Source organism: Camarhynchus parvulus, chromosome 3, assembly GCF_901933205.1.
Source record: "Camarhynchus parvulus chromosome 3, STF_HiC, whole genome shotgun sequence".
NCBI lineage: Eukaryota > Metazoa > Chordata > Aves > Passeriformes > Thraupidae > Camarhynchus > Camarhynchus parvulus.
The window spans coordinates 78,180,676-78,469,033 of NC_044573.1; the positions used below are offsets into that span (position 1 = coordinate 78,180,676).

The window sequence follows — 288,358 nt, forward strand, 5'->3', positions numbered from 1 at the left end:
GTTCTAAATATCACTCTGCAGTCCCATCAGACGTGTGAGAATGCAGCAGTGAAACCCAGTAGAAATGTAACTCAAGCTCACAAGGGACTAAATGGCACAAGAGTGTGCTAACCCAGGTCACAGAAAGAATAGGTGCTTCTTGAAAATGAATTTCTATGGCAACAGTGAAAAATTATTATATTCTTGTTTGTCTTCACATCTTTTGATCTGCAGCAGCCTATGGCTTGCACAATCTTTACTCTCTTTCAGAACATGGGCAGAGACAACCTGTTGACCATCCAACCATCTGCTCCCAGCAGTGTAGATTTGGTCCTAATGCTTTCTGACTGTTGGGGATCTTAGCAAAACAGTTGGGAGTATATAATGTTTGTAGTGTGCCTAACGAAGTGGAGGATTAAGCTAACAAAATAATACAAGAAAGAACAGTATAGATTATTAATTGTAAAGATAACAACAAGACAAGATTTGTTTCTTATACATTGGGGGAAAATAGGTAATTTTTGTATTTGAACTTGTAAAGAACTTTGCAGCTTTCTCCTCTGTATTCCTTCTCACTTTTGGCCAAACTGCCCCAAGCCAGCCTCTGTGCACTTAGGGATAACCAGTAAAATCTTTACTGAGGGCTGCTGTGCAAGACCTTTTTCTAGGCTTCCAATATGTCATGATACCCAGATTGGTGCAAAAGGGAGCTACAAGACACAGCTACTAGGTTGACTCTCAGCCAACCCTTCCACTTGCCAGGGTTCCTCTGCAGGGTGCACAACACAAATCTCTACACAGGAAAGGCAGTGAACCTCTGGACCTCTCAGAGTCTGGGAAAAAACACAGGCAGCCTTTACTTTCTGCAGGTTCAAACATTTCATCCTCACTGTGGGTGTGCTGAGCATCTGCTAGAAGATTCAGGTAGTTGTTGTCAGTACAGACACTTCACACAGAAATGAGAGACATTTCTTATCCCACACTACTGCAGCCTCATCTGAGAATGGGTGAGCAGGTGTTAGACATGATTTCAGAGCATCTGCAGTGTGTGAATGCAAGATATGTATTAAGTAAGGTTATTAATTTTAAATTGATCAGTTTAGTGCAGCTCTGAACAAAAACATGTCAAATTTGGCTGCTAATTTGGGAGGAAGCTGAGCTCAGAGGAGTGCTGGCTAGGTGAAGGAGGCAAAATAAGGGGTACTTTCAACAAGTTTGAGAAATATTGATTAGAATTGGCTGTGCTGACAGTAAAAGCAGTGTGAGCAGGGTCTGGTCTGCTGTGGGTGAGGCGCTGTGCAGTGTCCCCAAGGATACTCCCCTGTCCCGTGGGTGCTCGTGCCAGCACTGTGCCTCTACATGGGCACAGCTGAAATGCCCTTTAAATGTCAGTGAACAAAGTAAGGAAGACATCAGTTAGGTCCTGCCCTATTTCATGCCTTTTGTGGCATCAAAATCCAATACTATAAAATGCAGGAAATTTGTAGAGAAAATTAAGTATCTAGCAGAAAAGGCCATAGGTAGGAGGACAGGAGACTAGGAAAGAGAGGATGTTCACTTTGCTGGTGCTATGTGTTGGATAAACCTTGTCTTCCTGAGCAGGTTGTGAAGCCTAGGAGAGGGCTGCTGTAGCAACAAATTCACAAATAGAAGGCTAGCACCTCTCAGCAACTGAAGCACAGGGAATTGGAGTACTAGACAAAAAAGTAAAAAACTGCTGAGGGACATGAGTAGAAATGTAATTATGGAAGATAAGACCTGCCAAAGAGAATATTTCATTCTTTGAGGGGAATGTGTTTGATTTATAACGGCAAAGACATATGTTTTGCAAACATAGAGTTTTGCAAGGTTTCTTTCTGAGCACCATATTGGCATTCTGATTAGGAGTTGTCAATACACAATGTTAATAAAGCATTATGTGGATAGAGAAGTGACGAATAAACAGCTAAAAAACTGTTTTCTTCATCAAAGAGATTTGTTATCTATTGGATATTATGAAGACCAGCAGGATCTTGGTAACTCTCTGAAACTTTTGTCCATTAATGCAACTCTAGAGAACACCAGTCTGCAAAAAAATGTTCTCCTGGCAGCTGGGGAATGGAACCAGCAATGGTCATGGCACTGCTAAGGAATTGGTAGTGGCCAAAGGTCCTGCTGCTGAGGCATGCACTGCTTTGTCAGAGTGCTTCATTTCTCAGTGTTTTTGAACTGCCAATGCTGCACATATGTCACTTTCTAATTTATTTTTAGCTAATGAAGTTTCTGAGAAGCAAATCAGATTGCTATTGACACTGTGTCTAATGCAGCCCCTTCTTTGTCACAGTCAGTTTCTGAAATGAAGTTATAACAGAGCTGTAAAAAAACCCTGATGTGACAGGCCTGGAAGATGAAATGGTTTTGTTGATGTCAGCCTGTGCTAATGGAAGCTGAGCTGAATAGCTCAAGAGCAACAAATTATATAGATTTAGAGCACAGAACAATTTCAGCTACATCACCTTAATGTCCTTTGTAATGAAAACAAATTGCTTTGTGCTATATAAAGTGGTGCCAATGGGAGCTGGAAAGTTCAAAATAACACAAGGACATTGTTAGATTCCCCAACCAGCTCAGTAGAAATGTGGCAGAGTGAAAAACAAGGAAGGAACTTCTCTGGTTCCTTCCATAAGAATTTAGTCCCCAAGATGTAATCCTGAACCTTTGTTTAGCTACTACACTAAGACAAATATGAAAAAAATATTCTTGTTTTATTCATAGCAGTAACTTCTGATCATTTGACTTATCACAAAGTATCTGTCAAATGTTGCTTAAATTTGCAATGCCTCTGAAGCCTGGCCTGGGTCTCAAAGAGTTCAGCCATTTCCACTACAGTGATATAATTGCAACAGAAGAAAAAACAACCCTAAAATAAGTGGCTCTACCAACAAGCTGTTAATTCAATACAGTTTATTTAAACAGTGCAAAGCAACATTAGCAGTCTGATGAGCAACCATTATTTCTGTGGTGTGGCACCTCAGGCTCCAACAACACACCTGCATCACTCTGTACCGGGTGCTAGGTGAATATACAAATCTGAAGCCAATATTTTTATACTAGGCTTTTAATATCCAAAATATATTTGGAAAAGATCAAGTTTTTAATTGACATGGAGTAACCACATCCTTGTTTTAAAGAAGAGGAAAACTCAAGTCAGTTCAATACCTCTTTCTATTACAAAAGTGGAAAAGGAAACATTTACATATTTCCACAGAAGAGACACCTTTGTCCACAAAGACACTGGATTACTGATTCATATAATCATATAATAAGGTTATATAATGAAATCCTTTTCTCCTTCCCAACCCTGACAATGGAGAAACACTATCTATTTTCTTTTGGAGATGACTACATTACAGTGCCACTCTTTTATATTGCAACTGTGATTTTTTCAGGAATAAACCTTCTTGTTTTTACATGTATGTTCACAAATGCCTCAAGGCTAATCTTTAAATCTTAATAGCCTTACTGGATACAGGCATATCTACCTTTTGTACTGGAAAAAAATTGGAATAAATCTGGACATCACTATATCTGTATTGTTAAATTGGCCACTGACAAGACTGACTTTTGGCCAGGCTGGTGAGCCAGGTGCAAGAGCTGTGGTGCTGTTCAAAGACAACACAGATGTGAGAGAGCTCTGGGACCGCTCTGGTAGATCTCAATTGAGAATCACAACATCACTGATGCTTTGTTTTGCAATAAAAGGGGGCTCTTACAGCTGTGACAGGTATATATTGCTTGGATCATATCCCATTTCCATTTTTTGATGCTTAGATGACACACTAAGGACTTTGTTCACTTTCAACCAATGTTTCTACTAACTAACTTTTTGCTAATGCATCCATCAGAACAGCATCATAAATACTTCTGGAGACAGACATTAATTGTGTGGCATTCAGGGAATGTGTGCTTGGCCAAACTGAAATGCATGAAAGAACTGTCAGTCAGATGCACAGAAAGCAAAAATCACATTGTATGAGCTGAGTGACTTTTCCTGCAGCACGAAAAACATCTTGGGAACATAAGCAAATGCTAAGAGGAAATGTGTTTACTCAACCGCTGGCAAAATGGACTAGTCTGCTGAAGCACATGACCAGAGAAAAAATATTCTTCATTCTATGCTCCTTCAAAATTCTACATGTTTCCAAATGGCCTATTACACAGACACCTTCCAACTCACTCCCATGCCAAAGTTAAATTTAAGCCTAAAACAGCCATGGCAATGAACTAATTCCTTTTGAAAATTACTCTGCAGAGAAATGGCTTTTTTATTCCTTGACAGCACATAGAGGAATTGCAGGCAAAACCCATGCTGCTGTGGCAGAACCTGGAAGCTGAGAATCTCCCCAGTACAAGGAGGATGTTGACACTGCAGCAAATCCAGTGAGGGCCACCACAATGGTGATGAAGGGGCTGGGACATTCATCACATAAGCAAAAGCTGAGAGGTGGGACTGGTCAGCCTGGGGAAGAGAGGGCTCAGCAGGATCCTATGAATGTGTTTAACTACCTGCTGGAGAGGGAGCAAAGAGCACCCAGCCAGGCTCTCCTCCATGGCACCCAGGGACAGGACCAGAGGCATTAGGCACAGACTGAAACACAGGAAAATAGGTTTAAACATAATAGAAATACTCCTCTTACTGTAAGGGTGGTTGAACACAGGGACAGATTGTGAAATCTCCATCCTTGGGCATACTCAGAACCCAACTGGACATAGTCCTATGTGACCTGCTGTGGGTGACCCTGACTGAGCAGAGCTTGGACACATTCCTCTCCAGAGGTCCCTCCTGCTGGTACCTCAGCATCCTTACCCCACCTGAAGGCCAGGTGGAAAGCAGAATACTGTGGCAGCAGCTCTTTGGCCACAGAGAGCAACACACAACCTTCCCAGGCATTGTCCTGGGGAAGGCTGTGGGAAGATCAGAGAAAAGAATGAGAAACAATTCTTATCCTCACTTGCTGCACCTGTTGTTGTGAACATGTGGAATGTGTTGTGGAGATTTGTTTACCAGAGGGTGGCTTCTTGATTGGCCAATGGTGATGGTGTCTGGATGGAAGGACAAATTGGGTTAAACTGTATTGGACTGTCTGTAAGGGTGTAGGTTTCTTAACAAGTATAGCATAATAAAGTGATTGGTCAGCCTTCTGAGAAGCATGGAGTCAATGCTAATTATTACCCAGCTGGGGGCCTGCGATGACAGAAAAGTTCTTGAACTTTGCAAAATTTTATTACTTAGTTTCATTCTCCTCTTCTACCTTGCTCTTCTTGTATCCTAAATTTATTTCTTGTGAGTATTTCTGACCTCTGAACTGCAATTTTATGAGGCAGCTGGCTGAGTTTTGCTGTGGCTGGACTGGACTACGACTAGACAAGATTATGGCTGGACTGTGTCTCTTGTGGTAAAGGCTATCCTGGTGCCAAGGACATCTCCTTTATTAAAGCAATTCTTGGTTTTCTATCTTAGAAAAAAAGGAAGATGAATAATAATAACGCAAACCTGGCATGCTAAAACCAGCTAACACAATACTACAAATTTTGAACCTTACCTCTTAAATTCCTGAGGAAGAAACCCTTTCATTAAGGACTGGAGAAGAGAAAAAACAGAAAAAAAATTAGAGGGTTATGGTGGTTCTAATTGCACACACACACATATATATTTATATATATGTATATGTATATATATGTGCCATTTACAGTTCAGTTGTGGTACTTATAGCTTGTCTCATTTGTGTGACAAGGATAGTATACTGAGGCAGAAACAGAAATTCACAGCAGATGTAGAGCAGCACATTCATAAAGATGACAGCAAGCACAGTAAATCCTCAGGATCCAGGCGGGGCAGGGCACTCACAAACACACCACTGTCCCTGACAGCCCTTTGCCAGGGGTCTGTCACTCTGATGAGACAGCTCTTGGCCTGAAACACCATCATGCCTTTCCTGCACACACAGAGGATGGTAACTGGTTTGCTTGGATGGGAAAAAACAGAATTTTCATTAAATCTGGTACCTGGGCAGGCAGCCTGCTGCCTGCTGGAACCTGACATATGCGACTGCTTCAGCCTCACAGGAGGCAGAGAGAGAGGAAATCCAGGGTAAGGAATAACTCATACTACAAGCAGAACAAGAGAAAAAAAAAAAAAATTTAAAAAAATAGAAAAAAGCTATCACTTAGGTGCAAACCCCTGCTAGGTGTAAGACAGATGGTTTTCCATAGCAAAGAGCCAAGATTTTTTTTTTTACTATTGGCTAGAAATTGCATGAAATCATGTTATTTATTTATTTACTTAGTCTTCAATTAAAAATACTATTGAACCAAATCTGACAGTGTTCAAATTCAGTTTACTCCAGCCCTATCATTTCATCCACTGATGGGTTTAATTCCTTTTTGATCTTTGCTGTACAGAATTTTTATAAGGGCTGCTGACAGTTTCACTCTGCATCAACTCTCAGGACTTTCCAGCAGCAAATCCGCCTGAGCAGGTGTGGCAGGAGCAAGACTTGCTCCTCTTTCCCCTCCTGGAAGGGTGATTTAATGACATCATCTGTATGCTGGGAGGGAAAAGCTGTCCCACACATCTCCAGCCAGGAGGAGGGGAAGGGGAAATAAAAGTCTCAGTGAGAGATGTGCTGCAGAGGCTGTGCCCCTCCTCAGCACAGCCACACCATTCACCTGATGGAAGGCCAAGCCCTCTGGGAGCACATGGTACCTGTGATTGCATCCCTGCTACCAATGGCACCAGATTCCCACCACAGCTTCACAGAGGGGTGGAGGCTGGAAGGGACCTCTGGGAGTCATCTGGTGCAAGAGTGGATATCTGCACCAGTGAAATATTGTTTTGTGTTATTTCATTCTCTCCAACTGTGCGAGGTACCCTGAGACCATCACGTCTAGCTTTATTAGATTCCTGGGAAAAATGGGCTGTGAAATCTATTCATCTCTTTCTCTTACATTTTTTGCAAAGTGCTGCCACACACATTTTGAAGTGACGGCCTGGCATGATACTCAGCCAAGTTTCACTGAAGGTGAGGATCATCTGGGGCCAAGGTGGTGATGCAAGCAAGCTGACAGCAGAGCTGTGCTTGGGGTGCAAACACAGAGTGTGAGAGGGACTGGCCTGCTCTGTGTGATGGAATCTTCCACCCACCAACCACAGTGCTGAGGGCTCCCAGCCAGTCCAGCCTCACCTGAGATACTGAGGTAAAAACATGTAACATCAACCCAACACAAGGCAGAAGGGAATAACCAAACTCCAGGATGAGAAAACCAAGGCAGAAGATGTCATGGCCATGGGGCAAGGGACCAGCAGTGAGCAAGGCACAGCACTGCCAGCCTTGGAGAGCTCCCACCTCCTCTCCTCTCAGCCACCAAGCACAGCTGAAGCAGGCAGGGAAGGGGCCAGGAAGCATCTCAGGGATCAGATGGGCTGGGACAGACGTGGTCTGGGAAAAAACCCAACACATTAGGTAAGCCTCTATCTCAGGGCAGACTTTGAGATATTGGCAAATGTGAAGAGTTTGTATCACATAATTACGTCTAAAAACAAAAGTGGTGGAGTATTTTTTTCATGTAAGAAATGTCTGGTTATGTGATCCAGCTGAATTTTTATTTAAAATCCTCTCCCCCAGATTTTGTCATAACATTTTCTCAAAGAAAACTGCCCAAGGACTGAATAAGCCAGAGCATTAAATCTGTTAATTCACAAGGTTTTAATTTTCTCTTTGTTAAATTTAGTGAAACTTCTTTTACAACACCCTAAAAGTGTTATTTAAGAGAAAAAGTGATTTTAGCAGCCAGAAACAGGAGACAAGGTGTCAGAGCTTATGAATCAGGTTGTAAAGGGTAAAACAATGAAAATCCACTGACTTCCACTAAACAAAAGCCATTTTACACCACCTGAGCATCTGCTCCTTCAGCTTCAGCTCACCTCCACTGCCAAATCTCTGTTGTGATAACGTCCTTCAACGCAGGACATCCACTAATGGAAAGAACAATATTATTTTTCTTCCCTTTCTGCTGTTCCAAAGATAATTACTAGAGAGTTTCAATAAAGGTTGTCTTTGCTTTTGGTTTTGTACAAGGACATTATTTTGCAGTGTTGAACACAAGGTTTAATCACAGCTTGCATTACCTTAGTTGTCCTGAAACACAAGCACCAAGGGAATGCAGCCCTTTGAGCATCACTGTGCAGGCTCACACATGTCCTGCCTTCCTTGGCCATGGTGGGGCAGGGCCACCTCCTCCAGGGTGGGTTTTGGAGGGCTCCCTGCTGACAGACCAGCTGTCCAGCCCCTCAGGCCAGCTCTCCATCCTCACACACATTTCATGGGCTTGGATGAGAAAGGAGAGGCAGATATCTCATGCTCACTGAGCAGATAAAATGACTGAAATGCTAAAAGAGAGCCATGAGCCCACTGCCCTAGCTGGAGTATGGGAACCAATAGGGCAAGATGCAGAGGGAAGGGCTTTGTGCTGCTGTAGAGGAATCATGGTCCTTCAGAAAGGCAGCACAGAGAATTTATTAATGTTTATGAGTTCTGTCTAGAGATCAGACAAGGCTCCCTCGGGGAATTTACTCCTTCATTCACCCTCAAGAGACTCCCAGAGCTGCAGCCTGCAGGTTGTCTATCTCTGCTCATGGATGCATTTCTCCAGAAGTCTCAGTGTCTGAGTAGAGGCAGGACACAGTCATACCCACACCTGGCGCTCCTGTGCTGGTTCACAACTATTCAAAAGCCTTTTTTAGGTTATGCTCTTCAGAGTTGGGTGAAAGATGTGCATCTAATGCTTGCTTTTAAGTGTGCAGCCTGTGGGAGACAACCCATCATGGACTGAGAGTGCCATAGGAGAAATCCTCACATCTGGGGAGTGGAAGCCTTGATCAGCTTTAGGTTTAATAAATTTCCTTTTCTAGGTAACAAGCTTCATCTTAGAAAGGGCAGCAGAGTGCATAGCAAGGACCCCAACATCCCAGCATGGTGCAGACATGCCTCAGAGCCTGCAGAGCAATCCCAGCACTTTCAGGCAATGATAACAATCTTTCCAGACCACCACCTGTGCAATAAAGCTGGGGAGAGATGAGACTCTGAGGAGCTCCACACTCTTTCCAAGTAAGTCAGTCTCACACTTGAGAGACTTGAGTGATCCTGCTGCCCAGAGAGGAGGCAGGCTGCCAGCACTGCACAGGGAAGGGTTTGCTGATCATCCCCTGAAGCAGAAGCAATAACTTCAGTCACCAGGGCTGTCTTTCAGCAGCACAGAACTCACATTTGTGGCTGTTAGCAAGTCAGTTACACGTAAGCAAATTACATTATTAAAAAATCTGTGTGAGAGAACATGCCTTGAAACCAAGTGAAATGGCATGACTGTCCCTTTTTTCATTCTCAGACCTGCTGTGTAATGATTCCTGCCAAGGATGCCCATGTGTCATCCCTGGAGGACCAGCAGGCTCCCCTGCCTGCCTCAGCCTCTGCACCATCACACTGCAGGCTCCTGTCCCACCAGGGGAAGATGCCCACTCCTACCAGAGGTCTCCTAGCCCAACCCAGCAGCTCCCAGCTGCAGCTGGGAAAGGCAAACAGGACCATGGTCCCCACCCAGAGAGAGGCTGTTGGCAACACAGTTTGAGCTGCTGATCCAGCCCTGAATCAGGCAGTGGGGCTGAGACTGCCATCACAAAATGCTGCATTTTGCAAGCCTGGCATTTGGTCCAAAGCTCACCAAATGCAGAGGAAAAAGCTCTGCATTTCATGACATTTGGATTAGACTCCCCACCTTTAATATAAAATAATGTTCCCTTGGCTTACTTTTCTTTCCATTATTAAAAAAAAAAAAAAAAAAACAGCACAAACACACAGCAAAAGAGCTGTTACTTGAACACAGATAAGTCCCTCCAAATCATTATTCTCTTGTATTGCAGGACACCTGTGCATATTAAGCAAAAGAATCTATTATCTACTACAAGGCAGGTGTTCTAGCTGTATTGGAGTTAGAAATGAGAGTCTAGCTAAAAACAAATTCAATTCAATGAGAAGTTCTTCAATTTAACATACAAATTGATTTGTTTTGGCTGATCAGTTGTCATAAAAATAGAAAAATATGCTTTGAAATAATTAAAGAAACATTTAACTGGAATAAAATGTTGACTGCAAATGCCTTCTGAATGAGAATAATTTTCACTTCAGTTTTCTGAGAAGAGATTTTGAGCTGACAATGATGCGGACCAGTTTTCTAATACATGGGTCCTTGGCTCCTTACAGACTACTGAAGTCATGTGCTCCTTTGAGAGTAACTATCTGACTTTAGAATGTAGCATTTAAAGTGATGCCATCATTTTTTAATGCCCTTACTGGCCCATTGTGTTACAATCCTTTTTCAGTAGGCAATTAAATGCTCTAAAAACCTGAAAAATAAATAGGAGAAAAAAAATTACAGGTCTTAGTTTCTGAAGTTCCTCTTCATTTATTCCCTTCCTCAACTGCTCAGAAACTGTAAGGATCCTGATAAATCTAGAAGTATCCTCCTCTACAGAGAGTTACATAGTATTTTGCACTACAATAAAGAACCTGTGACATTGCTGAGTGGTTCTTCATCTCTGTAAGAAGTAAAGCATGACTTTGATCAGTACTTCTTGCTCTAAACTGAGGGGTAACTCAGGGTGATTAGTACGAGATGGAAATTAGTGGATTTTCTAAGGAAAATGCATTTAAGCAAAATCCAGAATTCTTCAATCTGGCCTATCAGGGTGAAAAGTCTGCATTGGGAATCAAAGCAAAACAGCTTTTGTTTTTTAAGTTCATGAGCCAGGACATCTGAAGCACTCCTTGACAGGCATTTGCATCATTTCCATTGGAGAAGTTATCAGAAAATATTAATAAAAACAATTCAATAATATTTTCCAAGAATAAGCATCAGTAATTTTCTTTGGTTTTTAGTAATTGTTTTTACACCCACAATGACAACTATGTAGCAGATTCTTATGTTCAAGCAGGGTGTCCCGGGCTCTGCTGAGTTATATGAACATCATTCATATAGGGTCCATGGCATCATTTTATTATAGTGGTTGGTGTGGTTTTGTGCACATTGAAATTACATCAAGAATGTGTGTTTTTCAAATAGCTTGAAAATGCTGCATAAACCACTCAGACCACCCTCCAATATGTTTATTGTGTTGCAATTTCCAAGGGATGCTGTTATATGGAGTAAATGTTTAAGCTGTCTATAGTGCAGCAGGAGAGTGAGCAACAGAGCTGGCACATGGGCTGATTGTGGAACTGGGAAGAACTCCAGGGCTGTCCTCCTGCTTGTGCCACCAACCTGAAGGGTCATATTCTGACCAGCTTCCAGCAGGGATTTCCTTCCATTAGCTGTCTCAGGGTGGGTACAATCCTGCCTTATCAGAGTAACATTTTATGCACAGGTGCAAAATGGACAGGTTGAGTTCACTATACCAAGTAAGAACATTTTCTAGTTTTATTACCCAGTAGAGACAGTCTGAAGGTCAGGAGTATTTAACATTAACAAGTGCCTTGGGAAATCCTGGGATTCCTATGCAGTGCAAGAGGAAAACATCAGAGCCACTGAGAGCAAAGGGTACCATTCTTTATCACCCTGCCTGTATTTTTCTAATCTTGCTCTCTATAAATCTTTATAAATAGAACCATCGTGCGGTTAACATAGTCTCTGAATGAAATGTAAGCTCATTCTATACTACACCTATACTAACAAGGAATAGGGATAATTGGTGAATCTTCTAATGAAAGAAGAAAAGCTACAGAAAAATCCTAGAGTGCGCCGAGAAAGTCTCTGCCTGTATGAATTCAAGTGCTTTAATCTGCATGACAAAGGCCCCCCTCCCCTTCCGAAGAGCCACAGCATGGCATTGGCTATTCATTCCATGCAGCCTCCCTGCCAGAGTGTGGAAAAAGAGGCCGGGCCCGTGCGGCAGTGCCCCGAGCACGCCTTGCAAAAGGCAGAGCATTCAATTCCCCCAGCCCAGGAGCGTTCACCGCCTTCCCCAGGCAGGGCAGGGCTCCCAGGGCTCCGTTTGCGCGGCAGTCAGAGCCTCCGCTGCAGCAGAGATTCTGCCAGCCTGGCTCTAAAACACATTGCAGAGCTTCGATTACTCATTCACTATAAAATTCTGCATGGTAATGAGATGTCCCTGCTTGCAGCTGCTGTGCTGCCTTTGACACAACAGAAATAAGAGATAAGGCAGAAAGGAAGGAGTGTGAATCACCCAAACCCTCAGTAAAGCAGACTGCAGTCTGAAACACGGGTTGCCTGTGGGTACTGCTTTGTGTGGGGGTACCAGTGGGACCCACTGAGACCCGCAGGGTGGGTGATCCCACTGAGGGACCCACGGGCTGGGGCCACCTCCAGCCACGAGTCCCTGCCCGGGAATGGCCAGGCCAGGGCAGCTCCCCAGAGGGACAAGCACACGAGCCCTTCAGCCCCACTGCCTCCCCAGACAGTGCCAGAGCTGCGGCAGGGCTCCCTGAAGCCAGTGCATTTCTTTAATGCAGTATGTGTCACTTTTGACTCACACTCGCACTTGGGCTCCCCAGACACACTGATTCACTCCCTGTCTACTCGAACCAGACTGCAAACGCTCAGCACTCCAGCCAAGCTCTGCTCTGAGCTGCACAGGGAAAGTAATTCCAGTGAAGACAAAGTCTGACACAGAGTAAATAAGCAGACGTTGGACTTTTTCCTTTCTATCACTGACTTCTTACATTTAGCTCTAGCCAAATCTCTCCCATGTTTTTGGCAGGATCCCCTCTCTGATCAGACAGAGCTTCTGATAAAGACAAGATGTATCTTGCTTAAAGCAGGATCCTACTAAAGACAGAACAGTTTGTTGTTGTGGGTTTTTTTTGTTTTGGTGGTTTTGTTTGTTTGGTTTTTTTAAAATTTTGATCAAGTAGCAACTGTTAGGGAAAGAAAACAACAAAATTTTAAACTTTGATTTTTTAAAAACTTGCCCTGCAAAACTGTGCCCAAAATTGATGTGAGATATTGAACTACAACAATGACCCATCTACATGCTTGCTGTTACTGATAGTTCAGTAGGTCAGGATGGCGGAAGCTTCTTATCATGGGGCACAGAGACTCTGTGCCAGATTCTGATCTCAACTGCACGTGCTGTAATTTACCTTATGTTCATATTGCACTAGAATAACTGAGATGGAAATGTGTTTCACTCTTCCCATCCTTTTGCCTTTGGAATTGAAGCAAAGGGAAGCTTTATTTTGAAACGTAGGAGCAGTGAAATGATTAACAAAAGCTAAATAGGGCAGTTTTAGGCTGAAAAATGTATGATTCATAGCAACTTGTTCAGACATATTTCTAAGTCATATACATTATGGCAATTTAATTATGTAATAGAAGGGATCATGTACTGTTGCGTGCCCACAGTTCCCACTCGTTCAGCTAAATGCAGATGGGCTCACACTACACAGAAAGTAACACATGAAAGAGAGGGAGAGAGAAAAGTGATGCTGGAGTATTAGAAAAAACACATGGCAAAAATAATACCCAAATGGCAAGTTCTGTACACCACAAAGTATTCATTTGCTCAACTGCAGCAAAAGGCTGGGCAGGAGAGCATCAGCAACAAGCCAAGGCAATCTCAGCATAGGATTAAGGCCATTAAATGGAGGGGAAATGTCACAGCATGCATAAGAAATCTGAAGGCTTCAGACACGCAAGTACCGCTGGATATGGGTGTTTTTATTATACAGCTAGATGTAGAATATCAAAGCTTTTCTAGCACATTTCTCCTCCTAAATCAGAGGTTTAAAGGCTACTGAGTGTTGCCTCATCTTCTTTAGCCATTTGATAAAATCTAGCAGTGGTTTCTGAATAGTGTGAGAAGGGTGCAGGTATTTTGTAGACCACTCATGCCCTCAATCACTGCATCTTCCATGAGCCCAGGACACCTCCTACTTCACTGAAAGATGTAGTGACTTCAGAAAACTCCTGGGTTGTTTATGTGCTGGAAGATTCAGGTCTATGGCAACATGCCTCCTCACAGATTGGCGTCATATTGATCTCTTTTGAAAGCAGTGATGGCAAACAGCAGCTGAACATGAGGGATGTAATGTTGGCACTGATCACAAAGATAATTACTGTTCACAGTGATAGGAAACTTTCAAAGGGGAAATGGCCTCACATTGTGCCAGAGGAGCTTTAGATTGGACATTAGTAAAAATTTCTTCATTGAAAGGGTGATCAAGCATTGGAACAGACTGTTCAGGGAAGTGGCTGAGTCACCATCCTGGAAGGGATTTAAAAGATATATAGGTGTGACACTTGGGGACATGGTTTAGTGGTGGACTTGGCAGTGCTGTTTTAACACCTGATTTAAAGGTCTTTTCCAACCTAAACCATTCTATCATAGTGAAAATCTCCTTCAGTCCCCTGAGGTGCCAAAAGTGACATCCCTCTTTTGGCTTACCTTCATAGCACAGAACAGCATGGGCACCATCTCCTGTAGCCATCAGTGCTGAGGGAGCTGTATGAGAGATAAAGCCCTGGTATGTACGAAATCTAGATGTGACACCAACATGTAATTACTTTTATATAGAATTAATAGGATCTGGTAATGTCAAGTTTGTGCTCCTGTTATAGCTTTATGCCTGCTTTTGTCAGCTTTGGGAGAGCAGATAAGAACTGATTAGCCACAGGATCCCCAGTGTGCACTGTGGTCCCTGGATAACAACACCCCTGTCCCACATTCCTGTTGCTGGGGCTCCATCCTGACAGGGAGGATTGCTCCCAGCAAGAGGGGAGGAGGACTGGGAGTAATATAAAATATAAAGATATCTTTTAAAATATATGATATCAAAAAACAAATGAAAATCAATGCTTTGGTGGACTGTCAGACCACCTGAGTGTGTCCCCAGATGCATCCTCTCTGTGCCAGCACTAGCAGAGCTGTAAATACACTGCTGCACTGGAGGAAAACCTGCCTGTTCCCAGTAAATGGCACTTGAGCCAGGAGAAACATAATTAAAAAATACATATTAGGGCACATGGTGTGAATGGCCTCTGAGCAAACAAAGTGGACACAGCCTCCAGCAAGCCTTGCTCCCTCAGATTTGACTGCTTCCCAAGGGGAGGAGCAGGCAGAATGGGAGCCTGCTCACTGGCTTGACACCTTGCCAGATATGCAGGGGGACACAGAGGGATGCAGAGCAATCCAGAGTGATGCAGAGGGATGCAGCCATAAGTAGAAGGAGGCAAGTGCTCACAGGCAACAGACACAGCATGGGCTGGCCCCCAGGAGAAAAGGGATGTTCCATTCAATGTGATACCTGCAGCTGCCACGGGCCAAGGCTTGCACTTAGCGTGTGGTGGAAGCTTAAACCCTGAGGGAGGGCAGGGAGAACTGTTGTATGGGGCAGATGTTCACATGCAGTGCAAGAAGAAAACCTTTACTTAGTAATCCAGCCCACATTAACCAGCAGAGCTGGGCTGTAGCATTTGTCTGCAGGATGTACAGAGAAGAAAGCATAAGGAAAGCCTGAAGAAAGGGGGTTAATCAATTTAAAGGAGAACAGGAGAATGTAGTAGCCTCCTGCAGGAGTGAGGTCTGGGAGCAGGCACAGCCCCCATGCCTATCTGCACTGTCTCTGGATCTCCACTCCCATGGGGGAGAGCAGCCACCGCCCAGCGTGGGGAAGCCAGGGGAGCATTACCTCATCCCGCGGGAGTGACTCAGAGCAGCAGTATCACCTCTGCATGCCAAGTGCATCAGGTCAGGAAAATTAATACAAAGTATTGAGGAAACAGGTCTAGCAGGCCAGAGAAAAGGAACAGACACAAACTGTAGAGAAAGGCACATTATTGTACCTGCCTGGTACATCATCTGTCCATGTAGCAACACGCACAGGTGATCAACTTCCATCAGCTGTGACGCTCTTCCTTCTCTCCAGGAAGAATGCAGCATATCCACGCTTCAGGTGTGCATCTCCCCCCTCCCTGCTGTGTCCTGTTAGCAGTGAACACAGGGGCAAAGAAGCTCACCTGAGTTTGGAGCACTAAGGGACACACTCCTAGGGACTGGTAGAGCTGGTCGCACAATGTTGAGCTAGTCCCTGAAAAATGGCAGCTAAAGAAAGAGCCCATATTGCACCAAAAATATTCATTGTCGAGTTTACAGATCAGCTCATGCAGCAAGACCTTTGGGGTCTCTTTGCAGAGTCATGGACTATAAAGCTTGCTGGAGGCTTAGAAAGAGGGGTAAGTCTGATCACTGTAACCATTCTGGTCTGGAAGCTTGAATAGTGTCTTCTTGTATGGGAAATGACTCTGTAGGCATCACATAGAAATGTGGAGCTGTTCTTTGGGAGTGATGCAAGGAATACACTTCAGCTTGCCTCACCTTCGACAGCTTCAGGTGAAAGAAGCTGTTTCAGGAGAGAGACAAAACCCAAGCCTGATCCTACCCTGACTTTGTATGTCAGACCCCCAGTGAGCTGAGATCCACTGTTTCTGAGTTGGGATCATCCCTGCACAGGTACCATGTATGTAGCCTTCACCAAAGCAAGCAGAAAGGGATTTTGGTGCACTTTCTCATGGAGAAAGCAGGATTCAGGTTTTCACACTTTGTTAACACATAGTAAGGCACTGGTCAAAATGGTTTTCGTGACAGGATAATTTAATACACTTTCCTTAAAAAATAATTACAGGTAAAAAATACAGCTCTTAGCAGTGATGGGCATAGACTTATCAATGGTTTTAATACCAGAAGCCTAGGATGCAGGAGGCAAGGCAGATTTCTGATCTCACATTTTAGCTGTGGAATCTTCATATAATCAAGTTGTGAGGCAGAAGCTATTTGTTGGTCCATCTTTATTCACAATGTTTTCAGTAGCTCTAAGAGACATTTTGCACTTCTTTGTAATCTAGGTTTTCAAAGGTTTGCATACACTAAAGCAAAACCACAAGGTTTAATTTTCTTGATGGAATAAAACCAGTAATGTGTATATTTAATAATGACATAAGGAATACCCATTTTATTTCAGTTTGCCTTTAAACAGAATAAAAAGGCATCAACTTACTTGATATCCAAGCACTGCCACCAGCCAGCAGTGGACTCTGTCCCCAGGGCAGGTCACCACCAATGGCATAGTGCACAGCATACTGCCAAGCCAAGGAGAATTTGCTTAAGAACAGCCCTTCTGGCACCGAAACTGCTGACTATCATGTTTGACAATATTGCATCTTTTTCCCAGTCTGATTGAGAAACGGAAGGGGGATCATTCTGGTTTCTGAGGTGTAGTAGGTCACGACAAACAACCAGGAGAAATGTCCCTGGGGCTAAAAGTCATTCTTTATTACCAGCTCAAGCTCAACCTTCATGCAGAGACTTGAGCAAGTTTCTGTGCATATGGAGATGACAAAACTAACCAATCTCATGGGGGAAGAGTTACAGGATTCACTCATTCTTTTCTACAAAAGACCATTGCATGATGCAGTGAACACAGGGCTGGGAACCAGACAAAGACAACTGGAGAAATGCTCTGTGCTCTCTGGGCGAAACCTGTCTCACTCCAACCCTCTCCAATTTCTGCCATCACCATCAGTAGGGCTGATTTAAAAAAAAATCTGATTTTTTTTTAACCAAGCACAAATAAATAAGGATGTAAAAGTGGGAACAATAATGTTTATGGGACATTCTCCACTGGTTTGAGGTCTCATGGACAGGTTACATTACTGACTTCTGGCTTTGCCCAGCCCTGGCTGTAGCAGCAGAAAGCCTCTTCCTGTTAAAATGTCAGAAATCAGCTTTTCTGCTTGGGCAGCTCATTAGCAGCAGGCTCTAATGTTTAAAAAAAGCAGGCTCACAGAAGTTTAAAAAGGCTGGAAGAAGTATTAACACTGCCTTGAACCTGACATTAACCACAGAAAAGGGGAATTACACCACCATAAAGAAGGTGTGAATTTAATTAACCGTGCTGGCAACTTAATTCCCCATTTGAGTATTTCCCTTCCAATATGAACCATGGCGATTTTCAACACAGTTGATGTTTCTTAACATCAGAAGAGGTAGTTTAAACTAAGCTGAAAAGAAGTTACTCTTTAATAGAGGATACACAAGAGATTATATGGCATAACTGCAGCAATACAGTTATAATTAGAGCAGTCTGACTTCCCATGCAGATGAGTCCTGACCCGGGTAGAATTATTGATTTGTGCTGCTTCCTTTAGGAGGGAAACAAACCCATTGTGTCTGAATTATCCTCTCTGCACAACCAAGAAGAAGGACAACAATTTTTGGTAAAGAAAACAGAAAATTCCTTTCTGCACTTCTCACTTTACAACTTGCAACAAAATTATTTTATGTCAAACCACATAATCTGTAGGATTGCAATCCTCCCAAAATACCATTTGATTTATGGAGGAAAAGGAATGCCAGAAACAGACTGCTTTTTATTTCTCATTTTTGCAGGGGCTAATGGAGTCATTTTAGATACTAAACCAAGGGAGAATGTGTTCCTCCCTTTTCCCCCTGCAGCCAAAGGTTAGATGAGTTGGCACTGTAGGCTGAGCCTGCTTTCATGACATCTTCCCTGACAGCTCATTTTCAATCCCTGATTCAGCCATCCCTGATCACAGGTACATTGCATCACACCTACAAGCTCCCTGGCACTTTATCAGACTCCAAAGAGCAGACTGTATTCCTATGTACCGTGTTCTGTATGGAAATAGCATAACATTAAGTCATATGCAAATGTCTAAACACAGCCCACCATTAACTGCCATAGAAATCTATCAAATAGGCATAATGAGGTGAAGGTATGAAACAGATTACTCCAATGAGGATCTAACCCCAAATGCTTGTGAAGTTCAGCACTGCCTTTGTTTGGACCAAGTGTCATTCCACATAACCATAACAGACCATATAACAACTTTTAATTAGTTGCATATGAAAATGACCATGATATTAATAGCACAACTTCTGAAATTTAGTGTCATGCTCAATATTTAAAGCCTGTGGGCTCTAGTCTTTCATCAGGCTGCTGATATAAACATCAATTTATGAACTAGCATCACTACCTGTCTGATCAGGGTCAAGGACAAGTAAATGTAATGACTTGGGCTAAGAGACATTTTGTCTTGGCAAAAGAAGAACACAATTTCCCTCAAGAAATAGTTTTCATCTAAGCTATCAAAAGTAAACAGCACATGAAACCCTAAGTGCCTATTAAAACACTTCCCTTGATGACATATTTAATACATTTTTTACTTAACAACACACATACTCCTTCTCTGCTTAAAAATTAAATGTTCCTTTCTGCACAATGAACAAAAACATGAAAAGGCAAATGATGAAGAATCTCAGAAAGTTTTATGAATTGAAAACACCTCATTCAAGGCATTTAAGAACCCACTTTCTGTGTAAGGTGGAAATGCCTGGCCAAGAAGTGCAGTCTGGCATTTCAAAATGGTGTCTTTGGAGATCTCTTCCCCCTGCCCAGCCTCATACATCATTTGGGGCACACAGAACATCCTTGGCAGGTAAGGGGCAGAAGGACAAACTCTAGGCCAGCTGGGATGCCAAGGAATCCTACTTCCACAGACATTGTACAGGTTGCCCACAGCAGGGATGGAGACTTGAGCACCAAATGACCATTATGAAGCCCTGCCCTGAAGTAGAAGCCACTGTTAAGGAGAGGTAAGATAGAAGGTCAAAAGCACAAGAGAATCTTGAGAGGTTCCTTTCTCTTGATTTGATCCTCTTAGGTATCTCCCGGACAGGTTATTCCTCCCTTTCTTGTTTGAGGGGGTTACATTCCTGAAAGGAAAGGGCTAGCTGCACCTGGGACGGTGGTGGCAAGGAGCATCAGCCCTGCAAGCAGCTCTCAGTTGCACAGGAGAACACAGAGTGTGCACAGAGGAGCTTTGGGGTCAGGCTGGGGCACAGAGCTCGGGGTGTACTTGTTTTACACACACAGTTGTGTCAGTGACCCAAAGCAGGTCTGCAGCTTGAGCTGCCCTCCAGGCATGTCCCTCTGAGGTCTCCTTCAAGTGGAGGATCCAGAGCAGAGACAGGAATGACTCTGATATGTTTGTGTCATTTTTGAACTGAAGATTAACAACTGTAAACAACAAATGAGAGTTTTGTCCTGTCATAACTACTGTGCCATAGACACTGTCCTCCTTCCTGGGGTCTCAGCCAAGATGCTCAGAGAGCAAAGGGACTTGTGTCCCTCTCCTGAGGGGGCTGCCAAGGCTCACACTAAGCTGTGACCAACTACACCTACTTCAGCTCTCTAAGGAAAAGGTTTGCTTTCCACCAGCCAAATGCTATGAATCTGCAACTTCCCCCCTAGAAATCTTTTATTCATCCCCAACAAAACTGAAGTGACAGTGGCCAAGGTATAAGGCCTCAGGCCTCCCAGCACATTCCCTTACCCGCATGCATCCTGTCTGTTCACAGGCCAAGCAAGTTGCATTTACTCATCCGCTGGGGCTGGGAGCTGGCAGCCAGCTCCCTCAGTCTCCAGCTGACACACCCCTGCAGCCCCTCCCTTCCTACAGGGCTCCTTGGCTCGCAGTTTGGCTTGCCCCCCTCTCCCCAGCCTTCCCAAAGCAGCCTCACAAAGACAGGAGCTGGAGTTCGGGGATCCCCCTTCATCCCTCTCAGCCTGGTTATCCAGTTCTGTCCAGGGGAATGATTTTTATCCAAGCCATTGTTTTCTCTTTCCTGCCTGGTTTCTTTAGTTCCAGTACTGCCTCCTTTAAGCCTGCATTTCCAGTTAGCAACACAGAACCAGGCTGGGAAAGCAAATTGTAAGGGATAATCATTTAAAAAAAAACCAAAAACAAACCAAAAAACCACTCCAAACCAAACATTTTGGGTGCTTTCCCCCCATGTTAAGAACTACGCAGAAATTGATGTACATAAAAGCACAAGATCTCCTGTTGGGGTGCTGGAGCACAGCAGGGAGCAGCAGAGCAGCAGAGGCTCCAGTGCTGCAGCAGGCAGGCAGGCAGGGTGCTGGGGAAGTGCCTCCCCCGAGGTCTGGGCTTCCCTGTGTTTTCCAAATAACTGGACATGTTGAAGGTTGAATCCCACAAATGAGTTAAGTCCAAACCTTCAGTCAGTTGGTTGCAGAGAGAATGAGTAGAATGGTGTTTCACCATCCCTCTGCTCCTCCCTCCCAGCAAACTGGCAGACTGCTCAGGTTTTTCTCTGCAAACTGCCAAACCACTATTAAACCTTAGACTCATGCCGCTGGAGAGAGGAAACTATTTATAGAATAAAAAATTGAATGAGTTTGCTGGCCTAGGTTCATATTTGGTGACTTCAACAAGTTATATAAGGGCAGATTTTAAACCACCACCTTTGGAGACTCCTTCTCAGGATTTTCCCAGTTTTTCTTGTTGTTTTGCTCTCCTCTGCTGATTAGAGCTGGACATCATTCTGCAGGAGTGTTTTAATTGGTACATTTTTAATGTTTTCTTTAGGCGAGAGTTCTGTGGCTGGCCTGGCCCAGCCTGAGGATCTTGCTCAGAGCCTTGCTGCAAGCAGTGGGATCCTGCAGCCTCCTGAAGTCAAGGTAGAATTCCCTGTAGTATACTCACAAGCCTGATAGTGTGGTGATGATCATGGAAGGGATGGAAGATATTCCCTTCCTTCCCATTGTTTAGCATTTATCAAAAGTTCTTAATAAAATATATTTGTAAAAAGCACTGCAAATTAACTTCACCTATTGTTAACAAAAGACCTCTCTTAAAAATATTTCATGGCTTGCATAAAAAATGCAGGATATCATAGTTAAATATATAAATTGAAACAGAAGTGAGCTGCCAGAAGCCTAGGAATCATGAGTGCTCAGTACTTCTGAGGATGCTAATTGTCCTCAAAATTGAGATGCAGACAGCTACCTGATAAAATATTGACTTTTTCAGTAACACAACTCTGAATATTAAGATCAACTTAAAGACTCAATTTATAATCCAGAGGAACAGAGACCTGCTGTCCCATTAAAAACAGCTCCTGCAGACTTCTGAGAACCCCTCACAAGATGATATCAGCCCCAGCTGCCAGCAAGAGCCAAAGCATTTTAAGTGCTCATTTTGAGTGCAGCATTTCCACGAAGCAGAGCTTCAGTTTGCAAGTGATGAGAAACAATCCACAATATAAACAGGGAAGTGTATCCCTATCAGCATGCAGTGGTGCTCTCAACTCATTAAGAAGAAGGATTACTTTTCTTATTTCAAGACACATCACAGCAATACATGACCTTTCGATTAGACAAGGGTTCTGGTGCAATCTTCAAAAGCATTGCAATGCATTTTACATCTGCCAGAGCTGACATGCATTAACTGCTGCAGAGTTTTACAAGACAGCAGCCTAGGGATAGTTTTGGCATCCCTGCCTACCTCAGGTCCATATGGCACGATAGAAAGCAGTTTCTCAGGTCACATGGAAGGTGTGTCTTGTTTCCTCCCGCTAGCGGAGACAGGGAAGTGCCCCCTGGGGACTGTGTTTTAGTTGTAGTATTTCCTTTGTTGTAAACAACAAGTTATGCCCTAGGAAAGGACCTGCTAAAATGATCTGGAGGGTGAAATGTGCTTTTCTTGTACCTTGGCTAGGCTTGGCTTGGCTTGGCTTTGCCACCAGGCATCAGCCAGTGCACCTAAGTGTCCAGACCCGCAGCCTTTAATGATGCTTTTGCGTTAATTGAGAGAATTAATAATCTAAGCTGCAAGAAATCTGTTAATATGATCTCCTTTTATTCATAACTGAGATGATTGTAACATTTAGGAACCTTAGATCTGAACTTCTAAACTGAGCTGAGAAGTATTTCAGTCCTAGGGTTCAATGAGTGCTTCAGCTTTCCTAATGATTTCAGCTAAAATGATGTGTTATAAATTTAAATATTGTGTAGGCATACACCAAAAAAACCCAAAACAGGCAAGGAAGTGGCATTAAACAAAAGCAAGAAGTTGCATTAAGTGCAAAAGGAATGAAATTATATGGAGTGTTGGAATATTACTTAGATGTTAATGTTCAGTTTTAACAAGCTCTTGAGCAGTGCTTGATTAGATTAGGTTAGATTAGGGATTAGGAGGGATTAGATCTAATTCATGAATCAGACAAAGCCTGAAAAACTATGAGAGAAATGTGGACAGGAGGTTTTGGTAGCACATAAGTGACATCCAGGCAGTGGAAGATGATGGGAGCAGGGGCTGTGGCCAACAGCCTCCCTCCTGTATCTGCAGCTACTAAGGGTGAGCAAAGCTTTCCTGGCTGCACAAGTGGAATGCTGCATTACACTCCAAATGCTTCTTCCTTAGAAAGATCCCAGTGTCTTCTCCAGCTTCTGTACCTCTGGAAAGGGCTGATATTGGAGGCATGGGCAGGACTCAATACAGCAGTAACCTCATACCTACAGGGGTGCTGCCCCTGATACACCAAGTACAGGCATGATGACAAAGTGATAGGAGCTTCACAAAGGTACAGTAGGCAGGGCATCACTGCCTGTTGCCCAGGCATTGCTTGAAAACACACAGGACTCCAGGTTATTGCCTTTAAATTGTTTACATCCTCTTAACAACTCACTGACACAGCTGGGTGAGGCAGGCACTCTTCCACTACCAAACTTCAAGCTTTAATGGGGGCTCAGCATCTCTCAGGATGCAGAATGACAACAGAAGGAGAATTGTCAGGGTACTTTGTGACAAGGGCAACACAGATTAGAGTGGAGGTTCTGTTGCCATAATTATAATGCCTTTTATAGGCACGATGCATGTCCTTGAAATGCTTTGACAGAGATCAGATTTCAGTATAAAGTCCAGATTACTTTATGGCCCTAATTTCTATTCAATTAGGTTGATACCAAAAACTGAGGTGCCTGTTTCACTTCACTTTCTTTGAGCAGGAAAAAAGCAACAATTCCATCTTTATTTTCTCTGACAATGGGATGCACTGTTGTGGCCATCTTCCTCCTTTCAGTTCAGAAGCTGGCTTAAAGCAGGCTGGGATGGTTTCTCAAGTCATTTTTTGCCAGGCATTACAAAGGAAGTGTCTGCTTTGGACAATGCTTCAAAGGACAAATGCTTCAAGAAAGTAAATATCATTCAGAGCAGATCCATCCTGGCAGATGTATACCTGCAATATCATAGGAACTAAGCTTCTCCCAAATATTTGGCAGTGAAAGCTTGCAATCAAAATGGGGATGAGCTAATTACTGTACAAACAAGGCACACTGTCTTTAGTGTACCTTAACATGTGTCACATCCTTCTGGAAGTGCGCTAGGAAGTGTCTGTCCAGATTTAGGGAAACATGAATGGTAAAATTCACCATTTTAGGTGACAGGGAGGTAGACAATGTGATGTCCTGAGTAAAGGGACCAAATCTTCTGCTGGTCCTGACTTTTCCACCAGGGGAAGGAAATCTTTCCTCTCCTCATCCCTGAAAGGGAATAGAGTTGAACAGAGGGTATTTGTTCCTTTTCCCTGTAGAAACAGATTCCTAATCCTTCAATGGAAAGAACAAGATGCTCCATGAGGCACACTCCCTGTTCTCCTGCAGGTTAACATTCACTAACATTTATCCCTGTGCCTCAAGCTGGTGGCTTTGCAGGAGGCTCGTGATCTGGTTAGCTCTCCTCCAGACCCAATCCTGACTGTGAAAGAATATAAAGAATGTGGCAAAATGGAAGAAGAGTGATCTCCTACTGTAAGGGATGACCCAACAGAGTGATTTTTGTCTTTTTCTTTCCATGCTTGACTCCAGTTAGATGGATGTCAGAGACAGGATTTATGTACAGTGCATTTCACAAACTTGCTTTGAGTCTAACAGCACCAACATGAACACTCAGTACACAATAAACAATGATAGCCATGTCCAGCTGGGAATGGCAACTCCTACTCTAGTGCACTCAGAGATCTGCTTCAGCCTGAGGACTGGTACAACAGTGAACTACAGCTAAAACAAGAGTACAGGAATGGACAGGGCAGCACTGCACAGCCAGGTGTATCTCAAGTCAAGGAGCCACGAGTTTTTCCACTTCCTTTTTGGCCTTCTGAGACAAGAGGGAGACCAATGGCACTGAAGGAAGAATGTCATCCTTGCCTTCTTTATGGATCATTGTAGGACAACTTGTAGAATAGCGTTAACTTGCTCCTGCAGTTCATGTTTTGTACTGCAAACTGGCAAAGATTTAAAGCCATTTTGCAGGCAGATTCAGTAACCTGTTGGAGGAGCTTAACCCTTTCAGGATCACAGGAAGTGGATCCTTTTTCTGAAAATATCCCATATTCTTTTACTGATATCCTAACATATTTTGCTAGATACCTGGTTTTTGCTGCAGCCATTACCTGCCTTCTTGCATTTTGGCAAAGAGCAAAGTGCTGGTCTTCAGTATTCTAGCAAGCTGATTTACCACCACAATCCCATATTGAAGTCTGCAACTGATGACCTTTTGAGAAGACTGCCTCTTGGCCAAATTCCTAGCAACTGCTTAGTGCAGGGAAAAAAGCAGATGAGTGATAGAGAGGGATAGTTAGGACCCTTACTGTGACAAAAATAAATAAATAGAGCAAGACTTCAAGGATGGTACCAGGGCCTACTACAGTACACTGTTATCAAGACCTGACTGTGCTCTGGCTCTGAGCCCCAGCTGGAACATCTCTCTGTGTTGTAGACAGGGAAGGTACCATTCCAAAGGATGGGGCACTGGAACAGGTTGTTCAGAGAAACTGTGGACACCTCAACCCTGAAGGTGTTCAAGGCCAGGCTGGAAAGGGCTTTGATTAATCTGGTCTAGTGGAAGGCGTCCCATGGCACTATTCCTGATATAGGTCAGGGTGTCATTGGTCTTCTTGGCCACCTTGGCACACTCTGGCCCCATGTTCAGCTGCTCCCAACCAACATCCCCAGGTCCTTTTCACTAGAGAAGCTTTCCAGCCACTCTGCCTCCAGCCTGTAGCAATGCATAGAGTTGTTGGGACCCAACTGCAGGCAGGAGCCAGCACGTCATCTTGTTGACCCTCATTCCACTGGCCCCAGCCCATTGATCCAGCCTGTCTAGATCCCTCTAGATCCTCTCTTCCTGCCCTCCAGCAGATTCACACTCCCACCCAACTGGGTGTCATCTTTGAATTGTCTGAGGGTGCACTCAATCCCCTTGTCCAGATTGTTGATGAAATATGTTGCCTCCTCCTCCTGACTGCCCAGGTGATAGGGCATTATTACATCAGTCAAAAAAATTTCACAGCTAAAGGAAAACTACAACAGTTGGAAGGTAAAGTTCTTCTATTCTAAAAGTGCTTACTGTAAACAGAGGAAGAAAACTTCTACAGATGTGTTGCTGGCTTACAGTTTAATTGGTGCCCTCAGTTTTGAGCCAGTATAAATTATTATTATGAGGGAAACTGCTGAGGTCAGGCTATTCAGACACTTGCTAAAGGAAAGCAATTCTGAGTGTTGCTACAGGGAATTCTCTGCAGCTTTCCTGTAGTTTTGCAGTGTACTTTACACTGACCTGCTGGAACTAAATTAACTTATACCAAAAGTAGTGCTGTCCTTAGCATGAAGATTGTTCATTGACACAGGTCTCTGGTGGTGCTCAGACTGGGAGGGAGTGCGCTTGTGCCTAGGGCCTGGTGGTCTGGAGGAATAGGATGTATTATTCCTTCTCTGTCCTTATCCTCATTTTTAAAAATCCAGTTTTGCCTGCTTGCAACAAGTTTGAAAATGAGATCCTTCAAACTGAGGGCAGCCCTACACATGCCCACTTACTAATCTGCCTCTCATGCACTTGGCTACCCCATACCAAAAGCAGCCATCAACCCTCCTAATGGAGACACACATAACCTCTGAAGCCTCTCCCAGTTAACAACCTTCTACCCTCTGCTCTTTCCCTGGCTATCTAGGAATCCATGCCATGTTTAACAAATTTCTCCTTGAGTTACCAGAAAAGCACTGCCTTTAGACAACTGCCTTTAGGCTCAGGGGAAAAGGAAGAATTTGGAAAGATGAAATCCTTGTAGCTTCAGATTTGTTTAGGTCTAGACAGAGTCTGTGAGAAAGACCTCAACCTGAGGAAGAGGCTAAAGGACAACTGCACTGGGTTAATGTCTATAAATTGGAAAGTAATTTCTTGGTTTTCTCCTTTGCACATCTCTAGATCATCAGTGTGATAAAGAGGAGACAGAAGAGTGTGGGAAAAGGGCTGATACCCAATAGCACAACTTTGGGGAACCCTGGAGGGGCAGATAATTTTCCTGAAGCTCATGGTTTTAATACTCCTAACTGCTTTTCAGATGCTTAGTAATGTGATTTTGCTTAGTGTTTACTCTATGTGCTCCCTGCTATTTAATTTTAAAAAACCCCACTGAAAATGTATTGGCTTTCCACAGAAGGTGCAATTAATTCTGCACATTATAAGGTAAAAGGTACACATGAATCATGACAATAGTATTCCATATACAAGAAGATATGCAATATACTTGACTGGTGGTTTATATAAAGACTTATCTGTAGTTCACAAGTGGCTGTTTGAGCCATGCCAGGAGCACAATGCATTTCTGACTTGATGGCCCCAAGAATGTACAGCATTTCTGTGAGGCTCCTCTTCTGTCTACTCAGGGCTTTTGGCTTGTGTATCCTCTGCCTCTTCCCACATCTACACAATACCCTCTTGCTTGTTCTTCCCTTACAAAGTTGCTACAAGAGTATGTCTGTCCTACTTCCACCTCAACATCAGTGCTGTCCATTCAATCATGATTCATCCAAATCATATTTCAGAGTCCTTATAAAGATATCCAGTCCATAGGATAGGAGGCTGTTTTGCTATCTATGTGCAGGACAAAAGACTGAAAGGAAGCAGCATCCTCTGAATAAGCAGAATAACTCTACAGAAGACATCAGGATTAGGCTGATTTGCTCCCATGAGGATCTCTGCTGTGTCCTTTGTTTATGTACAAAATGTACCCTGCACACCCAATTAAAGCTTCTTCAAGCTTGGGACCTTGGAACTGATCTTATTTAATACTTACATTAACAACCTTGGCACAAGAAAATGAAAACATGCTAAAGAAACAAGAGCATATCACAAGATTCAAAGGCTGGGTCAATGCAGAGGAAGATCAGAGTATTGCACAGGTAGGCTAAGAGTAAAACAGACAGACTAAACTGAGGACCATGGAGTATAAAGTCATATATTTAGGGATTAACACAAGAATTTCTGCTAAAAACTTAGAAGCCTGTAATTTAGCAGCCAACTAGGAACACCTTATATTTCTACATAAGCACAATCATCCCTTGCTAATGTGATGCAGGGCTGAAAAAGTTTGATGCCAAGAGGTATGAGTTATTTTCACCAGTAAAAAAGTTATTGTGCTAGTACTAAAAGTCTTATGGGGATCTTGCTGGGATATTCTAAGGAACTAGGGATTTTTTTTTTTTTTTTGGTTGAACAAAGACAAATTCAGGCTCAAGAGGTTCTGAGGCTGTTTTGGTGGAGGGAAAGAGGCAGATACAAAGGGACTAGCATTTAGGTTTAGGCTGAACTTGCACAGGCAGCATGAGTGAATTGTAAGGTAGGACTGCAGAATCTGAGGCAGATATAGGCAACCAGACATGCTCCTGCCTTGAAATGTGCACAGAATTTGTTCTCATGCTTCAGTGAACAAGCACAGAGCCTTCCAACATCCCCTGTACTGCCTTCCCCCAGCATACTTCTGCTGCTCATAATTAAAGGCAAACCTGAGAGGGGAGACAGGCCTGCAGGAACAACTCCCTCAGAAGCTGCCATAGCAAAATGTGGAACACTAATGTGGATCTTCTTTGCCAAATTGGACTAGACATAGCCATCTCCTCCCAACTAATGAAACACATCTTTTTGTTCCCATTTCTCAGCTGGGGCTCTTATCCTGGTGTTTTGATATTTGATTCCATTTTTCCCCATCTGCTCATATATTCTCTCCTCCCTCACCCCAACCTATTTCCTCTGCAAGTTGCCCATGTGTGTCTGAGGGCTGAGATGAACTACAGAAGGGAATGTCTCACATCAGGTTCCCATGCTGCAACATGGGCATTAAGGAGCTCTTTTGCAATGAAGCAGCATCAATAATTCAGCAACATGAGAAAAGTGCAAAGCCCATGGCTGAGTTGGAGCCAGGCAATCATTTGGGAATGTAAAAGATGCCAGGAACTAAGTATTCCTATGTTGAAGCTTTGGGAATATAACACAGCTAAGAAAGCAGAGATTCCAAGGATTGTGGACTTCCACACTACCTCCTGCATGTTGACTGACAAGCTATGCACAGAAATACATCTCTGCAGTAATGACTAAAAGACTGATGGAAGGAAGAGGAAAAATGTAGAGTGCCTCCACTGATCCCAGTGCAATGGAGTCTGTGGTGCACAGCCTTAGCCACACACCCCCATTTCCTCTGCCCACCTTCACTGCCACCCACAGGCTCAGCTGCCAGCCAGGGGCAGCCTAGGGTGCTTTGACCCCAATTAACAAGTGCTTGGCTCTGAGGCTGTAGGAAACACTCATCTGTGGGCTCCGCTCCTTCTACTCCTATAGGTTTCTTGGAACCACTCTGAGACTCTGATCTTCACAGCCGCTTCACAGAATATTTTTTTTTTTGATCCAAACTGGTTCAAACTTCAAACTTCAAACAATGCTAAAGTCTACGGGGACAAGTTTTGTTTGGCCACCTTCTCAGATGCATCAAGTTGTGCTATTGTCACTGATACAAGCAAAAAGGCGGGAATACAGGTTTTACTTTTCACTCAGGCTAAAGATAAACTGCATGGTGCCTAAACATGTAGGCTACTGCTCAATGTCTTCACTAATGGTCTGGCAAAGAGTGTGAATAGGGCAAGTTTACAAATGACACAATTTTATCTGACAGTCAAAACAGAACTCTGAGACAAGGTTGTGGAAAACCTTCATACAGACCTAACAAATGCTGGTTGAATGAACAACATGAAACAGAAGAAATGCCATCTTATCAAGTATAGTCTAGGAAAAAATTATTTAAGTATTGATGTGGTCAGCAAAATAAGAACATTTGCACCATGTTCAGTGTCATTTTATAAAGCTGACAGAATATCAGGAAGAATTGTACTGAGAAAAGTCCTGAAAGCAGTAAACCACTGTTTAAATCAATAGTCTCACCTTGCAAGCAGTGTCCAAGTCTCCCATCACAGAGATATATGAGAAAATACAGAGTCCACAGAGGTATAACTGAAGAATTTCAAAAGTAAGGACAGACTGAATGAGGTGGTACAAATCCTACAATGGGCTTACAATAAAAAAATCTTCAAGGAATTAATTAAACACAAGAGACACACATTCAAAACAGGCAGCATTTTTCTCTGATTTACACCAGACAAAAATCAGGCCTTATCCTTTTAAAGTGAATCAAAAGGAGCTTGTGCTCTGTGAAAGCAAACACTAAATGACTCTTGATGGCAATCACTCTACTTATCACGCCCTGCAACTACTGTTCCTTCAAACAAATTGAATGGCTGTGTGCCAAGAGTAACAATAAAACAATTGCATCAGAAATAAGGAATATTCCTCTCCACCTGAAAAAAAATATGACTTTGAATGAAAGTATATAAGTATGACACAAAAGGGGAAAATGTAGAAAATTCAGTCTTCTAACAAATGCCATTTTATACCGTATGAAAATGAGCCCTTCATACATGCCTGATGATCATTTATGTGCTTTCTGAGTGAACAATAACCTGCTCATAATTAATATGTAATATTTGTATTGATCCATTGGGGTAATTTTCAGCCATTATTCATCAAATTGTTGTCATATTTGTAGGCTTTGGCTTATGTTCAGCCTACTTAATTTTATTTAGTTGCTTAAGGATCTGGAAACAGATACTTTCAGAATCTCAGTGAGATGAGAAGAATCATTCCCTGGAAATATTTTCCACAGGCTACACAGAGATGCTGGGGCTACTATGCTCAAAAATGCAGTAACTTGGAAGTACATCTACTGGAGAAAAATCCAAGTCTATCCTTCTGTGGAGCATCCTAACAATGTCTTGGAAAACAGATCTGACATTTTCAGGATACACACTTCTCTATCTGTAAGAGAGACCTTATTGCAGCCTTTCAGTATATACAGGGGACTTAAAAGGAAGATGGAGAAGGACTTTTTACCAGGGCCTGAGCAACAGGACAACAGTTTTAAACTGAGAGTTTAGATCAGACATAAGGAAGACATTTTTTATGATGAGGGTATTCAAGCATTGGTATGCGTTGTCCAGAGAAGCTATGGATGGCCCATCCATGGAAGTGTGGAAGGACAAGCTGGATGGGGCTTTAAACAACCAGGTCTAGTGAAAGATGTCCCTGCCCATGGCATGGAGGTATTTTCATTCATACTATAGAAGAAGCATGGTTTTTGTTTGGTTTTTTTTTTTTCCCATGAGAAAAGTTTTGTAACCTTCTTCTTCAGGGTAGGAATTCCTAAGAGTTTGACAGAGCAGGACATTTGCTTCCTACCTAGCTGTGATGACAGTAGCATGGGTACAATAAAGCAAGGTGGTCACCCAGTACCAATATCAAATCAGGAAAGTGAGATACTATCCCTCCTGGAAAACATTTGAATGAAATAGCTAACAAAGGTGGTAATCTGTGACAACAGAAAAAACCCCTATGAAATATTTGATATATTTAATATAACATTGTATGTTATATTTCCCCTTATATTTCCAAAACTTTCACCTTAATTATCTTATTATTTTAATGATCCATGCATAGCTTTTAAGCTCAGGTAAAGATGTATAGAAACATTGTATTTAAAAAGGAAATAAGGCCAATTCATAGAAATGCCTGTACTTAAGAAGGGGAGCAATGCTAACTACATAACATCTGAACATTCAAATACACTTTACTGAAGGTTACACAAACAACAATAATTTGAGGAACACCATAAAGAAGCAGAATGAAATAAATACTGGCATTTACTTACAGCTGTTCTGTGTGTTCTACCTGAAAGTCTCTGGTGTTCAAACACATGGAAATTAGATGTGAAAACTCCTCCCAGCATCAATGTTTAACACTGTGAACATCTAGCACCTTCAGACCAAACTGCTCATGTACTCATCCATGGATCAGGACCACATCTGAATCTCCCTGTTCAGAAGTGTATCTCCTGCTGCAGAAATGGCTTTATCTGCCAACATCAGCATGCTACCATGCTCTCCATGTTGCAAGTACAGCTTTTCACCTCAACAGAAATCTCTGCTCTCTCATACGCAGTAGAACATGAAAATAGGGAAAAGGAGGTTGCATCTCTCATTTGGTTTTTCTGGAAGGCAAAACCTCCCACTGGTAAGGTCAACCCACCAATGCGGGAGGCAACCCCACACTTAGCCACTTCTTTCCCTCGTCTGAAGCTTTCTTCCTTGCTTGTAGCTCCATGGACACTCACCCTGTGTACCTGAAACTTCCTACAACATTATTGAAGTAATTAAGGGATATAATTTGCATTACGACAGGCCTATAATTGCATTATAGGCAATTAAGCAGCTTGCCTATAATGATGGCAGACAAGTACAACAGGGATAAAATATTTCAGTAAAGCAAAGATGCAGTATGTTAACTGCCAAAATTAATTCACTTACTAAAGAGGTATTAATAGTGCCCTGTTCTTGGCTTGTCAAAGGGCATTTCAGCCTAAAATATGTATATATATATGCATATGCTATGCCCTTCTTCCACTGAAGAATTATTTTATTCTACATATAAATCTCTATTAATAGTGTACTAGATATATAATCATAAATAGTGAGACATTTAATATGGGTTATTCATAGTCCTCAGACTTCTGATTTTTGTACATGAAAGACAGTGCTGAGTCCTAATTAAACTCATAACCAAGAACCTTGTCATTAGAAATAGTATGGAAAAATTCAATACATACACATCCTATTGCCACATTGAGCTGATGGAAAAGCATCAACTCTTCAAAACCAAAGTATCTCACCTTTGAACAAATTTCTGAGGGCTACTACACAATTAATTCCAGTCTGTAAAATTCAGATGAGAAAGCATAGTTATATTATATCTTCCTACAGGTATCTCTACTGAACCACTTCACTGCCTTCTTTCCATCTCTATCTTTTTTGTTTTCTCCCTTTCCTTACTTTATTCTTTTGGCTGCTCTACACTGGGAATAGTCTGATGATCATAGTTTGTTGTTATTGCTCCCCTAGCATGCACTGTATCTCAGAATAAAAGTAGCTTTCTTTATAGAATGGAGTTTCCATGTAAGGAATTACCCCAGTGTACTTCTAGTTTACAGGTAAAACAATTCACAATTCCTTTACCAGTCAGTTTACCTGTATAGATGAACACTTGACCTTCAGACATCCATCAGTCTTCATATTATATTACACAGAACAAAAAAGTACATTATATTTTACAGAGAAACTACACTAGTACTTTCAGATCAAATGCTTGTCTATTTTTCAAACTGTCAATTGATACAGTAAGAGTTGTTACCTCTCTGCACCAGCTTTGCCTGCTGGCATCCCTAGCCCTAGCCACAAAACTAACAGGAGTGGCCAGCAGTGACCTGCCTGCAGTGACCTGCCTGCAGGACCCAAGGATTTCTCAAGTCATGCTCCCAACTACAATTCCAATGCTCCCTCTCCTGTCCCCTCCGTGTCCCCATGTCCCTTGGCTGACTGCTGCCCCTTCTCCCATTTGAATAATATGCTCTTACAGCAATTGAAGAGGAAAGAGAAGAAAAGAGAATAAAACAGAAGTGCACAGGTCAAACACAGACAGAACTCTCCCTGAATTCACTAAATCTTCACAAAACCTGAAGCCTTTCCAAGTACCAGTGCATTTTTATGCATTTTGGTCTTATTCCCTAGTGCCCCTTTCCCTTCCAATACCTCTCACTCCCCAAAAGGCAACTAAACGTGTGCAGTGTTTGTGCTCTCTGACCTCTCCATATCATTTTTGCCTTGCACATCCACCCTCACTACCTCATTGACAAATACTTTCTCATTTGTCAATGATGACCATCGGCAAAATGGCAGAAGAACCAAAAATCTATACAAATCTATTGGAATACAGATGTTTTCTGAAACCAGCAATCTCATAGCACTACAATAAACTCTTAATGGATGAGCAATTTTAATGGTCCACTCCTATAAACTGAGTAATTTTTCTTAGATAAAAGCAAGACATATAATGAGAAAAGGGAACTAGTTACTTGTAATGAAAGAATAATCAAATAACCATTAAAAGGACATGAGCTACATTTGTCTTAATTCTAGGGGCCCTCCTGTTGCCTTCAGATAGGAGGATAAAATTTACTTGACAATTGGAATGACTTTTTCCAGTTGTGTTTGTTCATGCAAAAGGGGACCTTTTATCAACCTTTAGCTGAGTAAGTTGCACATAACTGAACAAAAGCCATTAAAAGACTATTTGCTTCATTTCCACAAAAAAGGACATCCCTCAGCATTGAGGGATACCATGAACTCCAGCTGGCTCCTGTCCTCCCACTTGTAAGACAGAGCCAGTGAAAGAAGAAGAGAACAAGAGAAGCCCACAGAAATCTGCAAAAACTTTCTGTCCAGCTGGACCAGTGCAGGGAATTCCTGGAGAGGAATCCCATATGGGACTCCAGCACATGTGTCTCCTGACAGCTGCAGCACAGTGAGGTCCCAAGGCTTTGGATCTACTTCACAAGAGATTCACTGGACCTGCTTAGGACCAAAACAGACAAACCTGCATTTTAATGCCAACAGCACAAAAAAGGGAATGGTTCTGTTTAGCCAGCATCCTCCTTCCCTCCCTCACAGGCCCGTCAGGAGGAAAGGAAAGCTCTCTGAGGTAGGGAGATGGTTCACCCAGGTAACACAGGCTTGACTCTGCCCCCCAGAGCCTATTGCACTCTCCAGTACCACATGCCACAGATGGAAAGGATACAGCGAAACCCTGTCATGTTCAATAAGGTTATGTATACTGCACCTTCCAAAACCAGGCATGGAATCTAATATCAGTTACTGAAATGGTAGGAGGGAAGAGTGTCAGACAAAGGCTGAGACACTCCTATCAACCATGATCAGTAGCTGCCTCAGCACATCAGACTACACCAGCATTTACCTTGCAGCAGATATCAATATTAATCAATACCATCCTTTACAAGCAATGACCAAATTAGTCCCAGCATGGAGATACACTTATCGTGAAGCCACTTAAACCAGACAAATGGCACTCAGCAGCAGAACTGAGGTTCAGTACCACCCTCCCATGCTGACACTCACCTTCCTAACCCAAGTATTCCTTGATCCCTCTTCTCCCAGCAGAAGAAAACTATTTGCATAAAACAGCACCCAGCAGTAGCTACACATTCATCAGCATCTTCAGAGGCTTGTCCTCTGGAGCAATTAGCAATTAGCTGTGAGCAAGCCATGAAAGTATTTTCAAAAATTTAAGAAGTCCTATGGCCTCCTCACAGCAGAGTACAGACAGAATATGGAATCAGGATACTGTTTAAAGAGCTTGATCCCACTGACTCACATTTATTTGTCACTTAACTGGACTTGATGGTGCTTTAGCCTCTTGCATGGGTGACTTTCTATTTTTAATATAAGAGCACTTGTGCCACCCTCTAGCACCTTTAAGATATGAGAAAAAAATACAAGGGTAACAAGAGATCCTATCCTTTCATTCCTAAGTCCCCCAACCAAGTGCAACATAAACGAATTTAAGTAAATTTAAGTTTTATCTAGAAGAGTCATGACCACTGGTTTAGTTCCTCTCCAAAGGCTTAAATACACATTAGTCTGTATGAACAGACTTTGAATGTTTTTCATGTTTTAGCTAGAATGGTTTAGCTGTTTTTCAAAGAGAAAATCAGAGAGAACTCCAGTTTTGTCCAGGATGACACACTTTATTACAATTTGATTATCAAAGAATTCCAACACCTGCAACCATCAGAGTGGCACCTTAAAACTCTTCAAGAAGTTGGCCAGATGGAAGCTAAGTCTTACACTGGTTTCATGAAAAATTAACCAAACATGGAAATCATAAAGAGAAAACTCAATTTTAATACCCTCAGCTACATCTTAAAATTTGCCTGCAGAATTTCCTTAAGACTCCAGCTCTCATATAAGACTGCTAAATGTCTAGGCCTCCTAAACAAGTCTTCTTCTCTGCCCAGAAGTTTTAGTAAAAGTTGGAACAACAAAGGAAGGGCAGAGGGTGCAGATACAGAAAGAATGACAGTAGGAGAACAAGTGTACAGGCAGGAGCTGAGCAGAAGGTAGGAATCAGAAGAGAACAAGATGGGATAGCAGTGTAAATTAGGGGGCAGATAATAAGGAGAAGATTACAGGAAGAGTATGGGAGCAAAAGAGAAAAGTCCTTAACACCAGAACACAGGGCCTTAATAAACATAAAATATATTCTCTGGCCATTAAGTGAGCAGACACAAGACTAGAAGTAAAGAATCTCCGTCCCACTCAAGGCAGGACACAAAATGAGCAAGTTTTTCTACTGCTACCCATGACAGGACTGTTGTGGATAGTTCAGGAGCATGCTGCATATCCAAAGAGCTCGCTCACACTGTTGTTCAGTGGTAGTCTGGGTAAATCCCATGACAGAAGTCTGCTTTCGGGGGTTCTTTGTTTGTGTGTTCAGCTTCATTCACAGTGCTGTATATTTGCTTGGTGAGATGCCACTTTGACCTGCCATGTACCTGTTGTACAGACAGTAGGAAGGAAGCTCCTGCCTGTACCATCTCAACCTCTTTTGCTGTAGAGATGGAAAGCATTTGATGGAGGGGGCTGGTTCTACTGAGAAAAAGCAAGAAAATTCTCATAGCAAATAACAGACGCTCTAGAAAACTGTTTTTTAACTCTGTTGTAAAGTTCACATGTAAGTCTGAGGAATTTGCATTATATATATTCCTTATTTTTCTCCCACACCCCAATTGAGTAATTTGTGGTGTGAGCTGCTAAGATGCTGAATGTGAGTAGGTGCATCTGAAGTCAGTGGGAGGTGAACTTTCTCTACATGCAAAGCAGCATAAAGCATTTACCACCCTGGAAATGAAGGTCTTTGATAGGGTATTTAACACTTGGGAAATTAAGGCTTACATTTCTTCATATAGGTAACCAGAAGTGTTGATATTTTTAATTTCCTGCACACAAGAAAAAATGATGCCAACCATTTCATAGTGGTGACAAGGGTAAAGTCCTTAATGGTCAGTAAGATTATAGCACTCCTGAATGCTCTACAGGAAATTAGTTTTTTTAATCCAATAAAGGATAATGTTATGCAGTAAACTGCACATTAAATTACACATGGACTAAGCATGTATAAGAATATGTAATAAGCAATAAAAGAAACACAGATTTGGAAAGCTTCTGGAGCTTACTCTCCTGCTATCCCAGGCAACTGCATCACATAAGCACTTTTATAAACTCATCAGGCTCTTCTTTCTGAGTGGATGGGCTTCCTGCCCTCAGCACAGGAAAACTGTCTCGTGGCCTCATTGCACTGAAAATTCCAATCCTTCTAAGTTACAGTCTAAATTCATTACTGACCATTTTACACACATTTGTCTCCCATTTAAACAACAATTCTATATCCATGCCATTTACTCTTCCTTTGAGACAACATCAAATCTCCTCTTAACATTTATTTTTCTCATTTAAAAACAAGAAATTCTTCAAGTCCCTTCTCTGAAAAGCTCCCCAAAAGACAACATTCCTACTCAGCAACAGGATTCTTCTGGGGAAATAAGCTTTTGGCTATGTGATTAAATTGATATTGCTGGGCAATCTTATGGCATGTTAGCCCACAAGACCCAAGCCTGAAAAGCAAGGAGCACAGGGGGGGGTTTGACATCAGACACAAAGGCCACACAGCTACTCTGCACACATACATCAGACTGCATCATGCATGCAGTTCAGTCTACATCCATTACACTGCTCTGTGCACACAAACCGCTCTGCTCAGCTCCTCCCAACTCTTAACTTGGTTCTGTTAATTCTGTTAATTTCTTAATGTAGCCTCTCAATAGGAGGGAGAGAAATGGGAACTAAATGTTAGGAGGGTAATTCTTAATATCTTCTCCTTTTCTGAGGTGAATCAGCAAAAGAAGTAGCCTCAATTAAGTCAGCTGTCCTTCCTCAAATAAAACACACTCACCCACACCTTATAGGTGGAATGGTTAGTCGATAGAGACATGGTGTTATTAAAAAAGGTTTTGTTACACAATTGGTCAATTTTGGTCTTTTCTTCATGTAAATGAAGATAATTAATAGGGACTAATGAAAATGAGAACATATCCTACCAACAAGGAAGAATAAATGGGCATCCTAAAACTGTAGCAAGTTATCAAGAGGTAACTTCTGGGGGAGATCCAGAGCAGTTTCTGAGTTTCATTAAATTTGAAAAGGTTGTTATCTATGGTTCTATTTTTTTTTTCTAATGAAGCAATGTTTCCCAAACTCAAATGACAAAGAAAAGTGTCTTGTTCACAGTACAGCTCAAATTTCCACATACACAATCCCAGTTCTAGTCCAAACACAGACCAAGAGCTTTATGAGCTGAGACAGTAACATCCTGAGATTGATTCAGAGAATTCATCATCCCATCTGGATGCTGAAGTTCCTCGGTATGACTATATTTGGTGATGCTGAAAACAAAGGTGAGAAATCTCATCACTTGACGGACAGACCTGGTACTGCACAGGCACTGGAGAGCCTGACCTCGCCTGAGCCCTGATTCACCAGATGCACTTGACCTGATTTTGTGCGGCAAGACCAACAACACAAACCCACCGTGTCCTTACCACATCCTCCGAGGCTCGGGCAGCGTGAGTGCACACAAGTCATGCATCTACTCAGCCAACGGTTTGGACCTATATATGGCCATAGGCGCCTCACCTTTATCCTTTATCCAGCCACGGGTGGGTAACTCGCTACTATTGTACGTCATAGCAAGGTCTGACCTCTAGAGAATTAAGGTGAAATCAAGAGGATGAAAACAAGCAAATATACTGATTGTTCCTTATGGGAAATGCTGCCTGGAGCTCCGGGAACACGTACTCGCGAATGCGAAGCCCCGCAGTGCCTGTACCAGACCCGGCCGGCCCTGGCACCAGGCGGCGGCAGCGCCCGGACTTCGCCCGGCCCGCTCCGGAAGGGCCGCCCGGCCGCTCCCGAAGGGCCGCCCGGCCGCTCCCAGCCGTGCCGCGCCCAAGCCGCCGCGGGGCCGCCCGGGCAGGGCCGGGCTCGCCGCCCGCTCCTGCGGGAGCTCCCGCCCGCCGGCGCTGCGGGGAGCAGCGGCTCGAGGGCACGGCCGCCCGCGGGCGGAACAACAGCCGCCGTGCTGCGGGCCCGGGCACCGCCTCGCCCCCCGCTCCCGCCCCGCCGCCGGCACGGGCACCGCCTCGGCCGGGCCCTCCCACAGGGAGCCCCGGGACCCCTCCCGCCATCCCCGCTCCCCGGTCCCCTTCCCCTTCCCGGTGCCGGGCGCCGGGCGGGAGGGGAGCGGCAAGGGCGGAGGGGGGTTGTAGCGGTGTCACCATGGCGACAGTGACGTCACCCCACCCTGGATCTCATTGGAGGAAACCCCGTGGCCCCAGCCGCAGCCCACGGACCCAGCCGAGCTCGCGCCCTGCCCGCGCTCGCCCCCGCGGCGGCGCGCTCCTCTCCGATTGGCCGGCGGCGCGCGGGGGGCGGGGCCGGGAGCGCAGGCCGGGCCGCTATTGGCCGCGTGGGCGCGGGCCGCGCAGCGGGTCGGTGCGCGCGCCAACGCCCTTCAGCGCTGGCTCGGCCGAGACGGGAGCGGCTCTTTCTCTCCGCCACAGCCCCGAGCGCGGCACCGACCGGGTGCGGCCCGGCCCCACAGCCCGGCGGACCCAGGTGAGCGCGGGGCCGCAGCCGGCGGCGGGATGGGCTCCGCTCCGCCGCCTCCTCCCGCCGCGTCCTCCATTTTGTGATCGCGGCGTGGAGAGCTTGGCGGCCCCGGGGAGCGGGAGGTGCATCCAGCGCCGCCATTTCGCACCCGTCGCCGCTTCCTCTTCCCGCCCCGTCGCCACGGGGACTCCGCCGGCCGCCCTCGCTCCCCCCGCCGTCCCAGGAGATGCGGCCGCTGAGCCCGAGACCGCACCCGCTGCCATGTGCCGGGAGCCGCCGCGCTCCCCGCCGGCAGCGCGGGGCCCCCGCCGCGCCGAGGTCCGGATCGGCGGCCGCCGGGGCAGACGGGAGGCCCGGGTCTGCCGCGCCCCGCCGCGGGGAGGAGAAGCGCCCGGGGCCCCCTCCCCGGCCTCGCGGCCCCGGCCTCGCTCGCCCCCAGGGAGGCGGGTCCTGGAGGGGTTTAACCCCTGCTGCGTTCGCCGGCGCCGAGCTCGTCTTGCTGCTTTTATTATGTATTTTTTCCCGCCAGTCCCGGCATTCATGCTCGCCTGCCTCCGGCGCTCGCCCGCGGGGCTGCTAGCACACGGGGGCAGGGATTTGGGCGAGGGCCCTAGGCAGGGTGGTAACCAGGAATCATTTCACGGTCCCTGTTAGAAGGCATATTAATATGCTCACGTAGGCCACGAAGGAAAAGCGGGGTGATGACTTTTTTCTGATGGAAAAGCAGCTCTTTCCACTGCTTGGGCGTCTGGCTGCCGTCCCTTGGATAGCACCGACCGAGTGTGACTTCTCCGCCTGGGTTTCTAGGTCGTGGTTTCCCGAGGGGTGGACCCTTGGGACGAGTCCTCGTAGCCTTGCATGGAAGCGCAGGATGTTGCAGTCCGCCTCTCCAGGAGGAGCACCTGGAGATGGGGAAGGGAAGGCAAGGCTCACAGTAATTCTCGTTTTTTGCTGGGTTGCAGTGGGTGCTGTAGGGTCGTGTTCGGTGGTGTTTATCCTGGCATCATGGTTGCTGTCTTCTTTTTGTCAGGTTTTGAGGTGCATTCTTGTGTTGATACTGTGACATCTCCAGCTTCTTCTGCTACTGCGCTGCTCTTATCCCACTGCCAGCCACCATGGATAAGACCGAGTTGATCCAGAAAGCCAAGCTGGCTGAGCAGGCCGAGCGCTACGATGACATGGCCACCTGCATGAAGGCGGTAACGGAGCAAGGGGCCGAGCTGTCCAACGAGGAGCGCAACCTGCTCTCCGTGGCCTACAAGAACGTGGTGGGGGGGCGGCGCTCGGCCTGGAGGGTCATCTCCAGCATCGAGCAGAAGACAGACACCAGTGACAAGAAGATGCAGCTTATCAAGGACTATCGGGAGAAGGTGGAGTCTGAGCTCAGGTCCATCTGCACCACGGTGCTGGTAAGTGGGGACTTAGTTTTTTCTTATATTTTGTTTAAGGTAAAGAAATGCGGTATTTAAGTGTGCTGCTGTACTGGGAGAAGCATTGGGAACTTGGTTGGAGCATATAACGAGTGTTGTGCTGGGGTAGGTGAGGTCAGTACCATAACTTCTAGAACCCTTACATGGGTCACCGTGATCAGGAGAATCAATTGCACTATGCTATTAGCCCTATATGTGTAGAGACATTTGAGATACTCGGTTTTGGGTGTCTGTGAGGTACATTTTTGGGTGGAGTGATCCATATGCAGTATTTCATCAGGTAGTTGCAGAGATACAGAGAATTTAGCCTCTCCTGTGGTTAGTAAACCTATTCATAAAATAAGCTGAAAATGTGAAAACCCCTTTATTCTGATCAGCTAATAACTTTCTGCAAACATTGAAATGCTGTCTACATTTTGTTTACTTCCTCATGAAGAAAAATACTCTAAAGGGGTCTCCAGGAGACATTTTGAGGAATGTTATAAATTTGATTTTACAAACTTAGACATCTGTATTGAAGGGGGGAAAGAGACATGTACAAATTGTCTTTGTTAGATGCAAGCTGAGTTTTCAGGGTATCTTTGAGATGAGTTTGCAGTAATTATGGAGCAGTGTAAAGCTAAGATGTAAAGACTAGAATGACACCCTAAGCATGCATTAAACCCAGAAGTATATTTCTGTGGAAGCAGCAGAATTCCAGATGCTATTGATAGGAAAACTGTAGTGGGGAGCTCAAGAGATGTGTGTCAGCAGTGTGGAGGCTGCTGGACCCAGTTCTACATGACCAGGGAATTGTATCTGCAAGAAATTGCATGTGCATAATGCAGTAGTAATTCTGTGGCAGATCATCTTCAGTGGTTGATTTGCTCCTCTTAGTTACCTTTTTTTTTTGGTGTATAGTATTGCTAATGTGAGACCAGGAGGAAGCAAGTCTATAAGGAAATAGACAATTTTGAGGTAAATTTATTCTAGATTTGTTTAGGAGATGTGAATTTAAAGGTAACTAGTCTGGAAGTAACTGATTTTTCTTCATGATTAAGTGTTCTGTCTCACGTACAAGGGAGTGCTTCTTTGGATTGTGCTGAAAATACCTATATGCTTCCTTGTATGCTGCCACCTAGGTTTGTTTTTTCTTTCTAAATCAAAGTGATTTGTCTTGAAAATAATTTTCGTATTTATTAGCTTTATGAATCAGTTCATTCCTTAGCACATTTAAGAGCCCATGCCTTTCACAAGAGCAAAATTGTTTCTCCAGTTACAGGTGTATTGAAATTGTGAAAGTTTCACCTTTGTGAAAATGATGGGACTTCTGTAGGATTCCTGCTTCCTGTTACAAAAGTTTCACTAGAACCCTGTGTGATAAGTGCCAGCATTTGTGTCACTCTTCTTTCTCTACTCAGTGCCCCACTTCAGAACTAATTTCTTGGGGCCTCCATGTAAAGCTCGCTCTTCAGACTTCTTAATCTCCCTTTGTCCTTTTACCAAATGTAGTGCCTTGGAGAAGGTGATGCATAAAATCTCATACTGGTTGTACCATTTTGACGAGGAACTTGTGTTTCCATAGGGAGAGGCAGCGAACCCCTTCACACAGTGTCTCTACTGAAGTTATTCCACCCCGTCTGATGGTGGCCGGCAGATATTCTGGTAGCCATGCTAGCACAGACCTCTAGTGTAGGGAAAGCGAGCTCTTCCTGTGCTAGATGATTTTTTCAATGCATTCTAGTCATTCTCTGTTCTCAGCAATGGCCTGTTGGCAGCTCTCCCCTTCCGGCCTGCAAGGCTGCAGGAAGTAGTGAAGACCAAAACCTGCAGCTGAGCATGCTTTTCCTGTCCTGTCCTGACTTGCTGCAAAGATGTGCCTTCCTTTGGTAGAAGGAGGTGTTGGCTATCTACTGCAAGCCTTCCTTTTTTTATTCTTCCTTTGAGGGCCATGTGCAGTTCTGTTCTCTTCTGATTCCCTCTCCCTTTCCTCCTCCATATCCATGAGTCAGCATGTGAGAGGTTGGAATTCTGGAGGAGCAGGCATTACAAAGGATGGGTTTCCTAAAGCTGAGCCACACCATGGGTTTGGCTCCTCCTTTGAATGGTAATTTCTTCTGTACTAGTACTATGGTAACAGCTTGTGCCTTTTTCAGATCTCTTCAGCTGATCTCAGAGATGCTTTTTTAATTCTAGGAAGGCAGCTAAACTGTAACAACTGCTGGCAAGTAGTATGGAAAGGTTGCTTGTCATCTGGAGTATTTGGATTTAGCAAGGGTGGGTGTGTTGGGTGGAGTGTGACTGCTGTTAGTCATACTACTAACAGTTTTTTCAAGAGGTTTTTTTTAACTACTGGTGTGGCATATTTCTAAATCTTCGTGTAGAAGTACTTGTACGAGCATTAAAAATACTGCTCCTTTTTTTATTAAAATGGCAGGAACATGGAATCTGTAGTTACTTTTTTTCCTGCAAAAAAAATGCCCCAAGCCAGTTAAGTAGGCATTATTTCAGATCATGGTTTGATAAAGAACTTAAATTTAATCACCACTAGAAATACAAACATTCAAAATTACATTGAGATCATCTGTATATAGATGTATACATAAAAATAAAGCTTTTACTGATTATTTAACTGTCATTCTTGAACTGCCTGTCTTGCAAGCAGGCATGATCTGAATGGTTTTTAGCTGTTAATTTTATGACTGGTCTTTGAGATGAGAGTAGCTCTTTAATGGAGAAATGGTATGGCTGTCAAACAACTTGCATAAATGTTTTATTTGAAAGGTACACTAGGAGGTTTTGCTGAACTCCCTGTATTGATTGACTAATTCTTTGGTAATGTAGAGAGTTAATGTTGAATCATCCCTTATGACTCATAGTTAGAACTGTTCTTGAAACTCTTGTCTCCTTGACTAAAGAAACAGGTTAGCAACTTAATTTTTTTAAAGATAAAGTTGCACTATGTTGATTCATATACTCTGAGCACAAAGTTCATGTTGCTTTCTCTTGACTTGAACGATTTCAAGACAGGTACTAGATAATGTAGAAGGGGTGGATGCAGCAGCAACTTTCCCATAATTAGTGAAATGATGTGGGGAACTTTGAAGATGGAACACACAGTATAAGATCTGCTTCATTATATGCACGCTTCACTGTTCAGTGACAGTAGTTTTTTTTAAGAAGTTAACTTCTGAATTGGAACCTTTCTGGGAAAGTAGATTAAACTGGTGGGTTTTCTGAGAGCCTTGGTCGTTTTGCATGGCTATAACTTGTGTTGCATTCAGGCTCCTTTGTTCTTTAGAGAGCAGTAATGTGAAGGCAGGGAAGACAGCAACCCTTGCCTGGAAGTACTCTCCACTTACAGCATGAGGGGTTTTGTGCCTGTTTGCATGTGTTCAGTTTCTAGGTCCTGATGTGTTGGAGCTCTTCGTGGAGTAATAGAGATAAGATTTGGTAACTGTTCGCCTGCAGTTTAAATTTTGATAAATATGCGAAGTCATTAGGGCTTGAAAACAACTGTGTCTTGATTGTTACTTCACCTGTCTCTAGCTAAAGTGTAAAGTGTTTTTTAAATATTCTTAGAAAATTGTGTGTAGAAAAGTTACATACCTGAGGCTTTTAAGTTGTTTCTCAACATCAGTTTTCAGAGTGTCCTCTGTAAACGTTTTTACATTGTATTGTGTCAGGCCCATGTTGGCTTGTTTCTCTAGAAATGAGCGATGGCATTGTGAACTCTGAGAAATGAAGGAGCAGTCACATTACTTGTGCTGTTGGTTCTTTTTGCCACCCTGTGGCAGTGCCTGCAATGAAATAGTTTTGAGCTATAGGTGTGTATTGTCTGTATTTTTACTGTCTTAAGGCTGGTGGGATGCTTTGATCTTCTGAGATTTTACTGTTAATTGTTGAAAGCACGTATTTGGTGTGTTGCTCTTGCCAGCTCCCCTTTCCTTCCTTCCTCCCTCCCTCCTCCCCATGGTTGCAATGTTGTTGCTGCTGCTTCACATACTTAAGAAACAATAAAAGCGAATGAAAATGAGTAAAAAAATCTGTCCACTTCTGATTATTGCCCATTTTGTAAATCTAGTTCTAAAGTTAGTCACTTAAAATGAGTAGAACAAAAATCCCCATGCTAGAAAGTAATGTTTAGAGCAGTTTGTATCAACAGCACAAGTTCAGAGGTCCATTGAAAGTGAAGTTGGCATTTTCTTGCAGTAGCAAATAGATTCCTCATATCAGCTAAAATATCTGGTGTCTGATGATGAATAACTTTGACCATAGCATTCTTTCTTCCCTGCTGTTACTTTTGGCCTACAGAAAAGTGAAATCTTTGTGGGGTTTTTTTTGCACATGTAGAAATTTGTCATATTCAGTAGGTATCAGCTTCATGGTGCTGTCTAAACAATTTACCAAAATTTCATATCTTGTGAATTCTTTGTTTCTGTGTTGCTGTTGTCAGGGAAGAGAGTTTGTACAGAAATGTATGTGGTATAGAGGTGAAACCCATAAATAAAAGGGTATTACATATAGTCTTTTGATACAGGAAACCGTGTAGGATGCAGTTTTATTTTGAAGATCAGGCATGCTAATCACTTAATATTACATTTGGACTTGAGTTAGTTGTCCTAGTTGTGGTTGGGACAGTGTTGCAAGTACACTTTTAACCCTTTTTAAGTTAAAAGAACTGCTATTCTTAAGTGACTGACTAAAGGGAAAGGCTACTTCATAAAAGTTAGGTTGGGAATGTTACTTCTTGCTAAGTCCAGAATTGTGGAATGAATGTGAATTGAATTAATAGTTTGGAATAAATAATCTTTTTTTGTGAAAAGTAATTTGTGGAGAGAGAGATTATTTTTCCTTTGTGTTCTTAGCACAACTTCTAGCAACCATCCACACATTTGTGGTAAGAATTGTGGAACTTCATAGTTTAATTTTTTTAGTGCAATATGCTTGAAACTTAGATCAGAACTTGACTTATTCATAGTTTTACCTTCTCTTATCTTCTCTGTCATCTTTCAATAGAATCTGCTGCTGGAATCCTCACTCTTGTGCCAAGGAAACTTAATCATTTCTGAAAAGGGACTGATTCTTGCAGAAACAAAGCCTAGAGTGCACTGAGGTTCTTGAACAGACTGTAACTGTTCAAGAGTCCAGCTGAGAATAGTTCAAGGAATTCTTGGAGCTGCAGCCTCCATCCCATGCAGTCATTGCTTGCTGCCCCCTCCCCTTACATCTAGAATTACTAAATTTCTTGGAGGACATTTATGGCTTTGGTGGCCTTGAGAAAGTAGGATGTGCTCACTAGGTCGAACTGGACAAGAAAACCAAAAATTCTGTTTTTCTGCTAATGCAGTGAAGCTTTTAACAGATTTTGTAAATCGCTGTCATGCTTACCTGCTAGACAGTTGTCTCACAGGCACTTCTACTACCTTGGATACTAATGTGATGAGGTGCCTTTCTGAAGAAAAACACAGAAGCCTGGATGTGAGAGAGAGAGAACTTGATGGGGAAAGAACACACTTGAGTTTGAAAGTTATTACACTTGATTTCTTTGACATTATGCCATTTGGGGTGGTTTAGTACAGTATTAAAGGAGTAGATTGTACAGTTTCTGTACAGGCACTGCAGCTTGGTATTCTGATTTCAGTTGTGGGGGGATGCCTGGTTTTCAGAGGAAGGCAGCAAGGAAAACAGCAGAGGAAGGGCTGGTAAAAGTGCATGGGTGTACTTTGTAAGTTTGGTAGGTGAAGGTGCGCACTCGATTAATCAGTGTTTTCGTATTTAGCTTTATGCTCTTGGCCTTGGAGACTGAGGGGCCAGGTGCTTTCTTACTGCCAATAAACTTGAAGCCAATTTTGTCACAAAGGTAAGGTAAGTAATAACTATTCTTGAGCACTGCATTTGTGATGCTCAGTAGAGCTCCACCAAGTTTATTGGAGGGGTGTTTACAAGTTCCTCCTCATCCTTTCTGCATCCCTGGAAGCTGGAACCAACATGAGAACACTTCAGCTGTGCGTACTGAGGATTTGTAAGCTTGTCATTTACTAACCCATCCTCTATATCTGATTATATAACACTGCCCAGTTTTTGTGAGCTGGGCACTTAGGAGAGGCACCAAAACAATTTGAATGCTGAGTTTCACATCCTGTAGTCTGTGCACCCACCAAAACATCAGGTGTCAAGATCTAAGAACTGGAAGTCCTGAATTAGCTATGATTTTGCTTCTAGCTGTCTCTAAATTTGTTAGGTAATCAAGGGTTTGATTTACCCATTTCTAATATTGATAAAGATTTATTATTTGCTCTATTGCTCTTTATTCTCTCCTTTAATTTATATGGTCCATTCACTGAAGTAGCCTGATACATGAGTAGTGTTCAGCTCTGAACACAGAAGAATTTGCATTTGCTTTAATAATAGCTTTTCTAAATACACTATATATACTCTTACCTGACTGACAGCCACATCATTCCTAGACAAAACTTTATCAGGAAGTTGTTGTAGGTTGTCTCATTCGGGGAATAATAAATTACTGGCACGCTCCCAATCACAGTCCCAATAGATGAGTAAAATAATACATTGCTGGGTTTCCTTCAAGATAAAGTTGGATGATGCAAAAGGCTCTTCCAAGCTACACTATGCAATGGGATGAAAGTGCATCTGTTGTGTTACCATTTTGAGTTTCAGTGATCCCAAGCCTCTGATCAAGAGCTCCCAGATATGAGAACTAAAGCAAGTCAAAATTAATCCTTTGCATAAGGGCAATGTACCTTAAGACCACATAACTCCTGTGTGCTGTTGTTCCTCTTGAGTGCTGTTAGTCTAGCTATACCTTGGCCAGTCAGTTAATCTCACCTTTGGGCTTCTGTAGCTTCAGAGCATAGAAGTGTTTTTAAATGAAAATTTGATTTTTAAATGAAAATTTTTTGTTTGATTCCATCATATTATACAATGTCAAGAATGGATGATGAAAGAAGGTTTTAGATTCTTTCAGGATTCTGCCAGGATTCTGAAGGGAAGGATTTGGTGTCTAAAATGTGTGTTTGCTAAGAAGGGAAGAGCACTTGGAAGTATTTTGAGGAATTAGAAATATGTAAAACGCAGTTGTGGAAGAATGTTAGAATCAATTTGAGATAAATTTGTCAGATACCAAGGAATTTTTCCTGGAAGCTTTTGGCTGTGTTGTATGGCCATTAATTCGTCAAAAATTTATAATTTTTGAAAAGAGGAATGTCTTCTTTTTTAATACTCATTTCTACATTTGATGGGGGAAACTGGAAAACTTTAGGGTCTTCCATAAAAACTTAAATAGTTCTCTGACTTTCACTGTATTGTTCATCTTGTCTGAAAAATCTGTAGAAAGGAGAACTTGTATTTCCATACATTTCTAGTTCCTGGCTTACATAGTTCTCTGGGGACCACAGAACTTTCTAACTTGAGGAGAAGTATAAGCAGTGAGTGTAAATTCTAAATTAAATTAATCTCAGCCCCAGGTGGGAATAGTGTGGGCAGACGTGCTGCAGCTCAGGCTTTCAGTGCATTTGTTAAGTGAGATTCCAGATACTTCATTCAGGGCCAATCCTAGGTATTGGCTGCCAGTTCTTAAAACTGTATAGACAAAGACATGGAACCAAATGGAAAAGATGAATTAGGTCACCCTCTCTGTTTTCATGTCAGGTACATTTGTCTCTGCTTTCAGTGGTGCTTTGTCAGGTCATCTTAAGGCCATGCCATTACTGGAAAGGCACACACATATTTTCCTCAATACATAAACTGAAACACTGTTAGTCTGGAGAGGTCTGTATGAAAATCACTTACTGTTCTCCCAAAAGGAGTTGATGCATAGAGCTTGAATCCTGAAGGATGAAGAACTCAGTTCCGCTGAATTACAGTGTTGAAAGTAAAGCGATCTTACTGTTGCAGCAGGAGACTCTCCCTTTCCTGTCAAGAAAACAACTGCTGAACGTTAAAAAACACCTAGGTTTCAGTGAGTCATACTGTGGACTTTGGAATGACTGATTTTACTTAAAATAGTCAAGAAGTCTTAAATACTACTCTGCTAGATGATTAAAACAGGCAGTCATTTGTGAGTAGAAGCCTTATTGAAAGGTCTGAGCCCACACCAATCATCGGTGCTGTCAGAGACTTTGGAATATTTGATGTGTTTAAATTCACATTTAAGTTATATTAGGTGATTATGTTGGTCTGAGATGCCTCACCAACTTTAGCTTTGCTTTTTGACTGCAGTTGGGGTGGAAACCATTTCTGTCTATGCTGCTTCTAGGTCTTTTTTTTTTTTATATTGGGTCTGGATGGACTGTCAGAAATACTTGAGACTGAATAATTTTTCAGATATTTTGCATACTGCAGCCCTGAATTCATGTAGTCTCATACACTCATGGTGTTCCTGTGAGATGCAGGCTGCTCATCTAGATGGGACTGATGTTGAATCTGTGTTTCAGGGTGGTGAGTTAACTGGCTAGAAGCGTTGACATGCACTCTGTGCCTTGTGTATTATTTTTAGGAACCTTGTCTCAAAATAGGTTTATTTTGAAACAGTTTCTCCACTTGCGTGTGACTTTTTGGTTCTGTGGGGTTTGGCCAATTAGTGTATGGTACAACATTGAGTAATCAGTTACTTGCTGTTACCCAGGTAACATCTGTGCTCCTGGAGGCTGTGCTCCTTGATAAACAAAACAACCCAAAAGCACTTACAGCTCAAAATAGAGAACATTCAGTGTCAGTTCAGAAAACAAAGAAACATCTAGGAAAGAGCAATGAAACTCAGTCTAGTTCCTGTAAAACCTGTGAAAAATTGGTATTCTGGAATGACAGCACCTCCTCTGCTGGCAGGTCTGAGAACACTTGGACAGCTAAGAGCTGCTAAGCAGAAGTTCAACTTGGTTTCTTTTTTCTTTTTCTTCTTTATTTTTTTTCATATAATTGAACTTTTTCATTATACAGTGAGGAGGAATATAATTTCTTTGATTTTATAAGTGTTGATATTTATTAGTTTTTTCTTCTTTCAAAAAATTACTACTATAAGATTTTGGATTTTTTCTAGATGCTTTTTGTGTCATGTGAGTTCAAGCCAGGTGGAGGACATTGTTTTAAATCACTAAAACCTGCAAATGCCAATTACTTCACACAAACTGTTAGGATGTTCACTTTTAAAAATAGCCTTTAAAATTACATTCCCAGAAGATGGAGATGGTGCTGAAACAAGGTATTTTAAACATTTGAAGTAAGATACATGGGCTTAAGGCTCAAGAGTATTGCTGAAACAAAACAACTTGAAAAATCAAACTATCCAACATAGACTTCATTCAGAAAGTTGTGTGCCAGCCATTTAGAGCATCAGTACAGTCCTCCTTGCTAAATACCATGCAGCAGCTTAACTTATGGGACAAACTTTTGGAGAGCATTGCTGTTTCTGATGGTTGCTTTTTGACTTTTTTCCTTTTAGTGGAACAAAATTAATGATAAACTACTCGGTGAGGAATGCAAATGGCAATGTAGATCTGTCTTTTAATAGCATAACATTAAATAACTTGGTGCTAGTGTTGTGACCCAAAATTGTCATAGGTGTTGACGTCTGAGTGATGGTGACATTGTAAAAGTTTTGGGTTACTTGAGTATACCACATTGAGAACTTCTGTCTGTACCTAAGCACATGCTGTCTTTAATGTCCTTTGAAAATTGGCCTCAAACTAGTTGTGATGAGTAGATAATCTCTGGAGCTGACCTGGTTCACCTTTATCCCCTGGTATTGAATGGTTAAGTGTGAAGAATGTATCCACTAGCTAGTGGTATTGGAATATATAATTGGAGGAGACTTGCACTCATGTACTTGCTACTGTTACTGAAGTCCAAGTCTAAATGGCACAACCACTGAAGGAAACTAAAAGATCAGTTGGGTATTCAAGATGGTTTTTTTCAAATTCATCTTTGCTGTTGAGATTTTTTTTCCAAAAAAATGGGAAGAGAGAACAGCACAGACAAGATAGCAGTAGTATTTTTCTGCCACTTGAACCTGCCCTGTAGTTAAACTGTATAGAAAGTATTTAGTGTACACTTGGTTGAACTTAATGTCTCAATCAGTCTTGCCTTTTAAAATAGGCTTAGGTGGGGACAAAGTGGGACTTTCTGTTATGATGTTAGCTTTTACAAGGGGGCGTTGTCCTAAAAAGAGGTAACAGGGAGCATGTGTGGAGTGGGACTGGAACATGAATTGCAGGGGAGGTGTGCCAGTGTATTGTAAGGAGAGGTTGGCTGGATGCACACACCACAAATAATTATTAAGGAGCTCTGTCTTCAGGGACCTGCTTTGTCTGTGTCAGACATACCTTCAGGTAAAGGTATGCCTGACATTCCTTCAGGGCTTGCTTTTCATAAAGCTGAAAAAATGGGGAAGTGATGAGAGCAGATAGACTGACGTAGTATTTCTGGCTCAGGTTAATTGCTGTGGTCAGTGAGCACCATGTGCTCAACCCTTGAGCCTACTTAAACAGAAGGGAAAAGGGACTGAGAGGATACTTCCCTAGTTGGGAAAGAGCAAGAGTAGAGTGGAGAAGGATCCAAAAAGGCAATTGAAATGTAAGTGTCATTTGCATGTGGAGGAATGTGTTTGCCAGTGGAGAGAGAAAGAAAAAAAATTCAGCTTTCAGGGGAAGAAGTCCTGGGAAGCCAGGCTCCCAGCCTGCTCCCCATGGCTTCTTCAGGCAGCTGCAGACCTGTTCCAGGGAGCATCAGCCCTTTGTTGCTGGCATCTCTATAATAGATAAATAAACCTTCCTTTCATGGGAGGGGAAAAGAATATCATATATGAGAATACGATGCTGTTAGGATGACAAGAGTGTTAGCACACTGTGAAGGTGGAAATAAACTGGGATGGATGAGCAGCACTTAGGAGAAGAGGAGTGGGAAATCTTGTCACGCTCTAGGAGGACCAGCACACCGCTTGAGCGTAATATGGCAGCGTGGAGGAGGCAGCAGCTACCAACCACAGAGTGTCACACTGCAAACCTATTGTAGTTTGCAGAGGGACACAAAGGGTCTGGTCTGAGGATAGAGCTTTGATTCCTGCATCTTCATACTGCTGCTTCTGAGAGACACCCCCATCAGGGCAGATCAGCAGCTTGGGCATCGTGTGGCTTTCATGCAGCTTCTGAGGCATGTTTTGTGGTGCAGAGCACATCATTGCTGGTTTTTCAAGGCTTGGTTTAGAAGGTGATGGGAAGAGCTGCAATTCTTAAGTGGTGGTGGCAGCTGTATTTTAGTACATAAAAGGGATGGGCACATTCACTGGATGTGAGCATGGATGGCAGCCTACTACTGTATTGCCTTACTTCATCCCAGAATCATGCCTCTTGCAGAGCTTGTCTCTGCCTAGGTAAAATCACAAGAATTTTGATGCTCTCTGTGGTCTGCTTCATTGCTTTGCCTGCCTGTAGCCATTTTACTTAATATCAGCTGATGTTGAAAATTAGGATTCCTGGCTAATTCCTCCTGCTGGAAAGGTAAAAATGTCCAGGTGAGGAAAGATGAGAGAAGAGATGCAGGAAATTGTGAGTTTTCCTGGCTATTACTGACTCATAGCAGTGTAAAGCAAATAATTTGGCTTACTGTGCTGTCTGCTCTCACTACCCCACCGGCATTTTGTCTCTGAGAGGGAGGGTAAGATGCCTTCCAAGAAGTTATGATAATCCTGAGATGAATGGCTCATGAAGTACACCAAATAAATTATTGATTTGAAGGAGTAACATCTGGCCTGAAAAATAATCAACTTCACTCAAAGTCTGTTTGGATTCTGTTCTATCCTATGTGATTCATAAATGAGATTTTGTTCCATTTAAGGCTATTAAAAAAACAGAATTGAATATGTAAAGTCCAGAATGAGAATGTTCCACCCTAGCTGAAGGAAAAGGCACAGGTCTCTTCCTTACTTGTGTTATGTAAGGATTAGGAGGCCCTTAAGATGAACTGGGAGTGAGAGCTGCTGGGCTACTGAGCTTCTCCACCTGAGAAGTGCCTAGGAAATAACCTACTCCTTGCTGTCTGAAAAACTGTAGCTCATTCTCAGCATCACATTTTTCTCTAAGCTTCTCTGAAGTTTGGACAGAGCCACTGGTTATCAGATGTGCGTAACGAAGGCAGCATTTTAGGGATGCACTGACACAGTCCATAGTGCTGCTTGCTCGTGAGGGCTAGCACAGCAAAATCTTTTCATATTCCCAGAAAAAGTGTGTGGCCTACCCCATCTGGGGGGAGGGAAAAGTGGACACTAATGCCCTAGGGAGTGTAGCTTTCAGATTTGGCTTAAATTTGCCACGCTAAAGCTTTCCTGTAAACATTCTTTAGTGTGCACTAGATTCCAGGGGTTAAGTATTTTTCAGCTGTAACCAAGCCAGATCAGCTCTAGAGCTAGAGCTGCCTCTTCCACAAAAAGACAAAATTTTGTAATAAAATGGGTAATACTTTTTGTGTGCTAAGTATACAGTAAATTTCTGTGTTTTGGAAAGCATAAAAGAAAAATGCCTGAGATTGTTCCTTGTTGATGTAGTTGTAACATCTTGAAAGTTGTATTTCAGTATTTGATGTAGTTGTAACATCTTGAAAGTTGTATTTCAGTATTTGAAAGGTGAATCAAAGATACAGTTTTGCAAAATATCTGGTTTAAAATGGTATATAGTATCTTCACTGCTTGTCTGGTCAGTGCTCCTTAGACTGTGGCACAGTTCATCTGAGCACATGGATAGATCACATCTCTGCTACTTAATGCAGTCCCAAACATAGGATGGGTTTTGGAAGCTGGTGGTTACTTTTCAAACATCATGGATTTAAGGAACCTTTCTAAACCACAGGTGTATTATGTGTCAGGTTTCATCATTCTGGGCAGTTTCTTGGAAAATCAAACTCAAATGTTAGACTTGACGTTATCACGTTGTTGTCTCAGAGACCGAAACTGGTTTGTGCAGTGTTGCACTTTTATGGCTGACGTGGACATTGCCATAGGAGAAAAGCAGCAGGAAAACATTGAGCCAAAATGTGAAGTTTTTTTTCTTTGAAGAAGCCTGTAGAGTGGGAATAACTCATTCTAATATGGAATGATTCATGCACAATAACAGTATTAATACAGTGTTGTAGTACCCAGCTGCCTACTACCTTTTAACTCTTGTTTTGAAACAGACCTAAGGTTTTGCTGCTTTTTCCATAACACCAGTGAGCTGCACTGTTCTCTATGTTTGCTCAAGCCCCCGAACACTTGGCTGTGTTAAACTGCTACACAGATTCCTCACTTATGCCTTTGCCAAATAACCAGTGTCTAGGCTTTGGCAGTGGTTTTATAGCTTTACACAAACTCCTAAAAACGTCTGTCTTTGATTTGGTAGGTGCAAGGGTGTGTCAGGCTTGGTATCATCTTACCTTCTGCTGCTTTCCCTAGGGTGGTATCAAGGCCAGGTATGACTCTGTTCTTGCCTTACTGCCTTGGTGGGGATCTCTGAGACAGCTTGTCTGGGCACTGCAGTGTTGCATCCATGGGATGCATACAGTTTGGATGCAAAAATGCTTTTTTAACCCAATTGGAAGTACCCTACTACAAGTGTCAGTTTAAAATAGTTGCCAAAACCTCAAATGGACTTGGATTGAGTAAACGCTTTGAACAGGACTGCTCTGCTTCTATTGATCATTAAAGGAAGTAATAATGGTATGGTGGTGTGCTTAGGGAGTAAGTTTGTGTCTAAAATTAGCTTGTTTTGATAATAGTGCTCTAGTAGTCAGTTAAAGTGCTAAGGATTTTTGTGCAGAAACCTAAGAGTTCCTTGAATATTTCCTTTGTAGTTGCTTCATGTATTTGGATACATGTTCCTGTAACAAAAATCTTAACTAGCCAGCTGCAAGCCTTGTGGAAACTTTCTGCTCCTTTTTTGACCTGTTTACTTTCCAAATAAGTAAATGCAGATCTTTATCACTTACATTCCTACTGTGAAGTTTCTCTGAGTACTGCAGGGTTTCCTTGAGTGTATCTGAACTCACTTGCATCTTTTGTCAACTCTGGAGAAGATGGGTGGCTGTAGTAATGAGTTGGGTAAAATCTCTGGAGTTCAGGGGCAAGGTCAGCCAGAAGCTGTTCTGCTGCTTGTCAGTTCTCTGAACTACCCTGTTCTTTAGGGGAAAGTCCTGTACCTCTTCTCTCCTTTCTTCACCCCTGTCTTAGGATGACTTGCAGCCTTGGAGAGAGACTTGCCTTCTCTTGCTGGAGGCTTGCAAACCTTTCCTTGTCCTTCTGGTGTCAGGTAGGGGAGCGATGAACAAGGGGAGTGATGTTTGCAGCAGCTCAGGGTGTGCTGGAGAGCACTGTATAGCTTTTTTCATTCTGGGCATAACAAGGTGGATATGAGGATGCCTCCCTGCTGTGCTGCAGCCAGGTGTTCCTTTAGAGCCTTGTGAAGAGCTGGTGCAGTTTGGTGAGGTTGGCTGCTGACTGAATGGGTTTGAATCCTTGACTCCATGTGGTAGGTGGGCTGGAGATTCCTTATCACAAGTCTAATAAACAGAATTGATGAAAAAAAAGTAGTTTTGAAACTTTGTGTTGTGTTTTGCTTTTCCAGTAAAAGCTTAGTCATTTGCAACGTTTTTGAAATGAGAAGTGTATATCCTGAAACTAAACTTGGTCCTGAAACTGTACATCAGTAAACTTTTCCTTGTTACTTGTAGTCTGATTGGCCAGTTGGCTGTTCATCTTAATGGTTGTGTGCCAACTCAGTTTGTTGGAATAAGTGTGTATCTGTTCTAGTTCTAAATGTGCCTTAGAACTCTGTTTAGCCTTGTAGCAAACGTTTGAGTCCATCCAAACTGGATGAACTCAAATCTGGCAGAGAAGTAGATTGAACTTAGTTGCAGTGGTGTTTGCAATATGTCAATGTGTGTTTTGTTGTTGTTTCAGGAGCTCTTGGACAAATATTTAATAGCTAATGCAACTAATCCAGAGAGCAAGGTATTCTACCTGAAGATGAAGGGAGACTACTTCCGATACCTTGCTGAGGTTGCCTGTGGTGATGACAGAAAACGTAAGTACCTTGGGTCTTTCCCAGCTCTGGTCCGTGGGTGAGGGGCCAGGAAATGAAATACACAGACTCCAAATTCACACAAGTCAGCAGTGTTTCAGTCAGAAATCTCCAGTTTTCATACAGACTGAGAGCAAAATCTGACTAGACCTTAAGTATGCCAGGGAATTTTAGCTGGTGTTCCTGTCATCTACCCTAAATTCCTGAACAGTTGTTCCATAATGCTTATTCAAATCTTCTGGAAAACAATTTAGGTGAAGGTAGGATAATATATTTAATATTGCTTGTTTGTAATTATTTACTAAAATAAAGTTGGTTGGGGCAGGTAAACAAATCTCTGTAACATTTTGTGCTCCATGGTAGAGTCCTGTTGGTCTTTAAATTTTAACCATTTCACTGTCAAGCAGACTTCATTGTAGTCACCTATGTTTATAAAGAACCCACTAGGTTGATACTCTAGCAAAAAAGCATGAGCTGTACTCTAAAATTACTGATTTTAATGGGAATTTTAGTTTGCCTGTTTGGATTCAGCAGGAAAAGCCTGGAAACTGCCACTTGATACTGGGCATCTTGAGACTGTAGACCTTTCCTAGGAGTTAGACCAGGTGCATGGGTAGTTGTAAGTACCTCGGGAACCTCTTCTGGGGAAGATTTTAACTCTGTATTGAGAAGATGTATTGAATTAATTATTAAAACTGTCTTGCAAGGTGCCCAGATGGTGTTGTGATGTTAAAAACTGCTATGGCATAAGCTAGTGATCTGTTTGTACATAACAGACTAAGATTAGTTGTGCAGTAATGCTGTGACACCAAGGAGAGGGACTGCTGGAACCCGTGGATGCTGTGGTGTCCCCTGGGGTTGGGTGTGGCAGGGTCTGACCCTGTTGGCTGCCTGAAACCGATGGCAGAGCACAATGGGAGGATGGGGCTGGTTGTCCCTTCAGTAAAGGCTTTGTTAGTCTGTCTCTATTGTAGGAGCATTCATGGTGAAAGATGAAGACATACAGAATGGAGTAAAAGGCTTTACATTAATGTGTTGCATTCAGAAATTCCTAACCCTTAATTTGATTCAAGTAGCAGCAGCAAGTCCATGGGTAGCAGAGAAAACTTGCCTTTGGCTTTCAGAAAGATCGTGATTTATACTTTGTCTCAAGCAACAGCTACAAATCTAGGCTTGTTCAAGCATAGAAATACCAGCTCCTGTTTGCTAAAATGATTGCAGTTAAATGCCGCACATGCTGATAGGGGATACAGTGCAGAGGTTGATTGATACAGCCTTGTTAGCAGATCCTGCTGGGGTTTAGCTCTGAAGTTACAGTCAATGTGTATCACCATGCGGACTTTTCTGATTAACTTCTTATAAACTTCAAGACTTTAGGCTTTTCTGATGTTCCACCTCAAAACATCTGTTTATTTTCTCAGTTTCAAATATATTTTATGTATTTATAAGCTAATTTATCTCCTGGATTTGCTAGCCTTTTGCCTTCTTTTACTTGTTCTCAACAAATGGATAGTCCTTCAGCACTCATTACTGTGTAAATATTGTCTGTCTTGACTCTTTTCAATACTTACTATATTTTACTTACCAAGTTCTTTTACCAGCATTTGCTGGAGCAGTGCCAGTACTAGCTAGCTCCCTCACAGAGTATTTTGAGCTCTGACAATAGCCTTTCTTTTCCTGCAGTCTCTTTCCATTCTGCAGCATGTTTAGGGCAGCTGTTGGCCCTTTGGTTGTCTGTCAGAAGTGAATCTGGAATAGATTATAGGTAGCACTCCTGAAGTACTCTCTGACCTCGTGACCTCTTTTCTGTGTGGTTTGTCCCAGTTATTTTGGGCACAACATTCAGGCTTTTAATCTTGACCTGTCTACACGCAGATTTTGGAGGCAAACTTTTAGTTTTTCAGCAACATGCTGTATGTGCCTTCCAAACTTCCTCAAAGAATTGGGCCTTCTTTACTCTGCACACATAACTCACATGAGCATGTTCATCCTGAGAAAGGAATGAAGTGTGAGTTGTGTAGCAAAAGAAATGCACAAATGCTTCCCGCCGTCTCCACCCCCAAAGTGTCAAAGGCCACTGAAGACTGAAGTAGTCTTGGATGCTTGTGTTTACCAAGTTCTTTGTGTTTATTCTCTTGAATACCTTTGCTCTGTAATAGCTCAGTTTGCTCCTTGTGCTTTGTCAGTGTGGCAGCTGTACTTAACATGGGTGTACAGTGATTACTTTGATTAAAGTAAGTGCACTATTTTCCTAAGAACGGGCTTATGTACAATCTCCTACAGATGGAGAGATCTAGGTAGGAATATCTTTAAAAAAATTTAAATTAACTCAAAACCAGTTTGTTTATCATTCTTTTACAGAAACAATAGAAAACTCACAGGGAGCTTATCAGGAGGCATTTGATATCAGCAAGAAGGAGATGCAGCCAACACATCCAATTCGCTTGGGTCTAGCTCTTAACTTCTCTGTATTTTATTATGAGATTCTCAACAATCCTGAGCTTGCCTGCACACTGGCAAAGACAGTAAGTAACTTTTTTTTCCAGTATGCCTGCAGGGAAAGTAGAAGAGAGTTTATGCTTAAAACGGTATGAATTATTGTTTCCTAGAGTTTGTGAATGAAATGATCATATTTAAAGTTTCTGGTTTCCTAGCTCATATTGTTAGTGGGATTGAAGGGGTACAAGCAGGCTGTATTTACAATGTGACTTAAATTTTCAGCAGCATGGGAAGCTTTTATTATGTCTTTAGTATGGTTTTGTTTCAAGTAGAGCAGGTCATTTAATGTCTGATGTTGCCTTTTTTTTTTTTAAGCTACCTTTTCTGATAGGTTTAGATTGTGCTTAATGATCAGTTAAAAGAAAGGCTAAAGATGATTTAATTGTTCCAGGCGTTTGATGAGGCAATTGCAGAACTTGATACACTGAACGAAGACTCATACAAAGACAGTACTCTCATCATGCAGTTGCTTAGAGACAACCTAACAGTAAGTTGCATTTTTATGTATTATCTGGTTCTTCAGATGTTTGCTTAGACTGAATTTGTGATGGAAAAAAATCTTTACTTTCCTCTCACACAAAGCACAGCACTGACTTGGGCTGTTTGCCTATGATACCTTTTCATAACTTAGTTTGAATGTTGTGTAAGTTGATGTCTGACTTCATGCTGTGTAATCTGGAATAGCAGCCTGGATAGCTCACATTCTTCCTGGTGTGATGGCCTTTATGGTAGAGGAGAGAAGAGGCATTCAGCCCAACCTAATATATTAAGATAGGACAAGGAATTAAAAAAGGTCATCTGTGACGTATCAGGGAATTTTACTCAAACTTTTTTGATGACTACCTCAAAACAAAGTTTCTACTGGTGTACATCCAGTGTAGCTTGCTTTACTTGTTGCCCTGATTTTCATTCAAAAGCTCTGAAATTTCAGTGTACAAAGAATAAAATCAGTTTGAGTATGTTATTATAATGATAAACCATTTAAGAAAAGTGCTTTATGGAACAACTAAGTTGTATTAAAATATGCAACTATGGCAGTTTTTTGGGGAATATCCTCTCTGAATAATTACTGTGTTTAAAATGACAACAGCAATTATTATTTTGCAGTAGAAGTGCCTGTTGGTAGCAGAGTGAAGTGCTTAGCTTCGATAACCAGAGTGGCAGTCTACACTTGCAGGATTCAGCCTGCTGTGTTTGAAATGGAAGTTGCCCTTGGAGCTGCTGTTGGGGCTGTTGAATGGCCTGGGATCGATGGCAGAGCTCACTGTTAGGCACAAGAGCTGGAGCCATTGAGAACATATGTGCTCTGCCTGAGGGGAAAAGCTCCTTGTGCCCTGTGCGTGGGGAGCTCTGTCCAGTTACCTCTGCCCCAGCAAGTGCTGGCAGACAGGGCTGTGCAGTGCAGTGCACTGGTACTCTGTGGGCATCCTTAAGTCTAATTCATTATCTTTTCCTTACACTCAGTAGGTGTCTCTTTTTGGAATTCAAGCTGCACTTCTGAAAGCTGACACTGTTCTTCTTTTCTTTTTAGTTATGGACATCAGACAGTGCAGGAGAAGAATGTGATGCTGCAGAAGGTGCAGAAAACTAAACTGCACATGGGGCGTCATTCTCCCTTTCCTTCTCAAAAAACCTTTTTACACGTCTCCATTCCTTATAGCTCCACTTGGATTTCCTATAGCAAAGAAAACCCATCCATGTGTATGGAAATCAATTTATAGTCTTTTCACACTGCAGCTTTGGGAAAACTCCATTCCTTGATTTGTGTTTGTCCTGGCCTTCCTGGTGTGCGGTTACTGCTGTAGAAAAGTATTAATAGCTTCATTTCATATAAACATGAGTAACTTCCAAACACTTATGTAGCGGACTAAAGTGTACCTGGTATTTAAAAACAAATCTGAACCAGTTCCTGCCAGTTGACTGTGTTTTGTATTACAGTAAGATATGAAAATGTAGTTAATTGCAACTAAAGAGTGTTCCACATAGCATTTAATTCTCCACATTCCCTTCTTATTCTGCAGGGTTTCCTTTCCATAATTGACTTTCACATGCTACTGTGTATTCGTTTCAGTAGGAATATGAAAGTTTTGGGCCAGATCAAGTTGAGCATTTAAAGTTTGGAAAACCACAAATTGAGTTGCTTCCCGTATCATGTAATACAGAAGCTTATGTGTTCAAAAACAGGGGCTTCTCTTAATCTTCAGTTGCTGCTGTTTAAGTTGATATCCCTTCCCAATAAAAGTTCACTTACACTCCTGCCTTTGTAGTTCTGGTATTCACTTTACTATGTATTAGAAGCAGCATGTTACTGCTGGAGTACAGGCAGTGCTTTTTGGCAGACTAAAGTGCATGTCATTTCTTAATACACTGGAATGGGAAAACCAATTGAAGTTCACATGTCCAAGTATAAAATTTAGTACTTTTCCATGCAGGTTTGTGCACATGTGAGAAGGTGTCAAGTTTGTCCAGTGATTGTTAGAGAGTTTGGACCACTATTGTGTGTTGCTAATCATTGATTGTAGTCCCAAAAAAGCCTTGTGAAAATGTTATGCCCTCTGTAACAGCAAAGTAACATTAAATAAAATTACATTTTATAAACCACCTACTGTTGACTTGTAACAATTCCATATAATAATTTAAGGGCTGAACTTAAAAAGTAAATATCTTGCGCTGGAAATGTCTTTCTCAAATTTATTGCATACTTCTAAAAGTCTGCTTTTAAAGGAACTTGTTTTAAAAAAATACCTTGGATAACTTTTCATAGTTAATCTGACATGTGGACTTCTTAACTAAATTTACTAGAGGAAATGGATTCACCTTAGTAGTGAACTAAGAAAAGATAGCCAATTTCTTGATACTCTTTCATGGCTTGCAAATATTCTCATCTAAATGATGCATTTTTTTTTGTAATCTATTGGAGTTCTCTGCTGTGTTCCCCTGTGTTTTTCCTGATGGATCTCATTACAGTGTTCCAGCTACATTTTTAGTAATGCAGAGGACTTTGTTGTGCTCTAGGATGTTAGTTTGTGTGCTGCTACATCATGATCTGCTTTCTCTTGTTCTTAGACTACGCTTAGTGTTACTGTTTTCTCTCATTTTTTTGGGCTTTTTGTAACAATATGTCGCTCTCCTTTTTTCTTTTCCCCCTGGATCCCTTAAGTATTTTTTTCCTAAATCTCTACCTCTTACTTTCCCATGTTGGTGGGTTTTTGAAAATATTTAACTCTTGTTAGTGTTGTGGCTGGACAACAAATCACTTTGCAAAAAAGGATATATATTACTACTCCTTGAAGGCTTCTAGTGGTATATCTTCCACCTTCCATGTTTTTATTCATTGAGTGTGCACAATGAGCGTTTCTACAATAAAACTGTTCAGATTCTGTGCTTCAATTGACATGCATTACTATAAAAAATTGTATAAATTCCATTTTCTTCATGCGGTCACTTTGAATTGCTGTCAGAGTATTGTGTGGCAGGACTCTACATAGTAAACTCATATGCTTCTTAATCGGTGTTTTGGTTTCATAATTTCCCCTCCCCCACACATTTCTTACTGATCCTTTATTTGTTTCACAAAGGTTTTAGCTCCTAAGTGCTGCCATTCTCTAGTAAGGCTGTTTGGGTTCTACATGTAGCAGTCTGCTTTATCTGCTCATTTTTTGCTTTCTTTGCTCAAGGTTTGCTTTCTTTGCTGTCTTCTGGCTGCTGTCTTGGCTTGCACTGCATTGTCAGCTAACACTGTTCTCTTGTTTCCTTTCTTTTGCACCTTGTTGAAAGAGTTGTCACTTTTCCTTACAGGAACAGCAGCTGGGCCTTGTGTCTAGATTCTATCTTAATTTATTAAATGTGCTTTCTGATTTTTATCAAGCTGGCAACAAGACTCTCTCTTGTTGATTGCATCTGTGTTTTACATGAAAAAGTCTTGACACTACAGCATCAGCTTTAAATTTTAAATAATAATGAATACAGCAGCATCTCTCATTGTTACTTCCAAAATTCAGCCAAGTATTTGCATTGTTTTGGAGGAGAGAGGGAATGAAATGTGTAGGGGAATGGGATGATACCACAAATACAAGGGATGGATTGTAATTCCCTAAATGACTTTGAGTCTTTCCCTCCCAGGTAAACCTGGGCAATAAATCATCATATGTAGGCAAAGGGCAGACTTTGTGATCTATTCCAGACATTACTGGAAGCATACAGACTTGAGATTCCCATGGTACAGCTGAAATGCCAGACCAAGAACTAAGTGCCCTGTTTTGTGTGAGTGTGGCTAGATGACACGGCTGCTGAAAGTTGCAGCAATTACAGCTTGGCCAGCTTTCAGCTGTATAAAATGCCAGAGTGGGAAGGGTGAAATGTTAGTACCAGCTTTGGGTTACTGCCCCGATATTTTCCGCTACGCTGCAAAGACTCCAGCTTCCTAGAGGAATGCTTTGTTGTCTTCTGCCACATGGTCATGGGGACACCTGATAATAAAGTGTAGCCTGAAACTATGTCATCAAGTATTTTAAAACTTGTATTTCTCTATATGCCAACCAATTTAAGGGCAGTTTGCCTGTAGTGTAGGATCTGTGCATTGGTAACATGTAAGAATTTCTGAGCAGAGATTCTGTAAATGCCATTAGAAGTGGCTCATAAGCTTTTTTATTGCAAATTATATTATTTGTTGTCCAAGATCTTTGCTTAGTCAAGTCCTTGTTCTTGTTGTGGTCATTGTCATTGTAAAAACCCTCTGCTTTGGAAGCAAAAGGACAATTTGTAAAATCTGTTTGGAGGGAGAAGACTGGGGCTTTTTTTAAGCCTTGGCTTCAAATCACATATGGCTGCTCATGTTGTTGCTGCTGAGCAGATGCTGGGTATTTCCAATCTGTTGTAAATCTGTTGGAAACAATAAAAGATGGTCATTACAGTCCTGTAAACAGGAGGAAAATGAGAGGGAGAAGAGATGTTTGTTTCTGTGCTGTGAATTACTTAAATTGCATTCCCAGGGAAATCTGGTGTGTGACAGCCAGGGAGTGATAGAGTTGGGTTTCAGCAGTAACAGCAATAACAACACTGTACATTATAGCATTCTTCACATAACTCAAGGCTTCCAAAGAGATCTTGTGCATGTGTTAAGTGATACTGAAATCTCTGTAGTACAGAATGCGTGAATCAGCCCAGTGAAGTTTAAAAAATACTTGTGTTTCTATTTGTAGAACAAATTATACCAATGTGAACCAGGAGGCAGCAGAGTATTTGGGCTATTATAAAATGGCAGGGCCAAGGTTTTGCCATTCCCATCCCTTCTGAAAAATCCAGGCTGACACAAAACCTGCCTTTGTTCTTTGTTAGCAAAATTTTATTGGTTTCAATGTATAGGTAACTTAAACTTCATTTATAGAAGACTGAATGGTCTGAAGAAAATCTTGCTATATGATTTAAAAGGTTTCAGTAATTGGTGAACTTATTAATAACTTAATTCACCTTTAAGGTTAGAATTAATCAGTTTAAATACAGGACCTTGAGAACGTAATTTTCGATTTTCATACACTGGGTCTTCAGTAGGGTTTTATGCAAACATAGGATAAGCATCTGTTAGCATTTGGAAACATATAACCACAAAATGATCATATGTCGGTGCTTTTATTAAGAGCTCTGGCTGTCAGGGGTGATCAACCCAAATCTGACTCCGCCATACATTCGAGATTAACATGCTTTTATATTCTATCGTTATATAATTCTCATGTTAATTATTAAATTTACATTGTTCTATTGTATACATAGATTTCAATCAAGCATGGCCTCTCGTGGTTCCCCTTAAATTTCTAACATAGTTTCTCATGATTCTTCTTATGGTTATACGATAATTATATTTAATTACTAAACAATCATCACATCTAACAATTATATCATTTATCATACTGCTTATGCAGGTGCAATGATCTGGCAAAACACAAAGCCTAACATTTTCAGAGTCTATTTTTAACATTTTCCAGGGCCCCCATTATCACATCCACATAAAATATATTTTTATTTGGACACTTTGAAGTATAGATATTTGTTAATATGTAGCTACTCCAAAATACTTCAAATAAATATTAGTGCTCAGTAAGGATTGTGTCAAGTGGAAACTCATGCCAGCTTATTGCTGTTAAGGTTTGTGGTTTAAGAGATGGTTGACAGTTTCATCAGTGGGAGGAACGAGAGGAACTTCTCAAGGAGTACCAGAGTATCACCAAAGAAGTTTGTGTACAGTGGAATTGCAGCTAGAGCCAATTTAACTGACCCAATTTTTGATATTCCATTTTGTCCCTCCCCTCAAGTTTTATACCATCTGGGACAGTTTCAATAATGCTCAGTGGGAAATAAAATTGGGGCTTTTGCCAGACCCGCTTGAATTATTTAGCAGCCAAGTTCAAAGCTACTTTGCTGTGAAACTTCCATCCCTACAAATGTGTTTCTGATGTTCTGGTTAGTCTCCTGCTCTGCTTTATTCCAGCTGTTTTGCATTGCTCTTCCTTTTTCTACCCTGTCCTTCTAAGGCTCTGGGGTGAGGGCTGGGCACACTGGATGGTGGGGGAGAGATGCTCGAAGGCACAAATTGATCTCATCTCTTGCACATTGCAAATCCTCGAGGGGATGGTCTGCACCCAGGTGCCAGGTGTGTAGGATCCCAGAGGGGAGAAGATACAGCAAGATGATAACTACTGAAAATGTTGTAAGGCAGGAGAATTGGAAAACCAGAGCCCATATGCCAGTATTTAATGCAAACACTGCTGTCTCTTTGTTACTGCCTCCTGAAAGGACTGGAAAGGACTTAAGATACTTTGTCATTTAAAACTGAGGGATGTCATGCATTAAAGTCTGGTGTGTGGTCAAGGCTGAGAAGATTAATATCTCTGCATATGCTGTTCCATTCTGCAAGCAGCAAGATGGTCACGTGTGTACCAAGAGTGCATGGTCACCTCTAGTGACTCTGTGGAATATGGTTCAAAACCAGTAGCTTTGATAAATAAAAAAAATATAAATTTTAGAAATAATAATATAAGTGGTTCCTGTAGAGGATACAGCCTTAAGTGTGCCAGTCTAACCAATTGAAGACTTCTGCTTCAAAGTGGGACAACTTATGCTGTGGTTTATGTACTTAAAGTAAGTTCGGAGGAGACCCCCTAGATATCACATCCCACTCTAGACAGTATTTATCAGACTGGTATCAGTATGTTCATCCTGCTGATAGCTAGAAATCCAAATAAAAGCTTTCTCTTAGCTAGTTTCTACCCACTTATTTTTGTGTCAGGGCTGCCTGTTAGCTAAATCTTGTAAGCATTTTGCTGTCAGCAGCTCTGCATGGAGAGGAATCTTAGATTAACAGAGTGCTCCAGGAACCCTTTGTGGTAAGCAGGGATAGTACCTTGTGCCGAACTTCAATACATCTGTAACAGTAATTGGTTTTCAGAGGTGGGTTCTAATGCTGCACATCCTTCTGCTCCGGGTTTTGCTGATTTAATGAGGATTCAGTTCTATTGGTCTGCAATAGTTACATTTGTATTTTTTCAGTGATAATTTGGCTGGTAAGGGAGGCAGTTTGCTTTGGAGTGCATCTGCAAAGAATCTATTGCAAAAGGAAAAAACAACCGAGGAAAAAGGAATTGTTTTGGTTGCTGAATAGAATGATTTTAACAGCATGGGCATTGACATTTGAAAGAAATAAATACTCTTTTTCCAAATGGCTGCTCTTTATAAAAATGTCTCCCTTGTTAGTTCACTGTTTTAAAAGATAAAAAGGAAATGTTGCTTATCTGTCTGGCTTGGCTGATGGGTCAATTGCAAATATTCCAATTGGAACTGGAGGAGGAAGGGCAAATCATTCTTGTCAAGGGCACTTTAATTTTTAAAAGGTGCTCAAGCTTTCCAGATGTAACTTTTTTTTTTCCATCCAGGTACAAATATGAGATCAATATCAGCATCCTGGAACTTCATATTGTATTCCTTGACTTTCTAAATTTCACTTGCTGAGAAAACCAGGCAGGCCTTCCTACTAATTAATAAATCACTAGGATTAAATGGTGCAGTAAGAAAAGTAACAGAAAGAAAACAAGTTGACTGTTCTGTGGATTTGTAATACTGGAATGTTTTGTTTTTCTCTAACAGTAGGAAATTGCTACACCCACAAAAGGTCTATAATTTAGTGTGTTCTTCTGTTAGTAACCACATCTTTCCTCATCGAGTGGAATCTAGAAACCTGTTACTGCAAAAAAAGCCAAGGAAAATTGTCATGTCACCATGGATCTAATCATTATTGTTATTACAGTAAAGCTTCACAACCCTGCTGTGGAGAGCATCCAAACCCTGGGAACTGCCATCTGCCATGCTGCCCCTTTCACGAGTATGAATGTTGGACAACCTTTGGTAACTGCAATCACTACCTAAAATAGTGGGGTAAAGCCCATTTAAGTTAAGACAAGATCAAGCATTATTTATGTAAAGGAATGAAATACAGTGTTCTCAGGTACTTTAAAGACAAGTAGAATAATAAGAATTTGACAATGAATTCAGGGTTTATAGCAGAGATGCAATAACCCTGCAGTGTCTTTGTAGTTCTGCTGGGGACAAAAGGAAAAGCTATGTGGATTAATTTGAAGATTTAATAAGGCAAGTGGAGAGAGTAGCTTGTTTTACTCCTGAGCTCTGGAGCACCTGAGAACACTTTTCCTCTGTTGGAGAAGGAAAAAAAGGCATCTTTTATCAAGAAAATCTTACTTCTCTGGTGAGAAAAAAAGCAACCACATGCACTTGTACTTGAGGTTGCAGTGGTTGTGATCTTTTCAAAGATCTAGAGAAGACATTACTAATTTTGTCATGATGAGCTTGTTTCTGAACTGCAGTTTGTACTGAAGTTTCTTAAATGCTTTTGAATCCTCTCTGGTGAGAATGTTGCTGCAGGGTAAAGTTCAAACAAAATTCTCTAGTGAAGGATGATGGTCTAAAAACATCAAGAAATAATGTAGATAAGTGTGAGAAAGCAAAGAAGGATGGGAATTTGGTAGCCAAAGTGATCCAGTGAGGCTGAGTAGAGTTTAGAGAATCCCTGCCTAACTTCAGAAAGTGAATCAAGCCTTAACCAAACTACATGGTCACATCTCTGGGTAAAAATGAAGCGAATGGGTCCTTTGGGAAAGGACATCATCCTTAGGGAAATACTTGGACTGCCACTTACTAATTGAAATAATGGATTTACTCAATAAGCATGGTGATGTAGTGGTAAAAGATGGGGAATGTTTGTATTTGCAGGCTGCGTGGAAGTCATGCTAAAGCTGCCATAAAGGAAGTAGTGTGCCATTTCTCTATGTGTAAGTTCTAGCAATGTTTTTCCATTTGTGTTTATTTTTTTTCCCTTAATAACCAGTCCTGCCCTGTATAGTCTGAGTGTTGTTTGCCCATTGAGATGTTCTGCCGAAGGATGGGGATTCAAAAACTTGGAGTAATTTATCAAGGCAACCTGGAATGCCTACAGTCAACTAGCACTAATGCTGGGTCTCCTGATGATGGTCTGCTCAGAGTATTACAAGTACTGGATGCTTCCTAAACTACTTACTGAATTAGGTGCTTGATCTTTTTAGCAGGAATCCTATTGTTTAATTGGTAGAATTGAGTCACAGAAATTATTTCCTGACTAATAAAAACAGTGTCCCAAATTATCCTAAATATTGCATAATTTTTCTATTAAAAATTTTTATTGAGAATAAAATTCTGAGATTTTGATTTTTTTTCTTTGAAATGAATTTTAAATTGTTAGATCTGATTCTCTCATTAAGCATTCTTGGCAAAATAAAAAGTCCTTAAAAGCTCTGGAAGCCATAGCCCGATGGGACTCTGAATTGCATTTCTATCCTCAAAAAGACTGTTGGAAAGATAACTGTGTGGGAAGTGATCCCCTGCAGGGAACAGTCATGTCCTGGCAGCAAGGATGGACCAGATGACCTAATTTATCTTTTCTATTGGAGTTGTCTGATTCTTCAACTAGTCATGCAATCACATGACTGACAACAAGGATAAAAAAATATGGAAAGTACATCTCCCAGTGAAACAAATCCTGTTATTCTTGATTCCATCACCTTGCAAGCACTGATTAATTGAATGCCATACAGTCCTATATCATTATGTTGGTGTTTTAGATGAAACCCTTAAAACTGACTTGCAATCTGCTCTGTCTGGAATCCAGCACTGCTTCCTCAGCTGCATGAGACATCTGCTTGGTGCAGTTGATGTGTGAATAGAAGCAAGGCTTCAGAAGAAGAGCTCAAAAAAGGAGTTGCAGGAATAATATACTCTATTGCCCAGTTTTAATGTTATCCCATACAACTCATCTACAAGACATTGGAAGTGCAGCACAGTGCTGACTACTTCTCCATTATCATACCTTGTATCCATATGACATGAGCTTGCTGAGCCAAAGTCTGCAGTTGGTTAGATTGGCCTTAAGATGGCTTTTTTGCAGCTGTTTATAAATCAGCCATGACCTGGTTATCATGATCCAAAAGGAGACTTTTTCTTCTTTGTTTTTTCTTCTTTTCCCATCACTTGGTGCTTCTTGCTGGCTGAACAGGCTACCTGTTCTCCCTCAGTGAGGTAGCCCAAGGTCTTGTAGTGCCAGATCTTATCTGCAATATGAAGAATTTTAGAATCAGCGTTTAGATTATTATCAAGGGATAAATCTTTGAAATACACTTTATCAACATAACCTCCTGCTGCAGAGTTTATACATGGAATCTTATTCGCACTTGGTGCATCCCATCTGTAATCATTCTCCATTATTCACAGTGTACCTACAAACAGAACCAAACACAAAGGGCAAGCACCTTCCTGACCATAGCATTAAGATGATAATGGATTACAAGAATGCACTTGGAAACACCTGCATCTGGGCAGAGAAGTGAGGGTGTACAAGATAAAGAACTTTAAAAAGCAGAATACACAGACCAATAAAACACTTTGCTGTTTTGATGCAAACTACCCAAAACCCCTGTATTGTCTGAAAGAGGATGTTTATCCTTGAGATTCTTCACAACTCTGATTTGCAATTACTAGATGGATGCTCATCTAGCCAGCTGAGATGCAGGAGGAGTTTTCCTCTCAGAACCACTTTGGAAGAACTGTGGAAACGTTGATTTTCTCCTCAGTAAGAGAAAGTGGAGTAGAGTGTTTCTTGCTAGAACTGTTATGTAATATACTTGCTATTACTGCAGAAATCAAGAGCCTCTGCAATGCCCAATCTCCTGACCTCTTCTTGTACCTTATTTTTTTTTTATAGTTGTGGCTTTCAGTCTGTTTCTTTAGGTATTTTGGGTTAGAGGATGTTAAAAACCTGTCTTTTAGCTTAGATTTATTGACTACATATTTTATGGGGCCTTCTGAAGTAGATGTCTATTACAGACTGGTATGTACAAGATTGGACAAGTCCTGTATTCCTTTGGCCCTGGGAATCTGTTCTTTCCTACTCATGTAGCCAAAAGCAGCGCTCTCTCCACCCTGCCACCTGCGGGGCCAGAGGCATGGACTAGATACAGGGATGTCAATAGTTTTCCATGCCCTGCATTCTTCTTCTTAAGTTTTTTCCTGTGCAAAGCAATCCCAATTTCTAAAATAATGAGAAAAAATCTTCAACCTCTCAAGAAATATAAATAAATACATGTGTATTATAAAAATATCATTGGCTAATAAGAAAAATACTGTGATAATGAAGAAATTTTAACATTTAGAAATGAGGAGTGTCTGACTACTGAGGAACCTTGTGGAAGGAATGACCAAAAATTAAAAATCTTACATTTAACATCATATTTCCTGACTGGTTCTGCTTGTTTTTTCCCTTGACTTGTGAAGCTTTCTGATGTTTTCCTTTTCCAGTTGGAATAGAGAGATTGCTGCTGTTCAGGGAAACTGCCTCAGAGACCTCTCCACTGAAACAAAAGCAACTGATAGATGCAGTTTGATGTATTTGTGCTTGGTTTTCTTCCTTGTCACTCAGCTTTCATATCTATTTGCACCCACCCACTCACAAACTCCTGTTTGCTATTAGTAATTTGTTTACTTGCCTAATTTCAAAGATCTTTAAAACTCTACATATTGCTTCTAAACAGTGTTGTGGGATAAAATTTATCAGTCTGAGCCTTACAAATTACAGCAATCCAAAGGCTGTGCTGATTCATACTCCCTGCCAGTGATGTCTGAAGAAGATTTTCATTAAAGAGGAGTTGCTGGGGTACAAAGCTTCAGTGGCAGCCTGTCCTCCTGGGCTGTGTCTCCTGTGCTGACAACCAGTTGCTGCACTGGATATATGCTCTGGAGGATCCCTCTGAGGTCACAGTTATGCAGTCAATTTAGTCCAGCACAAATCCATACTGCCTTCGAAATCTTCTGCTGTCTCATCTCTGCTTGTCCCTAGTGCCTCTCTTAGGCTGGCATCAGGCAGCCTGAATGCCAAACCACATGCAGGAATGGACACCTTTCCCTTCTCCTCCCCTGCCCACATGCTGACCCTCAGGAAGGGAAATGCATGGGAGGAGAGACCAGGAGCACTCCTCCAACCCATGGCAATGCAAATTAGGATGGATGATGTGGCAACATTACAAAAACCCAGGTACAAGAAGTTTAACATCCCTTCTTGTCAGACACAAGGCAGGTTTATTTGTCTATTTTGCGCTGTATTCTGGGTCTGGTCTTGTAATGTTTATGGTTGGCTCAAAGTGAGTGACACCAGATTTTCACTCATTAGGCTGCATGATCAAAGTCTCTTTAGGAGTAATATCTTCCAGCAATGAAAGCTCCTGAGTCTCAAACTGCACAAAAACAAGAGTTGTAAATAAAAGACAAAAATTAAGATCTCCACCTAGGAAAGAAGCTTGGTATCCTTAGCAGAAGTGTCAATCCATATGACACCCCAGCAGAACACAGGCATGGTCAGCAAACCTGTTTTACTGCAATTTCAGGTGTTCTGCATCATCCAATTTCTTTCTACCTTCACAAGTTGGGCTTAAGGGTAAAAACAAATTCAAGCATCAAAAGGCAAACCTTGTTTACAGTCCTCCTGTGCTTTATTGTGTGGGAGGCTGTTTCTGTACTGTTCCAGAATGAAATGTCCTGGTAGTGACGCCTGTTATCAAGGAAACAGGAGAATATGGGATTAATGGAAGAAACAAGATGAGCTGATAATTAACAACAGAAAATTAGTTCACTAAAGAAGTTTAACTCATTAAAATGAAACAACCTAGAGCAGGACTCCTATTTCTTTCAACTGAGAAGTGGATTTGGAATCCTCTCTCTAAAATTATAACCTAAAATAACCACCATATTCAAGAGAGTTAAAAGGTGGAAAAATAATGAGTAATGCACCAAATAGTTTCAGTTGTGCTAGTGTGTGTATACTGAAATGTATATTTTATTTATAAGTATTTATATATACATATTTACATGTGTTTGTATATATATATATATATATTTATGAGAATTGACAATTTGACCGTGTCTGCTTGCAGATGACTGATTCATTTGACGTTGGAAATTAGTTATAATCAGATGCTAACAACTTTTGGTTACTAAGGACCTAGGCTGACCCCATGCCAGTAACCACACATCATTAGCTGTGAGTTTGCAGTCCTGTGAGCCACTCCTGCCTTTGCATAACTTGGATTTCTGGACTCAAATGGGGACATAAAAATGTTGTTAAAATTTTGTACTAAATACATTACTTATGGTGTCTTAGTTGAAGACTGTTTAGAAACCACATTTAACAGTAATTACTGGTCATGTTGTCTGGAAAAAAACATAAATAAAAGTCTAAATCCTTAGAGATAAACTCCTCTTTTCTGGGTGTTTTTGTATGCAGGTAAGAACAGCCAGTTTACTTATTAATTAAACTTTTCAAATAGCTCATTTGAATATGGTTTAAGTTATGATAGGAAATACTAGAAGCTTGCACAGTAAAACAGCAATATAAAAGCAATCAACTCATACAAAATAAAAACTTTTCAGGTTTACTTACTGCCACATTTGCAGTATCTTTGCATTAATAGGAGCAAGACAAGTAATATACATTTAAGGATCTTACAAAACATCTCACACTTAAACTGTTTTTCTACATTGCATAAATTACACACACACATTTATGAAGTGCAGCTGTTTGTTTATGGCTCCATACTTTACTGATTATGACTTTTTATAGCTTAACATCATGCCTCCATTGCTCTTATCATTACATAATGCTGTCAGCTACTAACAAGACAAATATTTTAATAAAAGCAGCTTAGTTTCAATAATGCTTTAGAGTCATAAAACCATTAAGGCTGGAAGGGACCTATGGAAATTACATGGTTCATATCTGCTCTCAGAGCAAGTCCAACTTCAAAGTTACAGGTTCCTCAGGGCGTGTCTTTCAAGCACACATAATGCTAAATCATCCCAATACTCTGCATAGCATTAAATGCATTGATGCAGTCAGTTGTTCTCACTAATCCACTAACAAATACATTAAAGTTACCCTGTGTTAAAACTAGCCACTATACTTATTTAATCTTACATAAACAACAGTGTTGCAGGGTTTTTTTTTCTCTCAAGTTCTTAATTTCTTTTATTTTTATACTATCTTTTTTTATTTTAGACCCCTTTTGCAGAGTCATTAAGTACAAATATATTTGTATAGTCAGTGGTGGTGGTTTTATTCTTGGGGAACTACCATTGAATTCTGGAGATTGGGGATTGGTGAATTATGCTTTAGACTATTTCTTAGATACTCAGAAAGCCAATAATCTGTATTCTCAGAGGAAAAAGACATGGATTTGTATCAGCTGTGGTAAATGAGAAAACCTGTCCAAACAGCAGCACACTAAAATTCAACTGGTTTAATTTTTTTCTAATCACTTTAGTGTTGTAAAAGGCCCTGAAAATGATGTTTTCCTTAATTTCAGTATAATTGCCTCAAAACCAGCAGCAATGCATCCTTGTTTACACTGGCTCCAGCAATGTTTTCATCCAAACACACAGAAAAACTGACTTTTGACAAAAAGGATGCTTTAATTTGCAGTGGATAGTCTGCTCGTCTTACTGATTCTTACTGGGAAACGACTCCTTCAGCAAGGCTCTGGCACAGACATCTGATCAGTCTGTAATCCTGGCAAAGGCACCTAATCCAGCCTGTAATCTTGGCAAAGGCACCTAATCCAGCCTGTAATCCTGGCAAAGGCACCTAATCCAGTCTGTAATCTTGGCAAAGGCACCTAATCCAGTCTGTAATCCTGGCAAAGGCACCTAAACAGGATGACCACTGTTACAAGAGTCCAGAGGTTGTGCAGACACTTCTGCTGCCCTTACATGCAAAATGTAAGTGGAGGCCCATGATATCCCACCACAGGTGTTCACCTGTGTCTCAATCTTCCCAGTCAGCTGTCTTGGAGGAGTCTTCCAGACAATCCAGAAATCCAGCAACTGTAGACCTTGACTCTGCATAACTATTTATGCCTTCCACTCCTTTTTTTTTACCTGTATTTGTAAACACAAATAAATTTTAAAAACCCAACCAGCCAACAAAATAAACTATAAGTGTACTTAAGAATTCGGTGTGATTTAATTACAAACACAAACAACAACAAACCATATTCAGCATCATTTAACTGGCCAAACTGGAACAGTTTTTGTGAAGCAAAGGGAAAAGGAAATGAGAAGAAGGTATCAAGAAGACAAGACCAAGAGCAAAAGCTCTGATGGCACTACAGAGTTTGGGTTTTTTTTTTCCTCTTAAACTTTTTTTTGGTCACTTTTTTGACCTCCTCATCTTTCATGGCCCTTTTTATCACCTGTTTCAGGCTCTTTCTTTGCCCTAACCCCACAGGTCATCTTTTCTCAGCATCCCAGATAAAACAAGAAAAGTTGCCCAGTGTGGACACATCTGACAGCAGAGTAAGTTTGATATAGCTGAAGCCTGGTACCCAACTAGCATGAGATCAGAATTAGGCTTTCCCTGTGTGTCTTAGAGATATGAACTTTATCCTTTGAACCACATTCTTGATGATATTTGTCACACATTTCCTTAGCAACTTCAAAAGTGTTTGAGTCCTTTAATTATAGTGCTGTTTACCTACTATCTTAACTAACAGGCATTTGCTCAGGACAGACATTTTCTCAAACACTCCCTTTATTATCTTTTCCCCCAAGTGCAAAAAAAAAATTACAAAGAGCCGTATTAACATCCCTGGTTATATATAAATCAGTATTCTTTTGAGAACAAAAATATCTAAAGAGTAATAAGCAAGTATGAGTTTGTGTCCTAGATTTGCCATAAACTCTGTGCTTGTGCTTTTTGCTTTAGAGACCTTGGAAACTTCTGCCTACCAGTTCTTCACCAATAACACTTTTCTCAGGTGTGAGAAACACAAGCTTAGTGTCACTTTTCATAAAGAAAAATACCTAAGATAATCACTTTAAAATGGATCTAGCTCTGTGCTTGTTTTCAGGTTATTTCCCAGTCCTTTTATATTGGTGCTTTAAGTCGGCAGGTGTATAAGTCAGCTCTTGCATTGCATATCTAATATATGTCACTGTCTGTGCTCTACCACTGGAAACTGATTCTCATACAGAAAGGTGAGGAGACTTAGACAGAGTCTCTTTAATGGTACCTTAAGTCAGTTACAGTTGAAGTATTCTGGCCAGTGGTTTCCTTATTGTGCCCCGTGAGCCGCTGGTATGGACTCTACAGAATTATATGAAAACATTGTTTTAGGGAGAATTTTAATATTAGGGTGCAATAAGTTTTCAGAGTTGACTGCACTCCAGGGGTCCAAACTGTTTGGAGACTCCTGAGCTAGTCTGGCATTTGTGATTACAGAATTACCAAAGTGCTCCCAGCTGCCTTATGATGGCAGAGCTGTGTTACCAGGGCGATGTAAGCTGCAGCTCGATGAATAACACAGCCGGCATATTTGCTGAGGGCAGGTCTCTCTCGGCTCTCTACCACCACTGCACAGAATATACTTCCAACCAAACCACTGCAGGTAGGCCAGGAGAAGGATAAAGAGTCAGCAAAGGTGTAGAAGGGAACATGCCTTCTAGCAGCACTGTCCCGAAGCAGAAGTGTCTCTTGGCAGTGCCCTTCTCTCTTGTCTTCCTGCTGTGTGCCCTGTATCAGATCTGGCTGGTGAGCACATCCCAGAGCAGTGTAATTGGGCAGGGCTGGGGAGTGGCAATTCCATGAGTCACATTTCAAGCACACGGAACTGAAAGCCCTGGAGAGGAGAGAAATGAGGCACCATGAAAATGAGACATCAAAGACATATAAATAGGAAGACATATTAAAAAAATGTTGAAATCTCAGCTGATGGGCAGGTGACTTGAATCACACACAGGTCTGAAGCAGTTCAAATGCAGCTCCTTCACCAAAGTTCCATGATGAAGATGGCCAGCCTGGGTCACCTGGACCCTGACTTTTGGATGAAGTACACCAGTGGTGCTCCTAAGCCTGATATCCGTAGGCTGTCTACAAGTCCAACACACGTGCAGGCCCATTTTGCAGCGGTGAACTGCTGTCCCAGATGAAGGCTGCTCATAGAGACTTCCTTTTCTTGTTGGAAACAGGTGGTATGTGTGAATTCTGATCACATGAAGATTTTGACAGTGTTCATAGACCCAAGACATTTGGCGAACTTTTCTTTGTAAAGAAATTATTTTAAAATAAATTCTCTTGGTCTCACTCACTTACTCAGGAGAACTATTTTGTCTGAGAAAGAACTGTGAGGATTTGGATCCAGATTGCCTGCTCAGTGCAGGCACTTACACCTATTCAAAGTGTGAAGGACTTGCTAGCCTGGAGCAGCAATGCTTCACACTTACATTACTCAAATATCAGTGAGTTGACAGGGTCAAAAATAAGTAAGGAGAATGAAACCTCTGAACTTGTTGATAGCTTGTAGACGCTAAGGATTGCAGCAGCTCAGCAAAAACCAGCCTGCATTCCTCTAGTTCTGAGGTGAATGGGTTCATTCAGTCAGTGGTGCAATTTAGGGTAACTCTGCCCTGTCCTCCTGCTGCAAAGTCACCAGGTCACTACACAAGATCCTCTTGTCCTGATCTTTTCCCTCTGTTGAGGCTTTAAGATAGTTTCTGGAGGAGCATTAAGACAAGGCACACAGCTTCTCGTTTTACAGAAGAAGAATTGCTGCAACATCCCATCACAGCAATTTTTTCAAGAGCATCTGCTGCAGGAGGCTCAGGACTCCAGTTCTCACGGTGGAACCCAGGGAAAATGCAAGGTCTTATTTGGTTGGCTGAGGCATTTATCTCTTTTCAAGCAACTCTTGATGGTGCCTCATTCACGAGTGTGGTCTACCACAGCTCTAATTAGGAATAGCAAGCAAAATCTAACACTACATTCCATGTATTCCATGAACTGCTCCATATTTGGGGTATTGCCAAAAAAACCCTAGAAAGCACAAATTCATTCCAGCACAGCCCACTCTTTTTCTGTTTCTTTGTAATACAGATGGTACAGAATTCAATACATGAATTTTCCATAGCATGTTGAAGTCTCCACTTAAATCCCATATACTCAACCTAGCTTGCCAGGGAAAAAACCCCAGGAGTACCTTTCAACTCCCATGCATGAGAATAAATCTCACTTGTGAAGCCACCAAATACTGATTTCAGTTTGCCCAAAAGAGTTTCATTTGTCTCTTTCATACTATCCTAAGCCCAAATAGGAACTCTTCATATGTATATAAAGACATAGTAAATATACACACACACAAATGTAGAAGCAGAGCAGTCTGCATAAGGTAGAATGCCAGCAGATCCTTCCAAACCCAAACATATGCAAATTTAATCAGTTAAATGTTTTGGGGTGTTTTGTTTTGGTTTTTTTACTATGGTAGGTGTCCAGCTGCCAGGTTTTGCTTAGGCGGCTGGACTATACTGGCAGTCAGTTCCCTCTGCATCTCATACACCAAAATAGTACAGCTGGAGACTGGCCCACATTTCATTACTTTCCACAAGGTCCACATTTGCTGCCTTTATATTAACAATACTCCTGGAATAATGTCTGGTCCTAATGTCTGATCAAAAATGCTGCCCAGAAGAAACACATTTTACATTGTGCTTAGATTCTCTTTTCTTCTATTAAATTTCACATCAAAGAGACTTTTTCCTAGGAGAGAAAAGAGAATCAATAAAAATATCCAATGTCTTCTGAAGAGCAGGAATTGATACCAAAGATGTTAACTCCCACCAGTGTCTGTGACAGATGTTGGGTGGGTAACAGAAATCACCAGGATATATGTTAAATCATCCGGATGTATTTTAGAACCAGAACACAACAAAACCTGGGAATTTGATATTAGGTTAAGTTCTTTTTTTTTTTAGTTTTTTTGGGTTTTTCTTTCTTTTCTTTTCTTTTCTTTTCTTTTCTTTTCTTTTCTTTTCTTTTCTTTTCTTTTCTTTTCTTTTCTTTTCTTTTCTTTTCTTTTCTTTTCTTTTCTTTTTCTTTTCTTTTCTTTTTCTTTTCTTTTCTTTTCTTTTCTTTTCTTTTCTTTTCTTTTCTTTTCTTTTCTTTTCTTTTCTTTTCTTTTTCTTTTCTTTTCTTTTCTTTTCTTTTCTTTTCTTTTCTTTTCTTTTCTTTTCTTTTCTTTTCTTTTCTTTTCTTTTCTTTTCTTTTCTTTTCTTTTCTTTTCTTTTCTTTTCTTTTCTTTTCTTTTCTTTTCTTTTCTTTTCTTTTGCCACGAGTATTACCAAACAATTGCACTGATGAAAAGAAAATCTGATACCAAATAAACAAAGCCAAAAAAATGATCTTTTAAGCTTAAAAGGAAGTATGCTACTCTGTGGCACTCACACATATTTGTAAATGTGATCAAGCAGAAGAGAATGTGTCTCTCCATTATACATCGCAAGGTCTTTTCAGGCCAAATTTTGTGAAGTGTGCTCAGTGGAACCTGAAGCCACATGGCCTGTTAACATTGATGCTAACAGAACTGTCTAAATTACAAAAAGTGATTTAGGATGAGTTTTAAAACTGCATCCTGCTTCCATTTGAAGCAGTGTCACAGCTCTTGTTCTCTGAACAGGGCTGGGATGCCTGTGAAAGTATGAACCTTGCTAGAGTGTATCCACAGATGTCTGTAAAGGTGAGAAAGGCATGTGTGAAACTACCCAGGAAATCATAAAGTTAAATGGTTTATATTCATCATCTTGCTGTGAAACACTAAAAAACTCTGGATAATTCCTGAATGGCTTTGCCAAGGACACCTGGTGAATCTTAAATATCTATGTCCAGTTGTAAGATAGTAGTAAGCTTTAAATATGGAATGGCGTTTTCTGTTTCTCTTAAGATCACTATTACAACAAAAGTGTACCAGTCAGATGGCAGAAATATCTTCATTATTTATACATAAACATGTGCCAACTTTCCTAAAAACTGGAAAGGAAGAGATGGAAGACTGGCAGCACCATCTCCTGGCAGATAAAAGAAGTAGGGACCACTTTGTGTCAGAAGGTAGGGCCCAAGTAATTTCTTCGTGGATTTTTAAAAGGCTGAAGCAGGAAGTAACTTCACAAGAGTATATTCCCTCCCTAAGAAGATTAATTTTTATATGCTTCAGGGAAGAAAAGCATTATGTGTTATTATAATTATAGAGAACATATGCTCACAATAATGAAGAACAAATTCAGATTGCTTCTGCCTTTAAAAAGCTCTCTCATGTTAGTCTCTGCTTTCCTTTGTGATGCAGGAATAGCAGATTTCCAAACTAGCACAGCAGGTAAGTCAGTCCGGTTGCAGCATATTTGTGTAGTCTTGGAAGACCACAGGAGACCACAGAAGTTCCTCAAAATCAGGAAATATTGGAATATGTATATTTCAAGAGTTGTAGCCAAATTTCTGTCTCTCTGACTAAGTAGGGGAAATGTTGGGAAATCATTGGATCACTAATGTTGAAATATTGGAAACTCCTGAATCACTTATGTGGAGTGCTATTTTACATATTTTGAAAGTGACAATAGGCCAAACAGAGCTAAGTAGGGGTGAGGCCTTCAAAGTAATGAAACGCTGTATGGGAAAGAAAAACATCTATGGAGATAAAAGAGAAGACTAAGTCAGATGACTCGGTGAAAGACAGACATGGAAGAGAAGAGTGGAGGAAAAAGAAGTAAGGAAGAGAGGAATTACAGAAATTTCAGAACTGGTATGCCACAGGAGTCCAGATCTCATTTATCAGCAAGAGGAAGACAATCTCAGCAATCAGGCCGAAGTGTACCAGTCTTCTGCCTGTTAACTTTTGCAGATCTGTTCTTGCTTAGGTCCCCCGTTCCATGGTATGAAACAAACACAAAACCCTCCTTGTGCAACATAAACACAGATGACGTTTTGGTGTTGGGGTTTTTTCCCATGTTTTGGAGGTTATTTCACTTTGAGAAACTCCCAGGTGCTTTTAAAGTTTTGTTTGTTTGTTTGTTTTCTTTCTGCACATGAACATGAAAGTGGAAGAGATTTATGAATATATTCATTCCATCCTTCTCCCAAAGTATGAACACTTCTTATAAGTCACTGCACTTCCCAGGACTTTGCCCAACATAGATTCAAAAGCCACACGTGATCCGGGTTTCCATAATTCCCATGGGAAAATATGCAGCTTTATGAAGCCTACATCTCCCACATGGGTGGGGAGGAGCTCTGCTTATCTCTTTACCTCAGAACCAAGATCAGGACTTTTTCCTCGGGGGATCATTTACGCTTCAAACACTCACAAAACAAAGGTAATCCACCATCTTCCTCCAGGGCATGCCACAGAATCACCTTCCTTTCCAAACAAACTACTAAACTGTATATTTTATGAATCACTCTGGGTAGTGGGCTTACCTCTTTTACCAAACAGTTGTTTTTAAAAGTACCCTTCTTGTCAACAGGGTCAGTTACCCAGCTAGCTGTCACTCCCCATCTCCAGCTTTTATTCTTAACACAGGGAAACACATTCTCTGCCTACATATACAAAATTCTTTTGTTTCTGTTCTTTTTATTCAATGTGCTGTACTTGTGCTATTCCTCACCAACACACTACGCGCTGTTTCCCAATAATTTCTAATTATGTCCTATCTATTTAGCATATCCTTGTTTAGTTCATACTCATATTAACAAAATGGCTCAAATTCCTTAGTGTGGGAAGGAAAGAATGCATTTCCATTAATACTGAGTATCAACAAACTCCAAAAGTGGTCTTGTACTGGACACAAGATGATAGATTTATATAAACAAATTAAGATTTTAAAAAGCTCCACACTCAGACATGCCATTAAACTAACCTACAGATGCCAAATCAATTATTGTTATTAATCTGGAATAAACCATATTGCTAAATCAGTGACAATTTTCATAATTACTATATACTGTTATACTATTATTAAATAGCAATAGTCTAAACACTTTAACAACTCCATTGTGATGGGCTCTGTGAAAACCCAATGCACAGTTCTATAACCCTAAAAATATTTACAGGCAATCAACTTTTATTATTAAAGTGTCCCTGTAACATAAGAAGTAAATGGAAGAAAAAAACCTACTCTGTGGGAACATTCAAGTAATAATAGAAAAAGAAACTTTTAATCTAGCTTTCTGTATCTTCCTTCACAAGTTACAAAATAGTGAGAAACAGAATAGTCTATCCATCGATAAAAAATGGATTTGTTCTGACACCTCAGAAGTCCAATATGGGATCTGGAAATTGGGATAAATAGTTCACAGATAGAACAATACATTCCAAAAAGTTCAATCTAAAGTTTATTCTAAAACTTGCAGAAAGATCCTGCCATATTAAATCACATCTGATAAGATGGCAAATGAAAATTGATGCTTATAAATGTTATATGTAACCTTCACCAAATACTTACAGTGATGAGCACTTGTTTAAATGTTATTAATGTGAAAAGACATTTTAGAAAGCTGGTGAAGTATCATCTACCTGAAACTTTAATTCTGTACTCAGTGGAGGTCAAAAATTACAGAAAGTCACTAGAATCCAGACATGGGTAGAGGAAAATTATTTATTATATACTTCAGAATGGCTGTACTATATCAAAAAACTCCAAAAACCACAAACCCAAAAACCAAAAACCAAAACCCAAAAGCCAGAAAGATGTTTAGATTAAGCACAAACATGGATTAATCAGACACAAAGGAAATCTGACCAAAATAAGACACTTCATTTGGAGAAAAACCTCCAAGTGTCTGTAACTCAGAAGGTTATGGTAGATTTCATGAATGACATAGAAGGAAGGAGTCATAAAATGCATAAAACCCAATAATAAATAATTTTCAAGAGGATCTGAAATAATCTAAGATTATCTCAATAATCTTAGTGTACCAGGTGCCAGAAGCTGAAACTCACCAACTAAACTGGCTGCAAAACCAGTACTGAGAGATGATAAAGCCATGGTGGAAAACCCAAAAGAAACTCCTGAGTGTGTGTTCCTCTGCTGGAGCACTTCATCATTAGCCGTACCTCTGATCTGTGTCAAATGGAGACATTGACCTAAAAAGAAGTTCATGACATAAAACAAACAACTTTGAGACAAATTCTCAAGAGACACTGTTCACCCAGGAAACTCAAGGATGCAATATTTTGTACAGTGCAGTAAAATTCTAACTTTGGTATCAATTCTTGCTTAAAACTTTCTTGGCATCTAAGAAGTAGATTGTATAAAATGTTACATTATTTTTTTAAAATTGTGACCATTAAAAGTGACACCTATTCCACACAGACTAGTACAACTATAATTAGTGCATATGCGGGGAGATGTGATTTACCAGGGAAAGATCAACAAGGGTTTTGTCAACATTGTTCTTGCCAAGAGAAGTCTTGCTTTGTAAACTCAGAATGTGTCAGCAAGCACCTGGATAAAAGGGATTGCAGAGATACAGTTTGCTGAGATTTCTGAAAGACTTTCAAGACTTTCTTGCTAAATGTTCTTAAGGAGACTAAACAACCAGAGGACAAGAGAGAAGATCCCAGCATGGATGGAAATGCAGTTAAAAGACTAAGTATATGGTCAGTTTTCACAATGAAAGAAGTCACTAATGCACCTTCACATTCCTGCACTTACTCATAAATAATCCAAGTAAGATAAGGAGTGACAAGACAAAGATTGCTGAAGATATCATGTTATTCATGAAAGGAGAGAAAAGGTGTGGCTGAGAATTGCAGAAAGACCTTCCTCTGTTCAGGGCTCGTAGACACCCACTGATGATCCACTATATGGGGGACAGATATGCTCCAGCACAGGACTCAGCAGGGACCCCCAGACTCTTCTAAAGCCTCACTCAGACCCTGTGTGTCATCTGGAATAGCACTGGACACCTCCCTGTGGGCAACTGAACAGAGACCTCAGTGCCTGGCAGGAAAACAACAGATGATCATGAAAACAACAGATGATATAAATCCATGCACATGAGGACAAAACAGTCCTACATCACAAGTGGAAAAATGCTCTCTGAACTGACCACTACATGTCAGGAGTGAGAGCTGGGAAGTTTAAGGTTATTTGTAGGACAATGCCAGCTCCGTGGAGATCAACAGCACATTGAACCTTAGAAATATTTAGAAGCAATACTGAAAACAAGGCAGGAAATATTATTATGCCACTTTATAAATCTACTAGATGCCTCTGTCATGAGCACCATATGGAGTTCAAGTCCCACCACCACAAACAGGACTAACAGAAATGGTGAAGTTCATAGAATAGCAGCATACACCTCCTTGGAAAGGAGATTTCACTTGGAATTGTCAGTCTGCAAGAGGAGCCTTACCAGACTGCAAGGGGATTTCATGGAGGCTCTGAAGTGGCGACTGGCATAGAGAAGGCAAACTTGATGTACTGTCCTTCCCCAAGCAAGAAGCAGAGTCAGGTCACCACATGGTGTCACAAAATGTCAAGTTGAAAGCAAGAAAAGTGGCTGTTCATACATACAGTGACATTGTGGAACTCCTGCCACAGGATGATATGGATGCTGCAAGTTTACAAGCAGTAGGTCACAGAAATCACAGAAAGGATAAAGTTGGAGCATCTGGTCCAGCTTCCCTGCTTAAGCAGGGCCATTCCAGAGCACACGGCACAGGATTGTATCCTGGTGGTTCTGGAACATCTCCAGTGAGGGAGACTTGACAGCTTCCCTGGACAATCTCTTTCAGTGCTGAGTCACTCACACAGTAAAGAAATTCCTCCTCATGTTCACCTGGCACTCTCTGAGCATCAAATCAACTGAACAAATGTATGGAGGAGATACAGTGAGGGCTGCTAAGCAAGACACCACCTCTGATTTCAGAAGTCACTAGATGCAAACTGTAGGAAGTTCAAAGCAGACCCAGCAGAAGTTTCACCTCTTACAATCCTCTCATCTTTGGGGACAAGAACTGAGAGACACACTCTTGTTTTAAGTGATCTATTTGCCTTTACAGTACTATAAAAAATTGAAAAATGAGTAATTTTATTGATGCTTTTTAAATATTTCAGGTTAACTAATGAGCAGCACAGCTTAAGCAGGTTGGGCAATGGGGACACTTTTTCTCCATTTTTGCTGAGTACATCACTTGCAATCATCTTTGCTGGAGGCATCTGCAAAAAGGTAAGAGATCACCTAATTCAGGAGAACATTAACCAGAGCACTACAGCACAGACGCAACACAAGTACATTTTCTGTGCTTTCATCTCAATAAGGTGTGCTCTTTGGGAACAGTTGAGTCATGGACCCATCACTTATTATTCGTACCAAGTGCCACAATCCTCAGCTGTGCTAAGGAAACTGCACAAAACCTTCTAAAGTCACTGAGTACAGTCACTCACGTGGGCTGGGGAGGAGCAGCAAGCACAGCTGTGAGCGGCATCACTGAGCCTGCAAGGTCTGAGGGCACCAGGGTCCTGCCCAGGCAGGTCCACACCACATGCTGTCCCCAGAGAGGGGCTGCAGCACCCAGAGCCTTCTCCCTTCCCAGGGCTCTGTTCCTGCCCTGGGGAGGCCATGAGGGGGCTGTGGTGAGGCTGTCCCAAGAAGGAAAGTGTTCTCAGCACGAAGAACAGCATTGCCAGCAGGTACAAGGGGGTGATCCTGTTAGGAGTAAACCCTTTTTATTTCAGTCTTGCCCCTCTACCCAGCCCTGGTGAGGCACACCTGGAGTGCTGTGTCCAGTTCTGGCTCCCCAGTGCAAGAGAGGCATGGAGCTCCTCGACAGGGTCCATCAGAGGCTACAGATGATGAAGGGATTGGAGCATCTTTCTTCGAGGAAAAGCTGAGAGTGTTCGGCCTGTTCAGCCACAAGAGATGACTGAGAGGGGACCTCATCAATGTACTTCAGTATCTCAAGGGAGGGTGTCAAGGGAATGGAGCCAGCCTCCTCTTGGTGGTGCCAAGCAATAGGACAAGATACAACAGGCAGAAATGGATGCTCAGGAAGTTCCACCTGAACATGAGGAAGAACTTTATCGTGCGTGTGACCAAGCACTGGAACAGATTGTCCAGAGGCTGTGTTGTCTCCCTCCTTGAGTATACTCAAGAACGGTCTGGATGCAATCCTGTTCCATGTGGTCTAGGATGACCCTGCAGGAGCAGGGAGGCTGGGCCAGACGCCCCGCTGCGGTCCCTCACACGCCGCCCCACGCCGGGCCTCCGTGAGGGCAGCGCCACCGCCTCCCGCCCTCACGGCCGAGCGGGCACCTCCCCCCGCACCACCCCCCAAAGATGGCGTCCCCGCCCGCCCCACAATGCCCCGCGCGCAGCTCCCGCGCTTCCGGGTGCGGGCCCAGGAGGGCGGCGGGCACGGCACGGCGGGCGGACTGCGAGGCTGCTCCGAGCGGATGCGAACGAGCGGGCGCGCAGTGCTGGAGGAGGCCGCGCCCGGACCATGAGGCTTCGACTGTGGCTGGTCCCGGCCCTGGTGCTGCTGTGGGGGCCGGGCGGGCTGGAGGCGCTGGGGCACCCGCAGCGCCCGCAGCGCTACGGTGAGGACAGGGCGCGACCACGGCAACCCCGGAGGGGAGGAGGAGGAGGGAGAGACCACTGCGGCAGTGGGGGGGAGGCAGGCACGATACCCCCACCTCTGCCGCGGGTTGGCGATGGGCGCTGTGTGGGGCGGGGCAGGGCAGCCCTTGTGCTGAGGGCATCGCTGATGGGCAGTGTTCGGGGGTACTGCTCCCTGCAGGGTTACACCATTGTTCACACGCGAGGTCTGCTGAAGAGTGTTCCTCCCAGGAGTTTGCCTTCTGTTAAGGCGGGCTAATCCCAGAGTAGGTCGGGTAGGACGGGACCGCAGTGGGTGATCTGGTCCGGTGTCCATGCTCCTGCAGGGTCATCCTGGATCACATTCCGCAGGATTGCACCCAGGCGGTTCTGGAATATCTCCAGTGAGGGAGGCTGCACAGCCTCACTGGGCAAAATCATGTAAATGGCATCCCTTCATAGTTCTGTCTGGAGAGTCACCAGAAGAGCCCGAAGCTATGGGAGCTGAAAGTGACCTCTAGAAAAGCTTGACACGGAGGAGAACCGCTGCCTTATTTAACTTCTGTAAACAGTTTTGCATCTTAGCTTCTGCTTTGCACTGAACATGTTGTCGACTTTCGTTTGATAAGCAAAAACTGTTCACTGCAATGGCAGATGGACTCTTGCATGAGGCAGTGGCTGTCTTGCCCTCAAGACCCGTGTCCTATGTACTTCTTGGATCCTTGATTTTGCTCCATTCTCCTCTCCTCTGTATGACAGTTGCTGAGCAGCAAAATTTTTGTTTCCTTTAAAAGCTTTGTCTGGCCCCCACATGAAAAACCCCTGTTTTGAAAATCAAAGGTACAAAAATGATTTTGTGACAAGTTCTGTTGCTTTCCTTGAGCCCATTGCTATGTAGGGCGGGATTCACATGGGGTGATGCTGACATTCAAATGAACAACTGAACTGTCTAAAGACAGTCTCAGAACACTGTTGCAGTGATTAATCAGCTGTACATTCCCACAGACAATGTCCTGTCCCTGAGGCCAGCAGGGACTGCTCCAAGTCTCCTTTCTTGGCTTGGATCTCTCAGCGCATTTCCGGACAGGTGTCTGCACCTCTGCCCTCCTCTCCTGCACCTGAGGTGCATTTGTGGTTCTGTGCACACCTCAGCAGTTTGTGGCTGTAGGAGCCTGGGAAGGATGGGGCTCAGTGGGGGATGCTCCAGGAAGTGTAATAGAAATAAAACAAACACAGCGTGTCCTTTCAACATCAGGGAGGTCCTGAACAGCTGTTGCATCTCAGGCTGTCAGATCTTCATGCTTGCTAAAGGACCTGTCTGCCCTGAGTTTGTGCAGTCTTTATCTGATGGCTTTTATCTTCTTGGCCCACGTACCACTGTGCCAGGACTATGAGCTCTTCAATTTTATGAAATACTGCATGGAGGAAAACCTAATTTCTTCTGGAAAAATTATTCATTTTCTTCACACCTGTAGTGACTTACATACCTATGCAATTTGTCTCATTTGTACTACTGTTTGTTGTTTAAGTGATACCATATTAGTCTATATAACAATTCTTAGTATGAGTAAAGAATCGTGGCTTTATTGGTTACTTTTGTCTATATATTTTGTGTTGGATATTTATTTATTTAGATAATATGATCAGGGCTGCAGAACACCATTTGTAATACAAAGGCAGCATAAATTTATAATTATGAATGGTTTTGGTCTTGTTTCCTTTCTGAGTAGTTTTTGGTCTTTAATAGTCACGCCAAGCTCTCTTTTCTTTGTGTTTTTTTTCTGTTTGTTTGTTAGGGGGGTTTTGTGTGGGGGCTTGTTTGTTTGTTTTTGTTTTCTTTTGGTTTTTTTTTTTTTTTTTTTTTTTTTTTGCTTTGAGTGGTAATAATTGTACTGATCCACTTTGTTGTCTAAATACAGTGAGGAATTCTTTTCCTCACGTGTTATTTCACACATTCACACCTTGAACTTCATCGCATTTCGTTCTGTTGTCTAGTAAACTAAATTTACAAAAGTATTTTGTGAGAGAACGTGAAAAATCCATGTGTGCTACATTAGCTGTTACTTTTATCCACACACTACTGCCAGATACATATATATGTATAGGAGGCACTACTGTCCCAGTACCTTATTTAGCCCCGGGTCTAGTAACTTGCACGTCCTTGTTATTGTTACCTGTTTGCCAGGTCGGGACACTGAATGTGTTTGTTGATTAGACCATTAGATGGTACCTGGAGTGGAAATTGGTCTGTTCAGACCCCCTGCACTACACCAGTGGCTCTTTAGTCCCATGCCACAGTTAGGAGTTGACCAGTTCTATTTTTGCAGTGCTTTGTAACTCTTGGGGTAATACATTCATATCCTGTTGATTTATTGGTCATTTTCTTGACTTGTAAAGCCTTTTCCTGAGTCTCAAACATAGGTATTTACATATATTCTATCATGACAGAAAGGTCCTTTTGGGGAACCTTTTACTCTCCTCTGCAGTGAATACTAAGGTCAGTTATTGGTACTGGCCTTTAGCATCCATTCTTTGGGCAGTATTTGCAGCTTACTTGCTTTACAAGCCCTTTTGGTTATTTAGCTGTGTGGTTTCTTCTCATAAAATAAAACATATTTCAAGTATTAGCTTTCTGCCTTTTACAAGCTGCTTTTAAAAACACCTTTGCCTATTTTATTGTGGTTTTATGTTCATCTTTTGTTGGAGTTCTGTTGTCCTCATATTAGAGCTTGGTTTTCTAAATATCATCTTTTCCTTCTAATAATTTCAATATTATTATTTTGAAAGCTTTGTTTTTACACAGATTAATTTTTGGGAACTGAAATCAGATTTCTGATGAGCAGTATCTGTAAGGAAGTTTCATGAATTAACATTTTGTGATTTCTATTGAGAACTTCTTGCTTATTACTCTGAGTTCAGTTTTTCAAGGAGGAAAAAAATTATACAGCGAAAAAAAGAATTTGACAAAGAATAGAATAAGTGATAAAATGATGTGGGTCATTTTCCATTTTTTTTGGCTGAAGTAATCTTAGGGTGTGGTGCTCCAGGATTCTAAACTGATCTAAAATGGGACTGCCACAACCTGACCTCAGCTTTCCAATCCCTTCCCCATTCCTGTGAGCACATTCATGGAATGTGAGCTGTCTGGAAACTAATCTCTTTTTTTGTTTGGTTTTTTCCTTGCTCTTTTTTTTTTTTTTAGTGGTTTGGGGTTTATTGTTTGCTTGGTTTTGGTTTATTTTCAGTAAAGGGTATAGTTTCTCTCTGTGAACTCCATTATTGTGGAGCAGCTCACAGTGTGACTGTCCAAGCACCTGCCCCATTGTTTTTGAGGGGTGGAAGTGGTTGTGTTCCAGGTGAGGGATGAAGGCAGAATGGTATCCACCTCAGTTTGCCTTCAAGGTGTTCTGTTTTAGTAATGTTGACATCAGGGATCAGTTTCTAGAGAAGTGGGAATCCAGTACTCAATACAGCGACTGATACTATAGTTTGGCCCCAGAAAAATTAATGGCAACTCTTTCAAGATTTTTCTCTTTGTTGTAATTTATCTCTGAAGATAACCTTTTATACCTATAAAATATTTATGCTGTTTGTCTTGGAGTTCAGACACATCTGAATGGTAAGAGAGTCCCATTAATGTACTTGAAAAGAGTAACAGTGCAAATGTCCAGCTTGGGTGCTGAATAGGTGAATAGGTACTGAATGTATCTAAAGAACTGTCTGAATCTGTATTACAGTACAGTGGTACAAGTGGTGTGCTGCCACTAAACAGCATGTGTGCAGGTTACCCCCAACAGACTCTGGATGTAAAATGTGTTTTACTCAACTGTTGCCCTTTTTGAGTGAGAACTTTTTGTCACAAGCTGGGCAGGGAACTAAAATAAGATATTTCTTCCTTTGCTGGGCTGATGATATATTTTAAATCACTCACTGGGGATCTTTTTCTATCTGCCAAATTGCACTAATAAAATCTGAGGCAGGTACCCTGATTTTCACCATTTTTTTCTCCACACTGCAGACATACCATGCAGAACTTGGAAGAGCTGCATGAGCTGGAGAAATGACCTGGTATAAATGGTTCAGTGCAAACCTACCTGAAGCACAGCAGAAGACTCGGATTTAGATTTGTTGAGTGAAAAAAACAAATGGTAGTGGTGTTGATGAATAAATCAGGGGAACTAAGTGATACAGAGGGCAGAAATAAATTGATTTACACTCAGTTTTGAATTCTTCACACTTGGTGTGACAAAATGCAGGAAGTCCAAAGGCCAGGAATGTAACTTGCTGCCAGAGAATTTAGGGATTGGAAGTTTAGCTCATTGTCAAGAATGTGCAGTGAGATAATTAGTGACAAAAATCTTAATGCAAGGTTAAATTTTATCCTGCTGGACTGAAGCTTTTGTTGGAGACTAAGGCAAGACCTAGGTGAGGGTCAAATGATTAATTTCTCTAAGATGGTCTGCCTTTTTTGTTACAGTTTCTTACCCCATTTGGACATCCTTTGAAGCAAGATTACTGTTTTAGATGGAGCTGGTTTTGCAGTTTGTCTCCAAAAACTGAAGGTTTTGTGTGTTTCTCACCATGCATCACATGGTGGAGAATTCAAGGACACACAATCTCACAGCGTGTGGTCCCTGTCCAGGATGTGGCGGGATTATTTCAAAATCATTGGAGGAATTGATGCAGTGTGTGTCTCTGTATAAACAGCAAATGCTTGGTGTAGACATGGCCCTATTGAATGCAAATTACCACTATTATTTTTGTGTTGTGGATTAGCAATCTTTTCCATGAAGTTACTTAATGTCAAGATTTTCAAGTACTTTTCTTGGGTTTGTTTTCATTTGTTCATATGAATAGGTCAGTGTTTCCATTTCCAACTGAAAAAAGTGATTGAAGTGTAATTTCTGCAAGAAGTACTCAAGGTCAACGAAAAGAATAATGTCAATGCTACATTAAATTCTAATTAATATGAATTACCTTTAACTGTTGCAAGAATTTTGATAATGGAAGCCTAATCCAGTGCTCAACATGGGTTTGATTTTCAGTAGTGCCAATTTGTTCTGACCTTTAAGCAGACAAAAAGTAGAATTCCTGTTTGCTTTCAAGATTTGGGGTGGTTTAATTTTCTCCCCAGTAAAAATTGACAGCTTTCCTGCTGCTGTAGATTGCTGATAGCAGCAGTGACTCATCTCAGTTTCATGCTTCTGCCACTCTGGAATTTTTGTGTGCATGTGCAGAAGCCCCAGCATGGATTTCTGCTCTGTGGCTGGAAGGGCTGAGTGAGGAAGTGCAGCCAGCCACACTCTAACACTGGCACTATGACTTTACATTCAGATGTAATTGTGTGTTTAGTAGTCAGCAGAGATTTGTCTTTGGGATAGAAGTTTATATTTAGTTTCTGTTATGAACAGGTTGATCCCCTACCCCAGCGTTTTTATAAACTGTAGGAGTCTGAGTTTGCCTGTTTGCCAGACTGATGATGGCACATGCTTTGCTGTGAACCCAAGAGCTAGGTTTCTTTAACAAAGAGCAGTTTATCCTGTTGTCCTTTTCTGTGATCTTCGTGTGCAGCACGTGAGGTTGCCTGTTTTGGGGATGTCCAGCGACCCTCTCGATGGTTCTAATGGTTTTCCCAATGGCTTTCATTCTTACAGATACATGTGATAGTACTGCCCATCTTTGTCATTTGTGGCCTGCATCTCTTCACAATATCCATCCCTGTCTTCCTGTGCTGCCCTAATGTGCATTATTTGTACTTTTTCCCCCTCCTTGACATTTGCATTTTTAACCTTTGTAGGCAAACGGACTGGGAAGTGGGAAGGCAAGAGGACTCTTATGAAGGGAGGCACCTGCAGCTGCCACCCAGTAGATGCTGATCCATAGTTGCTGAGGTGTTGAACAAGAACATGATATCCCTTGGTTTCCTTTCTCACATTTTCAGGTTTTCACTGAAATAGTAAAATTCTGCCCCTCAGTACCTGTGAGGTGCCTCAAATTTAGCAAGTTCATGTGTGACTGAGTCCATAGTTGTATACACAAGGAAAAGAAATGCAGTCAGAAGTGAAGGGGTTGGTCTCACAAGTGTAGTCTAGACAGTAATTAGTGTCTACCTAGAATCAGCTCCACTTGAACTTATTTTGTGACCCAGCAGGATTTTGTGATGTGGTATCTTTGTACAGTAGTGAGGCTTGTAGTTTTTTGGTAGCCAGACAAATGGTCTGTTTCCAGAGAACACTGCATCCTGTGACTGGGCAGTTCTTCTCTGCAGGATGTATGAAAGCATGTGATTTGGGGGTGGGTTGTGCTGGGGGTTTTTGGGCATCAAGTCATATGATGCTGTTCTGTTGTACAATGGGATGGCTGTATTGCCCTCGCTTCACTTTAATTATGAGGATGTTAATTCAGTAGGCTTCCTTATTTTTTATAATGTCAATGTTTGGCAGTATATTTCTTTTTTTTTCCTTTGGAAAACAGTCTATTGTCATTAATAGGACAAACTGTTATTAAATCAAGTAGATCCAACAGTATAAGTTTTGTTCCTCACTGGTCCTTATTTAAGATGTGATTAGTGAAGGAGATAATTTGCAAGGTTGGAAGTGTGTGAGGTAATGTGTAGGAGCCATTGTGGGTATTCAGCTGTATTCAAAACCACCAGAAACAGCAGCTTAATTATCTATACAGCTTCTACTAAACAGAATTTGCACCCTTAAGGAAATATTCCCACTGCCTAGAAACAGATGTTTATTTTACTGTGGGGAAAAACGTTGGACTAGTATAAAGGTGCTGCTACATGAACAAGTTTTTCCTGAGATGAACTAAAGGGTATTTAGTAAGCTGTTAGCTTTTCCATGATATCCATCACTGGCATGTCTGAATGTGTGATAAGGAGGGAGTAGTTGCCTAGTGTAACTGCAGGAGAAGTGCACTGTGGAGAGGTGGACAGTAAAGCAGCAGTGTCCCTCCTCTCCCAGCATGAGGGCTGATTAACCCTACCCAGAGGCTTCCTCTGCTGCTGAGTGAGTGCGGGCACCTTGTTTCTCACGTGGTTTGACTAGTTTGGTGCAGCTGGGATTGACTTAAAAACATGCCTTCTAAAACATTCAGCAGTGCTGATGTGGCTGACCATTCTTACTAACAGGTTTGTCCAGAAATGTGCTCAGAGTGTAAACTTTTATCTTGTTATGGTTTATTAGAACACTGCCATGTATTTGGTTCTTGCTTTGAACTGGTTTCTGATACAAGTTCTTCTGTTTACATGTTCTTGACGAGCAAAACAGCAACCACTCTTCAGTGGAAACACGTAAACATGATTTATCTAAACTGTTGAAAGCATGGGCTGTTTTGTGTGGGATAAGTGTTTCAGTTCACTTTGTATTGTGTCTCTGGCAATGTCTCTGTACCAGATGTGCTGGAGAAAGATGTAACAGCACATGCAAGGAGTTGTTACAGAACAGCTTTCCCACGATGAACCTTCTCAATGTGTCCTCTTTGTCAACAGTCTCCTAAAAACAGCATAAGCTGTTCAGAGAGGGTACCCACAAACATTTGTGCAGGACTGCATCACCTCCTGCCTGGCACAGACTGTTTGTGTGCCCAGTTGAAATGTGAGTATATTTGCCTTCTCCATTAGCACTCCCTGGAATGGTGCTGCAGCCAAAGGATCCGGCTGTGTTGCAGCCAGTGAGTGGCTGTTACTGCAAACACAGGGGCAGCTGTTTTATTAGGGTGATGGACACCTGCTTTAGCTCTTGTGCTTCAAGCTGGAAAGACTCCAGTCTGTGTTTCCTAGTCTTAATTCTGAGACTCTGAATTATATTTCCAATTACTGTGTTTGGTTTCTTCAATTAATATATTTTAAAGTACAAGAAGAGCATACAAAACTAAATAGTAACAATTAAAAATATGGAGCCCTTCTATTCAGTCACTCCTCAGCTGTATCAGAAAAATTGTTACTAGTCAACTGCTCATAAACTTTTGATAGGTTGATTGGAAATCAGCTTGAGATCAGAACATGGATGTAGTCGATGAGTACCGCATGAAATACAGCCTGGAGCCCCTTCTTCAGTCTTGGAGATGACACTGATCTAACAGTCCCACTGCAAAATCCTTCCTGAATGTGTTTACAGTGCCTGTTGTAGGACTGCTCTCTGTAGGCTTGTCATCCCATTCCAGTGCCTTTGACTGAAAAATTATTTCTGCTTTTATTCCCTTGGGATGATTGGAGAAATAACTGCAATTATTCCTGCAAGGCCCACTGATTATCTAGTGGTCTTTTTTAAATCCCAAAAGTAATTTTTTTTTAAATTTTGGATCTTGAGTTTTAGGTAGGAACACTTTCTGTCCTGGGATGATTTTGAAGAGAGTTCTAAAAAATATTAATTATATCTTCTGAGTTAAAACTTCACGCTTCCAGATCAGCTTAACCTTTCCAGAAATGATGCAGTGCAAAAGAATGCTTATGAAATGGCTGACTTGCCACATTTACTTGTTGGATTCTGGACAATAGATGGGGTATGAGATCATGGGAATTTACTGTTGCACTTATGAAAGCCAAGCTGGTTGGAGAAGGCTGACATTGGTATTTGAATTGCTAGCTGAGCACTGAAAGAGAAACTTCTTTTGAAGTACATGCAGTGGCCTCCAACTCAGGGAGTTAAGCTGTTCTCCCGTGCATTCTTGAGCTCTTTGGTGCTAGAGCAGAGTTTATGAAAAGATACTTTCTGTGTTAAGTCTGGAAGTCTAGTGCCAGGAGGCTTTTAGCCCAGAAACAAGGTGAAAAAAAAAAGAGGCAAGAGTTGGTGAGGTCAAAGCTGGGGGTAGAGGTGATCACTGCTGTGGATTTCTTCTTGAGAACTTTGGGATATTGTCTTTGTCACTGATGTTCCTTCCCTGTCTGCCTTACAATCCTGATTTCTGTATGTTCTTCGGAGGTTTCTCTCTGGGAAAGAAGGTACCATGAGGTGAAGGCTGTGACAATAAATAAATACTTGCCATATCAGGATGCAATTAAGAGGTTCCTGAAAATGACAGGAGTGCAGAAATCTAGGAGGGTGTGGAAGGGAATGAACTGCAAAAAAATGGTTTGGGAAACCTAAGCTCAGATCTGTTGAAGCCCATGGAAAATGACTCTTGGACCATAATGAAGATAATGGGGAAGGAATACCGGAAAGATTTTAAAACTTGAATAAAAAGTCAGGTATATGTTTTCTGTGGCTCCCATCCACAGTCTGCTGTACAGTTGGATTCTGTACAGCTCTGTGTTGTCTTTACAATAATGACACTTCGTCTTTTATTTTCAATAAGCCATGAACATGGATTCATTTTGCAATATGAACATCTTACAGGAAAATTTTGTTTTGAGTGTATTACCAATATATTTGTTCCACATCTGTCTGATACCATAATTAGTTAACAGATTATGTCTGGGAGCAGTGTGTCTTAAGCCTCTACTTATGTTGTAAGTAAAATTAAAAGCAAACAAATTTAGGAAGGGTAAGAGGAAATATGAACAAGTGCACTCTTGTTTCAGGGTTACAGGAACTGGGAGTGCCGTGTGTTTCATTTGTTACTTCAATAGAATCATCTTACTCATCTTCATGAACTTCTTAGGTCTTGTTCTTGCTACCCTTCCTGTGTCTCTGTGAGATATTTCCAGAAGGGTGTTTGTGTATATTAAGGTGGAGTAGGACTTGCCTACCAAATAAAAAAGCCTGATTTATTTTTTTTTAGCAGACTTCTCAGTTCTCTTGCCATGAAACTGAGACATTTTGTCTGGCCATAGTGGCAACTGCGTCCTGCTTTTTGGCATGGCTTTCTCTTGGTTCTGGTCTGTACTTCAAAGGCAGAGGTGGAAAAGGACAGTAATGTTTTGTAGCTGGGGTTGTGCCTCTCGGGCAGACCTTGTGCTTGGCAAGTCCCTGAACAGCACGGCAGTGGTACCACGCCTCTTGTTTCATGCCCCGTGTCCCGCACGCTTGGTCTGTATCATAAACCAGTGTTGGATATCCTGTGTATCAACATTCACTTTAATTGAGGGGTCAGCTCTAGCCTGAGTGTAGTGACAGAATCTCAAGTTTGATTAAAAGAATTCAGAACTAAGCAGTTTAATGAGTTTTTTTTCCCCCAGAATTGATTTCCTTGCCTGTTCCTACCCCTTCCTAGGTGGTTCTGGATGAGGGCAGACGCCAGATAAAAAACAATAATTAGAACAGGCTTTTTAACAAAAAAAAGAGCTGTTTGTAGGGGGAAGTTAGGCATTTACTCACTGCATGGCTCTAGTGAATCAGCTCTGCAGCATTTGGCAACTTAAAATGAAGGCCCTGCCTGACATGCAGCAGTGGAGCACGTGTGGGGAAAATCCCCACACTAGAAAACACGGTGATAGAAACTTGTCTTTGCATATAACCCGAAACACATGGTAATCATGTGCAGGTGCTCTCGACCTGAGGGTTGTAAACAGGAATCAGGGAATTGCAACTGCACTGCCCTTCCTGTGTTGCTCAAGGCCTGGGGAGGGAGAAGCCTGGGAACCACTGCTCAGTGCCGTCTGCTGCCCAAGAAAGGAGCTGTGTCACCCATGCCTTGCTCTGTGAGTGGGTCTGGTGCAGGGCCAGGAGGGCTGTGAGGGTCATCTTTGCTTCTGTGCCTTCCTCACTTCAGTGTACACAAGCACACCTGTGGCTGTACACTGCTGATTAATTCTCCCCACCCACCCACCCCCTTGCAAAAGGAAAGTCAAGGTGCTTCCCTTGCCCTCATCAGTGCATGCGTTCTTAAAGCTTTCCTGGGCTTTGGAGGCATGGATTTGGGGATAAATTGTGGTACTGAGTGTCAGGTTTAAAAAACCCATATTATTTCAAGAGCTATAAGAGTCTAGATTTCAAGTTGGCAATCTTGGTTTGTTGCACAATAGTTGGTAAAACAGCTTATTAGTGGTGCTGCTTACTTTAAAGGCCAATAAAACACATGAGATGCCTTTGGTGAGTGGGGTAAGCTAGTGACCCCACTAGCTAGGGACTCTGAAGGAATGCCTTCTTCCTTAGCAGAAAACGTCTTTGGTAGCTATCAGGTCTGGTTTAGAAGCATAGTTGGAAATGGAGGGGAAGGAAACAGGAATTTTTTTAAAAAAAGAATGTCTGGGTGAGCACTTCTGTCTCTTGGAAAGCACATCTGAATCCTCATTTAGTGCAATGAAGAGTGAACACCTCTGGCTGAGAAGGAAAATGGCAATGTGGGAATAAGAACCTGTGGTTAAGGCTGTAAATAGCAACTGAATCTATCAGTGCTAGTGGCAGCCAGGGTGGTTGTTGGGTGTCTCTCTGGGTGGTGGGTGCTCCAGAGAAGCAAGAGTGTGGATGGGTGTTTGGATGAAGAAATGCCTTACAAAGTAGCAGGAGGCTTTATCAGCAAGAGCAAAGCACTGTTTACAGCTATCCTGCACTTGTTAATGGTGAAAACATCTGCAGAATATTGACCTGAATTTGTAATTTGTGTACTGCTCCCATAGGAATTCAGGCACTTGGTCTCCTTTCTCTGAACAAGTTTTTGTGTTCTGAGTAGGAAAAGGAGTTTTGCATGATGGTAAGGTATTGGGAAACCAGGGTATCTCACCTGAGTAGTCTTGTTAGTTATTTCTGGTTGATTGTGCTATCCAGATACCTGTTTTCTGGCTACTCATGGGCAGAAAGGCCCAATACGGTCCAGTCTGCAATTAACTTCATTTAAGTCTGCTAGGTTGAACTATTTTCATCCTCAGACTCACGTGGGGACCAGCAGGTGAGGAGAGTAATTCACCCCAGAGAAATGGGGACGTTTTCCCCATGTAGAACGTGGGGCAGCCAGGGAGGGCTTAGATCTGCATTGTTGTGGCAATAAAAATGATGAGTTGGTTGCTCAGAAGTTGTAGAAAAGGTGAAGCAAACTCTGTCTCTCTCAGATTGTCTTGTCTCACTATGATTTCTACTTGTGTACACAAAATAGGCCATTACAGAAATATACAGTAGTTATCCTAAAATTAGAGCAAACTGTGGTCTTGCTGTTAAAATGGGAGTCTCTGGTTTGCTCTTTTTTATGTGTGCATTTGGAAAGAAAGTCTTTTGAAACTAAAGCTTTCCTTGTTGGTCTTTCAGACACAGTTGAGTCCATGCTTTCAGACTACGACATCCTCTCCCTGTCTAGCATCCAGCAGCACTCACTGAAGAAGAGGGACCTCCAGCCTGAGACACACGTAGAGAGGCTCTTAAGTTTTTCAGCCCTGCAAAGGTAATTAAATCATCAGCGATGAAATAGCATAATATTTTCCTTCAGTTTCTGATGAGTAATGTGCAGTTTCAAACCCAGAAATTGTTGTCTTGTTTTCTGTCATCACTGGCCAGTTCTTCTAGGTTAGTGATCTGCATGGTTATATGACTTCAGAGAGGCTCAGAGGAAAGGGGAAAGTAAGTTCTGTTGTATTTCTCTGATGGCTGAAGTGACAGTAATTTAGGATTTCTTTTGCTTTATTTTTATGTTTAGTTTCGTGTAGATTACTCCCACTGATAGGGTTGAATCTCACTTATACCTCATCTGGCAATGTTGTCAGTACTTCTTGTCTGTCCTCTGGTGCTTGAAAATTTCAGCCTTTGGTTTGGGAATTGTGGGTGGTTTGCTGCCCAATAGATTTACTGTATTTCATCCTTTGGTTGTTTGGTTTGGTTTTGGTTTTTGTTATAAGATGGGAAATAAAAGCTCAGGTGAAAGGGGGAGGAGAAGTAGAAGGGAGCAGGCATGAAGATTGCAGAGATTTTATTCTGTGAGTCAGAAAAATGCCTTGCAGGTATTTTAGTGCTGAAACTGAATCTGAAATGGGGAGCAGGGTCAGAATAACACTTTGTATTAACAAATGTAGATTCATTTTTGTTTGTCTGACATCTTGTCCTCTGTGTATTCATGTGCCTTCCCCTGTGTCATCTTCAACTGTCATGCAAGTAATGCATAATTGTTGAATCTCAGAATGTTTGAAAGGGCATTTTTTTTGAGTTTGGAGGGGCAGCTATGAAAGGTTAATGGGATCAGATGTCTGACTGTCCCTGTTTTGCACTGCCTCATGCACACTGGCTTTAGGGTGAGGTTGCCAATGACGATTACAGAATAATTGCAGAGGAGCATGCCAAAAATCTTTGACCCAAAGCCCACATAAACCAAGAGCCCACGAGGCTTCTTCTAGAAAAGGGATACTTCTTGGGATAGTTTTCAGTTTTTGTGACAATATATTGTAAAAAATGTAGAAAAATGTAGGGAGTTTAGATTTGTGTTTATGGTCTTCTGCCTGTATTATGTCAGAAAGTAAGAACTTCAAAATAATTTATTTTCAAATAGATGGAGAAATTTCTTGGTCTGATTCTTTTTTTCTTTTAATAGTGACCAGTAACTGGTTTTGCTTAACTGCAAATGGAGAAGGCACATCATGGGCAAACTGACTATTTTAGATTTGGGGGGTTATATTTTTAACTTTTTTTAAATTAAACATCTGTGTCTCTAAAATATTTACAGTTATCAATTACACAGTATATGTTTTTGTAGCCTGCTTATCAGAATTAATGCTTTTTAACTTCTTTTGGACCCTCAGTAAAATGGAGATTGAATGTATCTGTTATGCGTATACTCTGCTTAAAAATAAATGTAAGTAAATTCTTTTACAGGCACTTTAAATTATACTTAACTGCAACTGCTGAACACTTTTCAGAAAAATTTCAAGCATTAATTGTGGATGGTGAAGGCAAGGAAAAGGAGTATCATGTTCAATGGCGAGACTTTTTCACCGGACATGTCGTTGGTCAGTATGAAGAGGCTATGGGGCAGTGCTGAGAAACCACAGCTTTGCTCGGGTCTCTTGGGCAGAGTAAATGGTGTATTTCCCTCATTTTCATCAGATGTGGTTAGGATGAAGAAAGAAACGTAATTCTTATCCTCTTGGGTTTTCTGGTTTTGTTTTTGTGGTGTGTTTGGGGATTTCTTAGGTTTGGTGGGTGGTGGGGTGTATTGCGTCAAGCTCCTAAGACAGGACTCTTGTGTTGAGTTTGGCAGGACAGAAAGGTATAATTTACTTAAGCAGCAGCTTGCAAATTATTATTTTTTTTAAATGCTGATGGTAGTTTTAATTCCAGCTGGAATGTAGGACTTGAATGTTCCTTGCCCCAGAACACAAAGCCAAGGTAGAGGTGATGCAGTAATGCCTAGACTGTTCAATTAAAAGACTTAAAGATAGTTCTTTGTAGATTACTTCTCTGTAAAGAAAGATGCCATGCTCCACTTTCATGCAGTACTAATGCTTCTGCTAAGTTGTTTTGATTTCTTTGTTGCCTTTGTGATGTGGTGAGACTTTCCCACTGGAATGCAGGCTGACGCCGTGAAATTGCTGTCTGATAGTAGTTAGATGCACACTGCTTTTGTTGGCAGTAATATTGTGTCCCCCATTACTAATCCCCAGAGCTATCTCAACACTTTCTGCAAAATTTTCTGTTAAGTCTGAGTCTCGTTGACTGTGCCTATTGGGAAGTTAAGACTTGGGAGAAGGGCTGATTAATTTCATTTTTTTCTTTAAATGGAACAGTACAGAGACTGAGAAAGGTAATTCGTCATGAAGTTTAGAAACAATTAGAAACTCCCAACAAACAGTGTCTGTGCAGGAGCACATGCAAACAGCTGAATTAATTTAATGCTTCCATGCTTATGTTAAAGGAGAGCATAATTCCAAGGTTGTGGCACATATTGGGGATGAAGATTTTACGGTGCGAATCAATACTGATGGAGAAGAATACAATATCGAGGTATGCTTTGCTGTGATGGAAAACTGTATCCAGACAATCACCTTCTTTTCCTCTGGGTGTTCCTCTGCCTTGTTAGTTATGTTGACACTTCTGTAGCTCAAACTAGATTTGGTGGTAGTGTTTGTTTTGGGGTGAGGCGGGAGAGAAATAAGAAACCAATTTGGCTTGCAAGTGTTGACTTTTATTAGTGAGTAACATTCTCTGACAGTTGCATGCTTTAGGTACATCAGGGAGAAGGTATATTTTAAACAGGAAGGGGTTTCAGAAACAGAAATGGATCATGTCAGAAGTTAGTGGTGATCATGGCCTCTAACAAACTGTGGCAGTCTAAACAGAGTCTACATCTGTGAAGCTTTTTAAAACTGGCTTTGTTACATCTTGGAAGTTTTCCCATTCTTAGAGCTTCATTAAAAATCTGATGTTTTGTCTGAAAATTGGTTATTTTTCCCTACTCCCTTGTTTTTCACCATTTTACTTGCTTTTGTTATTTTGAACTCTTGGTTAAAAAAAAATTCAACAAGTATATAATTAAAGACTGTCATAATGAGATATTCAGTGCAGTATATTCCCAGACACAAGCAGTATTTGAATGGCTGAATAACAGTAATTATGGCTGAGTGTTATATGGATATTGTAATTGTCTCCAAACCCAAAGATACACAGAATTATGGGTAAACCTGAGAAATCTAGTCATGTTAAAGTATAAAAATGTGATCAAAATGCCCAAATCACTGTACTTGTGTTTTACATTGAGAACATACAGTATCTGTTTGCTTGTGATGTAAAGCATTTTTGTGTTTATGCTCCAGAGCAGTTGTGGGTGTGCTTGTTCCTCTGTGCAGCCACCCCCCTGTTCCTGGCTGGCTGTGTCTCTGCAGGGGGGCAGGCAGTGTGTGAGGGGGGAAAGGCAATATACAGCCGGGGGCAGGCAGTGTGTGCAGCCTCTGCCCTGCTGCCTTGCTGATGCTGTCCCCAGGTCAGCTTTGGCCACTACCAGCCCTGGGTGAGATGATTGCAGTCACAGAGGGAGCTGGTCTGAGTCTGTTCCCCAAAGGCAGCATGGACAAAGCTGCTCTGCCATTTCCTGCTTTTGTTTTCAGGGTAGTTGTGGATGGTTTGGAAAGGCTGTGGGCCGTTGTGTAAACCACTGCTGCCCTCACACCATGCCTTAGTGTGTGAAACCTTCAGTTCTGTGCTGCAGACACGTGGCTGCTGACGTGGCACAGCCTTCACATTCTGTGACCTTTTTGCTGTGAAGTGAAAGCACAGTGTGCTACATGATGGCTGGCTGAAGCTGGAAGAGCCCTGCCTCAGGGCCAGAGGAGACCCAGAGCCAGGTGCACTATGCTGTAGGTGCAGGCAGTCTGTACTGCTTGGCTCTGGCCAAAGAACTCACCCTGTCTCATATTTGGTGGTGTTGCTTTAGCATAAACATTCAGATAAAAATAGGACTTGTCAGTAAATTAAAAAGATTATTTGTATGCATCTGCTATGGGAATTGGTGTCTTTCCTTGAGATTTCATGGTCTTTGGTTTTTTGATCATCGAAGAGCCCACATTCTGCTGTGTGCTTAAAGGCTCTCTGTTACCTGCCTCCTCCTGTGCTTCTGGTCAGTGCATTGGTTAGCAGTTAAAGATATCCTTCTGGCTCCATGCTCTTACAGAGGGGAGCAGAGAGGAACCTGAGAAGCCTCTTCAGCTTGCTCAGATTCTGAGGAGAAGAAAAATTCTCTCCTATGGCTTTATCAGGTAGCTGCCACTACTTTGTTAAGATGCTCTCAGACTTTTGGATTCCCGGGTAGCATAAGAGAGTTGACTTCTGTTGGCTTTCTTGGGGATGTCATTTTATCGGTAGATTTGTTCCTGTGGGTAAAGTGCATTTGTTAATTTGTGTGTGTAGCCAGAAAACTGTGGAGATACAATGATGCATACATAAAGTTTTTTACTTATCTAGACTTTGGGTTCATTGTGTTCCTAACTTCTCCTTGTGCTGTCAGCCACTGTGGAGATTTGTAGATGATGTGGAAGATGAAAGACTGCTGGTCTACAGATCTGAAGATATCAAAGATTTCTCAAGGTTGCAGTCCCCCAAAGTATGTGGTTATTTAAAGCTGAGTGAGGATGAACTGCTGCCAAAAGGACTGGAAGACAGGAAACAAAATGAAGGTGAGTGTCCGTTATGTAGGAGAGCAGCATCTTTGAAACAAATTAGCTCTTTGAATTCACTGTGGGCATGGAGAGGGGAAGCAGCACTCCTCATGCCTCTTTAAACAACTTTGTACTTCTGTGCACTGTGCAGCAGGACCTGTTTGGCCTCTATGGTCGCTCAAGGAATCCATCTTGAGCTATGATGGGGTTTTGAGAGTTTTTGGTCCCGCTTTCCTCTGTTCTTTGCTGTGTCAGCAAAAGCTGGGATAATGGCTAGGAACAGGAGGAGGAGAGGTGTTGAGGCTGTGGTGATGACCTTAAAAGCTCTATAGGTAAATCTGATGAATAACTCAGTTTCACTGCTGTGCATTCTTTTCCTTGCAGTAAGTTTGAGGACTGTTAGGAAGACAAAGAATAGCTATTAAAAAAAAAAAGCCCCAAACTAAAACTAAACATCACCATTCTCCTCCCAGGAGCCCACCCACGCTCAAATTCAGGTCTTGAATAAGGACAGTAGACTCAGCAGTCGTAGTAGTATTGAGTGGTTTTTTTAAAATATTTACTTTAGAAAGCACCCATCGGAAGAAAAGAGCCATTCCAGAGAACTCCAAAAACACGTGCAAGATGTTGGTAGTGGCAGACCATCGTTTCTTCAAGTACATGGGCCGTGGGGAAGAGAGCACCACTATCAACTACTTGGTAAGTAACACCATACAGCTTATATTGCTTTTGTACACATGGCTTTTACCTGGGAAAATGCTAGATCGTGCTTTAAAAATATTCTACAATGAAACTAATGTAGTTCAGTAGTCTTCAAATTTCACTTAAAAACAAATTCCTTCCTGTCATACACTTCTGTTAGATATGCCATTTTCTGCCCAGGAACTTCTCTTTTCTCAGTCAGAGCTCTAGAGTCTCCTGGGTTTTGAAATCCACTGCAAATGATCTGAGCATTTTTAAAGTTCTAGCATGTTTAATGAGAAGTTAAAGCAACTCATATAGATCTTCTTTTCCAGATTCTTTCAGGATTCTCTGTCCAGAACAATAAATTAGAAGCAGGCCCAATAAACCACTTGTTTGGTTGTACACTGGTGGTGTGGATTAACCTCAGCAGGCTGCTCAGCCTCAGGCAGCCACTTGCTCTCCCCTCCCAGATGGAATGGGGAGAGAATCAGAAGGGTAAAGGTGACATAACTTGTAGGTTGAGATAGAAACAGTTTAATAGCAAAAGCTGTTCACAGCAGCAAAGCCAAACAAGGGAGTTAATTTACTGCTTCTCATCAGCAGACAGGTGTTCAGCCATCCTCAGGGAAGCAGGGCTCCATCGTGTGTACCAGTTACTGAATGACCCAGCTGAAACACTGGGCTTGTCTACCTGACAGGTTTTTGTGGACTAGAACAAGGCCCTTCTCCCTTTAAGCAGAAGGGGAGAGTATGGGGGTTTGGGGAGTGGAGACAAAACAAATGAAAACAGGTTTGGAGGTCTGTTGTTCATCTAAAGTCTCTTTCTGAGCTTTACTCCTTGAAATGCTAATCACTCTGTTCCACTTTTGCTGGCGTTTTGACCTTTCTGTCCCCAGAAATGCTTTTACATTCTCCAGGTGAGGGGGCCTCATTTGGTGTGTTTGCAGAAGTGCTCTTATCTCAGCATCTGACATGTGCTGAGGCTGACCCCTGTTGTGTTTCCTGGGTAGACGGGTACTATTAACAGCACAGTGATTGGAAAACTAAAGCATAAACTATTACTGAGTGGTTCTGAATGTCACTTCTCCTTCTCAGCAAGTTTGGTGGTTTATATTTAGTAGAAGGTGTTTTTTAAGAGAACAGCTTGAAAAGGGAGGTATTGATTGTGAGCACTGACAAGAGACTTTCTGGAACTTTGTGCTTGAACCATAATGAGGAAAATAATAGGTTTTTGGCTGGGTGAGGGAAGCAAGCCTGGGGGGTCAGTTAAACTAGTTAAGCTCTATGCTGAAACAAAGCAGTAAAAGCAGCTCCCTCCTCTGCCCTTCCCCTCAAAGAAATCTGGAAAATTAGTGTTTGAACAAAGTGTTTCTTAAAATGTCTTGTTCTTAATACTATTGCTATTCCACTACACAAACAAAAGTAATAAATGGAAAAGTTTGTGCTACTTTTTTATTATGGAAAATTTTCAAGTATATTGGATAATACTGATCCAAAACCAACAGTACTTGGACCCAGGGCGTTTGTCTTGTTGCCTTTCACGAGGTTCAATTTTAAGTCAAGTGGCTGTTTCTAGGTAAGTATGTAGCAGTTTTTTGCTCCATGGAAGCTCACTTGGGTAACTTGTTTTCTCTTCCACACAGATTGAGCTGATAGACAGAGTAGATGACATCTACCGAAACACTTCCTGGGACGATGGAACCTTCAATGGGTACGGCATACAGATAGAGCAGGTATTCACTGCACTCTGCAGAGGGCTTCCAACTTAAAGGAACATGCTTTAAACAGCAGTGCTTCTGATTATTTTGTCTGGGTTAGAGCTAAAGTAATAAAATCCTACATTATTAACCCCAGCCAGGAGCACTCTCAAATTGCATCTTGCCAATGTTAATGATCTGACATGATGCCCATTTTCAGTTCCTTGCAGTGTTTGAGATGTGAATTTTCAGGGAGAATTTTTCCATATTTATTACTGATTCAAAAGTGCATTTTTCACCTGAATATGAGCAAATTTTGTTTCATTCAGACATACTCATGCATTTATCTCATATACCTATTGCTACTGCTTGGCTTTCAAAGTCTGAGTGGGCCTCAAACCCAGATGAAAACAATCTTGCCTGAAGAGCTTTAATGACTCCCTTAGACAACATGCTAGGCTTGTATATGGACACGGGGAATGTTGTGACTTCAGTTTCTGTGATGGTGTCTTGAAGTGCACAGAAATCTGGAAAACAGCATTAAAAACAGGAGTCCATCAGCTCAGCATACTGCAAGAGCTGTGATATGGGACATGGAGACTCATGGTACAAGCCAGCTGCCCCTTTGCTGGGAAAAGATCTGCAGGCATAAAGAAGAAGCATTACTTGGGTAGGGAGGGGGTGGAGAACATGATGAGCTGATTCTGGATTACTGGGAAAGTGGCAGTCCTTTAACATAGATTTTGATTACCTAGAGCTCTGAAATTATTTGGGGTTATTTATACTGGTTTTATTTGTCTGGGGTTTTTCTAAAAGTAAAAGGCATCTCAAAGCAGAATTTTACAGTGGAAACTTCTGATGTTATCCTGTAAAAGGGTTACTTACAATGTAGTTATGATTTAGTTAGTGTATTTAACTAGCAGAGGCTGGAAAGTTAATAATAGAATCATGCTGAGTCTGAATTTTTCTCCTTACAGATCTATTAAGATATTTAAAATTACATTGAAACCTTTTCTGTAGCTATAAAATTGACAAAAATTCCTGTTCATTGTTGTTGCCCTTTTTGACATGTAGATTATTATCCACAATGAGCCAAATAATGTAAAACCTGGAGAAAAACATTATAATATGGCAAGAAGTTACCCAGATGATAAGAAAGATGCCTGGGATGTGAAAATGCTGCTAGAGGTAGGTTGTAACCCTTGAAAAATTGTGGCCCTTAACAGAAAATTGCTCATTCATATGGCTGCTCTGTAGTAATGGGTGAAAGTCCTCTGCTCCCTCTGCATGATGTGTAGATGTCACACAAAGTCAAACCAGCTGCTGTGCCCTGTAGCCCTTGGTAAAGAGCTCCCTTGCATAATTACAGAGCAGACATCAATTAGTCTTATTAATGTGGTCTGAGTCAGGCAGTCCTGATATGTCTGGCCCTGAGACTGACTGCCTTGTGACCTTCATCAAGTTATTGTACTTGGCTTTGTCCTCCCTGTGGAAAGGGAAAATGAATAGACAAGTTATGTAAATGAATGTGTACAGTGTACTTGGGCATTAGTTTAATTTCCTGCAGCTCTGCAGGACTGCTAAACAGCTGCTGTTTTCTGACTTAACCAGATCTAGGAGGTACTTGTCTGGCACATTAAATAAATATTATTATCTGTGGACTTCTAACAAGCACTGTAAGCTAACAGGAATTTGACTTTTTTTTTTAAGCAATTTAGCTTTGATATTGCAGAGAAAGCAGCTCACGTGTGCCTTGCTCATCTCTTCACATACCAAGATTTTGACATGGGAACGCTTGGACTGGCTTATGTTGGCTCTCCCAGACCTAACAGCCATGGTGGCATTTGTCCTAAAGGCAAGGCTTCTTCTTCTTCTTCTTCTCTCCCAGTTCTGGGTTGGAAGCTAGTTTTTGTTTTTCATGTTTAATTCTTCTCTAAAACTTTCATGGAGTATGTTGTGTTATTTGCACACACTCTAGGAGCTGGTTTTTTACATAGAAGGGATGACTGGGTTTTTTGGCTGGAGCTGGAAAAAGGGGGAAGGATAAAAGTCACTAAACAAAGTCGCTAAGCTATCTGGTGTGAGCAGGCTGTATAGAAAAAACCCTGTTCTAAGGGCTGCTTTGTGTGGGCACATCCTGTAGGGATTCTGGAATGGCAGATGATGTTGTCTTGGAAATTTCTGCTGTTTTTGCCTTTACTGCAATACATGAGCTGTTGGAGCTGTGCTTGAAAGATTCCCAGCTCCAAAAATTGGCAGGGTCTCACTAGTGAGCCTGTGAGAACAATAAAGCTGTAAAGCTGTTCATTTCCCCAGACAAGTATCCCTCTCTTCCCAAAAGTACCCTGAAACTCAAGAAAAATGATTCTCAATTTTAATTTGTTTATTTCTCACTCTTTCAGCTTATTACAGTCAAATTGTAAAGAAGGATATCTATCTGAACAGTGGCTTGACCAGCACCAAGAACTATGGGAAGACCATCCTCACAAAGGTAGAAGAGTATCCTGCTCATATGCGTGTGCTGGTGAATGTGTGCCATGGGATTGTGACAAACTCCTGTGCTCTCTCAGAAAAGAGCTGCTGGCTTTCCATTTCAGTGAGATCTCTGAGGACAAGGATATAGATCATAAAACAGAAATCATCTTTTTTGTTGTAGCTCACAAGGGGAGACAGGACTGAATGGAACTGTCTGTTGAACTCACTGTGAAACAGAAACAGCTAGTGTCTCATAGGAGCTGTAGCTTCCTAGATATAAACAGGCTTTTGATGTCTGAAGATGAATTTAAATGTGTTTTGTTTTAACAAAAAATCCCCAGACAAACAACAAAACTCTTAACAAAACAAACCCTCAAACAGAGCAAGCAGACAAAGTAGGAGGTTTAGTTTGAGCCTTTTAATGAAATTCCTCCACCCGATTTTTGTGTGTCCTGAGTAACTAGAGCAGAGAACAGTATAGTAGACAGAGCTTATTAGTGTTAATACTAAGCTTAATGTAATTTTATGCTTCCTGGATTTTTTCCATACTTTATGAGATAGTAAATGCACAAAAATATGAACATTGTCTCACTTGTAAAGACACCAGAGCGGTGCCTATGTCTGCCTCTATTAAATCTTTGAAGTTGGGCATATTTTACTTTTGCTGACTTCTGCTGGCTTCTCAGCTGTGCTTTTCTGTAGCATGATTATAATAATAGGAATTTATAATTGATGTGTGGGCTAAAACTTGGCACAGAAACTGTCAAGATGATAGGGAAAAAAGACAAAAAAAAGCTTTGTGTTAGAGGGATGTTGACAGAGAGCTCTAGCAATAGCTGTTGCCATGCTATTTGCATTTGTTCAATCTCCAGACCGGAGTTCTGCCTTAGATTACAAAGGAGGTTTAGTTTTCTGTCTTCCCAGTGGCAGGCTTAGGGCTTGGGATGATGGTTCACATTGATTTCACAGGGAAAGTGCTGCATGGTTTCCACTTTGGTCTAAAAAAACCAAAACCAAAACAACTTCCTTAAAACTCTTCTCCAAATGAAGCACAGTGAAGCCCAGGAGGGACGCCCAGGCAGCTCTCCTGTCTCTGGCTCCCACACTGGCCATGCTTAGTCATGCACTGGGGCAGCTCATGGCAGCTCTTGGTCCTTCCTGTGCCCACACAGCAGCTGCAGTGACAGCTCCTCTCCAGAACTGCCCAGTCTCCTTGTGGTTATCTTTATTTCTGTGTGAGTTTAATTTGTGGTTGTCACCTTGTGAGCGTGACACCATCTGCTGGGGAAGGTGCCGTGGGAGGTGCGCAGCGAGCAGAGCCGGTTTGGGATCCTCAGCACAGGCAGGCGTGTCTCACATAAATGATGTTGGAAATCCATCCCTGTTGGGCCACAATTGTAGGTGTCTTTCCTAGAAATCATGCAGTAGTGGAGTTTATTCAGCACTCCTAATGTCGTCATCCATTTAGAAGAAACAATTCTAATGGCAAGATCTGTTAAACAAGAGATTGACTAATTGTAGCAGCTGTTGTTTGTTTGGATTGGGTTTTGTTTGAACTTTTTATGCCTTCCAGCTACATAGAAGCAAATTTTCATATTTAAGCATCTGCATTGCCTTGAAAACAAGCTTGAATTGGTATTCTAGGATAGTATTTTGCTTTTAACAGTGATTTAATGTTCAAATCTAGTCCTTGAACTTAACTTTGAAAAGGACCACAATTTTATTTACCTTAGTTTCTCCAGAAAAATGTTCACAGGCAATTCCCTATCATCTTGGTGTATTTTAGTATTGCTGTCGGCCTAGAAGTAGCTGGGATCTTCTGTCCTTTACTGGTCAGACTAATTTTTTCCAACATTGTTTTTTTTATGTTCAAAAAAGGAGGCTGACCTGGTTACAACACATGAACTTGGACATAACTTTGGAGCAGAGCATGATCCTGACAGTCTGCCAGAGTGTGCCCCCACTGAAGACCAGGGTGGGAAATATGTCATGTATCCTATTGCTGTCAGCGGGGATCATGAAAACAACAAGGTATGGTTGTTTAGTTTTGCATCAACACAAAAGTTTCTGCTATGGTCAGTGACCCTTTGCATGGCAAATCTATTTAGTTAATGATTCCTGTAGTTTGAAACCACCAGAATGTAATGGATTAGTCATAAGAAAACATTTGCCTGCAGTTGGGTTCCTGTACACAGCTCATCTGTGTAATCTGGGTTTCACTGGAGTTCATAGCATGTCAAGGTGCATTTTAATTAGTTGTTTGTAATTAGCTGTGGCCATATGTTGCTACAGGTAAGTCCCAGCAAGAGTCAAATCCAGCACCTTCAGTACCACACAGTGTTGGAGTGCTCCATAGCTGCTGTTGGAGAGGGGCTGCCAGGTGCCGCAGCCGTGGTGGAAGCTTGCCCTGGCACTGTGGGGTTGGCGTTGTGCCTGTTCTACAGATGAAACCCAGATGAACAGGGGATGCTTGGCCTGCAGTCTGCCTTGCCCTGTGCCTGTGCCCAGCCCCTCTGCCCAGAGGCAGCGCAGTCTGTGCCTCCTGTGCAGCTTCACATCCTGTCCTGGGGCCGCCGAAGCCGTGGGAGAGCTGGAGCTGTCTCTGAGCCAGACTGCGTGGGGGAGCCCCTGCAGTGTGCAGCAGTGTCTGTTACTGGCCCAGCTGTTACTGGCCCATCTTAAAGTTCTTCCAAGGTATCCAACTGGCAGTACAAAGGGAATAACTGCATTCTGGAATGCCAGGGCTCAGAGATATGGGGAGGCTGTGGCTGTCTTAGATGCCAGTTGTTGACAGAAAGGTACACTCAGTGCTGCGTTTTTCCTCTGTGACTCTCTAGATGTTCTCAAGCTGCAGCAAAAAATCCATCCATAGGACCATAGAGGTCAAGGCCCAGGAATGCTTCAAAGAGCGCAACAACAAAGTGTGTGGGAACTCCAGAGTGGATGAAGGCGAGGAATGTGACCCTGGCCTCTTGTACCAGCTGGCTGATCCCTGCTGCTCTGCAGACTGCAAACTGAAAGAGGGTGCCAAGTGCAGGTAAGGGGAAATGAGCTGCAGCTTCTCTTTACACAGGAGAGAAGGTTGGGTTGGGCTAAAAGCTCCTAAAGCCACCTGCAGTGTCACAGGCCCCTTTCCTGGCTTTAAGGCTGAATGAGTGAGCTCACAACAGTGAAAGATTTCATGAAAGGCTTCTGTATGCATACATTAATTTTTATAGCATTCTGTTTGTTTTCCTGAGAAGTGTCAAGAACCACAGCCTTGCAAATTACTATTGTGTTGTCATTGTTATTACTACCATTATTATTAAGCAAACTTAGGCAATCAAAAAGCATTTAAAAATTTCCTGTCCACGCTTTCTGTGCAAATGCAAGTTTTGTTTGTGTTGGAAGGTAGCTTTTTACACTGGTGCATACTGGTAATTCCAGAATGCTGCAAAATGTGTTTGAGCAGACAACACAGTGACTACACTATATGACTCCTCTTTCTGTTGCTGCTTTATGGGATGTTCATGGCCTTGTTGGACACTGCATTGCAATCTTTTTTTTTTTTCATAGTTCAGCTCTACACTATGGAACATTAGAGAGCTTGTGCAATTCCTGTTGTTTAGCAAGAAAATCCACACATTTTAATGAGTGTTTTTGTACTAAGGGCCTTCATGTATTAGGTGAGAAAATGAATGTAAAGACAATGCAGAATCCAAAGTAGGAAACCTTCAGGACAGACAGAAGGGGGAGAAATGTTTGGGAAAGAAAAGGGTGAAAGATCTTGTCCTAAGTTGCACAGCAGGTTACAAGAGGTTGATCCAAGTGCCTTGAATAAATACAAGGGTCCCTCTCTTGTCTCTCAATATATTGTACTTTCTATGTGATTTGGCCTTCAATACATGAAGAGTGAGTATGTATGTAGAAAGGTGGTTGTGAGAGGGGGCAGAGAGGACAAGGGTTGAATCAATGAGTCAGTCTCCAAGAAGTAGCTTTTTATTTCCTAAACATCCTTTTTCTCTGGCTTTGTCACACTTGTACTTATTTTTAAAAAATTGGTTAATATTTATTTCTTTCATTTTGATCTTTCCCCAGTGACCGAAACAGTCCTTGCTGTAAAGGCTGCCAGTTTGAAAGTGCACAAAAGAAATGCCAGGAAGCCATAAATGCCACTTGCAAAGGAGAGTCTTTTTGCACTGGTAGGATGTGGTTCTGTCCCCTGTATGTCAGCTAGCCAAGTGCTTCAGGCTCAGTGTCCTGTTCAACCCACTTTCAGTCTAGTGCCCTTTAGTCATCCGGTTCATATAATTTTAGAGACCAGTTAAGCATCACAGTATGCTCCTATAATGAGTTTCATTGTAGTTCAAGAGTCACTTTGTGATTTATTGCCCAGAAGAACATAAAAAAGGTTGATTTAAAAAAAAAATTGTTTCTTTCCCTTAAAAGAAAGAAAAAAAAAAAGCAAAACAGAATGTGTCCCTGGGGGGGAACAAGAATGAATTTTGCATAGAAAAGGTGGAATTACTGCAGCTCTGCTTCACTTCCCCACTTGTTTACTTCCTCCTCATAGTTTTTCTTGGAGACAGGGAGTCAAGTCAGCATGTGCTTTGCCAAGGGGGGCTCCAGGGTCTGCACCTACTGCTTGGTTGCCAGTGCCACAATGCCTGAGCTGTTGAAAGCCTCCAGAGCTTCTGCTACCTCTCAGAGCAGCTGGCAGGCAGCCTGCAGCTGAAAGCCAAGAACAAGCTATTATTGGGGTTTTCCTGGGATAAGTCTGTATTTCCATTATTTTCCTTCTTTCTTCTACACACTTAGGTTCTCTGCCCTTTGCTCTAACACAGCCCTCCCACTGTGCTGACTTCCATCTGCAGGGAACAGCAGCGAGTGTCCCCCCCCGGGGAACGCTCCGGATGACACCGTGTGCGTGGACATGGGCAAGTGCAAGGACGGGGAGTGCGTCCCCTTCTGCGAGAGGGAGAGGAACCTGCGCTCGTGTGCCTGCAACGGTGGGTGACACTGAAATGGGACTGGGACTGAAATTTGTGTTTCACGTCTGCTCCCTAGAGAGTGCTGGCTTCACTGCGGGCTGAGTTTGTGGTTTCTGGAAAAGTTTAAACTGTTGGGCTTTGTCAGCTGTTCTGTGTTTAAAAAGGGGATGTGAATGTCCTCCTGTCTTCTGCTGGTTTGGGTTGAAGACATTAAGATGAGACTTAGCCTCTGACACTCCACCTAAAGGAGAGGACACTCTCCTGCCTTCCAGGTCTACCACAGATGGACAAGAAGGGATTGTAAGGAGATTCCAACCAACCTCTGGATCTGGCGTCTGGCAGAGGCGTAGTGGCCTCCAGCAAGGGGTTAAAGAAAGATTTCAGAGAGATTGAAGTGCCTTGAGAATATAGAATGCCCATCTTAATTCCCCTGCTAACCTGCCTGCCATACACTTCTGCCAGTGATTTTTCCTGCTCCTTTGCTCTCCATTATCCCCTAAATGTGGGAAAGCAGCTGGGAGTAGTATGAAAACCTCACAGGGGCAACACAAGGAGCTGCTGTGAGCTCCACCATTTGAGGTGGAGGGCACAGCTGAAGAGATAGGTGCCTAGAGGTCTCAGAGCCCAAGATATATTTAAATTTGTCTTTTTGGATGTGCTTGGAACCTCTTCATTGGCCTCTTCATTCGTGCAGTTTTAGGGTATCAGCTTGGAGAACTTGGTCCCACTGTACTCCTTAATATGTTGCACAGGGCATGTGATTGAGTTTTAGGCTTGATTGTCAGAGTGCCCAAAATTGGGCAGCTTAGCCCTGCTTTCCCTGTGGGGCAGCTGGTCAGGACTATGCTCAGCCAGGAGACACACAGGGTTGTGGGTTGCAGGTGTGCTTCCAAGGAATGAGTTTGCTGCTCCATTTCAGAGACAGATAATTCCTGCAAGGTGTGCTGCCGGGACGAGCAGGACAGGTGCACGCCGTACGTGGATGCCAACGACCAGTTCCTGTTCCTGCGCAAGGGCAAGCCTTGCACTGTGGGCTTCTGTGACACAAATGTAAGTGTGCCCAGCTCTGCCTTGCTGCTGGAGTCTGAGTCATTGGTGAGGAGGACTGTGCTGGGGAAGAGAAGCCAAAGCTTGAGCGGGGCTTTAGGGCCTAGTGGGTTTTAGGTACCTCTTCATGGGGTCACTACTAAAGGGTGTTGGAGGCTGTGGGTGTTGGAGTTCTGCAGAGACCCATGCAAGGGGAAGCTGTTACCTTCTGGAGCTGCTCATTGCCCCCTCTGCTGCTCCCCACAGCTCAGCCAGGGACCCTGCTCAGCTCAGCAGCCTGGCACCCTGCACAAAGGAGGGGCCTGAGTGCTGCCCAAGCTTGGTTGGGTTTGCAGCGCTTGCCTTTTCAGTTGTTTCCGTTAGCCCAATCAGTTTTTATTCCAATAATTCAGGTCAGGGAGCAATCACATGGAAATCCAGCCAACAGTATCTGAAAGGGGCAGCGAGCCTGTGGCAGGGACACTGGTGGGTTGCTGGCATTCAGAGCCTTTTCCATGGTACAGCTGCATGGACACCTGCAGACCCCAGTGGCTGGAGCTAAACTGGGTGTCAGCAGAAGTGAATTTGGGAGGGCATGCCCCAGTCCTTTTGCTGGCAGAACTGGAAGATCAAGGTTCTGCTGTGTTAAACCAGCACAGCCAAATCTGGGAGTGAGTTTGTCTGTAACCTTGGGCTCCTGAGAGCTGCAACCTTCTTTTTGGATAATGGGAACTGAGGCTTCCAGTGTTTAAATCTCTCCAGAAACATCAGTTTTATGTCCCCTAACATGGGCCAAAGGTGGAGGGAATTTTGCACATTTCAAACAAAAATTCAGACCACAGTTGAAGTGAAACTGGCTTGATAAAAATAAAGGCAGTAAAAATGGATTGCTGCTATTGGGCATGAGTGTAATTCTGTATTCAGAATGTAGATTAAGTCATGCTGTGTCTGTAGTTCTCATTTCATTACTATCATTGTACCTCCCTCTCCAAGAAGGCAGTACTTAATACTTGGGTGGTATAAGATTATTTTGTTACTTTTGTAGGGCAAGTGTGAGAAGCAAGTCCAGGATGTGATTGAACGATTTTGGGATTTCATAGACCAACTCAGCATCAATACTTTTGGTAAGATAAATAACTATATCCTTTGGGGATTTTTGAGTTCATGACATGAACCTCTAAAGCCTCAGGGGGAGTTAGCTGGCTGGATTTATTCACCATGTGCAAGGATAGCTGTGCTTATGATATATCAAAGTATATTTTTGCCTGAAGTTTGACACTACTGATCTCACCATTTAAAGCTGAAAGGATGGGAGATTGTTTTGCATTGTTGTACTCCATTTTTTTCTAGGCATCTTCCAGGCTTGTGAAAGGATGATAGCTTCTTGTCTGAATAGCAGGAACTAGGTCAATTAGAGAAAAGCAAAAACAGTCAGTCTCTTTAGAGGTCAGCTAGATTCAGCAGGGTATAAAGTGGGCCTCTCAGTGGGATTTAAATGTCAACAGAAAGGGAGGGGAACACTTCCTTTCTCTGTCATTTAAGAAAACCAGAGATCACACACCTCAAGCTGTGCCTGTGCTGAGTCAGTCCCTGTGACTGAGTGGGCTTCCTTGGTCTTGATCCCAGCTGTGCAACCCAAGCAGGTGTCACCTCAGCCCAGGTGTCACCCCCAGTGTGTCACTCTGTTACTGGCACCAGACAAAACCCGTGGTTAAGCTGGTGCTGTGTCCTGAGCCCTAACTGTGTGTGCTCATGGCAACACAGTCCCTGCACAGTGCAATTACCTGAGCTGCAGCTTTCAATCCCAAGTTTCAGAGACAACAAATTGTTTCTTAGGTAACTGATAAAGCTATTTAGCCTGCTTGGATAGAGGCAGTTTTTTAATCTTTGACATCCAAATATTTTGTTTGTGGAGGCAAGTAGACATCACGTGACTGTTACATCAGAATGTGGTGATGGACTCGCAGTGTGTGAGAGGGGCAGCTTGGCTGGTGCAGTATAGGCTGTTCCAAAACAGCCCATATTCAATATTACAGCCTCACAGCATTTCTCTTCAGAGAACAGAGTAAGACCTGTTACTGTTAACATACCGGATACCTTTTTTTAAAATTGTGTAATTTTATTTTTGCCTACCTCAAAATAGGTAGCCTGTGCTTCTCTAAGCAATTCTGAGGCTTCAGTTGCCTGAGCAGTGGCTGCAGAAGGGGGGATAGATGTGTGAGTTCATGAAACAGTATTTGGTGGGTAACTGACAGATGTGAACTTGGTTCCACAGGGAAGTTCCTAGCAGATAATATAGTGGGCTCTGTGCTTGTCTTCTCCTTACTGTTCTGGATTCCTCTCAGCATCCTTGTGCACTGTGTGGTGAGTAAGCTGTCTTTGAGATGACTGCTCTGTTGGATTTTGCTGTGAGAACACCCTTTGTATGTGAAGTGGCAGATGGCTGTGGGAGAAATTATGGGAAGTTTTTAGCAGACCCTGGGGGGAAATCCAGCACATGTAAGGCTTTTACTGCTCCTTCAGTAGGCAAAACTCTTGCTAAACTCTGCCAGGCCCTGGCAGACCCAGTGCTCCCATGACTATTCCCTGGAGCCTTTCCCATTCTTTCCCAGGCAGATTTTCTTTCTCTGCCTTCTGAGTTCTACCCAAGTATAATTTTAGTATTTTTATCATTAAAAACAAAGTCTTCTAAAGCCCTGTGAAGAAAAGACGCCCACATTTTGAGAGAAGACCCAGAGTGGGCAGTGATCATGTGGTGTGCTGCTGACAGCAGTGTGGGGTAGAGCAAAGGGGTGCTGTGCCCACAAGCACTCCTGGAATGAATGGGAAGTAGGGGGAGGGAAGTAGGACACCCCCTCAAAGTGCTGAGTCCTTGCAGGAAAAAGGAGTTTTTGCCATAGGGAAATAACTTTCTTATTTTGTTGTGTGTTTTTCAATAGGACAAGAAATTGGACAAGCAGTATGAGGAGAACACAAAGTCCCTATTTTGCCCCAGTGTAAGTTGCTGTCTATGTCTGAATTGGCAGAATGCTGTCCCATGGGTATTGGAATACCTGAACCTCAGGTGTCTGCAGAATTTTTACCAAAAGAGTAGTAAGAGAGAGCCCCAGAGCCCCATGCTGCAGAGGGGTGAATCCATGGGAGGAGAAGCTGGTTTCTGAACAAGCCTCTGTCCACTCTTAAGCACTGCAGCATGGCAGGGTCTGATTCTTCCTGTAAGAGCTGAGCCTTGTTGGCAGTGCCCCTGTGGTGCAGAAGAGAGGGGCAGGAAGCCACTCTGCTCTGCAGAGCATGGCTTCACCTGTGTCCAGCATCCCCTTGGGCAGCACCAGCCACAGGCTGCTAGTTCCCAGCCAAGTGGAGTCACTGAAGCATGAGGCTCAAAAATCTCTTCAAAATGCAGTGTCTTTGCTGCAGAATGGCTGTTTGCAGGAGGTGGCTTCTAGCAGTCAGATGTGCTACAGCCTTCCAGTTGCTCAAGGGTCACATCAGCAGCACTTCTTAGCTTGCAGATAATGAACTGGGAGAGCGGAAGAGCAAAAACGTGCCAAGATAAATTTTAATTACAGTTCAGCACGGGGCACCTTGTGATAGAGAGGTTTGAGTATCCTTTCCTGTGCTTTGACAGTCCAGTTCCTATTAAGAACTAAAATATTCAGTTAAGGAAAAGTTGTTCTGTTAGGGGAGGAGAAAAAAAGCCTTGTGGAGCTCTTCCTTGTACAACCATTGGAAGAAGGATACTGAAGTCAGAGACTACTGATGCAGAGTGCCTCTGTCACCTACTGTGACAGAACTGAGGCTGATCTTGGTTTGAGTAACCCATAGCTGTGACACGAGAAAAATTATCTTAGTGCTTCTTACCTGTATTCAATTGAGAAAATCCCAGAGGCAGGAGAGAGAGCACAGGTATAGCCAGTGGTCTCCTTTCACCAGCAACAGTTTAACAAACAGATTTTGTATCTTTTGAATCTACTGAGGATGGAGAGTTGGGAAATGATAGCAGGTAAACATCTCATTCTTCCCAGTATTAGCATTTGCTGAGGTCTTTGGGGAATTTTTATGCTTAGAGATATCTGGATATTTTCCAAACCATGCTGAAATAGTAGCAGACATCAATGGACTTGAACTTAATGTGGGTTGAGTTACAATGACAGTGATCCCTGCAGTGTTTGACCCTATGTTCAGTGCAGTTCTTGTACATGAAACCATGAACTCTCCAAGCTGGAATAAGCTGTACCTTGGCCTGTTTCCCTACACTGAGCTCTATGCCATGTGGCTTGACCCTGCATTTCCAGTCCTAGGCTTTGCCAAAGCAGTCTGGGCCCCAGGAAGGAAGGGCCGACTCATCAGCTCTTCCCAGTGAGGCTGTCACCTGTGGTGCTTTATACAGAGGAGGAAGCAGAGCCAGAACAGCCTTTCTGCCTTTAGGGAGTGGCACGGAGGACATGGCAGCCTTTAGGCTGTTCTCACAGGAGTGCAGCTGCTCCTCAGAACGTGTCTCCTCCCTTTGAAAAACTCTGCAAAAACCAAACCCTGGACTAGCTGCTGGTTGCTTTGCCAGTGACGTGGCCTCTTGTGTCTTGCAGAACGTGGAGATGCTCAGCAGCCTGGACTCGGCCTCCGTGCGCATCATCAAGCCGTTCCCCGCGGCGCCGGCCGCCAGCCGGCACCAGCCGCTGCAGCCACTGGCGCCCGCGCCCGCCGCGCCTGCACCGCCCAAGCAGGAGCACCAGCGCATGGACACCATCCAGGAGGACCCCAGCACTGACTCGCACATCGACGAGGACGCCTTTGAGAAGGACCCCTTCCCGAACAGCAGCTCTGCTGCCAAATCCTTTGAGGACTTGACAGAGCACCCTGTCATTAGGAGTGAGAAAGCCTCGTCCTTCAAACTGCAGCGCCAGAACCGCGTGGACAGCAAAGAAACAGAGTGCTAGTGTCCTGCTGCCTTCTCAATGTATGACTTGTGTCTGCAAAACAAGGATCTGAAACCATTTCATTTCTATAAATATATGTATATATATTTTTGTGAGGGAGTGGGAGAATAAGGAAGTGACCTACTGCAGATGCTGGTCATGTGTATGACCTTCCTTAAACTACATTTATTAGAGCATTATATCTTTTAAAAAGGCAAATCCAAACTAGAACTGGCTTGTTTTTGAAGCTTTTTGGATTTGTTTTTCTACTTCCTTGACCTTTAACATTTCCTTCGACCTGTGGTGCAAAACCAAATATCCTGATGGATATTGGATTGTGTATATCGGCCTTTTTTTATAATTTAATATTTTGTAGTCTGACAGCACTGATAAGACAAAATTAAGGGGCTTTTAAAACCAAAATGAACTCTGCAGTATGTTCTGGAATAGAGTAGATAATTTAGCAGTTTAAGGTACATGTAACCAAAAGCCTAAGCAAATGCCTTGAGAACAGGAAGAGTAATGAAACAGGTAAAAATACAGTCTCGCAGCATTCAGTAAAATGCATAATCAGAATAAAGAAACTTAAAATGCCCAGCTTCTGTATAAATAAAAGGATCACAGAGGCTCTTACACTGTACACAGTGCATGAGAAATGCACCTCTAGCATGAAACTCTTCTGCCTCAGTGGTGAGGCTGTCTTGTCTTGGTGGCTTTTGTTGGGAGCTTCCCTCTCTGCACTAAGGTTTGTGTGTTGCAGGTGTTTGGTTGGAGAAAGAAGCATAAAGGAAGAAATCAATTATGCAGATGACATTTTAAACTGCTGTTTACAGCAGTTTTGGTACAGAAATGTTTCCCCAAATGTTATTTTAAAATAGGCAACGCTATTGTTGAAATTTTCCAATTACTGAGCTCAGTTTTCTGTGGTCTCTGGCCTTTGGAAGCTCCTACTGCATGAATGATGGGAAAAATCATTCCATTGCAGGGGAGGCATTTGTTTAAAAACAATTGTGAATTTAATAAAGAAATAAACCTTTGTTAAAACTTGCAGGGTCAGTATAAGGAGGAGATTTTGTGAATACAGATACTCACACAGGTAGTAAAACATGATGTAAAAAGCTGATAATTGATTGGTGTCTTCTGTACACCTGGAGATCTGTCAGGTGAGCTGGGACTGGCAGATGAGCATTGTTTTAGCCTAGCAGGAGATGGACTGACACAGCAGAGTCACAGAGCAACTGTCCTGGTAGTGCAGCAGCACCTTCATTCTGCAGCTGTTTTCTCCCACAGTAATCTGTTGATAAAACTGACAGAACATGGCCAAGGGCAGAACCATTTAACTCTTACAAGCCTGGACTCAGACACAGGGACGTGGGGCTGCAGTGGGCCCATGTTTTTAAATGTGAGGGAAAGGAACTGAACCTGTGCTGCAGAGTTGTGTGAGTGCTCCCTCTCCTCCACACCCAAGGATACTTGTTACACTAGTTACTTGAATGTGTGCCTTATGGTATTCCTATCTGACTAGCTATTATGTTTTATATGCTGGTTTTGAACTTTGTTTGGGGTTGTTTGTTTTTTGTTCAGGTTTTCTTTTTTTTGATTCAGTGCAAAGTACACGTGAGGAGTTAATTTAATTCCCAATAAAATAAAAGCTTTTTATAGTAAAAAAAATCAGTTAAACAAGAGCTGTTTCTATGCGGTCTTTTTATAAAATATCTCCATTCTCTGGTTGTCAAAGCCTGAGTTAAAAGTCTGGCATGCAGCCAGGCAGGAAGCCAGGATTTCTGACTGCTCCTTTCTAAGCTCAGATGCTGCAGAGGCCAGACCTGGACTATGAGAGTGCAGACCTGCACTGTGAGGGCTGCCTGCTTCCTGGAGCTGGAATGCCATGTGTCCTGCAGATTATCATCAGTTCAGATGGTGACAGTAAAATGCCTGAGGGATGGGGGTGTGCTCAAATGCCTGTCCAGCTACCCAATCTGTGAGCACATGTTCTCAGCACAAAGGTCTTTACATCCCAGGTGAAACCATGCAGTGGCAGGTGATTGGGAGCATGGAAACAGAGATTTGGAGCAGGCCTTGGAAATCACTGAATCCATCCCCCAGCCTGAGCTGTAGTCCAGAAACTGAAAGCAGTCCTTGCATGCAACTTACTTTGTTCGTAACATCTAAGGCAGGAACTCCTTCTGCTGTTCAGCCAGTATTTGCTGTAAGCATTTATTACAGAAAGGATAGTCCAGTTTAATACTCATAAATATTTATATATCAGACTTGCTTCCGCTTATGGTTCAGTTTATAACACTGTTACATAGTAGCTGACAGGTCTTGGCCAGTTTGTCTTGATTATTTAATGAAGCAAAGGCAGTCTAATGGCACTGACAGTGCAGGACAGCATGAGAGCCTCTCATTACTCTCCCACCCCCTACAGAATAAGCACACCTGTTCCATGTCAACATAATTGTTAATACAGCGCAGAAATATGGCGGGGTTACATTTGCAGTGATACACCATTTGATTTTTATGCACATTAGCTGTATCCTCATTTTTGCTCCTATCTGGCTTGCTGCTAGACAATCATTTCCCAAACCATTTTTTTCCACACTTGCTGAATTTCATTTAGGTTGCAATGGGGGCTTTTTGTTTGTAAAGCCAGTTTTGGAGTTTGTGTTCTCTTGGCCAAAACCTGCATAGTCTGCAGTACTTATGTATTAGATGAGTTGTAAAATTATCTTAACAACTCACTTAAAAGGTCTTCTTAACTTGATAGCAAATGACATAGGATGCAGCTTTGTCAGGAGAGATGCAGACCTTTTCTAGTAGTTTCTCCAAGGTCATATTTCACCAGTTTTATACTGTCCAAAAACATGCACTGTTTTGAACCCTGGGCCTACACAGAAGAGCTGGGTATAAAGAAGCTGCTGCTGGTGTCAGAGTAAGTGAAATTTTAAAAGCCCTTCTCTAAATGACTCTCTGTCAATACCAAAGCCACAGTAAAACTTAGGGAACTGCTGTTCCTGCTGTATTACATCCAAATAAATGAATTTGGAGTGACACTAACAGCTCTTGACAAACTCCACCCTACTGTCTCTTATGGGCTCCTTTTTGTTCAAAGCAAGTAGATGGTATTAGTCATAGTGCAGTCCCCAAAGCTCAGCAAGGCCAGGAACTGCTCAGGGCAGCCTCTATCCCTTGGCCACAGAACAGCTGAGACTCATTTTCCTCTGAAAGAGGAAAGAGCTACTCATCCCCACAACTATCCTGGCAATAGCAGCATGAAGAAAAACCATCTCAGGACACACGCAAGTGGTCTCACCTTTATTCTCCCACAGACCAAAGGGACAGAGAAGAGCGTTGCCAGGTCCTCCCCATGCCGTGTTCCCTGAGGGCACACAGTTTGCAGGACGTTGCTGCACAATGAGCTGGCTCTGGCTGGCGTGGCTGCCCCGGCTCCTCCCTGCAGGGCTGTCACAGCAGACTGGCCTCAGGGTTCGTGTGGTCCACATCACGCCAGTAAGGAAGCAGAGAAGGAAGGGCAGACAGTTTGTTGTCCAGGCGTGACCAAAGCTGAGCTGCTAGAAAGCTGTTGCCTTTCGCTGACAAATGAAGACCATCAGACAAATAGGAAGAGAAATCCTACAAGTGAGGTTAAAACCATGTATTAGTGGATTTGCTAGCTGCAAAGAGACAGCCTTAGTAATTCTTCAAAGCCAGCTGGTAAATTGGTTTTATTTTTCACTGTTTTTGGTAAAATGTTAAGAGCATGTTTTGATGGCCAAAATCACTGCTATTCATCAGTAAAAGATCATAGGATTAAGTGATGCAATCAAAAGTCAACAGTCTATTGCACTGGGGACGGCAGGGGAGAGAAAATGTTCAGGGTCCAAACTAGAGTTATCTGCTCACAGGGAAAGTCTGCAGTCTCCCATGGATGAATTTGGGTATTTGGTCAGAAGCATCAGCAACACCCTTGTGCAGCCAGATCTGACCTTGAAATTAGCCCAACACTGCTCAGTGGGTTGGACAAGAAACCTCCAGAGGCCACTTCCAACCTAAACTATTCCACGGCTCAAGTTCAAGGAAAAGGCTATTTAGATATGATGTACTCGGGATATTTGCTAACCAAGCACCACGGCCGGGTTGCATGCAGCTTTATTACTCATTGCCACCTGTGAAGCACTCTGGATTATTTTCTTCCTTCCCTAAAGTGTAAGTTGGATGTACTTTGTGGCATTTCAGTGAAAATGCAGCACCACTGGTTCCTCTGTGCTAAATGATGCATTTCACAACTCATTTCAGTTATTTCTGATTTCATCGTACCTGGTTCTTCTGCATCAGGCTCCAGAGGTCGAGCACGTCCGTGCCGCACTCCTTGGCCACCTGGACACAGGCCTGGGCATACTGCCCCGTGGTGGCATTGCAGCGGTTCAGTTTGTCACCTGCCAGGCACAAACAATGACAACATCCAGCACCCACCACTGATGCAGCATGATCTCAGTCTCCTGTGGCACACACCATCTGCATCAGGTGTGAAACCAGCAGACATAACCATAACTAAATCCAAAGCACAGCAATGTAAGTGACTGGAAGCTACAGCCTGTGCGGTCTTTTTCAGGGCACCCTTTGGTTCTGAGTCACTTGAAAATGTCTCTTTTGAAGAAATGAATCGGGTTGAGAGAGAAGCAACAGCAACAAGCAGACAGTCTAATTCTGATGCTCACAGCTCTCACCTTCTGGCAAGCTCCAGGTGAAAGCAGTGCTTAGATTTAAAACTCTTCATACATCTGCTAAGGCAGGTAAAACACAGTTAAGTAAATGGAAATGTATTTAAAAGTTGCCTTCTGCTTTTTGTCTGACTCCACATGCAACTGCTCCTTGCAGTAGCCCTCTTGCTACTTTTCACACCTGGATGAATGCTCCTGTGAACATCATCATCCTCCTGCTTCCCATCTCTCCTTTGCTCTGATATCTGACAAAACTAGAAACAGGCAGAAAACTTCTCCTTGATTCTGGAGGGCAGATGATCTGATATTGCTGCTTATTGTGCCCACAACACTCCATTTGTGGTCCATGGTCTGAGACCACCCTGTCTTTTGTTCCATCCCTAGACAGTACTCTCTTTTAGACACGTGCTGGTAGATTCAATGCTGTAAATTCAAGTTTCCTCTCCTCCTACTCCATAAAAAGGACAGTTTTAAGAGGACAATGGGTTAACATTACAAGTGCTCCCTGACAGCTGGGAGCCAGATAAGCAGCATTAGAGGTGTGCTCACATGACATCACATCAAAGCCTCCTAATGCAAAATCATACAATGTTGTCTGATTTAATGCAGTTTAAACTTAGGGTCATCTTCAAAGTTTTACTACTTTGATTGAAAACATGACTCAGGATATGCAACATCACCTAAATCATAGAAAACTGTGCCACGAAGGTACCAGCTCTGTATATCTATGTACTATGTATTTGTACCTGACATAACTCAAAAGTTTTTTTATAAATGTGCAAGAACTGGACAAGGTGTCCCAACAGACAAGGGCACATGCTCTCAGGAAGTAAAATCTGTCACTGCTGGAGTCAATGGGATTATGGCAATTTCCACCAGCTCAGTAACACAAAGTAAGTGGTGCTATTATGACTCTACTTTTAGAATTAGCTTAAATAACATAATGGGAAATAATTTAACTACCTCCTTCTTCTTTTTCAGGCACTTTTATTAGCATCCTTAGAATATGATATTCTCTGGTATTGTTTTTTTTAACCTTAAAATAAACCTGGCTGGACTATTACTGCTTATCCAAACAGATGTGAAATCTGCTGTACCTAGTAAAACCTTTTCTAAGGCCCCCAATGCCAACAATTCTTCCATTATTTGTATTATTCTGGAAGCTGCTGGGACACGATGGAATCTGCCTAGGACATGCTGACAAACCCCATGTTCTTAGAGGGCAGCCACTTCTGTCAGTTCTATGCATTAACACATCAATCAACACTTTGGAAAAGATGTTTGTAATTACTTGGCAGTTACTCCATGAGCTTATCCAGAAGTTGTTTAGTAAAAAAGCAGCCCTTTTCCAACAAGTCATAAACATGACTGCAATATGGCACACACATGAAGGAAACCACCTGACAACCTGGGATCTGTCACTTGCACTCCACTGGTAAAATGCAGAAACTCCACCCATCCTCATCACTCCTTTACCTTTGGCAAGACATGCCTTTTCCCAAGCTGATTCCTGAAGAGGTGGGGGTGTTATCAAAATAATCTTGTCTGCAGTAATGTCTACTGACTTCAGGTACTGCACCATGCTCTTCAGGTTGGCAGCGTACTCCTCCAGAGGAACGTGCTGCTTCGGGTTCAGCTCTGTCAGGGGTGGAGCACAGGCATCAGTGGGGCTGAGCTCCCTGCAGGATTCTTGCACAGCATTACAGCACTTTTACACAGCATGGCCATGCACACAGATCCAGTATGCAGTTCCCCTCAATCACAGATTCAGCAGGTGTGGTAGGAAAATTCTGCTTCTCATTACTCAAAGCAGGCAAATCAAGAGTTTAAAGACAGCATTTCCACCAGGCAAATAAGGCACAGGGAAAAAAATACCAACAGTTGGGGTTTTTTAACGTGCTTTTTTCACAACTTTGTATCTTAGTATCAGAAAATACAATCACCTCAAACCTCTCCTGAACCAAAACCCAAGATTTCCAATATTCTTGGATACAGAGAAAACTCTGGAAAGTCCCATGGACATACAGTCAGTCCTTCATGCACTGATGTTACAGTTTTGATTAGACTCTGCATCCTGCTATGCTCATGTGAAAGAGAATCCAAATGCTACCTTCCCTCCTTTCCTCAGCCCTGAGGATCTGCTGAGAACTCATCAGTCTCCTTTAAAGACAGAAGAAACAGCTGGATGCCCAACTGCAATTTTAGGCAACTGCTCCACAACTAAGTCTTGAGCACCCTGAAATTTATTTTTCTAGTATTAAAACTTGGTGATAGGGAGAGAAATGGAAGGCACTGCACGGTTTAAATACAAATGAAATGACAGAAAACAAACCTCTGTATAAATGGAAAGAGAGTAATCAGTTCCTACAGAAGTAACAGGAAAGGCCTATTCTGAAATGTTCTGCCTATTCTGCTAAATGTAAAACTGTTTTAAGAGAACAGGTCACAGGAAAAAAAAAGACAGAAAGCAAGCTACTCTACCTTTCAAAGCACTGTCATTAGCTCCAAAGAAAATAGTGACTGCAGCAATACTGTCAGCACCAGTACTTTCAGTGATCAGTCTTGGAAGAATCAACTTAGCCCATCTGGTGTTGTAGCCCGAGATCCCACGGTTCACAACATCGCATCTCCTGAAACAGAGACACGTATCAAAAAGAACATTTCTTCTCTGTCCACCAAAACTAAACTCTGGAAGGTTTGAACCATTCTGTCAGGCCTTCTGCCTCTATCCCTCCCAGGAAAAATGAGATGTCATGTGAGTTTTCAATGGGATCATGCTTTGAAAGTGCACACACAGGCTGCACATGTACTGTTTACCTGTTACACCATGGAACCAGGACAACAATCTTGACAATCACAAAAAAAGGGATTTTTAATTTCCACTCAAGCTTTGAGTGGAAACACACAATGAGTATTTTCAGCAGTTCTGGGCATGCTGCCCAGAAGGTAGTTCCACTTCACTAAATAAATAAATGTCAATAAATAAACATGTCTTAAGTATTAACCGCTGTTGGTTCTCATTTAGAAAAGCTCCATGACTTTCTGCACACTAGAACTTACTTTTGAAATTTAAGCTCTTACCTGACCAGTCTCTCAGCAAGGTATGCCCCCCAGCCATTTTCCTGGAAGGAGTACTGAAAACAAGGAAAATGGTTAGATCCTCACTGGAAGAACTGGTTCCCCAGAGCTTAGCCCCACCACTGGCACCTTCCCACCTGAAAAGCTTTTGTGCCTGGCCTCTGGCACTGCTGCTGGTGCATCTCCTCCCTCCCTGCCCTGTCCCTCTGAGGTCAAACACTCCTGGTTTTACCCAGGCACACCGCTGTCCTCTGAGGCAACACAGGGCTGACACCTCTGGAGGGATGGACCCTGCAGTCCCTTCAAAATCCAAACTGACTGCTGCTGGACTGTAGTTTCATCTTGGCCAGTGAGGGTTTGCTGCGTTTGGAATATTTTTCTACTTTATTTCTAAGAGCCTTTCATTCTGAAGAGCATCTCTCAAAAATCCTCCCTCTTCACAGAGTTCAGTTTAATACCAACCTCTTCCAGAAACAGAAAAACGAATTCTTTCTCCTTATTCCCACTGCTGCACCATCCTCTCTGCTACAATTCTGCAGTGAGCCGGCTTAGACACCCATCTCTCATTAAAGACAAACCTGGTCTCTGGTTAGTTTTTCATCAGAGCAGCTCTGTGACCCACCACATAACCCACGGAACAGAAAGCAGGGACCCAAAATCACCGCCAAGAAGCTGCTGCTGCCTCAGACATGTTCACCAGGCGCAGTCACCTCAGTGAGGAGCCGTCTCCGGCCTGGGCGAGCTAGACACGGGAAGCAGGGCTGCCCCAGGAGCCGGGAGGGCAGGTACGGGTCCCTGCAGGCGGCATGGGCAGCACCCTGGCCCCCCGGGTGGCAAACGCCCCGCAACATCCCAGCTACACCTTCACCTTCGCGCCTCTAACACAGCGACCTCAGGAGAGGTGGCCCGAATCTCACATTGGCCACCAGGCCGAAGGCCCCGGCGCAGCCTCACGGCGGCTCCGGGGCTGTGACCGGGGCCGAGCACGCTCCCGGCCGCGCCGCCGGACCTTCCCGTTCCCGCAGCTGGGCTCCGCAGCTCAGCCCAACACCGGCAGGCTGCTGGGCTGCCGGCCCCGGTACGGGGAGCCGGGCTGGCCTGGGAGCTCCACACGGGAGCTGCGGGGCCAGGCCAGGCGGGCGGGCACTACCTCAGTGATGGAGTCTCCGAAGAGCAGGACGCGGGGCCAGCGTAGGAGCCGCCCGCGGGCTCCCGCCTCCGCCAGCGCCATGGCCGCGGCCGGACATCCGCCAGCAGCGGCGGCCTCGCTGCTTCCTCTGCAGCGGGAAACGGGGCGGACCGGTGGAAGGCCCCGGTTACAAACCGGGTGCAGGTTCCAGCCCCACTCAATCTTTTATCGCCTCTTTAAAAGGCTCAGTGGCGCGGGGAGGGCGCGCCCGGGCAGCCGCGGACCCACCCCTCACACACCCCCCGTGCTGGCTGGAAGCGCTCCCGACAGAACGCGCGCAGTTTCATGGCCTTTATCTGTTTCAAAGAGAGACTTCCTTCTTAAGAAAATGCAATTACCTCATTTAAAAGGCTTCATACTGTTTAGCCTGCTAACGACACAATTTGAGAAGGAAAGTGTCGTTAATTTTGCTAATCGTCTAACACTACTACTATGAAGATCATCGTTTGACAACAACTGCAGCTACCTCAGAGCATCAACCATGCTGTATTTGGAATTCTGCTCTGTGTCCTGCAGTGTCTGATACCCCATGTCCCTTCTACCAGGCCGGGGTGGTCACCAACTTGGGGCACCAAGGCTGTGACAGATTATAAGTGCTCCCTTCTCTTGCAGGTGGTGGAGTTTTAAAGCTCCAACTAACCCCACCACGCAAACATGGATTCCATTTTCAGTTGGGTTCAAGACCCTTTTGACTTCAAGTAGATACAAGCATGCAGGCAATCACTTCGTCAACAGGAACACAACTATACATGCAAACTCAAAACATCCAATTTATCCTCCAACCAGTTTTAATATTCAAAAATACAAAACTCCATTTAATCTTTGTAATTCTGTATCAGGTTAAGAATTATTTCTTTTATGTGCACTTAAGAGAATATATGCACACTCTGCCTGATTTAATTGCATCTATATGCACAAATACAGTTATGATGTTGCTGATCCATTATGTAAAATAACTCAGCACTTTCACATTCACAGAATTGAAACCTTTTACTTATTCAGGAAAAAAATCTATTTACTCGTAAAAAATAGCTCAAATAAATTGAAAATTTAAAAGATTTTTTTAGGCATCCTAAGTATCTACAGAGGTCAGTATACAGGGCTGAGGATATCATAAATCCTCTGTGCTGCCAGATCCACCATTTCCCGAAGGGATTCATCATCTTCGCTTCCCGGCTCACAGTCAACTGTCTGGGAAAAGAAAGAGAAGGATGTTACAACAGTGGGCACTTCATGCTCCCTGTCAGCACCCAAGGAATGCTCCCAAAGGGGAACCAAAAAGCAGCCATGGAAATTATCAAGAGCAGCACTGCATGTTTTTAAGTGGTCTGCCAGCATGTAGAAGAGTTCAGGGAAGACTCAAGTGAGTCTTATGCTCAAAACTGCTATCTAAAATGCACTAAGTTTTGTGGATTTCATTGGATTCAAAATCAAATAAAATCACACAAGATTCAGTTCCTGGAGATTTCATTTTATCTGTGAATACACTCACACTGTATTAGGTTAACACTGCAAAACACATGCAGTCACTAGAGGTACAGCACCACACTGATATTCCCACACACATGATGACATTTACACAAAAATAATCCAAGTAAATTAATTTTTTACTAAAACAAATTTTCCTAGAGAAAGATGCCCAACCCAAACATGAAACTTGATCTACATTCCTGACTGCTCTACCTCAGAAACAGAGGACAGCATTTGAGCAGTAATACTGTTTTTGGTCCTGTGGCCTTTCTAGACTCTAAGACTATACCTCCTTTAATTCAGTATTAACTTGTTACTCTTCTGATTTTTCCAACCATAAAGGTTTGGGGAGATGAAAAAAGGCACTTAAAACAGCAAACATGTATTTAATGTTATCTAGCAATATTACTGAAATCGTGTTAATTGTGAGAGCACTGTGTTAACATGGAAAAAAAAATAAATCCGTGTCCCCACCAGTCAGATCTACACTAAACAGTTTCTTATTTTCAAGCAAATAAAGTTTTATAAGATACATACACACATGAAGAAAGACAGGTCTGCCTTGTAAAATCTGGTTCACAATGGCACAAGCTAGCCATTGCCAACACAGACTGCACAGTAAGTACTGCAAAGATACACCCTGCTGTAACTGAACTGCCACTGGGCTTTCTGTCAGTACACAAATCTTTTAACAATAATGACATATTATAAAAATAAAATCAAACTTCTTGATTAAGCAGTATGCATCCTTTTCCAGTCTAGTTACTTTTTTCTTTATTTCAAGAGTTCTTTCACCAGTCCTGTATTTTTCTGCACTATGTACAAACTGAAATGTAGGATTTTTTTATTAAAGAATTGAAAAGAGATGGCACAAGTTGTGTGTTAACCACTGTAACTCACTATTTTCTTAAGATAATTAACATTCACTTGTTTTGTTTCAATAGGTAATAAATTTTTGGCAGTGTTTCTTCTGGGTTTGTAGAACACTTAAATCATTTGTTGTGACCCCTTAAGGAGAGCATGTGAGAGGTGCTCCATAGAATGAATTTACATTATATTACTGCTATGAATAGAGGCAATACACAAGCTATGTTTAATATGTTATTAGTAATGACAAAGTCAATATGTTAAAATGCTTAAGAACATGAAGGACATGGCTTTAACCATTCTTTACAGTTTTAAATTATTCAAATTACTAGGTGTGATGACTTCTTAAAGCACCCTTCTAACATGCATGACATCCAATTCTGTACGTTAGTAAATTAATAAGTATTTACTTTTGTATTTCAGGCTTTCAATTTAGCTCCAAAAGGATCAAGATGAAAAAAAAATTATTAACATTCCTACCCTGTAACTGTTCAATTATTCAGACCAGAACCATGCTTTAAAAGCATTAAAAAATTTGTGGGTTAACTCAGTTTCTCTTCTATAATCTTTATTATTTTTTTTCATACAACTGAGCTGCTGAAAAATACTTGGTTTTTTCCAAATGTACTGCATTTGTTGCATAAACATTGCTAGCATTTTTCAGTTAAGAATGCTCTGTTTTGATACAAGTACATTTCCTTAGCAAGTGAGTACATGGCAGTGTAGGCAGCACTGTGTGCCAGCAAGAGACTGCTGAACACAGCACACACAAAAGTGCTTTGCTTTACATACCCGAGTGTCCAGGGAAATGTTGGCAGTCTTTCCATCCACTGTGATGCACAGCACAGAGTCATCTTTGGAACTCACACAGTCCTCTCCAAACATATCCCTAAAGCAAACAGCCAGGAGTGTAAGGTGTGGCCAAACAGCAAACTCAAGTTTTTCTATTAACCCTGGGTCACTTTGGCAGGTAAGTATCACCTTTCAGCAACAATTATTTAACTCACTCCATTGTAATTAAAAAGATCAACCTTTATTATGACAGTGGGTATCAAATAACAGTAAGAATTTTACCAAAATAATCTTGTCAAAAAAAAAGGGAAGGATTCCTTTGGTTTCAAAAGAGGCAAGATTTCTACACAAATAAAATAATACACATCGGAATAAGTTTTAAAAGAGATGTGATCCAAAGTTGTTTTCATTAACCATTTGTAGCATAACTTTTGGAGACAACTTAAAATCTGCTTCTGGAAGACAGAGCTGGGCCCTGTACTCAAAATTTTAATGGTGCTGAGAACTTTTTACTGTACCTCTTTCTTTACTTTATTCCTGGCCTTCACAGAAATTAGACTGAAGTAAATTTGCATGAAGTATTTTTACATAACTATCTTTAAACCCTTTTATACTAAGGCTATTCTATTTATGTGGTTAACATTGCTCATTTTCGTTTAGAAAAATACACATCAACTTACTGAAGCATGATCTCCATTCTCTTCCTATATACATCCATATCTATTTTTTTGGAAATCTTATTTACGGCAGCTGAAAAGAAAAAAAAAATTACTTTTGCAGACATTTACTGGGAGGGAAAAATGGCTAATTGATAGATACTATTCACAAACTGACTTTCCTGAAAAACAATCAAAAAATAAAAGTATGTTTAAACGGTTTATTAAAAAATGTATTTAAAAAAATGAGACTGAAGGAAATGCATACATTTCCATTACATATGTCTGTTCTCATCATATTTTAAAGTAAAAAATTTCACAATTCACATTCTGACTTTTTGCTTCTGTTCATTCTTAACACTCATTACATATCTTGTACTTAATAGAGAAAATAATTTACTTTTATCAGTTGCTTATAATCCCTCCGTTTTCTCTTATTACATGAAACTACCACATCATGGAGGCTGGGAGCATGCAGAGAATAAAATAAAATGAAATAAAACTGGATGGTTTTGTTTTATACTGAATGTGAGCAGCAGTAATAAGCACAGACATTTCTGCAGTATATTTCAGCACAGAGAAGCTGAAATAAAAACAATACCTTTTTGACCTGGTTTCAAAATTAAGAGGTAGTGTAAAACAAGTGATTTTCTTTTGAACATAATTATTTAAGTATTTGATTGTTAAAGAGTCAGAAGTCTGGAGGAAAGGGTAGTTGTGAAAATTTTTCATTGATGGATACAAAAACTTTAAGTCTTTTGAAAAACTGTTTTTCAGTACTTCTAAATCAGCTGAAGAGTTCAGAACACAAAGGTAGTAAGTTTCTGATTAATTCTTTGAAAAATTTTTCAACTGCAAGTGACCGAGCTTAAATCTTAATAATAATAAAAAACCCTGAATAAATATATTAAAATTTACCATTCCTTAGGTAAGATGAAGTAACTGAATGTACTAAGCCAGATATAATTTCATCCTGGGAATGAGGTAAACACAGGCACATGGTCAGCTAAGCAACAATAACTTAAGATATTCTAATTTGATCTCTTTTGATCCTGTGTACATACCCTATAATACACAACTGCAAGAACTCTTTCAAATGTTTTTACTCCAAATAAGAACAAAAAAAAACCAAAACTGAAAGCAGCCACACCTGAGATTAGCAGACAAAATCAGCACCATAAAACAACATGGGAGATAATGCTAAAAGGCCCATAAAAATACAAAGAAATAATTTCAGGGTGGTGGAAGATGGAGTATCTAGATACTGTCACTAACAAATCATACAGAGAAAGTGTGGACTACGAAAAAAAAGGTAAGCCAGATACTACAATAAGAAATTTAAAAAATCTGGCAAAACAGTGAAATGTTTTTTTCCATCTGTATAAAAAACGAAAAAAAGAGAGGAGGTCAAAGTATCATTCAAAAATAAAATTTCTATTTTTGGTTAGTCTCATAGAGCAGAACATAAGGATATGGCCAGAAAGACTTATATAGTGAAAACTATCACAACCAAGATCAGAACATTACACTCTGAATTTGTTCAGGTCAAGGTGACTGGAAAATCTTTACCCCCCAAAAAAGTAAGAACTGTTATGGGAATCTATAAACTCAGGTGAAAGGATTTTTAACAAATGTGTTGAGTCAGGTATGAGACTAAACCCCTAAAGAACACTGACTCCTATTATACAAAATTATTAAAATATATAATAGAAGACAAGAGGGGTAATCCAGTGAAAATAATCCAGTGAAAGTATCTGTCCACATCGAATCATAGAATCAAAAAATGGCCTGGACTGGGCCATACAAAACTTAATCACTTTAGGTTTTTTGTACAAGGTTTAAAACCTATTTTGAATAAGGCCATGTTTTCCACAAGCAGTCATCGGTTGCCATGTAAGAGAAAGTTTCAACAAATGAATATGGCACAAATAATGAAGATCAACCTGTAATTCTGTTTTAAGTAGCAAATTTTACTCCCTAGCGAGTTCCGTAAGGCAAGGAAATACAATAAGGGGATTGCAATCTATTGGAAGGTATTATTTCCCTCTAAGCTTGATGTAAAAAAAACAAAAAGGAAGAAATGCCTCAGTGAAATAAGCATACACTAAACTTATACCTTTCTGTATTTTGGGGTTTGACTGAACTTCCAGTATCACTGTAGTCACAGTGTCTGCATACATATCATTAGCAGGATTTGCCACCCACTAGAAGACAAAAAAAACCAAAAACATGATTTAGACTGAGTGAATAATGCAACATAAAGACAATATAACATTAATTGCATTCTCCTTTTTGCCTTTCTCTGAATTCCAGCTTCAAATGACTGTCATACATTTCACACCGAATTAACTACTTTTAGCTGGGTGTACTCCAGTAACTTCCCATGAAAAATTCAAGTTTTTGAATGTTTCTGAGCATATTTACAAAATAATTAATTACCACAACACTCTGGGGGAGGAAGAAACACCACTTGATGTTATTTCCAATTACTATCTCCCAAATGATAAAAGGGCACCAAATCTGCCATTATACTCATGAGATACAGCAAAAAAACCCCAACAGGCACTGGATAAATAACACATATGCACACGGGATCACAGCTCAAGGGGAACTTTGTTCTAGCCTTTGGTCTACTTGTCATACAACAGAGAACTCCTTTAAACATTGAATTCTGCATGGCATCTCTATGGTATTAGTTTGAAAAAACTGGAGAACAAAATACTTCTTTCTCCCTCACCAATGCCCACCTCAAGGACTACCATGCCTGGTTCCTGGATCACAGTAATATTTTTGAAAACCTTCAGGGCTGGTTTTTGTTGGATTTCTATTTCTTCTACATCACCTAAGAAGTGACAACAAATGGTTAGCAATAATGAAATTATACTGGAAGCAAGACTAACTTTATTTGCCTAAGAAAATAAGTCAGTTTAAGAATAAGAGGGGTTGTCTGTTATCACAACTGCTCAGGGTAGCTCACAAAATGGAACCCTATACTCTCTTTCCTTACCTGACAACATTCTTTGTTCTGGATTGCTTAGGGTTTTTTATTAGTTAATTTTGGCCACTTGGTTTTAAATTCTTTTATTTGACTAGCTTAGTACACTGAATACACCAACAAAAAAGAAAAGACATGAGGAATTTAGTTAATTCTGCTCCCTTTGCACAAGTCACCAGCTCTTGCCCCCTTAAGGGATAATCTATTGCTCACATAAGCATAGAGCTTAAATGAAAAGCACTTGTGTGCCTGCTAGCACTCAGGTTATGAGACCTGAACCCCAACTGAATATAGGTGTTTTCACTAGTGACATGAATTAGATTCTGACACTAGAGAATTTTAAAAATTCTGAGCTTTAAATCTGGGAAAGGAATCTGCAAGGTGTGTGTACCTAGCATAGGAGCTGCCCCTAATCCCTGAGAAAGCCAGAGAGAGGCACAGGGGATCATCCCAGTGTCAGGTTTAAATGGCTTCTCATCCAGGAAAAGCCATTTTTTGCCTCTTGGGGAAGCACAGATGAGGCTGTCTGTCCCAAAGGAGGGCAGAGCTCTTGTTTTGATTAACTGGATGGCATTAGCCATTTCATTTGGGGCTAGAGATACAAGACCAATTAATAAAAGTTTCCATCAGAGTGGCCAGAGCACTCACTTTGGGGCTGACAGAGACAGAATCAGCTATGCTCTATATTGCTCTATGCTCATCACTTTGTAATATGAATGCAGTAGAATCCCCCCCAAAGCCGTGTCACACTCATGAACTGCATCTGGCAGAAGCTGCATAGTCTAATGAAAGCTGTAAAATATAAAGACATCTCCACTCAGAAGACCTCTGAGGTTGTGGTAAAGGCTGGCCAGTGTGACTGCTGGCTGTTTGCTGCCCAGCACGCACCGGTGAGTTTCTGCAGCTGGTAAGAGAGCAGATTGAAAGGGCCCGTGTAGGGGATGGCTTGGGTCTGGGTCACCGTGCTCATGGCCAAGTCCGTGTAATCTGAAACCATTGGAGAAAGTGCATGTTAAAAACTACCCCTCTGAATTTACTGTTTAATAAACAGAATTGCCATTATAGATAAATAATAGCATTGATACATTTAAGACAAGGGGGCTGAAAAGGATAATTTGTAAAGAGGAAGGTGGAACACCTGTTATAAGATAAATAATATATTTGTGGTTAGGAAACCAGCTTGTTTTATTATCCTGCCTATTAGAGACAAACAATGATCTAGGGCAGCACAACTGCTTTCCCCCAAGCTCTTCTAACCTCAGATTTAATTCCTCTTCTATTCTGAGAATAGATCAATTCCCTGAGTAATAAAAAGCATAGGACTATGCAAATATTTTCTGTGTTCCATAGCTTTTTACACCAAAAACTTAATGACATTTTAGAAAATGGTAGGACTATTGATTGAGGTCTTTTTCTGGTTCTCACTGGAATATTTTATGCATATTCTTTCAGAGGAAAAGGTTTTAAGTAACCAGAAGGGAAATGGAATTTTGCTTCTTTTCTGTTAGAGAAAGGAAAGATTTTAAGTTTGAGTGAATGAGTTAAATGCGTTTCATCTCACTACAATAGTTCAGAACTTCTGGCAAATAAGAAATAAAACTAAGATGTTCACTAATTGCTTATGAAACACAAAACTGCAGGAAGAAAACCCCAGAATTATAAGTGTTTTAATGACACAGTAAGTTTCAATTACCCACTGATCACATGACTGTGTGTACTTACTGGAAAGGTCACATGGAGAAAGGATGTGATAGTTAAAATTTCTTTTAACTAGGATTCCAGAAATTCTCTGTCCTTGCTCTGGTTTCTTATCTGCTAAAGATCCCATCACCTGGAGAGAAAGAACACGTATAGTGCATCAAAGCAATCTGCAGCATTCACAACTTCAAGTTATTATGGAGATGAAATATCATTCTCTCAGAAAAATCAGAGTATAAAATTAACTCTGAAAACCAAAGAAGGTCAGAGTAACCTAGAAGCTGAGACCCAACACAAGAAAAGTTTTAAGAGTGAAGAACCAAAAAAAACCCCAAAACAACAAAAAAACAACCTCAAAATAAAAACCCCTGAACCAAATCCCAAATACAACTAAACTCAAAATATTCCCATACTTTGAGACCCTAGACAACATGCAATTTGAAATCAATTAAAAATAGAGGCTACAAAGATAATGTGCAGTTTTTACACCAGAAGAAAAGACTGTTCTACGTATAAGAAAACATTGATTTCATACCTTGGCAAGTTTTTCTCCCCTGAAGTTTAATGTCACAGCTTCAGTATTCCTAGGATTATGAACTTCTATATGAACTTCATCATTATCCTCATACTCCCGTATCAATGCTGCTTTCAATCTGGCCATTTCATTCTGCTCACCATGAACTAAAATCTATAAAAAAGACAGTTTTCCTCTTAGCAGAAATTATTTGTCCAACCAGACATGTTTAGTAAGCAAGTTATCCAAGAAAACTGCCATATGCAATCTCATCTTTATAAAAATGCAATTCCATGAGGTCACAGTGTAGGAAACATGAGCTCAATTACAGTTCTGTGTCTGTGTATTCTCTGCATCATTTAAAGGGTGGGGTTTCACAGGCCTGAGTATTAGCTGAAAAATCCATGCTACCAAGCAGAGTGCATTACAGAGATCCCATTTAAGTTTTCACACACAAATATATTGTTGTATTATAAAAGTGAAGTATTTAGTTCAACAGAAGTCAGTTAGCTTTATAATTTTGTGTCTGTGTGTAGGTATAAATACAATAAACATGCAATTCAAAGAGGATGCTTCACAGTTCACAATTTTCTTTGCCAAGTTAATTCTCTTTTCTTCTGTGATTTTTTTCTTTCTTATCTGTGTATGCACACTGTTTCACCACCAGTTTCAGGTCCTAGTCACCATTTTCACATTCTGGTCCTTCACACCGTCTATTTCCCATGATTTGCTCATGCTTTTCCCTCCAAGTGCTGCCTTTGTCTTTTGCTGTCTGCACATATCTTCAATTGATGTTTTCTTATTTATTTCAGGGCCAATTCCAGTGAATTATTTCAATACCAGCATCCCCAACTTCCATACTGCATCTTACTTCCCAAAACATTGCTGGAACAGATTATGGCCTACACCATTGTCTGTAAAGTCATCCCCAGAGATCCCACATGCACACACTCAAGAGCAAGTTGATTTTTACTTTGCTAAGATAACTTGGCAAAAAATTATTATAATCTCCACCTTTAATTATTCAAAGTTCAGGCGTTCTGGCTACTGCTAGACACCAGTCCCTGCCTTGACTCAAGGCTGTGAGCTGGTTTGATGAATCCCACTCTGGAGAAAAGGGCAGCACGGATACTGACCACGTGTGGAGGTTTCAGGGCCCGGATAAATTCACTGGTTTGTTGATAATCTGTGTGAGCAGAGAAAGAAATGTAATCCACAGACATCTTCAGTGGGAGTTTCTGCCCTGACATAGTTGTGATCTCTTCAGGTTCAGACATGATGTGCTAGAAAATAAAAGCACCTTAATTAAAAAAAGCCTCCTATAGACACCATATAACTAATGCTTTCAAAAATCAATGAAATAATAGTGGCAGTCATGTTAAATGTGAAGCAGTGAAAAAAATCTCTCAAATTTCCCAGAACACACACTCAGACATGAAAAACACAGGCACAACACACTATTTCATCGTGTGCATCCTCAGCTGTTCTGGGGGATCATCCTTCTTCCAGATAAATCTCTCTGACTTGTATAAAAATAGTAACAAGTGTGTGATTTCTATCTCTAAAGGCAAAATTGGATGCTGTGGTTGCTCTTAGCTGCTGGAATTTGGAAGGATTTAATTCCCTACAGATAGTCAATGGCACAATGTGCACGAGGCAGTCTGGCCTCTGACATATAAGTAGTGTTAGACTTAATATCAACTTCTCTGGAGTTAGGATTAGGGCTACCTTCTTGAAAAATGAAGCAGTGGAGAAGTCTAAAGTACCAATCATTCCTTCTCATGAAAAGATTACTGCCTCTAGAAAAGACTGTTCTATATAACATCACTGGAAATGACCACATGCAAACCGTCTGTACTCTTCATTAGTATTAGCCAAAAGCAATCAGTTTTGACTACATACTCATACATACCCAACTACAATCTCAGTAAATCACATAAAGACACTTCCTATTGACCAATTCTTTCAAAATCTAACGTGAACGCTATGTGTAATTAAGAGGTTGTGGTGCATGAGCAACTCACCTTAGCAAGAGTTCCTTCAACGCAGTACCCTGCAATAATGACTCCATTTCTCTTATCTGTGCACCAGCTCTCAAACAACTCCCTGGATAAGCCACTCTGCATCATACCTGGGGAAGCCATAACAACACTGGGGCCAATGTCATCAAAGTGATCCATACTCTAGAAAGACACAGTGGGAATATGAGTTACCACAGCTCACTTAAACCAGGGACAGCCCAGCTGCACCCTTACACAATGTACAAGAAGGGCCCTGTGTTCACAGATTATACCCCATCCTCATAAAAAGTGCCCTTTGTAGGAAAATTCCTCTTACTGATACCCACAAGGAGTAAACTGCAAGCACAGGGATCTGAAGTGGAAAAAATGTTGGGGCACAGGCTTCCCTCAAACAGCCCTCTGAGCACTGGGACAGCAGATAACTCAGATATAAACCTGCACCTAATCAATCTATTAGGATATTAAGGATTTTGATTGGCTCAGCTGATTAGAGCATGGTGCTAAAAACACACCAAGGTTGTGGGTTCAAACCCTGGAGGGGCCACTCACTTCAGAGTTGGACTCCATGATCCTTGTGTGAACCTTCCAACTCAGAACATTCTGTGATATCAGAATATTAAACATGCAAACTATTGAGCAAATATGAACTCTCCTGTCACATTCACCTTTTTGTGAGAATCTCAAGCTTACCTTCAGATTACTAATATGCTTGAAAACAAAAGGATTGTTGATGTTAATTTGCTTGCGTATTTTGTCATTCATGGCATTGACATATGTCTGATAAACTGCCATACATTTCTTGGCCAAAGAAGAGGCATAGTATATGGGGATATCATGGAGTTCAGGATGATTCTGCCAGTATTCATCTAAAAACACAAAACAAACAAAATCATAAAAAAGAACAAAACACAAAAACCCCAGCCACCAAACAACAAAATACAAAATTCTGCCCACAGGATTATTTATAAAGTGTGTGCTTCTCAAAAACATCAGTAATTCTTGTAAAACAGATTTACCAGTGGGCTTTTTCATTTTTAGTATAGAAAATCACCATCACAGCCTCTTTGCTTGCATCTGCTTTTCTAAAACAGTCACCAGCTAGAACTATATACAACCAGTGCAAACAAACAAACAGGCAAACAAACTTGACAAAGGTGAACTTCAGATCCTTTTGGCAGGTCAAATTTCAATCAACCACCACCTTCAGCTACAAGCTATAAAGTATACATGAGACTACACTGCAATAAGTCTACGTTTATGACAATAAAATAAAGCTTCTATGTCCCTGTCAAATATTAATTCTACATCTAAGAGCCGGGGACATCTGCACACAGATTTGTTTGTAAGAATTCACTGTATGAACATTCTGTAAAACAAATCTGTGGAGTTCAAGGTGAGAAGGATTCACTCAACTATCAAGCCTGGCTTAATGTATAGCATCAACAGTTGCATTTTACAAGCCCAACTGGAACAAAAACAAGGAAAGAGCCTCCATTAACCACAACATATTTTATCATTGATTACAGTAGCCATGATCTTTCCTAAACACAAAGAAGAAATCTGAATGCACCTGTACAAATTAACTTCTCCCATTTGGATACATTTCTGCTAGTCTGAATGATATTTATGTTGCACAATTGAGACACAATAGTCCAAAAATAGAGGTACACTCTTTTGGCTGTATTTGTGCATTTACAATGACATTACAATGTGCTTTTACCTAACATTTCTGATTTGTAGGCAAAGCTTCTCACAACAGTTCAGAGAAGCTCACTGCCATGGCTACCTTAATAAGCTCAGGTGTAAGGTGGAAACAGCCAGTGAAAGATAACCAGTCACAAACTGAATTCATCATAATTTTCTACACCATAACCCAGTATTTTATTTTTGTCATACAGTTACAGAAAAAAGAGAAATAAACACAGAAGCCTACAGGCTCAGCTGTGTAGGCATGTGAGATGCAATTGCATTTTCTACCTAATTAAGCATCCAATTGCATGTCTAGCTTTCCTAGATATATTTTCAAGCTTATCTTTAGAAACTCAGTTTAATATCTACACACAGCAAAGAGAGGCAAACAAATTACAACCTAATGGCCACACAAGGTTGAAAATATTCAGTTTTTATGTTCTGTAGAAATTAAAAAACCCCCTCGCAATCAATGACAAGTAGTAAATAATTCTACAACATCAAATACTACTCCATGCCTAGATCGGAATTTCTTGTTTACATTTGAATAGACTAGTAAGACATTTTGAAAACAAACTAGTTTCTAATACTGAGCTAAACTGAAATGAAAAGTGAGAAAGATTTCAAGTAGTTTAGGGATCACTTCATATTCAACACCCCTAAATATAAGCATTTTAAGCTTGAGATAGTTTTCTTTTGATCTTGCCAGTCTTTGAATGAGCAGAAAGACTAGTGAAAAAATCACGTAACATAGTACAAATTGAATGTGCTAAAAGGAAGAAGAGAGGCCTGGGAATAATTTACTTAAAAGCTGTTTTTTCTTAAGTACCTTGTAACTATCTATATATTTTATGTGAAATAGCTTGTTGTGTTCATGGGTAGCTCTCACTCACTTTTGTTCAAAAGCCTAATTTACTTTTCATTATTTTTAGGACTTCAGAAGTGTTAGAAGTGTGTTCTATGGTCTTCTAAGCTTTTCCTATAAAGAGCTTTTCATACAGGTTTGTAAACTAAAGTGCAAAAATAGCAGAACTTAAAATGAAAACATACCCCTTTTTTTAGCAGTACAGTTTAAGTAAAACAGTTGCTGTTGTAACTTGTTGTTGTTATTTTTCTATTTGTAATAATTGTCCCTAATTGCTGAAATCCTGATCCAAAAAGATTCAAAAGCCAAGCACATATTACCACACCATCATCTTCTCCTCCTTTCTAGGTCTCTCATTCTACTTCACAAAGCAGAACTGCTGGTTGGTTTACTGGACCTTTTGCACTCGAACAAACATGCATTATATATTAAATTATAAGTTAAATAACACGGTGTAAAATGGCTGAAGAGTTGTTCAAGGAATTATGACACCTGAAAACATTCTAAATCCCTTTCTGTGCCTTTCCATTAGGAGCAGCCGGGAAGGTCCATACCTAAGATTAGGAGCAGTTCCTGAGCTCGGCCCAGGGCAAACACAGGGATGAGGCCTCGGCCCCCTCTGTTGACAATGTCGTGAACGGTGTTGCAGAACCTCGCCTCCCGCTCTTCCCTCTTCTCGTGAATGTGAGTGCCATACGTGGATTCCTGCAGATGGACAGACACAGCATTGAAAGGGCTGACGCACAGAGTAATTCCTCATCTTCTCTGAACCCAACCAAAAAAAGCAGATAAACATACTGGTGTTAACATGTTGGGGAAAGGAAGGAGAGAGGTCAAAGAGAGGGAAAAGTTCCCTCAAGTTCCCAAAACCACCCTGCCAAGGCAAATAACCAAAACTTCCCTGCTCCCAAATCCCCCCAAGCAATTTAGACAGACAGATCCTGTTGGCACTAAAGAAATTAGAGCTATTAATTTCAATGCTTCTTTTAAAAGGTTTCAAATGTAACACACTTATTTTCCCAACTGCAAATGCTGCCAGAGCTTTGATGATCACACTGACAGGGCCCACAGTGGTACATGTGCCATGGTTTAACCCCAGACTTCAAATATAGGAATTACACAAACCACAAAATTTTGATGTGACTTAAAATTAGATTATTAGTTACAGAGAACAGCTAGAAAGGACACAGTAAATTAAATAATTTTAAAAGTTCCCAGTGTTTGTTTCAGCTAAAACTGTTACTTATAAAGTTTCCCTTGAGCTGCTGTTTTCCAAACATGGGTTCAGAATAAAATAATTTCACTCAGAAAACAAAACAAAAATATGGAATAACACTCAGGGCCCCTCCACCGAGGACAAATTCTTAACGTATCTGGAAGTAGGTTAGGATCCACTAAAAGAGATGTCTGGTTAAATTTGAGTTGGTATAATGCAAGTCAAAATCTAATAAATCTCCCATCTCAGAAAAGTCTGTCTAGAGCCTTAAGGAGCTTCATCAGAAGAATTATAAAATTGTAATTAGACTTTTCAACACAATGGGAAGCAATGTCAGAGTTCTGAGCACCCAAGTATTTTGGATATTTAACACAAATCCCTCCCTCTAAATCTCCACTGTCATTCTGTTTTGACTTTAGTCAAGTCATACCCCTAATCCATAATTAATCACTAACAGAAAGAAATAATTTTGCAAAACTTACAATTATAAGAATGTCAGGTTTGATATTGGGAATCTCAGCTGCCATCAGGTGTCTGTCTTCCTGCCTTGAGAAATCACCTGTATATAACAGCTGTTGGAGACAAAGAGAAGCACGTGCTCTGGTTACAGGTTCTACCAGTCAGCAGCCTTTAAAAGGCTGTGCAAAGATGGTTTTAATGAATTTTTGTTAAAAAGGTCAGCTGTACTTTAAATAAGACTCTTCTTATGTGAGCAGTGCTTACAATTTTAGGTCAACAGTACTACAAGTATTTAAACTTCTATAGTAAAGGTTTTTCAAGCAGTAACATCATTCCAACAAAACCAGGTAAACAATTATCAAGCTCTTATTTTTCATTTCAGATATCAAGGTGCCATTTTCAGCCTTCTGCATACTTGCACTGACCAAAAAGAAGTAAAAATAGACAAAACAAAATACAGCAACTCCTATGAGGAAGTAAATCAAAGATCAAATTGCATTTATACACCAGAATGAAAATATAATGAATAATCCAATAAAATTATTTATTAGAAATTCTTCTAGTATTTTCTCATACAAAAAAAAATCCTGTAATCTAATTGATTTTCCAAATGGAATAATCATGTTCCCCAATACACCAAGAAGTAACTTTTAATAGTTATTTATTTTTAATGGATTCTTAACTGTGGGGTGGAATGCAACTCTCTGCACCCAAACTGATGGTTTCAAAACTGACATTTTTTGATTTAACAATAATTCCATTTATGAAAATGTGAATAATAAATAACATATAGTCAGTGACAGCAGACACTTGGTCTTCCAGGTAACCTACTATCACAGGGAATTAATGAGAATAATGACATTAAAACCCAGTCTGTTTGAGTCATGCATAGTAAGAGGGAAATGTCTTCATCATGCCTCAATCAGGAAAAAAACCAAAAAAGAAACACTAAAAGGTCTAAATTTTATTGTGATCATTGTAAACTCAGTTCTATTTCTAGGATTTTTTTAAAGTTAAAACTCTTGTAATTCTCAATCATTATAAATCATGAACAAACTCCTACTGGGCAGCAAGCCTCAGAACCATCTTCTCTCTTGCCTCCTCAGGGCTGTGTGAAACTTTCCTTGGACAGTGATTATCTTGCTGAACTCCAGTTCATGAGATGTTTCAAGTATCTGGTTTTGGCACAGTGCTGCCTGTGATTATATGATTTACTTAATCCCTCTGTGCCTAAAATTAATAATAATCTTATTTCTTTAGGTAGTTTAGCACAGGAGTGTTATGATAAAAATGTAACTCACATTCATTGACAAATGCTATATAAGAACTTGAGACAGGCAGAGACGTAAGTGAGAATTACAGAAACAAACATCTGTTCACAGATTTTACTAAAATGCAGCTTCCACACAACTGCCTCAGCTACCACCTGCCTCTGATCAGCTCAGCAAGGGAAACTACAAGTTTAGTGGTTCTGAATCTGAGTCATGTCTCAGACTCCCATACAATCCAAACATCTTAACTGATTTGTGCCACTTGCCAGTGTTAAACAATGAGAAAATATATATCCTAAGCTGAGTCCAAGTCTATTGGATAGCTCCAGCCACAGTGGTGGGGCACAAGAGACAATAATAATTAATGACTACATTAGTACTCAGGCTTGATTTCAACTTGAAAGAAAGAGAAAATACCTTCACACCAGCTATTTCAATCATAAACATGGCTGCTCCCAGAACGTGGCCTGCGTGGTAGCACCAGAATTTGATTCCTGCCACCTCTTTCACTTCATGGAAATTGATGGTCTCAATCTTGTCCATGCTTTCTTCCAAGTCTGTTTCTGTGTACAGCATGTCATCTGCTGAGATGTTACTGCATACAAGTGAAATGGCTAAACATCAGCTCATCTGAATAGCTGGAAAAAACCTCCTGGCTTTTCCCCACTGACAGATTTCCATTCAGGAACACCACGTCTCCCATGCTAGAAATCAATGTAGCTCACTCAATGAGAGTTAAAGTACCTTTCTTTTGAAAAGCCACACAAGAATACTCTTTTCAGTTAAGAATCTGCTCTGTGTTTTTCAAAAGGTTCCCAGCCCCGGGCAGAGATCTGCAACTTAGCTTGTAACAGTCCTCAAAAACCATACAGATCCATACTCTTCCCACCAGCCCAGAGCAAACAAGTTAAAAGAGGACTGTTCATCAGGTTTCTGATCCAAGCTCAAAACAGCTGAGTTGAGATACACCCAGGACCACTGCAGTCACATGGAAATAAATGTGTCAAGGCATGAAACACAAGAAAACAAAAAACATTAAGAGAAAAAAAACCCCAACATGTAAGTAACAGAGCCTCTTTGTATATTTAATATTTGATCTGTCCTTGTCCTGAAGAGTGAATTGTAACTTTAGGAGCTTAAAATTAATTTCAAACTATCCATGAGGCAGTAAAATGATTCATTACTTCTAATGTGGGTATATGTAATGTTACTATTTATGACAACATCCAGGTTCATCCAGCTACTTTTGGTAGCTACACCTTAAATTTCCCATTGGAAAGGGAAATAATAGGTAAAATAATTCAGGAAGAGACAGCCCACAGGTTAGCTTACCTGACTTTAACATAGTCTGAAAGAAGCCATCTGTAAATAGCTTTTGTGGCATGAGTCATAAATGTCCTTCCCTTAAAACTTGTTTTCTGTAAAAACCATGGCAAAGCCCCACAGTGATCTAAATGGAAGCTTAAAACAGACACACAAATCCAATTAATACATTCATATTACACAACACTAATATATAATATCTATAATTCACTACTTCACTGGACTAACATGGTGTCATAAAAATCCAGAAACAGAATTTTCAACCTTGTTAACTGTGCTGATCTACATTTGGCAGACTAGTAACTAGAAACATGATCAAGAAAAAATAAAACTAATACAGGAAATTCTCCATTAATTGCCAAGGTTTTACATGTATAGTATTAGAATTACCCTTTTTTTGTAATTTCCATATAAATTTAGAGGGAGAAAAGGAACAGGAACCAGGGACACTAAACATCAAAGATACATGAACACTAAAACCACAATCCTAATTTTGCAAGTTGCACACTAAAGAATAAAACATGATTTCTGAAAATTAAATTATTTGCTCACATTTCTAGTTCGACCCATCTTGAGAAACTACTTTTGAAATACAGGTAGAACAAATACATACCACAAAAGCTCAGGATTTTATGGAGAGCTTTTTATTACTGATTACATCATTTAGAAATGGCTCTCCTTGTCTCTCAGCCACTAAGCAATACATAAACCACATTCAAAGCTTGTGTAAGTCTCCAAGAACCTTTTTAATTCAAAGTCAATAGATCAAAAAACACAACCAATCTTCTTCTGCAGTCTTTATGTAGAAAACTCACTCCACAAGCTATCACAATGATGCTAAAGCAGACCAGGCTGTAAAACAGTCAGAAATCAGGGTGACCTCAGAGAAGAGCTGTAATGCCAAAAGTGAATGAGCATATTCACTCAATATTCAGTCCTTAATTCTAAATGGAGATCCTTCAAACTTTTTTTTAAAACCCAGAAACTAGAATTTTTCCCTACCATCTAAATAACACCTATTTTTCAGCCTCTCTTAATAACCTACAAGTGAACACAGCTCAGACCACGACCTCAAGTTATTTGTGCTTTTAGGTGCCACTTACTGACTAATAAGGAGGAGATCAATCTCAGCTGGATCTATCAAATCAATGTAAGGAAGAGCATCCATTCCTTCCAGCCCAGGATGGATTCCACAATCAAGCTGAAAAATGAAACAAAGTTAAAGCTTCTAGCAGAAGGTATAAAACCCCTCTTCCATCTTGGTCTATGACATAGTTATTAGTGACTGGTAACTTTTAGCATCACACAAAAAAATATTTTTCTTCATTGAACATTACTTTTAGCATTTGATTTCAAGCAGAATGGTTTGGGTTGGAAGCACATGCATTCTATATGGGGAGAGGGTTTTATTTTACAGCACAGCCTCTGTGATGTCTGATGTCATACATGCTATATACTGCTCCAGAAGGCTACAAATGTGCCTTTTCTAGCACTGTGTCTGACTGCAGAGCAGAGGCTGAATTTAACCTGCAGCATTTCAGATCATTTCAGTGATCTGAAGCAGCACACTGAGAGCACACATACAAACATATCCATGCAATAATTACCATTATTTTTCTTCCTTTAAACTCCAGAATGATGCATGACCTTCCTACTTCTTGGCCAGCACCTCTGCAAAAGGATATCGAAGTCATGAGGACTGAAACAACCCACACCGCACAGATGTAACCACACTGGATGCCTTTACCGCGGTTATTTCTCTGTGGAGAAATAACAACTGCACGGCCCTTTTAAGCCCAGCTATCCAAAGTACCTGAACAACTGTATTTATCCCAAAGGAAATGAGGCCCTACGTAACGCGGCAGAAATAAAAACAACCCGTTTGAGGAAATTATTTTTGGCCTCTTTTTTTTTTTTAACTGAGCACTCGAGTCTCAAACTATTGACACGTATAATTAAGTTCACCTAAGTAACAAATCGGGTGGAATAAGCCTGGAGTAGCACCTTCAAGCTGTGCCCAAAGCAACGCTTGTGGGAACGCTACCACAAACCCCCTCAGCCTGCAGGGACCCCTTTAGCAGGGCGGCCCCAGCGGCGCTGCCCCGGCCCCGGCCCGGCCCGGCCCGGCCCCCCGCGCCCTGCGGCTCCCCCGGGCGCTCACAGGGGCCGGATGAGCAGCTGGTCGCTCTCCTCGGCCGGGATCAGCGCCTCCGCTTTGCGCTTGGCCGCCATCGCAACGCGCTCCTCCCGCCGCCTTCCGCCGCCCCGCCGCGCCTGCGCCGCCCCGCGCGACCCGGAACGGCATCGGCGGCGGCAGCAGCGGGAACGGGATCGGGATCGGCAGCGGCACCGAGCGGGGCCCGGCGCGCCCGGTGAGCAGCGGCCGCATCGCTCTGTCACTTTTCGGGTTATCGGAGGGAGGAACGGGGAGAGAAGCCAAGGCGGGATGCGGTGCTGCCCTGCCCGGCTTCCCGGGCCGCCCCCTGCTCCCGCTGGGGCAGGGATGCTCCGCGGAAAGCCCGGGAGCTGCTGAGGGCCCGTGGAACGCACCCGGACCGCCCGGGAGCAGCGGGTGCCGAGGGCCTCGGAGGCCGCTGCGGAGCGGCAGAGGTGCCTCTGGAGCGGCCGCAGGGCTGTGCGGAGCCGCCGGCACATCCACGCTGGAAGCCGGGGCTCGGTGTGTGCCGGGCACCGCCCTGCCCCGCACACCGCAGGTTGCCCTGAGTGGCTCTTAGCCCGCCAGGGACCGAGTGTTTGCTCAGTGGCGGAACAGCGGCGGCCTAGGGACGGGTCCCATCACGGCATCGCACATCTAAGCTCCACCTTGTGCTTCTTTCATTATTTTCTGCAGTGTGAGCCGTCTTCCGTAGGTTGTCATCATCCATTGTCCTCTTTCTTCCGCCTGCTCAAAGTTTCTGAAGTTTTGTAATGAAAATAATTCGTCTGTGAAGCTGAGAAATAGGGTTTCAGAGAAACAGGGAGCCAGCATCCTGTTGCTTGACACTGGCCAGCCAAAGTTGGAGTGAAGCAAGGTGTTAGAGGGGCAGGCACAGGAAATAGGGTTCTGGAATCCTCTCAGAACTCCCAGGAACTCAGTTCTAGTGCAGTAAATGTACCACGCATTTTGCTTAATTGTCAGGAATATGTGAAGTGGTAATGGCTGCTCCTATGAGTATTCCAGTCAGTAGTTCTTCAAAAATAGGGTGGGGTTGGTTTTTTATGGTTTTTTTTGTTGTTGTAAGGAGGTGTTTAGTCAGGCAGTGGAGGGGGGAATAGATTTTGCTTTTTGTTTTGTTTTACTGGAAACACTGTAATTGGAGCGGGGAGTGTGTTGTGTGCACTTTATAGGCCGCTTAGATTGTACTCACAAATAAAAATCACCTAATATTTAGGTGGGAATAAATTTTAAATTTTGACTTGTTTCTAATGTTGTCTATGCATTAGAAACTGACCTTTGCAACACTCTGTAAACTAGGTAGTAGCCTTTTTTGGCAATTCAAAAGAATAGGGAAGTTCTAGCAGAGAGCTTGAGGAACTTTCCCCAGTCACTCATGGAGAGCACCAGAGTAAAAATCACACCTCCATTCACAGAGTCCTGAGCAAATTTCCAGTTTTGGTCCACTTTGGACACAGTCACTGGCATTTGCCTGGACCTCCTTCCTTTGATGATATGACAGGCTTTAATTTGAATTTTTTCTACTTAGAAGATCTTCTTTGATCCAATTATGAAAAAATGTTTAGAAAAGGAAAGAAGCGACACAGCAGCAGCAGCTCACAAAGCAGTGAGATCAGCACTAAAAGCAAGGTAAGCTGGATGTGGTGTTTATTCTCTTTGTGAAGCACTTGGATTTGTTCCAAGTTAACAGTTCAATGGTTCACTTGAACTGATGGTAGGATGTGATTTCCATAAAATGCCATGCTCCACAAAGAGAACTTTCTGCTTCCATTCCTCAGATTGTGTTATTAGAGTTAAAAATACCTATCAGTCATAAAGCCCACGTATTCTGAGATGAATACTCAGTCACTTCCACAGTGAATTGCTCAAACACAAGATTTTCTCACAGCACATAGAAAGGTTTGAAGGAAAAATTACTACATTTGTTCTAATTTTTTTCTTTAAGGACAGTGCCTGCTGCTAGGTACCAAGAATGAGTTTATTCTTCAGTACTTCTTGGTTTCTCAGTATCTCTAAAAGTATTCTTAATTTTGAATAATGTGTTGGTTTTGTCTGATTTGTTTTAGAATGATCACTCGAATATTCTGGATTTTCCAAGGTGCTGTTTCTTTTCCCCTGCACTGCTGTGTTATTTTAAGTGTTGGTGACAAGCATGTAGTTGTCAATTTCTTCATGTAAAATTGCAGTACCAGAAAAATTCGGACATAACCCTAAGGTTTATTTTTCCTTTTTCTCTGGACATAACCTTAAGGTTCATTTTCTCTTCTTCTGTCATTTCCTCCTTATTTTAAAATATCTGTGGACTTCTCAAGGGTTCCTGATGAACTTTTATCAGTCCAATCTGCACTGAGGTAGAAAGATAACTTCAGAAAAGAAACAGGTGGTACTGTTTTCTCCTCCCCATTTTCCAGTGCTGCTGAAGTAAATAGAACATAAACGGTAGGGTTTAAAAAAAAAATACTTGAGGCAGGACATCTAGAAGTGAATTGCTAACACAATCTCAGTAACTTTCTGATGACAATTTTTTTTCTTAGTCTGTAGATTCCAGTCTTGGGGGACTTTCCAGGTCTAGTACTGTGGCCAGCCTCGATACAGACTCCACAAAAAGTTCAGGTATGTAGTCAGAGCTTGAGCAGGTATGGATGGAGCAGGATTAACTTTCTGTCTTTGTATAAAACAGCAGAAAATGGAAAAGCTTAAGATAGGTATTTTCAGTAATACTGAGGGAATTAGTTAGGCAGCCTTGCGACTGTTGCAGGCACAGCCCTAGGCTTCTATTATTTACAATTCATCTAGGATTGACTCACTGTTATCAAAGTAAAGTGTCTGAGGAAGAAAAACTTAGCTGTGCTACCAGTCTGTTGCCAGCACAAATCTTGTACAGCTTTTTGGATTGCTGTTTCCTGCTTGTCTAAGTTTACATTTGCACCAAAATAATGGAAATAAGATTTGATTTTACTTGTTTTTAGTCACCAGTGTATCACTGTTGGACTAAACAGTTAATTTGAAACAAATAGACCTCAAAAAGTAGAACCAGCTTTTTTATGTTTTATGTTTTCTGATTCAAGGTTGTTAACTCCAAATTTGAATTGGCATAAACAGTGCTGTTTATACCAATATCATGTATGCATACAAAACTGTTGCCTTCACCAAGGGTCTGTTCTAAATCAATCCAGTACAATTCATTAAAGAGGAGTTAATATACTGTGATTAGTGTTTGATGAAAGTCTGCAAAATTAGGGAATTTATTATGTTAGCCCTGTCAACAGCAATTAGAATAGCATTGCAGTTCTGGAAGTCTTCAGAATCGCTTTGTTTTACTTTGTTGCAGGACAAAGCAATAGTAATTCTGATACATGTGCAGAATTCAGAGTTAAATATGTTGGTGCCATTGAAAAATTGAAATACAATGAGAGCAAAAGTCTTGAAGGGCCACTGGACTTGATAAATTACATAGATGTTGCACAGGTAAGTGGGTTACAAAAGGCAATACCAACAAAGTCAAAATATCTTAAACTTAGGTGTGGGGTTTTTTTATTTATCCTGTGGTTTGACATCTGTAAATTTTAGACTTACTTGAAGAAAGTGGCATACTTAACTATTAACCTATGAATCTCAAAAGCCATCACAGTTCTATAATTTTAGGTGACTGGAGAAGATGCACCCAGAGACCCATTCTGCAGAAGCAGGCTCAGAGCCAAGGCCCTTTTCATGAGTCCTTATTGAACAAGTCCCAGCTGAAAGCTGTTACATTGCCTCCAGACCAATTAGGATTAGTATTAGAAGGAGTATCTCCCCAGATTCTTTAGTATTGTAAAAGTTTTCCCATAGAAGAGGATGTCAAGTTTCTGCAAGTTTCATCACTCATGAACCTGTGACCAAAGAACCTGAATAATATTTGGGTCATCCTTGCCAAACTCTGATTGCTTGTACTTTTGTACTGAAAGCCAAAGCTAGTTGTTCTCATTAGGAAGCTGATGATATATTTTTAAAAGCACAGAATGTCTGTTTATTGTGCAGCAACTTGCCATTTCTAAATATTTGCTAAAATTGTTTTTGCAGCCAGACAGTGAAAGTGCTGCCAGTGGAACATGGATCACTTTGGGTCAGTGCAGCATGATAGGCCATGCATGATTTTTCAGCCAACCTGATTTGACCACAGGGCCAAACTCTCCCCTGAGATGACAAATTCCTTTCTGGAACCATGTGATATTTAGAGCAGAATAGAGCAGAATGGAATAGAATGTTGCTGCTGGAAGGGACCCACAGTGACCACCAGTCCAAACTGCCTGACCACTTCAGGGTTGACAAAAGTTAAATGTGTTGTAAAGGGCATTGTCTAAGTGCCTCTTAAACACTTGACAGGTTTGGGGCATCAACCACCTTTCTAGGAAGCCTGTTGAAGTGTCTGGTCACCCTCTCAGTAAAGAAATGCCTCCTAATGTCCAGTCTCCCCTGCATGTATTTCACATAACCTTAAGAGACTGGGCGAGCGCTGGGCAGTCCCACAGAGCAGGATCTGAGCAGGGTTTGTGCTGGTGCTGACCCAGTGGACCCAAGTACACATAAATGTTTTCTGTTATGTATCTTCCTTGTTCATGTTCCTCTGTCTGCACTAAAGGCTTTTGTTTGTTTCCCTCCAAAGCAAGATGGAAAGTTACCTTTTGTTCCAGGTGAAGAGGAGTTTATTATGGGAGTTTCCAAATATGGCATTAAAGTTTCCACATCTGATCAGTATGTAAGTGCTTCACCCAACCTGTCTTTCTGAGGAGAGTTGATAAGTGCTTTCATTTATTTCTCTGGTGGATGATCTGTGTGACCAAAATGTCATTTCTAGCTTTAAGCAAAAGTGAAACAAACAAGCTCTCCTAGCAGCACTGCTTCATGTCATATCTCCACAGGCTGTGTTTTCCTGGATTTATGACAAAAAGCTGTTCCTTTTGAGATAGAGACAAAAGGCAGGCAAGTCTTTGGTAATACTCTTTGGGCACCATCATTTCTTAGGGGAAGTAGTGTGACTGTGGTGACCAAGACCGTAGGTTCCTCAGCCCAAGTTAGCAAGGCAGTTCTTCTTGGTGTTTCTGTGAAGAGGGAAAAACAAAGGATGGGTTTTTTCTAAGAATACCCGAGTTGCCAGCTCTTTTAAAAGTTCCATCCTTGCACTCCTAATCCAAGAGTTAGAGTTCACTCCAGCATTAAAACCTCATGATTCCACTTTATTGATCAAGCCTACTTTTTGTTTGCATCAATTACTATATGTAGTTTCTTTTCCTTTAGTGCACTTCAAGTAGCTTCTCTGCTAAAAATAAAAATCCGGTCTCTTCCCCAGGGCCCTCCAGTTGCCTTTGTGTAGCTTTGTGTTGCAGCCATGTGGTTTCCTTCTGGTTGCCCTCAGAGCCCCAGATGCCATAAATACTTGGCCTTATGAAACCTTGACCCATCAACAACCCAGCGATGCCTGTTCATGAAAGCCTCAAGTATGAGCATGGAGAATATCATTGCTTAGTAGTTGAATATTCTGAAGAGAGCCAAAAAGTTTCCTTTGGTCCCTTCACAAAATAAAACACTTGTTTCTAATGCCTGGGAGGAAGGGTAGTACTTGTTATTCAGACTTCGAATTCTTTTGAATTCTGTTTTTGCTCTCCTAAATTCTTAATTCTCATTAAAAACATAGGTTACACTATTATTTAAATTTCTTTGTGCTTTGATAAAGATCAAGTAGCTAATTTAAGACTTTCATCCATCGCTTTTCTGTCTTCAAATTGCAAGCTTGCACAAGCAGATAAAGCCTTTTGTGGTTAAGCTAGCTTGCACTGACAATTTGTTGTGTTGCATTGTTCTCCAAATTCTGGCTTTTTGCATCTGTCACTGTAGGCATTTAATTTGTCCTTCAGCGTGTTAGTTCATCAGATTCTATTCACAGAGTTCCAAGATACTGAAAGGATGGGAAGAAATTAATTTACAAGGAGACTGTACTCAAAAGAATTCTGTCATCCCTCTTTGAGTGATAATCCACATACACATTAGTATTGTAGCAAGTTCCAAGCAAGCAGCCCTTGAGAGTTACTAGTAATTTGGTGAACAGTCTTGGCATCTTTCTTACACAGATGGGAGGGTGGATGCAGGAAGCTCCAGGCAGGCTCCAGCTGCCCTGAGTGCGGTGTGATATTGCTGCTGGTGAGAGCAATGTGAGCAATGAGCTGAGTGAGCTTCAGGATGGAGATGTTTTTCAGCAAGGTGACATTAGGGCTCTGGTGGAGGTCTCTCCCTCCAGGGTTCCAAGGCAGGCAGCAAGCTCACTGCCCCTTTTTACAGCTTCTGTATCAAAGTGGGCATTGCTTAAGACCCTTCAGCTGACAGAGACAGCTGTTTGATGCCATGAACACAGAAACAGAGCTGCCTAGAATTCCTAAGACCCTGGAGATGGTATGACTGGAATAGACCAGATGCGTATCATCAGATGGCTCGGGAAGAAAGGCTTTGTATAGGGTACAGCTGCAGAGACCTTGTACTGGATGTCTTCTACCAATCCCTCTCTGGAATGGCCAAAATCAGAAGTATTGGGACTATGGTGGAAATCCTGCAGCTCTGATGGAGAGTAGATTTCTCCCAGATGAGATCTGTGGAAGAGTCAGGACACATCCTGTGGTTTAGGTCCCAAACAGGACCTAAGCCACATGGCTACTGCCCCCCAAAGCAACTGGCCTTGTCTATGCTCTTTTCTGGGAACAGTTTCTTGTGTGTATCCTTCCCAAGACTGAGACGGGGGAAAGATACTGGTAAAGTAAGAAGTTGTTTTAAGTTACCTCTGTGCCAGAAGGACAGAGTGTCCCACCTGTCACAGAGGCTGAGTGAGTGTTGGTGGGAAGTGAATGTGTGTTTTCAGATTATGGCCAGGAATGTCACCATAGAATCATGGGAGGGGCTGAGTTGGAAGGGATCTGAAAGATCCTCTAGTTCCACCCCCCTGCCATGGGCAGGGACTCCTCCTACTAGAACAGGTTGTTCAAAGCCCCCTCTAACCTGACCTTGAACACTTCCAGGGATTGGACAGCCACGGCTTCTCTGAGCAATGTGTTCCAGTGCCTCGGCACTCCCACAGTAAAGAATTTCTTACCTTAAATTCAATAACCTACTATAAACATACTCTTTCAGTTTAAAGTGATTCAAATCCCCTTTTAGTCACTACATGCCCCTGTAAGAAGTCCCTTTCCTGCTCTCTTGCAGACCCCCTTCAGGTACTGGGAGGTGCCCCAAAGTCCCCCAAGAGCTTTCTCCTCTCCCGGCTGAACAACTCTCTCAGCTTGTCTTCATAGTCCACATAGGAATGTACTTCTAAAATAGAAGCAAAAGTTAAAGCTAAACTTGTGCTTAACCACCACTTTTTTAAATCTTGACTAAACTCTCAAGTAAAAAAAATAAATAAATTTACCAAGGAAAACTTTACTCCTTTAAATAAATCTAAAGTATTCTTTTGTAAGTAAGAATAAAAACATGGAAAACTGAAATATCTCTTGCTGTTCCAGAGTAACTTTTATTTGCCATGTGCTTTCAGGATGTGTTACATAGGCATGCTCTCTATTTGATTGTAAGGATGGTGTGCTATGATGATGGTCTGGGAGCAGGAAAAAGTTTGCTGGCTTTGAAGACAACAGATGCAGCCTCTGAAGAATGCAGCCTCTGGGTATATCAGTGCAATAGTCTGGTAAGAGTTTATGCTTTCGGTATTTAAAATAGGTATTGGCATTCTGATTCCAGTAAAGGGAGATTCTAAAACCAAAGGCCTTTGTGAAGGCTTTTTGGCAGAAGGAGGATTGCTTAATTTAAAAAAAAAGGTATAAATGTGTGCTGGCTGAGAAGGGGAAAACAGCCCTGCTGCCTACATCGGATCAGCTTTGAGAAAAACACCTACATTCCCTAAAATTGCCAGTGATTGTACTCACCTGAGAAAGCTCTGTCCAGTGTAAAGGGTGCTATGGCAGCACCTGGAGACAATCTTCACTTCTATTTCCAAACAAAACAAAAATCTTTTAAGATGTGGAGCAGGAAGGGATGGAGTAACAATTCTGGTAATAGAACATGCAACCATATTTGTAAGCAAGGGAGGTGATCCTTTCTTATGAGTAGGAGAATTCATTGTCACAATGCTCTGATGACAGTGACCCTTGGCTGGCAGCGCTGGGGAACACAAAAAATGAGGTTCTGAATGCTGGTGCTGTGCTATGCTGACAGCCAGCAATGCTGACTTGGTTCAAAAGAGCTCATGTAAGACAGCTCCTATGTGTCTTTGCAGGCCAGACAGGCGTTTTGTGGGTCTCACAAAACAAAATGAAGGACACGCTCTGCTTTAAGTGAGTTTTGAGAAGTTTAGAAGTTCTTCAGAAGGTGTTAACATGAGTGTTTGGGTTTTTTAGGAACAAGCACAAGCCATTTGCAAAGTGTTGTCTACAGCCTTTGACTCAGTTTTAATGTCAGAGAAGTCCTGATTTCCTTTGGCAGCAGCGTTGGTGCGGGAGGCACCGGGCTCCTCGTGGCACCAGGGACAGCTCAGAGCCACACACTGTCCTAGGAGAGACTTACTGTGCAAAGGAGAGCCTCACAACCTTGCACATGGTACTTGGCATTCCCCAAACTTGACTTGAAGAGTCCATCTTCAGTGTCCAGGACATTACAGAATTTTATATTTAACACAATTTCTCTTTTTCCTAAATCATGTTTTGTATTTAATGTCAATATTGCAGGAATGTAAAATAAAACTGACACTTGCTTCTACCTCGTTGTCTGAGAAATAATTTGTTAATACAGACTTTGATTCTGCTTAACCCAGGTACTAGAAGAAAACAAAAGCAAAGTGGTAAGATGGAATTATTTGGTGCTTTACCCCTCTAATTTTATCTCAGGTGTGCCATCTACAGTTTTTCTGTTCAACTAAAGTTCATAAGAAATACATTTTTTCCTCAAGTGATACTTGTTTTTGTTTGTCATTTTTATACATTAAAAAGAACAATATTGCATAAGCAGTACTAGGGAACAGAAGAGAAGCAGAAAAAGTGATTTTAAAAGTAGTTTTATTTTTCCAGACATTTGACTGGTTAACAAGAGTAAAATTTATTAATCATGCTCTAATTATAAATCACTGCATCCAGGACATTGAAAATAAGAGTTGATTTTAGGTTATACAATATATACAGTTGCTCTGCAACTAAACAAAATAAAAACAACTGAATTGAATATTATACATCTCATAGCATTCTAAGCTGCATTTTAAGTGTCACTTGCTCCTTTTTAAACAGTTAACACAGCAACCTAATAGTCTGTCTATTAACAGATTTTTTGAATCAGATCTGAAAAGTTGTATGAAATATGCCAAAATTTTGGACTTAAAATTCTTAATTTTATATTATAAATAGATATCTACAGGCTCTAGAATTTCATTTTTCTCTGCCAAAGGAGAAAACCTTTCAAGAAACTCAGAAAATCAAGGGATAAATTTTGCTTAGCTGCTCTTTATTGGTCCTTGGGATTTTACCTGTCTGCACTGTTAGTGCTATTAAATTGTAGTCTACAAGTTTCCTGGTTTTTAAATGACTGATGAACAAAGTTGTGACATTTTACTCTATTCCTCTTCTAGCAGAACTCAAGGGAAATTTGTATCATTTTTTAATGTTACGAATTGTTACATACACTATAAGATTCTGTGTTAAAAATACTGTACATTAGGAGATTTGTGCAAAATAATATGCCCATTTACTCTCTAGACTCTATCAGGGATAGAAACATACAAAATAGTGTTGCAAACTGAACGTATCAGTAAGTGAATAAAACTGTAGTGCTAAACTATTACTCTATCATTTTACTGGGAACTTTGAAAATACAGACTAATTTGCTTCAACTTGCAATAAAAATATCTTGAAACATTCCAGTTTGTTCCCCATTTATACTGCAGCAACAGCATCTAGGAAGTGAAAGTTACACGTCTATGTGGCTGTACCCACACGCCTGAGAGGCATCAACCAACGGTACCATTCAGGAAGGGTGATACAGGGTGAGATCAGTGTTGCTCTTCCAGCATTTTCGCAACATGCTTTTCCTCCAAATAAGCACAGATGTGGTGGTGGCCTGTTTTCCATTCCTTCCAATATGAAATGGCCAATTTAAGCACCATTTGCCAGAAATTCAAAGCTCTCTTGATAAATCTAGAGATACAATGTTCACATAACGTGATCAAAGCCAATGTGACCTAGACATTGATTTTCTGTATCCTATGCCTCAGTTGTTTCCTGTAGCATAAGCAAAACCTGGTACAATTTCACAATACACAAACATCAAAATGATGTCAGATCTGTATTGGTGTTTTAAATTCCATCAACCACCTGGGAACTATCCATGGCCTAGCTTTTGTTCACAAATCAGCAAAACAAGTTTAACAACAGTGTAGCTACCATATATGTGGGTGTTCTATATAAATACAGAGTGAGTTGGCAAACTATCATTGTTTGCAAGGTAGTGGCACACAAATTTCATAAACCAGAACATAACGTAGTGAACTCGTGAGGTGTCAGGTATCTTATTGACCAAGGATAATTACCTACATGTTCCACCAAATATGTTCTCTCTGTGAACACATTGCTGGATGATTTAAAGAAAATTCAAGAATTTTTAAAAAAAGTCTTAATGCTATAATGAGACAAGCGTTAGAAATGTTCTGCAATCCATCATCATAGTTAAGTACATTTCAGGAAGTGCAGTTTTCAAATCCTTGAGTTAATGTAGTAACTCATTAATATTGCCATAGTTTAGTTAACCAGCAGTAGTCACATTAAATGACCAAAATGGATGTAACATACATAAAGAACATTCAAAAAACGGGTTCTACACACATGCAGCATAGAAAAACAAAACAGTCTTAAGCTCACAAAATTAGAACTAGAAAGTTCAACAACTAACACAGATTTCAGATAACTTTAAGCAAATATCTACATCCATTCTGAAAGAAAGAAGTTTCTCCTGTGGTAAACTGAAGCACTTTTTCACTTTAACCTGGCCAAAGACACATAATTAAAACAATTTCTTCTGCAACTGTTGGCGTCCTTGATGACAGCCAGTATGGCAAGCTACTAAATGAGTCCATTTCAGAACTACAGAGCAGCTTGCATGTTTTGGTTCCAGCACTTCAGATGGTGTCAAGAACTGGGTAAGTTCACTGCCCTGGTAGATGCACACACAATTTCTTTCACTGAGGAAGCAACACTGAACTGTTGTACTGTCATGTTACAAAAGGGAGATTAAAATTACAGTGAATTGATTGATAACATTCATAATGTTGTGATATTCAGACACGTGGATTTTGATTGTTAAAGCTTTTCAGTTCACCTTGAAAAATACAGGAAGAGTTGTTTTTATTTAAAAGTGTAAACTGCTTATGAGAAGTTTTCACGTAGAAAAAAGTTTAAAAGTCCCCAAACCAGAACAATGGCAATAAAAAAGTAAGCTACAGTACCTAGGACTTGGGCAGTGCTCTGGCAAGGTGGCTGCGGATAGGTAGGTGAAATGAAATAGAACAAAACTTATTTCTGTGACTGCTGGAAATGAGAAATGTCTCCACTTATCAGTAGCAATCTAGTCAACAATAAAGTGCACAAATGATACAGGGAAAGCTCCTTTCCGACTGGGATCTCCATCAATATGACCAATCTGAAAGAGTCCAGATATTTTTCAAGTTAAATCTCGAAATGACATTTCAGTATCACCAAAATGAATACCAGTGACCTTCCTGCCTGTAGTATAAGTCTCCCACCAAATCTTTTCTGCAGTAGTGCTAGTTTTCTTGCCAATAGGAAAATTCAGTCCTACAGGGTGCATGTTTTTCAGCTGTACGTTGAGTTTTTGTCAAATGCAAAAGTTTTATCCAGTTCTTTGAATATACAACATCTTACTGCAGTACCACTGCTGCATAAATCCAGTGCAATCTGTAATGCCTGGCAGCCCACGTTTGGCCTCTGATGAGTTGCTCCTCTAACCATCACTGTGAGGCAAAAGGATGAATCAAGCTTCAAAAGTTTCAGGTTTTACATTAACCTATTTCTGTTTATACAGCATTATTGTCAATTTAGATGCAATCTGAAGCTCTGTTCTTCACTAGCTAACAGATTAAAGCAAGTATTTTCATGCATAATAATTTTCCAAGATTTTGCTTTAGCCAATAAGACTCTGGGATGTAAAAACTTGAGATGGTTTCCCAGCTCAAATAGACTCAGTCCTAGTCATCTGAAGACTGAGGACAATACAAAGCTCTCCTCTGATGCTGTCCTGGGGTGACTTTAGGATGCTGTATTGTATTTGTATCCCCATCCATCTGTTTAGCCCAGAAATAAGTTCTGCACCTTTAAAACTAGACCTGAGAGCTAAGGGAAGCAGAAGAAGAATTGGTGGAATGTCTAAGGAGACTATTCAAAACACAGAGGTAAGAGTTCAGCTCTCTCTCTCAGTGCGTGTTTGCAGCACAGACAGTGAGTGGGACAGAGCCCTCCTTTGCTTTTAGTTAGTTTTTAGCTAGCTGAGGAAGACAAGTTCCCTGGACTGTGGCTTTTCTTTTTCTTGGAACTGTTCAGCCCTGCTTTGGACCAAAAACCCAGAAAAACATGGGGAGCTCACGCCTGTGGCCCACCAGGGCCCAGGATGTGGCATTTACAGTGCAGGAGGGACTGATAAGAGACTGAGTGAGCAGAGCTACAGCCCACGAAAAGGACCCTCTCTGAATCTGCCATCTCTTCAGAACAATGAGAGGCTCCATTGTTCAATATTATTCATTTTTTCATGTCTGTGAGTACTTTGCTTGTTAAATAAACTGTTTTTTCCACTTTTCTTGAAGGAGGTTTATCTCCCAAACAGGTGGGGGGAAGGGCCACTGAATTCTGCCCTTTAGGGAACATCCCTTTGGAAGTTCCCTTCCAAATTTGTCCCAAACCAGGACAGAAACCCACTACATAGCACCTGTAATAGCAGATTCTTAAATTGCTGACACTTCGCCAAAAATTTTCTGAATCATGACCATGTCCCCAGTGTATTGTGAACCCTACTAAAGAGATTTCTTTTTTTTTTTCCCTAAGTGAGAAAAGCTAAAAGCTTGTCTGAAGTTTGACTCTTGAAATTTCATCTCCAGTTTCCATGAGATGAAACTATTCTTGTTATTTGGAAACCCAGCAGGGGATCTTCCAAAGTGAGGGTCAACCTCTAAGATTTAATTTCTTGCTTTCAAAGTGTGTTGACAGAAAATGCAAAATACTCACCCACCACTCCTGATCTTCTTCACCATCAACTACAATAATATCTCCCTCTGCAAAAGTCAGCTCATCTGGGTTATCTGCTACACAGTTGTAAATTGCTTTTACTCTCTTGGGTTTAGTTTTTGACTGAAATGAAAAAAAAAAAAAACAAAACTGAAGGTAAATAATACAGCACAGAAGAGATAGAGTAGACTTGGAGTTTTTTGAAGAAAGTTTCAGAACTGCTTCCAACTGCTGTTTTTCACAGGTTAGAGTTCAGCTATATCTTTTATGCTGGGTCCTCATGGTTCAGGCTGAATCTGGCACCAGCCAAAGCTTTTTGGAATGGCTGTGCCAATAACGCAGGCCATGTTTCCCTTAGAAATTCTCCATTTTGGCTCACCCAAACCTACAGAGGGCTCAGCCTCTTTCTTCAGAGCTCTACATCACTGCAGTGAGCATGATTTTGTTCAGAAGATGGGGTGATCAAATTCTGTGCAAATGTAACAGCAGCAGCATTATCAGAGGGAGGCCTGACCACCTGCCAATATGTTTCTTCTTAATTTGCTAAACCCATTTCGGTAGTGTAAGAACCCACCAAAACATCCTCTGCCTCCCAGCAGTGCTCTGAGGACTGCCAGCCACAGAGTCTTTTGGCAGTTCTTTCAAAGGCAGAGTTTAGTAAGGAGTGGCAATATTCCAGTATGGCAGTGGGACTCAGTCCTAGCTGTGTTCTGTGCAAAGTGATATCAAAATTGTTTCACTCTGGTTTTCCTTATCTCACACCTTTTCCAGTACAAGCCAGTCTGCTGCTGCATTTCTTTTCAGCCTCCTCATTCTCTGTTGCAGACCAACAATAATGCTGCCTACACAGCGTTTCCATGCAAAAAACCCAACAAGTGAAGAGGCTCAAGGGCTGGAGGCAGAGTGTAAAGCTTTCCACCATGAGTCCACCCTTTTCCCATAGGGAACAAAAATCTCTCCTTTCTACCCTAAAGTGTCAGAGCAGAGGTGTAAGTGCCATTTAGGTCTGAGATGGCTGTTAATGACTGTTTGGGACAGAAGTTCCACATGGCATAAGGTAAAGATGGCTTCATCACTATACTGGATATCACCATACAGTGCCTGGTCCCAGTCTCTAGTTAGGTCAGCCATGGAGCAGACAGATGAAAAGGAACAAGAGACTCCATTTACAACTCTCATTTTCTCCATCAGCAAAATGCTCTGCTGAGGACAGAACTGCCCAACAGTCTCTTACTGGGCCATTGTGCTAGAGCTGAGCACCATCCAGAGAAAAGAGGGAATGTGGATGGGGAGGGATGGAGGCAGCATGATTGTTATGTTCCTCTAGAAGCATTCATTTGTATTCTAGTATAAATTGCATATAAATTCTAATATAAATAAAGCTGTGGCCTGCCCAGGGCAGGCACACCCTGAGGCTCTCTCATCCCTGGGAGCTGCCAGCCTGGCACTGCAGCACAGCAATTTTTCCAGACGCTCCCTCTCAGACAAATGACAGTCTGAACCACAACCACCTTTTAGGTCAAAAGGGAAAAGCTTCACATCAGTACAACAGTGATATAATGACTAACTTCAAAGTGCAGTAATTACAGGTATTTCTTGTTCTTTAGAAGGCAAGGAAATTAAAATAGATCTCATTCCCAGAGGAATAAAATCTTCTAGGGAAATTTCCCATGTATCTACAAAATGGTTTCAAAAATCTAAATATCACATTGAAGAAAAAAAAGAAATCAAAAGGTGAATCAGGAATTTCCACCTGATAAATGAGCTATTGGGTAAATGCACTGTGTAGGAGATAAGCCACTGGCTAAATGTGTATATACAACTAGACCTGTCTTTTCTTTACTCAAGGAGCATTCGTTTTCTAAACTTGGCCTGGCCTCTGGATTCCCTGGCAGGGTAAAGACATAGCAAAAAAGGCAGGAGTATAAGGCTAAATGGAGCAATTTAGCCAAAGAACTTTAGCTAGACTGATCTAGCTAAAGCTCTTTAGCTGAGGAGCCCTTGACTAAATCTCAGCTAAGATGCTTTAGCTAGATTAATTTAGCTAAAGCATCTTAACTAGCACACACTCCTGAGCCAGGTTTTCCCTTATTTCTCTGTCCCTATGACAGAAGAAAATCACCCAGCTGATTTGCTCAGTGACAGAATTCACCTTAATGAAGACCTAGAGACAGCTGGAGAGTCAGATATGTTCTTCATATTTTGTGCAATTAATATTAAATATTGAAGACACTGACCCCAAAACTAGGCAGCACAGCCCATTCCTTCATAGCTAAATCAATTTGTTCTATTAAAAAAAAAAACAACCCAAAAACCAAACCAAACCAAAACGAAAAAACCAACCAACCAACCAAACCAACACAGGGAAACTACAACTTCAATTTATACAGAAAGTTAGGTTAGGAGCTGTTTCAGATGTGCTGGAAGGATGTAACCAGTGCTTACACTTGAATCCCAGCACACACAACAGAAATTAAGATCAGAGTCCAGTAGCTTCACAAAGTTAATATGACAACATAAGCAATTCACAATACTTAGACCATTTAATTTTTTGTGGCCTAAAAAATGAAGGTTACTTTAATGCAAGACGGACAGTAACTTGGTTGAACAAGAGTGGGGGAGGCAAGAAACCAGAAAATTTTATACTCCCAACTAATGCAAGGTGATGCCTCTGAGGTTTCTCATCATTATCAGATAAGAAACGGGTAACAGGGGCTCTGTGTGCTCAAGACCAATGGCCAGGCTATGCACACAAACACACTGAACTCTGTCCTGGAGAGCTGCTAATTCAGTGGACATGGTTAAGGAAAAATGGTTGAAGGGAGAGACACCAGAGACTGAAGGAAGCAGGTGTTTTCATTACAAGCCATTAACAAGAGCATTGCAGAGCCTGGAACGGCACATCTCCTACCTCTCTGCTCATTATTTACTACTGAAGCACACTCCTGCACAGAATGTGTGAAACTGCCCAGACCCAGTCACTCACAGCATCTCAGAAATGTATGGGCTTTACATATTGTGATTTGCTTCCTGCAGAGATGTACTGTCAGGATCAAGGATATGGATCCTTTACATCTGTCACACAAGAAAGCAACATAAAATTGAAGCAAGGACCAAAGACCAAGTTAACTACATATAATGTACAGCACCACTGACATCTGGAAAAACATCCCTTTACCTACACCAGTATAAGATTACAGGTACTGGCACTAATATGTGTTACCATTCACGGTCCTAGATTAAAAATAATAAGTAAAGAGTATAAAAATACCACACAATCAGATCAAGAGTCCATCTAAACCCAGTATCTCTTTTTTAATAGTCACTGTAAGGCTGGGGGAGGGTGGAGAAGAAAAATATAGAATTAACAACCTTCTGCTGGGGATATGCTTACCAAGAGATTTCTCTCCTGTCACCAGGTGAATGCTGAGAACTGACAGCACAAAGAAACAGTTTCTTTTGTTTTGAGCTTGACTCCTGCTAGTCTTGTTTGAAGTCATTTCACCTACCTACATGAACAACCGTCAGTATATCTGTGTCCATTATAAAAGCACAAGAGTTCCCTTACAACTTACTTCACTGAAGACTGAGAATGAAGCCACATGTTACAAGTGACTCACCAAGCTCACCTACAAGTCACTAACTCCTAAATCTTATCTAGCTCCAATAAGTCAAACTATAATTCTGTGGACTGTGTTGGTCACAACCGGACATGAACAAAGAATCCAACTGGTTTGGTTTGCTTTCTTAAACTTAAAATCACATACTATCCTACAGGAAATTCAAGGAAAAAAGGTTTTTGTGACTATTTAGTACAAGTCACACAGATACTTAAACACAGGATACAGGCCTTGTGTGTTTCATGGCTCTCACACTTTTACCATGGCAGGACACACTATCATGTCTACAGTGTGTTTGACAGAATGCAGAAGATAAATAAAATCAAACACCATATTTTGTACTTACTATTTGTGATTTCCTTGGCATTGGTGCTGGTGGCTGGATTTGTGCCAAAGTATTTGCTGTAGAACCAGTCTGTGTTCCTGGAATGTCACATACAGAAGATGACTCTCCTGCTAAGATAAATAAACCAAGTAAATATTAGGCATGTTTCCAAAAAAAAGTAAAAGTGATGGTATCAATTGAAACCAAACCAATTATTCTTAAAAGTATATAAATCATTTTATATCCCATGAGTATTTAATTTTTACTGGTCCTTTCTAAATAATGGAACAGAATTCTATCCTTTTCCTTACCAAAAAGGCCACTTTTCCCAAAGACAACTACCTAAGACATTAAACAGTGCAGATATGCTAAGAGAGATAAAATAGATGAGGGCAGAACCAAATATCCCATTCACCCTTTCCTTCACTACAGACTGTATGCTGTTAGAACCTTTCTTTCCTAGTAAAGACCATCATTATCAGGATGCTGTGTCCTTCACAGGAGACTCCTGACACAGGTGGCAGATAGCCATTAGCAAATTCCTCTGGAATATGTCAAGAGAAAATGAAAAAGACTCACACTAATAACAAATGAATATAAAATATACAGTAGAAGGGCAAGCAAGGTAGGAGAAATTCCACTACAACTACCACAGAATCTGCACAGACCTCACTGTAGAGATCTTATGGAGATTACATTATTGTCATATCCCAAAGTAGTAGTTACTTCGAACAGCAAAAACCACAAAATGAATAATGAACTCTGAATAATGTACTCTGTTTATTAACATAAAAAGAGCTATATCAATTTGCAATATATTTAGAAGTGACATTATATAAGCTCTGGATTTTCAATTCTAAATTTTTCTATTCTAAAATGTGTATCTGACACCTTGTTTATGACATATGCAAACAACAGAGCAAAGAAAAATTTTCAAAATGTATCCTTTGTTTGAGTGTGTTTTAAGGTGAGGTTAGGAAAGCTAAAGCCTAGCTAGAATTGAATCTGGCAAGGAATGTCAAAGATAACAAGAAGGGCTTAAATAAATCTACAGGTAACAAAAGGAAAATTAGAGAATATGTGGACCCATTGTTGAACAAGATGAGATACTGGTTACAAGGTACATGGAAAAGGTTGAGCTACTGAATGCCTTCTTGGCCTTAGCCTTTACTAGCAAGACAGGGCTTCAGGAAACCTGGTCCAGACACCAGGGGAGAATCTGGAGCAATGAAGTACAAAGTTCTGCACCTGGGGACAAACAGGCCATACACCAATATATGTTGGTGGCCACCTGGCTGAAAAGCAGGACCAGAGGCAGCAGACACAAACTGAAACACAGGAGCCTCTGTCTAAACATCAGGAAACACTTTGTCAGTGTGAGGGTGCCACAGCACTGGCACAGGCTGCCCAGAGAGGTTGTGGAGTCTCCATCCTCCAGGCACAGTCCTGGGTGATCCACTCTTGCTGACCCTTCTTTAGGAAAAGGTTGGACCCCATAACCCACAGAGATCCCTCCCAACATCAACCATTCTGTGATTATGTTTATTACATGGTCCCATGATTGACTTTGCGAGGCCCATAGCTCTGCTCATGCTAAAGAACTTGAGGCATCCGGGCCTACACAATCACAAAGAGAAAGAAGAAGAATATTGGCACTAATTATATTTAAATGTGTAGGGTAAATGAACAGATTAAAGAAAACCACAACAAACCCACACTCTCCCTTTGATTGATATGACAGCTTAACTATAATAAAATAAATCTCTAAACCACAATTACCAGATTGTTGTAGAGACCCAAGTCCTCTGGTCTGCCCTTTGTTAGTTAAGCCAGATGACTTCTCAGTCCTGCGCAGAAAGTGAGAAATTGGTCCATTTCAGAAACAAACAAGAACTCAAAAAGCAATAATACAGAGTACTTTCTAAATTGTAAAGGTCTTGGCCTATCTTCAGTAAAATCTGGTGTCAGCTATTTTGCTTTTAAAAGTACTACTTCTGTACTTCTGATTAAGTGAATTGAAAGCTGCACCTAATTTTAAAAAAGGCAGAAAAATAATACAGGTTTGATTATTGCAATTCATGTCTTTTCCTGAGATTTGAAGTTCCTTTCACTGTTATTTTAAATTTTTCTTAAAATTTTGCATCCATATTAGTCTGTACATTATAGAAAGCTTCAACAATTTGTGTCTACCTTTTAGGTATGGTACATGGAAAAAAAAAAGGGCTAGAAAGGAGCTTAAGGGTCAAGGTTGCTTTCATCTTTCAGTCTCAATTTGCAAATGAAACCTTATTTCTTCCAAAATTTGTTCAAAGACCCTATTTTCCAGACTTCTCATTACCTTATTGATCTCCCCTGGTTCCCACCTCAGTATTTATTACTGCAATGCCCCAAACTGAACACAGCAGTCCTGCTGAGGCACCACTGATGTTGAGACAGTTGAGAGAATTAATTCCTATAATTTGCAGGCTCAGGTAAAACTATACTCTTTAACTCTTCCACAACAGCACTAGGTCATCTGCCTTACTTACAATATCCTTACAGATCCTTCTTCTAAGGATTTTGCTTACCCATACTCTGCTGTTCTCCATGCTTCATCCCTGTAGTTGATTGTTCTTAATTACTAAGAATGACACCCTTCTTTTCCCTTGACTACTCCTTCAGCTTCTCAAGGATGCCTTGGATATGATCCTGTTTTCCAGTCATATGTCCTTCCTAACTTATTTTTCTGCAAATTTAAAAGTTTTTTTTCTTTTCCAGGTCTCTCTACTTCTGCCACAAATGGAAAGATTCAATGGTACAGAACTTATGCAAAGCACGTGAACAATAAATGGCACAATCAGACATTAGATCCCATTATCTCCTATTTGTTACTAGATGAGAATAAGGACTTGAATATTTTTTATGTTTTTTTATCCCCATCACAGCTAGGCATTCTGGAGATATGCTGCAAGTCATATAACCTTAAATCACTAGGCTGTCTTGTTTTTACTGTAATAATAATCCTTGATTACTGTAGTAATCATCTACATCCTTAGCATCTGCCTTCTGTTCATTCCCACACTCTAGAACACATCATTGGCAAAAGCACGCATGCTTTATTGATGACTGCATGTTATAGATATATTAAGTTACTAAAAATGATGAAGCATATTAAAGATTAAAATGAAATCAGTTACCCAGGAATAGGCTTTCTCTGAGAGATTCTGCTAGGAGGTTGTGGAGGCAGTGGTGGTGGGGTTGGCTTGTTTTGTGGAGGAGCTGGCTGCTGTTTCGATTGCTGGTTCAGAGCTTCTATAATGCTGGCTGTCTTTGCCACTGGAGGTGGTGGTGCTGGAGAAAGTACATCTATATTGGAAAGTTAGACAGAAACATGGAATTAAACTTCTATTTACCATTTAATTTCTTGGGTTCTCATTACAGGTTCCCCTGTTACAGGACGTATGTAAGAAAAATGCTTTACTACATGTAATGGAAAAAGGACCTCTTTGGAAAATGGTTTACCTTTTGTTTCACCTAGTCAAAGCTGGAGACCTCACAAGCACTTAAATTTATTCAAGCATTAAAGTGCAAGCAAAGAAAATTCTTGCTGAAGTCGGTCACATTCTTGAAAACAGTAGATCAGAATACATTTTTTAAAGCGCTAATATTATTTGTACAGTCAATGCCTTCAGCCTATGTTTTATGGAAAAGTAACCAGGTAAGTAATATCTGACAAATTTTATTTAGAGGAACATCTTTTCTTAAAATCTTGTTGTGATTCACAACTAACAGCAGACTAGGTTTAGCAATTAATTAAAATTGTTATTGAATTCTTAAAACCACCAAAACAGCAGCTGGCAATGAATTAAAACATCCTTTTGCATTCCAGTGGTCTGCAAGAATCAAGCAAAATGTGGAGACACAGCCCCAAGCCTACATGTAACACTCACCTTCACAACTAGTGAGAAATGCAGCACAAAAACTATACATATATATATATAAATAAAATGATGAGCCCTTTAGCTGTAGTAATAGATGATATTTCCTGCTGAGCCTGCACTACACCATACAGTCCCCACTGGAGCATCAGAGAAGATAGTTTGTTACTGGATGGGAACGACAGGCCAAAGCTACAGTCACCAAAAGAGGAAGTATGAGTTGTGGAAATGGAAAAATAAGCCAACTGTGATTAGATACAGTAGAAGGGAAAACAGGGGAAAGTGGAAACATACTTGTAGATGTTACACGCAATGGCGGCACAGGGGGATGAATAGCTGGTGGATCTGATGAAGACCTCTGCCTGCTTATACTTTCCACTCCTAAAGAATTTGTCTTCCACATTGCATTAGATGAAGAAATTGTCTGAATACCACTGCCAAGAACTGAAGGCTGAACTAAAAAGAGAGGAAAATACTGCATTATTATTATTACTTACCCTAAGCACAAAGTGTTAATATTCACACCTGTGCTTTCAGAAATGGTGTGGATAGACCACTATATTCAGCAACACTATATTCATCAATTATAGTCACTGCATCCTGATGGAATGCCAGAGCAGAAATCAGTCTGGTGTTAAAAATTACAGAAAAAATCACCTAGAAACTTCTAACACTTTACCTACACAAAATTTGTCTCCAGTCATTACTTTAAAATATATCAATACTTGAAAAAGCAGATTTCTCAGTAAGAAGGCAGAAGGCACATCTTGCTACCTTCTTTAATCCCTGACTGATAACTGTAATTTTCTCAGGTACTGCAAGAAAAGGACCTCACTCTTCCACAAGCATGAGCACACATTGCTGACTCAAACTGAAACATCAGTTTTGACTTAGAAATAAAACTGTAAACCTGAATTTCACTCAAGCAAGAAGCTATAATAACTAGTTGTGAAACAGTCACGAAGTACTTCTTCAGAGCCTCTTAAATTACTTCATTCTGAAGAGCTGCCTCCTCTTTTCATAAAAACAGTCTACAGGTTTTCTTTATAAAGCCAGTATTTTGCACATATTATGCCATTTCTCCCTACTCAGCACATGAGTATCATATTAAGAAAAGATGAAACAGAGTAAGGTATGAACAAATATTAGGTTGCAGGGAAAAGTATAAAAGGCTCAGAAGACTTGGAAAACAGCCTAAAGCTACGAGGATAAAGGAGCAATAATACACCACAAGCATAACATTAACAACATCAGCAACTCACAAGAAGCTACGGTCAATGATACTATTATAGCTTTTAACTAAGTATATAAATTAATAGGCTAATACATTGCTAGAGTAAAGAATATGAGCTAATAATCTAAGGCAGACAGCCTTGTCTTCATGGCATGAGTTGTATTACAGTGATGCCAAGAAGTTTGGGATTGGGAATGAAATTAAAATGACACTTGAAATGTGTCATTTAATCAAGGGCAAACTGTGGGTATGATTGGCCATTATTAAAATAATATCAAAGGATAAAACAGTCTTTTTAACTATTCAATTTTTTACTAATTCAGAGATAGAATCTAATAGTTAAACAAACCAGGCAAGCTCCTTGTGTCAATTTTCCTGTTTGGTGGGGAAAATGTTCCTTTCCACCAAGTAAAAAAATGTTGTCTAGATATTAAGCTTCGACTTCATGTGAAATATTAAAGTAATCCTGCCTTGTTTAAGTTTTACATGCAACTAAAGCTCCCCCAGTCCCATCCTACCTTCCAAGTAACCCAAAACCAGACTTTTCTGTTCTCAATTTTTCTGCCCCTTTTATGCAGCCATTCCATAACTGACTTTTCATATTACACAGAAGATCAGTTTGCCATCTCAGGCACAATCACTGGCGCATGGAGTCCTGCATTCTGACCTCTGCACAGTGCTCCCAAAGGCAGAAGTCACCCATGTGTGCCCAGAACATTTCCTGATCATATCTCTTCTTAGGGAGTCTGAATACAGCACCATAGAAAACCATGTGTTTAATAGTAACTTTTCTTGAATTGAATACATAAATTTAGCCTCCATGAAAGATGGTGGATAATAAAGGTATTAAAACAATGAAACACATTGAATATGACCTGTACTAAGAGGACCTATTCAGATTTCTCTGTTTCTTTACTGTGATGCAAACAGATTACATATGAAGATAAGAATGAAGTTCACAGCACCAGCTTTAATGGTAGATTTTGCAGAGCACACAACCCTCTGAATCAGGATGAGACACATACTTTTACATTGTTCTAATGATCTAGGGACAACCAGTAAATTGGCAGCTGTGTTTTCAGTCAGCTATCGGGTCACTAAAATCATCCAGTTCTCCACATCATGACACTTACATTTTTATTTCAACAACCCTGAAGCATGTATTTATTAAGAGAAGAATTTGCAAGGTTAAGATCTCATGCTCTGCACACACTCTCCATTCTCTGAGGTCTGAAACAAAGTTTGACGGCAGACAAATGCTATTGAAATTTTATCTTCAGAGTGAACCCTGACAATGACATCTTCAAGAAACAGAAGTATGAGAAGATTGAATGTACCAAAAAATTGATGAGCTACATTGACTGCAGCCATCCTTTTAATAAATGGTTTAACTCTGGTGAGGTTATCTGGGTATTGTTTTCCCAAACACTACTGTGTACTGCCTTGCAGGTACACCAATAATCAAACTCAGAACACGTTATGTTCAAGGATGTAAAATGAGACCATCAATAACTGTTCCAATACTCACCTGTGCTAAATAAGAGAAAACCTATTTTTCCTTTTTTTTTAAAGTTATGATGCTATTCTTCTAATGTACAATTATATTTTCTAGTACCTTTGCCAATATTCCTTGGAGGTAGAGGAGGTGCACTACTTGTAACAGGTACTGCAGGCTGAATGGAAGGTGGACTGCCACTGAGTATTGCTCCATATGTTTCATTCTGTAATATACTTGGCATAAATCCTCTTTGCTTGTCCTTAGCAATGTTTGCTGCATCTCTTGCCAAGGATGCTACATTAGGCTGAAGCTGGTTTGATCCAAGCTGGTAGAAGCTGACAGGCCTGTCCTCTCTCCGGTTGGGACTGGGTTGCTTTAACACAATAAAAAAAGTACTCATTGATACCACATTAGTTGCACTCATTTTATGTATTAGTAAATAGAAAGTTATTTGTTTCTAGAAAGAAAAATGGCTCCTAAAATGCATTTTTGTTGCTTTTAATACATAACCTAAAACCTATATTCTACCCTCTTCAAGACAAAGTAACTGTGCACCCTAGCAATGCACCCTAACAACAACAACAAAAGATTTAAGGTGAATTGCACTCCAAAACTATTAATACATTCTCATTTCTTCTGTAGTACACTGTTACAGGATAATACTGTATCCCTATATACACAAGACTATACTTCTATAGATAACTAGTATAGATTTTCAGACTGGATCAAATAAAGTTTCCCTGCATCAAAATATCCAGCAGTATTTTCAAAACTAAATAAACAATTGTAGGTCCTAAGCCTCATCTGAAGTTCAGCAGAGCTAAATCCCAAATGGATGATCATGACCTCATAACCCAGACAAGATTTCATCTAAGTATTCTACCTGTAGCTCAGCCTACAAAAAATGAGCAGCCAAAACTTCTCTTAAACTCTTTTTAGCTCACTAGTATTACTGGATAAGTTTGGGAGATTACTTCAGTTGGCAGCTGGGATGGATCATTGCTCATCCCACACATTATCAAATTGTATCTGATTAGCTGGTTTTGAGATTTACAGCAAACATCTGCACTTAGCATTATTCTTCCTGTTTCAACAGCAAGCACAGTCATCACTATTATCAAATGATAATTAAAATAGCTGGAGTTACAAATTCATGTGGCTAGTACAGCAATGGGCTTTAGCAATCCACAGCCCAGAGAGCATAAATATACCTTCAGAAACAGTGCTAGATAAACATGCCATACTGACATATTGTCTGTATGAAATTAAAATAACAATTTATAGTAATAGCATTTAGGCAGAATAAAGATTTACATCAACAGTATCACTAACAAGCAATTGATTTTCCTCTGAATACATTCAATGATTACTTCTGGATTCACCATGTAGAGCCTTTAGATATGTTACAGCACAGCATTATAACTCCAAGATTTATAAAAATTATGTACATTATAGTCCCTCTCCTTGCTTTGACTTAGCAACCTCACTCCACATTGGCTGACACTCTCCATTCCCTGACCTCTCCACTGTCCTAGTTCTGCCTTGTTTCAGCCCACACCTTCTGCTTTCTAAACCAGCAGAAGTTCTTTTTCATGTTTATGATTCAGCTTTTCACTGGCTCACCAAACTGAAGCAGGTCAGTACAGGGACAAATGTGTGCCAGAGTGGAGGCAAAAGTTGAGGCAGGACCAGGCAGCCACAGTGTACAACAACAGCAGAAAGCAGTTGAATTATCTTACCCTTCCTTTAGGTTAGAGTCTCTCAAATATGAAATATTCTGGACTAAAAGAATTTAAATTTCAGACATGACCTCTTCTGACAGAGATTACAAAATCTATTCAGTTGTCTTACCAGCAAGACACATCCAATAGTTTGACATTTAAAAACAAAACTCTGATGTGATCCTAAGCAACAGTCGTATTCACCCATGTGAACAATGTAGTCACAGATACTGGGACTGTGTGATTAATAGTCTTTAATCTCCTTTCAAAAGTCCCTGCAGTACAAACTTACTAATAGTGGGCAGTGAAATAGGAGCTTCATAATTTTAGCCACACTGTTGAGTAGCAGATACACCTATATGAGATGGAGCTCAGGGACTAGTCAAAACAAAACCCACTTAACTGCAGAAGGCAATTGACAACAATGAAGAAAGTGAAGGACAAGAACTGATCAAAAAACAAATTTAGGTCATGCCAGAAAGGGATTTGTATTTGTAAATAACCAAAAACTTTTATACCTGGAAAACATGAGACCTCTAAAGGTTTCAATCTGTTTTAACAAAATGATCATCATTACTATTGTTATTATCTAGAGTGTGATTAAATATATAGGAATACATAAATATGAGGATAGAGTATGCTCATGCAGAAGAACTGGATCTACCAGCTCACAGACTTCAGATTCTTCCACACATACCAAAATTTTAAGGAAAACTCTTAAGAAGAGTCTCAGAAGATAGGAACTGTGCTTTGAAAGGAATGGCCCGTGACACCTTCTATTGCTAATTAGTTCAAGTCAAGCACCAGAGGTAACAACTATCTTGGACTAGAGACACAGGACATGGGGAAAGAGTCCTATGCACACACACTATTGTAAAAATGGTTTTTTGCAACAGAGGAATTACTGATCTCAAAATTAGTCTCCAAAACATTTAAGCCAATTTAATAGTCTGATGAACGAACAATTTTAAAGAGATTCTATGAAGGTAATTGAAATGAACTTGTGACTGTCAGGTTTTAATATTTTTGAAAAACCCAACACACAAGACTTGGCTTTATGTTATCAATTTAGTGTTAGAAATTCATGCCCTAGTTGAGATGAGGGATTTTGCAAGAGAAGTATTAAAATGCTAAAGGTTGTAGAAGGAAAAAGTAAAATTTCATTATCCAGAGGAGAAAGTGGTTTTTGTTAGCTACTTTCAAAAAACATTGTGCTAACATCTGAAGACTAATATAAAGCCTATTATATATTCCTTGTACTTTATAAGGAAAGCAGAAAAGGCATAAGCAATTAGAACATCATACACACACAAAGAACAAAATCCTGTTCAATACTTACATGGAATACTTCAAATTATGAATGCTTCAGGATGTTATTAGTATTTTGGAGTCTATACATAATTTCAAATTACTTGTCCTCTACAAAGTCATGCCATTTTTAGGTGTCAAAACACAGTAGTTTTTTACCTGTCTGTGTGTTTAGGTGCATAAATACTTTTTCAAGTTGGGCCCTAAACTGGGAAATTAAATTTTGAAAATGCAATGAAGTTTCTGTGCTATTGAAATATTTTGCAATATCACCATCATTCAAGCCATCTGGACATGGTCCTGGGCAACTGGCTCCAGGTGATCCTGGTGTAGCAGGGAGGTTAGACTTCCAACCCCAACCATTCTGGGATTCTGGACCTAAAAGTGCCACAACTCCACTAGACATTTCAGGTATGAAAAGAATGAAAATCAAAAATTATTTTATACGTGAAGATTCAGAATTAAGACCCTACCCTGCTGTTAATGGATGCAGCTTATTTAATGCACAGGTTCAGTTGAAGACAAAATAACGCATAAACTGTTCTAAAGTTAGAGCCATTGATTGGAGATATTTCACAAACATGAGGAGATAGTGTGAGGTGCCTTCTATTGTAAAGGCAATTTTCCCAGTTCATGTTAGATCTGCTTCACAGTCAGCAGATCTAAATATTCCTGATATATTGAAACCAACTATTGACTTGATTGAAAAGAATATATAACACATGGCTAATAATTTGGCACCGCATTGTCATGTTTTAAGAGGAAAAAGAAGACCAACTATAATTCCAGAAACAAAAATTTAAGGTATTCCACTACAGAAATTTATTTCACAATGTCTTCATACCTATAGTAAAAAGCAAAGTTAATGAAATCATTATGAACATCACACTTACACATACATGTGTACAGAAAAATAATATTGATACAAACCTGTAGCTTTTCATCCACATCATCATCACTTTCATCCAGATCTTCATGAAGTAACCGCCATTCATATTCTACATGAACATGAGAATTAAACCTTCCAGACAGTGCTTGAGTAAGCTAAGGAAAAAAAACAATGACTGTTGACACTTATGCAATAGGCAGTACTTATTTTCAAACAAAATATTTGAAAGTAAACAAAGTCCACAAATAGGAAGAATCTTGATTTCAGCAATCTGGAAAGTTACTGCACTGAAGTAAATTTAAATTAAGCTGTGCTACCAAATACAACACAAATAAATCAAAAGTAACTAGACATGTCATTAACCATTGTAGATCCATTCTCCGTTTTCTGACAAGAAGCACCACTTTGTATTTGCTTTGATTTAGAGATTGCAAGTCAAAGAAATTAACTGCAATTGCAGTTTCCTTGAATCCGAGTGACTTATTAAGAAGCCCAGACCCTCCTAATATGATAGGGCATCCACAACTTCTCTGGGCAACAAGATAATGGCCTTCATCAAGGTCTTCACTCATAAAAAGTTCTTTAGTAATTAGATTTCAAGGAGATGTCAGACACTTCAATTCATAGAATCATTTAGGTTGGAAAAGACCTTTAAAATCATGAAGTTCAACCATGAACCCAAAACTGCCACATCCACCACTAAACAATAGCTTGAGTGCCATATTTACACCATTTCTAAATACCTCCAGGAAAGGTGACTCAACTACTCCCTTGCATCTGAAGAAAAATATTGTTCTCTTTTTAAAAGCATATAACTTTATGTAAGCATATGAGTATTTCTGAGGATATAACTATTTCTATTACACTATTATTGCATCTGGAATAGATTCACTGAATATTCAGCTGTGAACTGTTAAATGATCAGACACGAAATGCACACACAGAATGACACAATACTCACCAATTCTTCACAGTGAGTATGTTTTAACCGTTTAGCTATATCAAGTGGTGTCTCTCCTGCTTCATTTGCTATATTACAGCAAAAAAAGAAATGTATGATGAGAGGTGTCACGATTAACACGTCCATTACTAAAGACAAACCTGCATAATAAAGTACTAGAGCAACACACTCAAAAACTCATCTCTTTCTTTCATAGGTAGGTCCAGCTCACATCAACCCTCTGAACACGACAAGCAGTAGCAATTCAAGATGCCATATATATATATGAATGATAGCCATGAAATGGCAATATATAACTTGACAACAAAACAGCAATTAAAAATCTAAACCTGTTTAAAAACTAAGTATAATATATAAGTCAATTTTAAACTTGAAACAAATAGTGAATACTGATTCTCTAATAATGAAGATTTACAGAATTATGATAAACAATGGAGGAGAAAATGCACTTATTCCAACTTCACTGTTTTTTATCTGAAGCAATGACAAATAGGAAATTGAAGTACACATTACCCTTTTACCTATTTCAATAGAAGCCTTCCCTCTCAGCAGCAGTTTGAGGCACTCAACGTTGTCTGTTAGGCAGCAGTAATGCAGGGCTGTGCTACCTTTACAGGTTTGCTTATCTAGATTGCCACTTTTGGAGTACAAGAAAGAAGAACGGTAATTAAGCATAAGTTCCTACTCTATATTATTAAGCCACTCTAATTAGAAGATTTTCAAAGAATAAAATTACATTTGCAAATACAGCTCTAGTACTTTTATATTTGTATTTATTTAGCATTTATATTACTTTACATAAAAGCAATGTCAATATTTAGCTTTCCATACTTACCTGTTCTGCACTAAAAAGTCAACTATATGAAGGGATGTTCGATCAACTGATCTAACAGCAAGGTGCAGTGCTGTTTCATCTTGCTCCTAAGAATAAAATGAAAAAAGATATTTATTTCTTCTTCTTCTGAAGATGAAATTTTAGTAAGACATTAATCAAATCAAATAAAACATGTAATTTCCAAATATTCAAATGTTCTACCATTAAAACATCTGTAAAGACTTACTGCGTCCCTTTTGTTCCTTTAAAGTAAATAAATAAATAAATGGGTTGAAAACTAATAGATTATTGAATGCTTTAATGTTTAATGTTTTAATAAATTAAAAATAAGATAGTACTTGGAAACAATTTTAAATTAAACTACTTAGTATCTTCTTTTTTATTGTTAAATTACATAATTAAAATGACATGCATTCAGAACAGTGTTTCAGATATTATTTCAAATAATTTTTAATTAATGAATGCATATTGCACATACAACAATTTGTCTAATAAAATTTACAACACTTACATGGCCATTGGCCAGTGGGATTTTTTCTGTGAGATCCACGCCATCAGCATACACTTGAACTAATCCAAGAATGTCTCTTGATTTCACTGCTTCACAAAGAGCATGCAATTTAGCTGCATTGTCTGCATGCTTCTTCCTTGCATATTTTCTCTCAATATATTTGGCAGTAATGTAATCTTTTCTTGCATTCCTGAAATTGAATGTGATTTACTTCTATAACTTTCCATTGAAGATACATATTATAATTTCCATAAATACATGCAAGTCATTTGAAATCCTTCATTATGATAATGTTTCTTTTTAAATATGCATGTAACCATGCAGTCTCATATTTCAAGTATGAAATGTAGTTACAGAAAATGAATCAAATATCTGATATTAAGATGGACCACGAATTTCTTCCTCCAAAATCTGTGATGATGTTGAGATCAAGACTATCCAGCTCTATGTACAGAAGACACATCAAAACTTCACAATGTTGGTTTATGTTGCCTTGCAGGTTTATGTTTACCTGACTTGGTGCTCCTACACATGCTGGAAAGGGATGGAAAGCATGGGATACCCCCCAAAAAAAATTTTAAAAAAAAATCTATCTTATACCTCTGCACACCACTATCCAGGCCTTGAATTTGAATTCACAGCAGTGCATATGTTTTTTAAACTCTTCACCATAACTGTAACAGGGAGGATGTCTTGGACTTTTTTGTGACATTTCTAAAGCAAGATGAAAACTTAGTCCACCTGACTCAGCACAAGTTATCACTTCTGCTGTTGATGCCCAGTAACACATCTACTCCTCTTCCCATTACTCCAAGGCAGGAGTTTGCTTGCCTCCCAAAGCAGGAGCTTGCTTGACTCCCAAAGGCATAACTTAGCAGCTCTTGGGATGAACACAGCATTGCACAGAAGACAATTGACAAAGTCATACCTCATCATCCAGAAAGTATGTAATGGGCAAGAAGTAAAAAAAACCCCAATAAATAATAATAAATTGAATAAATTGATAACTCTTGTTCATAAAACATTTGACAGCATTCAGGATCTCATTTCAAAAAAAATAGCCCAAATTTGGATAAGCAGAGGTATCAAACGAAATTATCTTTTTAAATACAGATTTTTAGAAGTGTTCTTACTATATGGATTCAGTATATGGTAAAATTATTAGTAATTTAAATTATTAATATTAATACTCTGCATTATTATTGATAGTAGTAGTCCAAAATTATCTAAACTGCTTTGTTTAACACTGGTTTTGTCAGAATGCTAAAAATACACCTAATGTAAAATCAGCTTCATCCAGGGCCAATTCTTCTGGGTTTGTTTCTGCATTGTTTACTAGCTCTTTCACGATGAGTAGTATCCAACCAAGTAGGCAGCTGTCCTTGCTGTATCTCTGCCATCACTGTTCAGTGCTTTCGAGGAATTCAGTTAAATGTTCTGTCTCCATTCCACACGGACTTCGGTCCTAGGTGTAGTTTCTAAATGCTGTTCTGTATCTTTCAAGTAAATGTGCACTTTATTACAATTCCTATTTTGTTTTCAAATAGCACAAAATTAATTGCTTTGGTTTTAATCCCTATCCTTATATGACTTTAAGGTTCCCAACAAGTCACAGTTAATTTGTTTCTTTTCCACAAACCATGATTCAAAGAGTTGGTAAGATATTCCTTACTATTAGAGTAGGTACAGTCAGATAAAACTCAATAAAACAGACATGCAAAGCATCCGAAGAAAGGTTTACTCCTCAGCTATAAGACCATAAGTAAGATATTACACATCTTCCATGGCCTGCCAGTGCAAACCACAATGGCACAGCCCCTTCACAATATTAAATTAAATGCCTGCCTTTCCCAGAAGTAGTGGCTCTTTACTTACATATCACTGCTTGGATTAGGTTTGACCACTTCATCAACTGGAAGACAGAATTCCATAATCTCATTAAATCCAGCATTCCCAATATTCTTTGCAAGCTGTTAAAAAACAAAATCCCGCAGCTCAATTAATAAATGTATTCAATTATTAGCCACACACATAACAAGGGGAGAAAAAGGCAAAATGAGAGTTGAGACCTCTTCTTTCTGATTCCTTGGTCTGCTGCTATGTCAGCAATAACAAACAGATTGGGGACTATTTTTGGATGTGAATTTTCAATTGGGATTTAGTACATGAACAAATAACTGCAGAATAATCCATCAAGACACCAGTTCATACAATAAATGCAAATACTTTGTGCTGGGTAAGAACACACATATGAACTGTCATGGAGCAGCTGATAAGTGGTAACTTCTTTGTGTAGTGAAGCTGAATACATTTTCTTCCTTTGGGGATTAAAGTTGTCTTCTAAAATAATGCTAAATAATTAATGGGTTAAGTATTTGAAAAGTCCTCCAATTTTTAATCTGAAGCACATTTATATGTCAAACAGCTGTGTTCTTTTAAAAAGCAACTCAGGATAAAAAGATTTGAAAACACAAAAAATACTAAGCCTCTACTAATTTGAGTTTGAAGATAAGAAAAAGTTTACAGTAGGACACTATGTTCCAGAAGGTTCCAACAGACTTCAAAAATTAAGCTTTCTTAAATTGTGTTTATCCAGAGACAACTTCAGGGTGAGAACATCTTGCTAAAGTGACAAAAAATATACTTGTGTTAGAAGTATTTTACAGTACTATTTTTAAGTTAATAAAAGCAATTTGATTACCAGAAGTTCAGATGTTCCCAGCACATCTAATGTAAGTGACTGCATTCTGGAATAGTGAACACCAAGTTCTCTATGGATTCCTGAGCATTCAATGCAAGTTAAAATTCCCAAATTTGTTGAAAGCCAGGTAGGATCTGAAACAGAAGGCACCCACAGAATTAAAATTTATTCATGCAATTATTTCATCTAGAAAATGTAGAATACACAAATGAAATTCTGGAAAATAAGATTGTTGTTGATTAATTTTTTTTGTTAATTTATGTCTTTACATTTACTCTACCAGGAAAAAAATCCAGGATCTTTTTTAATGCTGAAAGAAGTGAAGAGGAGAATTTTTATTTTACTTTTGTGAAAGACATTGCTATCCAAGGGAGCCCGTTAACCACTCCAGTTTGTCATTCTTCAAACAACTTTCAAGAACTGCATTTTCCCACCACCAGTATAATGGTGTCACACTCTCAACTGGGAATACAGGTGCAGTTTAAACTGAAATAACAACATTTACAGGTTGGGGTTCTTTTGTACTTCAAATATAGACTTTCAACCACGTGAAGCAGAAGTGATTCAGAAGTGCACACACAGCCCACACTACAAGATTCTCACTCAACTACTTCAAAGACATTAAGGCTCATCCCTCTCCTTTCATAGCCCTTGAAAGTCTTTTCTCCTGGTATTTTGCATTTACTACATTATTCCTTTATTTTCTAGCCAAATAATTGATTTCTGAAGATTTAGACAGCTTAGCAATTAATTTGTTTGATAAAGGTTTGTTAGTTGCCATTTACACTGTCCTTTTTAAGACAGCAGGCTTGACTCTTCCCATAGCCCTATACAGTACTTATTGCTGGAAGTAACTATCGATTTGTAAAGTGCACACAGCATCTGAGCAGATGTTTGCAGCTACACTTTTACATGAAAAAACCCAAAGTCCTGCAGTGCCCCTGCAATATAAAAGAACACAAGAAACAGCAGGATTTTAAAAATAATTTGAAGAGGGTTAAAGCAGAAATTCATTGATGAAGAAAACCAACACTGCAAACCACAGTCAGCAGGAGCATTCTTCTCAAAATGAGTATAGCCTTAGACATATTCCCTGTCTCACTTAGTCAAACATGATTAAAATAAAAAGAAAAAAGGTGTATTAAAAAATGTTCAAGTAACTTAGGGCTGCTCAATTTTACCTAAACGTTACATTATTAACCCATATTTTATGTAAGTTCATTTTATTTATGTAAGCAAAAGCTACAATTAGCAAAATACGTGGGAGAAAAATAAGCTTCTTAGTAACTTTTCTCCCCTCTGATAATAAGCACATAGCAAATCAATCTTATCAAAGTAGTTCCATTAAATTGTTAGCATATTCTACTAAGTGTATAATTTTTGTGAAATAATGAGTAAAAGTGAAAGTATAAAACATTAGCTTAAAGATTCTCATGAGACAAAGAATTTTTACCAATTAGAAATATGCTTAATTGAGTCACCTTGTGCTCCACAGTCACAACAAACATCATTTCCAGTCATCCTCTGGACTTCAGATATAATTTCTTTTGTCAGTTCCTGGACAATATTATTTTCTCCTGTGTTATCATCTCCTTTGAATGCATTATTTAAAGCTTCCTCTTTGCTGTTTTGTAGCACAGATGTCCATCTAAAATGGCAGCAATATTTTGCTATTAAGTGTTATGGCACTTCTAAAGTTCAAAGTAAGTCTCAGTAGATCACCAGTGTCACCAATAAAATTAGCAAAGTAACTCACATTTGACATTCCTGTTCATCCTCTGCTTGAAAGTGGTATGTCCTGTCGTCTGCACAATAAATAATTCACATATTGATTAAAAAAAGTTATTAAAAACTCATCTTGCAGAAATCTCTCAATGAAATCTAAAATTAATTGATTCCTAAGGTCTGTATTCTCATCACTGGAGTGTGTTGACAGACAAAAAGTCCATTTAAGAAGTTTCACCTTACTACCTACAGTTCCCAGATGTGATTACATCTGTGTTTACACAAGGTGGCTTGCTGCATTTTAAACAGAAGCTGCTTTCTTCAGGGCTGTGCTTTTATCACACAAGCAGCAGGAGAGCAAAGGAAATGTTCCATGTTCTGGATATAACCTCCATCATCACAAATACAGAGTTCTGCTGGGAGGGAGGGGAGTAAAATATAGAGTCCATATTTGAGTTCATTTGTGTATGTAAGAAAGACTTAAAGAGTTCAAATGAGCTCTTAAAAACCAATAATCACAAACTTCAAAAAATATCAGCCAGACACAAAGTCCAAACTACAACCAGCATGAGCCCAAATCTGTTTCAATTAAACCAAGCTCATAATTTTTAATTTACTACTACTTTTCTAATTCTAAGCATTGTTATTATAGTGCACTACTAAAGAAAAAAGCATAATACATTGTAAGTCTATGAAGAATAAGATATGATACAGTTTAATGACTGAGCTGGAGTGAGAATACTTGATGAGAACAACAGAGGTAAAGCTACAGGCAAATATATTCTAAGATAAAAATTTCTAAAGTTTGAAAAATATTGATGCTAAAAGGTATTAAAAGATAGCTACAAGCATGGAAAATATTAAGACAGTGAAGATATATGAAAGAACAGAAAGGAAAGTGCTACATTAACAGATTTTTATCTTGCCATGATACAGCAATTTCCATTTTGTAAAGAACAAGGAATTTTTTTTACTCTACAGTAAAACAAAGTGAAAAAGTAATCTGGAGAAGGCTGAGAGGCCAGTTATGCCTTTTCAAGTGTGTGGTAACATTGCAGTAAGCTGACACTGGGCAAAACATGACACGGTCATCAACAAAGAAAGAAAGTGCAAAAGCAAACAGGGAAGCCCAGCTGCTTGAGCAGAAATGAATCAGCTGTATGTTGCACACAAGCATTTGAGTCCACTCACATAAGCAGCATAGCTTACATTTACAAATGCAGAAGAATTTTATGCTTCAATAAAGGAACAAATGAGGAATACATTCATATTCTTCTCCCCAGCTAATTTGAGATACATATTTCAGTAAAATATCCTAGTAAGAAAGCAAGGGAAACATTCTACTACACAATTTCACATCATCCTGTTCTGATCCAAAAATTATTCTGTTTTGGTGGGTTTAACATGTAGATTCTTTATCTCACCTTTCTATCTATTATGAAATAATAAAACCAAAAAATGTTTTTAGTATTTTCTTCACAGTTGCATAGCAACCACCAGACATAAATTTTAAAAAGTTTAACAAGCACCTTTTGATCTTGTGCACAAGTTTTAACTTTTCAAGATGATGAGCTAGGATATTTTTAGTATGAAGAGTGATGTCATAGCAAAAAATAGTTACTGTGCTGTAAGACAGCAAAAAATTAAATAGAAAAAAGAAGTGAAGACAGCTTTTAAATACAAATGGTTTTCCAAAGAAACCGGCACAGTTAGTTGCATTATGCTAAAATAACTGAAAGGTCAAATTGTCATAGGAAGGGCCTTTTATAAAGGGAAGCATTCTACAATGGCAAAAATGTTCTAGTGGATTACTGACACATCTACAGAAATAATGCAAAATTCTGCTATGAGCTGCAAATAAAAAGACCTGAACAACAAACCTACGTGATATGAGGTCAAAACACTTTTTCTCCTCAGGGTTTGTTTTCACTTGGCAGGTTAACAGATTGAGCTTTGCTGGAGGTCGGTTAGCCTATTTGAAGATAAAACATACACATTTTAGTACACCCACACTGACTGAAAGGTGCAGATTGAAAGCACAGGATAATGTCCCGCTGGCCAAAAAGACTTGACAAATGGCTGTTAAATTTTTAAGGTCCCCAGGTTTTCATTAATGTTTTCTTCCACATCATGGTTCATAAGCTACTTTTATTTGATGATTTTGTTTACTGGTAGCTGGATAGACACTAGAATTTTGAAAGGAAAAAGGATAGAATCTCTTTAATTACAACTAACCAGGAAAACTTACCTGAAGGAACTGGGTATGAAAAAGAGACAGGTTCATCCTTATATTTATTCCCCTAAAACTCAGACATTTAGTTTTAAAAAATTACTTGTTTAGTTTTCAATAATTAATTATTTTGACTTCTGCTAATGCCTTTAAGGGGTCCCCAAATTAAGTTAAGAACAAATGCTGAATTTTTAAGTCACTAAAGGGAACTAAGTGAAGGAAAGTAAGTTTTCACAGGGAAGTCTTACAGAAAACATAAAAAAGTAAACGGAGCTAGCTGATTACTAAAAATCTAGTGAAATAATGTATATTTTATAATGACATATATTTTCTAGTCAAGTTCCTCTCAGCTATTTCAGTTTCTTTTCGAACAGAAAGTGACAGTGTTTTACTAAGAGCAAGACTCACAAGGAACCTGCATTTTGAAAGACTCATAAAGGCTACAAAGAACTTTTCAAACAGCACCTCTTCACTCTTCTTTCCCTGAACCTACCTGTGCTACAGACCTGGGGTAGGACCTAGAAATATTTGTTTGCAACCTTGACTTGAGGATTGGCTTTCACTCCCTACAATTGTTAACTAGTTTCACTCTTCTTTTAGAATAATTAAATTAGAAAGCAGATTTAACTAGTCAACTTTTGCTCTAGAGAATAATATCTAAAAATCATTAAACCATCATTAAACCATTAGGAAATAACTATTATAAGGATAGCAATATTCACAAACTCATTGCCACACTTATTGTTGCATTCTAACAATATTTATAGACCAAGCTGCTAAAATGAGATTTAAATATCTAAACAAAAATATTACCAAATGAAGCTACTACTATTACATAATGTTATTAACTTGCAATGAATCATAAGAAATGTAGATATTCTCACAATCTCATCTAAATTTATTGATGAAAACATTTAATTCAAAAAAAAAAAAACAAGGGACAAGTCAAAAGATTACAGATTCCCTTGAAACCATCTGATAAAATAATATAGCTGGCCAAAAAAGAACAGTACCATTATATCTGCAGACCAGTTAAAAAAAAATCAAAAGCATGGACAAAAATAAAAAAGGAAACAATTAGGTATTTTTTTCCTGTTAGGGGAAAAAAAAAGCATGGTGTCCTTGAAAAATAGTATGCTCATGCTTTGCCCAGCATAAGCAGCAGACAAAACAAAGTCATGCAAGCTTTGAAACAATAAATGTGCAGGTCACTTGCTGGGCAATGTAAAACAAATTATACCCAAGAGAGGTTTTGGAGGCAGCAAGATGACAATTTATTGACAATTGCATTGCATTCTCTGCCTAATAAATAGTTTTTCCAATTCCAGCCTTCCTTTTAGTAGTAAAAGCGCATACAGTTTTAATTATTTAGTTATAAATTATATATAAATATATAAAAATATTTCTAAATTATTAATTATATAGACACTGGGCAACTCATATATACCTTTCTCACAGGCTCTATCAGAATGTAAAAATGCAATTCATGTTTAAGAGAAAATCCCCTTGCCCCAAGACTTTGGATCTGAAGTGCATTTGGGACCTAATTAGTTTTCTCTAACTTATGAAGCTGTAAATGAATGCAGTAAAATGCTTTAGAGGGGTCTGAAGGAGCAATGCCCACAGGACTTGTCCCTTGGGACAGGAGAACGCAGCAGAAGAACTCAGTATCACAATCTGGCAACCCAAAGAAATGGCTGCAACATTAATAGCAGATCCTGGGCAAATATGCTGATCTTGGAATCCATACATATTCTTGAGCTTTTATCTGAAGAACTCCTAACCTGAAGTCAGCATTAACAAGGGTATTAAAACCCCTGTGCATGTGGCTGATTCATGCTTCCATCCTGCAGCTGACTAACAGTTTTTCTCCAGCAGCCTCCCCGGCCTGTGCCCGCTGCTTGTGGACAACACACTTCCATCACATGGCAGGTGCTGCCTGGAGAGAAGTTGAAGCTTAAAGACAAAGGGAGGTAAGGCTGTGTGAGCTCCTTAGCCACGCTGATTCAGACACTTGGCAGGATTAGGAGACACTAGACATGGAAAAGACTAACAAATGCAACTAATATTACACTACTTGTTTGAAACCTCTGAAATTTACTTTCCTGATTGTGTCTCTGATTAAATTGCAGACTACTGCTGAGTTTTTGGGCACCCACATTAACATGCCAACATGCTGAAAAGTGCTGCCACCTTTCATGCCATACACAGACCTGATCATCAACTCATGTTCCTTCCTGCAAAAATGGTAACCCTCTATCCATCAAAACTGACTTATAAGCTGTTCTAGCAACAAACCGAAGTGTAGGAATCAAAAAGTTAGGCCTCTGAGACAATACAGGAGACATAGAGCTGATTTTACAAAAGGCATGAGCAAATACATCCACTAACAGACTGGCTGGCTGATTTCATCATGCATTTCTTCCGGGTATCAGTGATCAACTTCAAAGTAAAAAGAAGAACTCCGATTGTTTTGCCTTCATATTTGCCTTTAATCATCATGGTAAGGTTTTCAGCAGTAAAGAAAGACCAAAAAAAAAAAGTTTCGATAAGGAGTCTCTTATATTCTTTCTTTTGCAAACAATCAGCGAAACTTCTTTAAACACAAATCCAGCTTTGAGGAGTCTGATGTTTCTGAAATCTTTTTGCCTTGGGACTTCTTGATCTGGAAAGGACTTAGGAATTCCTAATTACATGTTTCAATCTTCTTCTATCATTGTTTTTTCATCCATGTATGTTAAATGTACAAATGCTGACTTCTTTGAAGCTTTTAGTTGTCTAAAAGTCTAACTTCTGCACATATGCCAATGCAGGCAGGAACATACAGGGTCACAGCTGGGTGACTGACAGAGAACCAAACATATTCTCTCCATCCATCAGGAGAGCACTTGACAGGCCAGTTTAAGAACCTGCAATTGCTTGAAGATAGCTGTTCTAGAGACTGACAAAGTAGTCCCTCATAAAGAGAGGCTACATGATCAAAGAAGAGAAAGCTGTGAAGAATACTTAGACCTTAAAGGAGAAGTATTTACAAATTTGTATTTGATAAAGAAAGCAAAACTGACAACTGAATTTCTGAGATTTTGATGAACGGCTGGGATGAGAGAACAATACATCATATTTCAGAGACCAGGAGACATCGATCCTGAGAAGCTTGGAAATTCTCAGAAGACATTCAGAGCAGCCTATAAAAATTTTAACAAACAAAAATGACTTCTACCTGTTTCAGTGTCTGTGAAACAATAATTAATTTTTTACATAAAGCTGTCATCAATATATAAGGGGGAAGTGAGCAAATAAGTGAAAATACTTTTTAGGAGTAAAGAAGGGACTTTTCTAATGTTGTAATAGAAAAACATTGAGACCAAATCTGTGAAATGCACCTATCTAAATTCACATTTGAATATTTCCCTTAGGAATGATTTTCAGCTACAGCTCTACTGATTTCAGCGGGAACATACTGCTTCTAAAAATGTCAGACCATCTAGTAGACAGCTTATAAAAAGAGAAGAAAACAGTATCTTGATAGACTTAGTAACTGTACTTGCAAGTGGAAGTTTTCAAATTCTGCTCCACAAATGGATTTTGTAGCCTCTGCCCGCTCTGAGCTCTCCCAGCTACATTCCTACTGGTACCAGTACAGCATGTCCAACATCAGGCACAATCACAGCACATGGAGACACCAGCACAGAATACACCGACAGACTTCCCTCTGAGAAAGACATGCTCCTACACACCCAAATGAGAAGAGGCATAAACAAGTGGACAATTCCAAAGCCATAGTAAGGACTCTGTGTTGCAGGCCTGACTTTACACTCCCCCTTAACTCCTAATTATCAATTCTGAAGGCAGCAGCTTATGCTTAGATGCACAAATGAGAGATTGATTCATTTTTGCTGCCAGGGGTCAACTTGTAGTCATAGCAACAGGCATAACAGGATGAAGAACAGAACAGTTCATAACAGGAACAAGAAACAGGGCTGTTTATTAGACCAAGAATGGGAAATACTGACACTGAGTTATTTTTTGCCTCAAGAAACTTTCTTAAAAGTTTAGGGAAAACAATATAAAAAATGCTACAGGAAAGCACAACCAAGTTGGAGGCAAAGTGCAAAAAGTCCAAACCATGAAAGTATAAAGTTTTAAAAAATTTTAACAAATGTTTAATAGTTATAGCTAATATGTTCAAATATTGGTAGCAGTAATAAGGAGGAATTTGTAATTCTCTATTTCTTGTCATTCTGGAAGAAGTTGTTCTTAGACTTGATTTTCCCCAAGAGCCACTCCTAGGATCCTAAGGAGCTAACAGACTACCATATAGCAGCAAATCGGGGGGAGACATCTAATTCAGCATACACTCAGTTTATCTTGCAAATATAAAAAGTTGTTTAACTCATATCTAAAAAATGGCTTAATGTCCAACCATATCTTAAAAAAAAAAAAAGAGAATTTGTATTTTTAGATAGCCTGGTAAAATATGAACATTTACAAGAACTGAGTCACTAAAAAAGCCTTTTTTTCTCAGTAACAGTCATGAACATTAAAGTAGCTGTACTTTTAGATACTGTCTATGTCTTAATATATTTCTAAAAGGCTGCGTTAAAAAATATATCCCTCATATTCAAAACACTGCATCAGGAATCTAGCTAATTCCAAATCATAAATATAGACCAGCATAACTTGCCTTTCTGTATTAGCAACCATGTACATAAAATACTGTAAACAAATACTTACTGTACCATGGGAAATTGTAAGAAAACCATTTTTAACTGAGCACTTCCTTTTCTGCCACACTTTTCTGATTCTAGTTTAAAAAGAAAAAAGAAAGGTGACAGTTTTAAACATATTTTGTATTACATTTCTTGAGCTCTTAGGACCTAATATTTCTCTCAGCAAACTGCAGCAGTACTTACCCATCACTTTTCTTGTACAGACTGCCACTGCGCTCAGTGCCATGCTCCTTGTTTCCCTGAGGCTGATGTAAACTGTAAGCTGTACTCTGGCGAATCTGAGAATCCTGAAATAATCAACAGCAATTTGTGATGCATTCCACACTTTCAACTAAACTACTTCCCCATTAATGAGCTTCACAGCTTTTCCTTCCTGCTCTAATCCAACAAGCCAAATGAAGCACAATTTTCCTCCTCAATAAAATAGAACAAGATCCATTTATTTTTTCAGAGGACACAAAAAAAATTGAGAAGCATCCATTATCAGCACCTGCCAAAATCTTTTTACTTGCCTTTATTTATATTTACTTTTGGCCTTAATATATAGGGGTGTTAACCCAAAACTTAATTGAGCAGTGGCCTTTCCAACTCATGTAAACACAGCAATATACGAACACTAAAAACTATTATTACTTGCAATTCCTAGTGTACCTTTCCACTGAAAAAATAATTACACACATCAATTTGAAGACGTGATAATTGCATACATCAATTTGAAAAGCAGAAGAGTCCTCCTGGAAACATAGTTCAGGAGTCATACAGGAAAACTGAAAAGTCATTTCCAAAAAAGAATAATTTAAAGCAAAATATCTGGAAGAAAGTAGAATTCTGAGACAGGAAGAAACAAGGATTAATTGAACCCTTCTCACTGCTCTCAGAACTACCCAGAGGCAGGACCCACTGCTGTAAGAGTCCAACTTGAAATATAAGAACCCGAAAAGGAGGAATCTGATGTGTCATACCATATTAACAGCAGTAACATGACAGCATGGACTTATAAATGCACACAGTAACAGTGACTATTACTTCAAATTTTCGTTTTTTTCTTTTCCACTGTCATTGCTCTATGGACATAATTACTCTTGCGCTATATATGGCATATAATACAAGTATAGTAAGGAAAAAAGACACAAAGCAGCTCACTCATATGACTATGAGCAATTCTAAACATGATGGTAGGGACAGAGCTCCCACCTACACCTCTGTTCAGAGTGCTTAGGACTCCTCACCTCCAAGCTGCAGGATTTCAGGCTCGTCCTGAATACACTGCAGGAGCTCAGTGGTCCTGAGAGCCATGAGCTGAGCTCTGCACGGGCTGCAGCACTCCTTGGTGCTCCTTTTCAAGAGAAGCAACCTGTGCCCTCTCCCTGCCTCTCAGCAAGTGATCCAGGAAGCCATACCGGGTAGCTACAACACCATCTGAGCTTTTAAAAGGCCTAAAGAACTACCACTTAGCTGTCTCTGCCTGACAAAGCATCTCTTTAGATTTAAATCAGTCTGTTTATCATTCCTTTCTAGTTGGTTTACTTATAATTATTTGGTTTTGCACTCTGCACAACATAAAGCCAGAACAACTTTTTTAAAATATTCCTGTCACTCATTAAAAACTGCTGCATGCATACATTTACTGACTTTTGAAGAAAATCTGATCTGACACTGCCTATTGTGCCGTACCAATGCCTTGATCTCTGCCTCCCATTAGCCAGTAAAGGAACTCCATCCACAAGATTAGAGGCCTGAGAGGAAATTAATTTCAGTTCTCCCCATCCTCAATTATGTAAAGATTACTGATGACCTCTAACACCTGCTCATAGTACCATTCCCATTAGTCTGTGCTGCTACTTTTTCTGCATTATTTTCTGCCTCATTTCAGCTACCTCCCTTCATCTGTTTATGCTCAGCTGCTGTGTTTGGCCAAACTGGCAAACCAATAATATAAGCTTCCTGCCTCATTTCAGCAGGAGAGGAAGCTGCAGCAGCTGACGTGTATTTCCACACATTCATGACTCTGAACAGGATCTAAAAAATTTGATACTATTTCATGAAAAGATCTTAAAGACAAACATATTGTTCATTTTAAATTCCCAGTTCAGTTCATGTCCAGATCAATACTGTCCAATGTGATTGCCAAATGATGGTTTTCCACAGCTGTCTGACAAGAAGTTCATGATTTTGATCCAGCTCCTAAGAGACAGTAACCACTCTGCAAATCACCACCACAATTAATATCCTTCCTTTCAGCATGCCTTTTCCATAAGCAGGCACTCCAAGGATCTTCCCTTATTTCTGGTTTGCATAGTACACAAAACAGAGATAGAAATCACAGATAAGAGGGTCAGACCCAATAGTCTTATTGGAGAAGCAGAAACAATGTACATTACCTATGGGAGGAAATGGAATACTGCAGGCTAGAGGACGCACACCTAGTGCAGAGTATTGTCATTTTAAATATATCTTAATATAACAAAATCAGAACAGGCTGAAGTACTCAAGCCTAGGGAACTGAACTTTGACCACTTTATCAACTTTGAAATGTAGATAGGCATATAAAAATAAGTGAGTCATTTAAAATTTGCAGCATGTTCTTAGTGAATCACTTCACTGACCATAGAAAGGTTTGAAACTCTTTCTTCCAAAGTCTATGAAGATATACTAACTTTTAAGTCAACCTGAACAGCAGAGCTAATAATGAAAGAAATGTGAAAACAGTATTCTCTAAAGATTTTCTGTGACTACTGATAAGAGATATTCTGAGATCCTATTTGTCAGCTCCACTACGTGAACATAACAGAACTTTTCCTACAAGGTACTTCAACCTATACACAACAAGTTTTGGCTAGCCATTCCACAGCTCCCAGGGAGTGGGATTTTTAGACTGTTTAGATCATTCCTGTGTGTAAAGCTGCCAAAAAAAGCTCTTATAGCTTTTCCAGAGCCTGAGCGTCTCTGACATTTGCAGGATAATTGCCAGGAGGATGTTCCAGAGATCTATCCCTATCCCTTTTACAGCCTCACAAAGTCTCCAAAAGACTTATCTATCAGAACCCCCTGCAGGCAGCCTCTCCTATAGCAAAACTACCATAATTTTTGTCAAGAAATACAACATTTATCCTATTTTGCAGTGGTCTAAATAGATTATAGGTTCTAACAAAGAAGCAGAAATGAATCTAAACACTACAGTCACAGGAGGTGACCTCACCCAAGGTTATGGGAACAAGAACAGTTAAGGCAATACAACTCTAAGGTTGACCCTGAAACTTGTAGAACTTCTACATGTGAAAAATAAAAGCTTAAAAATTAAAAATTATGAAGGTGTACACAAAATGACATTTAAAAATAAAGTTTCCATACAAACCAGGTTTGATGAAGTTGTGTGCAGGAAGAAACTATGCACAACAAAACTATAGGCACAACAAAAAAAAGGTTCACTAAGAGTGCTTGTGTGTGTTAAATTTTTTAAACGTTACAGGAACAATGTTTGTCAACATTCTGTCATTTCATACATGAAGTGCATTTTAATTAAAAATACATATATCTTCAAAATCTTGCAAGAACATCAAATCAAGCAACTGGATTTAATTTCCAAAAGAAAGTACAAAGGTAATCACCAATTTGTCTTACAAGAATTTTCTTTCCCAAGAAGAGTCTGATAAATTGTTTGATAATATTTTTTTCTTTTTTTGGGGGGGGTAATAAAATACCCCAAAGAGGAGAAAGAACCAGTCTTTTCATGCCAACAGACAAAAGCTCAGAGGAAAAATCCAGTTTCTTGAAATCTGAATGTAAATCATGCCACTATTTTCATTAAAACATAGTAACACTTACTCTCCTAGACTTCGGTCACAAAATGTAAATGCATTTCAGGAAGGAAAAAGAAATCAGTTATAGTAAAGAAAATTACAGTGCAACAAGAATAATATTAGTGGATTGTACAGTAAATTATATAAGAACTCTTTGGCATCCCACTGATTAATTGATGTTTTCAAAAAGCTTTAAAAATAATTATAGTAATTCTCATGTTCTGCAGGTAAGCATCTATATCTAAATTTGAAGAATTACTAAATAATGACTACAGCATAAAGCACTTTTTATACTTGTTTTTTTAAATGTCACAAACTCAGTAGAAATAATAAATGTATGTGTATTATTAATTTTTGAGTATGTGAAAAAATGTGTACTTGTCACATCTTCCATATATATTTAATAACAGTATTACTGATAGATATCCCCAGCAACCAAGAAAGCCACAGACCCAACTAAAAGAGGACACCTGCTAACACACCCTAAACAGTAAAGGCTCCTTCTTGGGAGTGGGAAATCAATGGCTAACCCAAAGCAGTCACCACTTCCACGAGGTTCCCTAGTGTCTCATTCTACCAAGCTCAAATTTGGAAGTTTTTGGCAAAATGAGTCCTGAATGCCAGGCAGAATCTAAGGAAGTGCCTGCTGATCTTGTAGGACTTTGTACACAATGGTCATTATCACAAACTTCCCAAGGTAACTAAGTGAGGAGTGTTCGAGACCATTCCAAATGCCTGTCTGCAAGTCACAGAATCACATGGATTGGGTTGGGAGTGGCCTTTAAAGATCAAGTCCAGCCCCCAGCTGTGGGCAAGGACACCTTTCACTAGACTGCATTGCTCAACAACCATCATCTGTCACCAGTAAGAGCTAGGAGGCACCATAACTTTTATGAGAAGATCAAAGCAAGACCAGAAAAGATCAAGGAAGTCTGAGCTCTGCAGACTAAACAATTTCATTGTGATCCCACTCAGAAAGCGAATCTGAATAGTGGGAGGGTGGTTCATTCATCACTCACTCATGGCCCAGCAGCCACACAAAGGAAGCTGGCTGGCTTTTATTTATATGAAGAAGAGGCACTAGCAATCTGAAACAAAAGTAGACCCAGTATTTAGGATTACATTATACAAAAGATGCTTACTTCCAGATCAGAGTTTGAGACTACTCCAGAATTCATTAAGTTTAGTGGCAATCATAATTGCAACTCAAAAAAAACTTATTGAATTGCCAAACTGACCCTGCTCTTGCACATCTGAACACTGGCATTTTGCAGCTGAGTACCAAACTTGATTGTCATTTTTTGCCGAGGTGTTTTGGGATTTGAAGTTCAGTTTTACATAATCATTATACAGTTTGGAATAATATTGTGAGATAGGGTTCTACATGGTCTTTCTGATACTGCCCAAGTTTTTTTATTCTCAGTTTGAGCAACAGTGCACCATCTGAAATATTTTACAACACTGGTAATGAAAAGAAATTATTTTTCAGTAAGTCTCATATTTTTAGAGGGCATTCGTTTTTGTAAAAAATGCCTTTGTCAGAAACATTCAACATCAGCCTCAAAACAAAAATGAATTAACAAAGGGAATTAAATGTCTGATAAAAGTTAAAATAACCTTATTTTGAATATTAACATTACATTACAAGTAATTAAAATAGGTATTCCAAAGTTAAACCATCTTATATACTCACCTCTTTCTGATCAACTTGGAGTGCTGATTTTAAAATATCTCTGAGCTGTGTTAATTGTCTTCGTTCTTCATCTTGTGCTTGTTTAATCTTGAATGGAGAAAAACACAGGTTAAAAATAACTTTTTTAAACTTTTGATGCAGGTCTTTCAAATGTTCTGCTTGGTGCATTTTTTGAGAAATATTCAGCGAGAATGAATGCAAAAAGAAAAGATAATGTCATCAGTTTATTTTCCCTTGTATTTTCAGAAAACTTGATAATGGTTAGGATATTGCTGGGTTAAGGCTTTGATATTGCCTCACAATGTTCTTGCTTTCTTGTGTTCCATTTGAAATCCCATGTTATTTTCCATTTAATAAACACTTCTGAGCAAAGGCTGTTTTCATAACATTTTACACAGTGGGGTCCTGAACTCAAACTAAGACTTCTGAATGTCATATTAAAACAAGACTTTACCAACAATCTACTCTCAACCTTCAATGCTGACTATTAAAGCAGCCAGGCAACCTGAACCAAAATGACCATGCTTCTACTGTAGAAAACTAAATTTACCACACAAGCATGAAATGTTGCTACTCACTGTATAAAGATCTGTCGAGAGCGTCTCAATTGAAGGTTTGAGACTTTCAACTGCTTTTAACCCATCCTGAAAGAAACTTAAAAAGAAAAGCAAAAAGCCAGCTGTTATGAAAATTTACTTTGAATTTTCTACTTTAAAAGTTGCCAAAGTAAGACATGCGTATTATTATGCCATGCCATAAACTTCAAAATAGTAAACTTTTTAAAATTAGTCCTTGACTGATCCACCTCTTTATTTCCATCATAGCTTACTCTAACATGCAAAATCCCCAATTAGATTCAGAACCACCACAATCCATTGCCACATAATTCTTCCTCATTCTCACCTCAAATACAAGTTCTCATCACACTCTGTGAAGGCCCAGAACAAGTAAAATTCACTTGAAGAACAGCAAAAGCTCCATATAAAATAACTGTGATTTCTTGAAGCCACATAATTTTATGTCTGATGCAATCTTTTTACTAAAGGAAAACCCCTCTGTTTCCCAAGCATTAATTATGCTCTGTAAGTAAGCTTATGGAATATGGTACATCTTTCTGTAGTACATGCATTTTGAATTGGCAGAGTAATGCTGTCTATGCCAAGTATTCCAGTTCTTTAAAAAATTAATTTGAGATTTAAAAAATAAATGATAAGATATCACAGTTACATGCATATTTGATTAAATATTGCTGCACTGTTTGCAACATAAAATATTTTCACTCTGAGAAGCAGTCATGAATGTGACAACGCAACACAGCACTTGCATTGCCAAAATTGTATTAAATGGACAGAACAGATTAATGACACACTACAAGTGAAACTGATTTTAAAAGCAACACAGGTATTAAGGAAAAAATACATAGATGCAGACTGGTGTTTTAAGATGAAAACTTAACTGATTTCAACAGTTAGCAGTGGCTCTTTCAAGTTTATAGCTGTGACTTCATTGCTACATGACAGATTTGTAACAGTATCATAGCAAAAGCACATAATTCTAATGAGAACTCTGTGTTTTACTACTGGGTCCTCCTCCAATTAACTAGAAAAAGAGTGACTCTTTCAATATACTTTTATTCCACTGCTTATGCAACTTATTTTTCTTGAGCGCATAATTAATTTAGATCATTGTTAGATACACTCAAGGAAGTCCAACAAAACTAATGGACCACTAAGTAATAGATCAAACTAAAAGCCCTGTTTCAAGAGTAGTTTATAAACATGGCAAATTCTTGTTCAGTATTACTCAATTATATTCAATATAACAAGTTCGACTTCATTACATGTTTCAGAATATAGAAACAATAGCTATAACTAATCTGACAAAAGCAATCTGTCAAAAGACATCAGCAAGAACAGCTGAAACTTAAGTTTTTAAAAATTCTACAAAAGTGTTATGATGATGTCAAAATCTGAAAACAAAATGTTGTTCCAGTTAGTGTAGAGATTATGAAAAGTAAAACATACTTGCACTGAGCATGAAAATACTTGATCAAGTTCTGAAGCAAGTCCACTCCTTTTTTAATCTTGATTTCATTGACTTTCAGCAGGTACTGTTAAAACAGTAATTCACACAACAAATTATTTATTACTGCTAGAGGGGTTTTTTTAAAACACTTTATTTTCAGTTATATTTCAACAAGTTTTAACAGTCACAGATTTACAAAAGCTAAAAGAAAATGCAGCAAAAAGTGGCTTCAAGAGTTAAGTCACACGAAAAGAAGTCTTGTCACTGCTGACTTTTGATATCCTGTGAGAATATTTCACTATGATTTGTTCAAATTGTTAGAATATCCTTTGGGGCTCCTAAGGAAAGCCACTGTTAGAAAAAGCATGAAAGGGTTTGTGAATACATTTAGGAACTCATTCTTATACCTAGCAGCACATCTAAAAATTTATCTCACTAGTTGTTAATTCATTACTAAACAGATGTCATTAAGGAGGAAAGCAGTTTGCTAAAATAAATAAATAGTGAGGGATTATTTTAACAAGTTTTGAAATCTGCCCGTTGATTTTGTAGTTGTCTTGTATCAAATCCTTATACATGGTAATTACAACAAATTACAGTTTAGCAAGAGATTTTTCAATTAATCTACTGTCAAGAGCAAAAGAAGTGTAATTACTGCTCTTTTGCATAAGGCACAATCAAAGTCCACATTAAGTGGCAGCTCCTCCCTTGAATATCATAGCATAAAATGTCAGCCATGCAAGCAGAAGTATGATTGATCAAATATCATAGTCCTTAACTGTCCATTAAATGACAACAAATTTTAACCCCCAACTTAGCCAGTGACCTCAAAGCAAAGGAGTGAATGTCTTCTTAATGATGCTCTAATGTATCTGGGTTCCCATTCTCACAATATACCCTAAATATTTTAAATCAGCTCAAGTAAAGCAGCATCTAAGTGCTAGCTTTCAATGTTGCAGCTTCTTATGCCGGTTCAGGTGAACAAATGACAAGCCTAAATGCAGACATGTGCACTGGATAGTATTTAGTTACAATAATCACCTCTCCAGCTCCTGTTAATTTAAAATGGAACTCTAGGCATTTGGTATTCAGTTCACTTTCATAATTTATAGAGAACTAGTCTGTACTTATGATAAAACTTCAATGTCACCCTTCTGACTTCCTATCAAAACAAAACCAAAGTTCTCTTCCACAACTATTCAGAGGTAACCGAGTATAAACTTATTTTCCTTAAAATCACAAGAAATACAGGATACACTTCAGCTATTCCACATTTAAGGTAATTTAATCCAAATTCACGGAATTCACCCTTCATAATCACTATAACTGACTAAAGTGAACTCTTCCTTTATTGTGACACAGCAAGAGAGAAGCAACTGTTCCTAGTTGTTTCTTAGGAAGGATACAGATGGGCAATTAGCTGACAACATCCATATGTTTATTTGTTACTCAAATCCCTTAATCAGTTTTGAACATTTTAGTTTGATTCTGTATAGGAATGTGAAACTTTTCTCTTATGTATGAGTGCATATAGTTACTAAAAGTAATATCCAGGACAACTGCAGTTATGCTATGCTGGCATATGAGTCAAATTAGCTATCATCATCACAGGAAAGGCAGTAGAAACACCCATGGTGTATTTTTGGGCTAATGTGTACTAAAAAAGAACACAGCAACTTGAATTCCGAACCACAGAACCAGACATATCCTTAAATGATTCGAAACGAAAATATTCACATCAGATTTAACATACTGCAAAATCACAGAGATTTTGAAGTAGAAACATTCTGAAACAACTTGAAAGACAACTGGATTCCATCCCTAGCACTTTTTTCCTGTACCAACCCAGCAGTCTGCTAGACTAGAGCCTCTCCTCCTAATAACGCAACAGCTGTCAGGACAGGGAACAATCCAGAAAATGATCAAGGGCTTAAAATAACTTACAGTGGTGTAAAGACTGATTTATTATAATCTCTCAGTGTTTTATTTGCATTAATTTAGCTGTTTAGTGAAATTAGAAAATATCTAAATTTCCTGCAAAGTTTGCCCATCAGGATAATAAACAAATGTTTTTCACAAATGGAGTCAACAAATAACTTGGCATTTCCCTTTAATATCACAGCTACTCTTAAACAATTGCATTTCTCAAAATTTTCCTACAAACACACAATAATAATAGTAATAATAATAATGATAATAATAGTAATAATGATAATAATAATAATTTCACATTGAATCTTACCTCACACATCTGTAACTGGAAGAACCTTCTTTCTTTCTCCATCTCTTCTGCAATTTCAGCTCCACTTATTTCTGTACGAATCATTCCATGAAGCTTAGCATGCTCTTTTTTCTCCTTCTCTATTTTTGTACTATAAGGCAAAAAGAATCAGCCAATGAAGTGAGAAATCCAAAGCCTCTCAGGAAATCAGATTATTCACAAAGTCTACTGACGGATTCGGAGCCAAACTACTGTAGCCTTGCATATGACTTACTTCCAGATGACATTTCACTTGAAATTTGACAATGACTAGAGATCAGCAATGACATACAGTAGCTGAAATCTAATTAATCATCTGTTAAAGTAATGTTCTGACAGATATTCCAAAAGACACTCAATGAGAAGTACAGACTAAGTTCCTGCTCCAAAGAAAGAAAATACAGGAAAAAATAATGAGTTTTAATTGAAAACATAGGGGGATGTTTAATCCCAACAGAGCAAACACTGGTTAACAAAGTTCAGTTATGTCACCAGATTTATTGAGTCTTGCCTGTCATCAAGTCATCTTCTATATATACAGGGTTTCCTAAGCCAAAATCACAGTTGCTGTCTCTACTTGCTGCTGAGCCAGTTGGCACTGGGAATGCCGACCAGCTGGCTGTGTTGCAGACTTCAAAGTCTGCTAGACCAGCTGTCCTAATTCCCTAAAAGTTTCCACGAACATTTTCCAAGAGCTCTGAATAAAACAGGTTCTCCTGCAGAATATAAATGAATAACTAATGCCTGGTCTATTCCCATAAACTCACTTCTGCATTTGTTAAAGCTACTCTCCATATCATTCCTAAATGCAGTAGCATAATTTGACAACCCATTTAGATAAGTCTAACACAAATACATATATATATTAAGGAAAGAAGATACATGAGAGTGTTTACTTTTTGAAGACTTTTAGTTTGCCACTCATAGAACCTCAAATTCTGAAAAGAGCTTCCTGAGGAAATGCTATACTGCTTTTGAACAAGGAATACAGGAAGGAGATCAGAGGAACAAATAACACAGACAACTGTCCTACCTCCTCTTGGGTAGTCAAGTGTCTCTTAGCTCTCTCTCTGAAAAGGTGACATGTCTCAAGTACTCTCTTAACCTGATGTTAACATTACCCTAACAGCTTATGGTAAAATGTCTAGAAGATCTAAGGACTTCCAGACAACAAAATATTCTGTACTTACACTTCTCATAAATGAGGAACTGCCTCCTATTACACCTCAAGCAGCAAGGGAAAACAAGAATTAATTCCATGAATCCTTCCCTTCAGCATTTCCACTGGGAAGCATTTTAAGCAGCAATTCAAGCAGCCCCACTGTGCTCTCAGCACGGGCAGACACAGCAGAGGCAGCCCTGTGCAGTACTGCAGCAGCCAGCACATCCAGCCAGCACTGTGCTCCTCCTCAGCCCATCGCATCCTGCCAGAAGCAGACGTTTGGAAGGAAGATCCTCTCCTTTGAAATAAATGTTCTGAAAACCTCCAGTTGCCTGAATTAAAACTCAGTTCCAGAATGTTCTGTTTTCATGAAGAATAGGTCCTCACTCTTATCCAATTACTACCAGTTATGCTATTTTGAAAGTGCTACAGAAAACAAGAGTCCAGACACAAGAATTAGCCAGACAATCCTGAACAAGAAAGATAAACCACTACAAAAAGGATTCACAGAAAATTATGAATATGCAGCTCATTTCTAGCACACACTGTAGAAGAGTTTACATTATATCATACTTGAAAGTTCTAAAGCCGTCACCCTCAGAGGAAAGATCCAGGATGTTTTCATTCTCTCAATTTCCAAATTAACCTAACAGTTCTTGAGGCCAGAGAACTCATTAACATGTGACCAGGTGTGAGAAGGCTAATAACTACCAATTACCATTGTATAGTATTTTCATTTTTTACAGAGAAAATACTCAAGCATAAGAAAATGAAACCACCTCCAAAATCTTAGGAGTTTATTAGCATGCCATAAGGTATCTCTCAATGCTAGTTAAACCAAAAGACAGCTAACACTGCCAAACAGTCAAACATTATGCACAATACCACAGCATACACTGTACTCCTCCTAAAGAAAGCTAGATTTTGGTGAAAGAGTGCTTTCTGCTCTTTAAAGGATAAATCATACTTCACAGGCAAAAAAATAGTTAAACCAAGATGAAAATATACTGACCTCTATCAAGCAATTCGGAGAAAGATACCCTTGAAACCATTTGGTGGAGCTTCAGGCTACCCGTTTACAAAAGCTCAAAAAGATACTTTACCAAAAACTCCAAATCACTTCTCAGTGACAAATATCAGAGATACATGCCTCGTGCATTTCACATTTACATTTCCTCATTATTTAACTTTTAATAACTAACTACATCTTCACCTTTGTAATTCAGAATTTACCCTGTTGTTTTGCCACAATTATAGGCTACCTCCTATCTGACTGACAGTACAGGACACTTTGTTTCTAGGGAAACAAAGAATCCCCTTACAGCCCTTTTTCACGCAAATCTTCTGAGTGCTAAAGGCTGGCTGAGTGTCCTATCCACATGCAAGGATCAACTCAGCTTCAAGTGTCAGTCTATTGTGACATTAACCAAATCCTTTTGGCAAAGACACTCCTGTAAGACTACACTGTGAGATTTCCAAATGTTGCAGGGTATTCAATTTAACCCAAATTAATAAGAAAATTGTGAAAACTCTAAAAAATACCCTAGAAGCAATAAGAAAGCAGCAAATGTTTTGTAATGCTGCTATTCTTGGAGCTCATGCAGCACATATCTCATATACACACCCTGCTGACTAAGATTAAAATGTGAGCACACGTCAGTCCATTTACAAGACAGCTGCACATAACTAATATACAGTGAGGTCATATGTGTGTAACAGACAAGCAAAGCTGAAATACAGGATGAAGAATTACAAAAGTAAAGTCAAAGAGATACAAAGTGAATGGTCTCACCCATTCATTTTCCAATATAAGACTATTTTTACCACTTCAATTTGAAAAGAAACCATCTTTCAATATAAATTACAATTTTCATTTCAAATAAATCAATTTTGTCATACAGATTGTGGTATAAATAAGCACCTAAAACTTGTATTTATTTTCTGTCAGTCAACAAGGGTAAAAAATTAGAGCACCCTGTGTACACGCAGCAGTAGTGAACTGGCTGGGTGGGAAGCAACTCTGTCATTCTTCCTCTCCTTCTCCATACAGCAGTCAGCCAGGCTGAGTCTGGGTACATACATGAGAAGGTGCAGAGACCGAGAATAGCACCCGGAAGGAACACACTTTAATTGGTAGCACTCTGGAAAAAGAAGTGCTTCTGAAGGCTATTTTGTTTGACAAAATAATATTAGACATTTTCATTTCAAATATCCTTTCTTTGTCTAGTCTTTTCAGCCTGACTCTCCAGGCTTGGGCCCTCCAGCTTTTTGGTGAAAGAGCCTCCATTTCACCCTACTGCCTGTCAATGCTCACAGTAAAGTATGTCCTTCCTAACATTCAAGTCCTCAATGAAGAAGTCATCTTTTCCTTTTGGAAATGCTTGAAAGGTTTTCCCTTCCATACATCCTGCACTGAATAATAAAGGGGAAGAGGACAGAAGGAGCGAAATGTGCTCAGATATTTTCATCATTTCACCCATAACATCTGCAGAGTCATTCAAAAAAAGACTTTTCCATTTAATTTGCAGGTAATCTCTTTCAAAATAAAAATACTTAATATGAAATCTTAGACTTGAAACAGTATATTGTGGATGTGGTCACCCGGACTTCAGTAAAGCCTTTCCCACAAGATTCTCCTGGAGAAACTGACCGCTCATGGCTTGAACAGGCACACTTTTCACTGGCCAAAAAAACTGCCTGGAGAGCCAGGCCTGGAGGATGGTGGTGAATGGAATTACTCCAGCTGGTGACTGGTCACTAGTGGTATTCCCCAGGCTTGGTGTTGGGGCCAGTCCTGATTAATATCTTTGAATCACCTGGAAAAGGGGACTGAGTGCATTCCCAGTAAGCCTTCAGATGACACTAAGCTGAGGGGGTATGTGGATCTGCTGGAGGGTAGGAAGATTCTGCTGAGGGGTCTGGACAGGCTGGATCGATTGGGAAAGACTAGTGGTATGAAGTTCAATAAGGCCAAGTGTCAGGTCCCACACTTGGATCACAACAACCCCAAGCACCACTACAGGCTGGGGACAGAGTGGCTGGAAAGCTGCCTGTCACAAAAGAGCCTGGAGGTTCTGGTCAGAAGCCAGCTGAGCACAAGCCAGCATGTGCCCAGCTGGCCAAGAAGGCCAATGGCATTCTGGCCTGTATCAGTAATAGTGTGGTTAACAGGACCAGGGCAGTGACCATCCTCCTGTACTCTCCACCAGTGAGTCCACACCTCACCACAGAAGTGCTGTGTCCAGTTCTGGGCCCCTCAAAGACACTGAGTTGCTGGAGCAAGCCCAGAGAAGAGCAACAGAGCTGGTGAACGGTCTGGAGCACAAATCTGATGAGACTGGCTGAGGGAGCTGGGATTCTTTAGGTTGTTGAACATGAGGCTTGAGGAGACCTTATCACTCTTTACAATTACCTAAAAGAGGTTTTAACAGTGGAATTTCACTTTCCTCTCACAGGTAACAAGCAATAGTACAAAAAGAAACCGCCTCAAGTTACACCAGGGCAAGTTTTGATTGGATATTAGAAAAAAATTCTTCTGGAAAGGGTTGCCAAGCATTGGACCAGCTGCCCAGAGGAGTGGTTGAGTTGCTAACCCTGCAGATATTTAGATGTGTAGATGTAACACTTAGGGACATGCTTTAGATGTGGACTTGGCAGTGTTAGATTTATGGTTGAACTTGATTATTTTAAAGGTATTTTCAGACTTAAATAATTGTATTATTCTATTCCATGATTTTATATTTAAGCAGCCTTGTTTAGCACTTTCATTCTATATCAATATTTACAAGCTGTGACCTCCACTTTGTCTTATGTACTTGCATTAAAAGGAAACATGGCAGAAATATCTAGGAGCTGTGAATATCAATGGTCTTCTGAGTCAAGTTAGAGCTCTGAGGAAGTAAATTGAGAAATGCTTGCAGAATTTTCAGATAAAATTGTTTTATATTGTGCAAAACATGAGTTTACTAAACTGGAAACAGCATCACTTAAATAGTTCTGCAGACATCTTAACAGATAACTGTATTTGACTTTGTTCATTTTTCCATTGACTTCAAATAGTTCAGAAACAAATCAACAATAGTTATTTCTAGATATGAACACTTGTGTTTCTTCACAGTAATGTATTGTTAATGCCTGGATCTTAAAATGCCATAAGCACATTCAAACAACTTGTTATCTTCACTCAGTTGTGCAAGAGAGACCTCATGCCCAGTTTCTAAAAGGAGAATGGCAAAGGAGAGGTAATCAGTCTTCCCAGAAACAGCTCATTAGTCTCCATTAAACCTTTACATTTCATAGCATGAGCACAACACCTGTTAAAGAAGATTTCTGAAGATATGAGGCATTTACAGGCTCCAAAATAAGACAACTCTATTTTAAAAAATTAACATTTTTTTTCTTTTCAGGAAAATGGGGTTTATATCCAGAATACAGACATATTCAGCTAAAAAAAATTGTGAATAATATGCTTCAGTAAGTTTATGCTTCTATTTCCTGTGTAAAATTGACACAAAGTCTTTACCTCAGAATGTACCACAACAGGACCGATCAAACTGAAGCATGTGGGTGATATCTGGCTCAGTGCCTTGCTGAATGTGATCTGTCTGCTGGGAGAATGAGCAGTTTTTATGACATGTGTATTCCTTCCCCATATGGTCCCTGGGCACGCCTGCCATTAGTGTTTAAGTACACAGGGGAAAGCAACTGCGTCGTAACAGAGGAGCCCAGTCTGAAACAGCTCTCCCAAAGGACACAGAGAGAGCTGCGCTGCCCTGGCGGCCGGCAGCATCTCCCAGCTCTTATGTGGGAAACAACTGGAACTGAGGTCCCATCAGAAATGCACTGCTTTAAGGCTTTAAAAACATTTTAAAATCTTTATGGCTCCAACTGAGTCATGTTAATGATTGGTGGTGAGAAAATATAAATTATTCATGAATGCCACCTCAGGATAGTCCCAATTTTTGACTGAAGTAGGTTTGCATGAAGCTATAGGTTGCTTGCTCCTCATACTACCTTACTCAAGAGCAGCCCCAGGGTACAGAGAAATAGGGCTCCAGCTTCCCTCCATCACTTCAGCTAAGGCAATCCTGAGGAAAATGTAATCAACATTGATGGATGGTGATCCAAGATCATCAGAATGGATCTTAAACATCTCTGTCCCAAACAAGAACTAGATACATAGGAATTTTTAAACACACCTAATTACATAGAGAGGTTGAATCTCAAAAATTGTTATGGGAATAAAGCAAAGCAGATGCCATTTTTAAACTAACTTTCTTTCTTTTCAAATCACACTTGGGTATATTTGCACCCAAGAGGTTATCACAAAGGTGCAAGGAAGGGAGATGAGATAGTGTGATAAATAAGCTTAAAATTTTTCCTTATAAAGGCAGCAATCAATATGAAAACTGTCACTTCTCAACAGACTGCAGAAATACTACTCCATTATCTGGCACGTAGCTTCACAGGTCTGAACTTGTGACTAGGAAATGCAGATGAACAATATGATGTTAAGCATATGATACAGAGGCATGTGCAGAAAAAGAGCAGCCTAGGAGCCCTGAATAGTTTGTTAACCAAAATGGAAAAGGAAAGAATAAAAAAGAGGGGGGAAGAATTTTAAAAAGAGCTATTCACGTGTTAGAAGAAATATCACTGGAAAAGACAGCTCACTAAGCACACACCTAGAATTGGTTTTAGGCACAATCCAAACAAGGAGTTACCTAAAGTAACAGATTGAAGAGGGCTGAGCAAACCTCTGGCTATCAGCACCTACATCCACCACTCAACTCTGGCAACACAAGCTGTAGGTGAGACTCAGGTTACCTCTCCTGGGTTCCTTTGTCCTTTTTATTAAAGCAGAGAGCATGAAGATACCACAACAAAACCCCCAAAGTTTGCAATTAAGACTTCTTGAGGTGATGCTGCATCCACCCACTGCTACAGATTATCAAAACACACAGCTATAAGGAAGTCTAGATCCATTCAGGATGGCCACAGAATGAAAAGAGTTATTTTCTTAACAAACCTCAGCAGCATGTATAATAGCAACCCAGAAAAACCTCACGGTTTTTCTATGTCAAAAAATTAGTATGAGAAAAAAGATGACCTGAACAAATTCAAGCTCAAATTAATATTCTCATCCTAAGTTGAAAATCACATCATTAAAATTGCCATCTCTAGTTTTTAAAGACAAATGGTCCATAATGACAGATTGTAACATCTCTATTTATCTGGGAACTGATCTTATGTACAAGAGGTCTGACAAATCTCACAGTCCTACGGGCAGGGGTCTCAGGGAGATTCCAAGACTGACTTTAACTCAACAAAATCATGGAAAACTGTCTGCTCCTTGGTATAAGCAACACAGCTTGCACTGAAAAACAATACTCCCTGACTGCCAAATTTATGTCATGAAAAGTAATTTCCACTGTTGCGGAATAGCCTACAAAAAAAGAAAAAAAAAAAGCAGCCCATAATTTGAAAGAATTGACACAGAATTCCCAGGCTCTCTATCCTAAGCCTCAAGCAGATGATCCTTTGGTCTACATCAAAGTCAAGGAGTCCAACAGACTAGACTAAGAGCTTAAAACTTCAAAATATTGATGTGGAGCTTTCATCTAGCCACTTAAAAAAATGCAGCACTCAGTAATTGTACCAGCCCACCACTTAGAAATACCAAAAAAATGGTTCATGGATCTGAAAAAATTTCTGATAAATGTTTGCTACCTTCAAATTTTGCATGTTGAATAACCTGACATGTAAATGGCTTAGAAAAGAGCATTGTCAAGTAGGTCTGCTTCATTTGTTAAAAAATCTTGCAGAAAGTAGACGTAACTGCAACTGGAAAAAGGAAACCCGTTTCAGATCAAAACCCAAGTGTCTTACTTGAAAGCAAAGTCATAAAAAAGGTTTTCTAAAGGATTGCAAGTTGAAAGAAAAAGAAAAAATCTCATTATATCATACAAGCAGCAATGGATTCAATGCCACAGACAGAAAACACATTGTCAGCATCACGTTTTCAGATCCTGAATGACACAGCACACAAAATAACATTTCCAACATGTCCATAACCTCAAATGAAAATCCCCAAATACACAAATACATTTTCTAAGGGGATTTCTTACTTCGCAATTACTTAATTAAATTAAATAACAACTGAAAATATTTCTAGTATATCCAACTCTGAAATGCCAGCTCTGAACAAACTGATGATCAAGCACAAATCCTTACATCACTTCAACACACTCATCCTAGTGCATATTAGATCAGAAATCCTAAAAGCACTAGAGGTCTTGGTCCAGTAGTAACATTCCTCTTGGTGTATGTCCCAGCAGTGCACAAATTTATTTTAAATTCGGCACATAAACTTCGTGGGTTGTCAGTATGAATACTCACACACAAGTAAACAAGCTTTCAAATCCAGCAATCAAGCAGTGCTAGACAACAACAGACTAAATTATAGGATTATTCTTTAAGGCCCACCTCAGAGATCAACTACTACATAGGCAATGATTAGAAATTTTAATTACCTTAATAGTCAATAACTGGAATGGCACCAAATGAGACTGCTCACCGGTGTCAGAAACATAAAACACTGGAGCCAACACAATCTTCTATGGATTTAGTATCAGACCAGAGGTTTATCTCAGTATTTCAGAATGTCCTTTTATGAAAATCTACCTATAGCTAGGCAGCTTCAAAAACCAAAAGCCACACAGGTCTTCCTCACAATTTGATGCTAGAAAGCAATAACTAGACCATTCTCATTGTTATTCACAAAAGGAATAATGAAATTTAGCTAACTGGTTGCTTTTGTGGGTAAACCAGATACAGGAATAATTTCTGAAGACTTCAGACAGACTAAGTCTATAACTACTGCACTATAACTTTGTGCAATTAAAAAAATACATAAATGGTGCTGGATTTTCAGCCCGTCTAGTTGGCTGTGGATCTGCAAGTTATTTCTTATAAATAGTGTCATCATACATGATTCTTCTGGACATGTATCATCAGAGATGGTCTGATGCAAGGCAGCATTATTTCAGAAGAACAAAGACACTGAACATGTGACACAAAACTGATAGTCAGTCCAGGTAATACTGTAATGTGGAATAAAACTCACTACAAAATTCTACTTCAGAGACTGTCAGCTGTACTGATACAATTGACCTGGCCAACCCTGGAAACAGCTGTCTCTGATGCAGGACACTGAACCACTTAAGATTTACTAGGAACCAGAATAAATTGTGTTTGATATTAGATGTTGAGCTTTGTTGACTCATTCCATTTATTTAGCTAGATATAAAATTCCAGTTTTTATAAACTTATTTTATAGCTGTTTGTTTAAACAGTGTATCTGGTAACTTCAAACAAGTGGCTTATGCTAAGTAGGGTTAGATCCACAACATAAGACACAACTCACAAGCTTCAGATAGGTGTACATCCACTTCTAATATATGCTGCACCTGCTGAGAACATTCAACCTCAGCATTAAGTAATAACCTCTACAGATTTCAGTTACATTTCCCTCTTAAATAAAAGTTTAAAAATACATACACTTTTGTTTCATAGTCCTTCCAAGCTTTATCAAATGGTTTTTTCAGGTCCTGTCAAGAAAAGAGAAAAAATAACAACCAGCTATTTACATGAAAAACACTGTGGCTCTAACAATGAAGACACACCTTGGCACCTTGCAGTGCCTACTAGAATAAGGGACTTCACTCTCTCTTTGAAGGGTTGTGCAAAAGCAATCTTGCACATAGGAAAACTAATCTTACAAAGAGAATTAAAACACCCATGTTTTTAAAAGCATCTCTAGGATGCTCTTTACTATGATTTTCACAGCTCCATTTTACTCCTTAAAAGGTATAACAACATGTTATCTATCCCAAGACCACACTATGCAATTAATCAAAGTAACTGCTTTCTCATCATTCAATCTCTGCCTATACTGGAAAAAAGTCCCTGTCTCCAGGCTGTGGTATAGCCTTGGCTAAGAACTTGATTCATCACACTAAAGTTTAAAAAAATCAAATTTCCAGACTTAATGGGAACAGTATAGACCTTATGGCTCAGCATAACTAATTCCGTGAGAATTCTGAATTACTTACATTCCAAATTCCTTTATCTTCTTTCCTCTAAATAAGGTAATTTGGATAAAATTATTTTAACAAGTTGTAAAGTTATTTCACTGATGTCTGAAAATGCAAGAGCTGAAATTTTGATGAAGTTCAAGAGAACAGACAACTACAACTGTCAGACACTGGAAAATCTTTGCAACTACAGATTAAGAACTAATTCTTACATATTAATTAATGATTGAGATAATTATTAAATTAACCAAAGTAGCATTTGATTATATTCTCAAGGCAGTGGGGAAACACTGTATTGTAATAAATGCATTTATTCTGACATAGAGAAAAACACGAGTGAAATGTAGTAAGCAAACAACACAAAGACAATAAGACTATCTTATTAAATAATCTATTTATGCTCCAGTAATTTACAGAAACCATTTTTAGTCTATGTACATATTTTTCTCCTTCCTTCAGTGTCCTAGAACAATAGCTGCCAGTCACTTCCTGTTTGCTCACTAGTAAACAAAGCAAAAGCTTTGTAAGTAAGTTTGCTCGCCATAGGCTCTGAAATTTATCATAAACATATCATCATTTGAGTCTTAAGTTGCTGTTATTTCAAAGAGGAAATGTCCTTTGGGCATAAACAAATAGATTTCTTCTTCTTAAAAAAAATCCTATGCTCATACAGTCTAATCTGTGTTTCTTAATACTTCCAGGTAAGTTTAGTATGCTAAAAATCCTTAAAAATATAGTACTACCCTTAACTAAGTAAATATCTGAATCTTCTTATCTTCTGCATCTCAGGCCTGCTTTTAAAGCTTCTCAAATGTTGTTTTGTATACACACTCAAGAACATGAGGTATGTGAATGCACAAACAGAAAGGATGACTTGATTCACAAAAAAACCCAAAAAACAAACAAAACCCCCACAGTCTTGTTTATTGAGCTAATATATTACTTGAGCATCCTACAGCTTCCAACACATAAGATTAATACACTTGCTAAATGTATCTACTGTACCAACAACAATCCTATACATTAATAGGAGGAAAGACATACCCCTTTGACTCCTTTCAGGTCTCCCTTCAGCAAACTGTCCAATGGAAAAGTGATTATGTTGTTCATATTCTGAATCTGTAACAAGAAAATTACACCAAATCAGTTAATATATTTAGACACATAACGTAAACTGTCTTAATCCACACATTTCAGCAAGTTCCACAAGGAAATCTTACATATTATTTTTCTGTCCCTGCCTTATGGAAATGTTTATCAGCACAGCCAATAATCAAAGACGAAAGCAACACAAGTTAATTAAACTCACTCTGGAAACACTATAACCCAAACCAGCAGGAAACCTCCAGAATTACTGCTGATTATAAATACCTCATCCAACAGTGTCTGCAAAATAAGAACACTAATTTTTACATTGCCTTATTTCCCCATTTAAATTCTATGGACAGATGTATACAATTTTTTAGCACTGATAATTTTAAGTTCATGAGCATATTTTATATTAACCTTGTTTATGTTCTAGCTTCTTCAGACCTATTCCATAAAGCATATCTGCTACTCTCCCAATACACAGCATCTAACTCTGACAGAGTTATAAAGACAAAGAATGCTGGCCTGTAAAATAGCCACCATTCCAATATTTTCCGTTTGTTTTTAAAAAGCAGTACATCTGCCTTATTTATCTCATGCAAACTTTGAAATAAGATTTTAATGAGGGCTTCAGCATGCAAGTAATTCAAGAGAAAATAAGTACTTCAAGAAGATAAAAATTATTTCAAATTAAGACAGTGATAAAATAATAATGATTTTTGTTAAATATCTCTATGATAATATTTTAGTAAGTAAAAAGAACAAAGAAAGACTGTAGGAATAAGACATCTAGGAAAAGATTGTATATCAAATCCTTTATGATTCAGGGAAAACATTCAAGGTATGGACCATAATATCTAGGCAGAGAATTTAAACTAACTATTCAAAAGGATTGGTTGCTCTGAGGAGCAAAACCCAAAATACTTTTGAATAACACAAAGGGAAAAAAAATCAGAATAACTTTTGCAGCAGTTCAGCAAAAGTGGATGTTCAGCAGTTCATGCCCTTGGATGAGTTACTTTTTTTTGGTATTTTATGGTGTTCTTTTAAAATGCGATTTTTTTCCCAAGAAGCTCTGAAATCTCTACATGAAGATGGATTTCAAATGTTCCAATTACAGAAAGAACTTGGCATCATGTAGGAACAAATGATTTTACTTCTAAGGAATAATGTCAGGGATGTCAAAGTCCCCTTTAGTGCAACCCACCCAGAGATGAAAGAATAATAAAATTTCAAGGAAAAAAATAATTCCAATTATGGATGCTTCAGTCTTCCCAGAACTGTAAAATACAAAATATTATCACCCTGTAGTTACTTGGTGGCCTCACTAGAACAGACTCTGCGATATGTAGCAGTTTTTGTTAAAACAAACCAGCAAAGCCCCACTGTCCCCGTCTCTCCTCCTCAAAGAAACTACCTTACAGCATTTACTTTGTCAAAGTAAACCTTCATCAGTTTTAAAGGTTACACAGATTGTCTCTGCATGGAAAAGCTAAAGAAATACAGAAAATCTGGTCTTTCAAACTCTTAACACAAATCATATTTCCCCTCCTCCACCCTACTTTTCTTCCTCCCCAACAAGCTGCAGGACCCAACCACAGCCCTTCAGAATCAACAAGTTATATTTCAGCTCTGTATTGGGGTTGGTTTTTTTAAATACTTCCTGTAAAAACTGAATGAACAACATGTACACATGCTTAGCTGGCAGCACTGGAAACCATCCACCTCCTAAGTCCTCAGCAGTACTACCACATGCATATATCAACACAACCAATCCCAAAGGTAATAAAATTATAGATACAGGGGTAAGTGCAAAGGTTTAAACTGCACAACACCTACATAAAAGACCTCCAAAATTTCTAGAAGCTGTAAGTGCACATCCAGAATGGTTACTCAGATGGAAAAGAGAAGAGGTCTCTTTCAAGGTATCTTTCCATGTGAAGTTTTCTACTTTGTTAGTCTATTTTATGAGTATGATGTAGTCAAATGTCTAACTTAAGGGTCAATACTTCCATAGCCTCCATTTCATTATTCTTCAAATTCAGTACACAGGAATAAAGAACAAAGCATTTCTCAGCAGCACACTAAAGACAACTGATTTTTCTTTAAGTTGTAAAAAAATAAACCATCTGAAGTATTATCCCAAACATACTCATGTGTAAACATCAATCAGACTCCAAAATAGTTATGGACATTTGCTAGAATTTCACACCATGAGGCCTGGAGTCCAAAGCAACTTAAAAAAAAACCCCAAAAACAAGAGAAAAACTCTACATTCTTTTTAAAAGTTTAGAGACTGTTTGCCTATTCAAATTCATTCCTTCTGTGTGCTATCACCTGTACATTACCATCAGTCTATTGTATTCCCTATGCTCCTATTCTATTTGTAACAAAAGTAAATATACATAATACATGAACTTGTCATTATTAGCCCAGTTAGATGAATCATACTCCCTCATATTTATAAGTCAGCAAGCAGTATGCAGATGAAAGATCTTACATGTTTTTCCCCTCTTTCTTGAGAAGCATAAGCGGAACTATCTAAAAATATAGACCCATTTTTGGCATACAGAGATGCAGTAATATGTGCAGAGTACAAGGAGCTAGAACATATGCAATGGACTCTACATTTTGACTCCTTTATGTTTTAAAATGTGCTTTAAAAATACACAAAGGTGCAAGAAAGCTTCACAGAAATTAATGTCATCCTGTCTCAGAGGAACACTAGCACATTTCACATGGTTAAAAAACAAAGAAAGGAAAAAAAAATAGTTGACCTCGTTTCCACTTCCAACTTTGCTGCTTTGGCACTTAATGTTTTCCTCTGACAGTTTCCAACAAGATGACAGTGTAAAAAAATTAAAACTTCCTAAGTTGGAGAAGGCTTAGAGAAGAAGAAATGGCAGGGGAGAGAACATATAAACAAAACACATAGCTGCCAGAAGTGCTGGTAGAGGCAACAAGCAAGCCAGCATTTGTAAAGGGGAAAGATGTTCAAGTGGTTCAAGACATTTGATTAAACATTTAAATTCACTGTTTGCCAGCCCTCCTGATTAACATAAAGCTCTTTTCCCCAAGAGCTTTGTATACTGGTGCCCGCAGTACTTCTGTAGATTTTGTCTGCTAAATCCAATCCAAAAGGAAAAAAAACCTTTCCAGTATACTTCAGAAGTTAAATACTTTTCTTAACATGCATACAGAAAATGGTATTTGTTAACATGCAGAACTTAAAACTTTTTCAGTTTAAACTAAAATTCAGGCAGTTGAGCAGTATGATATGTCTCCTATTGTCATTACTAAATCTTAGATGCAGTCCCTGTACTTGGCTGTGGGCTTCTCAACCATCAGTGAGCTTGTGTGTGTACAGGTGATGGCAGTACTGGCTGCTGACAAATCATTGTTTAAGTTACTTTCAATTTTTTAAGGCAAGAGCTATTGGATTTAATAGTTTCCAATAATTTTCTTAGTGACATGAGCTTAGTAGGACAAGGCCAATCAACACAGCAGGGAGAAAGTGAAAATCAGAGCATCCACAGATGGGCATTGTACAGATGAGACACTGTTTGTCTAAACTTTAAGGTTTAGCATCTACCCCCAAGACTTCAGAAAAATGTGTAACAAAGACTGGTGTAACTTTCATCTTTGCACTGTGCCTTCCCCTCACACACAAGGACACAGTGCTGCCCCTCTCCTGTCCTCACCCCCTTTCCCCTACAGCACAGGTGTGGCTGAGCTGGGACATCACCCACCACCCACAGGGAAAATGACTCCAGCAGAACGGGAGCTGAGCACCACTAAGTGTCCATATGGAGCTGCCTACAAAAATGCTTTCACACAAGATACCAAGTGTGGCCACCATGGACTACTCAGCATCAGCCCCATTATTAGCACTAACATGCAAACCCCAAACTGGGAACTTGCTATTAGGAAGTATTTCATGGGAAATCTGAAAAGCATAAAACGAAGAGCTGCAAAAGAAAAGGAAGTGGCTTGGGGTTATTCTAGCCCTGCTTCCTTGCCAGTGGAGAACTCCAGAGTGCACATTTTCTAACCTAGGTTGAAAGACCGAAGTGGTAGGCTTCTATCACTTTCTCTGGGACACTTCACCTAACATTTTCAGAGTGAGATTCCATTTATACACAATTTATTATTTTCCTCCTCCACAATCAGAGTTATCTGTGAAGTAAACATTCTTTTAAACTTTCTTCATAAACCTACCTATTGAAGCCCTAATCACGTTTTATTACTGTCCTCTGAATTTCCTCCAGTTGGATCAATAACCTTTGGCAAAAAAATAAAGACTTGATTCCAGGTAGAGCTGAACTCATGCTTCTCAGGAGGAATTATTACATCTTGGTTTATATCTCTACAAGCATAAATCAAAGAGTACTCTTTTTTAACTCACACTGTTAGCCAAGTTTTCCTCAAGTGTACTGGTGAAAAACTGAAAGGGCACAACTTAAATCATTAAGCTCCATATATAATACTCCAATCGCAAACATGTAGAGTTTTCTCAGGAGCTTCAGCAAGTCCTTATAAACAAAAATATGTTTGCGAAGGTTCAGGCACCAAACATTGTGTTTTAACACCTTGGTCTAAATAAAGAAAATTCTGGGCATAAATTTTTCAAGTTCATTACATAATACAGAAAAGATAATTCCTTCACTTTTGCTGTTACCTTTTACAGTTAAGCAATTTTTCTTTCTTCTTACATTTAAAAAAGTAAGTAAAGCAAGAGCATATGGTCAGAAAAATACCACTGCTGTTCTTCCATTTTTTGTGACTAAAACTCCAAGGATTATTAATAGGAAATAAAATCTCTTAGTTCTAGCTGTCTTCCACAGAGTGGAAATATCAGATCCACTCCTCTCAATGCAGCATGTTTCATTAGCTTTAAATTTATATAAATGAAAAATAAAGGAAAAAAGTAAGTATAACAACAAATACAGAAAATGGTATTTGTTAAATAGCTACTTCATCTTCACAGATCAAACCCCTTTCCAAGAAGTGTTGACAAAAATGCACAACCAGAGTTTATTTCTTTTCAGTGCAGAAATTTAACAGGATTTAAAGGAGAAAATATTTAAAGTGCAAGCATATTGCAATGAGCCTTTCCTGGTCCTAACATTTTTCATATTAAGACTCACACCTTTATCCCTTGGCACTATACTTAAGAAGGAATAATAATTAACACTACAAGCATACGGACCTTACCCACCCGGGAGCGCTGCCTACTCTAGTGGGTGGCCTAAGTCTATTAGGAGTTAGTAACAAGGTTGCCATCAACAGCAATATTGTGCTTGTCACAAAATGTAGTACCTTATCTCTGAAAATGGCCTCTAGCATTTTCAGATCTCTCACTACCAAAAAAGACAAACTGATTGCTCAATCTTCTTAAAAAACAGAAGTTGAAAAAAAAACTTTTACATTTATATCAGAACTTTGGCAAGAGAAAATAATTGCATAGTATGTATCACAAAGTGATCGAAATAATGCTAGAATGGCTAAAATGAGTGGTTACAAGGATCTTGTACACAGTAAATATAAATTCATTTCTTGAAGGTGAATTTATAAATCCCTTCAGAAATGAAGTAAAACTACAAAGGTTAGGGTGGGTTCTTTTTTTAATTTTATGCACTATTTTAAAGTGCACACATAAAAGCAGCATAGCAAATTTATAAAAACCTCAAGACTTAAACTTTAACTTGAATAGTAAGTATAGAGGTTTTAGGATTAAAAACAAAAACACTTCATCTGTTATTGAAATGCTTTAAAACACTATTGCCTTCATAAGTCCATAAAAACTTCAAAGTCTTTTGGGAAACTTTAAAAATTATTAGAGAAAACATGCACCTGAAACTTCAGTTAAAGCAGAACATCTTTATAATGGCTTTCCTCTACCTTACAAAGGACAAGTTTAAGGAAAATCTGTGTGCAGAAGGACTTTAGAGCTACAGCTCTAAATGCCATCCAGGCCAAGAGCTGACAGAACAGATCAGCTTCTAGAAACAAAAGTAAAATATATGACAAAGCAAAACCTGACAGTAGCCCTAAAGCTTTGCCAGTGTTAATAGCTTTGGCATCTGTTCCAGTCTGAACATGTCCTCTCACTTCCTTGCACATTCCCCATCCACTTCAGTTAAAATCTTCTGTGGAAATTCAGCACCCTGTGAAACTCCAGAGATAGGTCTATTTAAAAAGTACCTTTCAGAATGTTTTTTCAACAGTAGCAGGTTGCTGTTGAATGGCCCTGGCTACATTTTTAATGAAAACATTTACAACCAAAACATGTGGAGGGCTACAAGGAAACACCAAAGGAGAGGCCTGTTTTTAATACCATTATGTGGAAAGCATTCAGATTTGATAGGTCACCTCATTTTGAGAATGCACATATGGCTACGACTTAAACAAAATACACCCCAAATTCTTTCCAATTCCTGTACAGAAACTTTTATACTGGTCAATACCCTTGTAACCTTCTAGAAAACTAGACCTCAAACACTGAAATTATAAACAGATTTTCAAAATGACCAGTTACTAAACATTTTTTCTAGTGGCATTAACTTCTAATAGGCAAAGCTATATAAGGCTATAATTTTTTGTTATTCTAGATTTCTTTTTCATAAATATGGCATTTACAAGCAATAATAAAGGTCACATCTTTTTTTCATATGTATTTCTTTCTGGAGGAAACTATTTTCTCATTGAGACACCAAATTCAAGAACCTTTAGGTCTCCTTTGCTAGTCAAGAAAAAACAAAAAGCTTCAAATCCCAACAATATGAGGCATATCAGGAAGGAGCAGAACTTTACAGAGACTCGCTCTTCACCAGGCAGTAATAAAGAGAGAAGGTGCCTATGCTACTGCAATATTGAAAACAGAAATTATATTCATGCCTATGCAAAATTACTCTTCCCTTCAAAAACAGAGAAAATAAGAACCACAAACTGAGAAAAGCTACAGACTTAGCTACTTTCTTATGACATAGCCTCTTCTTATACACACAAACTGAAGCAAAAGGACATAGCTGTTACTAAAAAAAAACAGTACACAGCAAAAAGAACTACAAATATTCCTTGGAGAAGACACACAAAACACTTAGGTAGATAACAAAAGGTAACAAAAACATCCATTCTAACATCCCATAAATACATATTTTGGTTATTTTTCCTTTCCAAAGCATGGAAGAAAATTTATTCTTGTCAGAAACATTTTGCAAAAATAATAGTTTCTGGTCTTAAGAGAACAAATAGCTAAGATTTTTGGTAAAAAAGCAACACCTAGCCTTAAAAAGTATCCTTGAAATGCAATACATTGAAAGATTTTTCTGGGGAGGGAGTGTAGCTTTTAGCAGATTGCTTTTTAAAACCACTTAAATATCACATTTCCCAGATCCATTTGCCTAATGAATTCATCATACTGCAATTAATATATGATAGAGAGGGGATTTGTGTCAACAGAAGGTATCAATTAGAAGATCCATTCAATTTTCCTTTCCATAGGAGCTGCCTGCCTCTGCATGAGAGACTTGGGATAACTGACTCCCACTGAATCAGGATGCCTCTTCTGATACATAATCTCAGATAGTATTTGTACATCCAAAGAAGTTCAAACCAATATAACCAATATGCAATACATTTCATTGTTGATAAATACATTCGTGGCTGTATTCATCAATACCATGATTGGATAAAAAGACAGGACAGCATCAGGAGTGAATGGTACTGCCCTAAATCCTATCAGCTGGAAACATTCCCCAAAGAAGTGATTATGACCAGCTGGCTGCAAACTACAGACATTTGGTCTAGACTCACAAAAGCGTTTGATGTGCCTTCATGCCATTGATTTCAGCAGACACAGACTTTTAAATGCTCCTGGGAATCTGGGTCATTTCCCCTTCCTAGCCCCTGGTATAAGAGTTCTGTGAATTCAAGTAAATTTGGTACTTGAGATATGGGATAGCTCTACCTCCAAGGATGTAATCAGAATCTGCCCTTTTTGCACCCTCTGATTAATGTGAAATTGAGGCTGAAAATTCTCCATTTATAATGAAAAATCCTGTTCTTCCATTTGGCTCCATCCCATTTGGCTCACCAAAGAGGCTTTTAAGACTTACTGGCTTCAGCTGTAGGATTGGTCCCCAATGGATGCTACTGTTGTTTTAGCATTTTGCTTGATTTGTTTCCCTGACTCATTTCACTGAGAAGCAAAAATGCTCTCTTCCAGGGCCACTAAAATCTCCCTTTACAAATACAAATGGAAAGTGGGAAAAAGTAAAGTAAAACATCGTGATCACGCAGTAAATCAAGTTGGGTTTTGCTGGTTTCACATTTTAAAGCAAATTGAGATGTGTTTTATAATGTATGTTATAACTATTGTGGGAAGCTTTTAGGAGTGAGAAGTGTTGGAAGAGCGGGGTTTGTTGTGTTTTTATGTTGTGGTGGTTTTTTTTCTGGTTTCTTTGGTTTGGGTTGAGTTTTGACTTCTGCAAGGGGAAAACCTAGGACATGAGATATTTTCATAAGCTGAGAATTTTGTAAGAACAGTGGTTGCTAAAACACAAATTGTCTTCAATACAAAGAGCTGTTATAATACCAAAATACAGCTTTTGGCTTTAAAATCCCAACACGTTTTTCTTAAGTAATTCTTACCAAATTTTTGAAGAGTGCAGTTAATTCCTTTGTAAACACAGAAAATTTTAAAAACGCTGTTCCCAAATCTGGGTCATCCCTGCAAACACAGTTGCCACCAAACTTCTCGAGTGCTTGTGTATACTGTTCTTCATTTTCCACATGAGCTTCAAAAAGAGCAAAACATGAAGATATCATCAGCAGATAAAAGGTTATTGATATTCACAATTTATGGTTTTTTTTTAAAAAAAAAGCTTTCCAGAGTTATTGCTAAAAATGTTTACTTGATACAAAAACCAGCCATTATTTACACTTTAACACTGATATGCCAGAAGTATGGCATATCTCACTAATTCCAGTTTGCATGTACCTATCCACATGTACAAATGACAATGTGCCAAGACAAGACAAACATCTGACATCCTGGAAAGACCCATAATATTTCTGCACTATAGCATAGACCTCATAACAACTCCCAACTCCTATAATGAACTTTCAGATTTTAGTCTTTTATTAACACTTTCTTATTTTAACTGCGTGCTATTATGCTTTACTGTGTGCTGACAAAGAAGCAGAGGAGCTAAAGTGTGCTGGCAGAGTCTTGGATCTCTATAACAGAAGGCAAGAGATCAAATATCCTTGGGTCATATATCCTAGGAAAAAGGACTATAAAGCATGTTGCAGAGGAGGACAAACCACATCTATGTTAGTTCTCCAATTCAGGGCAGCAGTGGGGATTTGAAACAAATCCTAGCAATCTGCATTTACCACAGGCCAGTTCAGTTTTGAAAGCAGTTCTGGTTCATGACAACCAGATTCCTTTCTGAGACAACAAAACCAGAAGCTCTGCCCTAGAAATCATCCAGTGGTCCTGGGCTACACCAGGACAATTCATGCAGCACACATCTAACATCAATGTTCAGAAAGCTTTGAGCTGCACATGTTGGGGGGGTTATTCAGCCCAGGGCATGAGAGGAAATCAGGGCATAAAATAATTTCAAATATAAAGGAAATCTGAGTGTCTTAACTACTCTGCCCAAGTGATTTACTCCTAGGTCACCAGGTTACTTGCCTATATAGAGAGGCATAAAAAGTCCCTTTGCCAAAAGTCAACCTGACCCATGGAATAAAACAGAAACAAGTTTTTCTGAACTCAGATTTAGTGACCATATCATGCTTGAGCATGTGGACAAAGCACACCAAGTTGCCACTTGAGAAAGCTAACATTGCCTATTTCTTATTCTAGCTGTAGACATTTTCTAAAGCTTCAAAGCAAGTCAGGGAAAAAAAAACAAAACTCCCCACCCTAGAAAACAATTATGCATTAATAAGGACAAAGACTGTCTTGGTCATTACATGAGACTAGCATAAACCCTGAAGATTATTTAGAGAGGATTAGTCTGTTTAAACAAGCAATGATTCAGTTTCATTTCAAGCCCATTTTTACACATAAACATGTTTAATATCCAAAGTATTTTTGATATAATGTCCTTTCCCAAATTTCAGTGAATTGGTTATATAACCATGCTCCAGACTAAAAGAAAACCTCTGTTCATGCATCCAATCTGGAATGCCATTCAAGATATTTGTTTCCTAAACAGCTACAAATTTTCTCTAATTTCCAGTATATGAAACTAAAACCCTGTGCAGTAGTGGTATAACACTATGTAATTAAAGACTGACATCATGTATGTGCAGAATGGGAATTACACAAACAGCATTAATTCTACAAGTTTTTAACTTGAGCACTTGAATTTGCAGCCTGTGACAGATAGTTTTCAGATAGCTATTAAATTTTAAAACTGAGTACTAGCACTGAAAGTTACTAATTTTCCTCAGCATCAACAGCAAGGGCTGAGCACTTAGCAAAATTTTTGCTGTAGGATGAAGTAAGGATGTTCAACTAATTCTATTGTGTGACATATATACACATGAACAAGCTTTCAGTGAACTGGCACAGACAGCAAAAATGAGGATGTGGCAGGTCACAGCTCCTTTAGATCTCACATCTACCCAGTAAGGTTTGTTATTTCCACACTGCTTTCTGCATTTTTGCTGCTTCCTGCACCCAGCTTAGCTTAGGTGAGAGAAGAGCTCAGGCTACAACCCCTACAGCAAAAAGAGAAAGGTGCCCCTGCATGAAATCAAGGTGAAAAGGCTGCTACCATTAAGTCTTACGGTTAGATGTGCAACCAGTAGCTGAGCCATGCTGAATTTTTACCTTAGGAAACAAGCATGGCACCCATTCCACATGGCATCACCAGGAGTCTTCTATGCCCCAGCATCCTGGGGACTGCTCTTCTGGATTCTAAGACATTCCCCAGAATGCTGATGATAGTTTTTTGCAGCAGTACTATTAACTGAGCTAGTACCCCCAAAGTGCTTCTGAAGAACACAAAAATCTACTTTTCTGATGGAGCCCTCCAAAACACTCTACCTGTCCTATGGTGTTTTCCTGGTGAATTTTTAAAGTTTCTCTACAAACAAAAGCTATGAAATAAAAAAAAGAAACTTGATCCAGTTTTGAGGATTTAGAGGCTTTCTTTAAGTAAGAACCCAAGCTATGTACAAATTGAGAGTCACTATGTAATCCTTAATTACGGTTTCTAAACTCACATTAAAAAAGAAAGACAAAACATTATTTTATTATAACATCATTAACTATTTAGGGAACCTATAGTAAAAATCCAGTCACTCTTCTGAGTGAGGGACCATGGGGTTTGTTTTGTTAAAAGAAACCCCAGGGGCTGAAAAGTGGCTTGGTTAGTGATGTTTCTGCTGGTGGAAGAAGCCTCCAAACCTTTCTTGTCAAGACTGGGTGGGCAGCACAAATTTAAAACATGGGCAAGGTACTGATTTCATGCAAAGACTAGTGATTTGCTACAATGTTCTAACAGGTACTCTGATTATGAGGCATAGCCTAGCACTCTAGAATAAAATGTTAAAAAAACTCAACAGCCAAAAAAACCCAGCCAAGCAAGAAAAAGAAGAGAAGAAAGGATGCCAAATCAATGAAACAGCTCCTGATAAATCTTAAACTGAACCCTCCACAATCCAAAGAGAAAGGCTTTATTATATTCAACAAGGAACTTCCTTTCAATTACTGGAGATGAATTATACCACAACAGCAGTTCTTGTTCTAACCTTGTCTGAACACCAACATGGCCACAAGTTCTGCCATGTATTGGTGGCTCTCCAAGGTTGACAGGCCTATCTATTTTACATTTAATATAGGTTTTGTTAGCTCTAATTGCTATGAACAGCACACTGAGAACAAAAGCCAAACAAATGCTGTTTCTTATCCACAAAAACAAATGCTGTTTCTTATTCACAAAATGCTGCTGATCCACAAAAATAAAAGCTTCAGTTATTTTTTCAAAGAAGATAAACATACACAATTCTGAGAGAACAACATACATTTAAAAATGCATGCAGCAATAGTTCTTTATATTTTATACAGCATTGCATGAAAAATATCTGATTTTTTACATGATGACAATAAAAAGTTGCAGCTCATCAGTTCCCTCTTGTCATGAAGTTCTCAACATACATAAGTGGAAGCCACCAGGGAGACTGAGGTTTCACAAAGCAGTAGAGCCAAGGTATATTCTTATTGCTGCCAGAGTAATTTCACCTCCCCACACCCTCCTCTCTTGATGATACATACACATGGCCCGACCACTTCAGGTGCTCATCTAATCCCAATTGAATTGATCTCACTGCATATGCAGCTTTAGACAAGCTTAAAAACTCATCCAGGGATTTGCCAAGCAGCAGGCATGACAGAAGGAGCAGGGAGTGCACAGCCAGCGGAAAGACGAGAGCACAGCTTTACCACTTGGTACCAGTAGGGCGGCAAGTGAGGTTTAGCTACCCCACAACACCTCATCCTTACTGAGGTCATGATCAAACAGCTAGTTCAAGATTTCCATTTAAAATGCACATATTTCTCTTCTCAGAGTTACCCATACAACTCTTTCTGATTCAGTATGGCATCTGACTGCTTAAATCTTCTAATTTCACCAATATTTACTAATAGGAATTATGTACTTACCCAGACCAGATAAGTTTATGGCTTTGACAGATTTCTTCATTTTATAGAGAACAGTTCGGTCAACATCCAGAGCCTAAAAAAAGAGAAAAACATAATAGTGGACTGTCCTTTGGGAAATTTCTGCCCTGGAAACCTGCTGTACTTACAACTATTACATAGTTAACTTTATTTCTATAATTAACAAATTACTTGCTATTTGCTTGTACCCCCATCCATACAACCTATTCTGTCCCCTTGCCTGAAAAAACACCTCCTCCCATCTTTGGCTGGAGACCAGCATCATGTAAACTCTGCAGGAAACAATTTACACAGTATCATCTTTCCATGCTAAATTATTAAAGAAGCTTAAAACAGTTTTCACCCATTGTATATTCTGATGTTGCTAAAGAAATGAGCTATATCGCTTCCTTAGGCAGAATATTGAACATGGAATTTAGTTTCATTTTTCCTAGATAATTTAGTTAATTGCTTTCTCAACTATATGAACTTTCTAACTGCTATGCTGAGCAAAATAAATTGCATATCTCTCAAATATCTTTCACACAGTTTAACACTAGGCTAAGCTTTCCCCAACACTATATAAAATTCAAGTTTAAATCTTGCCCAGAATGCTCAAACACTTATAATCAATTTGTTTCAAAGAAAGAAGTAAAAGCAGGTAATCATTTTGCTTACTGAAGTGAAATATGAGCAGACTCAAAAATGTAGAATTGTTCCAGAAAGGAGAAGCAGAACTATGGTTACACAAATTAATTTTTAAAAAAAGTTGTGAAACTTGAAGAAAATATATGTTCCAGAGATGGGGTATCTCTAGACCCCACTGAAAAACAATACTGAACACTACAAATTGTATTATTCCAAGAGCTGTTTAGCATGATACATGATAGAGCAAAGAAAACACACCAAATTAATTCCAGTTTTCATTCAAAACATTTCAATGAATTGCAGCAGCTGCACATCTGACCTAGCATTGTTTTATGTGGAAAAGTCAGCCCCTAGGAGTCGATCCAATTATTTTAACACAGTGAATGCAAAAAGAAATATTAAGCCCCCTGATTCTGGGAGTATTCTTAAACTGAATCTATTTAGACCACAAATAGATGAACAAAATCTTCACAGCACTCCATGGAAACCAAGCAATTCCAACTATGCCTTAACATTAATGTTTACAGCATCATGGTACTGCTATATCCACTGGAGGCTTTACCTCCAGCATCTTTACAGTTCACATCTGAAACATATCAGCAGGAGAGTGCAGAGGCCTTTTCACCGGGAATGCTGAAGTACAGAGGAAGGGGAAAATAAAACAATCTAAGCAAGCCCATAAAAGCCATGACAGATCTGTTCACCCTCCTCAGCAATTTGAATTCCATCTAGTACAAGTCTGTATCTCGTGTGAACTCCAAGGTTAGATTAGTCACCTGTTTGGATGGGAGTACATGAAGTGAATTCCCTCATTGTATATTTGGTGATTTCTAAAAATAACCTCAGAAAAGCACCCTCCAATCAGCTGAATACAGAGAAATTATTTCACTGATGACTGCATCAAAGAGCAGTCACCCTCTTGGAGTACAAGTGAAAGGAATGTCTCCAACTCAAAGCAATATGAGCAACAGTCCAAAGAGAAGGCTGACAGCCAGAGACTTAAACTTACAAATTCAATTTTCAGCCAAGTCTTAGATTTGTGTGTACAGCTGAGAAAATTTAAATCTCTGCACTTTAGTTTGGGGGAGATAATTCTTAAGGAAGAGAAATGCCAGAAGGATACATGCATGGGATTAATTGTATTACCATGATCAGGGATCCAGACAGATCTATGGATTCATAAAATCCTCTGGCCCAAGACTGCCACAGTGAGAAAGCACAAACTCCCAGCAAGGAAAAAAACCTCAAATTCACTTCCTTATCTAAGGCCATCATTTTAGTTTGAAATGTCTCTCAACCAACTTCCACTTTCACCAGATCAGGCAGCAGAGAAACAAATCCACAAGGCACAGCACAGAGTCCAACAGAAATGGCAGCTAATGCCCCTAATACACCAGTGACAACTCAAGCATCAACCCATTTCAGACAGCTGGTCCACATAAAAATTAAAAACAAAGGCTAAGGGTAGATACCCCACTGATGGTATCGAGGACAACACAACAAGCAAAACCTAAAACCTTAATGTGTTGAAACTATACAGGTCAGGCTTTCTTGGGTCCTCTCTTCATCCCCTGCCTGTCTTTTCAGCTGTGTCAGTGCAAAGCTGTACCTGAACTTTAACAAACCACTAGTAGAAATTGGGGGGGAAAATCAGTTCTGAAAAGCTTTCCAAACAGGAAACAAAGGATAACAAATATCTAGCCTTTTGAAGAGGGATCTGGATACATTTATGAAATACAATTACTATGTTTCCAGCTGTAGCAATGTAACTATACTTGCTGCTGCAGGACGTTTTGTCCACTCCTCCCTTTCTTGGTGCAATCTTCTCATAGTGTGTGACATTTAAGAGCGCCTATGTGTGCCTACAACTAATGGACAAAATACTGAAAAGCTTTGCATCTTTAATACTGTATTTCACTCTTGCTTACAGACCAAAAAATGGAGAGGAAGACTTTGCCTTTGTTTAATTGAACAGCATTGGTGTTTATTCACATTTGGTGTTTCAAAGGAGTAATTTCAGGATAAAACTGGGAAATGTCAGCTCCTTGTCTTTAGTGTTGTTCTTCATATTTCCTTGTCCTTTTCTTTGTCCATATCTTAGCACTGGGAAATCAGTTCAAATCCAGCTGTAGCTTCACTACAGTTCACATTTCTAATCTTCTGCTTGTTTCATAAATATACACATATTATACCAATGCACACACATGCACCAAAATGCACCCTAATTCAACTTCTTGGTGCAGTCTCAGTAGTTTCAGGAGCAGGACATTTTAAAATGGCTCTGGATGTTGCATATGCTAGCATTTCTTTTAATTCACTTAAAAATGCCCAGTAAACTCCTGATCAAGAAGAAAAGTGACAATGTATTTCACATGGTGGGATCAGTTTGTCCTCTCAGGTAACATTTCTAGTTTTGCCTCAAAAAACTCTTTTGTAAGACTGGCAAGACTTCTTATTCTAGCATTTGTTTCAGCACAACTGAGATTATGAGGCCATATAAATAGTTTTCATAGTCCCACTCAGCTTCTACTGATGAGCACTCAGACTGCTCTTTTGTTAAAAACAGTAAATATAGCTTTGACTTTAAGGGGGGAGAGGGGTGGGAATTCTCTACAGTACATAAGACAAGAAGTCACACTATTGTGGAAGTGGTGTTATGCACGTGAACTGAAACAGAAACTCAAAAGTGACCTTCTTGTGTGTCCTTGTCTGTGCAATCTTTTTTCCAAATACAGTATTTATATCTTTTGTTCATTTACTTTCATGTGATTTCTGATGGCAATCTGATGAAACCATTTTTAAGGTAAATTACTTTTCAGTCAGAAGTACACCAGGGAGAGGAACAAGCATATTACAATCAAATGTAGATTTTCAAAAGAACACAGCATAGAGGACTCAAGCTAGCAGTGATAAGTGGCAAAGCTTTTTTCCACATGTAGGAACAAGGTCCAGTTTCACTTGCCAAAGGTCAATTTCCATTTTCACTGCTTCAAAAGTTTTTACTTTGAACAGTAAAATGTGTCAACTAATTAGAACCAAATCCATCTTACCCTGAAGAAATCAGTCTGAGATTACTGAAACATCCTGCAATGTTATTCTACATCCTACTCTGTATGCTTCATTCTAATTAATAATAATAACAGTAGTAATAGTAGTAGTTCTGCTTAAATCTGTTTCACATTGCCTAGAAAGATTTAAGCTCACCAGGATTTGCAATTTTCAAACATTTAATTATGCTGCTTCCCCCCCTAAAAAACCTTAGAAAATAAAAAGATTGGTATCAATCCCCCAATCTATATTGTCTAAATAGATCTGTGCAATATAGATGGCTGGCATAAAAGATGAATGTTTTATTTGCCCTTTTCAGTGGAGAGAGGAGAAACAACTGTTCTATTATTAGCATATTTAACTGAGGGAGGAAAAAAAGCAGGAAGACAGAAACTCAGAAACTGAACATCCCAGAGATTATTTTGGCACCTTTTATAGAGCCAAAGGGTATGGGGAAAACCAGGGCAGGAGCAGCATAAGTGGAGAGTCCCCACGCTCTAGTGGTTCATTAAACATCTTTTGTGCCAAACTTACAGCAGAAGTCTGTGTCTTTATCTTATGCAAGTGTCCTCACACCAGTGTCTTTTTCTTTGTGACCCAGAAAATAATTAATTATTTTTGAAGGAATAGAAAAACAGCCATACTGGATCAGATCAACACTGCATTTAACCTGATATCCTCTATCAGGAGCAGCCAACAGCAGATGTTCGGGGCAGCAAGCAAGGAAAAGCACGTACACATCCTTCCCCAGGATAATCTCCCAGTTTCCAGTAATGAGTTTAAAAACAAAAGACTGATATAGTCTCAACCATAAACACTGCATAGCCCAACAGGCTATTCTCAAGAGAAACAAGAAGCCAAATTTTCTCATTCCAGGCAAGGGAAAGAAAAAAACTAATCCATGGGAAATAGGCACAGAGGAAGAGGAAGGAGTCAGCCATCACCTTTACTTTATCTTGCATCTAAAACAGTTCTAAATCTCTAACACATTCCTTCCTTCTTACCCACAGCAGTTTCCTTTTGGAAAGTGTAAAAGTAACTATTTCACATTTTCAGCTATTTGGATGGGGTTTTGCTGAAAGTATTCATAGAACTGGATTACCATTTCATAAAATAAAGAGTCCATTGGAACAACAACAACAAATGCTTGGAAGTACTGCTAAAGCAGTAACAAAATTTTGGGAAATAAATCTTGTGTCATTAGAAAAAATATCCTAGAGTCAGGAACCTACATGTTCTCCATACTGGGCATCTAACAGACAAATATACAAAAAAATATGAACACACTGATTTTTGATTTATTATACACAGTTATCTTAACACTCGTTCTTTCAAACAAAATCAAATCTCACTCTTAATTTTAGCAATTTACTTTAAAACATTAGTCTACTCAACAATCATAAATCCTGTACTTCATCCATTCCAGTATTTCAGAATAAGTAATAATGCCAGAGGCTGCTGCAGAGGCTGAACACATATAGGAACATCCTTCCCAAAAACAAAAGGCCACAGGAAGAAACTGGGTCAGTTAAGGAAAAGAGAGGCAATCAGGTAGTTATTGTAGAGATAGCAGAACAAGACAGGGTTCTTGTGCCTCACTGGACTGCTCTTGTTTAAAAATTAACAACAGCAAATTTTTTATACTTGTATCCAGGAACCACAATAGTTTGGCTTTTCTCCTGTATCTTTACAGGCAATCTGATATTCGCTGTAATTAATCCTTGCTGACTCAAAAGATCAGAGATATCCACAGACATTCTGTCTCAACTTGTTATTTTTCTACTAGAAACGAACTGTCAACACCACTGGCTTCAATCCAATTCTCTGTTACAGAGGGTGGTAAAAAAACTTCCTAAATTATGTTATCCTCCAGAATCCTCTTTCCATTCTCCTACTCTTATGTCTTTCCTCCTTCAATGTATTAGTTTCTTTTCTAAACCCTCTCCAGTTTCCTTCCACTGATCACCTTGCACATTCACAGAGGGACTGATACAAAGGGTGTAAAAAAACCCTCACAGGCATAGTCTGGGGCAAGGCATTGTAGCTTCTGAACGGATCCTAGAACAACAGTAATTTAAAAATGCTTGAATTTGGGGCAATTACTTTACTTGGGGCAGTAGCTATTTGAAAAACTGCAGCAGCTATGACAGTTAATTTGTATAAATGAGCTCTTTGCTGTGAGACCTGTCAGCTAAAGAGACTGAAGGTTCAGAGACAAACCTGCAAAAAAAAGGACAGAGTTTATGGCAGAATAATCTCTGCAAAGTCCCTTTCCACAAAAGCATTATTTCTCCAGCATCTGGGCTCATGGTTCTTGAGGGCCCAATGCCAAGGCAATCTGTTTAAACAAGCACTGGTGTATTTGGCAGAAGAATGTAGTAAACTCTTGAGCTAAGGATATGCACGGTGAAAAAAAGTAACACTAATGTACTTTGGGAAATTAATACGTGAAAGTGCAAGGTAATTCTGCTGCAAAGGTAAACAATGGGAGAATTTGGCACTGCTCTCTGTTGTGTAAAAAACCAGACTTGAACATGATGACTTTGTACAATGCATTTATTAATACAAAGAAGGGATGCCTAAAAACCAGAATTCTCTAACAGACTACTTCTGTCAGAAGAGAAATCCTAAATCAGAAGTTCAGAGATACAAAATGTTACATCATTAATACAAGTCACTAAATGAGTGTTTCACACTAACAGGTGCTGTATCTGTGTATTAATTGATTTCCACAGGCTTCCCTCACTACAAAAAGTTAGAAATGCAACAGATACTCAACTAGGAAACAGACATCAAGCATTTCTGTGAAATAAAATCTCATGCTTAGAGAAAGAATGGAAGCTGCTTATGCCAACTATTTGTCCAGAACACATCCACCTCCTGCATTAACAAATTTTTACACTGAGAAATATACTTTCCTTCTCCAACACTGCAGCTATCTGCTTTCAAAGATGAGATGACTGGACTTTAAATACAGATCTCCTAAGTAATGTAATAGATGATGCACTTAATCTTTACAGTTGCTCATTTATAAACAGAGGGGATGTAAAATAAACTCCCATATTTAATATTTAATTGTTGTTTATTTTTTCAGTTGCAGTAGCCAATTCTTGATATCCATCTCCATTTATTTAATATTACATGCTTCAACATCCTAAGATATATCACCATGTAAAATAAAGTAACATAAGTAACAGGATTAAAGTTCCAATGATGATTGTCTTAAATGGACCACTAAGATTGACCAACCCTTTACCCATGCCAAAATTCTCTGGTCCTCACCCTGCAAGATTCTTTTTTCTAGCTTCATATTTTTGCATTTCTGTCTGCTGTCAGCATCCATCAAAGCCGTTCATGTTTGGAATCCAGTTGTTGGAAGAGGCTGATCCTCACACTTTTATCATTCAACAGCATCATGATGAGCTGGCTGATGGGATTTCCCAGATTTTTTAATTCAGGAACTCTTTTCCCTGGTATTAAATCTTTTTAGACACCATCAGAGGCAACAAGAATTAATCTTTGCAGAACATAATGCCCTTTTATTCTGCATGTGATAAGCTTTCTGAAAAGAGAATTTTTAGTTATTTATGAGAGCAATTAACAAATCAAAACACTTTCCAGATACTCAAAAGTTCCCATATTAGTGGTCTAATTTGGTATTTGTAGTCTTCCAAACCTCTACTTGAACCAGGCAGACAATCCTCTCACAATCCCTATAAAACAATGAAAAATGAAACAGCTACATTTCCCCCTATGTATGATGTACTTTATGCTAAAAATGAGAATGTTTTCAGCATGTACACAGATCAGCTGGATGTCATAAACTGGTCTATCCCTCCACATCCAACACTCCTTTGACTTTTTCTTCTTTAGGTATCCAATAATTTTAGGGACAAGCAACTAGCCTAGAAGAGAGAAGAGTCTACAGCAACACAGTAAAATTGAACTTCAGTCTCAACAGGCCTCTGAGAGCTTCGTAACAGATATAAATAATAAATCGGTGTCACAAACATCTCTGGCACACGCATACAAGGTGTCCATTCTGAAAGGGAATAGAAGGCACACAAACTCTACCTAGTTTGTGATACACCTGAAAGTCTGAGGATGCCATATTCCCCCGACAAAGAACGGCAGAGATATCTAGAGGGGACTTCAGGAGAGTAAGACAAATCACCTCAAATGAACCAACTATTCCTAGGGACATACAGAACCACCTGTCAAAATAAGGTTCATCAGAGGTACACCAGCACATTGGACATCATCTCTCTATTATCGGGGTAGAAATTTATTAACAGCATCTACCTATAATACTAATGCTATATTATTATTCTACATAAAACCCAGTGTCAAACGATATAACTTATATAACTTATTTCTCTTGAAACATTATAAAATTATTGCTGTTCTGTAGTGGCTTTCAGACTTCAGCCTGTGAATTGCATTCCAACTTCTCTGTAATTCACTATACTTTTGAAAATCTCTGCATTATCTCAGTATCAATACACTTAAATGCAAGAATGCATCTGAACTGCCATTCATTTCAGGTGCTCAACACAGAAATCACAGGACGCTCTTACAATCTTGAAAGCAATGATCTGAAATTCTACTGGAATTTCAGCAGCTTTAAGTATAACTAAAATTACAGTTCAAACATTCCTGTCACTAGGGACAGCTGCCTCAAAGTGTAAGTGAATCTTAAGTGACGCAATTATTAGTGCACCAAACAGTAGAGATACAATACTCATTTACATAATATTGATGCAAAAATAAAAGCTTTATCCCTAGAGTGGACTTGGCCAAAATAATGAGAGAGTTCATGTCATGGAAGGTATCTCTAGAATGGAACAGATGGTACTTCCCTGTATCATCAATTTAGATTAGGAAGGTAAATTCATACACAACTGTTACCTAAGACAAAGAACTTCTGCATTTAAAATTGAAGCATTTTAGAACAGAGAAGCATGTCCAGGCCTATCAGAACCTCTGTTGTTCTTAAATGAAATAGAAAAGAGCTACTGAATCAACTGATTGAAAAAAAAGAGACAAATGCCTGAATCTATATGTAACCAAGCACGGTGTGTCCTTGCACCAGTGCCACATCCGTATGGCTTGGGGGACAGGGAAGGCAGTGGCAAGCACGACTCCATCCCTAAAACAGACTGGGCTGGAAATACTCATAAGAAAAGCTTATCATCTATATCCAGACATTTAAATAACAGAAGAGAGTGAACTAAGCAGAAGAATTAATGAAACTGAACAAAAAGCAGCTTGAGAAAGATTTACTACTTTGTTGCTTCTTCAATGCTATTCTCATCAACACAATCAGCATCTAGTCTACGTGGAGCTCAGAGTGTGGGAGAACTCTGCTGGCATTTTTTCTATTGTTGTGTAACATACACCTACAGTGCTGGAAAATAAACAAATAATTAAAAACATGTGCTTTGCAAAACTCCATACTGCATGTTTTGCATGTGACTACGGAGCAGGGGCTCTGTGTTTGCAAATGCTAGGGAAATTTCTATTCCTATTGCAATAGCCAAACAGTAATCCTGGTTGATTGAAGGGGCTTAAAATGATTACTTCATGCATTTGTTTCTGAGTTGACTTCCCTAGAATACAGCCTAAAATTCCTTGAAATTGCATATTCTAGGAAAGAAATCTGTCATTAACAATGAACAGAAATCATAAAACATGAGAAAATAATCTGTAAGAACATCCACATCCCTTCACTACCATTTTTCCCTTCCTATGTGCTTTTTAAACATAGTACAAAGCTTTCAGGAATGTGGAAATAGTTTGTTCAGCTCTAATCACTTCAGCTGTTTTGATGTATCTACATGCATACTTAGCATAATGCCTAGACAGAATTATAGATTTCAGGCTAGAACTACATTGATAATCTGATCTTTAATCAGGGCTAGCTGAGGGGTCCACAAACAGCAGATGGTTCTGAACACCACACTGCTCCAAGACACAAGGAGCAGAGTTTCAGCCTTCTCTCTCAGTTTCCTATTTCTTCTTGGTTTAACAAGTCAGATGCTAGAATTTATACTATAGCTTCTTTCATGTTAACTTTTACAGCCACCTCTTAAAGAATATACTCCAAAGAAAAACACTTTACTGCACAGTATGTCACTTACATAGTAAATATTTTTGTGAAGCAGAGTTCACACGCACAAAGAAGCACATTTTTCAAATTCTGTCCAACACCTACTCACTTGAAAACAAAGCCTACTACTTGAGATGAGAAGTACTGAATCACACCACCCAAGCTAATTTCCTGCAAAGCCCCATTGCTCATAAGAAAAAGCCTATTCAGTTACAATGCTGTACCTCAGTTCCTCCATCAATAAATTCCCCCCTGTAAGGTAAATTATTTTCTCTTTCCAAATAAAATTGAGATATGAGTAATATCTCATAAAGTCTGCATAATTCTTAATTACATCCCATTTTCTGAGGAACTTACAGAACTCTTCTTCCATTCCTAAACTACACAGTAGGATATAACTAAGAGATCACCACTATTCCCTGTCCTCCACCACTACCCCTTCCCTATATTCCTGCCCGCCTCCTTGCAACACTGACCCTTTTCACCTTAGCCCTGCCCCCACGTTCTCAGGCCTGTGTCTTCATCCTACTTCCTGTGTGAACAGTGTCACTCTTCCTTTGCAGTTCCTGTCAATTCCAATTTCTCTGAACTTCCTCAGACTTCTTATGCATTTCCTTATCCCCTCCTTAATGCTCCTCCCCAAGTGGCAATTCCTGACCCTTCAATTCCTCATATGCCATCGCAGTGCTTCTGCTTCTGAATAACTCTCTCAATCTCTCAATTAGTTTTTAATTCAAATTTCCTTTTCTTGTTCTTCACATTTGACTGATGTCCATGTTACCTCTTAAACATTTCAGGTGCCCATTACTTTGTGAGTCTTCCCTTTCTTGTGTTACCATTTTTTGTTGCTTCCCAGCCAAATTTCCTTGACCACTTAATCCCCAGATTGATGTAAACTTCAGAAAAGAAGTCTAGATTTAGTCAAAACAAAAGAAACTTGTGGTAACCTTAATCACAGAAAATCTCATCTCAAATACTAAAACTCTTTGAGCTGATGTCTCTGTCCCCACTAAGAGCAGCTACACAAACAGTAAGCATTTTGCATGCAGAACAGTTTAAGCTTCGTGCTAACAAACATGAGACTGTGTGGGAAAAGGCTACCAAAAAAAAGAGAAGTCCTGCCCTTAATTTGCAATAAAGTTAATAGTACAAACTTCAAACTTCTGCTTGCCCCATAACTAGAACTACATTTTCCAGCTGGGTTAAAGAAAAAAAAAATTGTCTCAGTTAAAATGGACCAAAGGAGAGATTTTAATGCTATATGAAACCTGGGTATAACCACTTTGTACAGCTTTACAAGTATGATTCTCAGTAATTCTGATTTCCCATTAGCAGCTTCCAGCACTGCTGAAAGAGTAAATAAGGAGACACACAATTTCTCCTATTGGGAACCTCTTGCACATTTGACTATGCTACAAATGTGAAAGCACTGTCTCCTTGAATAGCAGTGGTAATTGTTTTTCAAGCATTTCTGGAAGCAGGAGGGGAACCAGTATTTGTTTGCCACTCGTCCAGGAACACTTACAATCTTTGAGTAAGAGCACCTCTCCTCAATTTAACAGTCATGGTCTGCATTTTTGCATTCATTGCAATATTTTTTTTTTAGATTGTAAATATTTCTCCTCTTCTTTCCATCCCTGCCTTTTTAACCCTCTGTGCTACATCAGATATCAAGCTAGTCTTCAGAGGATTTGTCAGAAATATTTGCTAGTTACCATCTTAGTTCTTTCAGTATCCTGGGAAATAAGTCAACCAGCCCCAACAAACTGAGTGCATTAAGCTCACAATTTTGTTTATTGCCTTGCTTACTTGCATCTCTATTCCTGCCATCCATTCTACCTTCTCCCAGACTTTGAGCTCAAAAATTGCAGCATAGCACTTGTTTAGATTTGGCAATACCTACATTATCTTTAATATGACTACATTCTAACTGCAGATTATGTCTTCTTTTTCTCTTTGCAATTCTATGTGCTTAAAAGCATTTTTGTTTTCTTTACTGCCTCCTGTCACTCCTAAAGAAACTTGACTTTTGCAAATTTATCTTTTATCTTTACACATATTGTTTAAAACAAAACCTTCCTCTGAATATCTGGCTTTTTCTTCACATGTCTGACAGGCTCAGATAATTTGTGACATTCTTCCTGGGGTGTTCCAAGTCTGTAGATTTTCCCATAATTTTGCCCTTTCCTAGAATATTTAATGAACATTTTTCAGGCTTTAGTACACGCACTCTTCAGTTCTATCGACCTCACCAGCTCTCAGTTGAATGATTTTTTTCCCTATATATATATGTGTGTGTGTGTGCTTTGCTTTTAATTTCTTTGTTTTGCTTTTAGTACATAATTAATTCAGCCCCTACTATTCAATAAACAGTTCACTTGTTTCCACAACTTGATTCCTTCCTTTAAACCAGTGATTCTCACATTAGCCCCTCCAGCATCTGTTTCCTTATACTAAGTCAACATCTTGGCTTGCCATGACAGATGCCTGACTATAACATGACTTCTTCCCTCTCTAGCAACTTCACAAAGAAAATAAGATTTATTTGGAGAAAGCAAGGGCTGAAAACAAGTGAAGGCTCTCACCACTGGCCCACCCATGAGAGTCATTTCACCTTAGCACGAAGCCCACCTGAGGTCCAGCCATTGCTCCAGTACCTTGGACAGGGCTGGGCCAAGGCAGGGACCTCCACAGAGCTGGGACAAAGCACCAATAATTGCTGTAGCAAAGGAGGTACAAGACATTAAGAAAGATGAGGAGACCGTAAACACTTTGAAAGCATAGGGAAGCTTGATACCCAAGACAAGAGGGGGAAGAGTCAGCCTAAACAAGGCTAGACCCAACTTTTGTGGAGCTTTAAGTGGAAAGGCTGTTTCTGGGAAACTGGAGCAGACAGATCGTGTGGGCTGTCTAGAATGAGGCTCAGAAGGTGCAGTGCTGGAGCTTACACAGTGAATGGCTGTATGTAATGCATGCACATACTGTCACACATGGAAGGTGAAAATTACAAAACAATCACAGATTTAAGAGTTGAACTAAGTGTTTAATAGCCACTATTCCAACACATATGAATAAAAAGAAAGCACTTCACAGTGGTTCAGCTACTAACACTCTACACTAGTCAGGTGCACTAAGTTTTCTTGCATTTCTCCATCTGTATTCATCAACCAGATCCACTTGACATGTGGACTGTAAGAACTCTGGAGCAGGGATTAGGCTTTTGTCCTGTGACTTTGCAATGTCTTTCAGAATAAAGGCTTCACCTTTATTCACCTTTACCTACCATTGCTGCATATTATAGTATACAGAGAACAACATGAAGAGAAAGTGAAGGTGGGTTAAACCTAAGCAGAAGTAGCCACTTTCTACATTACCCTCTTCTAGCATCAGCATGAAGTACACTAGATTCCGATAAGATGCTTCTGAAAAATACACCAACATTATGGAAAACTCAAAACACAAAACCCCCAATTAGTAAAATACTTCAGAAAGGTACATATCTTTCTTTATAAATCTATAATTTTCATTCATGTTCTTAGGAGGAATGGGAGCATTTGGTAATGTGAAGCAGATCCATCACCAAATGCACTAAGGTAAGGTGCACAGAAATCTTTTTTTGTAGTTTGACATTGTTTTAACTGACTGCATGTTGATGTTAAAGGTTTAAAGTTGAAACTGGCTACCTGAAAGTATGTACAAAGTTCCAGCTGAAGCAGTACAGTTTAGCTCCTGTATTTCTGCAATTTTCATCCTCTATATTCCTCTCAAAAAGAAAACAATTCCCACACTCCTTTTGAAATCACCACGGCTTTTGTGTTATAATGACTTTTCCAGAAATCTCTGGATGCTGATGACAGAGAATCATGATTCCAGAAAGGAACACAAAAAACATTTTAAACAACATGTATTTGTGGAATTGTATTTAGTAATGAGGAAAGGAAAGTGTGCAAATATGTTCTACTAAAGAGCATGCTGTTGTACTAAAGAGCAAATATGCTCTACTAAAGGGCATAAAGATATATTTTAATAAAAATAAATATACAAGAAACATAGTAAATTTCTTAAAATTAACTACAGTATATGACATTTCCTACTGCTTCTCAAACTATAGTGAATCACTCTCTTCATGTAACTTTGAAATGCAAAGAATAATCATATATAGGAAAACATAATCCAGTCCTATAAATGTAGCAAGCAAAAAGTAAATATACAGGTGCATTCATGTATCCAGACTCACCAAGCTGTTATTACATCTCCCCCTTGTTAGCTTTGCAGAACCAAAATGCAGAAGAGCATGCTACAGAATTGTACCATATAGGAGGGAATCAAATTCAATAAACATCGATCCCTTACACCACTCCAAGCCAGCTGAAAACTGTGGATTGCCTTAGGTGGCAAGAAGATGTTGCCATTTCTGATAGAAAATTGCATTATAAATGACAGTGAGAAAGAAAAGCTTTTGATACAGAAATGACATGCTGCATTTGTAGGAGTGGTAATTGAAAAAAAAATCTTTGAAAGTGTAAAATAACAGAATTGTTGAGGTATAATCATTATGGAATGGGACCCACAAAACAAAGGCAAGTAGAGACCTGAAATTACAAGTTATGCCTTTAATTCCTCAGCTTTGACAAAAATTCCTTGAGAGTGGTTTTTAAATAGACTGTAAGCAATTGAAATCTATTTCTATCCAGAGAACTAAAACCACCTTTGGTACCACTACACTGTTTCTTCTGGTTGTACACTTTACATATTGCCCCCACGTTTGTCCTCTCTACTTTTTAGGACACATTTACTCCAGTGGCAAGTGCCACTGTGATGTGGAGGTGTTCCAGTAACCTATTGAACTTCTCTCAGTGTTTCCATTCTCCTCCCTTCACACGGAAATCTGTGCATGCAGTGAAATTTAAGTAGCTGAGTAAATTTCGTACTAATTTGTACTAAATACCTCAATCCTGACATAGATGGAAATGTCTTCAGCACAGGGACTGTCTGCTACTCTCTGTTTACATATTAGTCTGCAAAACTGCTACCTATCCTAATTACTTGGTCCAGCACTGGATCCCAATGAACAGTCAGAACAGAAATATGGGCTTCGCTTCCACACTTTATTGTAAAACTTAACTCATGCTTCAAAAAAAAAAAAAGTGGCACAATTAGATTCTAGTCATTCAATTACTCCTTAAACTAATTTCTAAAAATCTTTAAAATGATCACAGTTACTAGAACCACTTTGCAGGTTTCATTACAATTTAGTTTAAGAATAGTCACCACAAAATTTTAGATCCTGTGACCTTTAGTAGAAACAGACAGTTAAAAAGGCTGCAGTTCTCAGACCAGTTTACTGATTTCAAGCAACCCCTCCCCCAGTCATGTGACCATGCCCTGCACTCTATCAATTAAAACTTATTTAATCTTAGTCACTATCACACTGGTAAAGATTAAACAGTAACCTGTAAGGGCTGTGACATACTGCTCACTAATAATTTTGTTTCAGAAGACGCTAAATATTCCCAGTGTTTTGCTAAGCAACATCCTAATCTGAGAACAATGAAGAAATTATATGATTCCTTTTCCTTTGAAATCACTTTGTGTTCCACAAACACGCCTTCCCTAATTCCTTTTCCACTACTGAGAGCAAATAAACAGATTCAGCAAAGAATCAGATGCTCTTTCTGCAAGTGTTTGAACAGGCACCAGCTCCCAAACTGCAATGCAGGTGTTTCTGATGATCTCAAAAGCCACAATCCATGGTCTGTAATCAGCGTATGTAATCATATAAAACAGTAAAACTGAAAGTATTTTCAACTGAGAATCAACCATATTGTGAAACTGACAGAGGTCATTTAATCCAAGTTCAGATTTAAGGCAATACCACTGCCCACAAAGATACACAAATAAACTATACACTCTTAATTGTCCAACATCTTATTGAATTCCTCACTTAACTCTTCCACTCCACCATGGAAAACTTCATTAACTAAACTTTTAAGACACTATTAGATACCTACTAATCAACAAAGACAGAATTACAAAACTAGTAGCCAGCCATGTTAAGTGCAAAAGACATCCCAATGGGATGTGAAAACATATCTGTGTTTGTGGACAGCTGAGCTCAGGCTAACAAGTCACAGCAGCCTCCCCCTCCTGTGCTTCTGCCCTGCCTCCCCAGCTCCCAAGGGAGCACCAGACTTAGGAGCCCAGAGTTGGTTTCATGCAGGCAGGTGAATACTCCATTCCAGAACCATATTTTCTGGGACTAGCAGTAAAGTGACATCCTCTAAGTATCAGTATGAACCACTTAATTTGTTGATTTAATAAATGTATACAATATCCTGGGAAGCAAAAATGTGTCTTCAGTTAAACTAGTTCTTACAGTCGCTTGTTCAAAGCAGGGCATACACAAAGTCAGCAGTCAGCCAGTTTCAACTTACCTATTAACTGCTTTAAAGTAACACATTCCCTCAATCATGCACAGCCAGACTTCCAAGTTCCCAGAACTGCACTGCCTGCTGCAAGAGAGCAGTGTGCTCTGCAAATCAATGCTTCACGCTACCAGTGCCACTGGAAATGCACAGGTTCTTTGTATTCCCTGAACATTTTAAGTTGCATTCTTTAATAAGTTTTAGTTCATAACAAGCTGATGAACTACTTCTTGCCCAGCCTCCCAGAGAAAAGGCGCTGAGCCCTGACTTCTCTATTACACAACTTATAGACAGCTTTTTATCCAAGAATCACATTTAACCTGAAAAACCAGGCACATCATGCTAAAGGACCTGAGGATTTCCAAACCAAAGAAGTCTAAGCCTGAAAAAAAGATTTCACCATTTTGAAACTATGAAACTATACTTGTTGCTCTTGACAAATCACAGGGAAAAAGCTTCAGTAGTCACTTCCACACATGCTTTCAGACAGCAGCACAAACAGGCTGGAACTGCTGATATTTTGCCAGAAGTGCCAGATAGATCAATACTACTAACAACTACTACCAGTCTCTGCCATCTCTCACCTCCTGCCTACCAAACTTTACTAGGCTCATTGTTTATCATCATTATTCCTAAAGATAATTTTGTACTAACCTAGCAGACAGCACTTAATACCAGAAATATGCAGATACAAAGAAAGATTTAATGTTCTGATTGAATTCCATTAAAAATCAAACACCAATCCACTAAATTCGACTTGAGAGAAAAAACAATTTCTTTTCAGAACTGCAATAAAAATCTCTAAATCTCACAAAACTGCTTTTGACTCAAAAGTTTATACCAACTTCGATCTTGTATTAGTCAATTATTAAGCACTTCTACCTTGCAATTAAAATTATTCATTACTATAAATATTCAGGAAGAGGTTGTCTTTGTTACAGAATTGTTGATCTTAAGACTATCGGGTTAATAAAGGATAATTAAATCCAGGCATTTAAGTGCAAGCTTGCAGGGCAGAAAATTACCTCAGGAACAAGATTATTTTGAATTCAACTCCTTGCTTTAGTGGTTTTGGGAACTGGCAAAACAGGAAAATCCTGAAAAGGGCGTTTAAACACCTAACTTGGGTTTTGTTCACTTAAGACAAGTTAATAATCCATTGCTAGTGGCAGTTCTTTTGAAAGAAGGGACATCAACAACTGACAAGATTCTTTTTGCTGAAGAGGCTCTTTTTAAAATATATGCTTACTGCAAAACAAATCAACTAAACACACACTGCAAGAACTGATGTAACAGGTAGATGGAGCAAATTAATCTGCAGCACAAGTAAGATTCCCCCCTCTTACAAGTTACTTCAGAGAAGCTGCTAGGGGAGTCACACAGACGCTTCCCATTTCATTGTGCGTGTATGACTGGGATGTGGAATGTGCTCTCACTGTGTTCAGACCTGTCCCAGATTTCCCTCTGATTTGAAACAGGAGGAAAAAGAGCCTCCCTCTCCCGAGTGCTGGCAGACATCCCCCGTGGGAGGGAGGGTGGGCTCTCACCATCAGGTCTAACGGCACGTTCCGAGTATCCTTAAAGACAGAAAAACACCCGGCTCTGGGCGAGACAAAAGCGGCTCACGGCAAGCACGAGCAGCCCGGCTGTCCCGGAGGAGGCAGGGAAGAGGGAGCTCGGGATCCAGACACCGAAGAGCGGGCACGGCCCTGAGGGAGAGGATCCCCAGGGAAAGCTGCCTTAAACCGTATGGCCGGGGGAAGTGCGTTTAAATTTCTGTGTGCGGGAAATGGAAACCGGATTAAATCCCACCTGTGCCCGGAGGCAGGCAGACACACACTCAGGGAAAGGACAAACAGGGAAAGCCGAAGCCCCACACGGCAGCTAGAGAGACCAAGGCGGTTCAGGTAGAGATGTGAAAAGGGGCTGACAGAGGAGACTGCAGAGTTCAAGTTCCCCCACCCCCATTTACGAGGAAAGCGGCCGGAACCGCCCAGATCGGGGCTCCTCGGGCGTCAGGAGGAGCGAGAAGCGACGGCTCAGGCTCCCCCAGCTGAGGGCGGCGGACGACCCTGCCCCGCCGTGCGCTGAGAGGCGGGAGGAGCGTGAGCCCCGCGGGCCGGGGGAGCGGGGCCCCGGCCCTTCCCCCCTCCTTTTCTTTCCCCTTTCCACTCGGGCGAGCCCCATTTCCATTTCCTCGAAGCGGCAGCCGAGGGCGCTGCTCGGGGCTGGGCGGGAGAGGGAGCGGCAGGAGCCAGCGCCGGTAGCGCCTTGTTCTCTGCAGCCAGGCCAGAGAGGGCTGCGCGCCCCGCGCCCCCCGCCCGGGCTCACCTCCTCGATGGCCGCCACTGTGTTCCTGCACTGGGCCATCCGGGTGGTGAAGTTGGAGGCGGTGGGTGACTTGTAATCCTCATTGGTCTCGGACACGAATTCCGACACGGAGATCTGGTCCGGCATGGCGGGGCGGGGATGAGCGAGGGGAGGGAGGGGGAAAGCAGGCGGCTCCAGGGGCAGGGAGGGGAGGGCGTAGGGGGGGCTCCCCCTCACATCGCTCGGCAACCGGCGGCGGCGGCAGCGCCCTCCTCGCAGCCCCGCTGTCTGGAGCGGTGTTGTTCCTCCGCCGCCACACAAGGAAATTCCCCGCACCCACACTCCTCCTCCTGCTCCTCCCGCGCGGTCACGCAGCACCGGGGGCCGGGCACACGCCCAACCGCGGGAGTTGCCTCCACACCCCGCCCTCCCGTTCGCTTTCTCCCTCTCGCTTTCCTCCTCCTCCCTCGCTCCCTCACAGGCTCGCGGGGCGGGGGCGCGGCCGCGGACCCCCGGCAGCCCCCGGAGCGGACCGGCGGCCCCCGGAGCGGACCTGCCGCCGCGCACTCGCCACCGGCGCCCGCCCTGAGAAGATGGCGGCCCCCTCCCTCTCTCCCTCCCTCAGTCCGTCCTCCCCTAGCCCCGAGGGGAGAGGAGGTGACAGGCGCCGGCTGGGTAATCCCAGCGACAGGCAGGACGAATCCAGCCGTGTGGTTCGGATAGTGTTTAACAACAAAAACCCAAGGGCAGGGGAAGGTGAGGCGCCGTGCCTGCCCGGCAGCGGGGAGAACAGGTTGAAGCCCACAGGACAGGTCTCCGCACTGTCCCCTCCGGGACTGCCCGCAGGTGCAGAGACAGTCTTTTCCCTCACAGCACGTAATTTATGTTTCAACAGTTTAATCTGTTTTACGAGTTCGTTGTCTAGTTTTGAGGGAACTAAAGAGAAATGTTGTCGTTCCCAAGAGGTCCGTGCAAAAATAATTTTAGGCTAAGTAACGTTTCAATCTAAATTCTTAAAAAGCTTTTTCTGTACTCAAGGAATCGAGCTATCAGAGGAGGCGCTTTGTTCTTCAATATAAAGCCACAAGGATCACTCAAGGCAAAAAGGGGTGACACTCATCCGGAGCTGTGGCGTTTGTGACTGATGCAGCAGAAGGGACACTGGCAAGGTGTCACTGAACGAGCATGGTGTTGCTTGCATTGAGAATACAGGGGTTTCTTTTGGCCTCAAAGCCCTTAGGACTTCTAGCTGATTCCTGCAGAAAGCTTCAGAAGTCTGTTTTTGGCCCTGAAATTCTCCTGTGGCTCTTTCACTCCTCTCTGATGATAGTTATTAGCTTTCTATAAGTGATTCTTTATTACTCTGTTTTAAAACTCTTTGGGGAATTCAGTTGAGTAAGCAGGTACTCTTTTGCTGCCATTTGTAAAATGTCCAAATAAATAACTGTAAGCCTGCCCAGATGTTACTGCCCTTTGCAATCCTTGCTAGATCCTTTAGCATAAAGAATAAAGCTTGTCAGCCATATTTATTTTACTGGTTGTAGTAAATCAGATGAATGAATGCAGTGTCTATCTGCATGCTCTTTCAGTTTTTTAACTCTTAGTAGTTTTTCCGTCCTAATCATTCCTTATTTTCTCCAATGAAAGTCACCACTGTTGTTTTGCTCTTAACTTCATTGCTCCTCTCCTTGTTAATACTTATGAATAATCAGTTACTACAGCACATAAAGGTATACATTGTTCTGCCAATGCATTAAATTTCTTGTCTGTATTTGTACATTACATAATAAATAAATATAGTTGAGTATAAATATTAATTCTTGCTAAAAATGTGTGATCTTACATTTTCATTTTTGCATTAGCTGATGGTGGTACCTTTAAAGCAACACTTATCACACTATTACCTGAACTTAGTAAACACTAGCATTCTTAAACTGCCTACCATATCTTCCTGTGTGGCATATTTATTTTGATATTTTGAAGGGGATGAAAAACTTGAGATCTGAAAGGCAAATACTCCTAGACTTTGACTTTCTGAAGCAGCTCTTCTATCAGATATAGTGTGCAAGTCTGCAACACAATAATGCAGCCTCTAGTGGTTGCATCCACAGTTTGATATTGGAGTATATGCAACTGAGATGGTGTCATGGTTTAACTCCAGTACAGTACAAAGCAACAAAGTACCACACAGACTCTCATCACTGCTGCTCTGCCCAGTGGAAAGGAGAATCAAAAAATAAAGGAAAAAAACTTGTAGGTTGAGCTAAGAACTGTTTAATAATGGAAAAAACCCAAAATATTATAATAATAATAATGATTATAATAGTAATTTTATTGGGAAGGAGTGAGAGAAAGGACTAAAACTGAAGAGGAACAAGCGATACACAGGACAATGCTCACCAGCCACTGGCCAGTACCTGTCCCATCACCGAGCAGTGGTTGATGCCCCCAGCCAACCCCAGGTTATGTGCTGAAAATAACATTCAGTGGTCCAGAATATCCCCTTGGCCTGATCAGATCAGCTGTCCCAGTTATGCACTTTCCTGGCTTCTTGTGCACCTGCTTGCAGGCAGAGCACAGGAAAATGGAAAGTCCTTGATTTAGAGTAAGCACTACTTAGCAACAACTAGATTGGTGTGATATCAACATTATTCTCATACTGAATTCCAAACACAGGATTGTGACATCTGTGAAGAAGGAGATTAACTCTATCCCATCTGAAAACAGGACAGACAGTACCATCATGCAATGAATATTTGAGTTCTACAGATTCTCTTTTGTACAGCAGGTTAGGTTACATGATTGCAGTGGTATCTGGTCTTCTTGTCTCTTTAACTTAAATAGATTCAAAAATTTGCCATCTCAATGAAACTGCAAGGCCTTTTTGCTTGACAGACTGTGCATTTGCCTCAGCTCTTCTCTTTATGAAGCTAAAGACTTGTGCTTGGGTAGACTTTCTAGAAGTTGTTTAGACTTGATATCAAGGCTCAACAGTTCAGAGAATTCCCTGCTTCTGTTGTGTTTTAGGACATCAGCTAATTGCATCTACAGCTATTATTCCAATTTTTCAGTAGTTAAAGAACTATTCGGTACTCAGGCTTTTCTACTTGTAAGCATTCTTGTACACAGGCATGAAATAATTTCCCAGCTTCTTTCTTGACAAACCAAACGGAACAATTCCCCTCTTTTAAAGAGGGCAGAGTTAATTTGAATTGCTTTGCATTGGCCACAAACCCAGACTAAGTATCCAGGCGGTGACTGTGAGTCAGCTGACACATGGCACCTCATTACTCTGCAGTAAGACTTTTATTAGTGTGTGCAAGTCCTGTGTCTCTCACTGAAAGGCTGTTTTCTCAGCCCTTCCATCATTTTTACAGATCTAACACCTCAATAAATTATTCTCCTGGTTCTCTACTTCTTCATTGTTATATTCAAGAGTATTATTAGACTTTCTGGTCCCAGTGTCATGCTCAGGCTCATCTAACCCTATAGTCTGACCTTTAGGTATTTAAGAGTGATACTTAATTTCAACACCCCATTCTTTGAATCTGTGAATAAGTATTGAAGTGGAATGCCTTGATAAGGAGACAGCTGTGAACAAAGCTTGCTTGTGCAGCATGGGGTACTATTATTTTGTCTCTAGGTTTTCCTGCTTGCTTCCTCGCCATGGCTCCTCCTGTTCTGGTTTTGGACTCTCCCTCCCTTGATAAAATGCCAGTACCTTCTTTGACCCAGTCACTCAGTTAGAGATCTTCTACTAAAGAGAAATAAACAAAAATATTTTCCAAAGATTAATGCTCTGCACATTGCTGAAAAGCTTCTAATCTGCTGGATACACACCGACTACAGTTCCATTAGTCAGAATACTTGATTTGTACAAACATTTCTCCCAATACTGACTTCAAAACAGCATTAATGGTTACATCAGTCAGTGTTGTTAAAAACATGTCATCTTCAAAATAGTAAGACAGATTTAAAAATAACTGATTTTCTTATGTTTTTGTTTATTTGTATGGTTGGTTTTGAGCCTTTAGAAATCTTATCTGTATGTCAAAATCTTTATTTGCATCACTGCTAGTGAGAGCTCCGACTGAGGACCAGGTGCTATAGAAACAGAACAATAAGGCAGCCTCTGGAGATCTTGATATCTAAAATTAGCTAATGAAAGGCAATTGAGTTAATATAAGGAAATACTGGACCATTATTGGTCTGTATTACAGTCTATGATCTTCACACACTGCTGCCTAAATGTTTCTTTAGACATTTTAAGTAGGATTTTCAAGAAGGATTATGTGATAGATTGGTGTGTTTAAGGGGGAATTATTGCAAAAATAAGGGTCAACATGAAAGAAAGCACAAAAGACTTTGTGTCCTTGAAATTTAACATGTCAGAGTCGGAGGTAAATGTCATGGATCAGAGGAAAAATTAATGTCTGTTTAATGAGAGGACATGCTAATGGACTTTTGAGAATAGCAGGGAAAGAACATGACGATCTGGTTAGGATATGATGATCCCTCAAGCATAGGGTGCCTAGGATAGGACCCAAAATGTATAAGGCTTTTTTTTTAACCCACAGCAGTTGTGTCATTATTACCCTTCACTAACCAGATCCATGACAGACTGTTTCTGTTTGCTCTATAGTTATTTTATGTCAATGGTTTTTCACAGAATTTCTTTCTTTGGTAGCTTTAGATAGTTTGAGGAAATACTTTTTCTTGGCCTTCTTTGTGTGTACTCAGTACTTACAATGATTCTGAGGTATATTTGTTAATTCTATGAAGGATGTTTTGAGGGAACACAAGAAGATGGTCCATAGAAAATCTCATTAGCGTCATCACTTATCTTTGAACTTTAAAAATAGGCATGCAGATAAATGTAGTCTGGCAGCTGCTAATTACTGGGTGACAATTTTCAGGCAGGTGGATGTTAAACTCAGGAAATTTCTGTAGTATATATAATTCATAGCAGATTAGTAAAACACTTTGTGGTGAGCTTTATTAGTGGATTCTGTTGTTTCATCCCAATTCTTGCATTCTTTCCATGAAGTATCAATCCCTGGTGTTGATTGTTCAGAGAAGCACTTTCAAAACAGCTTCCACTTTTGAAAATTTGCTACCACAGTTTAGGAGAAAGATTTCTCATGATTTCTAAATGTATTAATCCCCAGAAGAGCAAATACCTGGTTATTTTAAAGTCTTTAATATGATTTTGGAGGTTTAACTTGTGTTTTAATGATAACAATTACAACATGTAGCAGCTTTAGAATAGCAAGTGTGTCTATTCTTTTAGAATTAACTTGAAAATAGTTCCTATTTGAAAATTTATTTGGTCTCATAGGACTATTTCCAGAGATTTATTTCTACAAATTAGTGCAAATTCTGCTAATTAAAAAAGTTAGTTCAGAAAAGTGTGTTTTTTCAGCTCCTTTTGCATTTGGAAGTGCCTACTTGAAAATCTGGTTTAAGCACATATGATTTGTATGCTTTTCCCACCCTTACTACATTTTACATCATGTACCTTTGCATTGCTCTCAGACTTTTGTGGAGAATTTCAAAAGATTTCTTTTTCCTAGCACTAATAGTAACAATATCACCTGCAATTGAAACAGTAGTGTGTAGACAAAAGCAAGAGGGAAAACATGGAGTAGAGTGTTGGCATTTTTTTCTATTTCCCCTCAAAGCTCTCCAAAGATATTATTTAAACCAGCAGTGGGGGAGCCTGCTACTCCAAGGGTAAAACTGGACAGGACTGAGTCTGTAATATCTTCCAGTGTAACCAGAATTTTGCTTACTGAGATTTGGCAGGGCTACACCACATGTTTTAATTTAAATTCAATATTAATATCTTAGGGTCACAGTATTTGTGAGCTATGCCCTGGATGAATGTGAGCACTGCTGTGTGTTACCTTTCAGGATGGCCTCGAGCGCCGCCCCTCTCACGGAGCCTCGGGCTGTGCTGTGCTGAGGATGAAGCCTCAGGCCCCTGGGCCATCTCAGGAATGCACATAGAAGGGAAGCCCTCAGGGATAACAACTGCTGCAGTTACCTTGCTAGAGTCCCAGAGAGGTTCTTCTAACATTTATCTGCAGAGCTTGTGTTTCCCCTGGCTGGGCTGCTCTTTCACCCTGTGTCACCATCTCAAACCACCACAGCCGTTCAGTCTCTGCACTGGGCCATAAACAGCCTGTTGACACAAGGGGAGGAGAGTAACATCTGCAGAGGGAAACTTAATCTTTCTAGTACCCAGGCAGTTGTAAATACTTCTGCAGCCACAATGTTCACGAGAAGAACATGCTGAAGGGTCCCTTCTCAAGCCTCAGGTCGTGCTGAACCTGTCGTCATTCCTGTCAGTAGCTCAGCTGTGTCTAAAGACTACACAATGGACGTACCCTTACACAGACATGGCCTTTTGATCTTATTCTGATCCTACGGCTCCAGATCACCAATGAAAATAGGCAAGGTCAGCAGTCTGTGGGCCACTTTTGCACTCACCAGACCATATTCAGTACACTGCTCTGTTGTGTCAGATCCCTGATGTATAGCTTGAGATAAGGTGATTTCTCTTCTGAGAAATTAAAGAATTACAATTCTGTGCCTGAATCAGCAAAGTTTCAGGTGACAGCACTTACATGGAAGACAACTGGATCATGTTTAGGAATGAAGAGAATTAGTTCCCATGGGCACAAAATGGGTGAGATGAGAAATGTTCTCAGAATCAAGAATTTTTAGAAAGAAAGAAAAGCCTGTATTGTTGTCAAACACAAAGCACCTTTATTCCTCTCATAAATTTGCTGTAAAGGACCAATTCCTGAAACTCAGTTCAGAAGACAGCAGTGCTCCATTACCCCACTGGAATTTAGAATCTTGAAATTGGTCTGTCTTCAAAAAGCTACTTAGAATACTACAAAACTCAAAGAAATTAAATTCAGTAGACAAAGACCGTCTAAAAAAGAGAACTAAAACTGAAGTTCACCTGGCTTTAACATGGAAAACAAGCATAGCAATTCAAAGTTTCCCCATTGTAATAAGGTATGGCTCAAAACAAAGTAGAATTTAAACAAAAGAGCATAAATCTATTTTGTTTCCCAGAGTCAGGCTTTCAATCAAGAGTGTAGCATATGAGATCAAGCACTTCTTGAATGTCTGCTAAATAAAATATGATGACCTTTAAAGTGAAGAATACATTTAGAAACAGAAGTAAGCCTGCAAGCCTGGCATCTTCTATCGTTGTATGGTAAAGTCCTCACTTATTCAAAAATATGCAAGATCAACTGCCTTGAATGGGAATATCTGGCAGTGATGAACTTAAAGCAACATGTTCTAGTGGAAGGTGTCCCTGCCCTTATCAGCGGCATCAGAACTGGATGATCTTTAACATCTTCTCCAGCCCAAACCTATCCTATGACTATATAAACTTGGATGCCTTTCAGGGGCTATCCTTTGCTACACTTTTTGCTTGCCTGCATATGATGACCTGGAATCCATAGCAATGGTAGGAAATTAGCTTGGTGGGACAACTTCTTGGTGGTAGGGGACTTGGCAGGTCCTAGGCAGTACAGAAAGGAACTCTCTTCAGAGTGGTGGTTCTGCTCTTGAATTTTGCCTGAAGATCATAGTCCACACGTGTTCTGGACTATGGAAGCTACTGACACTTGTACTTAGCTACTTGGCATTCCAGGCTTACAAAAGGCCTGCATCCTCCTGTGGGAACTGTTCATAGCTGCTCTGAGTGGTAGGGAAAGATGCTACAGAGACTGTACAGCTTGGGCCAACCCCTGCCTAAGGAGGCTCAGGCAGAAGGATTCAGTGGAGAAGTTATACTGAGAAGACATAGTTTGTATAGCATGGCACTGTGACTACATGGATAGACTGGAATAGAGTGTTTCAGCTGGAAGGGACCCACGGTGACCATCTCTCCAAGTGCCCAACCACCAGGGCTGACCAACATTAGATGTTGTTAAGGTTGGTGTCCAAACACCTCTTAATCACTGACAGGTGCAGAGCATTGTCTCTTAAGGAAGCCTGTTCCAGTGTCTGACTGACCTCAGAGTAAAGAAATGATTCATGTCTTGTCTGAACCTCCTCTGGTGCAGCTTGGAACCATTCCCATATGTCCTGTCACTGCATCCCAGAAAGCTGAGCTCAGCACCTCCCTCTTTCCCCATGTCCATTCCTCAGGAATCTTTAAAGCTTCACCCTCCTCTGCCTTTGCTCCAAACTGGACAAAGCCAGTGTCCTCAGCCACTCAGTGCAGGACATGCCTTCCAGCCTCTTTACCAGCCTTGGTCCCTCACTTTGCTAATTATGGCTGCTTTAGTCACAATAACTCTGCACTTTATAGGTTTGAATTTAGCATTTTGTGGGTTTTAAGCACATAATTTTATTTCCTGCACTGCCATCTAAAAATAACTCTGCAGTCTACTTTCATCACACTTACCATAGTACGACAGTCTTAACTTTGCTTGCGTCTTACCTGTATATGCATAACCTGAGTCATTATCCCCCAACATTTTAAAATGCAGTCCTGAGGATGGAATTGCTGCCAGGCACTTTCAGAACTCAAGGGGAAATCTAGCAGTATTCCTGCAGTTACAGGACAATGGATGTAGGGACTGTCCTTGGATAATGTGGTCGTGTTAACTTAGACCTAATATGGCAATGGAGTTTCTTAGAGTACAATTATAATGTTTTGAAGTACATAACAAAAGTATGTGGGAAATGGTGAGCAGGTGAAAAAGCAAAGCATGTGGATTTAAATAATCTCTGAGGCTGCTTCAAGAACAGCACAGGCGCTTAGGCGGTAGAAAGATGTGCATGTCAGAAATGAATAGATTAGCTAGCACCTAAAGGCTTGTAGACTTCAGAGAGAAAACAGAATGAACTAAACCTAAATCAACACAGCAAGATGTGTATTAATTTTCCAGTCTTCCTTATTACTTATTAAACGCAGTTTAAGGAAACAAAATAATTTCATTAAACAGGGAGAATTGGGATAACTAACTAACCAACTTTAACTCTTTGAAGACAACTTTTATGATGGTAATAATAAATCCACCACAGGCGAAACATTCTAGCTTTGAACTTTATCCATGCAATCATTATTTTGCCACTGAAAAGAAGACCAAAAAAATGAACTGTTTATTTATGAGGCATTTATTTTGGATAGAGAATTAAATCATAAGCATGAATTGTATATAAAACATTTGTGATAAATGGAAATAACACAAAAAAGCCTGAGAAAATACAGATTTGTCTGAAGCACTGCATTATACACACTGCTAATGTTTGCTAAGTAACAGACAATCTGAATGAGGCTCACAAGGTCTTCAATATGTACAAAAACCCAGAGTGCTGTAACAAAGACCCCCTTTCACTGGTGTTATCAGCAGCTGATCCCTACTGAGCTTTGTGGGATTAGTGGCAGACAGTGACGAACTTCAATAGAAATGTACAGACTTTTGGATGCCACAAAACTCGGGTCCTTTTACATCAGCTTTATTTGTGTTTGAACTGGGTTACACTCACTACTCTTAAGGTATCAACGGTCTTTCTTTTGGTGTTACTATCTAATATCTAAAAGATAGCGAAAAGTAGTAATGAGCACATGGATCTCAGTGGCTAAAAGAATGTGTCATCAGTACTTAAAGGAAAAAGATAAAACAATCCATTGGTAAAGTCCAGATAGGATGAAAAATGTACATAATCATGATGTGCATTAAAATAACAACAACAAAAAATATTGCTACCTCAAAAACTCATTTAAATAGCCCATCCAGAAAATACTAACACTTAGAACCCAAGGAGATGTAATAAATACCCTGTGCTGCAAGTAATTAACTTTACATGCCTCAGCACAAAAGGCTCTGAGCATGTTATCAATGAAGTGAAACAAATCACATGCCAGCGTGTTGCTTGGTGTGTAGGAGATGATTAAAAATAATTTTTTTAATCCTTCCTTTATGCTAACATAAACATTTACAATATTGTATGAAGGAAACAAAAAAAGAAACACCAATAACTGACTTGCCGTTAAGAATTCAAATGCAGTAGTGCTTGGATGCAGGGCACTTGCTTACTGTGATGCATGTAAGGAGCCTTAAGGCAGCCCCTTAATTCCTCTGCATTAGCATCCCAAGTAGCAGCTCAGGAAGGAAATCTGGCTCCGCAGAACTAGACTGTCCATATGGGTCAAAGTAAGCTGAGAAGAGGATTTGCTTCACAATTGCTGCCTGCATGAATGGCAAGTTAAGGAAAGTGTCTTCACGGGCCTGAGAACTGATGCAATCCACTCCCTCCTGTGGTTTCTGAGCATCTCTGAAATTTTACACCAGGTTACTCTGGTGTAAACTGCAAGTAACCTAATTTGATATTTATGGGTTTACAATCTAGTTTTGTCCTGTAGGAGAATAATAAATTCTGCAAAAACTTAAAAAAAAACTCCAGTATATGCTTCAAAGCACATATGTTATTATGAAGGCAGCTCAGATTTCTTCTGACACATTTTTAAGTGTTAGAAAACTTGTTGAGTAAATACTACATTGTTTCATCTCTAATCAGGGAAAAGAATTAGTGCAGTAATTGCAAAGCAATTTATGAGAGTCAGTCAAGAGGTTTGATATAGCATTCCAAGGAAATCACATGATCTCCATTCACATATTTTCATTATCTTTACACTCACAGGCAACACAACATTCTGTTTCCAAAGCTATTGTCTTGTGATAATGCTCATAAGAGAGCCACTACAGTGCACAGCTGATTTTGGCTGAAGGTAGAGATTTGGTTTACAATACATATGTTAAAAAAAAATATATATATATATATAAATGAGGAAGTTCTCTAATGCAGGATATCTGATTATTTGCCCAGATTGATCTGCAATCTCTATGGCTTGAGTTGTTCTGTTTTTACTTTTTCACACGTACAACTGCGAAATCAGAACAGTGTGGGTACACCCTACCAATGAAAATTTTTAGTTTCCTGCACTTAAGCAAAAAAACAGTCTAGCTATTGGCAGGTTCTTTTAAAAAATTTAAGATGTAGGAACAGAATAAGCATAGCTGCAAACTTTTTTTCAGCTTGTATAAATGTACCAAATAAAGGTAAACAAAACAAAAAATTGAAAAGAAAAAAAAAGGAAAATAAAAATACCCATCTTTTCTTTTATAGGACAATTTATGGAAACCTAGAAAGTGGAGTTAATTTTCACATACATATATAATGAAATATAAAGTGCTTGTATGTTAAATATGTATCATACTGATGGAGCCTTTATAAATGTGTAAGAGAGAGATTTATTATTTATATTGTTCCAGGACTGTACTTGATTCTTTTCAGTAAAAAGCAGGAGGATGTGTCTCCTTCCTCAAAGAATATAAAATGCCTATTAAGCAAATATATTGGATTCTGTACCTTTAAATTTGAAACAAGCTATTTTATGGGGATGGGATGGTGTGCAAAATGAAATGTAGCCATAAATGTTAAGGTTTGTGACATACTGTGTATGGCTCAAGCTGTTATATCTATTCCTATATGCATTCAATTAAAGAAGCCATCTTCAATGATGTAGTCTAGCACACTCCTGGGAACTAATCCAATGTCTTTAGCTATCTGTTTTACATGAAACCAATTATTGTAATATCTCTGATGTCTAAGTGGTATTGTCCTGAGTGCTATTTTCAGTATGGTCCAAAGTATTGATTTCAATGAGCTTATCTATCTACTCTACACATTTATTATGCTCTCAAGAATATCCATGGAGTCACATTAGCATTTTTTTATTCCACAGCCAAATGTTCAAGCAAAAGTAATATGAAATAAATAATCAGCTGACTAAATTTAGTGCTCTCCACTTCTGTTTACATAAAGTGACCTCTTGCTGTTGCTTGATCTCCCTCTATCCTCATTCAGAGTTCCCCGAGACAGCCCACATCCATTACGTGTTTTAATGCTGTTTTTCCCTGGTGCTGTGTGATGCTAGCTCAGCTCTGCTATAGACTGCAAGCGCTGCCCCAAAAACTCTGGAAAAGATAGTTAAAGCAGTGTTATAGGAGTTTGAAGAAGAAAAGTTCTGTCTCTAGCTACCACAAATTATCATTGTTTTACAGCAACAATAAAACATACCCAGAGGCACTGAGGTCTCAGTTAGGCCACTATTTGACCACGTCTGAGCTAATGCAGTTCTCCCTTGTGCAATACTTTCCAGAAGTACAAGGGGGATAATTATCTAGTCCTAGAGAGTGTTTAGGCTTTGTGCATTAACATAATGCCTGTTTGTTGCAAAACAATGTGTTGTTTTCATACACTATTGTTAGCAGGTTCTGACTTTCTATTTGCATGACAAGTGCAAGTTTGTGGAAAACTTCGAGCAACTGCGAGGCAGCTACACATCATTATGACTTCTGTTGCCACTGATATGGTTTGTTACTGGTAGCTCACTTTGACTCGCTGGCATTGTGTAACACATGCTCTATGAGCTCTTCAGTGACCTCATGTAGCAATCCTGCACTGACCTCATTTTATAACAAAGTTTTCATTTATGGCAAGATTTTATAAAACTTAGCAAGAGAACAAGTGGAAAACTTAGATTTGGTGATGTTTTGGACTGCCTTTATTAAAGGAAAACAGCTAAAATGCAGTGGAATGACAAAACCCAGTACATGCATCTGAAGCGCAGGAAAGGGAGGTATGCAATGATTCAGTGGCAAAGTGCAGTGGGGTGACCTGGTTTTCATTTGAGTGAATTTACTGTATGTCTCACGAGGAGCTTGCCAACAAAGCTTGGAACAAAGACCATGTTTTAGGGTCTGTCTTGTTAAGGAGGTCTCAGGATGATTTAAAGCTTTTCAGATGAGACAAGTACATACAGCAAAGTGTGTTGTTTCAGAGGAAGAACATGAACTTGATGGTATGACTGTGGGGACGCATCAGTGAAACTGCAGTGAGGAGGGATGCCTGCATGAGTAGAACAGTAAATGTACCAGAGTGAGACTAAATATCTGTCTGGAAGCTCATCTTGTAAGCTGCTCTTGTCACAGGTAGCCAAGACATTGCATGCCACAGTCATTCTAGGATAAAATCTCTCAATGCACTTTTGTTTTCAGTCTGAGAAAATAAAAGAAGAATTCTGCTTAGTGAATACTAAAAAAATCTTCTGTCTTTTGAATGTGCAGGACATATTAATTTTTTTGATCTCAAAAATCCCAAGATATCTCTCCTTTCTGATGAGTTTTCTGTTGGAAAAGCATGCAGTTATGCTTTCTTCCACTAGCACTAGATGTCTATTGAGACTGGGAATCATCCTGAAGCTGAATCAGGCTTATGGACTCAGTAACAATGGGACATACATTTCTGTTGGCTCCTTCTGTCATATGCTTATCAAAACTACATCATGTGTATTTAATTTTAATACATCTTAATACATTTTAATTACATTTTAATACATTACATTTTACTACATTACATTTTACTACATTAATAATATTAATACATCATGTGTATTTTGATATACAACATGTAATAGAAACAATAAATCCTTTGACTTTCACTTCATGCAGGATTGTGTAGAAACATAGCCAAACTGTAGATGTGTTTCCTTTCATTTTCCTAATTTCTGGAGGTAAATTCTTAAGCACTAGCCTGCACTAACAACGTATTGAATTAAGCTTTTTCAGGCTCATGGTGATGGTGATTTTCAGCTAAAACTATAGGAAATATGCATTGGAACAAACATTATCCAATGGCAGTTTTAACAAAAAGGAAATGATTATTTATTGAATATTGCTGGAGGGGCTAAAATAGCATAAATAAACAGAAGAGAAGACAAAGGCCAAGGGAAGTACAGTCTACAAAGCTAATTTAAGCATATTTGAAACCTCTGCAAAATTCACATGAAGAATAAAAGGATTGCTTTACGATATTTTTCTCCATTTGGCCCGAATTCCTATATTGCAGTAAAAAATCAGGATTTATCAGGACAGTCATCAAGGATGAGTATACAGTAATGTATAGGATTCCTCATTTAAGTTACTAAACACTTCCATGTCAAAAAAGCAGCTGAAGCACCAGCTGGCTTCATCCAAAAGAAAGCACATATATATACAGAGGAATTTGTTGGGTATTGTTTCATTCTTTCTGGTTTGTCTTTACAAAAGGAGGCAGAAATATGACCTAAATAAATAAATATGGGATAGGGCACACCCACAGAAGTCTGGTACTGGTGATCTGAGAAAAAACTGAGGAGGAAGAAGGGATTTTTAATCAGGTTTTGAATGGGAAAGATTTGAGGATGGGAGCTATAGAATTATACACTGTTATTTTGATTTTTCTTGTGTTTAGAAAAAAATAATCTGTTTGGAAATAAAAGGAAGAATCAGAGTAATTGCTCTCAAATCAGCTCCCCCTTGTCCCTGGCACAACCCCCCTAGAATCCAGTAAACTGGTCAACCGTTTGAATCACAAGGCAATAAGAGTGTGTGTTTGGAAAGAGGGGATAGGAACTATTAATAGGATCCAGAATAAACCTGCAGTGTACCAGGATGTCTGTTCTTCCAGGACTCATTTTACTACCAGAAAATCTGGAATCAGATGATACAGCTTGTATTCTACATTGTCATTCAGCACTGGAGTGTAAGCAAAAGCAAAGCACTGAATGACATTTCAGCCTGTCCTTTGGGACACAACAGGCACCGCTTCCAGGCTTCCTCTCCTTGTAGCACTGCATGAGCACATCCAGGCAGCTGAAATGACACAAACAATGAGATTCAGCTACACAAATGCATGAGTAAAAGGACAACCTAGCTGCTAAAGGACAGTAAAAAGTGGAAAAGCTCAGCAAAATTACTATTTTCATAGAGGAATTTAACTGAGGAGTGCAAACAGTTGAAGGAATTCATGTGCTGAGCCTCTGTTTCATTGTTATTACTTTCAAATCAGATCATGCATGTAGTTCAATAAAATGGGTTTGGTTGACAAAATAATTGCTATAACCATTCTGATGCTATGTTAAAAGAGAGGAAGTGATTCCAGAAGCATTTTCCCAGAGTGTACTTGTTAGTGCAACACACTGAAGGACTCAAGGAGAGCTGGATAAAGAACTTAATGTTATTTAGCAGTCCTAAATCCACAAGAATAATGCTCAAATAGGTGACAACATATAATGTATACAAAAGTGCAACTTTTGAAATCCTTCTGATTTTGGTAAATATGATTAATTATTTTTATTTGAGTTAAATTAATTCAAGCAAATTATAATAAAGGTAATTAAAAGAGCAATTGAATAATAACTTGAAGACTGAAGAGGAATGGTGTTGGGAGTATGGATTGCAGAGTTATCTGGGCCTCTGACTTCCGAGCAGAATCCTTTCAGTGTGCTAAGAGGGGACTCTGATTGCAGCAATATTCTTAACCAAATCCTGGTAATTCTCTTTCATATCTAATAAATCTCTTTATTGCTTTGTTTGCTCTAGGATGCAAATGCAATTATCTGTATTAATTATAAGATCATAAAAATTTAGTCAGAGGTGGTACAGGTCATCAACACCATCCCAAGATTGTATCAACAGCTTCCTCAGAAGCCTTATCTGACCAGATCCTAAAAACTTAGTGAGTGTGATTGCTGCAAACAGTGTAATTCCACTGCTCTGCTCCTCTCCACTAAAAAGTTCTGAAGGCTATTGTAAGGCTTCTCTTGTTTTTCTTCCATGGGATAAATATCCTTTATTCTTCAATTCCTTCCTCGTGTTTCTAGACCTCCAATTGCATTTTTTGTTCCCTCATGGTTTCTGTCGAGGTGATGATACCTTCTGTGTTTTTGTTGGAGAGGGAGCAGGGGGATGGAGTGGTAGTGCCGGTGGCCGAGGGATCTCTGCACTTTGTGCCATGTTCTGCTCTCCTGCAGCTTCCTCCACCACCACACCATGGCATCTGTGCGCTTTGTGTGGCAGTTGTTGTATTTCCCAGGACAACGAGATTCCTTCTAGCACTGAAAAATCCTTCTGATTGAGGAGCAGTGGATTGTAAGAGTCACTAGATGGGATGGACTCAGAAGGACACAGATGGGATTCTGACCTTTCCAGTTCTCCACAATCCCTATGTCTGCCGGACCTGCTCCCGTATTTGCATAGTTACATTTTAACAGCTCTGGGTTCTCTGCCCTTTTGCCAAGCAGAAGAGTTGCAAGAGTAAATTGGAGGATTATTAGGACAGTGTTGGGAATAATCAGCGAACCACAGCCTGGGGGATGTGGGCTTTGCCAGCTGTGTGCTGGCTCTGGGGTCTGGGGTGGGTGCAGGAATAACACCTTAGAAAAGACTAGGAGCAAGACTTGCAGAGCACAGTTGTTTACTGCTTTCACTCCAGCACATGCATAATTTCCCAGCTCAGCAAGCAGTGGTCAGGGATTGTGCACAGCACAGTCGGTCGGGGCATTCTCCTCAATCTGCCCCTCCCATTTGTCCCGGGTGAGTGAACAAGCTGTGGCAGGCACAGGTGGTGACCGGGGCTCCATTTGGGCTTCTTGCTCTCTAGCTGGTGCCATCTGCTCCTCTTTGCTCCTGCAAATTCCATGCAGGAGACAGCAGAGAAGCAGAATCCTTTTCAAGTTAGTCTGAGATTTTTCTTCCCTTTAAGGAATATTCCTGTGGCCTTCAGGTTATCAAGCACATTTTCTCCAGCCACCCAGGAATGCTCATCCCACAGCTATGAGACACCTCCTTTCCCATGGGATGATTTCAGAGGGGGAGTCCCTTTATTCACATTGCTACAGTGACCTTCTAAAGTCTTAGTTGAGGCCTCTCTCTGTTTACATGGCACCTGGAGCTGTCACATCCGAGCTGCTGAGTTCCTGCTGCCCCACTCAGCCCAGCCACGTTCCCATCCCTCACATTGCACAAACTCACAGAATTATGTGGTGAGCTGACTCTGAGAGCTGCTCTGACAAAAAAATAATCACTTTCTTGGCATAGCCAGCTGTCAGCCCCCTGAACTGTCTCAGCATGTGGTTGAATTAGAAGCAGTGGTAACAAAAGAGGAAAAGAATGGGAATGTAGGTGGGAAGTCCTGCAGATGGCAGAACTACAGCGACCCAGATTTAGTATCACTGATAGCCATACAATTGCACTGTCCCTTTGTGATGTGCGTGATGAGCTTTAAGTGGCTCCATTCCTCTTCACACAGCCCTCTAACCACTTCCAAGTAGATATCCAGCCTACTGCTGCTGCTTAAGGTGCAGGCAAACACGGTGTGTCGCTCATGTGGCAATAGGCTGGAAATTAGGATGATAAACGTTGTATCTGCTACTAAGTGAGGCGGTAAAGGTGGGTGATTGAGCAATGCACAGGTCTCACATGATTGTGGAAACATGGCCTAAGTATATAGGTTTCCGTCACTTGCTCTGAATTCCCTCTCATGTCTTCTGAATTTTTTTCCTTCCAATCCAAACAATTTTGAATTCTGATCCTGTCAGTCAATATGCTTTCAGTCTTCTGCAGTTTCATGTTGTCTGTAAATTTAATAGAAATGTTGCCTAGTCCATCATCTAGGTTACAAATGAAACTTTGAATGAAACTGGACCTGGACCAGGTTTCTGTAGCCCCAAGCTTGATAAAAACAGGCTTCCTGATCAATCCCTCAATTTAAAAAGTGGGTCCATTAATAACTACTCTTAGCATATTGGTGTCCAATTAGATTTTGTACCTACCTTCCATTACTTTCAACTAAATGTCTTCTGAAATTCATCCCTCCCAGCTGCATGCCACCTTCACTGTATAAATGGAATCTCATATACCAAGATGATAAACATTTTCAGGGACGGTTTATTTCACCTCTAAAGGCAGTTTATTTCTACACTTAAGGCCACCTGAATACATAGTAGCTAATCTTCCCACAATGGTGGGAAATTAATATGGTGATTTCACAACAGAGTGACAATAAATAAATTACCTGTCACTGGTCTGCATTGACAGGTAATTTCTGTGAGCATTTGCAGAGTCTGGAAGTCAGCATCTTCCTCATCCCTTCCTTTCATGCCTGTGAATGAAAATACCCGCTGACTTTTTTTCACAGAAAAGCAAAAGAAGCATAGCCTCATTAGTGGTGACTGTTCTCCATAGTTTTGCAGCCTGCAAGACTGTTTATGCTTTTCTTTATGGAAGTGGGGCATAGATGTGGCATCCCCATGGCAGGAGAGCGCACACATTGTTTAAAACAGTAGCTCCTTGCACATTTTGATAACCAGTTGAGGTTGCAAACCCAGCTGGTCCCACAATAATCTTTTATATCTTAATGCTATGATATAACATCTTCAGTATTGTTCTTTGAAATACTCTGTTGTTCTTTTATGTCACTGTTTTATAATTCCCTACTTTCTGCAGGTAATTGGCACTAAAGGGAAGGAGCTGGCAGGTAACCCCTGCCTCATGTGTATTCTCTGTTTAGACATTAGTTTCACTGGTAAACTGAAAGCCAAAGAAAAAGGTGCATGGCAGTGGAACTGTAGAAATAATGCCAATTAATAACAGCTAAAGGAAGAGAGAAGGCTACTCAGTATTTCCTTCCACAGTATTCAGAGGAAAGCTTAACTGCAGGCTCAAGACTGATTCAATTCCATACATGAAGCAGCTGCCATCTCTGCTTTTGCAGATTGCTGGCAGTGCTTTTGCCAGTGCTTGCAGTACGTTGTGTCTAGAGGCAGTGCTGGCTTTGCCTAGTGAGAAGGTATTATTTGTAGTGTGCCACCCATCTTGAAGGCACAGAATCTCCTGTACACATAAGCAGAGAAGCATCTGAGTTTAAAACACTTAATTTAGGTTTGCTGTCATGGGATTGCATTTGTATGGTGATACAAGTTCACTGTGGTGATGGTATTAAGCTCAGAGAAGTTATTTTCTCTCTTCTTATATGAGAGAAATTGTAGAAATCACCAGACTTTTTTCCCTTTCTAACTGAATTATTTTGTTGGTGGTGATAAAGACATCTCTGTAGTAATATGGACAGAATTATGTCACAGCAACATGCAGTCAGTGTCTGAGTCTGCCAGATATTTCAGTTTTGACCTTTACTGTCTGCAGTACTGGCGTTAATTATGACTGGACAGTACTTACCACTTTTAGTCTGCACAGAAATCTCTTAGCCAAACTGCTTGCTAATGATAACATAGTGTCTGTTCATAACTTCTGTGTTTTTAAAGTCTGCATAGGCATCGTTGTAACAGACCATGATAATGACCTTCAAATTGTGTTACACTTAGATGTCACATCTGGTAATCACTTAGCACACTGATAGTACATCAGTGTGGTACAGGGGTCATGAATCCCCTTTACCCTGCACCTTGCTAGGTAACACATGTTGCTTTAAAATCAAGGTAAATATGATACAACTCTGATATTTAATATTTTATAGTCAGTTTCTGGGATATAAATTAGTACCTCACCAGGAAGAGGTGAAAAACGTCTTCTAGCAGAAGGGCTTTAAGTCTTGATCTTCCCCTGTGGCAGAAAATCCACAGGGTGTGATACTGCATGTGGAATTGTGATTTAGAATTTTGGAAACTGCCAGAGAACTTCCAGAAGGATGTTGATACTACCTCACTATTTGGAAGTAGTAGGAAAAAAATAACAGGAAAGCCCCCGTCACCAACAGAAGACCACTGTCTTGAAACAGAGAAATTTAATCTGACAGCTCTGAATAGGAACAGATTTCTCAGAAAAACGTTCAAGGTCTCTTTAAGGGGATGTCTCCTGGAGAAGCATTTGGCTATCGTTCCCTGCAAGCAAGAAAAATATCAGAGCCACAGTAAGTGTTGTATGGAAGGTCCTTTACAATATGCCTTGATTATAGAAAAATTAGTATATGTTTAATTCTGATTTTACTGCCTGAAAGAAGACGTAAGATGCTTATGAGAAGTTTATTCCTAAATTAAGTGAAATCCACCACAGTCTAATAGTTTTAATGCCAAGATATCTGCCCATAGTCTAATCAGAGAGACATTTTATTAAGCAAACAGCATCTGACATTACTATTGCAGTGTCAGCCTACTCTTGCTAGAATGAAACACCCAATAAAGTTATGTAGGATGTGATTTTAGAGTTTTCTAAGCTGCTTTTTTCACAGATATGGAGATATTTCTCCTTAAAGCAGAGAAAGTAGAAATATCAGTAACTGCTGTTGTAGGCTACCACCCTCCAGACTTTCTAAGAAGGAGATCTATGATTTCAAGGTTTAAGCACTCCTTAATTTTTTAGCTCCCAGTAACTACAGTATCCATTTTATTAAAAACTCTTTGAAGATTCTCAGCAAGTCCATGAAATCCAGCTGGCTAATTCTGATAAAAATTACTAATATTGGGAGGTTCACCTAAAGGATTTACACTTTGTCAGTTTAGTTAAAAACCTGTTTGACCCAAAGCAACACAATACAGCAATGATGCATCCCAGATGACAAGATGAAGTGTAGAGAAGGAATCCTGTAAGGGGGGGGTTGTGTTCAATTTTCATAGTTCCTCTCCACAATCAACACTTATTCTGTTGACTTAACCATTGAAGACCTTGGTTTGTTGTTTGCTTTTGGTTTTTTGAAGTACTTTTTTCCCCCCAAATTTCAGGCTTTAAGATAAATCTACAAATTACATCAAGGTAGCAAACATACTTCAGCTGCAAGTTTCCAGGGCTTTGTTATGAACAGTGATCTGCAGAAATGTTGTTTTAATACCACTTCCTCATAGACATTCTGGATACTCATGCCATGTATTTATTGTCAACAAATATTTGCAACATCTTGCAAAAAGATTTGTTCATTTGCCCAGAGCCTAAACTTAATGTGGCTCAGGATGTAAATATCACTGGTTTAAGCTGTTGCAGCTTCTTAGAGACATCCGCTACGTTTTTAGCATTTGTTTTTATATGGTTTCTTACAGAGATGGAAGAGACTAATTTCTCTCCCCAGGCATGGGAATAACAGATGGTGTCAGTCAGGTAGAACTGCCAGGGTGTGTATGAACAGACAGTCAAGAGACAAAGAGACTTACTTTGGAAACACAGAAGAATACAACAGCCAAAATGTCCCTTTTCATAACTGCTTGGGCAAGAATTTTCTCCTTCCTTCTTCATTTTCTCCTAAGCCCAGAACAGTGGTTGGGAATTACTTCAAATGTATTCATAACCCTCTTTAAATTTGAAATGGGAGTTTGGAACAAGGACCAGGCTGAATGTCTTGCAGGATGGGCTTGAATTCCCACAAGTTGAGCAAAATGGGCTCTCACAAAATATGTAAACTTTGCTTTTCCATTTAAAGGCTTGTGATGGATGAGTGGTCAGAAAAGCAGACCTAAAGTCTTTCAGTCTCTAAAATCTAAGAATGTGTTCAAGTGCTGGATTCCAAAAACACTTTTCTGTGCTGCAGCAGAAACTTACTGTGATTGTAGAGTCTTGGTAGTTTTGTGTGGTATTTGCAGTCTACCAGAGATAGGGGGTTTGGGTCAGTGAGAAGCTGCTCATGAAGCCAGTGACAATTTCCCATGATATGTGGACTATGTTAAGAAGTAGTGGCTCAGGGTCCCATGCTGAAGATGAAAACTTCTGGAAAACTTAAAAAGGTGGAATAATTGACTGGACTTGAGACAGCATCCTACAGCCCTTGAGGGTTTCTCACCTTTAGATTTTCTTCTTCAGAGAGTTCTTGACTGAAGAAGTTACATGAAAAATCCTCTGTTTTCCAAGGCACTGGTTCATAGAAAGGCATAAAAGATTGGAATACACAAATAATCTATGTAGCTTTTCCCATGACAAGAGATTTGATGAATCTCCACTCATAGAACACTTTGTGTGAGAGCGTGAGGCTGCCAAACCAAGTCTGGCAAGGCCCTTTCAGCTTTTGGTCACAGCTCTACCCATTTCATATCTCCATGATCCATTCTTGACCAGATAAAGGGTGTGATTTCCCATCACAGAAACCCAACCTGGGACATGTCTATTTGTGCAGGTGTAGAACACAAGATACCTGATCAGTCCCCAGCTTGGTGGCTGCATGGCGATGGTGTTTGAAGCAGGTTGCTTTGTTTCAATACCCTCTCTCTAAAATGGCATAATGTCAGGCTAAAAAGAATATTTATAAGTGGAAAAATTTTCTAAAAATCAAGTGAATAGTGGTTTTTTTCTGCCTCTTTGAAAGGTTAATATGTTAAGGAAGGATTTCACTTCTATGTAAAATGCCTGTTTGCAATTCTTATAATTCAAACATTTGATAATTTCTCATTTTTACAAGCACTTGTAGTGACAGGGCAAGGGGGAATGGACTCAAAGTAAAAGAAAGTAGGTTTAGATTAGATATTAGATGGAAGTTCTTCACTGTGATGGTAGTGAGGCACTGAAACAGGTTGCCCAGGGAGGTTGTAGATGTCCCATCCCTGGAAGTGTTCAAGGCCAGGCTGGAGGGAGCTCTGAGCAACCTGATCTAGTGGGAGGTGTCCCTACCCATGGCAAGGGGTTTGGAACTACATAGTCTTTGGAGTCACTTCCACCCCAAACCATTCTATGATTCTATGACCCTGGGATTTTAGAAATATCCTGATTTAGAGAAAAATATTAAAAGATCTCAGTGATTTTGTTTCTGGTCAGCTCTAATTATTTATGACATTTTCTGCACCTACATATGGGCAAAACTTCTTTATTTTCAAGCAATTTTGCAAAAAATTTCGCCAGCTCTTTGAGGAAATTGCAAGATGAATGAGGTGTGCATAAATTCCAAGTGCTCTGGAGCCTGTGACAGCAGTGCATGGGACAGCCTAGCCCTGAACTGCAGGACAACCGGGTTGCTGTCCATCTGCACCCTGTTCTGGCACTCAGGATCATAGGATGTCAGAAATTGACTGGTTATGGTTTCCCATGAGCCCCCCCACAGCAGTGGTCCTTTTCACACAGCTCCCGGGCTTGAAATTCCTGCCCCTTCCTAAATTCCCTCTTCCCCTGAAAAAGAAAGTGTACTTAGTCCCCATTTCACAGCCTGGGTAACTGCCAGGATGATGGGAAGAGATGGAACTTTGGGCAGAAATTCAGGTAATAAGTGGCCTTTGTGGCAGATTCATCAGAGGAGTTTGTCAGGCACTGTTTGCTGCCGGGATTCTGCAGGGAGGATCTAGATTGAGATTAACCAAGAGTGCTGACTGTAGCCCAGCTCTGTGCTGGGCTGGCTGCTGCTCTTGCTGGTTGCTGCAGGAAGGATGTAGCTCTTTCCACACCACTGCTCCAAAGCCCCTTGCAGCTGTTCCCAGAGACCAGAGTATCCTGTTTGTTATTACAATATATTATATCCTGAAGTAGACAGGCACAGGTGTAGAAGGGGAACTACTTTTCAAGTAAACGTGAGAAAGATAAACCTTTGTGAACAGGAATTTTTCTTCCATTGACAGCTGTCCCTCACCTTGGAGGTTTAACCTTGGAGGTTTAATTCCAGTTTACCCAGAAAATTTATTCAAACTCTTGACCTATTAAAAAAAATCAAACCACAAAACCCAACCAAATCAAAACATCACTTGTACAAAACTTCTGAGGGATGTAAACTTCCAAAATTCCACTTCCAAAAATCACCTAGTGCTTTGGCACTAAGCAGTGGTGTGTGGGAAGCAGAAGCTGAGGACCTTCTAGGAAGTTGCAGACATATCTTGTGTCTGCTTCCATTGCTTCCTGAGGACTCTGGCACTCATGGAGCCACATCAAACCCGGAAAAACCCTGAAATATCAGGGTTTGTAGTAAAATCCTGGTGCCTTAGGAATACAAAGACTTTTTTTTTTGGATCTTACCCTTTACTGGCATGAGGATTTATAGCTCTGTCAGTAGCGTTAGTCACAATATTTTGGATCTTTTTTCATTAACTGATAAGAGTTCTGCTTTCAGATCTGAAGTGCAGCTGAAAACCACACAAATGCAAAGAATGGTTTTAGTGATGGGTGGGAAAAACCAGGGATTACCCAGGCTACTGGAAAAACTTACTCCATCCTGCAGTCAAATTCCTCATGAAGTCAAAGGGGAAAGCAGAGCCTTTCAGTGATTATAAATTAGCCTGGCAACAATAACGTTAATTATGGTACGGCCACAGGAAAGTTCCCAGTCCACTTCATCCTTCCTTTCCAAAAGTCGGTTTAGATTTCTTCTGACAGACACATATCAAAGATCTTAAGAACAATTGAGTGTCCCATTTCCTGAGTGGGACCTTAATCTTGTGAAAAATATTCATTGCACTCAAAGGTTATTTCTGTCTTGTTTTGACGCTACAGATTTAAAGAATGAGATCATTTCTGTTGAATGTCCAGCTGTTTAGATCTGCATCTCTATTTTAGAAGCACAAGAGGAAAACACAGTGCCTTTGCCAGAAAAACAATCGGATAATAAGATTGCATTCTGTTTAATTGGGAAAAAAGAATTGGACATAATGTGTTGTGTGGATGAATCTGTACTGACAAGAAGTCCAAGGCCCTAAAATTGTTTAGTCTTGAAGTGACTGCCATTCTGTGTGTCAATTTACTTTTACCTCTTGTACTATATTTTTTCATCTTCATGCATAAGATATTTCTAATATGCTACATTTCCATGCTGAGCTAATTTTACTGATTTTATCACAAGACTTAGGGCTATTGTTTATCTTCATCATGCCCAGTTCTGGAAGTGATAGAGGAAGAATCTTAGATATTGTTTTAGTTAAAGTTTAATTTCTGATCACAATTGCTACAGGAAAAAATTATAAGCATAATGAACATCAGCCTAGAGTTTCCACAATATTTCCGTGCTACTCATCACCTAATGATTTTTTTAAAGCAGAAGAGTTTATGTGTTTTAGAACCTTACAGAATTAATAAAAAAACCAGTGGAAATTAAGTAGAAGTTGTAACATGCAGCAAGATGATTATTCCAAATTTTACACCATGGGAAGGTGAAGGAGAAATGCTGTGGGGTTTGCTCAGTGGTTGACATACAGTGACAAGGCAGTGGTTGTCACTGCCTTGCCGTTGTGGGATGTTTTGGATGGAATACAACATGGTCACTACATTATCAGAGAAATTACATTTTTCCTGTCTTTACTATTCCTTTAGATTATTTCTTATTTAACCTTGTTTATGGGTTTTGAAATTAAAGAACTACTATAAGAGTTTGAGATACAAGAATTTTAGTAATTTGAAAGATTTTAGCATGATGATTGATTTATTATGATGTATGCAGCACAGAGAGAGTGTTTAATTATGGCAGAAGGCACTTCTCCTTTACATGGAGTTGTTCAATTATGAATTCTGTGGGGGCTCTGGAGATGGAAAGAATGATTGAGCTTGAACAATAAAGCAAGACAGACACAGCTAATGCTGTACTGGGATGTGGTAAAGACAGAGCTCATGGGAAAGCTAAGTACTCACACAATCACCACATAATCCAATAATTATAATTTTGAATATTTTCCACCAAAATCTCAATGCTGACAAATGAGAACAAGTTCTGATGCCATCCCTGCTGTTATGCCCTTACCCTTCTAAAGGGATATGTAGCTTTTTATGATTGCTGAAGACAGAAATACAAATCTTACATTTAGTCTGCTTTGATGATGTCTGAATGATTTGCTACAGTGAGAAACATTTACACAATTTAGTTGAAATTTTAAAAATGTTAAGTTCCACTGAATATTTTTGCTATGTTCCTACTCTATATATTGACAATTGTAAATCCACCTCTACTTGAAGAGGCTGACCCATTTTCCTGTTTTGCTGTCGTCTGCATGAACTGAATTTTGCATCTTGAGTCTGCCACTGTCTCCTACTTACAAATTGTCACAGTGGAACAATCACTCTTAAATCCACAAAAGACTTTTTTTTTTGCACCATATTCAATAATGTTAGCAATTTTCAGGCATCTGATGCCAAAAGAATAGTATAATTTAAAAAAGGAAACAAATCTCTGTTCTCACAGGGGTAATTGGAGGCACAGGATGTGAATGCTAAGAGGATACAAACCACCCTTCATATTACCTGACACCTACAGGGAATGCAACATGCTGAAGTGCTTTTCAGCTCCTTGTTATCACACACTGCTGTATCACTGCCATGTTAGAGTCATATCTTATGTCCTCTTGACCTCTAGTACAATACCCTTTGCCTCCTTCATAACTTGTCCTTTTGGAAAGCAGAGTTTGCTAGAGCCCATGAGCCCTTGGTGAGGACCTGGCCATGGCCTGCTGGGTCAGGCTCCTCTCTGAGCAACACCATTGCCAGCAGTGGCAGGGGGAGAAGGAGCAAATGTCTTGGCAACACATCTTTGTAATCTGCTTTACAGGTCTGAAGAGCAGCTGGAGAGAGTAACTTGGCAGTCAAAAATATCCCTTGGCCATTTCTGGTATGCTGATATAGCAAAAGAAATAGGAAGAATATATACAAGTTCTCTTAGTTCTTGATTGGAACTGATTTTTTTTCTAAAAGTTAACTAGCAGAAGTTGCATTGGAAACAACACTGGTCTTCCAATTGAAGACAAAAAGATATTATAATAGTTAATGTCTGAATTAACTACTGGGTTAATTCTTGGGTTGTTTAGCCTGGAGAAGAGGAGGCTCAGGGGTGACTTTACCTCTCTCTACAGCTGCCTGAAAGGAGGGTGCAGCCAGGTGGGGCTTGGTCTGTTCTCCCAACAGGGAGGGAGCAACAGGGACAGGACAAGAGGACACAGCCTGAAGCTGTGCCAGGATAGGGTGCTCAGGATGGACATCAGGAAGAATTTCTTCACTGAAAGGCTGGTTGAGCATTGGGATGGGCTGCCCTGGGAGGTGGTTGAGTCACCATCCCTGGAAGTGTGCAGGAGATGCCTGGACATGGCACTTAGTGCTGTGGCTTCATTGGTATGGTGGTGTTTGGTCAAAGGTTGGGCTCAAGGTTCTTTTCCAGCCTTAATGATTTTATGATTCTATGATTCTACTCTATGATCAATCATAGAGACAAAACTTAAAAGACACTTCAGCCCCAAGAGGAAGGCTATCCCAAAATCACAAGGGATTTCACACGTGTGAAAAAGAAGGCCAAAAGGGATAAGTTTCAATTTGATGATCCACATGAGCTGAGGCAGCAACTGCTGCCCAAGTGGACACTTCATCCCATCCCTATTGATATATTGGTAATTATTCCCATACATCCCCACGCCACCTCTTTCCATACTGTCCCTTGCACTGAAGCTTGTCTGACCTGGTGCCCAAACTAAGGGAGCTGAACTGGCAAAAATTCATTGACTTGTATTTTTCCAGTGGGTAGTGTATTTTCTGTCAGTTTAGACTTTTTAACTGGCCTGGGATTTGATCAGGCAAGTACCAGCCCAAGTGCTAAAACCAAGGGTGGGTAAGGGGAGGCAGGCTGTATTTTGGAAACTTTGCTGTGTTTGAAACCATACCCTTATACACATTTCTTTGAAAAGTAATTTGGTTTATAGTTCTACCATTACCAATTGCAGTAGAAGAACATTCCTCCTCTAATTTAATTGGTAAATAATCTTTAAGGAGTGGGAAGCAGTAAACACTGCTGTAGTTGTAACTACTGCTTTCCCCTGTGTTAATTTGTTTATTTTTTCCTAACACAAAAAATGTGAGAGCCTATAGCTGCAAGAGCCTTTACAAATGTATTTTATCTCCCTTTTCTTTTTAATGGTTTGTGTCTTCTTTAGAATAAAAGCTCTTCAGTTAGCTTTTAAGAGAAGAATGGTTCACAATTGTGACAAATGTATATCAATTTAATTCAAATTGTCATATTTTTATATGCCAAACACTCTTTTGAGGTGATATTTTCTTTCTTAATCAATACTGATATTCTTCTCTGCATTTCTTCAAAGAATAGAGTACTGTTTGTGTTTCTCTTCCTGTTCCTAAAAACCATCTTTGAAGAGTCATACAGACCACTGATCATCCTGTAATATTTTATTTTTATCTCCAGGATTTCCAGTGTCCACGGCAAGCATGTAAAGAACAAACCCAAGACAAGCTGTGAAGCCCAACCCATACTTTCTAGGCCTGCTACATGCTGGAGCTGTCGTCACTGTCATCCTGTACAGGTTTTGTTTTATAGGTGTATTCACCCTCAGCAACTGCAAATCCTTTCTGAGATTCCTACCCTTTTCTATCTCAGTCCAAATCCAGCTTGCTGTGAACTCTGCTGAAAAAATTAGAACAAGTTAAACCAGTTTTTAGCGGCCACCTTTGCTGCATGAACAATTTTAACAATATTTGTGCGCATTTCTGGCTTAGCTGGCCCCCCTCCTGAAACTCCACCTTTGCAAATGAAGGAGTAAAATATTGCTTAACGTGCTCTGTGTATCACAGTAAGAAGCACTTTAAGCCTGTTCTTAGATCCTCTCATGAAAGGGGAGTTGGCTCTATAGATCTAAAATTCCTTTTAATGTTCATTACCAGCTTGAGGACTTACACACCCTCAGGCACCACGAATTTGCTGTCTGCATCATCATAACTTTCAGAATGGTTTCCAATATCACAAGTGCAGCACAAAATCTTTCACAGCTTAATGAAAACACAGGATATTTCTGATTGGAGATAGGGCAGCCACTCAGTAAAGTGTATTTTTTAAGCCAAAATATTTTTTTTTAATTGAAAGAAGGATATTAATTCAGAGATCGACAAAGATAGATAGATAGATAGATAGATAGATAGATAGATAGATAGATAGATAGATAGATAGATAGATAGATAGATAGATAGATAGATAGATAGATAGATGGATCATACATCCACACATCCACACACGTTCCAGCATTAAAAAAACTCCCAAATCTATGTGCTCAGGTATTGATTTACTCTCGGCTCCGCCTCTCCGTGTGACGAGCGAGAGTCGCCCGTGGGCCTGATGCAGCAGCGCCTCTTAGTGATGGAAGTCAATTCTGCATTTGTCTACTATGGGAAAAGGAATATTTTTCTTACCTTTCCGCTTTCCTGATTCCCAAGTCACTAAACAGCAGACAAACAACATTTTAGCTTCCAACAACTTACACCTGAGTGTTATTGTTACTATTCAAAACACTGCTCTTGTTTTATTGTTTTTGTGGATAGGCATCGATTTGCACCCCAATCTCCCCTTCAGATCATTGGTTGATGTTTCTCTCTTTTTTATTTCTTTTAGTTTAGATATACTTTCAAAATCTGAAACACATCTTTTAACTGGTACTGAAACAAATTCTCATCTTAAATCTACTAAGGATGCTTTTTGATTACAAGGTATTTGATTTGCTAACCAGCAAAATTTCTAAACAGTTTTCAGTCTGAGTTCTTCTTTGGGAATTTTTTACCAGCTTCGCTGAAATTCAATGGAAACCTTTTATTTATACAGAGATATTGATATTGAAATACAACTTTTCAAGCAACCTTTGCCTCTTGCTGGCTTTCAGTCTGATAGCATCCTTTACAAGTGTGGTGGAGAGCAGCTTATTGCTGGGAGACCCGACCAACATGAGTTCAGAAGATGGAAGTTCACTCATGGAAGTGGAAAAAAAAGGTACAAGAAGAATGCAAGGGACTACGTGAAACTCATTCAGTTCAACTGGTCTCTACAATAAAAGTTGTTTCTCAGTTCTTGATACAAATTACTCCAGTTAATGAAAAAAAGGTGCATTGTTATTTTTAGAGTCACAATTGTATAACTTTTATAAAATCCAGAATATTTTATTGGAAAAAAAACTGGTAGCCTGCATATCTTCCTTCCTATGCCCAGAAATACTTCATTTTATGCCAAGTAGGTTTCAGAAAAAGTGATTCAACTGGTCGGATGGGGGACTGTGACACCGAAGTCCCACACATGTGGGACCAAACTGAACGCGCCTAAAGCCCTGAACAGCTCATGCTGGCCTCCTTGTACGCTTTTCGAACCTTAGCATTAGAAGCTTTGTTACGGGCTGGTTTAGTGTTTCCTCTGGTTCCTTGTCATCTTTGTGAGACTCGTTTCTACCAGGCTGCTTTATTCCGACCAGCTGGGTCGGGTGGTTCCGAGCCGGCTCCGCCCGGCCGGCGCTGGAACCGCCCCAGCCCCGTTCCCCCTTTCCGCTCGGGCTTGAGCAGGGGAGGTGCCGTTCCAAGAGCTTTTGAAGCTGCTGGAAAAATTGCATTTGCCCGAAGGATTGGTGGTGTAAGGCAAATCAGAAAGCAAGTGCGTCCTGTCCCCGAGGTGTGTTGATTTTCAGCAGCGTTTCGTTTCTGCCCGAGCGCTTCTCCCGCGGGTCTCTGGGCCGAGGGAGGGAAGCAGTGGCTGTGGGAGGCCTCCAGAGGGAGATCCTGCTCATCGCAACCCGAACGCCCATCTGCTGTCTAACTCCACACGGAATTCCTCAGTGCTTGATAAAAAAAGATGATCAGGGCGTGGAGGGGAAAGCTAGAAACCCTGTGACTGAAGAAACAGCTGCAGTACGAGTTCACTTTAAATCGAGAGAGGCTTTTACCTGGAAAAAACATCCCAATCCCTCCAGTCACGGGAAAAGCTGAAACCAGAGTTCTCAGAACCGGTAATCCATTATCTGGAGAATACCACCATTAGGCCTGTAATCATTCATTACAAGAGAAAGTGGTATTGAATTATCAGTCTGGATATGCTGACCGTTACTGTTAGCAATTCTTTACATAGCTCAAAAAAGCACACAGAGACATGGAGGAGCAGCTGAGATTTGTTTCCAACCAGAAACAAATCCCCGGAAAAACCAGAAATGGATATGTTTTCAATTCAGGGAGTTAAATTCGCTGGAGTGTGGTTATTTCTATTTAAATGAAAACATGTTATAACAGTGGTTTTGAGATGTTATTCTCCTGGGATGAGCACTAGTAAACAACTACATCTTTTCCATAATGTTACTTGTACTGAACTGGTCTAGCAAGTGCTTCAATTGCAGCAGTTTGAAGATCACAAGAGGGAGGGAATGCCAAGGAGTGTTGGCTTTCCATGGCAGACGTGATGAAGCCCCTGACTGGGCAGAGCCACAGTTCTGCATAAAACCTTAGCCATGATGGCAGTCAAAAAACATCAGAAAAGATGGTCCTCACCAAAAATCCTCAAGGGGGGCAATAAACATGACCAAACCTACTGTTCTATACCAAAGAGCAGTACCAGAACCGAAGATCCTCAGACTTCCTTAGGCGTGGGTAAGAAGTGATCAAATCACACTTAACATATGTGGGAGAACGGATTGTAGGAGCATAGAGATAGTGCTGAAGGCAATCTCGCCCCTGAGCAGTTGCAGCTGCACTAATGACCAAAGAGTAGGAACAGGCCTGCCCTCAATAGGTCACAGCTATGTCCAGTAAGGATGGATATTATAGAAGAGTGGGTTAGCTGCCCAAGAGGAGAGCTGGAGTTTGTTGGTTGTGCTGTGAGGAGCAGTAAGGGTTAGGTGGTTGTGCAGGGGATAGGCAGGAGTCACCTGGCCATACAGAAGGAAGAGAAAAGGAATCAGTGTTGTGAGAAGCTACTTGTGGGAATTCACAGGGAGCAGGTATGAAAGTTTTATAGTAAGGTGATAAACTGATGGTGACAGTCGGGTTGGTGCCAAGCACTGATGCCAACAATTGGTGATGAGTCCCAGCAAACATAAACTGTACTAGACAAAGAGTTAGTTTAATCTGTCTGGCAGTTGTTCACTATTGCCACCAGTAAGGTGTTTGTATCACTTTATTTGGATCTGGAATATAATATTTGGATCTGGTCCTTTAGATCTGGATCGCTGGTCCTGACTGAGGGTCTCTTTCCCAGCCTTGCCACCGGGAACAGCTGATGAGTGAGTGGTGAGAAGCATTGCCTGGATCACCTGCCCTGACCGCAGAGTGGCAGCAGCGCTCAGCTGGTGCAGTGCTCATACCAGCTCATTAAAGGGGCACTTGTGGAAGTTTATCAGCTAAAAACATTGAAGAAAATGAACATGATGGAGAAAGTGCTAAGCCTTTGCAACATCTGCCCCAAAGGGCTCTGCCCTGACACTGTGCTCTCCTCTCTGGGGTGAGGGTGATCTTACCCTGCTGCATTTTTGTTAGAGGTTTCTAAAGACTCTTCACTCCTAAGTGGAAATATCCAGGTCTGCCAGGTTTATATTGCATGGTTTCACATCCTCTGTCCCACTGCCTTGTTCTCTACTCAGGGTTGGGGAGGCTCCATCTGAAACGCATCTTTCAGGAGGAGTTTTTTGGTCCAGTTAGGATGGATGCAGGGAAAATGAAGGGGAGGATGCCAGGATTGTAAAGGGCCTACACTTACAAGGAAAGGTTAAAGGAGTTGTATTGTTTCATCTGGTGAGAGGAGGATGAGGAGTGTGATGAAAGGGTAAATTCTGTAGGAAAGAGACAAATATCAGGTGAAATCCCATGCATATCCATAGATCATAAGCACAGGCCTTATTGATAACATACTGCTCAGTCATAAGGAGCTTGTGATATCATATGGTTACTCTGATTGAATTAAAAATATTTTCTAGTTGTCTAGTACATCAATACATAAGGCAGTCTATGACACTTAAGAGAGAAAAAAATTAAGTTATCAAGTAAACATAATGTAGAAAACCTGCTACATTCACAAAAAATACAGGATGCAAAGTTTGGTAAATAATTCTAAAGTTGGGATTAAAGCAGAAAAATAAACAATAACTTTTAACTATAAACTATAAATAAACTATGATAAATAAAAAATAAATAAACTTTTAACTATAAACTTTTAGGTGTTTTAACCAAGTCCTGCTTTGTGAAAATGTTTATTTGTCAGTAGTTTTTACCATAAAAAATGCTTGATACTGATAATACAAATCACAGCTGCACTCTTGGGGTAGAAACACAAAACCTCAAAATCAGGCTGGTGAAAGCCAAAGACAAGTTATGTAAACTCTCTAACTAGCCCTCAGTCTAACATTCTTCATCATCTTCATTTTTCCTTTTAATTGGCAATCACCATGTTTAGGTCAGCCAGCTGGCAGCTGGGTTTTGCCCAGCAGTACCTAAGAATAGCTATGCTGCTTTGGCTTCTTGCTCTGAAACTTCTTTTTTCTGAACATTTGATCCCTTAAGTGTGCTGACAGTCAAGGCTGGTTTGAGTCACACTCTTGTGAGAATATTTCTTGAAGATTTGAGTATTACTACAAGATCTGTCACAGTGTGAAACGTAGCGTGTCATGTTCCTGTTTAGAAATGACTTGCCTGAAAGCTGTGACCCTGATCCTGCACACAGAAACACACACAAGGATGTTGACACTGGAATAACCCCCAAAACCACTGGAAGTATCTCAGGTATGAAGCTATCCATATAACCATTTTTGTGAGTTGCTGACTAGTGCAGACGCGTGTACTAAGATGATTATAATGCAATTGAATACATAATACAATCTAGCTTTGGTTTAATAAGGTGAAAGCAGGTAGATGAACAAGGTTCTTTTTTACCCATGAACTCTTGAAAACTGTTCTCAGCAGGTTTAAATCAATTTAAAGCAGAGTACCTGGCCCAAGTATTTTATAACTTGGAGAGGGAAGTGAATTACAGAAAAAAAAGGAATAAAATGCATCAGAGCACTGAACTGATAGAGGCAATATTTTTCTTGCTTCCACAAATAAGGAAGCTATGCCAAACTGAATGGAAAAGCACAGATGTTTGTCACCGTCTTAGCCCAGGTTAGGCAATCACAGAATACATGAAATGATCAAGGAAACAGTAATTGGCCTATGAATTCTTCTTTCTTTATGTTGATAGACAGCTAAATACAATAATAATTATGATTAATTTAAGATAAAAATTAACTCAAATAATGAAACCAGTAAACTCCAATGATTTAATAGTTACTGGGGCTATGATTATCGGGTCTGTTTATGGACAAGTACAGTCAGAGGCTACAGCTGACTGGCAGGACTGTAGGCTGCAATGCCTTGCTTGTGGCAGAGGTCAGTTTTGCTGGGTAGTAATGAATCATGCTGAAGGTTGACTGGTTAGGACAATTCCTCTCCCAGTAGCAAGTGCTTTATATCAAGTGTTTGGGCTTAGTATTTCTAAATAAATCACAACTTGTTTAAGCTTATAGGAGCAGACAAGTGTTACTTATTTTTGAAACTTCACTAGTCTAATTTCTTTAATTACTGAGAAAAATTTAAAAATATGAATGCCAGTATTACATTTAATTGGACCTTGGACTAAATGAATGTAATTTTCTTTGAAGTGATAAGGAAACAGAAATCTGAAACCTGTTCTGGTTTGTGTTCATGAGTCTCCATCAACTGTTTCACCTTTTTCTGCCCCAAGTACCATCACTGATCTCTGGCCACTTGCCCTCAATTACATTGAGCTGAGTGTGTTAGAAGCCAACCATTGCTGTTGGCTGAGCCAGAAGGTGAAGTGAGGAAAGAGGAATCTGTGTATAAGAAAGTACAATCCTGTGGCTGTAATGGCCTGAAAGTGCAAGTTTTAGTTAGTGAAACCTTAGCCAGTGTCCTGGAGGCCCTCCTGATGAACTTCACACAGGGAAAACATGACTCTTCTGCAGCTTAAAGCGCTGTTGCACTGCAGGGTGCTGATGTTTTGCTCGTAAGGAGCACCACCCTGGGCTTTGTGAAGTGGGGCACGCTGCCAGCACAGGCACTGAGGGAGCTGAGCCGCCCCTCTGCTGCCAGCCCTGGCCCAGTGCTGCTCCCAGCACTGCTGGGACTCGCTCGGGCCCCCGCTCTTGGCAGAGTTTCTGTGTGATACAGTCGATAGATCTGGATCTCCTCATCCAGCAGCTTCTCACTGAGGCTGCCCAGAGAGGGACCTTCCTCTGCCATGGGAGGTGAGTGAGGAGCAAAGCCTGAGCACCTGTGCTGCTGTGCATTTACCCAGTCTAACTCTGCCCCACACCAGCACACACCTCCAGCATCTCTCTCTGAAACCCTTTCCCAGGCTGTACCTTCATCAGCCCTGAAGTGATGCTTTTCACTGCTGACCTCTGTCCCAGCAACATTATGATGAATATAGCAATTTGTTTTCTTGGCAGAGTTTCTGTGCGATACAGTAGATAGATTACATCAATCAAACAAGCAATCCACCCATCCCAAAGGGATAATAAAAACCTGTAAGGGCTGATGTATTGAACCAGGCCAGAAGCCCATCTAGTTCATTAGTCTTCCCTGAAAGGGGCTTACTCAAGGTGCTTGGGAAGCATGTGGTGATTCTTCCCCAGCTCACCACCCATTCCTCAGTGATCTGCAGCTAACTGGCTTGCTGAGAGTTGACATCTTTCTTTTCACAGCACTTGAAGTGTTTTTCTTCCATGAATCTAATTGCTTTATGCCCGTGCATAAAATTTTGAAATCTATGACACCCTCTGGAAGTGTTCTGCAGCTTTTTGCTTTGGAAGTTTGTCTAATTTCCATTTTTGTCTTAAACTTGCTCACCTTGTTTTATTAAATGAAAACCAGATGTTTTTATTACTTTCTGACTAGTGAGTTGCGGTGGATAATTTAAGAAAGGTAAAGAAGGTACTGGGGGATTTAACAGGCAAATAATTATTAAAAAAGGTGTAAACACTCATGATACTGAAAAATTTTGTGTAGTACTAAGAAAAAAATGAAGGGAAGAAAATGAGAACTCTATTTAGGTTGTGAAGAAAAATGCAGTCCAACAGTGCAATGTATTGCTATCTGAAATATCTAGTAAGAGATTGTCTGTGTCTAAAAATGGACTGGACTGGAACCCTTAGGAAAGACTGGGTGAGGATACTTCTGCATTGGCATTAAATAGCTACTAGGTGCTTTCTCTCTTTGCAGAGTTCCTTTATGTTCTTCCATACACGAGAACCAAACTGCACATCTCATGTTTGTGTCCCTGATCTTTGTGCCTTGGCATCTGATCTAGTTTGGGTTTTGTTCCTTTAGTTTCAGATAAGGGTTCTAAATGGATCATATAATGTTTTTTATCTAATCATCATTATATGTTAGAGGAGGAAGTTTTAAATCCATTTATTGCTTGTCCATTTTATCTCCCAATATCTAATAAAGACATGGCTAGTTTAGGAAATAGTTTCAGAACAATTATCTGATCAATACTTGCAGAGCATTAGCTCAATTGGCTCCAGGTGCCTCTCATCACAGTCAAGCAATTGTCCTTCCTTGTGTCCCCTGGTCCTTCTGCACCTGAACACACACATGGCAGTGGTATGGAAGCAACTTCTGCAGGGCTTTCTGTGCTGTTAGGATTTTGCATCTCCTCCATGCCCTCTGAGGACACACAAAAAATGAAGAGGAAATAGTCAGGCTTTGCATCTGTGTGGATTTACTGCTTATTAAAACACCAGTATTTCTGGACATCAGATGCCCAGACTGGAAATCTAAATAAGTTGGTAAAAATAAACAGGGCAGACAGAACTCAGTGCATTAGGTCTAATCCCGACGATAGCGTGGCGTGGCCTCATTTCACACTGGGAACTGGCAGAGGTAGCAGATAAGGAGAGAGTGGTGACAGATGCCAGTTGGCACCAGATGAGGAAGCCTGGGTTTATAGCCCACACTGTGAGTTAATAATGGCCACAAAAGAGGGCATACAGACCAAATTGTATGCACTGGTGAGAAAGCCTCTTAAAAGTCAGTCCCAACAAATGAAAACTGGGGTTTTGTGTGCTCCAGTGTAATGATTGTGCTGAACAGAATACATGCACTGCTGTGGATGCAATTGCCAAAAACCTTTTCAAAATTCCTTTACTTTTCTCTTCCTTAAAAAAATCACATAAAACACAGCTTAAAAAAAACCAAAAACTTTCTGAATGACTCTGGCTTATGAGTGCAACTTTTCAGTCTGTTATAGCAAAGGATGGTATCTGAACAGGAAACTGTGTTGGGATTCATCAGCTACAGAGTGTCTTTTCAAAAATTACTGAACCTCTATACACATAACTTTATACTTCCTTTAAGAAGTGGTGTGCTTACAAATAGTTGACTAGGAGAAATTAAATGTCAACGTACATCTGTTCTGGTTTTTTAGAGTAAACAGAGAAATCTTCAAAGTTTTCATTCCTTACCTTGGGGAGAATGAAGTGCCCTGCAAAGCAGATTCTTTCACTGCTGCTGCTGTGTGAGGCTGTGCCTCTCACCCACATCACAGTGTAATGTGGGCAGAAGTCTAGGAAGGAGTTTACTTGGAAATAAATGCTTGGAAGCAAGACGTAGGACACGGTGTGGAACTAAGTGAGACAAGCTATTACCACGAGCAATACAATGAGGAATTTTCATAGCTATAAAAGCATATATCTAAATGATTTGAGGTAAGATGTTGAGCAAATTGTTTCATCTTCATACAATGGTTCAAAATGAGGATAATTTTACTTACCCTTTTGATTAAACTAATTAGAGATCTAAACATAGAAGCACAGTATGTTCCTAATGTGATTATCCTCAGCTCAGGGAAGAAAGCATATCAGAGAGACAACTGGAAAGGGAAACAAAAGGAGTGTCAGCCCTCAGTCTGATGCCAAAGTGGCAGAAATGCCTCTATGGCATTTAGATAAGGACTGCCATGAGAAGTTCATCAGGCACCTTCACAGCTCTCTTCTTCCTTCATCAGCATCAACTCAGTACCAGTGGTTGTTCAGGTGCCAGTAAACTAAATAGAAATGGCATCTTCTTCATTTGACTACGTGCTAACTCCAGCATAGGGCAAACAACTCCATTGTTTCATCTTGTGGTCCTTAATGGGCAGCATGTGCTCCTATGCAGACAGCCTGTCACTGACATCAGATACAAGATGGGAGGGGGATATTTGATATATTTGGTAAGTCCAAGGGGGATGTGGGAAGAAAGCAGAAGATGAAGTCAATAGTTTGTTTTTTTAATAGCCTTCAACATGCAATTCAGCGTTGATACAGTGAGGAGTCTGTGCTAAGTCAATGTTGGTACCTAACTATTTTCTACACTTGACACTGATCAGGCATCCAGCAGGGGCAAACAGTGCCCTTTGGTACTGGAGACTGAACAGAGACCAGGAAGACCTCATAGTAGAGCTCAAATAGAAAAGCAGGGATCAAAACAAAGCCAAGTCTTTTTGCAACAGAATACCCTCCATGTTACTCTTCATTTCATTGCTCCAGACTGAAAGAGGTTCAAACAAAGTTCTTTATTATTTCTCCATATAGAATGCAGCATGCTAACCTCAAAAGCTTGAAAAAGGAGAGTAACTCCTGGTTTGGCTTTGACTGGCCTAATCTTCTCATTCCTTTTCTGACACATTACATTTAGATATGAAATACTGAAAGGTAAAGTTTTGGAAAGCAGTACAGTACACCTGTGCTGGTAGACCCTGTCAGTAGAGTGGTTATGATAAGTACCTAAATTTTTGTTAACATGGCAGAAGTTCAGCTCTCCTCGCTGTTTTAGTGAAATAAATGATTTGGGCATTTCTGTATTACATAACTGGCTCTAACTCCAAATCCTTAGTCAATAAAAATTCATCTACTGCAAACCATATTGTGAGCTGGCAAAGCTCTGACAGCAATACAGGGCTTGGCTCAAGTAAACTGGGCTCTATCCCACCAAATCCTAGCTGCTAATACTATTTCTTTGCATTGTATTTTCAGCTGTCTCCACCAAAGCAGACAAACCGAATGAGAGGAGATTGCCCCATCTCTGCTCACTCCTCAAAAGAACACCTCAAGGTTGGCTCCCTAATTCTTCTTGCTTTTTGTCAAAATACATTGAAAAGTATCTAAACATGAAACCATTATTTGAATCTTGGTTCCAGGGTAAAAGTCACCCTGCAATGGTTATGAGAAATAGATACAGTATTCCGTGCAGATTTTTCAGTGTTGATAAATATCCTTAGACTACTAAATGCAAGACTGACCTATTTTCTTTTCTGCTTTCCTAAAATTCAATTGGTTTCTCTTTTTCTTTACAAGGTGGACAGAAGATTTGTTTTCAGAGGTTTCTTGGTAGCTGAAATCCCTTGCTTTTTGTTTTATGTTTTATTGAAGGCATGCAATAATCCCTCTACAATGCACTGCCTGTTGGGTTCAATTGCTTAATTAAGTTATTGTGGTAAAGTCATTAGAGCTATAACAGTTTATATCAATTACCTATAGCCAGCCTACCATTAGTAATAAAATCTTAGTATCTTACTTTGAATTCTAGATGCTACCTTTCTGCTAGGGGGCAGAAATAATAACATGACCATGTAATTGAAAATGTTGTCTCCTTTTTACAGCTCAGAGTGAGTTTCCTCTCATTGTCCATGTATGTATGTCCTTTCTTAACTACAACAGTAAATTGATCAAAAATAAACTAAGAAATAGGAAACTGTTCAGCAGCAAACTTCTTCTGGTGGTGTATAACTGGATGTTGGTGAATTACAAATAGTGCATCCATATGATTGCCAAACTAGGCGTGATTTGAAAGGAGTGTGAATATCCACACAAATCGCAACTTTTCCTAAGTATTGTTCCAATCTTGCTTATGGCTTATATGGCTTTTCTCCAGGATTGAAGCTAAATTTGAAATGAGCAAAGAGAGAATGGAAAAGGTGCACATGAACATTCTTGGTAGGCACATCATAAATTAGCTACTGTAACAAGAATGATACAGGTCATGTGCTCTTAAGAGCTCAAGGAAACAAAACCTGAGGTTGAAACTAACAGTGCAATTCATCTGTGGGAGAGGTGGCCAAATCCAAAAAAACCTCAGGACTTAATGTTTTCCATAATGGCCACATCTGATTCTCTGCCCACTGCTGTCATAGGACGGGATATTCTCTCAACAAGTCAGAGATACTTCAGTAGCAAGTGGGACTTTGGGATCAGAAAGAGAATATTCAGCATTTGGACTGAATTTATGTGTATTTAAGATTGTTATAAAAATTAGAATGGATAACAGTCTGTATAGGTAGCCACTGTCAATAATAAACCAGCTCCAACGAGTTAAATAGCTGACATACAATATTTCAGACTGCTTTTTGTGTCTCTTGTTTTACCACAAGCTTCTTGTGTTTGCCACAAGGATTTTCACAGCTACAATATTTAGTTGATATAAATTAGAGCCTCTTTGAATTAAGAGGGTATGAGTACCAAATAAAACAAACTATTTCCTGAATGTTCTGTGAAAGCATAAAACAGCTGTCCATATTGTGCAATCAGCTGCTGGTTCTGTCTCTGTGCTGGTCTATATTCTACTTCTTTTGCTTCAGTATATGAATATAATTATTGAAAGAAAAAATAAAGTTGCTGGAAATGACAAGTCCATGTAGTTTTTCAAGCATGAAGTCAGTGTTCTATGGGGCACACCACTACAAAGTCAAGAGCTGTCTACTCTTGTGAAGTGCTGTACAGGAAAAGGAGCTACAAAACTGAAAATGTATTTATTTTAAAAAACTACAAAGGAAAAATACATTAGGTGTAAGATCCAGAAAGGATTGCATGGCTATTTTAAAGGGTAGATTACATTTAGCAGAGGCCAACTCCATCTGTTTCTGTGAAGTTGCACAAGGGATGAGTGACTGCCAGCTTCTAGGCAGGACTGGGTCTGCCTGAATAAATGGCCAGGAAAAAATGCCCGCTGCCTTACCTGCAAATGACACTGATGCTAGATAGAGTCCCACTATAGACACAAAACAATTGTAACAGCCAGACCTTTTTGCAGGTTCCTTGTTAATTTCTGTTAATTTTAACATCAAGACATCATATTTGTGCTCTACTTTAGACAGCACAGGGCAGCCCTGTGGCACTTTATGCAGGAGGTGATACTGCAATGACAGCATGATACTGCTGAGGAGGTGATACGGCAACTCCAGCCTTCTTGTGAGCAAAGACTCCATACACCTATAAATGATGGATGCTGGAGGTGAATAGGAAGAATAGAGCCAGCTCCCTATGTATTCAAAACTGAGGAAAATGCTTTTTTGCCTTCTCCCTGCAAAATGGAAACCCAGTCTGAAGGAGCTTCAGGTTCAATGCTGTAATCAGGCACTGCCAATCACTGACATTATCACTTAATCAATACTCACTCAGGAGAAGTCTAGGCTGGGTATTAGGTAAAGATTCTTCACCCACAGAGTAGTCAGGCACTGAACAGGCTCCCCATGGAAGTGGTCACAGTACCAAGCCTGCCAGGGTTCAAGAAGTGTTTGGACAATGCTTTCAGGCACATGGTGTCATCCAGGCTTGTCCTGTGCTGGGCCAGGAGCTGGACTAATAATCCTTGTAAGTCTCTTCCAAACCAGGATATTCTAGTGATTCTATGAACACATTTTTTAGAAGGAACGTATATTCAATGTTTCTCTTTAAATGTCAGTGTAAATCTTTTTCAGGCACAAAATACTGAGTTGGCTGAATTTGAATAGAAGCAAAGTAGAGAAAATACCCATCCTTATTATCCAGTTTGATGATTTAACACATTTCAGCATTTAAATTATTTAACCAGCTATACATTAATTTTTTAATCCATCACCCTGAAGACTGCATAAAATAGCTACTCTCAAGAACTGAGAAAAAAGTTTTTGTCTACATAGCACAGTGAAGTTTTGTAAGAAGCTTCCTACCTCTGACTAGCTCAGAGAGCAGCATTAACATTCCACTTCTGGGTTATCACTGGCAAATTGCAGACAAATTCCAAATCTCTATCCAGTCTACTCATCAGTCATCAAACTGGCTGAGAAATTGTTTGAGATTTGGAGTTGGTACATAGCTAAAGGGAACTGGTGAAGCCTGGAAACAGCTGGGTTTGCTCAGCAGCATGAGCCTTTAGTAAGCTCCTCTTGAGCTGGCTTTGATATTCCTCTGCAGCACAAAGACTGATGGAGTGGAAATTGAAAATGCAAACCTAGCTTTTATCGGCATCTCTTGCTGAACAGAGTGCAAAGAAGTATTCCACATTTTAAGATTGACAAATAAAGTAAGAAAATGAAAAGTCATATTTGTAGAGAAGGGAATAGCAGCTTTGAAAACACGAAAAGCCTTAAAAGTGGCTGCAAAATAGCAATTAGAGTGAATAACAATGATAGTGAATAACATCCTCTGCTGTAGAAAGGCTGTGTCTCAAAGTATTCAAGTACCAAATATATCAATGATGCATGAACTGGCATTATCGTTGCCAGGCCATGACTGGAATAATGGACTAAAGACTTCTTCCCATCACACTCCAAGTATCTCACATTCTGTGTCTGAGAAATGAAAAGCACAACTCAGTTACACTGCTTGCAAATATTTGCCTGAACTATCCATGGACCTCAGGTTCTCCATCACTTAAGGACTACTAAACCAGCTGTCTACATCAAGAATTGCTTTCTTTATGTGCTGGACATGAAAGAAATGTGGGAATACAAATGCTGACTGTTTGATTTGATAAAGTGCATTATAGTTGCCCTTTCAAATACCCAGTAGATTTCCTCTCGACTCATTATATTCTTAGTTTTGTAATTGAATAATGTTTATTTTTACAAGAATGCTTCGCTCTTTAAGTATTACATTATCCACAGATGTTCTGCATATTTCTTTGGTAATTACCTCAAATGAGTAAACTAGAATCTGAAACAGTAGATACACAGCCATATTAATCATTTACATGCCACTGTTCTTGTTAAGACTAACCAAACTGACTAATACTTGGAGCACATGACAACAAAGTGCTGACAATACAAAAAAGGAACTACTATAAAATATTAATTTTAGGCTTTTCGTAACAAAAATACATGTAGAATGTTGATGGAGAATTGCAAGGGTGTGATACAAAAGGGGAATTTTACATCACATTAGAAAACCTATCAAAAGACTTGATGCCAGATTTTATCTTGTGGATTGAATTTTTAGGAAAAAAGACAATGGTTCATGGACCATAATTAAATCAATCAGTTAGTACATATTATGGTTCTCATAATGCATGATGGCTCTGCTCATACAGCATAAAGCCTGTGTATGAATGTGGGTTGTCTACACAGGACAGGGATTTGTGCTTGCTACTGCCTTTCAGCATTGGATTTCACTGTTTAGCCCATTGCCATTACTGGTGCGAGGAGCTGAGACTCATCCGAAATCCATCTCCTTCTACCAGCCCTCTGCCATGGATCCTTCCATGGGAGTGTATCCACCTTTCCCTGGCAGCACTGGATGCCATGCCATGTCAGTAGGTGATTTCTAGGCATTGCATTCATTGCACTCTCTTTCCAAGCTTCTAACTTCTTTTCCAAAACTCTGGTTGTAGTGGCTTCAAGATGATAGAATCGAGCAATACTGCCCAAAGTTTACTTGAAGGTTAATGTATGGAACCACTATGTGATTCAAACATACAGCACCTCAACAAGCAGCTATGTTTTATAATTGTACCAGGAATTAGAGCTAAAAGGGTTTCCACAAAAACAAGAGATTTCCTTATTTAGACAAAGGGAGAAGCTTTATTTATGTAGATGAATAGTTGCATTGAATTTGGGAAGATTATTTATCTGCATTTAACTAACCCCTAATCCTCAGCCACATGGTGCTGAGTGTGAATGGAGACCCTGCTGACCAAGGTGCAGCACAGACTTACAGTATTGACAGCCAAGTTACAATATTAATCACATTTATGTAACATCTCTTGTCTAAGCACCTCCAAGCACTTTACGAATGTTAACTAACGAGAAGCCTGCCCATGCTCTTTTTGAAGTCAGTGGCAGCTTTCCAGCTGTCCTCAAAGGGAGCAGCACAGGCTCTGAGCCTCATAATAACGTAAAAGTAGGTTAAGGATCTCTGTGTTCACTGGAGAAGAGAGGGATAGTGGAGCTGAGGAACAGAACCCAAAGGGCTTTTCTCTAACTGTAGGGCTGCCTTTCTCTGGAAGAAATTGCAAAATAGTTTATTGGTGAGACCACAAAATGAACCATAAAGAGGGAGCTGCTTATAAAGGCTTAAGCCATTGTTGCTTTAGAATGTGATCTTTTTCTTATTCCAGTAACAACAACTGGAGACAAAGCTGGGCTTCCAGGGATATCCCTCTACAATTGCTGCAATGGTCCTACAAAAAGCTGCTCCTTGGAAAGGCTTTTTTTTTCTCCCTGAGGCATTCTCTAGGTATACAGCATTTCTAGAAGTCTAGTTGCTTACTACTACATTTTTTGTGCCCATGACTGACCTGTTCGTTCACCAATGCTCTTGATTTCTTGAGCCACAGTAAGTAATTTTAGAAGGAAGTCAGTAAGTGTCTGCACTTGCACCTTAAGCACTTTCCTGGTAGGTGTTCTCAGCACTGATTCCCATTTTAGCCAAGAGCTCTGGCATCTCATCTTCATTCAGAATCTCACAGGCAGCCAGTGGTGCCTCTTTTGTATCATATGCAGAGGCCCTTGTGCAGGCATGAGAGTCATGGCTCTGCCAGAAGCTGCAGGCTTAACCAGCCCTTTTGCAAAGATAAATAGTGAAATGGCACCATTTCAGCAGTAACCAGAATACAGTTATAAAGAGAATGTTATCAGAGACAATAAACGAAAGGGGAGGATTTCACAGTCTAATTCAATGTTTTTCAAAATGGCCCCAACAATGCATCCAAAAGGAAGGAACTGGAAAGTAGCCTGTAGTAATTTTCTTCTAGTCTGCCTATATTTTAGAAGATTGAATTAATTTTTTGTGGATGATTCTGCCAGGGAGCTTACAGCCTATTTCCAGGCAGCTCTCCATCAAACACCCATGTGACATAGAAAATGTATGTGAAGGCACTGGAAGTTCCTGTGATGCCATGTGTGCTATGCTGTCCATGTGGCTCAGCAAGGAGAATTGCTGTAGCAGGTTTCACCAATATAAATTAGATTATTTGGACCTTATAGAAGACACCTTTGCAGAAATTGTCTCTGCTTAGCAGTGTGCAGAGGGAAGAAAGGCTCATAATTGTTAAGCGTTATGTTCTGATTCATCCACAAAGGAGATTTAAATGGGCACTTTTTATGGGTACAGACAGGACCACCTTCCTGCCTTACCCATCACATCATTCTTTTTCTTTTAATATATGCTAAATGGCACCAGCTCTAGAGATGTAGAAGTTACTCATCTCTGCAACATGATCCCTCCACCCCAATTTCTGACCAAATTTGCTGCCTGGCTCCCAGTTTGCAGCCTGCTCACCATCCATCTTCATTGACTTTTCCCCTACACCACTGTGAGATTAGAACACCACGGGAAATTAAAGGCAGTGCATATAAATCATGTTTATTGTTGCCTCAGATACAGAAAGATAACAAGAATCAATAAAAAAGGAACGATGACTCATGGTTTTATTAGTATACTCAGTTTTTCATGAGCTGAGTCTTCAATGGTTTAATTGGGCCACTGAGATCTTGATGAATTCATATATTCCTGGCTATTTATCTTCTGAAACCTCAGTTTCTGCTTTTCCATAGCACTTAAAATCATGAGGGAAAGAACTTTACTACTTTCAGAGAACCTGACAAATTTCTGAAAGCTAAAGGGGTTTGTGAAGTCAGAATTCATCTTAGCCACAGTACCTGAAGCAAAGAGGTAGTGCTCAGGTCTATGAGCAGCCTAAACTGGGAAGGAAGAGAACTGCCAAAACGGCAAACATAACTGGTGGTCCAGATGACTGAACTGTTGTCCTTCCATCTTCTGCCCTCACAGGGCATAAAACCCCCCATTGCTAATGGAACTACAATTTCTCTCTGTCTAATTAAAGGATCAATGTATCAAGAGAAACTTATTTTGACCATTCCTTGCGATTTTTGGTCTTTTATCACAACTTTTGGTAATAACTTTATTGCTATAAAAAATTAATTATCATATTCAAACTTGTTGCTACTAATTTTTTCTGGAAAATGTTATTTAAATGCAGTTTGAATACCTATGGACATCAGAATATAAAATTCATACAATCACCGTAATAAAATCAGATGCAAACATGTTTCCCTGCTTACAGCATAGTCCTTAACCATAGTTTTCTTTTTCCAGTAAATGGGAGGATTTGTTTCCTTTCCCGCTTCATACACTTCCTGCATCCTTTTTAGTTGTTGAATTTTGCTTTTATCCCTCTCCAAGAAGTAATCTTTGCTCTCCCCAATGTTGTGCAATAGCAAACAATATATTATTTCATATAACAAACCTCTTTTGCTTGAAATTGTTATCTCTAACTGCACTTGTGAAAAAAAGTCTTGATAAAATCACAATTGACTAACAGTTCTTTATTTTCAGTGTTTATCAAGTACAAATTATTGAATATTTTGGCCAATTCTTTCCATCAACTTTTCTCATTTTTCCACAACAAAGTTTAGGGACTGCAGCTAAAAAGCAGTTTGCTACTAGATTAAGTATTGAGCTGTGGTGCATGTCATTCAGAACAATTTGTCATAACTATATCAACAGCCTAAGAAAGGGGCAACCAACTCTCTATGGAACAACACGCACTCTTGCTTAATCCTAGAATAAAAATGGCTATTGGAGTTAAATTCAAAGATGTTAAGAATGCAAATTTTAAAGCCCATCTGAATTGCATGAGGCATGTACTGGACTTTATGCTTAGGACTCACCTGTCTCTTAGTGACAGGTTGTGGTTTATGTCAGGTAGCACTGGAAACTCACAGCCTGTTTTTCAATCACATTTTACTTCTGATTTTTTGCTGTACATAGAAGTGAAATTAATAAGTTTTTCTAAATGCAAAAGTAATGATTTTTTTCTTAAGTGTAAGAGAGCTCAGTAGATTCCTCTGACTGTCTGACAGTGGTTTGAAAATGACTTAAAGTGCATTGAACAGCTGAAATTACTCCAAACATACAGCATTTATGTAATGCCAGCAAAGGAAGTGTACAGCTTTGTTAACTTGATCTCCATTCTTTCTGCTAAGAATCCATGAACATTGCCAATGGAAAAGAAAAAAATCTTGTTATGCCAGGCAGCACAAGTGAACACTGAATTCTGGGCTGTCAATCCAATCCAGCATGCTGAGTGGCTAATTCAAAATAACACAGAAATG

General features: G+C 40.1%; 6 protein-coding genes across 12 annotated transcripts; 3 read left to right on the plus strand and 3 right to left on the minus strand.

The window, feature by feature from the left end:
- Nucleotides 1–39,766: 39,766 nt before the first annotated feature.
- Nucleotides 39,767–61,489, plus strand: YWHAQ (tyrosine 3-monooxygenase/tryptophan 5-monooxygenase activation protein theta). The gene is made up of 6 exons (XM_030944280.1): nucleotides 39,767–39,923; nucleotides 40,948–41,326; nucleotides 56,268–56,391; nucleotides 58,750–58,913; nucleotides 59,279–59,374; nucleotides 60,419–61,489. Exons 2-6 carry the CDS (start codon nucleotides 41,033–41,035, stop codon nucleotides 60,476–60,478), a joined length of 738 nt encoding a protein of 245 aa, XP_030800140.1. The 5' UTR covers nucleotides 39,767–39,923; nucleotides 40,948–41,032; the 3' UTR covers nucleotides 60,479–61,489.
- A 24,175-nt stretch (nucleotides 61,490–85,664) lies between these two features.
- Nucleotides 85,665–120,290, plus strand: ADAM17 (ADAM metallopeptidase domain 17). The gene is made up of 19 exons (XM_030945066.1): nucleotides 85,665–85,887; nucleotides 98,014–98,146; nucleotides 99,565–99,698; nucleotides 100,604–100,692; nucleotides 102,689–102,857; nucleotides 103,408–103,538; nucleotides 105,167–105,256; nucleotides 106,295–106,408; nucleotides 106,931–107,075; nucleotides 107,623–107,711; nucleotides 109,574–109,726; nucleotides 110,533–110,732; nucleotides 111,773–111,876; nucleotides 112,549–112,683; nucleotides 113,585–113,715; nucleotides 114,737–114,815; nucleotides 115,967–116,055; nucleotides 116,631–116,687; nucleotides 118,278–120,290. The coding sequence occupies exons 1-19, from the start codon at nucleotides 85,791–85,793 to the stop codon at nucleotides 118,626–118,628; spliced, it is 2,490 nt and encodes an 829-aa protein (XP_030800926.1). The 5' UTR covers nucleotides 85,665–85,790; the 3' UTR covers nucleotides 118,629–120,290.
- Nucleotides 120,291–121,908: 1,618 nt separating this feature from the next.
- Nucleotides 121,909–128,043, minus strand: IAH1 (isoamyl acetate hydrolyzing esterase 1 (putative)). Its single transcript, XM_030945067.1, has 6 exons — nucleotides 127,557–128,043; nucleotides 126,410–126,462; nucleotides 125,810–125,958; nucleotides 124,805–124,966; nucleotides 122,925–123,043; nucleotides 121,909–122,240 (listed from the first exon to the last, which is right to left on the minus strand). The coding sequence occupies exons 1-6, from the start codon at nucleotides 127,635–127,637 to the stop codon at nucleotides 122,073–122,075; spliced, it is 732 nt and encodes a 243-aa protein (XP_030800927.1). The 5' UTR covers nucleotides 127,638–128,043; the 3' UTR covers nucleotides 121,909–122,072.
- A 527-nt stretch (nucleotides 128,044–128,570) lies between these two features.
- Nucleotides 128,571–147,742, minus strand: CPSF3 (cleavage and polyadenylation specific factor 3). The gene is given in 19 exon segments (XM_030946007.1): nucleotides 128,571–128,786; nucleotides 130,725–130,821; nucleotides 131,405–131,474; nucleotides 133,497–133,584; nucleotides 134,128–134,222; nucleotides 135,264–135,362; nucleotides 136,098–136,206; nucleotides 136,609–136,761; nucleotides 137,724–137,870; nucleotides 138,612–138,770; nucleotides 139,299–139,474; nucleotides 141,717–141,867; nucleotides 142,861–142,950; nucleotides 144,526–144,703; nucleotides 145,441–145,569; nucleotides 146,535–146,632; nucleotides 147,039–147,102; nucleotides 147,593–147,696; nucleotides 147,698–147,742. Coding segments are annotated over 19 exon segments (2,148 nt in total). The 5' UTR covers nucleotides 147,737–147,742; the 3' UTR covers nucleotides 128,571–128,684.
- ITGB1BP1 (integrin subunit beta 1 binding protein 1) lies at nucleotides 147,738–157,693 on the plus strand. 3 transcript variants are annotated; one of them, XM_030946008.1, is made up of 7 exons: nucleotides 147,738–147,803; nucleotides 149,136–149,236; nucleotides 150,142–150,220; nucleotides 150,939–151,075; nucleotides 152,253–152,345; nucleotides 155,163–155,312; nucleotides 156,022–157,693. In XM_030946008.1, exons 2-7 carry the CDS (start codon nucleotides 149,165–149,167, stop codon nucleotides 156,091–156,093), a joined length of 603 nt encoding a protein of 200 aa, XP_030801868.1. In that variant the 5' UTR covers nucleotides 147,738–147,803; nucleotides 149,136–149,164; the 3' UTR covers nucleotides 156,094–157,693. The 3 variants fall into 3 exon arrangements, with proteins under 3 accessions (XP_030801868.1, XP_030801869.1, XP_030801871.1); XM_030946009.1 differs by having other exon boundaries at nucleotides 147,744–147,803; nucleotides 149,139–149,236; XM_030946011.1 differs by lacking the exons at nucleotides 147,738–147,803; nucleotides 149,136–149,236; nucleotides 150,142–150,220 and having other exon boundaries at nucleotides 150,291–151,075; nucleotides 152,257–152,345.
- A 1,320-nt stretch (nucleotides 157,694–159,013) lies between these two features.
- ASAP2 (ArfGAP with SH3 domain, ankyrin repeat and PH domain 2) lies at nucleotides 159,014–241,853 on the minus strand. 5 transcript variants are annotated; one of them, XM_030946006.1, is made up of 29 exons: nucleotides 241,469–241,853; nucleotides 222,911–222,983; nucleotides 218,878–219,023; nucleotides 210,181–210,255; nucleotides 208,601–208,650; nucleotides 198,862–198,991; nucleotides 196,619–196,704; nucleotides 195,173–195,248; nucleotides 194,595–194,681; nucleotides 192,927–192,935; nucleotides 189,285–189,388; nucleotides 189,106–189,175; nucleotides 184,026–184,113; nucleotides 182,173–182,221; nucleotides 181,898–182,064; nucleotides 180,417–180,550; nucleotides 179,591–179,685; nucleotides 177,716–177,905; nucleotides 177,205–177,290; nucleotides 176,891–177,006; nucleotides 176,370–176,437; nucleotides 175,450–175,563; nucleotides 171,608–171,863; nucleotides 169,053–169,214; nucleotides 168,018–168,186; nucleotides 166,621–166,688; nucleotides 164,863–164,972; nucleotides 160,897–161,019; nucleotides 159,014–159,301 (listed from the first exon to the last, which is right to left on the minus strand). In XM_030946006.1, the coding sequence occupies exons 1-29, from the start codon at nucleotides 241,592–241,594 to the stop codon at nucleotides 159,227–159,229; spliced, it is 3,102 nt and encodes a 1,033-aa protein (XP_030801866.1). In that variant the 5' UTR covers nucleotides 241,595–241,853; the 3' UTR covers nucleotides 159,014–159,226. The 5 variants fall into 5 exon arrangements, with proteins under 5 accessions (XP_030801866.1, XP_030801862.1, XP_030801863.1 ...); XM_030946002.1 differs by having other exon boundaries at nucleotides 164,863–164,969; nucleotides 241,469–241,733; XM_030946003.1 differs by lacking the exon at nucleotides 192,927–192,935 and having other exon boundaries at nucleotides 241,469–241,733.
- Nucleotides 241,854–288,358: the final 46,505 nt, after the last annotated feature.

What these genes read in the sequence shown, in the direction of transcription:
- ITGB1BP1 (XM_030946008.1), top strand. Translation starts at nt 149,165, where the DNA reads ATGTTTAGAAAAGGAAAGAAGCGACACAGCAGCAGCAGCTCACAAAGC. An exon ending in AGATCAGCACTAAAAGCAAG is followed by an intron (nt 149,237 to 150,141) that starts GTAAGCTGGATG and finishes TTTTTTTCTTAG; the next exon opens with TCTGTAGATTCCAGTCTTGG. An exon ending in AGACTCCACAAAAAGTTCAG is followed by an intron (nt 150,221 to 150,938) that starts GTATGTAGTCAG and finishes ACTTTGTTGCAG; the next exon opens with GACAAAGCAATAGTAATTCT.
- ADAM17 (XM_030945066.1), top strand. Translation starts at nt 85,791, where the DNA reads ATGAGGCTTCGACTGTGGCTGGTCCCGGCCCTGGTGCTGCTGTGGGGG. An exon ending in ACGGCATACAGATAGAGCAG is followed by an intron (nt 105,257 to 106,294) that starts GTATTCACTGCA and finishes TTTGACATGTAG; the next exon opens with ATTATTATCCACAATGAGCC. An exon ending in AGGAGAGTCTTTTTGCACTG is followed by an intron (nt 111,877 to 112,548) that starts GTAGGATGTGGT and finishes TTCCATCTGCAG; the next exon opens with GGAACAGCAGCGAGTGTCCC.
- IAH1 (XM_030945067.1), bottom strand. Translation starts at nt 127,637, where the DNA reads ATGGCGCTGGCGGAGGCGGGAGCCCGCGGGCGGCTCCTACGCTGGCCC. An exon ending in TAATGACAGTGCTTTGAAAG is followed by an intron (nt 124,967 to 125,809) that starts GTAGAGTAGCTT and finishes CACCCCTGACAG; the next exon opens with AGCTGAACCCGAAGCAGCAC. An exon ending in AAAGGCATGTCTTGCCAAAG is followed by an intron (nt 123,044 to 124,804) that starts GTAAAGGAGTGA and finishes TGTGCCTGGCAG; the next exon opens with GTGACAAACTGAACCGCTGC.
- YWHAQ (XM_030944280.1), top strand. Translation starts at nt 41,033, where the DNA reads ATGGATAAGACCGAGTTGATCCAGAAAGCCAAGCTGGCTGAGCAGGCC. An exon ending in CCATCTGCACCACGGTGCTG is followed by an intron (nt 41,327 to 56,267) that starts GTAAGTGGGGAC and finishes TTGTTGTTTCAG; the next exon opens with GAGCTCTTGGACAAATATTT. An exon ending in CCTGCACACTGGCAAAGACA is followed by an intron (nt 58,914 to 59,278) that starts GTAAGTAACTTT and finishes TAATTGTTCCAG; the next exon opens with GCGTTTGATGAGGCAATTGC.
- ASAP2 (XM_030946006.1), bottom strand. Translation starts at nt 241,594, where the DNA reads ATGCCGGACCAGATCTCCGTGTCGGAATTCGTGTCCGAGACCAATGAG. An exon ending in GATGAACAGGAATGTCAAAT is followed by an intron (nt 182,065 to 182,172) that starts GTGAGTTACTTT and finishes CTGCCATTTTAG; the next exon opens with ATGGACATCTGTGCTACAAA. An exon ending in TCCCACTGGCCAATGGCCAT is followed by an intron (nt 177,291 to 177,715) that starts GTAAGTGTTGTA and finishes TTTTATTCTTAG; the next exon opens with GAGCAAGATGAAACAGCACT.